Here is a 258,841-nt window from a genome sequence, read left to right on the forward strand (position 1 = left end):
GCAGGAGGGGATCTCAGCTTGCAGCCCTTGTAGTCGGGGAACTCCCCACTCCAGCCACCGCACGGCTGATAACCCTCTTTCTAGGCATCCCAGCACTTGCTTTGCACTCACTTGTCAAGTTTATCCCCAGGAAAATCTTTCCTAGGTCCCCTCAGCGGTCCCCTACCACCTTCACTAGATGTCTGAGTCCACCTAAGGGACACGAATGATGGGCGTTTCTGGGGCAGGGAGCTACTGGGGCCCCACCCTAGGGAGTCCCTCAGCATTTCTTTCTTAATCATGACTCCAGGAGTTCTCTCTGGACACGCCCAACAGTCTAGGGGAAAAAGCCCCAGGCAGGCATCTGGAGAACTGGGCTCTGGTCCCGGCTCTGGCCCGAATTCGGGCCCTATCTGGGCCTCTGATCCCTCCCTTGAACATAGGAGGGGTTGGGTCACACAGCGTCCGTAGCCCTGGGAGAGTCAGAGGGGATGCGCGGCCAACCAGACGGACCCAGTGGCACACAGGGAAAGGGGATACTCAGCGGAGGCTGAGAGGAACACCAGCAGGGGCGGGCAGGGTGCAGGGCATCCAGGTAGAGTCGGCGCGGAAGCGCGCAAGGCAGGCGCAGGGCACGGAGGGCTGCGTGCCGGGAAACACTTCCAGCTAGGAGCGAAGTAGGAAGAGACAGGATGCCCCTGAATGGAACGAATCGTCCATTCCACAGCTGCCTGCGAGCTGGAAAAAGACCAGTCTATGCCCTTGCGGTAGCTATAGGTCCTCACCCAAGAAAGGCGGAGAGCTTCACACCTTAGAATTTGGGTGGTGGCTGCAAATCGAATTTGGGAGGACTAAAAAGAACTGTCCCCTGAACATATACTTTTCTGCTTCCAAAGCGCCTGCAAAAACATTTTGTTATTCGATTTCCCCCAACGTCTTCTGATTTGGGTAAGCTCCCAATTTACAGATGAAGAAACTGCGGCTCAGAAAGGTCAGGCATCTAACGAATACACGTGTGTTAAGTGGTTAAAAATGCATATTATTCTAATTTGAGACAATTAAATCCTCACCCTCTGAAGCATCCCAAAACAGAAATTAAAGCGTTTGACTGGTTTGGGGCTGAAATATTCAGCTAAATTCTGCTATACGCATAGGAAATGAAACATGCTGGTGGCCAAAACCATATCTGGGTCACCGACCTTTGGATAATCTGCTGAAGGCTGCAGGACCCCTCCCCCACCAACAGCAGCTACAATCTCGGCATAGAACCTCGGGGTTTCCGAGCCCTGGAGCTCTGAAGCTATCCCCGGGCCTTGGAGGTGGGGGAAGCTAGGTTTCTAGCCCTGGAAGGACCCTGGTCGAACTCTGGCCCACAGGACTCCTCTCCAGGGGCCATGCATCCGTTTTCTCTCTCTATCCTCCAGAAGGAGGTGCGGGCGAGTGTTCCCAGTTTATCCGCAAAAAAAGGAAACCGAGTCTATACTCAATTCCACGCGCGCGATGAACCCCTACCCAGTGCTCAGACCCCTGTGCCCCGCTAGCCGCCTTCTCCGCTGACTCCGGTCAAGGACATTGCTGGGGTGGGCGCTCAAGCCTCAGCTGCCGCCAGGGTCGAACCCAGCTAGTGGGAAAGTAGGAGACGGAATGCTGCAAAACTGCCGAGGCCGTTCCCGCTAGTTTCCCTTCCCTGGTCGCCTTCCCTCTGAGCTCCCGTTCTGGACCTGCGTCAGCGGGAAGCTGAGAACACCCAGGCGCCCCCGGCCCCAGCTTTTCGTTTCTCCGGCTCAGCTCCCTCCCTCTCTGATTGACTCCTCCAGGCTGCAGTATCTTGAATCAGATTTTTTAAAAAACCAATTCCTGTAGTTTCTTTTTTAATTGAAAATTTAATATAAGCATGTGTACACATACACATACACTTCAAACAGTCCAGAAAGACATACAGAAGAAAGTCCCCTGCCCTCTGGCCCCCAGTTCTCCTACAGGGAAGCCACCCTTATTTGCTGTGTCTTGGGTCTCCTGACGGAGACTTTTTGTGCATAAAAAAACCTGACACCCAGACACCCCCTCGTTTATATTTTTACACAAACAGAAGCCTATGTCGTTTTTCACTTAACACCCAGGATATTTTCCATGATATATAACGGCTATATATTTCCCCCTCACTCTTTAAAAAAGCTAAATAGATTCCTATGACGGGATCGCCTTTCATTTTTGTTTTTCTCGTTCTTTCTCTATCGTCTCTTTCACTCCCTGCTCCCCGACACCCGGGAGCGCGAGCTAAATCTCCGGGGTTCCTGGCTTTTTGAATCGGTACAGAGACCGTGCGCCGCTCGAAGAAAAAACGCACAGACGTACAAACACACCGTTTTTCTGAAAATGTCAGGGGATTAGTTGGGTTTCGAACATCCCTACGAGTGTTGACCAACACACATCTAAGATTCTAGAATAAAGCCCCGAGGGCTGGGCCTGGGCCAAGATCCAAAGACGTCGCTAGCTGTGGCTCCCGACAGCGGACCGCAGCCCCCGGCACGTGGCCCTGCGGGAGGCGGGTGGTGGTGGCGACGAGATCTCGAGGGGCAGCACCAGGAGTCTGGGATGCAGAGGCCCGTAATGGGGTAGGGGGCGGGCGGGCCGGCGGGCACCAGGAAGGCATCCCGCAGGAGGGGATGTAGGGTCGCGACAATGACAATGAGGGATGCGTAGTTTGCAGAGATCTACGGGTCACGAACTACTCTATCCACCTGAGAGGTGGGAGTCACTCTACCCATTTTGCAAATGGGCAAACTGAGGCTCTGATAGGTGAATCGCTAAAGAAAGCCCAGCTGGTAACTGGATTGGGAGGACCCCTAGGCGGGGCTCCGTCTCACCGAGGTCTGCGTGTCTTGGGGGCCGAGAGCCAGGGTCACCACCGGGACCCGACCAGTCTGAGCGAGGCCAGTGGCAGAACAGTCGCCGCCCAGACAGCTCTAGGTTAGGGTGGGGAACCTACCTTCCAGATACCCCTCCCCCCAGCCCTGCCTTGTAGAGTGGAAGGTAGCGGGAGACCGAGGCTTGATGGATGACCTCTTCGCCCAACATCTTCAGCACAACGGACTGCCATGGAGAGGGCGAGGTTAGGGGTTAGGGAAGCAGAATGGGGCAAGGATCAGGAAAGAACTAAGACGACCAGAGAGACAAGTCGCAACGTCAAGAAAAAGAAGGGCCGTGTCCGGGGTCAGAGCGAGAGGCGCCGAGTCTTCCAGATTGGAGTAGGCAAGGTTATTCTTCCTAAAGATTTAGGGGTCTTTCCTAAGCCTGACCCGAGGGTCGAAGAACCCAGAACTTGGCATCCAGGATACACAGCTTGGGGCGGAGTTGGATGTTGATTGGGAAGCAGAAAGGCTCTTTGTATTGGGAGGATATAGCCTCGGCCAGAGAGACGTTCGACCAGAGGAGTGAAGGCAGGATGCAGGTGGGCGTAGGGTGAGAGGGGCAGGGCAGCAAAGTGAGGATCTGAGGTCGCCCTGAGCCATCTCCCCCGCTGCCAGCTCCTGGAGCCGAAAGGGATCCGCAGTATCGGGTCCCCAGGGGCCGCCCCCTCACCGTAGAGGTCCAGCTCTGGTTACCGGCCAGGCCCTCTCCCTAAAATATGTATGAGTCCTTGTGGGTGCAGTTTCGCGTCCCCTCCCGGAGTGGGGTTGGGGGCGTCGGGGTGCTCGGGGAGCCAAGCAGGGGAGAAAGCAACGCTGGCTCCTGAGACCCGGGAGGTCTCAATTTTCAGCCGCGCCTTTAAGAAAAGGTGGAAACTAGATCTGTCTCGACCGCGCCCCCGCCCCGCCAGCCCCGACGGCCGGACCTCGCGGCCTGGTGGCTCGCTTTGCTCTGTGCGGTGTCTGGTTCTCGACAGCAGGTGAATGGGCCCGGGCGGGGCGCACTGGGTACGGGGGGCGGGGCGCACGCTATAAAGGGGGAGCGACTGGCCGCGGGGGACATTCGAAGCCGGCATGGCCCGCGCTACCGCATTGCGGTCCCAGGTGCAACGCGCCCCTACCACCCAGCATCCTACAGCCCTCGGGGATCAGGTAGGGAGCGGATAGGGACTCAGGAAGTTCTGGGAGACCTGGCTGGGTGAGGGAATGCGTGCAGGCTCGGGAGGGGTTAATGTGGAGCCTCTCTCCTCCCCCTTTTCGGCCTGTTGGGCCCTGTGCCTTTCTCCTGATCTTCCCAGTCCCGGCCTCGGCGCACCACGCCCCATCTCTGGCGGCGCTGAGAGGGACATCAAGGCCCCGCGATTCGCCGGGTCAGTCCGCTTGGGATGGGGGTCTTGCCTCCTCCTCTGGCTGCGACAACCAGGGCCGGAGCAGGCCCCGCCTAGAAGTCAGACCTATTGAAAGGTTCATATCCGAACCATCACTCTCGGCCCCTCCCAGCTAGGCAGGGGCGGGAGTGTAGACCCTCACTGCCACCATCTACTCCCTTCTCTCGAGTCCAGGACACAGTGCTAATGGTCTTCAATCTTAATACAAGAGATCTTTAGATTTGATGGGAGTATCGGCTAGGCACCTTCCTTTTTAGGGGCTTTTCAACCTCCAGACATACTGGGGTCGATCGGGAGAACTAAGAGCTAAAAGGCAGGAGGACGGATTAACGTTTTATTTTAATCGGGTTTTGAACTGTGATTGCCGTCTGGGCAGCCAGGCGGGGCTGAGACAGGAAAGGGCAACCAAAGCAGCAGTGGGTGGGGGCGCTCCGGGCTCAGGATGCTGGGGAAAGAGGAAAAGCCACCCCAACCCTGACAGCCGGGGAGTCTCCTAGCCTCTGCCCCGCCCCTCGGAATGCTCCGGGTCGTAGCCGAGCGAAGGACGGTTGAAAAGGAAAAGGATCTAATCCGTGTCCGCGCCCCAGCCTTTGCCCGCCCCGCCTCCTCCCGGGGGAGCCACTGCCGCAGTAGGGGGAAAGGGGGATGGGAACGAGTCTGGGGGCGGCTCCCCACCCCTCCCCCTCCCGGGACAGGCAGCCTTTGTTCACAGTGGCGGCAGTGGCCAGACACCTGTGGGGCCGCAGAACTGCGCGAGCGTAGGTGGGTGAAGACGTGGCGGAAGCCCCTCGTACCCACTCCAGCTCTGCGCCCCCAGGTCCGCGCTGGCCCACTGAGACAACTCAGCCTTGCGCACCTTACTGCGGGGGAGACTGCGGAGATCCGTCCAGTGACCCCACAGTGTGTCCCAAATCCAAATGCATTTCCCCTCCCCCAGCCCAGGATCGGATTTCCAATCTCGCTACGCTACACACACCTCGGCTAGCTCCCGGCTCAGAGGGCGGTGGGGTGGCAGGGCGTCGGGGCGCACCTCGGCCAGCTGCACCCCGGCCTGAAGGCAGGAGGCAGGGATAGAGGGCGGGCGGCGAGACCCCATGGGTCCAGACTCGGCCGGGTTGGGCGAGCAGGCGGGGCTCCCAGTGTCTCGGCAGTCCGGGTCGGGCGTGCCCTGCGCAGCGCACCAACGGGAGCCACATTCAAGGTGAATCATCCCCGGCCCGCCCCCTGCCCCTCCTCCGCTTTACGGCACCTGAGCCAATGGCGCGGCGCAGGGGGCGGGCGGGGCTCATGGGGCGGTAAACCCTCCCAGAGTCATTATCTCTGCACTCTGTCTAGCCCCTGCACCTCAGCGCCGGAGCCGGCGGGCCTCCGTCCGGCCGCGCCGTCCGGAGCATCCTGCGTACACTTTTCCTTGGGCTCCGCGGCCCCCTTGCCTCTCCTGCCCTACCAGGCCTGCCCCGCGGAGGCGGCTCCTCCTCAGGTGTCTGGGCCGGGGCCTCCCCTAGCAGACCTGTCACCCGACACCCAGGAAGCGCGCGGCCCCATCCCGGCTCCTCTTTGTTCCCCCGCCGGGCTTCGCGCTCGGGCGCCGCCTCCTCCAGCGTCGCGCTGTGGAGGTTCGGGGCGCCGCCTTCGGTGCGGCCCGGGCGAGCCTCGGGTTCCATCCATCGGCCCGCTCCGAACCAGGGTGCTTTTTTGCCTTGTTTCTCCGGTGTGGACTCCGTGCGGAGCTGGGAGGCGGCGGTGCGCCCAGCCCGGAGCCGGCGCAGGTGAGTGTCCGGGGCGGGGCCGGGCGGAGCCAGTGCCGGGCGAGGAAGAGAAGGTGGAGGCGGGCGCCCCGGGGCGAGCAGTGCTAGAACCAGAGTTGCGGGCGGGCGGGCGGGAGGCGGGGGCTGCTCTGGCCGCCGGCCTTCGAGGATGACGCGTCCGTGCGGCCTCCTGGCTCTCCCGCGTCTTCCGGCGGCGTCGTCCACGCGGTCCCATGGTCCTGGGTCCCCCAGTGGAGCCTGCTGTGCGCCCAGCGCATGTGCCCCGGACTCCGGGCAGCTGCGCAGCTTAGAGTACGGCTGGTGTTTGGCAAGGTGCGTATCTGCTTGGGCCCTGCACCTCCCCGGGGAATGGAGCGGGGGTCGCGCCTGCGTTTCGCCGCCCTGTTGGGCTCAGGTGGAAGCGCAAGGCTAGGGGGAGGGCTGCAATTTAGGGCTGGGGGAGGCTTCCTGCTCTGAGAGGTAGTTCCTTCAGCCTCTTCTCTGGGCATTGCGGCAGGTCGTTACCGCTTCTGTGGCCCCGGCGCGGCCCCGCCCAGTCTCTGGGGGAAAGCATTTCTCGAATCTCCAGCTGGCTTCTGCTTCGCGGCCACCCATCCTGGGAACCTCGGAGCACGAGGCTGAGACACCCTCCCTCTTTGCCCCTACATCCCTGTTGTTGCTAGCGAACACCCGAGGCCCCTGAGCAATGCTCTGGGGTGGAAGGCTGGACCTCGCGCCTCGGGCGCCTCACTGTTGCGCACATCCTAGGAACTGAGTTGGGAGGGTGCCGACCCGGAGTCAGGGAACACTCCATTCCCTGGGCCCCTCCAGACTGAGCCATTCACTTTCCCTCCCCTCAGCCCTAGCATCCCTACACTGTGTATAGACGTACCCGCAGGGGGCTGGGGTACTAATAATGGCTCAGAGCGATTAGGAGCCGGCGGTGACCTAATCAACTTCCCCACCCCCACCCTCACCCCTTAGGTGAGGACCCAGCCTCTCTGCATTCTGCCCGGCTTCGCAAAGCTCTTGAGGATTAAAAGCCCGATTTTCCTCCTGGGGGCCAGGTGGCGGATATCTGCGTTATGTCCCTGGTTCTCTGGTCAGGTCACTCGGCTGCACCGGGTGTGCACCACCCTCTGTCCGGCCCTCAGTGGGTCCGAGGGGCACCGAGTCGGCAGGTCTTTGGGCCGAGAAAGAAATCTATCCTGACTGTGGACCGACCGCGCCCAAAGGAATGTGGCCCCAAGCCCAGCTCTCAGCCTCAACCGGCCAGCGCATTCCCCACGAGGTTCGTGGTTCAGATCCTGGCCGTCGAGCCTTAGCCTCCGCTGCTTGTCTCTTTACTGCTGGTCGCCGCCCCTTCCTGCCTGAAGGAGGCCCTGGCCCTGCTATTGGGAGGGAACTAAAGCCTCTGGAGTCGGCCTTATGCAAAGGAAAAAAAAAAAAAATCCCGAGGTACCAGTCTCACTTGTGAGAATTTCGTTTATACCTTTTCCCCTGCGAGGTGGGTTAACGGGTCCCAGTGGCTCCTGGCTTGAGCCCATAGTTCTTGCCCCGTCGAGGAAATGGTGGGTGCGCTGGCGTCCAGGGCCGCAACGAAAACCGCTTTGGGCCCCTCCTCTAGTACCTCATGGGGAGACACAGCGGCAGGCACTATTCCCTGGGCATGTCCGAGGGCCTCAATCGCCCCCAGCCTCCAGCTCCTTGGGCCTCAGAGACATTCGATGGAGACCAGGTCAGAGCCGGGCGTGGGCAGCGCAACTCAGATCCGGGACTCCGGAATCATTGTGTAAATGGTAAATGGAGAGCCCTGGGGCTTCGGGATGCAGAAAGACCCTGGATCTCAAAGTGCTTGACCTCCCGGGATGTGCTAGCACTGGAAGGGAGCTTGGGACCTGCCCTGTGCTACTGAGCGCTTGCTCTAACAGGAGGGAATCCTCAAGTGAGTCTGAGTGTCTAAAGATGGCCCTAGCACAGTGCAGGATGGTGAGGCTGAGACCACCCGCGGGAGGGAGGGTGTCAGCAGAAACCTTGTAGAGTGTGTAGGATACATGAGATGGTCAAGTATTTTGGTGGCACTGGCGTCAAATGCCTCCCTACCTGGCCCACGGGTCCTATCGCCTTTATTAGACAAGCACCCGGTGTTCTTTTCTTTGCCAGGAACTTGCTCCTGGCCAGGGTGGGACACAGGGAACAGCCTGCTGGGGGACCTTATCTTCATCTTCCCACTCCCAGAAGTGGATTTCTGTGGCTTTGGATCTCCAGGTTAGGGCTGTCCCCCCTCCCCAGGGAGGGCAGAGGTGGTTGCTCTGGGGACTCCCCTAGAATCAGAGGCCAGTTTTGCCCTTTGACCTTTCAAATGAAGCTTTTGTTGCTTACTACCCTCCCAGCTCCCCTGGTCTCCCATTTCAGCAAATGGGGGAATCCCTGCTCTCCTGGGGCCCATACCTGGGCCCACACCAGCTGAGATTGGATAAGTACTGCAGGGTGCTGGGACTTGACCCCAGCGGGGATGGCAATTGAGGCACTGCGGCACTGGGTCCTGCCGCATTCTCGTTAGCAGGAGTGAGGCAGGCGCAGGGGAGGAGCCTTGCCAAGCCTTGCACTGAGAACTGGAGGCCGGAAGGGGATTTGGCCTTCTAAGCTGTTCTCTGCACTCCCTCCCGAGTCAGTTGCAAAGATGAGGAAAACAGACAGAGTCTCCACAGAGATGCCACAGTTAGTCAGGAGATCACCCAAGACCCCGGCCACCTGTTACCGTGCTCTCTTACCTATGGTCCCTTTTATTTCCTGGGCTGGGGGAGCAGGATCCATAACTACAGCCCTTTCCTCAGACCTCTGCCTGCTCCTCGGTTGCCTGGTACCTGGCGTGCCAAGTGTTGCCCCCCAGAGAAAAGAAAGAAAAAGGAATTTAGGGTTCTGTTTTAAATACCTGGCGTACAGCTTCTCATTGCTTAGAATGGAGGTCTTGGGAAAGAGCTCCTGCATTTCCCCCAGAGGATCTGCATTCCCATTGCCTGGGTACCTATTAAGATGCAGATTTTCAGTGGGCCCACTAATCTGCATTTCAACTGCCCCTTGGGTGAATCTGCTGGTTACACTCTGAGCTCTGTTGCAAACTACCTCCTCTAGGCCCACCATCTTTGCTAATGTGGTTCCCCCCGCCCCCCAGGCTGGGAGATACCCTCTCTTCCTTTAGTGGAGTTCAGAGTTGTAGTGGGGGAAACTGAGGCAGAATGCCAAGGAGTGACTTCCAAAGACCTCTGCCCCACCAAACTGGGCTCCACCAGTGGGGTGTGTTGGGGTAGGACTGGGAATCCCTGAGGGTGGGGAGGGTGGAGCATAGAAATAGAGCAGTGATTTGGGCCCCCCTGGCCACAAGTGACAAGGGCAGACTTGGGCGAGGATTTGGTGTAGGTGCAAGCAAGGCTCCTAGCAGCCTTGAGGTCACTGGAAGAAGCATCGCAAAGGGGTTTTCTTAGGTCCTGGGCCAGAGAACTCACTCTGACCCTTCCAGGGGGCCTCTCTAGTCACCCTGCCCTCTGGGTACCAGGCTGGCCTGGACTTCGGTTCTACAGAGTCTGCAGCCCTAGGCACCAGCTCCTCTGGGACCGACCCTCTCTCCCTTCCCTAGGGCGCCAGGCACCAGAGGCAGGAGCCGCCACAGCGACTTCTCTCCAGGCAGCCACTCTGGCAACCACTGATGCAACCCTTCCTGGCCCCTCCCTTGCCTCTGCTTTCCTCTGCAGTTCCCCCAAGAGCCAGCCAGAAGCCGCTCCCCTTGCTGGAGGGCAGCTGTGCCTCCAGCTACCTCCACGCTGCCTCCTTGGCCGTGGGTCTTCCTGCCCACCTGCCCTCCTGTCTTGGTCTTTGCCACAGGCCAGCAGCAGAGATGCCCAGCCTGGGCAATTCACGGTCTGGCCTGGTTTGGGATGGGAGTCCAGGGAGCAGCAGGTTTGGACTGTCCCCTGGGGCTCTGTTTCTGCCACAGGGCAAGCTAGGGGAAGGAGAAGGAAGGAAGGTGGAGGGAGACCAAGGCATCTTGGAACAGATTGCAAGTGTCTGTGCTCAGAGGCCAGGAGAGGCACTCTGGATGTCCTGCTGGTCCTGTCCCTTTGGGGCCTGGCATGATGGGCAGAGAGGAGGCCCTGGCCAGTTGCTTGTTGCTCTGAGCTACATTTACTCCATCCTCAGCCTCAACAAGGATAGGCTGAGAGAGGTGGAGGGACTGCGGGGGGCCTTCTGATTGAGACAGGAAACACCTTGACATGGACATCTCCCCAACACCTCACTTCGGAGCCAAGAGTTCGACCCTTCTTCCTCAGTGTCATTGTCTCCCCTAAAGTCATCGTGGGCTGAGACAAGGCATGTCTAGCTTGTGAAGGTGTGGGGTGTGGAGGGCTGCTAAGTGGTGGGTGGGAGGCCGGGCACTGCCTGGAGCTGGGGGCTGGGAGCGGGGGTCTCTCCGCAGGGTCCTCAGGCCGGAGAGTGTGACTCCTGTTCTGTGTATGGCACTGGTAGAATTCACTGTGAACAGTCTCGGTCAGTGAATTACCGAAGGGCCATAAACAGAGCAGAGACAGATCCGCGAGTGTCTCGGGAGCATGTCACCCCCACTTTACCCCTTCATAGTGGGACTGGATGTTGGAAATGGGCTGCTTCCAGGAGGTGCAGGGATGCTTAAGACCACCCCCAACCCCACCCCTGGCAAGGGGGCCCCGGAGGGCCCACATCACTACCATCTGCTTGGCCGATTTTGGCACTAGCACATTTTTGCTTGTGTCTCTCCGCTCTGAGCAATCATGTGCAGTGCCAATATGGGAAAAGCAGGACGCTGCAGCCATGTTCCCCTTCCCCTTGCAGCCTGTGTCTGGGCCCCAGCGTCTCCTTGCTGTCTCCCTGGTCCATCTGGCTCAGCTGCTGGGAGGGCCTCGGCCAGTGGGCAGCCAGATCGCCTTACACTGCCTGGGGCCACAGCAGAGCTGGAAGCCCCGCAATCGGAGCTGGGCCAGCAGATGGGGCTGCCCGCGGCCGTGGAGGGGGGTCACCATCTGTAGGGCCAGCCTGGGTGGTGCCACGGGTCAGAAAGCTTGGCTCCCAGCACACCTTTGGGGTGAGACCTTAGCTGGCAGCACAGGGCCTGGCCTTCTGCTGCAGGAGCTGAGGGAGGCAGCTCCTGGCACTGGGGTGTCCTTGAGGTCAGGCTGGGTGTTTGTGGGGGGTGTCGCCCCTGGGGCAGAGCCTGATGTGGAGTAGGTCACCTAGATAGCACTAGGAGCAGGGTACTTGGCAAGCTTGGAGTTCAGTGTGGTTCAGGCCCTGCCCTGCCTGGAAGGTTCTGGGGCAGAGGCCAGCGGTCCCCTTCGTACACCACTCACTAGAATATGGAACCTGGGCTCCTTGGATGTTGGCTGATTATTGAATATTTGCCGTCTGTGGGTGTACCAGGCAACATTACATAGGTCATCTCGTTGATCTCTACCACAACCGTGTGGGGTGTGGAAGTTTTAAAATTCATGTTATATAGACAAGGAAACAGGCTCCGAGAGGAAAGACCTGGCTGAAGAGGCCAGTCTGTGAGAGGTAGGGCTGGCCCGAGTGACACTTCAGCCACCAGCCACAACTTGTATGGGTCAGCCTCACTGACAGATTTTGTGCTGTGGGTGCCCCCCGTCCCCAGGGCTTGGAGGCATCTCAGCTCTGAACCTACAGGCCTGGGCTCCCAAGGATGCCCCAGACAGCAGAGATGGAGGCTGAGAGGCCTGGACCCAGTAGGGGAGAGCCTGGCCAGCCAGGCTGTCCCTGCATGGAGCCCTGGTGACAGCAGTCAGCAAAAGGCCTGCCAGCTGACCTGGGAGACTGACCAGCCCAAAGCCATCAGACCTGAAGTCACTGGTCTTGTTCTTGATGGAGCTATTTCTCCCTGGGGAGGGTGAGTCTCAGGCAAGGGCTGGTGACTTAGTCTGCATTGCTAAAAGCCGTTTTTGGTTTCTGAGCCAGGGAGTGATTGGTGGCGGGGGAGAGTGCGTGGTGGAGGCTGTGCAGTGGAGGATGGCAGGATCCAGTGGGCTGTTCCCAACCCCTCCTGCCCAGGGCTCTAGGGACCACCTTAGATGGATCAGGCTGTTTCTCTGCCTGTTCCTAAACGGGGAGGAGCCCCTGAGTCTCTCCTGGGTGATGGTGTCCCAATGCAGAAGCTCTTCCAAGCCCTGCAGAAAAAGGAGCTGTTGTCTTCTGCAGCTGGGTCTCCCCACTGGCTGGCCTGTGCTGTCTTGTCTCTGCTCCAGGCCTAAAATGGCTGATCTGCCTGCAAGCTTTCCTTCAGGGCTCCAGGTCTGAGGGGCAGGGAAAAAGGGAGTGACCCTTGGGGGTGGGCACGGGCAGAGAGACCCAGCAGTGGTGTTAGAAGGTCACTGGGTGTGATAGGGCATCCCTGGAACTTCTGAAGGATGGCCCTTCCAGCGGCAAAACAGAGCAGCTGCCCCTCAGACCCTGGGTGGTCGGCAGCTAGGCTCCACTTCCTGTGGCTTTGCTTATGCTCCACACACCTGCCCAGGTGGGTGCCTTTGCTGAGCCCTGCATAGCCTGTGCTTGTTGAGGGTGTAGAGGGGCCAGTTCTGTGCCCCCAGCCAGCCTCCACTGCCTGAGGACCCAGCTCAGTGCTCCCTGGGGAAGACCTCCGGCCCCAGCTGGTTTCACCTCCTCATATTTAGTCGGTTCCAGTTCAGGCCCCAGCTTGAGTGATGAGTTCATCCCCAGTAGTGATGACCTAAGGATGGGCAGTTGAGGGGGAGAGGCCTTCTTTCTTCTCCCCATCCCTCTGGCCTTTGTTCCTCACCACCCTGTACAGTGGGGCTGAATCCTTTGCGTGTTTCCCTGGGGAAATGGGCAAAAGGTTCTACCCACTCAACAGGCACCTCTCAGTTTTGGAGATGGTTAATCTATCCAATGCCCTGTGCCCCACAGGAATTCCTGCAGTCTGACTTGAGTCTCTCCCACTGCAGCTGAAAGCATTTTCTTGTCAGCGTGGGAAGCACTTTGCTCTGATTTTTGGTGTTTTTTCAAGAGCAGCCGCTCCCGGGTGTCTGTCTCCCCTTGCAGGGCCCCTTGTCTGGGGGGCTTGGCGCTGCAGGAGATGGCCGCTCCCTGGAGGGGCTCTGTGAAGTGGATTTTCCAGACATCCCGCCCCTCCCCCACCACTCCATTTGCTTATTCAATCCCGGCCATTATCCCAGTCCCTGCCCTGGCTCTGCGAAATGCGATCCGGCTCCATTGATTGCCGGTGGGGGCTGCGGTGCTGCCGCGGAAGCTGAAGCCTGGCTGGTTCACCGGTGGCTGAGAAGGCCCCCTTCCCAGCGGCGCCCAGGGCCCTGGCTGCCCCTCCGGTGTGGCCCCCACGGGTAGGGGGAAGGGGCTCCAACATCCCCACACACAAACACTGCTGGGGGCCAGGGTAGCTTCCTGGCTGAGTTGCTGGCCCCCCAGGAATAGTCAGGGACCAAGATCCCAGTTTGTGCTGGTGTCCCCAACAGGCCTGTCCACCCCTGCAAGTCTTGCCTTTGCTCAGTTCTGTGACCTTCACCACCATGAAGATTTCTCTCCGCAGAGGAGCCTCTCGCAATTCCCAGGCCCAGGCCTGCTGGCCCCCCTGGGAGCACAGCTATCCCACCCCGGTGGGTATTTCTCCTGGGAGAGTCAGAATCCAGGGATGGCCTGGATCTATTTGCATCTCTGTTCTCCTGGCAGCCCTGCTTCACCTCAAATGGCAAGGAGGAAGGGGCAGTGGCAGCTGTCTCCTGTCCCCTGCTGAGGGCCGCAGTCCTAAGGGATGAGACCAGCCTCCCAGGCAGCTGCTTCTCCAGCCTGGGCTTCTGGTTTGGAAATGGGTCCACCTGTGATTTGGTCTCACTGCCCAGGGGGCCTTTAGGGCAAAGAGATCCTTCCAGGCCTTGGAGGGCTGGGCCACCATGCTGAATGAAGACTTGAGGTGACCATGGGGGCTTCAACACCCCTTAGAAAAGGACCTGACCACATCTGGGGGATGTGGGACACAGATATGTGCTATTCTGGGGTAAGTTACCTGGAGGCTTTGGGGAACCAGATTGCAGCCAGGCCTTCAAGGGCGTATGGAGTGGTGGGGCTGGTGCGTGTGCGGTTGCTTCCTTGGCTGGAGAATGCTGTGTTGATAGCATATTTGGCTGGTTTTGGCTTGGCCCATTCCTGCCATTGACTGGCCAGACTGAGTCATGTCAACGATCGTGGGCGGAAGGCCCTAGCCTGCATGTTCACCCACCATCTTCAGGGAAGAGAACACAGCAAGTGGAATGCTTTGCCTCTTATGGGCTTGATAGAGAAAAGCATTAAGTATAGAAACTCATTTCCTCCCTGTGGGGTGGGGCAGCTGAGTTTTAGGCTCCAGGGACTGGCATGGATCAATGGGACAGTGACATGGAATGCCTGGTAAATAGCAAAGCACTGCCACTTGAGCTGTCTCTTCTCCAGAGCCCAGGTAGAGGACTCCCTGGTTTAGAGAGTTGCCCCCGTCCCAGAACCCACTACTGTTCCCCCGGGCACACTTATCCCCTGCTGAACCTCCAGCTGGTGGCCTGGACTGGAGATGCCCTATCTGTAGGGTCCCCCCAAGAGCGGGCGGGCATGGCCGCCACGCCTGGGCTGGGTTCTGAGTGCTGCCCCCTGGGTGTCCCCTCTGTCCCCACACAGTGGGACTTCATAAAAACTGGGGAGGGCTGGACTTCCACACCAGGGCAGCCAATAGGGAGGATGCCATAGGGACCTTGTCCTAGCTGTGGGGAGGGTGCCCTTCCTGGACCACACTAACTGTCCCTGTCTTTTCACAGGCCTCGGCCTCCCCAGCTCCTGGGGTCCCAGGTCTGCTGCCACTTGCCTCCCACCGTTTTTGGCAATGGTAGAACTCACACTGGTGAGGTAATGGGATCCGGTGGTTCTAGACTTGCCAACTATGGTGCGAGGGCTCAGCAAGTGACTCCGTAGCCAGCTGCCGAGGGAGGGTCCATGCTCTGCCAGGACCTGCTGCCTCGCTGGGAAGAAGGGGAGGACTCTGGTCCCCAGGCCACCGGGCAGTGGCAGAGGGCGGGTGCAGCTGGAAGTGACACTCAAGTGTTTCCCTGCATCCCCCTGAGGTCACAGATCTCCGAATCGGCTGGGGAGCTGTCCTCCGGCCCTTGAGAGTGCTACTGGGAGGACCTGAGGTCCCGCCTGAGGTGAGGGAGCTGGTGGGTGTGCTGGAGTTGGTAAGGAGGGAATACTGGAGTTCAGGTGCCCTCACCCTCTACTCAGAAGGCTCTGTCCAGGGTGGGCCCTAAGGGCTGGGGTGGGGGTCACTTCCCTTCCACACCGAGAGCAGGTCTTCCCTTTGGGCCACTGGCTGGGAGGATGAGGACAGAGAGGTGACTGGCCGTCCACCCACAGGCATCCAGTAATCTTCCTGAGGCAGTGGAGGGACAGATGGGACAAAGGCCCCAGAGATGTGATATTTAAGCCACTTGCATAAATATAGGACTGGCTCCCTGGGGACTTGGTGGCCCATGGGCTGGACCCTGCCCCTAGCTGTAGCTCTCTGCTGATAACCTCAGATTCTGGTGGCAGAGCCTGCACCCAGCTTTCCAGCCGGGATCAGGATGGATGATGAAAGCGCCTTGACCTCGGTGAGGAGCAGGGAAGCTGAGCGCCAGCCACCTGCCTCTTGAGGCTGTGGATGCTGCTCTGCATGCTGGGAAGGAGCTGGCTGCGGGCTGTGGCCCCTTCAGCTGCTGCAGGGGTCCTGCCCTCCCCTGGGGGCCATGGTTGTCGGGGTGGTGGAACCAGAACCAGGGCTGATGGGGAGGGCCTGGGAATCATCACTGCTGTCTCTCCGCCTGCTCCACAGAGCGTCCTCAGAGCTAATCTGATCGTTGCACCCGCCCTTCCCCAGCCCCAGGATAAACCCAAGCGCCTTACCTGGTTTATGAGGCCCCGTGTGACCTGGCCTGCTATGCAGGCTGCCCCCTTGTCACTGCTCCTGGCTTCCCTTCATGCTCTGCCAGCAGGAGAGTCCACGTAGGGGGTCTTTCTTACCCTTGTGCCCTTAAATCTGCGATCTTGCAGCTACTCATAAATGCCCAGGACACACCTCTCCCCAAGCCCTGGCTGTCCCACTGAAAGCTCCTGCTAGTGGGTCTGCTTCTCCATCAGCTGAAAGCTGTTTGGGAGTCAGTCATACTTTCATGCCTAGAGCTGGTGAGGTATGTAACTGGTCATGTCACGGGGAGGCCCTGGAACCTGACAGCATTGAGTTCCAGCTTCCACAGTGTGCATGGCCTTGGGTGCCTCCAGGATCCTGGTCACCCCCAGAGCCTCAGTTCCCCCAAGATTAGAAGTGACACTGATGGTGCAAGTAGCCCACCGGCCCCCTTAGGTCAAAGGGAGAAGCTCCCTTCAGCCAAGTGATATTCCTGTTGGACCCTAACGGCCAAGGGTCAGGCTCACTGCTGGAGGTATGTCAGCGAGTGTAGATGGGGCCTCTCCTGGCACATCTCAACTGGGGTGGCACGACAGGGTGGATAGAGGGCAGGTCTGTGCGGTGGAGGTGATAGAGGCACTGGGCCCAGGGAAAGGGATGGCCCCCAATACAGGGCTGACCCCAGGGTCTTTGAGTGAAGGTAGCCCCTACATTGAGCCTTAGAGGAAGGGAGCACTTGGAGAAAGAAGTGGGCAGCAGGAGGCTCCTAGGCGGACCAAGCGGTGGCCAAGTGACGGAAGAAGAGTGGGGAGGGAGTATTAGGAACTAAGGCTGAGAAGCCCTGGATCCGCCTCAGTCTGTGTTCGGTCTGGAGGACAAGATCCTGTTCCCACCACAATCATCTACTACCAGGCTACAGTCAGAGCTCATGGTGGACACAACAGGGCAGTGGTCTTGGTGGGGGCAATTTTTTGACCCCCTGGGGGACATTTGGCAGTATCTGGAGACACTTGATTGCCACAACTAGCGTGGGGGTTGCTGCCAGCATCTGGAAGGAGGCCAGGGGTGCTGCTCAACATTCCACAATGCACAGCACACCCCCTCACAACAGAACGATTGGCCCAAAGTGTCAAAAGAGATGGGGTTGAGAAACCCCAGTACAGAGTGACAGGTGAGAAGCACCAAGCTGACATCCAAGAAGAAAAAGTGTGAAACCCCATGTTCAGGTTAGAAAAAGAATCAATTGTACAAGGGCAAGAATGGAGGAAACCAGGCTGTACTGAGATGAAGGTGGAAGAAAGATCTGGCGACCGCTTAACTACATAGTCACCTGGGATGGCAGCGAAGGGGGGACAGCAGCATGTCACGGAGGTGAGTAGACTATCTGTGCCCCAGTCAGGGCCTGGCGCCATCTTCAGAGGGTCTGCATCAGAGGGCTAGACCACACCAGTGACAGTGTGGGGACCCAGGTTCCCTTCTGCAGATTGCTTTATTGCTAGCTCCTGGATACATTTAAAGAGGTATTTACAACTTTTTTTAAACTTAATTTTAATTCTTTTGGGGGGGGTAATTTTCCAATATTTTTAAATGCAGCTTTTTTCAGTTTTCCCTGAGAGGGTCATTCAAGAAATCTAGTCCAATTTATCATTGGAAACAGCTCACCAATTTCTAGGAAATGTTGGTGCTGGATATTTTAGCTGTGAAAAGGTTTGGGTGGGGATGTGAAGGCTGTTCTCAAGTATGTGAAGGAATGGAGACCTTCACAGTTCTCTGTGACCCCGGAAGCAATGGGCAGACTTTACAGAGGCAGATTCTGTTTGTCTCACAGAACTTCCGAACGGGTAGGTTGGGCTGTGACTTAAGATGGGTTAACCCTCCATCTCTGGCGATGCTCCAGCAAAGCTGTTGGGTGCTGTTGTGGTTGGGGGCTGGGTCACATGTCACTGTGTCAAGTGTCAGTTTAGGCTTAGATGGGTCCTTCCCCAAGAGTGAGTGGGGACTCTTGCATCTCCGTAAATTCCCCAGCCACAGTCTAGGTATTAGTCAGCTCACACTTACACAACAAACTACAAATTAACTGAAGAGTTTTGCATTCATGGTGGATATGTCTTTTCTCAAATACCAGATACTGGAAAGCCAATTGCTGTTTGGTAGGGCTGGTGGCCTGGGGTTTTGTTGGATCAGTCCCACAAAAGGGTTCTCAAAGCTCTGCCATAAAAGTTGGCTGAAGCCTGACCTGAATCTTCCAGGAACAGAAGTCTCCCCCCTGCACTGGCTCCACTGGAGTTTCTCAAGGCAAGAGGCCAGCTGGAAAAGGAGGCAGCAGGTCTTGGGGAGTGTGATGGAGGTGGAAATGAAGGCTCCCTCTTCCCAGTCCAGGACCCCTGCGCAGCTCCATCAATGGAGACGCTTCTGGAGTGTCTTATGTGTGTGATCCCCTGCCCCCCCCAATGTTATCTTCCCTACCCTGTCGTGGAGGTCCCTAACTTCTGGGAGCCAACCTTCTGCCTCCTCAGCTGTCCATGGGGAGCAGGGGGGTGGCTGGAAGCCTTTAGGACCAGGCGAGCAAGGACAGTTATCACGGGAGGAGAGGTGCAGGCCGAGGCGCCCCTCGTGTGGAAATAGAACCTTTCATTGCCACTGATGAACCAAGTCTGAGGTCTTTCTCTATGAAACCAAAGGCCTTAGTGGGTTTGAACACAAAGTGGTTTTATTTTCTGCAGTCATTGCCTTTACCATGTTCTGTTGACTCTCCCTTTTAGTTCATTGAGGTTTTGAGTGAATTCCATGACTTTGTAAGCACGGTCCATCATTAAGACTAGGCCACTTTGAAGCTTCAGTCTCAAAGTTGAGTTCAACTTCACCCTTTTCCATGAGCATGATATTTGGGGTAGGGGTGTAGTCCAGATCCTCCTGGTTGGACGGTGGTGGGCAGGCAGGGATGATGGGAAAGGGAAGGCAGCAATCCTATTAGCTATAAGCACTTTCCTCAAGACCAAGGACCCTGATAGCTGTCTCCAGTTCCCTGCAGACGGGGGAGGGACGAGCTGGGGTGCTGGCTGGGGACTGCTGCTGGTTTTGCCTCTTAGCCCTGCGAAGGACAGCGGCTTCTGTGGTTGGAGGCTCTCTAGAGAATGTGGGGGCTTGAACGTCCTCAGTTGTGTTTCCCAATGGCCAATTCCAGGGAATGGGAAAGGCCCGCAGACCCCTGCTGCAGCCATTTCAGATAGCTCGCCTACTGTGACTTGCTCATCACCTATTGGGACTTGCTCATCGTGCTTGTCTCTCCTCCTCCCTTAGTGCTCGGTTAGTGATCTGCAAAGAAATACCTACATGCCACAACATTTTAGCCCCTCCAAGAATGCTTCCAAAATTGAAGGTTTAAAGTAATGCTCAAGGCTTTAAACGCCTAAGGAAATAAAGCTATTGCTTTGGCCAGGAGAGTTGCAGGGAGGAAGCTGTAGCTCAGTGGTAAAGCACCTGCCTAGCAGGCAGGAGGTCTTGGGTTCAATCCCCAGCACCTCCACTTAGTGAAAGCAAGGGGAAAAAGCACTATGGGAAGTACTGACTGTGGTTTTTCTTAAATACTCCCTTAGTGGCTTTTCCTTTAGAAAAGAGTGACTGAAGGGAGGTACTTGGGATAGAACCCAGGACCTCATGCATGCTGAGAGGGCACTCTAGTTTTTGAGCCACCCGCCTCCCCTCCACCGCCTAGCTGTTTAAAAAAGTATTTAGTGCTTTGTTTCTTTTGAGTAACTGACAACATTCCTTCCTTCTAGTAACATGAACCATTTTGCTAGGAACAAAACGCGAGCCTTCATCATATCACCGATGTTGACCTCACAGCTGGCAGATATATGGCCTCCTTCTATTTGGTCTTGATTTCTTGTTCTTTTTTCTCATTTCATTGTATATCCTTTATGTGGCCTGCTTCGTTATTTTTGGAGAGAAGTGTTAGAAACAACCTCTTTCCTTTGGGGATGATGAAAACGTTCTGAAATTTGTAGTGATGGGTGCACAACATTGTAAATACACTAAAGACCATTGACTTGTGTACTTTAAAGTGGATGAACTTAATGGAATGTAAATTATATCATTAAAGCTGTTTTGCAAAACCTTGAGGTTATTGGGGATGGTGGGAGCGGGGAGATGGGGCACACTGTTAGTTCCCCAAGGCCCTCTAATTTCCTGACTCAAGATATTCACAGATCCAGAGGGATCTCCAGTGGAGTAGAGGGTCAGTGGGGAAGCTGTTAGGATTCCAGCTCCCTTGTTCCCTGGTTGCCGCAGCTTTGGTGGAAATGGTGTCAAGGACCACTTGGTGGACCCATATCCCAGCCCCTGCGGGGGCTTCTCTACCTGTGGAACAGACCCCGCCTCCGGGTTTGGTCCCTCCCCCGTCCCCTGCCGGTCATCGCTGATTAGCCTGGAGGCAGACAAGTGACCTCAGCCGGCCAATCACCTGTGCCCTCCGGAGCCGGCAGCTCCCGGTCAGGGGGGCGAAAGCAGATCCTAGGAGGTCCCAGGGGCGCTGCACGTAGACCGTCTTTGCTCAGGCACTTCGGGGATTCTGCTGTTTCAAACCGGAAAAGTTTTGACGCCTAGTGGGCACCAGGAGCTTTCGGCAGCAGCGGGCAGGGCAGTGCAGGGGCGTGGACACTGAGGCCAGGACTCGGCCAGAATACCTGGCCTGGACCAGCCCAGCTCGCGTGGCTCATCTGCGGAACAAGAATGACACTCGACTCAGCTACTTTATTGGGAGAAACAAGGAACACCGGGCTTTGTTGGTGATAGTGTCCCCAGAAATGTTCGTCATCCACGGAATTCTGTACAGCTGAGAACTGCGGGCCAGAATAAAGAATCCTATTATGTGATTAGTCTTCCTTTTCTCTTGTGAATTGAAAAAATTGCTCTCTATAAAAATAGTTCTGGTAAGGGAAATACAGAAGGCATAAATTAAAACTTTCAGGTTTTGAGAATCCGAAAGATCAAGCCAGAGGAGGAGGTGCTCAGAGAGCAGAGTGCAGTTGAGGGATGGGTGGCCTCCACCAAGCCACAAGTCGGTGCAGTGTCACCAGTCATGGGGCCCTGGGCCTCTCTGCCTCTAGGCTTTAAACTTCATGGCCCAAATGAGGGGTGGTGGCTAATGTCCCTTCCAGTTTTAAATTCTCTTGCACACAAGGGCACCAGAGAGCCCAAAGACTGGGACTTAGGCTCAGCTGAAGACATCACTATCCAACTACTCTGCCAAGATTTGGCCTGGCCCCCTTGCCTAGAGCTTCTTAGATTTTAACATCAACTGATCTCTCTCTGTGTTTGGGCCCTGGGGCTTTTAAAGAAAGCATAATTCAACTGCTCATGCCCAAGAATATGTTCAAGCACCACCATCTACACTATCCTTCACCCTTGGTACGATCTCACAGAGCTGATTTTTTTTTTTTAGGAATAAAATTGACATTATTTTCACATGAAACTGTTTAACAATGTTAACATTGGATTTTTGTAGAAAAATTTTGAGTCATGAGGATGTGTGGGAATGGATGTTTTGGGTTCCTTGGATTTTCTGATTGAGTAAGGAACAGCTGGAAAACCGAAGTCTCTCATCCGATGAGATGTACTGGGCACATGCTGTATAAAAGTTCGTGTGTGTGTGTGTACACGCACGTGCGTTTGATGAAAAGTCCCAGTGTGTGTACACCCAAGTGCGTGTGATGAGAAGTCCCAGCCACTGGGAGGCTACTCCAGGTGTGGCAAGCCCTGGGCAAGGGCCACGGCACAGTCCTTATGAAAACACTGACCACTGGGAGAGGCTACACGTGGGCTGAGCTCAAGACTCAGCTGGAGGTTACTTTAAAAATGAGAATCCACATGTGCAGCCTGTTTTCTGTCACGCACCCCTGAGTGGTTGGCAGAGCTTCTAGGACACACATATCAGAGTCTGAGCCCAGCCCTCCACTTACCTGGCAAAGTTGCTGCATCTCAGTTCCCACACCTATAAATGGAATCTAACCTCCGTGTGGAGCTGTGGAGAGGATTAGAAATAAAGGTGTAAAGCATTTTGCATAGTGTCCTGTGCAGAGTAGTCATTTAGTAATTGGTAGTTTATAACTATTAGTTTCTTAAAGGATAAATTTGGAAGAAATCTGAGTTGAGACTCACTTAATTTAAGTTACACCAACAATTTTATTTACAAGCACACTGAATTTGGGGGGACAGTTTCTAGCTTTTTTCCCCCAAATATTAAATAAGCTACCTCTTAACCTCTTTGTGGCTCAGTTTGCTCATTTCTAAAGTAGGGATAATAACTCTGTAAAGACTAATAAGTAAGTTAATATATAGGTAAATCTCTTAGAACAGAACAAGGCACATTGTAAGGGCTGTAAGTGTTAACTATTATTGCTACCATATAAACACTTTTAACTGCAGGTAAGATAGTTCTCATAAACAAGAGCTAGGAAAGCCTCTGAACAGGGCTGGGACGCAGGCCGGGCCTTGCCTTACAAGGTGGCTCCGGCTAAGAACCAGGTTCTCAGGGGACCCTGGTTCCCCCTCTGCAGATGAAAATTATCCCTACTCCTCCACCCTTTCCCCCAACTCTGCAGAAATACACTCCAGTAATCAACAAATATTTGCTAACAGCCCAGCCGTTTTCAGGAGGGAGAAACTCAAATTCAGAGTGGGTTGGGGACTCACTCAGGGGCCCAGCAGCACTGGGAGTGGAATGGCAGGTGGAGAAAACCTACGTTCTCCAGCTATTTCGGAGTCCAGTCCTTAAGCCGTATCTCCCCACTCTGGGTACCTCCTTCCTCCGCGCCACCTCCAGCATCCTGAGTGGATCTTCTCCAAGAGCTGCCAACCTGGAGCAAACGGCAGAGGCCAGGTGGGAATGCGCTGACAGGAGCTTCTGACTTGGCAACTGAGCATGAGCTGTGCTGAGGCCGTAGGCTGGCTTGGGCTGGTGTCCTGGGCGGCCCACTGCCCACCGAGATGGAGATGAGAGGGAAAATGTGGGCTTTTCTTCCTCACCTCACGTAGCCTCTGGTCCAGGTAATCAAGCTTCAGTGTCCTCCCTGTTGGGTTTTGGTGCTGACACCAAAGAGATCCACCATGGGCCTACTCCAACTCCACCATGCCCTCGGAGACCTGATAGAGGAGGGAAGGGGAATGGCGGCGGATAGGGAGGAAGGCGAATGCAGGTGCAGGCTCTCTTTCACTTGAGAAGCGGCTAGAAATGAGCCTCGACTGGGTCCGCGTGAGGCCCAGGGTGCACTGGCAGCCTGGGCTCTTCTTCCGGGCAGGAGTCCTTCTCTTGCCTGCCCTTCTGGTTCCCCTCGGCTTGTTCATCTGAGTTTGGATGACTTCAGTGGTCACCAGTACTGCCAACAAATCTTCTCAGAGGTAGGACTTAAAGCCAAGAATCCTAGCCCAGCCTCTTGGTTTTGGTGAGCACCAGATCCTTGTCTGCAGGATGATAAACTACTTAATGCAGAGGACCCTTAAAGAGACATAACTCATTCTGCTACAGCACTCTGTCCAGATGGCACCTGGTAACACAGGCTGCTGTGGTCTGTTCACATGAACGTCTCCTCATCTCCTCCTGTTTCCCGGGCAATTGCCACCCTTTGTTCACCCAGCACATGGTGGGCATTCACAAAGTTAAATAAAACTGACCCAGAGGCCAGAGCTGGTCTACATGTGGGTTTTATTTTGCCTGCAGAGTATGTAAAGGATTTTTGATTTGTTGTTGAAATCAGGAGATTCATACAGAAATACGGACTTGCCAGTTTCTCTGGAAAACCTTAAAGATGGGGCTCAGGGCCCATGTGCCTCCTGCCTCATGACACTCTGCCAGCACTTAGGAGTCAGCTCCCTTTAGACAGACGCTCTCCACTCTGTCTGTCTCCATTACTCCCTCTTCTCTCACAACTGAATCGCTTCCACTTCACACACTGATTCCAACCACCTGGTCCCTGTAGGCAGCTGAGTTAGCAGCTCCTGTTGGTAATTTGGGCAGTAATGGAAGCAAAGATTTCCATCAGCCCCATCAAAGAAAGTTTCAATACACACATCTGAGTCTTGCCAGGCAAACAGAATGCACTTTGCCTCTGGAGAGATGCCACTGCCACAGAGGCACTGTAGATCACCCAGCTGTTCCACGGGTGGCCAACAGCAATGATGTTTGGCTGATCTGGCTGCAATCAGTCCTTTCTCTGGTCCATCCTCTCTGGTGACAATAGGCAACGATGTGCCATTTGTGCCCATTTGTGCCAGAAGAATGGGGAGAGATGGCACTGGCTTTACTGAGCCACTGTCAGTCAGCAAGGAAAACATCTCTGGCTTTCCACATTCAACTATTCTAATCATTATCACCAGGAAACCGACCCACACACCCAACAACAAAAAGAAAGAAAGGGGTGGTGGAGGTGGCAAGGAATCCAGCACTTCAGGCTGAGGCACGCAGTGGGCACAAGTACTGAGGTGCAAAACCACTGGGGGTTTAGGAAGGGCCTGAAGCTGGGGGTGTGGCAGCAGGTGGAGATGGGAAACTGGCAGCTGCCACGTTAAAGCAGTGAGCTGTGAGAAAGCCCAAGGACTGAGGGCTTAAGGAAGCAATGGCCTGGGGCCCCTGCTTCAAGGATAATCCACCACAACACTGAACAACACTCATGTAGGGAGCACGTGGGTGGACAGGCACCACCAACCACCCTGTGAAAAGCAATTAACCCCTAAAAACCTGCCAGAGTAGAGGTTTTCAAACTATCTTTAGGATTTTTCAAACTAGATCCCCCTACCCCGCACAGGACAGATGGAGCTGCTCTGGTGATGGGGGGTGGGGAGGAGGCCCCGGCCCCAGCCTAGCACTCCCCTTACAGGCCCACAGCGCCAAGGAGCACAGTTCAAAGACCACTGAGCTGGAGCCCAAGCACCTTTTCCTTTTACAAAGCAGAACAAGCCACCCTAGAAGAGAGCTGCTAAGAGGCTAAGTGCTCCTATAGAGATGAACAGTTCCACTTTCTGTTGCCACATTGTTAACTATTTATTGAATGAGGCAGTAATAGACAGAATGGAGAACGACACAGAATCCATGCTCTGCTACTAGGGTTTTGCTTTCCTTCTTCTTGGCAATTTCTCAAACTATTAGGAGGTTATTTCACCACAAGGGAACACGGACTTTAAAGCCCCTGGACAGCTTCACAATGACGATAAAAAATAATAATTAAAAAAATAACAAACTGTAGAACTAGGACTGTTTTATGTAAATTTCCCTTCCCTCCCCGCATTACGTACAGAAAAAAACATACAAAGAACATTGGATAGTTTCATATAAAACAAGCAAATACAAGAATCTGAAACTTTTCTCAAAGGCTGAGCAAGACGTGAAGAATCTTTTAATGTCGCATTAAAAAAAAAACACATTAAATACACTATCACACATGGGGGGCCTGGGAGGAGGGAGGAAGAGTTGTCCCTGTACTCAAGGAGCAGAGATTTGGCCTGTCAAAAAGTCAGGTGAATTTAACCACTGGAGACTCAGGGCTTGCAGCTGAGAAATCACAGAACTTAGTTACAAAGCACACCCAGACCAATAAACACCTGGGAGAAGGAAGCTGCCTGGGGCCGGGCCCAGCAGGATGCACCCTGGAAAACTGCAGGGTCCCTTCTGAAACAGGGCCTGATCCAGGAGCACAGGAAACACCCTCAGCCCTCTTCTCTTCTAACGACCCCCAGTGTGATGGCCAACCTTCCTCCAGCCGGGTGCCCCGTCAGTGCCAATCTCCGCTGTTAAGCCACAGAAAGTTACAAGAAAGAAGATTGCTCCCATTGTACCCTGGTCTTTGAAGATTTTTCTCTCTGTCCTTCCTTTCCCCTTCCAACCCCTCCCACCCCCCCTCCCATTCTCTCCCCACCACGCACACACCCACAAGCACACCTAATGCGCACGCACTCCTCAAACCCTTAATACTTCTGTTACCTTCAGTTCATATACATGACCAATTCAGGACTGACCTTAAAACCAAAGCAACGTGTTATAGTCATGAGATCAAGAAGGTTTCCTGGGAAGGGGAGGAGATGGGAGGTTGAAGAAAACCCTCTGTCCCTGCTTGGGAGCTTTAAGGACATTCATTTGCCTGTGGCAAGGTCAGCACCTGGGCCAGCCCAAAGAGCGTCTCAACTGCCAGACCACGAGACCCCTGGACCTTGCAAGCACAACTTCTGGACCTCACCCTATTCTGGAACCTCCTGCCTCAGGTGAGTCCAGCAGAGAGAGTTCTGGGTGGCCACTGGGGGGCAGCTTTGGTGAAGGGCATGGTCACCTCCGCCTGAGTTTGTCAGTAGCTCAACGCATGACCCTGGTATGAACAAAAACTGGGTGGCTGTGTCTGGCTACGTACCCTACACCCACTAAACTGGGTGAATTATTTTTTCCACAGCTCACCTTGATTTCATACAGATAATTCCATGCGGGTTTCATATATATATATATATATATACACACATATATATATATACTTTATATATATGTAAATGTGTATATCCATATGTACACATATACATATATTCACACTCACACATACACACACATAAGTATACACACATATTTCTGCAGAAAGAAGTCCTGCCACAATTTGGCTTTTTTGGGACAGTGAAATTGACAACACAGTATCTTACTCCACTGATCCCAGAAAATCAAGAGTGGTGCTTTAAAAAATGCAATTCCAAAATCTGCTGCCTTTCTTCCTTTTAAAAAAAAGGTTAACGAAACTTTTCTTCCAAAGTCGAGAGACTTAATTCCACTTGATTGCACCTCTGCAAACGTGTAAAAAATTTTGAAGTAGACTAGAAAACAAGGCCATGATATGGCTGCATGTCACTGTTCCAACGTCACCACCTCCACAGCCTGGCCGTCCATGGTGACTGCGCTGTCCGATATCCTGGTGGTCACAGGGGCCATGGCCACCTGCACGGGGCCATTGCCCTGCGCGAGGCTGGTTACCACAGTCTGGTACATGCTCACAGGGATCTGGACCAGTCCTGGGGAGACAAGAGGAGATTGTTGGTGGGGACTGGCTGCAGCTCCCTAGACGCTTCAGGATATCACTGTCTGCAGCCTCAGGTAATTGCATACCTGCTGTCTAGGTACAAATACATTCCTTTTTTCACCTCATTTTGATTCTTTAAAACAGACTATCAGGAAAGAAAAATTTGGAGAAATTGTGGAAGCATGCCTCAGAACAGGGCATGCTCCCCAACTTGCTAAGGGACTGCACTGCCTGCCTGCCTCCAGCTTAGGACGCACAGGCCCACCACGTATGTATTCTCCTCCCAACAAGTCCACCCCTTCTGACTGCCTTCTTCTCCAGGAAAGGCTACCATTAATTTTCTTTGATATTTTGCTACACTGATTTCTTCAACCCTCTTTCTGTCTATTCTCAAGTTTCTCTCAGCTTGAAAAAACTTCTCCCTCAATCCTATCCCGTCTTCTGGGTACTGTCCCTCTCCTCAGAGTCAGCTTACTGAAACAAACAAAAAAAGGCCTAGGTCATTACATTAATTTTCTGATTTTAGATTTCACAGGCTAGTAAAATTTTAAAATACATTTTGGGGTCAACTTAAAATAAAAGAAGCAACTACCTTCTAATATCATTATTTCACAGTAGAAAGGATGGTTTAACAAAATGAGGAAGCAAGTAATTTCAGAAAACGTCAGTCCTTCCTAAGAAAGGAAAGTAGATAATTTTATATGACATATTAAAAAAAGATTTCCAGTTAAATAAGACAGAATAAATGCACATATAGAACTCATCTGCCTCCTAAAATTATATCAGAAGAGGAAAAAAAGATGTGAGTGATGTCAACATATTTTTGGAAGATGCAAAGCAAATGTAAAGTGGTTCTGACTTATCAGGAAAGGGGAAGCTGCAACTTCTGTGTCCATGGAGGGCTCAGGACATGGAGGCCAAGCTTTTGCAGAATGAGGGGAAGAGACTAAAGATAGGAGTTAGCTGAAAGTTTGTATTCAAATAATTGGACTAGTAGGTACCACCAACCCCAACACTGAGATGTTGGCAGGACGTTCGAAGTTCATCCACTGTACTGAGAAACTGACCAGGAAAGGCCCCAGAAACGACCTATGGTTATATTTGGCAGGTGTGGAGATGGCGTGAGGGGGAGGGTGGGAAACGGGGTGGGGAGACAATGAAAAATCTTGGCTGGTGTCCTAAAGCTTACCATCCTGCCCAAGACCTACAGGTCCCCAGCTCTGCCCTGCACACCCCGAGAACTGGTGTTTCAGTGTCTCACTCTTACACAGAACACAGAGGTAGCAGAGAAAACATGGGGAGCAGAAGAAAACAAAAAAAACCCTAATGCCCCAAAACTCTATATTTTCAGAGAGAGAGAAAAGATTTGTAACATAAATTAAAAAGGAATATGAGGAAAAAACCCCCAATAGATGAACTACATTCCAAAGAAAGATCAGAAGGTAAAGTCAAGGGACTCTTCCAGAGAGTAGAAAAGATTAAAAGATGGAAAGTAGGAGACCTTCAGAGGTCCAATCTCTGACAAAAGAGAATTCCAGAGAGACTAGAAAAAATAGAAGGTAGGAAATTATTGGACACATTGTAAATAAATTTCTAGAAGTGAAAAGCATCAAGTTTCAGATTGTGATGTCCACTAGATGTCCTGCACAACAGGTGAAAAAAGATCCAGACACTAAGACACATCTTCACAAAACTTCAGAACACCAGGGATAAAGCAAAGATCCCAAAAGATTCGAAAAGGGACAAAGAAAGTCATATCCAAAGAACTGGAAATCATAATACTGTCGGACTTTTCAAAAGCAAGCCTGGAGGCTAGAACATAATGAAGCAAAGCCTTCAAATCAGAGAAAAAGCTTTCAGCTTAGAATTCTCTCTCCAGCCCATGAAATGATACCTATGTCAGTTAAGTGTGGGGCAGAATAAACACATTTTCAGACTTGTAAGGGCTCTAAAAACTGGGCACCCGTGCACTTTCTGTGGAAGCTCTGAAGGGTGTGGCTCACAGAAATGAGAGAGAAAACCTAAGAAAGAAGTGGCCATGGGATCTAGGAGACAGAGAATCCACTGCAGAGAGCTCTGGGGCAGGAGGAGGGGAAACGGCATGAGCTCGTGGGAAAGAGTACCAAGAGGGGTTGTACAGAATTGGGTCAAACCGGTGATCACCTCTTCAAAAGGAGAAGAAAAAAAGAAAAGATTAACCATAATAATTATAATACTCTCATCTTGGCAATGGACAACTTTTATGTTTATAAAGTTTAATGTTTATAATAACATAAACATAGAAACTGAGTTATCAAAAACTTGTGATAAATGTCTCAACTCAAGAAATAATGATTCAGTCTGTTATTTAGAGCAGTAAAGGTACATACGAGAAAAAAGAGCATGAAGTGTTGCTCCTGGGGTACAAATTATCTTTTTAAAAAAGGCCTTTTACTTCTTTTTGACATTTAAAGCCATATATCACTTTGATGAAAATAAAAATTAATTTTAAAAGGGATGTTTTACCAGGATATTTTCTAATGCAAAAAAAAAATCCCACATAAAATGAAATGTTACTTTACAACATTAAATTGAATCTAATTGTTTTCTAGAGGTAAGTGTTGGCAGTTTAGGAATGAAGTATTTGATGATGCAACATGAAATGGGGCTTGCCGTTTTGTTTTGATGACAGTCATTTTTGGGACTCCCTGCTTACCCAGGTGGGCATTAACGTGAATGGAAGGCATGCCATCATCCCTCATACTTGAGGCGCTGGGTGGGGCCTGAGAGGAGGAAGGAGGGCCCTACCCACACCACTATGCTGGGAGGAAGCACACTGGGGGGCCAGGCACTGGCTTCAGAAGGCTGTAGGATTTAATTTCTTTCATCTAGACCTTTGCAAATGGTGCCTACATGTCTTATTAATTCCTCTTTCTGTTCACCTCTCCCTGCCACCCAAGTTACCCAATCACAAACTTTTCAGATTTCCTGATGTTAAAAAGGTTCCTAAAGTCTATAATAAAGTTCGAATGTTGGGCATTGTATTCAGGTCCTCTTATGATTTGTCCAGTCTCATTCCCTCACTCCCCTCACTCCCTGTGCTCTGGGCATCAACCAGCATTCTTCTCAGTTCCCCCAACATATTGGTCACATTCCTTTCTTTGGGCCCTTGCTCAAGTTGTTCACTACCTGGAATTCTCTTACTGCCCACTCCTTCCCCTTTAAAACCCAGTTCAGTTCTCTCTCCTCTTGAAAGATTATCCCAGCCCTTGTCTATATACTGACAAGTATAGACAGCATAGACAGCCTCCTTGGGATTCTCAGTAAGGACTAGACAGCAGGGTATAATCTGGCTTGGCCCAGTTAATGTGTGTAGCTAGGCCTTCCCACTGGACTGAGGGCCCTGGCTCTGGTTCATATTCTATTGCCCACAGTATGACGTACAAGGTGTGCCATAAGTTGGCATCAGCATTGCCTCAGGGGCAACAGGCCAAGGGATTCTTCAGCTGGCCTCAACCAATGTGCAGTGGAGCTCTGCTCCCCAGCCTCTAGACACCAGCATGGGCGTGAGTATATGTGACGACTAGACAGCCCCCTTCCATTACCCTAGTGTTTCTTGACCATCAGCACTTTCAACCTCTTTTCTAGTCAAAACAGGCAAAGTTAATGAAGTAACCCCAAATGCCCTCTGGCAAAACCAAAACACCTCCAAGGAACCTACACATTAGCAAACAGCAACCAAAACCAGGAGCAAAGTTCAGTCTCATTTGACTGTTCTTGCTTCTGGGCTTGATTCAGTTCCAAAAGCTCCAAGCTTGGGGAGTAAGTTACATGCTGTACAAATACAGTGACTACTATGAGCAGGGAGATTCTCCCTGACTGTGAGCAACCATCCTGGGTTAGCATTTGGGGTGGAGAGAAACTTAAAGAATTGTCAAGAGTTAAATCTCTTTCACCCTGGTTTATGGTGCATTTGAGTTTTCTATGATGTGGGTCCATGCCCAACACTGTTGTTAAAACACTTTTTAGTATCATGGAAGATGTGCCTCAAAATAAATTGGAGAAAGGTTCAAATGTAAAAATATAAATTGGCTGACACTGCTATAACCAGAATGATCTTTTGAACACAAACTGATCTTGTTGCCCTCTTCAACAATTCTTTAGTGGTTTCCAATGGCTCATGAGATATAAAGTCCAAATCCCTTTGCAGGTATTTAAACCCTTCTTGTTAGCCCCTGTTGTTCAGCTCAGTGATCCATAATCCCCGCCCACTTTACACTCCAGCCAGGTGAACTATTTGACTGAGGTTCTCTACACACACGCCTCCATGATGTGCATGAACTGTTACTTCTGCCTGGAATGACTGTCCTCAGCTTGTTCCTTGAATGGACTCCTCTTCTTCCTTCAATGGTCAGCCCCAGTCTCTCCTTCTCTGTCTTAGCTCCTCTTGTCCCAAGGTTCCACAGCACTTTGCGCTGGCCTCCATGGAGTCAATGGTCATATTCATTACCGCTTATCGCCAAGGAGACTGTGAATTCCTTAAGGGAGAGATGGAGTCCCCATATTTGAGTCCCTAGCAATCAGCAGGTGCTCAATAAATGATTTCTACACTCATGAATGAAACCTGCCTTCTGAGATTTCACAAGGATCCCCTCCTAGGGACTAAGTGGTTGAAGTGGGTGAGTCTTAAGGGTGATTAGGCTGTTTCAGAATGGGAGCGCTCAGTCTACAAAACAGTATTATAAAAACTACTACAAACTGATAGTATTTCAATTAACAAAACAAAACACTACTACATTCAGAACTCACCCAAATAAAACAATTTTTAAAGATTTCATCTTCTGTACATCACCTCACAGGGAAGGAGTCAATTTAGCCTCTACAACTGGGTGATGAAATGATTCCCACACAAAGGTGTCTCGAGAGTGAATACCTGGTGACAGCAACTACATATATAAAAAGCCTTTTGGAGGGAGACCTTCCATATACAGGGTCATTTCATGACCTCAAATGCCTTGAAATCCCAAGTCCATTATTTTCTACATGCAGTTTCAGCCTACCTCTACCTTAAATAAATGCATTACCATTCCATTGTGGGGATTTTAGAATCTCTCTCTCACACACATGCCATTTTGACATGGGATTAGATTAAATCGTCTCAGTGTCTCTGACCTAGCAGCCTTTATGTCCGCGGCAAGGGAAAGGGGGAGGGGGCTGGAGGCTTGGAAACCCAGCACGCACTAAGTCCGGCCGGCTGCCCTTGGAAGAGAGATGATTAAATGCTGAGGTACAGTAATCAGGCCAGGATTGTCCCTGCATCTGCTCAGCCTGCCCCTGATTAGCCCTAATCTAGAGGGCGTATGTTAATCTAAGCTTGTATTCTGGGTCATTTCGATTGATTAGGAAACAGGACGCCCTTCCCATTCTACTTTAAGGGCTTCAAGTTCTCCTTTTTGTTTTTAAGAGAGCCCCTTGCACAACCCTAGTGATAAGACTCTCTTGGCATCTGCATAGCACTTTTCAAAGCCCTCTCACCCTCACTGCGAATCACTAGATTTCTGCTAAGACTGGAGGAAAGGTGGTATTCTTCCCTTTCACAAACGATGCACAAAGTTCCTTTGGCAGCATCATAGATTTATCATAAATAAAGACACATATTCATGAAATCCTGAAGATTTTAGTACCCCAATCTTTCAGAGGTATAAGGAACCTTAGAGTTCATTCAGTTTAGTAAATCTAATCCCCCCTTTCTTTAAATTCCTAAATAAACAGATAAAAAGTTTATTTAAACAAAACAGACCGAGAGAGACTGATTTTCCCCCCTCAGGATGACTGTGTTTGTGGTAAAGCGAGGCATCTGGGAGTCTCTGCACGACCAGAATGCCCTTACCATAGAACACGATGGCCAGCAGGGATCCAGAAGAGGGGGAACCCATTCTCTTTCGGCTCACTGCTGCCTCTCTTCTCTGGTTTTCTTGGTCAGGTTTACAGAATTGGCCAAAATGGAAAAAGAGACCAAAAGAGACTCAGGAACTTCAGATCCCAGCACAAGGATTTGTGTGTCAAAGAGCAGTCAGACCAAAATCCTGGAGGATTTCACCACATTTCTGGACCTGGCCCTGCTCTAGTTTTCTACCAGTTGGGTATCATTCTTGAGCCCAAACAGTCAAACACACTTCTCCCACCTCAACAAGTAGCATTTACGTCTTTCCAGTTGCTCAGGCCAAAAACTTTGAGGTCAAGCCATCTCTGACTTCTGGTGCAATTCATCAGCAAATCCTGTCAGCTCTCCCTTCAAATAAAAACCCAGAATTCAACCATGGCTGCTGCCACCCTGGACAAACTCCTATCCTCTCCTGCCTGGCCTGTGTTTTAGCTTCCCTTGTGATCGCTCTGCTTCAGCCTGGCTCCACTGAACTCTATTCTCCCCAACACAGAAGCTAGAGGGATCTCCTAAAACTTCCATGCAAAGTGATGGACACGGGGACTGAAAATTCAGACATTTGCTCATGTTAAAGGGCTTGGCCTTGTTTTCTGCAAAACAGGAGATCATGAGGTTCTACACTGGTTTGTCTCTGATGGTGTTACCAGGGGAGGCTTTGTGGTAGACCATGGGCGCCAATGAGAGTAACTTCAAAGGTTAGGGTCACAGCCTGTACAGTCTGGATTTATCATTCATGAGCTGATCGACTCTATTCCTGACCTCTGCTGAGGTAATGAGTTTCATCACTTACCTACTACTATGTAATGGAACACACATACAAACACACACACGTGTATAAATGGAATTTATTTACTTAGGGGAATTCATTTATTCATTCCAAGACTAACTTCTTTTAGTATTCTGAGATTTGATAAATAAGTATTTTATAATGGTTCGCTAAATCTTCTTGAAATATTGTTTGGCAATGGCCACCCTCACCGTGCTCCCCCCTGCCCCACCGTCACACTTTTGGTGGCTCTCTACAAAGGGAAAAATACAGTCCAAATAGCTAATAGATGAGGGATTATATAAGACTTTCCCACAAATATTCTACATTATCCCTTCGTCACAACCATCTCTTTCCCCTCAGTACACCCTAACCACCCCATGTAATTACTCAGGCAGATTCCTCTGCTACCATTACCTTTGCCAACCTAAGTCCTGTTTTTCAATGATTTCCTTGACTTTCATAGGGTCACCCCAAACAGAACAGCCCATTAGGTTCTCTCCTTCACAGGATTTTACTGCCTCACTATTCATTTGGCACCAGATCTGTGCTAACCTGTTTCCAAATAGTTTTTCTCTGTATAAATCTGCTTACTTAAGATTGTTGGCAGGACTATGTCTGAATACCGAGCAACCTGAACATAGTAGATGTTTAATAACTGAATATGACAATTGATCATGTTCTTCATGATTTTCAGAAACTTGATTACATTCCCATTAGCCTTGGCCTCTGCAGCCTGAGGGGCCTTAGAGCCTTTTACTCTGCTCCGGAATGAGTAGGATTTTCTCCACAACATTCTTAAGGTAGCACAGCCAAATGCTGATGGTCGTTCAGGTACAGTTTTTGTGAGGGCAGAATAGGCTGTTCTATTTTCATTAACATCTGCCCAGTCAGAAAGACCTACATGTGAATCCTGGCTCTGCCACTTAACTGGCTGGGGAGCCTCACTTTCATCACATGTAAAATGGTAATTACTCGTTCCACAAGGCTGAGAACCAAATGAGCTGACGTAAAGTTTGGCACAGTGCCCGGCACACAGTAGGTATACGATAGATGTCTGCTGCTTTCAAAGATGACTTTGAATATGAGCTTTGATAAAGTCTGGTTGGGGTCACAGATGTTAGACTAAAGCTCTCAGGAAGCAGAAAGGAAAGCAGAGACAGCACAGATCTCCTTTCAGCAGCAATTTGCCTCTGCTAGGAAGCACATCATTTGCCAAAGACCTTCAAAGATGTAAAGATTAGAGATAAAAGCCATGAAATCAGGGCAGATGGACTGGCAGGCAGCTTCCTTTCTGAAACGCAGCAATGGTCGGAACTGGCCCTGGAACTCCATCAGGACAGGTATGAAATAGCTGCCCATTCAGGGTATTGGTGAATAAATAACCTAGGTTACGCCACTGATCAATATTAGGAATGTTAAATACATGATCAGGGACAGTATGATATGATGTCACTGTGCTGATAAATCTCTAAACCCCGAGACTAACAACATGGGCTCAAGCCCAGCAGAGCAGAGCTGCAGGCCTGGTCAGGGTCAACGGAGAATGACAGACTGCCCCCCCCCCCCAAGATAGAGCAGGACAGACGGCCTGAGGAAGAATGGGCCTTTCATTTGCCCTCACAATCTGGGAAACCTTTGGGAATTCTTGTTTCTGTAATTGAATCTTTCAGCCCAAAGGCCTTCCAAGTTGGTCATGGAAATATCTTTCGTTGGGAGAAAAATATTGATGGTTGTGAGAGAAAAACAGCTAAAGAAATAAATTATCAAACAGACACAACAGTTGGTGGAAGAGCAACAATTCTTTAAACCCAAAGGAAAAATTCACAATGTAATGCCTTCTGTGGTTGATGGACATGAAAGCTAACTATATATATTAGGAAAATGCTGGCTTAAATGCGGAACCAGAAGACTGTGACTGAAAAGGATAGGAATAAATAAGAAATGAAATCATGTATTAAAAAATTATTTATTTATTTATTTACTTACTATTGTGTTATTTATTTTATTTTGGCGGGGGGGTGGTGGTGGAGATTAGGTTTATTTTTAGAGGAGGGACTGGGGATTGAACCCAGGGCCTTGTGCATGCTATGCATACGCTCTACCACTTAAGCTATACCCTCCCCGCCACGTATTGTTATTATCTAAGTCACTTCTGTAGTTTTTAAAGAACCATCGAGGGTATCTACAAGCATTATTAGGGGTGACAGGTACAAGGGAAGCCCTTTTAAAAATCTTATCTGCAGGCCTGAAAAGAAATTTACATCAGTAACTAACATATAAGGAAATTCACTATTATATGAAGAAAAATATGGTGTGTACTGATGTAGAAATGAGAGAACATGAAAGGAAATCAGGTAAAGAAGGTAGTCTGTAGGCAACAGATAAAGAGGCTGAGAATAACAACCAAGGACCAGATGGAAAGAAGATCCAGGTTATCCTCATGATAGCAAGACAAGGAGGAAACAAAAAAACCATTTCTCTCCCAGTGGTTATTTTTCTATTAGCTGCTTCTGGGACATTTAATCTTCCTTTTCCGTGTTTTTTAAGTTCATGGCTTTTGGGTGCATTTGAGGGATTTATGGATTAAAATATGTATTACATCTGGCAAGTACTGAATATTCTCATGAAGCCAATAGCAGCCTCTCAGGTACTTTGGTGTAACAGGCACTTCTCAGCATCCAAGGTTTTCTTCCCTCTTGCTAGACAATCTCAAGCTTCTCTTGGAAAACCCACTTTCTAGAATAACTCTTGTAGCAGTGACTTTGTCTGGGTGAGACAGTAACACTGTATCTTTTGCCTTGATTTTGTAGGCCACCTAGAAAATCCTCTCGCCTGCATCTCATAAGCCAAATGTTAAAAGTGAATTAATTTTTACTTTATTAGTAAATGTATTTCAAAACATATTTTGGAGATATAATTTCACCATTTCCTCTTGAAATTATTAGATCGCCCAGGAACATGAACAAACTCAGGGTTTTGGGCTTCAGTGTTCAGAATCACCATGGTTTATTATCCTGGGGATTGAGCTCCCAATGTGAGGTTGAACAAGCTGACTCCAAGGCCTGCTGATTTGACCAAGAGAGCTTTAAACTGAAAATGGCAGGAGAAAAAAAGTGTTCCATTAAAGCTTCAGGACATGTATGCACTCAGGAGGACATCTGATCAGAGATGTACAGAGAAGGGCAGAAGGTGTATGGTAAATTTCCAGAGATCACTGGGAAGGAGGGTGGGGACACCACCCAAAGTCTCCAAAGTCTGTTTAGTGGACAGGGTGTGGGCAATACGTACAGTGTTGGTTATTTTAAAACAGGAAATGGAGCCAACATGACAGAAACCTCAGGAGAAAGTTACCAAGCTAATTTAAGAGCTTGTAATAGTCAGGTGTAGAAAGAAATATGAGGGCCAATCAGGAGCTACCCAGAGTTGGAATGGAGATTTATTAATCTTTCTGTTACTATTTTCAAATTTTTTTACTATGGAAAATTTCTAATAGACACAAATAGAGAGAGACTGGTCAAAGGACCCCCACTTCCACGTGCTCGCCATCAGTCCTTGCCTCTTCTATCTGAACAGGGACAGACTGAGGCAAAACGCTTCCAAAGATGTTCTCACTTTTCAATCCCTCACTTAGCCCAATCTTAGGGCACCATTTAGAAAACAAACAAACGAACACTGAAACTTTCTAAGAGCACATAAAGGGCAGAATTAAATTTGCTTTCAGCAGTGACACACCGGAAAACAGCAGATTGGAAAGTAGAAATAAACAGTTATGGGGCTTGTTGGTCACAAAGAAAGAAATCTATCTTAATAAACTTCATTTTGATCAAGTACTTATCCTGCCTTTTCTATCTGGTCTGGACTTCAGCATAACCAAATTGTTAATGGGGATAAGTTCTTTATAAAGAATTTTCAGCTAATTAAGACAGAAGGAATGATAACACTGGAGAAATCACCATTTTGTAACTCTTAGTGAAATAATGGATCTACACAAAATCATCAATGGTTACTAAAACCATCAGGTGACCAGGCGATGAGGACCACAGAACAGAGGAATTCCACCATCCACGCAGGATGCAGCGCCTGGAAGGACAGCCTCTTAGCTATTCTGTCCTCCAGCCACCTCCTCCTTTCTGCAAAGATGAACCCCCTGTGGCATTCTGTCAGCGTCCACTCGCAATGGGCAATCTGCCATACAGAGGCCTGACAATAATACAGAACTTTTACAAGGCACAAGGGCCACCAGAAAGTGCTGCGGAGGGGAAGCTGCAGGCAGACTGCCTCCCATGCACAGCCTGGTGCCCGGGGTACACAGGCGTCTCTGACACCTACCCGTGGGGGTTTTACAAATCCTTTGGCAACAAAACAAAAAACCCCCCAAATATAAGAATTTTAGGGAGGTGCATAGCTCAGTGGTAGAGCACATGCCTCGCAAGCATGAGGTCCTGGGTTCGATCCCCAGTACCTCCATTAAAAACAAACAAACAAACAAAACAAATCCTTTGGCAAGTGTGCCAGTCCACTGAGTGCTAATGGTGCACAGGTGTATCGAGGTACATCTTACAGTCAGCTCTTAGTTGAGCCAAAGGGAGGATAGGTCATTCCCCCACATCGCTCTTCTAAACTGGAATTTATGATGTGCTTTCCTTGTAGCAGACTTACTAATTATGTCTTCTTTAAGCTACTATGAAAACTAATTTGTGTTCCTTAAGTACCCAGCAGCTGGGTGCAGGGTAGAAGGAAGAGATGGTCCAGGCTTACTTACACTGGCTTGCTTAGAGAAACTGTCCAAGAATATAAAATGTGTCATGAGTAATCTGCATGACAGATAATTCATGTGTGGCAACTAAGAGTAGACTACATTAGGATAAGTAACATTATATTTACGTGATCTAAGTTCTTGAGGAAAAAGAACTGTCTAAATTTGAGGTAGTATAGTTATTTCAAATAGGTTTTCCCCCAGGAGTCAAAGTAACCATGCAGTAGCTCCCAGAGGCAGACAAATGGAGGAAGCAAGCTTAAAGATCCTGCCTTTGCGCCCCAGAGCTGCGGAAAAATGGAAGATGCCACCAGATCAGTGTTCTACCCCCAGGAGTGCTGTTGTCCATGCCCCATGTTACACAGAATAAACAATTCATTTACATGCTCTTAGCCCCTGTGTGTTCACATGTCCTCTTGTCAATGAGAAGCTCTGTTTACTGAGAAAAGAACTCTTCAGTCAAACAGTAGGGCTATGAAAGCTTAAGGAAGGGAAGGCCCGGCAGCAGGTCAGCTGTAAGTGGATATTCCTACAACTAAAGTCCTTTCTCATGGTTACAATTCATCATTATTATTGTTTTGTGAGCAGTGGGCAGTGGGTGGGGAAAAGGCATGAGATTCTTGGAGCAAAAAAAATTTAAAGGTGAAAAGATAAAGATCATAGTCAAGTAACATGGCTAGAAGACATTGTTCCCAAAACATTCAGGCAAATTTCCTTCTCCCTTCCGACAAGGCTGAAACAGAAAGTCCAAGGCTCACTGAAGCAGCCAAGACATTTCAGGAGGTTCAGGTCAATCTCTAAAACCGTCCTGTCCGCTAGAACTCTCTGTGAATGGACGTATTGTATTGTGCGCTGGCCAGTAAAGTGGCTACAGAGTCACTTGAAATGTGGCTAGTGTAACTGAGGGAATGAGTCTTTAATTTTATCTGATTTTAATTTCAGTTTAAATAGCCAGAGCACAGCTCTAAAGCCTTCCCAGAGCTTCCAGCTCCAAATCATAAGCATGCTTCAGTAACACACACATTGTAGCACATGATAAGAGTTGCCTTTGTTTAGGTGGAAACTCAATCTGAAACTGGATGCTCTGCATTCACCTAAAAAATATTTTCCTGGCATTTCCCTTATTTATGTCACAGGTTTTTTTCCTTTGCTGCTCTACTCCATCAATTGATTTTTACACACCCTACCCCCGTGGCCCCTAGGTGAGAAACTTTATCATCATTTGAGAACACTTCAGTATAGCTATACATTTTAGCACTACAAGCATACGGTGAGGCTGAGCTGGACAGAGTCAGAGAATGGCTGGACGCCTCTCCGGTGAGCCAATCTGATAGCAGGGTCTTTGTACTCTCGCTCAGAGCAGTGTCTCAGTTTCCATATTTAGACCCCTTCAATGATTCTCAGATCCATTTGCCAGCTTTACAATGGAAAAGATTTTTTTTTAAAAAGTCAATTTTACTTCAAAACCCCATTTAGGCTCTGAAAATCTCTAAATTGGGGCCTTTTTAATAATGAAGATTTGGTGTAATTATAATGTCACAGGCAATTGTGCTGACAAAGCAAAACCAGTATGTCTCCTTGCTGGGCCTTTGCTCTCAGTCTGACCAACAGGAGGAGAAAAGAAGCTTTGTCAGGAGCAGATGTGCAGTGGGAGGCCCCAGGAAAGCAGATCTGCTGAATGAAGCAGGTGCCACTTAGACATTCACTTTACTGACTCCAACCACAACCTCCCTTTCATTTGATATCCTGGTCTTGGCAGGAGGATGGGGAAAGAGCATCACACAAAAAGGAAGCATGTTTATCCTGTTCAGATTACTGCTCTGCTAGGCTGCTGCTGCCGGATTCTGCACATTTGCTCTTTATTAAGCAAATGGTAGAGCTGGGAAGTGAATCCCTGTATTTACACAGGTAATCTGAGAGACAGAGGGCCCCAAACCATACTGGCTGCGATGTGCAAGCTATTAGAGTTAATAACAGTGTGCTGACATTCCTTCAAAATCCTAATGGAAGCATAAATAAAAAGAGGAAAGTCCCCTTTACCCAAAACCTTAAAATTTTATTCTGTAAGAATTTTTCCTGCTGTGATATTCTGGTTCTTATGTGAACAATAATTAATCCCCTTTTTACATGCTCAATTAAAACCACATTTTCATCCACATATTGAGTACAAATGACTCCAATTAAATTTGTCCAATTGTGGCTCTGGATTTGGTATGCCAAAAAAAAAAATCCCTTTACAGAATATTACCTGCAATCATAGGCACCAAGATTCTGTCTTGGTTACAAGGAGCTGGAATCATCTAAGACCAGAATCTGTCTTTCGAATACAAAGACTCAGAAAGATCTGGGGACCTAAAGGGAAGGAGAATGAGATAACGAAACATGTAACTTGGCCATGAGGACACTGGGGATGGAGAGGAGACCATGGTCAGTGGTATCTATCTGCCTGATGGCAGGCACCTTTTTGGGAATCTCTGCCCTGAGTCCTCTGTCCAGAGTGGCCCTAGCTCATCAAGTTTCCCCAAGCTGACAATACCCAACACAGTCAGACCGACCTCGCTTCATACGTGTGCTAATTCCCTCTGGGCCCCGAGGAGCCAACTCTGGAAGCATTCAGCTTTCAACACAGAAAGCATCTGAAGGACATGGCCATGGCTCAGATAAGTACTAAGAACAGAGACCAATGTATAGTGGCCATTTCATTGTAAAGTCTCCTTTTTTCTCTGCAGAGCCTAGATTAACAATTCCTGTGTGCAATGAATGCCTGAGGCCACCCCAGTTTATGATGGTGGAGAGGAGAAGGCACAGCCTCTCTGGACTTGCAGACGCTACAAGGAGAAAGATGAATCTAAGCATCACAATGACACTTTCAAAAGGCAGTCGTGCTCCTTCTGAAGGTACCCAGAGGTTAGCATCCTTGCAGGAGACAAAGGCATCAAAGGACTCCAATAACTAGAAACCCCTACAGCTGTGGAGGGTATGTGTGATGAGTGACAGAAAAGGTCTGACAATTCTAGAGAACAGAATCTCAGCTTTGTCTGCCCCAGCATGCCTCAGGGACACAGTATGCATCCATCAGTAACAGAGGCTTTCTGAAGCAGGGATTCTCTGTGTGAGATTCACACCTGCTCTCTTCAAAAAAAGGCTTACTATACCAGATCCTAAGAATGTGTCCCGGAAGGAAGTGCTATGAGTGAACCCTCTGAAGATAAATTCCCTTCAGTGTCAGTGCCCAATAATAATAATAATGATAATAGCAGTGGTAGTAGTAGCAGTAGTTCAGTTATTGTATGCTCACAGTGCCCCAGTGCTAAAGAGAGCAGGACTAAATATTTTCTGCTGCCCCTAAAATCAGTGCCATCAATCTGTCTCCCTGGATGGGGGAGACTGGGGAGTCAGAAAAACTGCCACTTCCACTGAGAGCTATGGAAGGCATTTTGGACTTCAGGAGGTCATAAAGAAGGGAGTAGGAAAGGAGGACAAGCTTCTATGCTATGAAAGGGCTGGGTGAGTAACACAAACGGGGTGGAGAACTGTACTCTCTTGGGTATTTTTGAATCAAGAGCTCCATGTTCCCATTTCTCAGAAGCAGCCATGTTTCACTGTGAAATCTGGAATTTATCCAATGGTAATGGCTTTTTTCAGTCTGTAACCCACCAGGCTCTGGATATTTAATCCTTTTGGGGGTCACGATAAATCCATTAGCGTGCCTGACCTGAAGACGGCTGTAGCTGAGAAGAGAAATCAGCACTTGTGGGGCATCTAAGTAATGGCAGGTGGCCTAGGTCATGAATAAAGAGACGGGGAAGTGGGTCTAGGTGTCACCACTGCCTCCTGTCTCAGGTTTTCCTCCTCTGGACTCTGCAGTGCACAAAAATAGGCCAGTTCTTCCTGCAACCCTCCTGCCCAGCTGTTTACTGGCTGTGGATTACTGTAGTCACATGGTAGGGTTTTTTTTTAGCAAAGCCATGCTGTCTATGAGCTGAGAAGGTCACTGGGAATGAAGGCTTGTGAGGTATTTCTGTTGTCCTCCCCTGTGCAGAGGGGGCACAACTTGCCAGAAGACACAGTATTTTTGCTATGGCTGAGATCAGTGCAATCCAACAGAGCCTTTTGCAATGATGGAAATGTTCTATATCTGTGTGGTCCTTTAGAAGCCACTAGCTACGTGTGGCTATTTAAATTTAAATGTGAATAAATTAAAATTAGATAAAAAATTCTGTACCCCAGGCGACACAGGGCTACTGAACACTTACTTGAACTGTGGCTAGTGTGACTGAATAACTGAATTTTTAATTCAATTTAATTTTAATTAACTTGCATTTAAATTCAAATAGCCACACGTAGCTAGCAGCTACCAAACTGGACACAGCTTTAGATCTTGGGTTTTGGTGCCATTTACTCATTTGCTTCTGTTAAGATTTATCATGACACTACCTTCTGAAGTGAGCAAAATGTGGCCATGACCCATTCCTTAAAACGATCCTGCAAAATCATGAGCCACACCAAGTAACAGATAAATAGTAAAGATGATGATTTTCATTTGTATTATACCTCCTCCACTTTCTAGGTTGGGTGAATTGGCCAGATGGAGTGAAGGGGGAAAAGGGAGCCCATGTCAGCAGTAGAAAGAGTCCTGGAGATCTGGGTTTGGTTTCCAGTTTTATCATTTAGTAGCTGAGAGACCCTAGGCAAAGCCCAGCTTTAGCTGCCTCTGCAAAACAGGGCTTGTAAGCTCTGTTCTACCCACCTTACTGAGTGCAGGTAGAATAACACAGAGAGTGCTTGCTTAGTTAACTGCAAAGGGGTTATGGTGGTGGTAGTGGTGGTGGTAGTAGTAGTAGTAGCAGCAGCAGCAGCAACAGTGAAAAAAAAAAGGACAGAATGAAGAAAGAAAGGGGAAAGATGAAGGACTAAATAATTATGCTCAACACACAGCCGAATGGCAAATATAGAACAAAACTCAAACAGTTATTTTCCTGGTATGATATCTAACAACTTGTTTCGCAGGATAAAAACTATTCATTCAGAGAAAAATGATTTAAATGAGGAATACCCTGTCTGCAAAGAAAATGTGTTTCCCAGAGTGGCCCGTGAAGCACACTGCGAGGCACCCTGTCCCGAGGTGCTGGCTTCCCAGTCTGCCCGAGATGCAGGCCCTGTTCACGTACTCAGCCCTTACCCTTCTTTCTGAGCCACACCTCTGAGCTCTCCTTATTCTATTTGTTCTAAGAAGTAATCTTTTCAGGTCTCTATGTCCCCCTCCCCCTCCATTTAGAAAAGACTTATGATTCTGAAGGGGAAGCGGGTGTATAACAGATGAAACTTAATGTGCTTTTTCTTACAGAACAGGTAATGCCTCAGTTTGGTCTCACTGACACCATCTTAGTATCTTAGCTTCCCTTCAGGTCTCCCTATCAGTGGAAAAGAGGGCCACAGACTTTGCAGGAGGGTGGCCTGAAACCCCATGGCTCCATACCATAGGCACTGTTCTCTGGGGACTGTTAGGATAGGGGGCTCGCAGCCTGGGACTCTCAGCTCACACAAAACACTGCTGCTCAGGGGCTGCCTGCTTCCAGTCCTGGGGGCCCTGAACTCACTATCTTTGCATTATAGGTACAAATAGAATCACAATATCAAAGAACACAACAATTCCTTTAAAGCTATTATCATTCATTATGGTGACTGAACACGTACCTTTACAATAAAACTTTATTTAATACATTTACTTATTTAAACTTTAATTAAAATACTGAGGCAAAAAGTGATTTAGTGCATACTAGAATAGCATATCAGCAGTTTTTTGGGGGAGCAACATTTACATATTTCCTAAATTAATATAATATTTACATCTCCACTAACTCTTTTAGGAGCAAGTCTGTGTACTAATATGTCCAGAGAATGAGGAGCACAGAAAAAGGGATAATGAGAGATGTGTTTTATAGTTTATCAAGATGAGGACTAGCATTTATCTCTTATTTTTAAATTAGAGCTGGACATATTATAAGTAATTTTAAGTAGAAAGACATATTTATTATGAGTAATAATGGATGATGGTAGTGGTGATAAGAAGACAAAAGTGAAAAAAAAAGTCACCCTTCATGATGGAAGTTGAAATACAATGCAGTTGTTGACATGTGAAGAGAGGTTATGCCATTAGAAGTCACAAAGGCCATACTAACTACCGCACACAGTGCTGGAAGAGAGCAGCAGCCCTGGCCCAAGAAGAGTGATGTAACCAGATGCAGGAGCCGTTAAACAGTGTCACCCTCAGTCAAAGTTCCTTCAATTTCCTTCACTCAAGGTTATAGAAAAGGCTCTGATCTATTCCCATTTTTACAGTATTCATCTTTGGAGCATAAATCCTTCAATTGCATAAGGTAAGCATCTGGATCTGTCCTAAAGACATGAAAGCAGGGTCTATAACAGTACTGTGTGCTCTGTACAATGCAACGTGTTTGGAGGAATGCTGGAAGAAGAAATTGATGCTGACAGCTAATGATAATTTTATGTTTAAGATATATCTATGTGCCAGGCACTATGCTAAGTACTTCACAGGAATCAATTTGTTTAATGCTCACAGTTACCTTATGAGCATGGAACTATCACAATCCTAATTTTATAGCTAAGCCCTAGAGAGGTTAATGTGCTTGCCCAAGATCACAGAGCTAGGCAGTGGTGCAGCTTTTAGAGTATCCAGCTAGGCCTGCAGGTCCTCGCATCTCCCTTGCCCCTCCTTTTACTCCCAGTGCCATACGAGATACCCACAAAGTTAAATGACCCTCGCCACACAAAATGAAGAGGTGGGTGGGGGAATGGGAGATCTCTCTGTGATCTATTTGCACATCTGATCAAAGCTGTGGATCCCAGAAAAATAGAAAGCTGTTGTATAGGATTTCTCAGGATCCACAGATCCAGGTTAAGGATGCTCTAATGTTTGAATAATACACATAAAGTAGGTTTCCACAGAAAATTAAAACACACACATCACCCCCTTCAGGTCCACCTGGGCTTACCTCTTTACACCAGTACAGGACAGACCTAGCTATCCTGTCTCACATGGGAGGCCTTGCAGAATAGGAAAGCATGTTCTACTCTCTCACGTAAGGATCCCACCCAGAGTCCTGCTCCCATATCTGAACTCCATGTTTCTGTCTTCATCCACCTACTCTTTTATCCTTCTTGCTAAAAATTCTAGGCCAATTAAAAAAAAGGTATTCCAATGAACCCAGTTGAGATTAAATTCAACTGGGGAAAACATACATATTTTTTAAAGTTGTTGAAAAGATCAAAGAAAAACATGACAGTGAAAAGGGGATGACACGTTCATGAAGTGTGAAAAGAAGACAGAGTGTTTTTTTCAGAAGGAATGTGAAAACTGATTTAGTTTGATTTGGCAGTTGGAATGGGTAGTGAAATGTACAGCCGTTTCACAGTACAGCAAGACTGAGGGGGGTCTTTGGGTTGCAGGAAATTTTCTGTCGACAGATCTTTAGAGGGAATCTCAGCAGCAGGACAATTGGCAAGGCCAGGCCACAACGAAGAGGGATGTATGGCACTGAAGAGAAATGAGAAGGGTTGCTCGTCCTGTGAGGATAACGTCAATGCCGTGCAATCAACTTTAATTTTTAAACAGATCCAGCCCTCTAGTCCGCTTCTCTTCATTTAACGCATGAGGAAGGTAGCTGGCCCCCAGTCTCAACCAGGACAGCACAGGCAGGTGGTCTCTGGGTGTCGGACAATAGGGAAAGATGTACTTTACGAACGCTCTGGGGGAACGAAATCAAGGGCTGGAGGCAGAGCCAAGGGGAAGGTGCAGTGAGCAGCAGGGGAAGCAAATTAGTCAGCCAACTTGCTTCAGGCAGAAATGGACACTCCCTCGAGCCCTTTCCTATACCCCGCAACCCTACCACCTCGGTCTCCATTTCCCTGGAGGCAGGTGGAAGGTTGAAGGAGCCCTGGCATAAACTGAAGGGCAGCAGGAGGGCTCAGGCAGAGGCTTCTCTGGTGAAGAAACACCTCTTCAGCTGCATTTACTTCTTTCTGACTGTCATCTACTTCTTCCCAAACAATATCCTTTTGTTCTAAACAGCACCCCGCCCCATCATATTTACTAACTACAAAGTGATCTGCTCACTGAAAATACTTAAGTCTGACAGCCAGCCGCTGGCTGGTTCTGTGAATTCTGCAAATGGAGAAACACACAGACCTATGGGCTTCCCCAGGCCAGCAGTGAGTGGGGCTGCTGGGTTGGGGAGCACTTGGTACCAGAAACCCCCAGAACGTCCCTACAGCCTTCAGGAACAGCTGGAGCAGACGGGCACTGTGGCTAAACTAGACAAAAGGCAAGTGGCATTTAGCAGAGATGGGGAGAAAGGCCTGACATTCCTAAACTTATTTGTTCACCATTGGAAGACAATCATCACTCTGTATTTGTGGAGTCCAGACAGAAACCAGCTCACATTAAAGGGAGGCAGCAGAGTAGAGGTTTGGAAACAAACTGCTTGAATTCAAATTCCATTTCTGCCACTGTGTGTGTGAACCTGGTCAAGTTACTGAAACTTTTTACATCTCAGTTTCTGCAAATGTTAAATGAGGACAACAGTGTTTACCTGACAGCTTCATTCTCAGTTTTAAATAAGTTAATGCATGTAAAACACTTAGCAGAGTGCTAGCACAAGCAAGTATTATATGAAAGTTTGTTAAGTAAGTACAATTAATGGGACAATGGGATTGAGAGACAGAATGCAAGGTCAATAGTGGAAAAGAATGCTGGTGTCCTATCATGGTGTACACCATAAATGAGCAGTGCCCCACCCCATCATCTTTAGTACAAAAAAATGAAACTGAAGTTGGGGGAAAAAAAGTGAAACTAAAATTTCAGAGTACAAGAACTGAACCTCCATAGAATTATGCATAAATAGAATGAATGGCCACAATTTCTTAGTCTAGGAAGACACACCTGGTTTGGTCTTAAGAAATGAGCACCATTGCAGTAGGGACAATGTCTCCTCCAGCAACAATTAGTGTCCCGTGATTCAGTTCACTGGGGCAGTATTCAGACCACTTGCTTCCCACTCCTGGTCGATCTCTGTGATTATGAACATTCCCCATGTCCTCTGCCCCAGCGGAAACGGGGCAGATGGAGACGAGAAAACTTAAATTAGTCAATTTTAAAACTTCTTAGCAGTTCTTCTAAAAGGCTTGGTAAGATTTTTTTTTTAAGGCTAAAACAAGGCTTAATTCTTCCAGATGAACTTTAAAATTATTATAAAGTTCAATTCCCAAAAAAAAATCTTAGGATTTTGTCTGAACTTTTTTCAAATTTGGAGATAGGCCTTTCATTAACCGCTAAATATAACATCACAATAGTAAAATATTACAGTATAAAGAACAGATGAATAGAAATAGAAGAGTCCCACACACGACCCTACACAGTTTAAGAATTCTGCATAATAAAGATGACATTTCAAATCAGTTTAGAAAGGATGGATTTCAACCTTTTTATAGAATGAATGGTGCTAGAATAATTAATTATGTAGGGGAAAAAAATCAATTCAGATTCTTACCTAATGCCATATACCAAAATAAATTCCAGATACTTTATAGTATTTAAAATAAAAATTAAGTCCATAGGAGAACTGGCCTATTGTTAGATATTTATATAAACATAAAGGCAAAAGAGAAATAATTAAGGAAATAAAAATGAAAGTAACAGAAGTGGAATAAAAATAAACTGGGAAAAACTACAACATACACAATAAAGGGATTATACTTTTATCTCTCACTGATTTGGAAAAACTCTTCATATATTAAAGACTCCAAAAGAAAAATGGGTGAAGAAAACAAATAGACAAATACTAAAATACTAAAACACTAAAAACTTGAAGAAAAAAAGTAAAAATATCTATCACTAATGTTAAAAATGCAAATTAAAGTGGAACACAACTTCTTGCCTATCAAATAGGCACACACAAAGTAAATTAAGCTAATATTCAGTGTTGGTGAGGGGTAACAAAGCGGGTTCTGAACAGTACTGTTGGAAGTATAAAGAAGTAAGAGCCACATAGCAAAGAATCAAAGTGTGGGCAAGGCTTTGTACAAAGGTTATTTTGTTGTAAAAAATTTATTAATGACCTAAATTACTACCAGTAGGGGACTGATTATTATGATGGAGAACATGATGATATATTAGCAAGCATTAAAGTGATCTTTTCAAAAAATATTTAACTACATGAAAATGGTTAAGATATTTCAAAGCAAGTTATGAAATAGTACAGACATGATCCTAATTAGGTTAAAAAATTTTATGAATGGGGGAAAAAAGGGCCATATTTTAAAAACTCAAAATATTAACATTCTATGTAGTGGGATCATAGATGATTTTTATAGTCAGGACCAAAAAAACTCAAACTAAAACAAAAAACTCCAGAAAATGCTATGCTCTCCCTTTAACTGTGGTGCTATTAGAAAAAATGTCAGCGATTTTAGAAAATGTTCATCCTTTCTTAGCAGCTCCGGTAAGAAACTGATGGACAACAGTAGAAGAAGATAATTTCCATTCCTTTTATTGATTAACTATGAACTTTAACTGTTTATTTTGTTTTCCCCCATCTAGCTTTTTTCACTATTTTTGTTGAAATAGGAAGGAAGATAAAAGATCTGTAGATATGGCTCGCTGAGGATTGCTAACAGCAGGTGGCGAGGTTGGGTGAGAGGTGAATATCACTCAGAGTTCTTCAACACATGTAAGCCTGACTTTATTGGTCCTGGCGTCCATTAATAAACGGTATAAAGGATGGAAAAGTGAAGGGAAACCAATGGGCAATTTAAAATTTACAACCTATTATATTAAAGTATGTTAGAGGGGAAAGCAAGGGATAACTGTGTCAAAAAAAAAAAAAAAAGAAAAGAAAAGAATAGGTAAAGGAAGAAACTCAACCATAGACCTTTCCCAGCCTTAGGCATTTCAAAGAGAAAGGCACCTATGAAAATCTTTATATTGAACCAAACCTTGCAATACCATCAAAAAACCAAAGACTTATTTACCGCTATTGAAAAAGGGAGACCATAAATGGAGTAGAGTAATGCTAGTGCTTGAGTAGACCTTTTAGTGTTAGGGTGGGATAGGGTCCAGGATAAAGGAGAAGTCTTCAGAGTTACAAGGTCTCTGCCAGGTCTGCCTTGGTAACTTGGAATTTAAACTTCTGTCATGCAGATGTCATTATCCTTAACTTGAAAACCACTGTTCTACACACTGCCCCAGCCATCTCTCATTGGTTACTACACACTATCAAGCCTCTAGTTCCATCCCAGAAGATGCTGAAACTCCAGCTTCAGGCCTGAACAAACCAACATTCACACTGTCCACACTGTCCTTAGAACAGTCATCTGCTTGTAGGATTTTTATTTAAGCCATACCCTGGAATCTGGGATATATTTTTTCCCCAGTAGTGTCTGTTACCAAATAGCACCTTATTCTGCTATCATCTGGTTCTTCCCCATAATAAACGCTTCCTGATAATAAGTTTGGTCTACTGGCAGATACCATAAGCTTGTCATTACAGAAGTGACAAACATTGCCAACAGGACACAATCTGAAGGAATGATGAGAAAAGAACTCCTACAAGTCCAAACAGATAACAAATTAGCTGGTTAAATGGGAAAAATGTAGTTACAAGTCTCAGAATAAATCCTACAGCAGTCTGGGAAAAATGTTAGAAGACAGAAGGAGCATCAGAATCATCTGGATCATATCCAATATTAGATCCCTCCTCTGATTCCCAAGGGATAGATGACATGATTGGCCTTCACCTAAAATTACTGGGATAAGGCACAACTCAATGGTCTGATTTGCTGTAGTGCTGAGAAAGCACTACCTCAAGTCCAAATTCACATGTGTTAGCAGGTCACAAACTAGGGAAAGGTCTGCTTTGGAGAATCACTGGCTTTTAAGATGTAGATCATAATTTTCTCTTATCACAAATGCAGCCAACAACATGAAGTCAACATAACTGATTCATACAACCTAACCTGCTAAAAAGAAGCAGTTTCCAGGAATCAACAGTAGTAGATGAGGTTCACCTTTATCTCATGGCTGAATAAGTCTACTTGATGGGAGACCCAGAGAGTCCTTACACTTATCTATAAACTCATCTATCTGAAAAGGTGAGGCTGGGGAGGCCAGAGCTATAAAGCAGTTTGTTCTCCTCTCCTAGACAGGTCAAGGCCATTAGAAGGGCCAACAAAGTCTCCTATCAAACCCACACAGGGAAGTATTCTTAGCAGTTCCACAGTGAAGAACAGCAGTCGCATTTCAAAAGAGTGTGACATAGTCAGATATCCCACCTTTTGTTCAAGTTAGACCGGGACTTGAAGGAGGAATAGAAACAAGAAAGGGAATAAGGGTAGGATTCTAGCTAAAGAGGGAGGTTTTCTTAATTCCATCTATGGTCATTTCATGCTGAACATACATGGCTATAAGATGCCCTTTATCTTGCAGTGTTCTGGCTAAGATCAACACTTTCTCTATTTGGGTTAGTTCATGGAAGCCCTGAGCCCTACAGAAAAAGGAGGCTGTAGTTGTAGTATTTGATTTTTTGTTTGCTTATGAGAATGATTCTCGGAAGCCACATGGCTCTTTATATTTCCTATGTTATTCTTCTTCTTCCCACTTTTGAAGGTGGACACACCATTGTGTCTTTCTTCAAAGACTTTTCCAACTAACATGCTATTCAGTTTCTAGGGACCTACCCTAAAAAAAGTGCCAGGGACTTTTCTTCCTGCCACTAATGCCATTAAGGAACTTCTTCCCTAAATAAAAGTATGCTATTACCTATCTTCTTTCCAGGACTTTAAACCACAAATTTCCAAAAGTCATGGAGAACGTAATTTGTCCCACTTAACCTAATCATATGTATGTTTTAAAAGCTTAATAAACAATCACATAGAGTCTCACAGAATAGGGCTGGTCCTCCTCTTTTACCCAGACTTCTGAGGCACTTCTCCAGGTAGCCCAAGTCTTAGTAACGGACTCCCATAGCCTTCCGAAGTGGATCCAAAGAGCTGAGCTGGAGTCGTAAACTTGTGTCACCATATTCCTATGAACTGTATCCCTTTTGTTTATTCAGGATATCACCAATATCCAGGAAGTCAAAGAGCTGGGAAAGAATGGCAGGGTGGTGGCATGTTATTGGCTAAATCCAGGGGTCCTCGATGGGGCCACACTTAATAGGAAGCAGAACCCATAGGATCAGCCAGAAAAAACGCTTTCATCACAGCCTGCTGGCTGACCTTGTGGTGAAATGGTGGAGTCTTTCTCGAGGGATTCAGAACATTCCTCCTACCACAATGCACTCGCCCACAGGAGAGTCTCTGCTACAGCAAAGGACATGGATCTACCCATGGAAGAAAAAGGACAAAATGTGCCCCACAGCAAATTTTCATATCCTTCTCAGCAAGTCCTGTCACAGCAAACACTTTCCAAATAAGCAATTCAGTTAGGTAGCCATCATTATATTTTTCCCCACTCAAGAAACCCCAGGTCTCCTACTAGTGAAAGGAATCAAAGGCTCCTAGAATTTTCCTAAGTATCAATTGCCTACCAATATTTAAAAAACTCAAATCAAACTCAGCTTCATTCTGAAGGGTTTGCTGTCAGTCATGTCATGAAGGTTTAAGTGGAAACAGGGAAGAAATTCAATAAAATATTTATGCTCTCTTACCATTAGCATCTTGGACTCCAGTAAGTGCTCCGACGGCTGCTGCGGTTTCCCCAGACAGGACGATCTGTCCCCCCCCTTGCAAGGTGGCCTCCGCCAGGGTGGCGACAGCATGGGCGGCAGCTTCGCTGTGGATACAGGAATGGGAGAAGGGGGTGTGTGAGTTGAATAAAGGTATAACAACCTTTCAACCTTTCCATGGACACTACATTTGTGAGCCAACCAGCAAAACAAGGGATTCCAGTGCTATTGGTAGAACCAGAGCAATTTTTAAATAATAACGAACAGCTATGGAAACCTGTCTTTCATATTTATATAGCTAATGTGAAATTTACTTTAAACCTAGGAAATGGGTGTTTGAGGACAGAAGACACTCATTGCCAGTCTTTTCTTTATCAATATCAATCGAGTACTTGCAACCCATAGTCGAAGCTCTGATCCATATTCACAATGCAAAAGCCATTTTGGTTGTCAATCATGAGGTTTCTTTTTTCTCTTTTCTCTTTACAGTAACACAAGGCAGACCATCTGATACTGCCCTTTTATAGCCGAAGACAGATGATAATATGAGTCATCAATCTGGACTTGCTATTCAATTAATATTAAAAAATAACATTTTGGTTTACATCCATGATTCCAAATGCAAAGTAATGGTTGACTAATATCTTGCAAAGTTCAACCCTTCCCTTTGCCTCACTGTACATGTGGGCAGTGCTGAATTAAGACTTAAAAGTTTAAATTATCACTATAAGCCCAAATTCCTTGACTGTAAAAACACAATGAAATAATAAACCTCCCTTCCCTGCGAAGTAAACACCCTGCAGAACAGAACGATATTAACCATCTGTTTACAGTGAACACTTTTCTAGCAGCTTGTGTCCCATTTTTCTTTTCCTTACGATATGCTTTTATTATATGCATAATACCCATTTTTGTTGATTCTATGATACAAACTATAAAATTCATTACTGTTTCATGTGCCAATAAAAAAGTTCCTGACAATTATAAGATTATATAGTTCATCATCCAAATTTCAGAGATTTCAAAATGTGAAGGAAAAAAAGATACATTCAGCACCTCTCCTGGGAAAGGTATCACTTTGCACAGTTACTGAGGGAGTATCAAAAGTGAGCATGGAGGAGAGGGGGTGGTGTCATTTTGTTTAGCAGAGATGGACAAAGTCTTGGGTTTGACACTGAAAAAGCCAGCTGATTCAGCTTTGTTCTGAAGCTGCAGACTTTGCCATAACAATCAGTCATCTCACAATCACAAGCTGTAGGTGAGGATGGCAAGGGCCTGTGGACTGGCTAGGGTAAATGTGCCATGACTATGGGTGAAGCAATGTGGACCAAACTTAAGTGATGCTTTCATCTGAGGAAGTCAGCAGACAAGTAAAGCAAATGACATAATCGTTCCTCTGGGGAAGACTTTATAGTCACTATAAGGATTTTAGGAAGCAGTATAAGAAATCCAGTGGACAGAAAAGTCTTATTAAATAGAAAATTTCCCTCTTGTTAACTTGCCTTGCTTTTTAAATTGTTAAGTGTGTTTAAAAAGTTTGTCTCTGATAGTAAAATGCATGTAGAAACTTGCAAAAATTTCATTAAGAGAAAAATTTTAAATATGCAGAGGTAAGAATTACTGTCTTTCTAATCTTAAACACAACTTTAAACAGATAATCAGGATCATACTGTATGCAGTTTTATAGCCTGCTTTTCTTACCTAACTTCGTATTTCTCCATATAAATATTCTTTGACATTTATTAGAAATAATAAGGTAAATGCAAAATTGATGATTCCACCCTCTCCTTTTCTAGTTGTTTACCTGTGGTAAATTTTCATTTCCTGACTTTCTTTGACTTAATTCAAGATCATAATTACATATTTACATCCTTTATATAAAAATTTGGGACCTACTGTATAGCACGGGGAACTATATTCAATTTCTTATAACATATAATGGAAAAGAATCTGAAAAGGAAAAATATATATGTATGTATATGTATAACTGAATCACTTTGCTGTACACCTGAAACTAACATTGTAAATCAACTACATTTCAATAAAAAATTTTTTTGAAAAAGTTTGGGATGGAACTGAGGTTGATGCAGCCCACTTAAAAGGTAAGATCATTCTCTATGCTAAAACATACTTTAGATCTGATACCCACAGCCAGTCATCCCACAGTATCTACAATATGAATTCAGAGCCAAAGCAGACCCTTGATCTGGAATTACTAAGACTATTCTTTACATTTTACAAGGCAGATTTTAATTTTAGACTGCTTCGTAAGTATTTATTACAGATCGTAAAATGAATGATTATTTAGTGCCTAGATCCTTAATTTTTAACATTTTTCTGAGAAACGTGTCAAATAATACTACCAGCCAATTCTACAGTGTTCAGTTATCACTGATTAACAATAAAATTATTTAACTCTCTGACCTGAGACTTTATGGAAAGTTGAAAAGTATATTCTTAGGAAAATGCTTCAGCTGTGTGGTATTTTGAAGAAGAAAGCTGGTATATGAGAATTGTTTATATAGAAATAGGAGCTCTGTTTATAGGTTATCTCGGTGACTGCTCATTCCCCACAGTTTTTAATCACTTATTTCTATGACCATCAAAGGTGATGTCCGGCCACTCCTGGACACATGCCTGCAGTGTGGAATTTCACAGGCTACAAGCGGGAGAGCAGTTACCCAAGCCCTGACGTGAAAGTTAACCTGTTTCCAGCTATACCCATTTTATGATGTCTGAAGCTCTAAATATTCGAAATCATTTCCTTTGCTACCTCTCTAAAATATGTTATGCTAGAAGAAGAGCTGTGAACCAGCAACAATGTAAAGCAATCTGGGATGCCAGGGACGTGGGGCACTGACAGGCCCACAGGTACCTGTCAGGGCCAGGGGTAAAGCAGCGACGGATGGACCTTTCACCCAGCACATGAAGACGACGGTGACGCCAGCTGTCAGCTGACTCTCATTTCCAAATCTGTCCTAACCACTTATGCTAGACTTCATGGGAAATGTTCGAACTATACTGCTAGAAAAAGATTACCTTTACTTAAAAAGGTGAATAGAGATCAAAATGTCTCTAAGCAACCACTTCACAATTTTTGACAAAAGTCATTTCCAAATTGGAGTTGTAAATCGGAAGTTTCCATCAACTTTTTATCTGCAAGTGTCCAACCTTTATTTATGGGAAAAGAGGCAGTTGCGCAGTCCCTGTCCTCCATTTCCAGGGGGATTTCTGACCTAGGTTGTCCATCCCATGTTACTGGACAAATAAATACAAGTCCACATATTAAAGTCAAATTTTATTTTAATTATAACTCTAATTTTAAGTCAAATTTTCATTTAAAAAACAGTAAGAGTCAATTTTTCTTTAAAAATATGATTCACTTCTTTTTTAAGCAAATTCTTCACAGCAGAAGAATAGTAACTCTTAACTTCCTTGAAGAGAGGAGTCAGCTTAGGCATTTGTTCCCCCACAGCACTGAGTCACAGCACTAGACACAGCAGACACTCAGTAAAACCTGTCTCACTGTCAACAACACTGTAAATTTCTACCAGGGCAAATGCAGATTCAGCCTACAAATATTTATCATGTACCTCTATGTGCAAGGACCGTAATAACTTTGCAGGACTTGTTTAAGAGGGAATAAAAGTCTAGGACAGCTTAACCAACAAACTGAAACTTCAAATTCATCACTGTATTGCAACAAGCAAATGATGACTTCACTTCCTTTCCTGTCTAGTTGTTCAGGGTGAACAGCTCCTCTTGTTTGAGCCGTGATGCTCTGGTTTTCATTCGTTCACTTTGATTCTCTTGCCATCTCCTTCCTAAAAGCGTTTACTTATTATATGTTTTGAAAATAATTAAAATTAACTAGTTTCCAGATTTTTAAATGACAGTTTCTCTATACTCTTTCTGGGTTATTATAATGCCGGGGTGGGTTGTCTGAACCCAGGGCCCTCGTCCTAACTTGCTATACAAAACTCTTTTAACAGCGTGGTTGAAAAACAGGTTTGTTCTGCACCTGCCTTGATCCCTTTTCCCTCAATAGTCAAAGGAGCCACTTTGCCTTCTTGTTCCCCACCTGCCATTCCATGTAGCCTGCCTCTCTCTCTCCACTCTGCACTCACATCTGCTGTTTACAGTGCAGCAGACGTGCAGGTAATTATTAGAGAACCATGCTTGTTCCAATTGTACCTGAAACAGAGGCTAGAAGAGAGCAACTCTGTGAATCTGCTTTGTTACCATAGGAACTAAGACCAGATTCTCGGTGTATTTTTCACTAAGATGACTTCCAGTAACAAATTCTGTGTAGAAGTTGAGAATGGGTTGCATCCCATAGAAAAGCAAACACCAAGGCCTTGTGCCTCAAATTCAATCCTCCTGACATTAGACACTGAGTTACCTCTCCTGGAATTAGAAAGCCCATGATGTTCCCTAATAGCCTGCTATAGTCTAGGCTTTCACTGCCAGGCTTGGTTTCTTCGCCCCCAGCAGAGGTAGCAACACACCATCCCCCCAACACTCATCAGGGCACTGAACTACCCGATTGCAAACAGATTTCAACATCTCTTTACTCCTCCTACATGCCACAGTGAACCATATTCTCCTTCCTTTGCAGTAAACACTGTAGCCACCTCAGCTGCATCTGAGTTTGTTAACAAGCCCTCAGGGGAAACCATTACCGTCCTTGTCTTTAGAAATAAGTCCTGGCCCTTACACTGAAGGGAGCCAGAATGTACCTCATATTTTCCACTATGTACAGGGTTCCCAGGGCACTCACACTTCATTGGAATATCCAAGGTGCTAGTTCAATGAAATTTAAGTTTTTCTTGTCTTTTATGGTGGCCTCTCAGGTCCCAAGCTACAGTGAGGGGTTACTGGACCAAAAGGAGGAAGGTTCTCGCTCTGGCCATAGCTTTCAGGAAGTTAATCTGTGTGTCCTCTCTCAAAGGTAAGAGAGGGATTGGGTCAAAGCAAAAGGAATGAAGTAAGACTTTAATGCTACTGAAAAGTGATATGGCTCAATGGGCTAAGAAAAAAGTTTCTATCTCAGGTCACTCAAGACTCACTGGTAACACTGGGAGGACAAGGGTGAGTGTGTTTCAGTTTTTCATACCTAATCAACCACCAAGTCCTGGCCAAACTTTCTTGAAAATCAGTCACTTTATCTCTATCCTTACTTCTAGTTGCCAAGCCTTTGACAAGTCACACCTGAACTGACTCTTCCAAACTGGCCTATTTCAAATCTCTTCTCACGATAAGCAATTCTAGATAGACAAGTCTTTATAAGTTAAATGATAATAAGTGTTAATTCCTGAAGTGCTAACTGTAGGCCAGACACTTGGATGAAGTTTTATACATATATCATTCCATTGAATCTTTCTGGTTCTATGTGAAGATTATCCTTATTACAATGATGAGGAGACCAAGGTTCAGCGGTTAAATTTCTCAAGATCAAAAGACTACTAAATGGCAGAAGTAGGATTTAAACCTGAATCTACATGACCTCAGAACCGTCTTCTCAGTCACCATAACTAGACAGCTTCGTGGAAATCATCTGTACACAAGCCTATCAAGGCTTTCGAGTATATCACAGCCAATCTAAACCTCAGCTGGTTTTTATATTTTGGAGGAGGTGATCCCCTTCTTCTGAATTTCTACTATGCTCATAGTCTACACTGTACAATCACACAGTGAATTATACTCTGAGTAATACGTTTGCTAAGTGTTTTATTTAAATCAATCTCCCAATAACAGTACGGTTTCTGTAAGGCAGACATTGTATTTTAGAGCAGTCTTCCTTTACAACCTTACCTAGTAGAGTGTTGGCATGTCACAGGAGTTCAATGACTTTCTGAGACCAACAGCAGCTGCCTGTGATAATAGCAGCCTTACTCTATGACAGCACTGATCTAAGAATCTCACGTGCATTGACTTTCCCAGTTCTCACTGTGCACCTGCAAGGTAGGTACTAGTTTTACCCTCATTTTACATAGAGGAAAGTCTGGGCACTCAGTTCAAGTAAATCACTCAAGGTCAAACAGCTAGTAAGTGACAGAGCTAGAATTCAAACTCAGGTAGTCTGGCTTCAAGGCACAAACTCTTAACCATTAGTTAAAATGCCTGGGTCCATCAAAAATAAAATTGTGCCAGCAATGAACAATAAGAAGAATAAAATGGGATGATTTTTTTCTGTCAACAACCAAAAGAAGGAACCAAGCAGGGAACGATACAATTTAGTTTTGGAAACTACCTCTTACTGGAGTATCCCATTCTGCAGTAGCCTTCCTAAACATTCCTGAAGAAAAAAATTTCCATCTTCCCCAATAATCCCAAACTTATTTTATTTCAAAGTCACTGATAAGAGCAAGGAAAACAAATTTCCTGAGAAGTCAGTAAAATCAGTTCTTGACCAGCTAACATGGATTAATAGCCATAACAAAAAGCAGTTTCTTTTATAAGGTAAAAGGAAAATCAATCCTGAAGCTTTTTGATTTTTTTTTATTATATCCATTGGTCCCTTTAAAAACACAAAGTACTCACACTACGCTGCTTTTGGTCTGTTAAGGAGCACAGAATAGGATAAAGCAAAAGGGACCCATGTCCCTTGACCAGCAGGCTTGAGCTGGAAGTCAGAAAGGCTGGTTGGGTTGCAGGGGTGGGGTGGGTGAGGGCTAATTATAAGACAATTTACAGTGTCCTATGGGCTAAGAGTATTAAGTTCCAAATGCCAACTGTGACAAACTGGGGTACAATGTTTCTCTTTACATCTGTAAATGGGGACAGATTCGCCCTCCTCTTTTATGCCCCACCCCTGCCTCCACCTGTTGAGTGCCATGGTGACTGTAGCTCCCTGTTGCATCTCCTGAGAAGCTGCCACTGCGGCCTCTGCCAATGAAGCCACCGCCTGGGTGGCCTCTGAAGCTTGCGTTGTCTGGATGGTCATCTCACCTCCCTGTAACGTGGCCCAATTTTGTTCCACCTGAGGCAGAAAGGACATGATAGTTAAAAAATTAAAGTCACAAAAAGATTATGATTTTTAAAAGTCATTTTTCTAAAAAATTGCTATGTGCTCTGCCAAATATATACACACGTTTAAATTAACATGACTTACAATGTATAGAAAAGGGTTTTTAGCATGATACCTTTTGCGTTAAAAAGGACGGTTTAAAATACACATTTCAATTTGCTTATATTTGCATAAAGAAATTCTGGAAGGACACATAAGAAACTATTGAAAATATTTTCTTCAGTGTGTGCATGGGGAGGAATTGTAGGAATAGGCTGGACAGAAGACAGAAAGTAAGATTTCCCACTGCACACTTTTAAACAATGTTTGAAATATCTAAGTCATATCAATATAGTACCTATTCTAAAATTAAAGTTTTTGAGTAGATCATAATAATTCTAACAAAAGCCTAACTGTACCAAAGGGAGTATAATGCCAGTACTCCAGACCTTGTGCCCAAACTCTCACTGCTGTTACTTATTTCTTATGTATCTTTGCAAGGATATTCTCTCACTATGCAAGCATATTCTCTCTCTCTCACACACACACACACACAGTCCTACAACCACCTTCTACTCTCTCCTTTCAAAAAAGAAAAATGGCAGCATATTCTACATATCTTTTTGTACCTTGCTTTTTCCACAAACAATACAGCTCTGAAATGATCCTATTTTGGAATGTACCAAACAGCTTCATTCATTCATGATTCATAATAATGGCTTCATAGCATGATATTACAAAGATACGCCATGATTTATTTAACCAGCCATCTTTTAATGGGTATTTAGGTAGTTTCCAGTGTTTGTTGTTACAAACAGTACTGTGATGAATATCCTTATACACTATTTTGTATATCTTATGTGAGTCTATTTATTGAGTAAATTCCTAGAGATGGAATTATGTATCAAAACTACTTTGTATTTTTATTTTTGATGGAAACTGCCAAATTCAGTAAATAATTTTTAAGGTAGCAAAAACTGCTTTTCTGTTAGTAGGGAGGAATTATGAAGAAATAAAACAAAAACAACAAAAAATATACTATCTGGTTATATAGGGTAGATTAGAATTCAGCTTTTCTAGATCTAGGAAAGGGTTTCTCAACCTTGGCACTATTAACATTTTGGGTTAAACAATTCTTTGTTGTAGGGTCCGTCCTGTGCACTGTAGAATGTTCAGCAGCATACTTGGCTTCTACCCAGGAGATGTTAATAGGAACCTCCCCTGTCATGATAATCAAAACTATCTCCAGACATTGCCAAATGTCCTCTCTGAGGGGTGTAGGGAGTGTCCCTGGTTGAGAACCACTGATTTTAGTACATTGCTTTGGATTTAGAGATTTTTCAGTTCTGGATACCTGAATCTAGCTACTTCGGTCCATTTTGCTCAGTAAACACTGGTTAATTATTCCTCCCCCCAAACAAAAAGCAGCAAGGGCAGTGAAAGCAATTTCTATTCTGAAACATGGTATGTGACAAATCAGTCAGCTCAGGCACAATATTTCCACAGGCTCAGGTCTCAGTACGTTAGCTGTTGCTTACTGGAGCTCTCGCTGGGGCCCAGTGAGTGGTTAACCTGTGCCTACATGTTACTGTGTCCCAAAGAAAGTGCCGCAAGCTCTAGGTGACGTAGATATTTTAAATGCCTCCTGCTTTGGTTCTATTACCATACTTAGATTATCATAGTGCTTCTCCAAATGTTTGTCAAAAGCCTCCCCGAGAATGGGACATTTCTTTGAGCTACCTTAGTATTTGCCCTGAGTTCTTATAGGCAGTGGGTTGTGCTAGCAGCCTTCAGGGCCCATCACTAAGAGCCAGAGATATCCCATTTCCTTCTCTTAGAGCTGCACAGTTGCCCACTCAGGAACTCATAAAACTCTTGCTTCTTAAGGTATTATCTCTTTGATCTCATTACTCCAGTGAGCATCACTGCAAACAGTGCCGTCTTAGATGGCAAATTACACTGCCAATCCATAGATGGTCAATGATTCCACTCAGAACATCAGCTGAAGCTGGCCAGCCCTGTCACATTTTGCCATGAAACAGCCTTATTCTTTCCAGATCTGCCCATCCCACCGCTGAGTGTGGCCCAGTGCTGCAGAACAAAGAGGAGAGGTCCTGAGTCTTGGACTGTAGGGGGTGGAGTTGTACTCCCAAGTACTCATACTCAAATGGCAGCAATTTAATATATATATTTATATTTAGCTACAGCTTTATTTGTAGTGAAAATGGTATTAGAATGTTGCCACACACAGAATTCTTTAAGGAAGTTAAATTATGAAAGATTAATGGATGGTGGTAAACTGTGAAGAAGTGGGAAGAAGAAGCAGATGAAGAAATTTCTACTGAGTAATGACAGGTAACAAATGAGCTTAGGTGTTAATGTTTCTTTGGAATTTCCTATTCTTGAGTCTCAGAACTTCAGTTGTGTTTGCTTGAGCTCTTATTGCTCTCTCTTTCCATCTTCTGGGAGCCACTGTGTAGTTATCTATGCCTGGATGTCACCATATCCCAGAGAAAGGGCCATGAACTCTAGAAGGGAAAGCTGTTCAGACAGAGGATGTATAGTTAGCTTCTGTGCTTTTCTGAGAAAGACTCTCTCCAATGAGGCTCTTGAAACTGTGGCTACTCCCGCCCCATAGCTACCATGAACCACTGTGGCTTTGCCACACCATCACACTGAGATGCACTGCATGTGCTGCTCCCTTCCTTCTGGCCTTTGCTTCCTGTTCACCTCTCTAGTCGGAGCTGAGACTGGAGCGAGACACCTCCTCTCCCCTCAGTCCACGGCTCAGGACCTCTCTTGTGTTCCATAGCACCCTGGGCTTGCTGCTACCAGATCCGTACTTCATTGCCATTTTCTCTGATGTGTTTTCCTCTACCACCTACCTGAGTGCTCCTTAAGAGCAACACAGTTTTATTTTCCTCTATCTGCGTATATGCAGTGCCTGGCACAGGGCTCAGAAAGCGTTTACTGAAAGGATATTTTTATTTTTATCTGTATTTCTCTACTTGTTCTTCAGCCTACCCATACCTCAAGTAAATTAATATTCATAAAAAGTCCACCTAACGTAAGTTATGCTGCTTCAAAACTGTTACTTGTGTTGATGGTTCAGTTTAAAATTCATGTCTCTATATCTCTATACTTTAGTTTCTTCTTCTCCTGTTTCTTCTAACAGAGTCACATACACCACTATTATCAGATATCATTCTATTTCAAGTTTCAATTTTTCTGACACATAATGTAATTACTATCACCAATACGAACTGGTGATCTTATCACACAATAAAATAAATTTTCAAATCCATTTGTATTTGTAAATACGCCATCAAAATTGAAATTGTATAAATATTTTGAAATCAACATATATAGTTATTTCACATTATTTTGAAATTCTTTGATTCATTTCTAAATGTTTACAAAAGTTATGTGTCTCTAGTTTTAACCTGCAAAAGGTTAGTTTTTTTGTTTTGTTTCTTTGTTTCTTTGTAACTACTTATTCTGCATTCTCAGCACAGAGTACTCAAACGATTTGGGAGACCATTTATTACCAGAAGAGACAGGCCCACAGACTTCTGTCTTATAAATGTAACCAAATGCAACTAACTGGATATTGAACGCAGTGTGGTCTAAATGTAAGAGCTCTCACTGGTGAGGGTTGGATAATAAAATGACCCTACAACTTCTCAAAGTATAGGTATTGTTTATTTTTTAAAGTGCCTTCTGTTCCTTGGGAGAAACGATGCTAAACACAACCAGTAGGATGTTTCTACTGAGTCATCTTATTGGCTTGATGTGTTCTTATCTGTTCCAAGTCAGTGAGGTATTTTGACTAATTACAAACCTCGAGGTTCAAAACTAAGATGCTAACAACCATGGTAACATCTGAGAGAAATCAGAAGGCAAATAGAAGCATACTATAAAATCTACAACATTTTGCCACTTTCTGAGATAACCTAGGCTGCTTCTCTTCATATCATTTTTGTTTCACTGGAAGTATAGGAAGGGTTAGAATTTTTTTTAATCTGACCGAATTTGGGTATTTACCAATAAGTTATTTGTATATGTCATTCACCCACTTCCACAAAGATACTTAAAAATAATTTTAGTGTGCTTATCCTTCATATTGTCCATGAACTTTTGAATATATAGATTATCTTTGTTTATGTGAAGTTATTTTGTAAAACGGGTTGCAAAGAATTAGTCTCCAGAGAAGTGTTTAAGAAACTCAAAGTTACTTTCTTTAAATAGTACCCAGGAAACATTCAGTAGGGAGATATGCTTAATAACTTTGACTAAGTCAAAAAGTAACAAATCCCATAAATGTACCACCACTGTCTTTGCCACCTCTTTCACACTTCAAGGAGTGTCCTCCAGGTTTTAGTGTCTGGGGACTGATGAATTTTTCCCTCTGCTAATCCATTCTCGTTCATGATGTTTATATACATAAAAAAGTAAACATCCTGCTGGCTCTACCTTTCCATACTGGAAAACCAAATGCTAGCTTCTGCCCCAAGTCCTCCCAGTCTCCCTAGCTGGAAACACTCTCTCCTGAAGGCATACACTACTTTGCAATATCTCTTACAGCAGGGACCATAGTTCATTTATGTAGACATTTCTCTCCCTCATTAGACAGGAGCTCCCTGAGAGCAGGTTCCTGTGTAAATCAACTCCACACACCTAACACCTCAACTGCAGCACGGCAGGTGCTCAACACATGCTGGCTGATAGAAACCTGCTGTATTTCTCTTCATCTCACTAGCCGTGAACCTGTATCAGCTCCCTCCCTTTCCTGAGATGCACAAATGAAAGTGACTTTGTGGTGTTCTGAGTGGAAATATTTCATAGTTTAGAACAAGGGTGAGATAATACGTTCAGCTTTATTTCTGATACTGCTTTTTGACATTTGCTGGCTATTTTTCAAACTTCAGGAGTACATCCTTTAGGGGAAAAGCCCATTGTGACTTAATGAACTCTTCCCTGAACTTCACTGATGGCTCAGAGCCTAGACAACATTTTTCTAAATCTATTACTCAGCTTCAACACTTACTCTGTGCCTCTGGGCAAGTCACCTAACATCTATATGTTTTAGTTTTATCATGTACAAAGTGAAGATGGTAACAGAATCTGTACTTTCTAGGGGTGAGTACTTAATTTACTGAGTGCTCAATAAACGCTAGCTGCCTTTAAGTTAACATGCCATAATTACTTCAGTTTTGGTAGGGAAGGATTTTCTTGGGGAGTTCTTTCAAAGGCACGTTTAAAATTTAATAAATAATGTCTACTGATTTATAAGGCCCAAAGTTTAAATTCTTTGGGATTCACAGCATACAACTACTAAATGGATAATCCCTTTTTATTGTGTATTATACAAAGTCCTATGCTGCAAATGTAAAACTGTAAGTTCATGACTGTTAGGTCTGAATCATAAAGATCCATAAATTTCAATTGTTATAATTAATATACACAGAGTAAGCTTCTTCACAGAACTGGCATGGTCTGATGTTTTAAAAAGGTTTAAATTAAATAATGCTACAGATGTGTAGGCTACTTACAGTCTTCTCATCTTCTGGACCCTCCCCTTCTCCCTCACCTATACATTCAAGTATTTAAGTGGATGCAGACAGAATCTTCTTTCTTACCTCTCCATCAGCCACAGCAGAATAATTCACTTGGGCAACAGTGACTGTGGTTGGCAATTCTGAAGCATCAGCCAACGTGGCTACTGTTGCCCCTGTACCAACCTAAAGAAAAACACGGAAAGTGATACGGGTCAGTGGACGGATCTTTCCACCTCTTCTTTACTCAGAAGTTAAGATTCATTTAATCCCAAATTCAGCACAGGTAACGATTCCTATGCCTTGTCATGTGAAATGAATTACTAAAACCATATATCAGACACTAACAGGTGTTTCAGAGTTTTACTTCAACCAAATAAATCAGTATTAGCAGTCAACATGTTTCACCATTGGTGTCCAGTGTCAGTCAACCAACTTTCTACTCTTACTCCAATTTGAATTTTAGAGACTCCTTATCTACTAACAATTTTTTTTAACCTCGTAAGAGATAATTCAGAAGGAGTATTTCCTGGCCACTGACAGAGTGAAATGGTAAAAGAAGAGGCCATTTTTACAGTGCTTTGATCTGGAAATGTCCAGAAATGCTACCCATAGCTCTATATTTAGCAAAATAGAAACAATTAAAAATATTTTTCAAAAAATCAAGTTCAGTTAGGGAGATCTTGGGGATCTATATAAAGTTCATATAAGAACTTGCATAAAGAAAACTTTCTCCAGCCTAAGGTGAGGTGCCCACTGATCTGCCTCAGAAACCATAATCCAGTAACCATAAGGTTTACTCACCTGGATGAGTGAGACAGTGCCATCAGGGTTACTAAAGGTCTGGACTACAGTCTGTGATGGTACAAGATGGGCTATACTGTGTGTCGTTGTGGCTTGTGTTTGTGTTTGCTGATCTTCAAAAGCATACAAAAGGTCCTCCCGCCCATGCTGTTTGTAACAGTTTTTAACTATGGTCCGTAATGCCTGGGTCCATGAAACCTGTCACCAAAAGACCAGTAAAGCACATTAAGTCACAAAGAATGTTGGTTATTCAGCCCCACAATTGGAATAAGCAGCTGCTTATTTATCAAACCAAACTAAACTTGTATAGAATAAACCTTCTTAGGATTATTTCCCATAGATTCAGACACAAAGAAATTCAGTACCAAAGATTTCACACTCATTTCCTTCCTGATCAAAGTCTGGTTTAGCTTTTGGGTTTTATACCCTATTCTAACCTGAGGCCAACTCAAACTTCTCATAAAAGGTTTATAATTTTGTCAAGAATTTTATGACATTAAGATCCTCAGTAAATTTAAGCTAACTGAAAAACAAATATGTAGAACAAGTACAAGAGGATGCCTGGTTTAGTCTCTCCTCTTTCTTAAAAGAAGTTTCATTATCAGCAGAATTGACCAACTTTATATCTCTCACATTCATATTTTCAACAGTGATTCTTGCTAACCAGAAATAAGGACATTTCTAAATCTTCAAAGTGATATTTTGTGAAGTGACACAATATTTTTACTTTAAGTTTCTTCAGTTTTTCCAAGCATCTCATAAAACTAAAACTGCTCCAAAAGACAACTATGCACAGAAAAGTGTAAATTCACAGACCCATCCCAAGTCTTCAAAGTGATGAAGTGACGAATGCGAAAGGCTATATAAATCAGAGATATCAAACTTCTTTTGGGGGACAGACTTCTTTTTTGACTATTACACAAATGTTTTTAGACCTTTTATAGCATAAGAAGTAAAACAACAAAAATGAAGTGGTTAATTCAGAATGGAAAAGTAACAGGCAACTCAGGCCAGAGGAACACTCACCCTCTGCTTTTGCTCTTCTGTGCGGACATCACTCCGGACATTTGCCCATGGGATATCTTCAGGCCACCAGATGGGCTTGCAGCTTTCTTTGCCCCAGCCTGGTTTTCCCCGACCTGTGGAGTACTTCAGCATCTCTGGAATAAATGCCCGAAGCTGGGCCTGGAAAACAAGAGTGTGGTCATCAGTAGTGATGAAAGACATATGGGGTGTGTTTGGTCTGCCAACAAATTCTAAGATTATAAAACGGAGAGCCTTCCTGGAGGGTCTTGGAGAGTTCCAAAATGTGACTATGAAAACCTGCTGTTTCCCACTGGTTACTATAGCTCCACAGGTGATGGAGAATTACATGTATGTTGGTAAAGTGCACTTTAAGTCATATTTCATACACTTGTTCCTATAAGATCAAGAATATCTACCTCCATGTTTGATTTCTGACCCCTAAAATACTACTGATGCCACACTTTATTTCCCTTCTAGAACTTCCATGCATTTAAGGTGTCAAACAAAGTCAACATGTTTTCAATGTTGTTCTGGAGGTAGTAATCAGAACAATTAGATGAGAGAAATAAGAGGTGAGGAGCAGATAAAAACCATCATTATTTGTAGATGATATGACTGTATATCAGAAAATTCCCATAGAATCAAATGAAAAACTACTATAAACAATAAGAGAATTCAGTAAGGTGGTGGGTTCCAAATATATAAAAATAAATGGGCTTTACTTAATAGAAAGGGAAAATAACCCTAAAACTCTTCTAAAAAGTTTCTAATATGGATAAACAAGATTATACTGTATAGCACAGGGAAATATATACAAGATCTTGGGGTAGCTCACAGTGAAAAAATATGTGACAATGAATATATGTATGTTTATATATAACTGAAAAATTGTGCTCTACACTGGAATTTGACACATTGTAAAATGACTATAACTCAAAAAAAGTTGAAACAAACAAAAACAAACAAAAAAAAATAAAAAGTTTCTAATAAGACAATCCAATGGCTATGAGTCAGACATACAGATACATTGCGGTGAAGCAAGTGTTGATTTAAACACATTATGAACTTCATTCAAATTTATTTTACAGATCAAATCCAGACCAAACAGATGTTAAAACCACAGAGACAACTGCCATTCTTTACCATCTGGCACTGTAACCATGTTGTGTGTGTACGTAGGGGGAGAAGGGGAGCCTACTTTGTGAATTCTCTTCATTGCTTACAATGATTTTTGGCAAGAGAAGCAGTTTATCAAGCTATAATCTTCCTCCCTAGACCTACTGCTTTCCTTTGAACCTGGTGTTCTACAGCACTCCAGAAATAAGCAGCATCCTCCACTGAAGGACGCATTCATCAGCCTCTACAGCTTAAGACCAAAAGGCGAGGACAATTTTAGCAAGAAGTCAGACCCAAGGACATGGGCTTGTTGTAGCTGTAAAAGAGGGAAAGAAAAAAATAGAAATGGGAATACTTAAGTATTAATGAGAGAATGAATACAGCAACACTTGTATCGAAGAGCTTATTTAAATATCAGAAGATGACACAAATTATTACATAATAGGAAATCATGAAGCCAAATCAGTAATGTTCACCCAATAAAGAAAGTTCTGGTTGACAGCATTTATGTTGTTAACCCTTGTGCCGAGCCTGCCATTTCATGGTTCTTTCTAAGTTCCTCATCTCCCAGACAGTCTCCTGCCTGCAGGATATGATATAATACCCTCCATTATATATTTGGCTCTGCGGCATCAAGCAGGAGGCTAATAGAAACATATCCATTTGCAAACCCACGCTATCAGCTGGCTCATGAGGTCACTCCTTCAGTTATTTTAAGAAAGTGCATCTCAAAGTCATTTTTCCTTTTATCCTGGCTTCCTGAGAGTGTGTTTTTCTAGCTTCAGATATACAGAGAAGGAAGAAGCTTAATTCTCACACACAATATTTACATTTCATCATATAAAGAAACAATGGCTTTCTCAGATGCATAAACCAAATAAACTGATATCACAGACTTTTATAAGTCTCCCCTTTCCTTTAATACCATAACAGTTTCCAAAAGAAGAGTTCTTTATATCCATACCTAGCAGAGTGGGGAGACAATGAAATAAGAAGGTCAAATATCTCTAAATTAACACAAAACTAAACTGTCCAGAAAGAACTTGCTGTCTATAACACTTGGTTGACAGACTCTGCTCAAATCCCACCTGGAACACCATATGTTCTTTAATTCTGAAGATTTTTTCAGCTTCTGATCCCCGTCCCATCTCCACCAATAGTTTCCCACATTCCTCAGTTCTGGGTCACCCTGGCACCTGGCTGTGGACAGTTTTTCTCCTCAGGCTTGCTTTGTCTTTCACACCAGGCTTTCCACTAGGTTTTAAGAATTCATTGGTTATTTAAAGTGTGGGCACAGTACCAGCCTACTCACTTAAAACCCTCCTCCACTCTTCCCAATGACTTCATTTCTCAGCATCTTTGTCTTTTCCAGTAGAACCCCATCTCCTCTCCCCAAGTTCAAAACCTCAGTTAGAGTCACCTCTTTCCTTCAACCCCCAACTAGCCACTCGTTGCAAGTTCCGTTCTTTCTTCTCTGAAATGTCTGTGGTATTCATCCCTTCTTCTCCAGTCCCACCTACATGCCCACTTTCTAGCTCAAGGCCAGTGTATCCTTCTAGTTGGCTTTCCTGTGGAACTCCAAATTCTCCCCTCTCTTCCTCATCTCACATATCCTTGGACAGACAGGCTTCCCTAAATGCTACATAGCTTCAATGCTCAAACCCTTCAAACTTTTCACTATAAGCAATTAAATTAGATTCATCTGTCCAGCTTTTCTGGCCTGCCACAATTTGGCCTCCCACTACATTCAGTCCCCACTAATTCCCACCAGGCAGCCCTGGCCCTCAGAAGGCAAGTCTCTGCACAGTCCTTTGAAACTGCTGAGCTCATTCTTGCTTCTGTGCCTTCTGATTTGTTCCCCCTACTGGACTACATTCTTAAGCTGCTATTCCAGAGGCACTGCTCACTCCTTAATGCCCAGCAAGTCCTATACTCTTTGTGAAATACATCTTGAATACTTGAGTCAGTCTTTTTTTCTGTTTTCACTTTTTTTTAAATTGAACTACAGTCAGTTTACAAAGTTGTGTCAATTTCTGGTGTACAGCACAATGCTTCAGTCATACATGAACATACATATATTAATTTTCATATTCTTGAGTCAGCTTTTTGTACACATTAATAAGAACACAAACTCTAGTACAAACTTCCAGATATAAAATAAATAGGTTATAGAGATGTAAGGTACAGTATGCTGACTACCGTCTGTAATATTGTACTGCAAGTCTGAAAGTTGCTAAGAAGTGAATCTTAAAGGTTCTCATCACAAGAAAAAAATTTTTTTTGTAACTTTGTATAGTGACAGATGGTACTAGACTTATTGTAGTCATCATTTCAGTTCACGAGATATACAAATGTCAAATCATTATGCTGTACAACTGAAACTAATATAATGTTGTATGTCAATTATATGTCAATCAAAAAAAGCCCCAAACAAAACACAAGCTCTAGATTCTGAGAGTTGGTTCTGAACCCCAACTCTCTCTGAATCTTAATTTTCTCAATTGCAAAGTATTAATGATAATGACAAGTAAATAGGGTCAATTGAGAGGATCAGAGAGAGCAGGTATATACATAGTTAATTTGAATCAATGGCGGTTTTATTGTTACTACTTTAGTCATCAGTCATCTTTTCCAATTCAAAGAATTAGCCAACATGAAATGGTTTTCTAGTATTAAACACACTGTAATGTATACAAAGACATTTATCCTTCACTTTTCAAGATGGGTATAGTGGGAAAAAGTAGAAGGCAGAACGAATTCATATGTATTTCTGTAAATATAATTGAGGATCAGAAACAAAGGAAGCTAGAATCAAAAATGAACCAAAATGACCATCGAGGCCAATTCTGTGCCTCGAGGAAGCTAGCTTTTACCAACCCACTCTGCCCCAATGTATAGGTAGTTTAGGCGATTTATTCTGCTGGATCTTTGAGCATTAAAAAAAGTATACAGCAGATTATTAGCGGAAATCATTAAAAAAGGAAACCCAAGTGCAACCACAGTTAGAGGAAAGAGAGAACCAGGAAACCTCTCAAAGGTGTTTTATGTGCTAGCGTCTCTGGATGGAAAATGTTTCAAACCCATAGGAAGAAGACAGTAGAGGCTAAATATAAGAGGCAGGAGAAATGGAAGCAGCACAAAGCAAAGGTTACTTCCACAGGCAAAATCCCCATTAAGTTAAAAAATAGACTCAGAATGAAATTAACAAGTTCTAATTCAGAGACAGATCCTAACTTTTAAAAGCACTATCAGTTGTACAAAATTTGCCCCTATATCAAAATAAGAGGCTTAATTAATGTATTCTCAACAATAAAAGTTCACTTTTCAATTCTGTACAGTTTGGGAATGAAGGACAAACTTTGCTTTTAAATACACAGAGATAACTACTTTTTTACTGAAAAAGACACTTCCCACCAGACTATTTTTATACTGTCCCAAATAAATAGTGCTAAGGCTAAAGGGATAGTAATAAGGGAAAATGAACTATCCAGTATAGAAAGAGTTATATGATTTCTTTTCAGAATTCAGCACGGTGCTCTCATTACCAGTTGGATTAATTACTGGTCCTGGAGAGTTTTGAAAACTCAAGCTACTCAATGTGCTTGTTAAGGAAGGTTTGTCTTTAATCCACGGGGAGACAATCAACAAGATCAGCAAAGGTAAAGGCTGTCCTCTCCGGCTGTCCTCTAATTGGGCCGCAACGAGCTTTCCCAGCCTCTCATTCTGATTTAGGGCTCTAGATGGGCTTCAAGTGCCCGGCTCGGTCAATAAGCCCACCTCAAACCAGCAGAGAGTAGAAAATACCACTCCTTCCAGGGCACATTCAGCAAAGAAAAAAGACACTATATTCATGCCGGTGGCAGTCAAAAGTAAAGAGTATGTGGAAACCACTGATGGTTTATAAAAAGAGACTTTTCTAAAACTCTAAACATTTCAATCTAGCCAAAATAAAACTATTTCTTAACTATGCTAGAAATTTTTCACTTTTAAATTCAGTTGTTTGCTATCCAATAATGTATTATCTTTATATAGTCCCAAATATTCCAAATATTCTCTCACTCCTTCTCTCTTTGCTCTGCATGTACCCGAGACCAGGGATTTTAAGGCTCTTTGATGTCCATTTAAGTTCAGTTACCAAGAAAAGGTCTTTCAAATTAAAATGCCTGCCAATTCCACATCTACTGAAGAGGTCTAAGAAATTTAAAGAGAAGGCAGCTGAAATCAAACCACGTTGAAAGGTGATGTTTTCTATACCCCACAGGAAAACAGGAATGTAGCAGGGAAAGAAAACAAGAATTTTCAGACTGTGGCTTTATTATTTTAATTTAAAATTATGAACCTCCAGGTTGACAGTCCCAATCATACTCAAGTGGATATTTAAAAGGCAATTAGAAAGTAAAAGCAAATGCTTTTTTTTTGCCCACTATTGGGAATTATTTGTACCACAGACCTCTGTTCACAGAGATAATGAAAGTGGCTTTCCTTATTAGAAACACCAATTCTATATCCCCACAGCAGAAACACTGGCTTCTCTTAATCTCATTTTCCCATAAACACATTCCCATAGAAACATGGGAAGAATAAGTTTGTAAGGAAAGGTAAGTTTAGAGAATTCGAGGGACAGCCAATGAAGACACTCGTCTCTTCAGCCAATACTTCTGCTTCTCTAGCTCCATACCCCATCAACCTATTAAATTGTCTCCTTCCCATTAATCAAAATGCTCTTAAAAATTCTACCTTCTCTTTGAAGGAGTCTCAGATTGGTCAGTTTCTGCTAGCTTATCCTAGTTATAGTCTTTAGTACAAAAATATAAATAACACAGATAAAATCAAAGTGCTCTTTAAGATCCACCCTCCTGCAATCTAGTCCCCCGTCCAGAGGCATTAATTTGATGAACACCCTTTCTTAAAGGCCAAATTCTACACATTTACATAAATATATGCTGGAAAGGCACAGTTTTATGTGATGAAAGAAAACACACACATACATATTTTAGTACAACTCACTTTTCCCCACTCAACATTCTGTCACAGAGATCTTCTCATGCTAGTACAACTAGAATAACCTCATTAAAAAAAAATAGTTGCTTAGTATCCATAGTATAGTTTTTTCCATTTTATTTAACCATTCGCCTACTGATAAACATTTATGTTGTTTACAGTGCTTGTACCTACCTGCTTCTTTGACCACACATGTATTTCTCCAGCAGAAAAGTGGAATTGTTGGTTAAAAGGTATACACATTTAACATTTTAATAGACACTGCCTAATTGTCCTCCTGAAAGACTGTCAATCCTATTCCCACCAACAGTGCAGAACAATACCCATTATTTCAAAATCTCCCTTCACATTAATTACCCTGCTTTCTTATTTTGGCTCATCAAATGTGGGGGAAAAGATTTATTTTAATTTTCATTACTAGTGAGGTTGAGAATCTTTTTATATGTTTACTGATTATTTTTCCTTTTTATGAACTGTTCATAATGCTTGGCTTATTTCTCTAATGATCTTTTTCTTATTAATTTGAAAGAAATATTCATGTGTTCTAGACATTCCTTGTCATATATATTATGCAACTACTTTTCCCTACTCTAGTTCTGTCCTGAATATGGAATTTATATGCATGTTCCCTTCTCTTAGTTTTCCTGAATATACCCTTAATTCTTTTACTCTACTCAAAATATGCTGTGTTCTATTTAAGAACACAGCCAATGTTTTTGTTACCTTTATATTTTCTTAATCTTATCCTGCTTACCTAATATTGACAAAATTTGGGATGGTATCATACACAGAAACACTTTTTGATTATTTTAGACAGTAAGAAAACATATTCTACACACAGATTATGACACTATAGTAGGAGAAGTTAGGAACTGTTACCTACAACAGTGGTTCTCAAAGTTGGCTGCACACTGAAACTGCCTGGGGAGTTTAAACACTGCAGACGCCTAGATCTCATCCCCAAAGAGTCTGATTTAATTGGTCTGGAGTGTGGCCTGGGTACTAGGATTTTAAGATCCCCAGGTGGTTCTATTGTGCAGTCAAGTTTGAGGACCACTGAATTAATTAAAATACCTTTTATCCAACTCTTCTTCTTTAAACATTTTTTTAAATTGTGGTAAAATACACATAACATGAAATTAGCCAATTTAAACTGTACAATTCAGTGGCATTAAATACATTCCCACTATTGTATGACCATCACCACTATTTCCAGAATTTATTCATCACCAAGCAGAAACTCTGTACCCATTAAACAATAGTTCCCCATTTTTACTTCCTCCAGCCCCTGGTAGGCGCTATTCTACTTTCTGCCTTTACGAATTTACCCATTTTAGATACCTCATATAAGTGGAATCACACAGTATTTGTCCTTTGGCATATTTTACTTAGCATAATACTTCTATTCTTTAGGTAGAAGAGGCCAGATCTATGCTTTTTCAAAAGAAAATAAAACAATATTCAAAAAACCTAAATTGATGACTGATCAATATTTTTAAAGTAAAACTTGTCATTCCCTGTGAATAACTTCTTCCAAAGAAGCAATCACTGTGCTGTATGTTTCTGAAGGTTTCCCTGAAAACTAGTGAAGAATTACTATCCTGTTGCATCATTACTCCAAGGGAATATTAAAGCAACAAAGACTGTCCCAGTGAGAGTGAGAGGAGGACAGTAAGTTCAAAGGAGAAGAAAGGGAGAAGAGAAAAAGGAGCGGATTTTAACCAATAATACCAGACTCACCATACTTCTTCTATAACTATAATCTTGGCCTGGATCTCTTCTAACACAAATTCCAAAAAGATTAACAACCTCCCAAGAACAAGAGAATCCTACAGGACTCAAATGTGGTAAAGAACATAACTGACTTTCCACTAGCAAAACTGTAATAACTGCTTAAAGACTCTTTAAGAAATGATCTAATTTCTTGAACTCAAAGTGTAGTCTGGGAGTCAGCAGCACTGGCATCACCTAGAAGCTAGAAGGCAGAGTCTCAGCTCTCACTTCGGATGTACTGATTCACAATCTGCATTTAAACAAATAAGACTCTCAGGTGATTCCTATGGACACTGAAGTTTGAGAAACACAATTTAGCCCATCCTCTGGTCTCCGAAGTATCCTAGAAAATTTTGCTAACCTGGTTTTCAAAATCTCTGAAAAAGATAACTTCATTATTTCATTGTAAATGGGGTTGCAGAATCTGTATCAAATTAGATTTCTTCTAAGACGTTTCTCAGTCTCCTTCAATTCTTACTCAAGGAGACAGACAGAAATGGGGTAAGTTCTAACCAGTATTCTTAAAGGTGCCTAGAAATTCAACTTTTCATTTTTTCACTAACAATACTATAGAGCTGTTTTTTTGTTTTTTGGGTTTTTTTTTAACACACACACACACACACACACACACACACACACACACACACACACACACACAAAGACTTTATTAGGATCAAGGTATATTTATAATAGTAAAAACAAGCTTTTCAGGTAAACATTCTACTTACCCATATAGAATTACACTTTTACCACAAAGAAAAACAAAGTAAAACACAACAAAAGCCAAAACTACAGAGCTGCTTCCTAAAAGCACCAAGGAATTCAGTTCACATTGTATTTAAAATACTCTGTTATATGTAATAGAGTTACTTTGTTATACGTAAGATACTCTGTTATGCTTAACTTCAATCTGTTGTAGAAGACAATTTCAATGGTTGTTAGAGCAAGTCAAGAAATTCTTTTAAAACAGTAACTTTTCAGTGTAGATTAGCTGAAATACTCAATCTGAGTGATGATTACAACATGGTTTCATACAAAAAGAAAGAGAGAAGAAAGCACTGGCAATATGGACTCCACCCTAAATTCTATTTGTTTGTTACTAACTTGCTTCATAAGTTGATTCCTTTATGTCTCAACTTTTGAATACATTGTCACCTATACTGTCCTAATTCACTGCTGAGAAAAATAAAGATTTTAGGTTCACTTCCTCTTGAGTGAAAAGTAGATAAGAAATGGTAATAATCAGGTTATTTCAAAGTTAATATAGGTAATATATAAAACTAGTATTAATAGTAATAATACCTGTGTGTGATTCCTTAGTTTTCAAAGCACTTTCCAATATGTCTCATTTTTCTTCCTCCGACTCTATGAGGTAGGATGGCATGTATTATGCTCACTTTCATAAGATGGAACTGAGAACCAGGGCTACTATATGTAGAAGTGGGACTTAAAGACGAGATCTTCTGACTCTAACAAACCATGCTAACTTTCTAATTTGTAAAGAATTAAAATAATGGAACACATAACATTAGAACAATATTGAATATGATTTACTCTCTTTGGATGATTCAGAACTCATCTAAGGATCATCTAAGGATCATATATGGAATTATATTTGTAAATTAGGGTCATCAATATAAACATCAGTTATCTTCTCCATGACATTCAGGGCAGATAAGATAATTAATAGAGCTGCCTGGTTAACGCAAGTCCATCTCCAGACCAGTGCACTTTTACAATTCTGGAATTTTATCACTTTAAGGAAGTCATGAACCACTCATATGGTCTGAACTCTAGAACTGGTGTCCACATAAACTTACTTTGTCTTTTATGGGTACAGCCATATCTGAGTTCTGCTTCCTTGACTATAAAATAGAAATCTCTCTCTCTCTCTCTCACACACACACACACACACACACACACAAGTGTGCGCACTGGAAGGCAAGGATTAAATGAGATTCAACCCTGAAAGAATTTAGTATTATGCCTTTCAATACACAGTAGCTACAGAAGAGAAAAATGAGAGGGGGGAAAAAAAGAGTTGCTGACGTCTTCATCAGTAAATGTTATGAAAACTAATCTTTGGACAAAACAAGGCAGAAACATCATCAAAGTTGCACTTAAAAAAATTCAAGTTTACATATAAAATAAGAAAATACTTGTTTTGGTTTCTATGGTTGTAAGTCATTTTTATTAGACAAAGACAATGAAAATCACCCATAATGCCATCACATATAATCACTGTTAATGTATCGGTGTATATCCTTCTAAAGTTTTCATATATCCTCACACAGACACAGGCAAGTTTTGTGTGCATGTTTTAAACAAATGAAATCAATTAACTCAATTTTGTATTCCCTGGGTGTGTGTGTGTGTGTGTGTGTGTGTGTGAAATCTAGTCCCCTAATAGAAACAAAAGCAAAGGGCCTAAACCCCTCAAAATAGAGTATATAAGAAATGGTATTTTATAACCAGTTTTTAATTTAATATATCACAGTAGTATTCTATTACAACAGAGAGCAAGTCATCATTTGTAGTGTCTAATATTTCAGTGAATATTCACTTCTAGTCTCTTAGAGGCTAAGCTGCTCTTCTTTCCATGTAAATTCTAAATACCACTACTATAATTCATTTATCCACATTGATCTCAGGTTTTCTTATTGGAAACAATGCCGTGAACATACATGTTTGCTTACTTGGAGGGCATGACATGCACATTTTAAATTTTGATATGCACTGCCAACCTGCTCTCTGGAAAAATCATCCAAAGTACATTCCATTGATGGTGCTAATATTCCCATCACCTTGCCTATCTAGGTTTGGTTTGAAATAAAACCCTGCTTTTACTACCATTAGTAGTGAAAGGCTTTAGTATAAGTTAAAAGAGAGAGGGGGAGAGAGAGAGAGGAAGGAAGGGAGGGAGGGAGGGAGGAAGGAAGAAAGGAAGAAAGGAAGAAAGGAATTTAGTTCACATTAAGAAGAAAGTATTTAACAACAAGGACCTACTGTAAAGCACAGGGAACTATATTCAATTTCTTGTAATGAGTTGTAACAGAAAAGAAACTAAAAAAAGTATATATGTGTGTGTGTGTGTGTGTGTATATACACATATATATGTATAAGACTGAATTCCTTTGCTGTAACCCTGAAGCGAACATTGTAAATCGATTACACTTCAATAAAAAATAAGAATTAAAAAAAAGGAAGTATCTGAGGAAAACCAAATAAAACATAATTTAAAAAAAAAAAAAAGACTTGGGGGAAAATCCCAAGGATCCAAATTCTCAGAAATTCCCATTCAACTGGGAGTTGGGTTCTTCAATACCCTGCTTACTCCTTCTCCCCATTCCTTTGTTTTATGTGTTATGTGTTACTTTTTAGTAATCATCTGTGGTGAGAAGGACAAGGGGGGGATGTACAATGGTAAGAAGATGCACACTCCACAGAGCGCCTCTCATACTGACCCATGAATTACTCCAGCTTCCCTTGGATGCACCACTGTACCACTGTACCAACCTACCGAGTTGCATATGTCACAAAAATGGAAACAATGGTTTCAAATGTTTTACCTCCAGCACGATAATTAAATTAATTGTTTGCTCTGACTTCTGTGACCATCAGCAAATTCTCCCTATTATCACTAGCCATGATGAGTTAATATATAAAAATCTCAGATTATTTCAATCTAACACACCAAATGTGACAAAGAAGGAAAATGTGCCCATCTCAGGAGAGTACCTAAACATAGTACACACCTTCTCAGTGATTACTCCTTATTTCTGATTAAGTAAGCTTAATCAGAAACTAAGTCAACTTTAGATGTACTTTATATCTGAGATACAAAGTAGATTCTTTACATTAATCAGGTAAAATTCACCTCATGTTTTCTTTAACCAGTCAGAATGGCCACAGGGATAGAGTAATAACAGGTATAAAACAACAAGAAAATAGTTTAGATAATATTTTCCTTTTCAAACCATTATCCAGAGATCTTTCAAGTGTCCACAGAAAGATCTACGAATCCAACAATCAAAAGATCACAACTTAGCTTCATATTTATAAAATACTGTATTACTTCAGACCAAGTTGCTGGATCAGGCTTGATAAAAAGAAAAGTGCCATCTCCAGAGCTGCAGCATCAATGTCTACACTGAGTGCACCCACTAAGAAGGTTTGCAATCCAGTTACCCACTACACTGAACTCACTTTTGCTTTCACTCTTAGGTCATTTACTGAACAGATACTGACTATTACAGTCGTCCTTCGGTCTTCACGGGGGATTGGTTTCAGAGCCACCGGATAACAAAAATCTGCAGATGCTCAATTCCCGTATGTAAAATGGCACCGTATTTGCACATAACCTACACACATCCCCCAGTATACTTTAAACTGTCTCTAGATTACTTATAATACCTAATATAATGTACATACTATGTAAATAGGTGCCAGTGCTGCAAATTCAAGTTTTGCTTTTTGGAACTTTCTGGGATTCCCCCCCCCCTCAATATTTTCAATCTGAGATTGGTTAAATCCACAGATGCAGAACCCACAGATATGGAAGGCCGACTGTGTTTAGTACAGATATTATCTGGTGCCAGGCAGCTGTACTGGACTGCAGTGAAGAATAGAACTAAACCCCTGCTCTCAATCCTAGCCGAAGAGACAGACCACACACAAGTATAAATGTTAATAAATAACTTCAGGTAGTGGTAAGTGTTACAAAGACAATAAAATACGGGATGCATTAGGCTGTGACTTGGTGACAAGGAGAAAGTTTCATCAGATGGGATAATCAAGAGAGGCTCGTCTCAGGAGGTGATATCTGAGCTAGACTTTGAATAAGATAAAGTCAATCATGCAATGATCTAGAACAATGTTTCAGGTGGAGGAAACAGCAAAAGTGAAAGAGCTGGAAGCATTTGACAGAAAGAAAGGTGAGTGTGGCCAGAACATAGTGACTGAGGGGGAGAATGAGAAATGAGGTTGGAAAAGGCAGGTTATATACACAGGGCCTCAGAGGCCATGGCAGAGTCTGAATTTGATTCTAGGAATAGTGGAAAGCCATTAAAAGGCTTAAACAAGAGAGTGATATTACCTGATTTAAGTTTTTTAAAAAATCTGATGGCTCTGTAGAGTATGGACTGTGGCAAGAAGGAGATCAATAGAACTGATTGATGTAAACAGTCCAAGTGAGAGATGCTGAAGGCATGGGCAGGGGTGGTGATGAGAACTGAGAAGAATGATCGGATTCAGGGTACATTTTAGAGGTGAGCTGAAATGACTTGCTAATGAATTAGATGTGCTTGGTGGTGGAGTGAGGGCAAAACAGGGAAACTAAGGATTACTTAGACTTGAGCTGCCAGATGGACCATGGTGCTGTTAGCTGATATGAGGAATACTAGGGAAGGAACAGATCTGAAGTGGAGAGTAGGGACAATCAAAGGTTCCATTTTGGGCATGTCAGGTACTGGAGATCTAATAGTCTTATAAGCTGGGGTGTAAACAGCATATAGATGGGATATAAAGCCCACAGGACAGGATGAGATCATGTGGAGAGAAATTATAAACAGAGCCCTGGGACATGCCAATACTGATCAAGTGAGAAGAGGATGAGGAGCCAGCAGAATTGCTGACAGGGAGCACTTGGTAAAGTAAGAGGCTATTAGGAGAGTGTAGGGTACAGAAACCAAGAGGAGAAAGTGTTTTAAGAAGAAAGGAGTAATCAACTATGTTAAATGCTGCTGGAAGTCTAAGGTAAGGAAAGAAAACTCACAAGTGGACTTAAAGCTAGACGTATTAATAAAGAAATAAGGTAGGAAAATATGTTACAAAAAAGGAATTTGATCTTGATCAAGTTATCACTTTTAAAGCTAAAAAACACTTAAAAGAGAAAAGCTCAGCATAATTCCTAAGGTATGCTGATTTATCAAGCTAAGTAATTTTGACTTCCTCTCTCAAAGGAAGAGGTGGGAAGCAATGACTCAGGAGGGTGGCCCACCAAGTTTTCCATTCTTACTCCCTAAAAAGAGGAGCCTTCCCTGACAGCAGTGTGTTGGCATTCAGAATTTATAAGGAAAGAGGAGCAGCTCAGCCCAGGAGTGACTGAAAGTTTACTCGCCCCACTTGATTGTGACTCATCAAAGTCCTAACAGTCTCCTGTCCAAACCAACTCCAAGCTAAAAGTTTCTTTATCTAACCCAAGGGCCCAAGTGAAAGGAAAAAACTGAGGGGGAGACCATATCCATGCCCTTGGCTGGGAGCATTCTTCTGCCATTTTCTTTTCTGAGGCTGCTACTATTTCGCTATCAGACTCCAGCCTGTGTCTCACTCTGGTGAGGACAAAATTAAGAAGAGTGATCTGAGGCCTGCCCACACCCGTGCCGCTTGTCTTTGTGTCTCCTCCTCACTTCCCGCCCCTTACCTGGGTCATTTTGTCCACAGAGACTGGAATTCCATCGATGGTGAGAGGTGGCAGCTCTGAGTTAACCTCCTGTGGTGCAGGGGCGTGTTCTGCCAGGGCAGACTCCAGGTCTTCCAGGATCATGCTCTTGTACTTACGCACCTGCAGGGAATTAAGGGCAGAAGTAAACAAGATGCCCAACAACCAGGGAGGGTTGGTGCCAAGCAACCAGAAAGTGGGTGGAGCTGGCCTTCCTTAGCCATCACAGAGCCCTAAGAACAAACACTACAACTAGCAGATAAAAATACCCACTGGCCCCAAAGACACCACATTGTACAGAATTAAATGAAATGATGAAATTACAGGTAACAACAGCAGAAAGAAACCAGTATTTACAGAAACACTGCTCCTCAGTTAAAATCACGTTTTCTCAGTGAATGCTGGCCTCATTACCTATTCCAGATCTAACAGGAACGGCATCCATTATTCTGCATTTCCCAGGCCATTTGATGAAACCTAGCTATGGCAGTTAATTACCAAAATCATTTTTAAGATCACCAAGGACTTATGTCTCTAAAATTCTATAACCTATTCAAAACATTCCTCTGCCGCTACTTTCCTGCAAAGCTAGACTACAAAACAAATAGGAGATTCAAGTGTACAAGAGGATAGACTGAAAGGCATCAAAGAAAAAAACCCAAGAAGTATATATTGTAGCTGGGTGTCATAGGTGCCACCATCAGTAAGGCCCAGGGCCAGAGAGAGCACTACCAGGTCAAGTCCTCCTTCTTTCTGGTCCTCCCGGGTGACAGAGGTGAACTTCACACCCATGATGCCTCTGTAGCTTTGACAAGCCCAGGTCTGAACCAGCTACTGTTGCTCTGATTCCATTCCCCCACTGCCAGTGAAAGGTCTCTCAAAAAAACGGAACTTCGCAGCAGCACATTGTACATGTACACATTCTTCTATCATGAGCAGCAACAGTAGACAGACATTGGATCCTACAACCGCCAATAGTGGCTTCATTCACTTACAAGAATACACAAGGGGGATGAGGATACCTTTGGGGATAAGAAAGAAGCCATGGAATTATAGAAATGTGACAAGACAGGAAAGAAAATTAACTTGCTTTCAGGACTCAGGCCATTATCTCAGGGAAAAAGGGAAAGAGAAAGTGAGGTTTGCCCAGAAGTTATGACAATGTTTAAGAACTGGGTTTTCTACTATGTGGACTGAACGCTCAATCATGACACACTTCCTTATAAATATCTTATTATGAACATTAAAAAAGAAAGATTCTCATACTCTGCCTCAAGCATCTGAAAAAGCAAAAATTGTTGACTACAATGTACAACTTTTACAGAATTTTCCAAATAGATCAACAATAAAATGATGAAAGAAAAACAGTGCAAACATGTAGAATGACAGCTACTCTAGAGATTCAGTTTTATCCTGGTTTCTAACAAAAAAGAAAGTTTAAAAAATTATTGCCAATATATTTATTGTAACAGCTGGTGTTGCCATGGCATCTTTAAGGCTTTATACTTTCTGATTTCTAGATTTCTATACCCTATGTAGTTTTTACACTACCAACCCACAGAAAAACTGAATAAACCTAGGTTATGGTTTGAACTTTAATGTATCAGGTTAAAGTATTATAGTAAGAGTGAATGATTAGTATAAAGATAAATTTCACTATGCTGGAAATACCTAGCATTCAAAGACAAAAAAATCATTAGATTATTACTATTATTACATTATTAGCTAGTTTCAAACACTTTCAGACACTTTTATAGGTCAGTAGAATTCTAGGAATTCATATCCAGGCATTTTGCTAAACTTACCAGTGCTATGCAACTCCATAAAAATATCTTGATTTAAAAAATAATGCTGGTAGAGCATCCCCAGAGTAATTTACAATAAAACATCTTTAGGTGTGACCACAGTATCTCTAAGTTTACTTACTAAAGTTAACTAAGTTTCCCAGAATTATAAAGCTGGTGCTTCAATTCTACCTGATCTATCAATTCAGAGACAAAATTTTTCCACATTTATCATTCCTCTGAAATTGGGATACATCTTAAAATTGCTGTAGACCAGGTGTCATGGGGCACAGAAGTCACTGCCTGCACATATATGAACATGGCTGTTATCCCTGGAGGCATGATTGCAACCCCTAGCCTTTTCAATCATCAAGCCATTTAGCACTATTTCAGAAATGAACATGTCTTGGTTGTTGTCTGGTAACTCCCCCAGTGATCAAAAAGAACCAGCATCAAACTTGTGGCAGCTAGGAAAAGGTCTCAGAGAGGATAGCAGAGCACTTTTTAAAATGCCACCCACACTCCCTATGACACTGAGGACAATATTCCATGAAACCACACAATGATGACTCTGAAACAAGAATAATTCAGAACTGGACTCTGTGGAAAAGTTTCGGAATAGCAATTTATTTCACTTACATGTTCCTTTTTGTGTATATACAAAAGCAGTATGATTAAAATCTATATCTAAGTAAGCCTGAAAGAGCTCTTTCAATAAGTATAAAGTAAAAATTCTTAGCAATAAGCGTTGTGTCAGTTTGTCAATGTTTTTTCTTTCTTTGTGGTGCATAAATAATGGTGCATCTTATAATTGATGGTGTCAAAGACATGATGAAATACAAGTCTGTTTGTTTTCCAACTTCTACCTTCTATTCTAAAAACCCCAGCTAAAGCCTGTCACTTCATAACTTGTACATCACTGTCAACTAACCGTTTTTACAGTTAAGAGTTAAAAAACCACTTAAAAACAGTATCAGCAGGTCTGCTTACCAATCTCTCTTCCACCAATTCATCCTGCATACCACTGCCATTTAAAATTTCTGTAACACTAATATTATAATCAAATACCACTTATGGAGCACCTGCTATGTGTCAAGCACTGCATGCACTATCTCAATTAATTCTCATATAATTCTATAAGGAAACTATTCTTACACCCATTTTGGAGATAAGAAAACTCAAGCTTAAGTAATTAGCCCAAGTTACATAGTTAGTATACAGGAATATAGCAGGAAATCTAACTAAGTTCCAAAGCCTACATGTTCAGCCACTTCACTATTATTTATCTGTTTTCTCAAAAATCCTCCTACAGTTACCCACTTCTTATAGGATGAAGTCCAAACTTCTCAGTCTCACATTACAACTATTCTGATCATTCCCTACTTTCCCAACACTCCTTTAACAGGGCCAGCAGCTACAGTTGTCTGCCCAGTTCTGCAGACTACACAAACGGCACCCTCTTGAGTTCCCAGTATACAACCCACAGAGTCCTACTGGGCAACTTGGCTCACCATACTCCCTCTTTAGCTGGCCAGCCTCCTTACTAACTTCTGCATCTAGCAAATTCTGTTCTGTCTCTGGGTCTTTAATTCTGCTTTTTATCCAAATATTATCTATCTTTCAAGGCCCAACTCAATTTCCACTTCCTCAGAGAAAATTCCCCATGGATTCTTGTCATAATCCTCTTACTCCTTTAAATTCCTACAGACTCAATCTTGTGTCACTTTGTTGTTATTTCCAGGCTACACTGCGCACAACTAGTCCACGACATTGCCAAGTATAGGGAGCAGGTCTTTTATTTTTTTAATATCTATTATGAAACATTTTCACGTATTCAGACATGTACAGATAAATACATTAACAAATATTCTCACAATTACCAGAGATGAAGAGTGTTTAGTGTGTTTACAGGAATCATTAGAGTTCTGGGCACAGAATATGCTTACTGCGAATTTACTAACTGGCTGCTACAACCATAAGGTCAATGGGCCTTTAGTCAGGTTGCCAAAAATGTCCCAGAGAAGATACCATATTCTTTCATATACTTGAAGCTTTTCTGGATAAAAGAGGAGTCTTTAGGAAGGTCTCAAAAATGATTTTTTAAATTATTTTTTACCTATGAGCTGCTCTGAAATTAAAAACATATTGTCATCTGAGGTATATAACAGAGAGATGCCCAAGTGCAGTGCTAACTGCAGACCTGTGATCCTGAAGAACACACGCCACAGAGCCAGGCCACAGGCTGTGGCCTGAAGAATTCCGTGAGCTTCATCTTGTTCTCTCCAGGCTCAATGGCAGCCTCTTTCCTCCCCTGCCTCAGTCCAGATCTCTAGTTTCCCTCTTGTCCCCTGGATCTCTACTTTTGAACCTTGAAACCTCAAAGGACTTCGATGGAATGCTTATCTCATACTTTGTAGCTAACTGTGTTAGTTACCTGTTGAATAAGTTAATAAATAACCAATAGGGCTTTTACATTACTACTTTTTTTAATGTGATATTTGCTAGCTAGCTAGCAATTTATTTATTTATTGTTTGTTTGTTTTACATTACTACTTTTTAAATATGCTTCCATATTTCCTGTAACTTGAAACCATTTTAAAAAACCTATCTAAATAAATGAATGACTTAGAATAAGAAATCATGACCAACTCCAGAGTCCACTTATCTACTGGGAAGGTGGAATTAAACAAAAGAAGAGGATTATTATAACCGCAGAGCAACCTCCTGTTTCTGTAATCATGACTAATTTCTGTATCAGTAGAACTGGTTAGTCATACCCAGTGTATCCCCATTGAAATGCTATGGATTATTGATTCTAAGGAAAGGGCTCTGCCTGCAGAAACTCCCATGGTTCTTCTGAAAAATTCTCTTTGTCCCTCAATAAAATATTTCTAGACCTATTCCTACAAAGCTCATAAAAGTATGTGATATGGCAGTAAGCCACCAAGAGAATACCCTTAGGGTACAGCAACTTAAAAATCTACTGCTTGCCAATGCTTTTCAGTAAACATTGCCAGTTCTCCATAAACATTATATACAGGAGGATAATAACAAACTAATTAATTTCTACTGCTCTCCAGTGAGGTTGGTATTATCCTTATTTTACACATGAGGACACTGAGCCACATATAGCAACAATCAATGTGGAGGACCACTCAAGAAACCACAGCTTAAACACAAGTTTTGCAAAAGTGAAGTTTTTAGCTACATATGCACTCAGCAATTTCATAAACATGTAGAAAATGTAGATTTACTTCTAAAGTAGGATCAAACCCTGTATGGTTCTATCATCTACTTTTTTAACTTAACCATCTGAAAATGTCAACAGAAAGATCTGTGTCATCATGTGTAATGGCAGTGTAGCAGTCCTATCTAGGGATGAGCCATCCATTTATCTATCCAATCCCTTATCTTTGAGCTTTTAGGTTATTCTCAATTTTTAAAAAATACTATTAATACTACAGTGACTCATATCTTTGCTTAATCAATTACTTCCTTAGAAGAAAATTTCAAAAGGAAGCTGGGTTAAAAAGTGTACATTTGATGTACGTTCATGTATAACTGAAAAATTGTGCTCTACACTAGAATTTGACACAACATTGTAAAAGGACTATAACTCAATGAAAAAAATGTTAAAAAAAATAAAAAAATAAGAAGTATACACTTGGTGCACTTCTTATGAGTTGCCAAAATGCCCTCCAAAAAATCACGCTAGTTTAAACTGCCTGTTTGATATAGCAGCACTACAAGTTATATATCTTTTTCATGTCTGCCAACATGAGCCATACGAAACACCTTTTTGTTTCAATTCCCATTTCTTCGAACTTTTGTGTGTTTGTTAAACATTTGTATTTCCTCCTTTTGTTTATGTCCTTTTCTCTTTTGTCTTTGGGTGTTCTTAAAAATAAATTTTTAAATGAAAAAATTTAAATATACAGAAAGGTGAAGAGAACAGTAAAACAAATACCTCTATACCCACCACTTAGATTCAATAATTGTGCACATTTTGGCATAATTACTTTATCTGCCATCTAGACACACTTTTTTTGGCTAACCACTTAAAGTATATCTAGACATTTCAAGACTTCTTAATATTTCTGCATGCATCTTGGAAGAATAAGGGCATTCTCATATATAATTACAATACAATTTTCATAACCTACAAAAATAACATAATTCCTTAATATCATCTAATATCTAATCCATATTCAAACATATCTTTAGATCTTTGTTATTCATCTGTTCATATTTTATTGGTTTTTGAGAGTTCTTTATATATTAAGAATATGAATCAGTTCACTACTTACTATGTGATCTTGGGCAAAATATTTAAGCTCTTAAATCCTCAATTACTACATCTGTAAAGCACAGGTAATAACAAATATATACATCACAGAGTTATTGTGATGATTAAGTAAAAATCAAAGTGCTTAGCAGAAACAGGCACATTATAAACACTCAACAAATTGTAATTGCTGTTACTATTTTTAAAAGATTGTTTTGCCAGTTTGCTGTTCTTGTTTTTGTTTACAGTGCCTTGCCATACATCCCAATTGGTGGCAAGGAGATAATATGGGCAGAACTCAATAAATAACTGACAATCCTGAATCTGTAATCCATATTCCAAGATGAACAGCCCTACTTAATTTTAATCTTCCAGAGTTCTCAGAAACCTCCAGAAAGAAGAGCAAAAAGGAAGATCAATGATGGTTTCAGGCAGGAAGGCAAAATGTAAATACCAAAGTTTTAATATTATTTAATAAGACAATACATATAAAGTACTTATAACTTATAACCTAGAACGTAAGTATTCAATAAATGTTAAACATAATTATAAAATCTAAATAATTTCTTTAACTATTATTAATATGAGAGTATGTGCAATATACTACATAACTGATTACAGTAAACATAGGCTCTGACTCTTTAATACCACCCCATATACCAGTATTTATAAAATTAAGGATATTCTGTACTTTTAAGGTTTCACAGAAGTCATTAAAAATAATCAGGGGTGGACGTAGTGGCCCTTTGAGGGATGGTTTAATTACTTTTTCAGTTTGGCACAGGTTTATCGTCCTCCTGAGGTTTGGACATGTTTTGGTTATTTTATTTTCTTATTAAATTATCCACTTAGTTGAGGTTTTTAATTGATAAGAACAGAATTAATACACAGCATTTCCTTATAATTTTTAATCTATTCTTATCTGCAATTACAACTCTTATCTGCAGTTATAACTCTCATCTCATTTCTAAACCTATATATTTGTTTTCTTCATCCTTTTTCTGAATCAGTATGCTAGACATTCTTCTATTTCACTGGATTTTTCATAGTACCATTTCTTGAGTGTTACAATTCTATTTCTGTTTACAAAATCATTCATTTCTTCTACATGTTTACTTAAACTATTTCTTTCTTAGACTTACTGTTCTCTTTCCAGCTTCTTGTTTTACATGAAGTTTCTTTTCCTTCTTTCTTTATATATAAGAAAAAAATCAAGGCAATGAATATTTCTTTGAGCACCAATTTAGATAATAACTTTTACAATTTTTAAAAATTATTTTAAAATAGTATGCAAATTAAGTTTTTCTTTTAAGAAGTATTTAAAAATTTCCATGTGGCTAAAAATTTTTTCCTGTTAATCTTTTGTATATTAAGTCTAAACTTTCTATACTAAGGTTAAAAATATGACCTGTGTAATTCTCCACATTTTACAGTTTATTAAGATTTTCTTTGGGGCCTAATAATAACATATAGTTAATTCTTATAATCTATTCATATAATTTTTCAAAAAAGGTATAGTCTCCCATTGTAAGATATCAATGTTAATTATCTATTCTTTGTATTAAACTTTAATTCTGTTATTCAGATCTCTATTTCTTATTTATATTTTTCTTCCTTGACCTGACAAAGATATTAAAGCCTCCTACTACCATTGTGGTTTCTTTTTTTCCCTCCCATTTCTAACTTTTTGATCTACATGCTTTGCTTTAATGTTACTTGAGACATAAGAGGCTCATTATAAATTTATACTGTTTATCAATACTAAAGACCTCTGGGTCTCAGTTAATACTCCTCTGTCTTGAGAATTTAGCTTTCTCTGATATTAATGTTGCAATCCATGATTTATTTTTGTTGATATATCTTTGCCTATTACTTTATTTTTAAAATTGTAACAGCTTTATTGAGATATAATTCATATGCCATACATATTAGGTTTTCCTATGGTTGCCACAAAGTATCACAAACTTGGAAGCTTAAAACAATAGAAATTCATTCTCTTGCTTCACTGGGCTGAAAGTGTTGGCAGGGCTGCTCCTTCTGGAGGCTCTGGAAGAGAATCTCTTTTCTCATACCATCTAACATGTATTCCTTCACTCCTGACCCTTTCCTTCCCTGCTTCCACCAACACATCTCCTACTTCTGTATCAATCTCCCTTTGTCTCCCTCTTATAAAGAGACTGTGATTAGATTTAGGGTGTACCTAGATAATCCAGGATAATCTCCCCATCTCAGAATCTTTAACAATCAAACCTGCAGTTCTTTTTGCCAGTTAAGTAACACTCTGTAGTTCCAGGGATTTGGATCTGGATATATTTGGGGGACATTCATTATTCAGCCTGCCACACACACCACAAAATTCACCGTTTAAAATGTACAATTCAATCCTAAATAATATTTGTAGAGTCATGCAAGCATCATCATAATCTGGTTTTATTTTCTCTAAAAGAACCCTATACCTACTAGCTGTCACTCTCTGTTCCTCCCTGCCCCCTCTCAACCTGGCAACCACTAATCTACTTTCTGTCTCTATAGATTTGACTGTTCTGGACATTGCATATAAATGGAATCATACAATATATGCCTTTTGTGAATGGATTCTTTGACTTAGCACGATGTTTTCAAGGCTCATCCATGCTGTACTTATCACTACTTCATTCCTTTTTATTGCTGCATATTTCACTGAGTGGATAATAGAACATTTTTTTATCCATTCATCAGTTGATGGACATTTGGGTTGTTTTCATTTTGTGGTCATTATGATTAATACTACTATGAACACCGTGTATAAGTTTTTGTATATAAATTTTGCTATTATGAACACTGTGCTTATAAGATTGGTTTTCAGTTCTCCTCAGTAAGCTTAGGAGTAGATTTGCTAGGTTATATGGTAACTCTACTTTTAACATTTTGAAAAATTGCCAAACTATTTTGCAAAGCAGTTCCTTCATTTTACATTCCCAACAGCAATGTATGAGGGTTCCAGTTTCTCCATATTCCCCACCAACACTTACTATTATTGTACATCTTTTTTATTATAGTCATCCTAGTGGGTATGAAGTGGTATCTCATTGTGGTTTTGATTTTCATTTCCCTAATTAATAGTTATTAATTATTTCTATATCTTCTTTGGAGAAATAGCTATTCAGATTCTTTGCCATTTTAGATTGGGTTATTTGTCTTTTATTGTTGAGTTATATGAGTTCTTTATATACTTTGGATACAAATTCTGTCAGATATATAATTTGCAAATATTTTCTCCCATTCCATGGACTGTCTTTTCACTTTCTTGATGGTATCATTTGAACATCTGTGAGTCACTATAAGTATGTCACATACATTGAATAGAATTGGGTTTTGATTTGGATTGTTGTCGTTCCAAACTGAAAGAAAATCTTTATTTTTAATAAGAGAGTTCAACACATTTATATTTATAGTTTATAACAGAATTAGCTGGTCTCATTTATGTTACTTTGTTCTATGCCTTGTGTTCTATTTTGTTTTTTAATTCCTTCCCTTGTTTTCTATCTTTTGTATAAGACTTTCCCCCTCTTCATTGGTCTGGAAGACATACTTTGCTTGTATTCTCCTGTATTTATTCTTTAGCCTGTATTTATCAAATGCCAGTCAATGGAAAAATACCTATTGCTTTTTCTCTTGGTCTAGGCTATCATATGACCATTTATTCCTGTTTCACAGAGTTTGCAACTTTTTACATTCTATAGAAGATTCCAACAGTTTTCCAATACTTTTCTTTTGAATTTTTTAGTGAGTAATTTTCAGAGGTATTTTTCTGAGTCTTCCAGATGAGTCTTTTTCATAGACCACATTATTATTAGTAGTAGTAATATCATTTAAAACTTAATATTGAAGAAGACACACTTAGATTTCATGTTTGTCAACAGCATGACACTAAGGGCTGCTTGTTAGGCACCATTTTGAACTAGAAGCCTTCTACCTTATTCCTCTAAGGAAAGGTCCAAATATGCACCCTATTCTAGAGTCTCAGGAATTTGGGGAAAACTCAAAAGAAAACTCAAAAATGTTAAGAACTACAACATTTGTGTACGTGCAAAAAATACAACAAACAAAATCTCAACTGATTACTAATTCTGAGCTCTTGAAATATCTACATTCAATATGAGAGAAATCTAATAAATGCCATTTTAACTTAATGAATTTAATCCTTGTAAAAACAAAATGCAATTTAAATCTGGACAGATCATTATTCTACTAAGTACTCAAAGTTACTTCAGTCAGAGAAAGAGTAGTTCACATAGTGTAAGTATGCAACAGTAAAATACTATTTTTATAAAGTCAGTTCTATATAGGTATACAATCAAAATATTCAACTATATTGAAGCAGAGTGTTAAATTCTTAGAATATAAGACATTTAAAACATGCAACTCAAATGTCAGCGATTAATGAAATGCTCTCAGGTTTGCCTCACAAATTGCACATCTTGAGTTAGCTACGATTTTGTTTCTAATATAAATCTGTAACTTTCTCACAAAATCTTGCATTGGTTTCTTAATGAACACAATGCCATTTTTTTTCCATTGCTCTGATAAGGCAAAATAACCTTGTTATGGAAAGTAGAAACAAAAATGGTCATTTTTATTTTGATCTGCATAAAGGAGTTTGAACATCAGTCCTGACCCTCATTTCTGGATGAAGGGAAGATAGGCTAACTATTGTGCTAGACAAAGAATCAAAAGAATGTGAACAATAACCCACAGAAAGCAAAGGGTATCCGAGAACACGATTCAGTTTTCTTACCACATTCTCCAAAGGTGCTGCACCAAACACTTTAAACACGGGATTTGGCTTGGAGGGTGAGATACAAAGGACAATAGCTTGCTGTCCCACTCGAGTAGTATATTCGTCTAATGTGGCTCGAAGTTTCCTGAATCAGAGAATGAAAACAAAAACAGTCAAAGAAGATAGAAATTACAAGATTTACTGTGACTTGAGACAATTTATTCTGATTAGATACGTTTTCTTTTACTTGAAGTGTGAAAAAAGAGAGTGTGCGGCTTAACACCCTGTTCAGCAGAAATATGTACATACTTTTGTCCTAAAGACCTGCTGATATAAGGGTCTACCTCAGGTTTACCTCAGGACACAGTCATGACATGACGGTGAACAAGGTAACACCCTTCCTGATCTTAGCAATACCAAAGGAAGGGGTTTTATCTTATGCTGCTTATAATGATAAAGATAAATGCAGAGATGTCTTCTTATAGACTTTATTATATCATCTCCATGTTTAATGAAGAGGGCTTACATGACCTGCTTCTAATTTCTTTGACTGATATAATCATCATTCATGTCTCACTGACATAATTTTATCCAAAAATACCACTTCAAAAATGTTGCTGATACTAACTACTACACCTAAAATAAACAAGTTTATATTATATAGCACAGGGAACAATATTCAATATCTTATATAGTAACCTACAATGAAAAAGAATATGGAAACAAATACGTATGTATATATATGACTGAACTATTTTGCTCTACATTAGAAATTGACACAACACTGTAAACTGACTATATTTCAATTAAAAGAAGTGTTGTCATTTCCAGATTTTCACTGTGATAAAAACAATAATTCTTAGTCCTGTAGTATTTTACAAATGAGGATGCAGTAAGAGCTTTTTCAAATATATCCACACCAGATGAAATAGAGATGCCGTCCTTTTCCTCGAAAATCATGGGAGATTATTTTAAAGTTCTACATCCCATAATTCTTCTGGGAACATGGTCTACCCTTTCAAGGGACTGGTGAGTCATGCCAATTAAAACGAAGCAAAGCCAACCTATCACAATAAAATTTTCCAACTTTCTCCAAAGCCTGTACTGTTGTGCCTATGTCCCTTACAGCAAAAATACTTCTACAAATAATACATTCTAATTTCTCCTGCCTGCACTATCATTAACAGAAATGAGATTTATCATTAAAGGAAAGGAAATTTTTTTTCCCATCAAGTGGTACACAACCTCTTTGCTGAAAGCTACTGTTGAATACGTTTTGGGTTTTCCCTTCAGTTTCTTATAATCTTCTTATGTTCTTAATATAGACTGTAATTTTCTATAGCTTTTGTCACATATCATTTACATAGGCTGGCGTTCCATTTGGATTCAACATTCCAATAAACATCTTAAAAATTTGGAGGTAGTATTTGAAACACAAGAAGAAACCTCTGAAACATTTTATAGACTAAATTTCTCATCATATATGAATGCATGTTTTGCAACCTGTCAAAATATTATGTCCTCCGTGTACCACACCTGTGTAATAATCTTTCTTTGCAACCTACTAACTCTTCAGAAGAAATAAAAATGAGCAAAGGACCACACACCAAACAAGAAATGCACTGGCATTCCTTAAAGGAATGATCTATATTCAGTCTCCACTTCCTCTTCCTATTCTCTCTTGGAGACATTCAATCCCTTCATCCTTACGGCTCCTTTGAAAACACTCTTGTCAATTTTAATCATGACCTCCAGGTTGCTAAATCTAATGGTCAATTTGCATCTTATTCAACCTGTCAGCAGCATTTGACAGCACTGATCACATGCCCTCCTTCTTAAATCACTTTTTGCACTTGGTTTCCAGGATACTACCCTCTTGGTTTTCCTCCTGACTTACTGGTCGCTTCTTAGACTTCTTTGCTAACTCCTTTCATTTCTCTAACTTGTAAGGGATAAAGTGCATCAGGCCTCAGTCCATACTCCCTATGTGATCTCTTCCAGTCTCATGGTTTCATATACTACTTATATACTTCTATCTTCAGCTGAGATCTCCCCTTTGAATTATGGACTCATATAGGCCATTTCTGTTTCTTTCCTGTTTGCCACCTGCTTATTCTGTATCTCCACTTAGTGGTTAAAAGGTATGACAAACTAAACGTGTCCAAACCGAATTCCTGATTCTGCCCTACTCTCACTCTCATACCTGCTTCTCTTCAGGCAAGTGTCATTTCAATCTTTCCAGTAAGCAGACCAGAAACCCTGAGGTCAACTTGCACTTTTTTTCCTCTCACATACCACATCCAATCCATCAAGGAATCATGCTGGGTTTACTTTTGAAATACATCCAGAACCTGACCACCTCTTACTACCTTTGCCACTGCCACACTGGTTTGAAGACAGTCATTTCTGGCCTGGATTACAACAATAACCTCCTAACTGATCTCCTTGCTTCCATTCTTGTGCTCTGGAGTCTATTCTATTGAGTGACACTTTCAAAACATATACCAGATTATATCATTGCTTTGATCACAAGTCTTCATTAACTTCCTACCTCACTCAGAGTAAGAGGCAAAGACCTAATGCTGGACCAAAAGACCCCATGATGTGGCTCTCCACTACTACTCTGACCACATCTCCTCTCATTCTTTCCCTAGCTTTTCCTCAAGCATGACTAACACATTCCTCCACACTTCAGAGCCTTTGCTCTTACTATTGCCTCTGCCCCAAAAGCTCTTTACCTAGACACCAATGTGGCTGTCCTTTCACTTACTTCAGGTCTCTGTTCAAAGGTCACCTTATCAGAGGAGATTTTGCAGACCCTATGAAAAGAGAAACTACTATATCCTCCCTAAGCCCCTAACCTTTCTATTTTCCTTAGTCTGCTCTGTTTTTTTCCATAGCACTTTTCATCATGTGACATATGACATATTTGCTTATTTTCTTTTTCCCTCCATTATAAATAAGCGCTCTAGGGAATTTTGTTAGCTGTTATATTCCCAAGGCCTAGAACAATGCTTGGCACACAGCAGGCATACAAATTTTCCCTGAACGAATTAATGTAATATCATACATCTGTTAATCATATTTCTAGTTTCATTTATTTGATTGTGTAAGAGTACTTTAAAGTCTAATTCTGTCGTCAAGAAATTTAACTTGAATAAAATAAAATAATTTGACACAACATTGTAAAATGATTATAAATCAATAAAAAATGTAAAAAAATAAAAAAATAAAATAATTTGACACAACATTGTAAAATGATTATAAATCAATAAAAAATGTTAAAAAAATAAATAAAATAAAATTTGACACAACATTGTAAAATGATTATAAATCAATAAAAAATGTTAAAAAAATAAAATAATTTGACAACATTGTAAAATGATTATAAATCAATAAAAAATGTTAAAAAAAATAAAATAATTTGACACAACATTGTAAAATGATTATAAATCAATAAAAAATGTTAAAAAAAAATAAGAAATTTAACTTGATATCCTTGATAAGGTATATTCTAACTCTGTCATCCAAACCCTAAAGCATTTGAGGAGTAGCAACAATATGGATAAGGAAGCCCTCACCTAAGCAAACGTGTTTGCTGTCTCTTCCGGATAGATGGATTAGACTCAAACACATGAGGCCGTTTCCGTTTCTTTCCTGTTGCCACAGCAGCAGCAGCAGCCATTCCCACAGGACCTGAAATAATAACATATTCGCTGAGATTAGGCAGAGCCGGTTAACTGTATAAGGCAGAAAAAAATTAAAGGTACAAAAAAGCAGCATTTATTTCCTAATAAATACAGAATGTTCCTGATAGCGTCAATATTATTTCACTACTGTTCAACATGGATCATATTTTAATTTACCATTAAAACTTACAATGAATCTTTTTAAAAAGTAAATGACTTACACCTCCCCACCACATACCAGCTTGAATTTTATATAATGTTGATTTTTGTTTTGTTTTGTTTTGCCAGCATACCCATACTGTTAAGGAAGTATTCTCAGAAGTGCTAGATGAAACTGTAGCATTGAAAGGAAGAGCTTTCCAAAACAAAAATGTTAACAGATTTCAAATTTCATTACCATCCCTGTGCCCCTCTTTCCATTACTCCAAGACACTGCCAAGTTAAGAAAGTCAGAGATAATCACTCATACTTGGAATTCCAATGACACCACCATCCCCTGTAAGAGGAATACCTGGAAGACTACTATTTTAATTGGAAAAAAATTTCTTATATATCTGAGAATTGTGCCCAAAATGGAGTGTTGACTACAAAGTCAAGTTGATAAAAGCATTCTGTGAGGAAAGAAAAGAAAGCTGTTTCACTCTAAGGGAAAAATGTTAATAAAAGTTGGTCTAGTTTGCCCTGAAACTAATGATTAAAATAGAGGGTAGGCCCTCAGGAATGATTAGTCTTTGACTGATGGAATCTCAACGTTTCAAGGGTATCCTTTTTTTTTTTAAATTCATATTTATCCTTATTTGTGAACCCTGTAAAAGGTCTAAATAAAAATTAGCTTTAATTGCTCACATTTATACTGGCATATATGTTCTATAAGTGACTCAATTAAAATAAGTCTCCCTAAATACCTAGACGTGCCCCTCTACATGTTATTTAGTAGTATACTCAGTATGACTTAAACAAACTTCTCTAAGGAGCCCCAAAGCAAGTAAAAAAATAAATTAATGCCTTTCCAACATAAACAGCTAGTAGAGGAAAAAATCTTACTAATGCATTTTTCCACCATTTAATTTTTTTTAATTATGGTAAGAACATTTAACATGAGATCTACTGTCTTAATAAAAATTTAAGTGTACAATACAGTACTGTTAACTGTAGGCACAATGTTGTGCAACAGATCTCTAGAACTTAGTCACCTTGCATGACTGAAACTTTATTCTGTTGAACAGCAACTTCCCATTTCTGCACCCCAGCCCCTGGCAACCAAAAATCTACTCTTGGCTTCTAAGAGTTTGAATACGATACCTCAAATAAGTGGAACCATGCAGTACCTATCCTGCTGACCTTGTGTATTTTACTTAGCATAACACCCTCAAGGTTCATCCATGTTGCCATATATGGTAGGATTTCCTTCTTTTTAAAGGCAGAATAATATTCCTGTGTGTGTGTGTGTGTGTGTGTGTGTGTGTGTGTGTACACACATACACACCACATTTTCTTTATCCATTCATCTGTCAATGAGCACTTACACTGTTTCCACATCCTATTATGAATAGTGCTGCGATGAACACAGGAGTGCAAATATCTCTAAGAGATCCTGTTTCAATTCTTTTTAATAAATATCCATCCGTAGATGAAACTCCTGGATCATATGGTAGTTGTGTTTTTAACTGTTTGAGGAACTTTCACACTGTTTTCCATAGGGGCTGCACTGTTTTATGTTCCCACCAACAGCATACAAGGATTCCAATTTCTGTACATCGTTGCCAATACTTAATTTTTGTTTTTTTATAATAGCCATTCTAACAGGTGTGAGGTGGTGTCTCATTGTGATTTTGATTTGTATTTCCCTGATGATTAGTGATGTTGAGCATAATTTAACACAATTACTTTGTTGGCCATTTGTATGTCTTCTTTAGGGAGGGGTCTACTCAAGTCCTCTGTCCATTTTTTAATCAGGTTATTTGTTATTATGCTATTGAGTTATGGGAATCCAACATTTTATTATTTAGACTTTCAAATATATAGTAAAGTTGAAAGAATTTTACAGTGACTATTCACAGATCTACCACCTGGACTCCACCATTAACATTTTACTACATGCATCTTTTCATCTTTCTATCCATCCATCAACTCACACTGGGGTTTTTTGTCAAAAATGCATTTCAAAGTAAACTGATCCCCCAAAATACTTCAGTAGGAACATCCTTGGCTAGAGTTCAATATTTGCTTATAATTTTTTCTTTTGAAGTAACATTTACATATAATGAAATGTACAGGTCATTTGATAAATTTTGAAAAATGCATGGAATTATGAAACCCTAACCTGTACCAAGATATGTAATATTATCACTATAAAAAGTTCTCTCATGTCCCTTCCCAGTCAGTTCCCACTGTATCTCTTACCATAAGATCATAATTCTCATTTTTTTCACTCTATGTTAGTTTTGCCTATTCTAGAACTTCAAATAAATGAAATCATACTGTTATATACTCTTCCACTTAGAATGTTTTTGAGATTCATCCATGTCATTATATGTATCAGTAGATTGTTCTTTTTTATTGCTGAATAATATTTCAGAATATCAGTAAACCACAGTTTATCCATTATCCTACTGGTGGACACTGGCTATTTCCAGTTTTAGGCTACTATGAATAAAGCTGCTTAATTAGGTTAATTAATTAATTTACAAAATAATGCAATTCAAATAAAAATCCCAGTGTTTTTTTTTTTTTTTTTGTGGAACTTGATAAACTGATCTTAAAATTTAAATGGAAATACAAAAGGCCAAGAAGAGCCAGAACAATTTTTGGAGATTTTAAAAATGAGGCAGGGGCATTCATCCTTCCAAGTATCAGTAGTTACTACAAAGCTATAGTCTAAGACAGTGTGGAACTGGATAAGATAGATAAATAAACCAATGCAACTGACTAGAGAGCTCACAAACACCCTCCTGTGTCCGAAGACAGTCATGGGGAAAGGACGGACAATTAAAAATATGGTGCTGGGACAACTGACTGTCTGTACGGGCAAATAATGAAAGTAGATCCATATATTAAATTATAAGTGAAAATAAATTCCAGGTGGATTAAAGGCCTAAATGTAAAACAAAAACATCAATAAAACAACAACAACAACAAACTTTATAACTTCTCAAATAAACTACTGGAGAGAATTTATAAACTCAGGGTTAAGAAGAATTGCTTAAACAAGGCTCCAAAAGGATAAACCATGAGGTAAAACACTGACAAATTTCACAATAATATAAATCAAAACCTGTATGGATGGAAAGAAATAACAAAAAATTGGGGAGGGAGTGAGCAACAAACTAGAAGAAAATAACTGTAATACATACTACAGAAAAAAGGTTAATATTAAAAAAAATCAATAACTCTTCCAAATAAGAAAAGACAACCCATTTGGAAAATGGACTAAGGTATAAACAGGAAATATGTAAAAGAAGAAAAATGAATAGTCAATAAAGTTCTGAGATGATGCTCTATCTTGTCTTCCCACTCTGGCTGGAATCTCTTGCTCAGACAAGCAAATTAAACCAACACTGAGGTATTATTTCATACCCATCAGACTGGCAAAAATGAAAAATGACTGAAAATAGCAAATGTGGTGAGGCTGAAAAGCAACAGGCACGCTAGTACAATGCCTGTAGGAATGTAAATTAATGAAATGATTTGGAAAGACATTTGGAATACCTAGTAAAGTTGAAAATGTGCCTATCTTTGCCCTCCAATTCCCCTCCTGGGTATATGCTCAAGCAGTGTTTTTTAAACAGCAGGGTTCCACCAGTTGGTCACTCATGAGTAGTTTTTGTTTTTTAAAAATAAAATGGAATAAAGTGAAAGAGATCAGAACGTAACAGAGAGTGTGTCACTTGCAGTTGGGGAATTACTTCACAAGAAATTACTTCTGTTACATGTACATCAGTTTATTCTAGATCACAACATATTATTGTGGGACACTGCCAAAAGAAGTATGAAAATCAAAGTCAAGAGATTTCACAATGTGTACAAGAAAACATATGAAATTATTTTCATTTGCAGTAATTGTAACAGCAAAAATTTATAAATAATCTTATAACTCAATAAAAAAAATTTATAAATAATCTAAGTGTTCTCCCCATATGTGAGATACTCAGAAAACGAATGAAATACCAAATAACAGTTAAAATGAAAACATACAGCCACATTATCAACAAAAATTAATCTCAGAAAAATAATACTGAATGAAATAAACACTGTTAGAGAAACGGTAACAGAATGATACTATTCATATAAAATTTAAAACATGCAAAAACAATGCTAAATATTGTTTATTGATACACACACATATAAAAATATGAAAGAAATGCAATAGAATATTAAAGACCAAATTCAGAATAGTGGTTACTTCAGTAGATGGAGGGAAGGAAACAGGTTTAGAAAAAGCAGTAAGCAACTAACTTTCTCTCTCCATTTACCTTACTTCATTATTTTCTTCAGAGCACTCAGTGCTTTCTGAAATTATTTTGCTTTATTATTTGCACCTTTCTCCCTACCACCGATCTGTAAGCTCTCTTAGGAGCAAGTTCTTACCTGTTTTGTTCATAGTATCTATATATAGTAATATAGAGTATACAGTAATTCCTCAAATATTGTTGAATGGTTAAATGGTAAATCATTTCTATCAGCTAGACCTCAGTTTCCACATATGCCATATGAAAGTGTTAGATTAAGGCCCTTTGCTAATCTTAACACTATGGCAATGCAGTACAGTAACACAGCAAAACTATGTCTCAAAAGCATCTTCCTTCCTAGGAAAGAAGTTTTCCTGGATTCTTTATGTTAGGATGCCCTCTTCTGGGAAGTATTAAAATTTCAAAAATATATTTTAATAACATTGTATGTGTTTTATGTATTAAGCCTTATTTTTAAATTCACCATTCCAGAAATACACAGTGGATAATAACTGACAGCAATAAGTTTATTTTCACTGTAGATGTCCTCCTCCCCCTAAAATACAGCATATACTAAAAAAATGTAGTATCTGGCCATTCTTGATCATTGATTAACTGTCCAGCTTTTCTTAAATATCTTCTAAGATCAATGTTCCTCATACAATATTAGACCCATCCAGGCATAGTTTACATGGAGTCTTCCACACTGTGCTAAATATACAATGCAAATAGGAAAGAAAATGGTACAGAATATAGCCCAGCTTTAAGTCATTTAGAGGCCCAGAAAAATCTCAAAACCTTACATTGGATTAAGATGGTCTAGGACTGCTAGTGCCCTAAGGCATCTGGCAGAAGCAAATAAAAATCCTCTCTAGAGGACTGTAATATTATTCTAGGTCCCAAATTATTTCTAAAAATAATTTTCCAAACATACCCATCCAGCATTCATTCAAATGTAACTAATACATGACAAGAAAAAACAACATGGAACAAGAAAAACATTAACAACATATAACAGGAACAGACTCATAGGCACTTGAGAGTAGAATTACCAAATGAACTATAAAATCATAATGCTTACTTTACCCATGGATATTACAGGTTTTTTTCCTATAATAACTAAAAATTGTGACACTGCAAAATTTGGGAGAAAAAAATTCTAAAACTAGAAAATGAAACAAAACTATTACCAAAACTAATAACTCAGTGGACAGGCTTAAAAACACCTTAGACACAGCTGAAGAGAACAATTAATAAACTAGATAACAGTCTGAAGAAACTACATAGAATGAAGATATAAAGGACTCAGTGAGGAAGACTAACATTTATCTGGCATCATAAGAGGAAAAGAGATGGAATGGAAGGGGAGCAAAACTGAAGCAAAATGTAGTGGCTAAGATTTTCCAGAATTGATGAAAGACATCAATCCACAGGTTCAAGATGTTAAAAGAATCCTAAACAGAATAAATGAGAAGAACTCCTGGATCCAGATGTATCACAAAAACTAATGACAGAAAATCTTAAAGCAGTTGGAGGAGGGGCCTGTGTGGGAGATAAAGGGACACATATTAGAATGAAAGAGCTGAATGCTCAAAGCAAGAATGGAAAACAAAAGACAGTGAAACAGTATCTTCAATATGAGAAGAGAAAATAACTGCCAATCTAGAATTCCACACCCAGTGAGAACATCCTTCAAGACTGAAGGTTAAATAAAAACATCCTCAGATAAACAAAAATGGAGACTTTACTATTAGCAGATCCATGCTGAAGGAAATAATAAATGGTATCTTTAGGCAGAAGAAAAATTCTCAGACGGCAAGTTGAATATAAGAGGAAAAGTTAACATTAACTATGTACAGAACAGAAATAACGTCTTGTGGTGCTTAAAATACACAAAGAATTAATATACAGGACAACAACAGCATATAAGTCAGAAGCAGGGGAATGAAATTCAAGTGTTCTAAGAAACTTGTATTATTCCTAAAGAGGACAAAAGTATCAATTGCATAAGACTTTGAAATAAGTGAAGGATATATATTTCTAGGTGTACCACTAATAACAGAAGTTTATATAAATTACAAACTAACAAGAAAAAAAATGAAGAAATCAACATTTTTCAATCATTCCAAAAGAAAACCTAGGGAAAAGTAAACAGAACAAGGGGGATGAAAAGAAAGCATATAATAAACATGATAAATTTAAACCTAAATATATCAGTGATTACTTTCAATGTAAATGGAATATATGCTTCAGTTAAAAGTAAAGAGTGTTGGAACGGATAAAAAAACAAAACCAAAGTCCATATCACTGACAGTACATGAGTTTGGAACTTAAGTCTCAGTGTAATATAGGAACAGGTTATAAATGCAAAGTTTCAAGAAAAAAAAAGTGACAATGTGATATGAAGATAAAAGTGAGTGCCTGCATCCTAAGCTCTTTCAGGTAAGCACAGTACCAGAGTTAAGTAACAAATGACAAGCTTCTAATCCAAACGTTACCTGCAGCAGCCAGATGGGCTGTTACCTCATCCGCCGCTGTAGAGTTGAGTATATCTGAATCATCATAAGAGGTGTCCTCAGGAGAAGAAGGTGAGTCTTCATCAGCACTCAGCATACTGTGTTCAGTGTAGGTGGCCACGTGGACCTGCTGTACTTGTTGGGCCACTGCATGAGCTTCTATGGTAGCCATGTGTTCGGTTTGGGTCACTCCGTGTTCCTCCATGAAGATCTACTGCCAGAAAAAGAAGCACAGAGCTAGATTCAATGTGTAATGTAATGCAATGCTTAAACTAAGAGATATATTTTCCTCAAGAGCAGAGAAACTTTGACAAGCCTTTGATTTTACTACATAGTTCACCATACCAAGTTATAGGAAATGGGAAGCACCTTTCCAATATGACATAAAAATGGTAGAATATTTTCCTTGTGCGAAGCTATCCTGACGGAAATTCATTGTGCTAATTTTAATACCTCAAGTCACAAAACAATAAATATCCTTGATATTATATATAATGACAAAAAGATATTTAAGAGATCCCAGTGACTAGCATTTGACATTGTAGACAAGTAAGTAAAATAATCTTTTCTTTGTACTTCAAACACAAATGGGAGTTAAACATTTTTTCCAAAAATGCAATTATTCAAATTAGTTTTTCTGCTTATAAACTGTATTTTTAAAAAACCCTGAAATGATGTAGTAATTCATAAAGTAATAATAAGATAAAGGTTTGCTCTCCTACTGCATCTGTCCTCTCTTCTCCCTATGCTAAGCTACAGAGAAGTATATTATCCTTAAAATTTTTGAAGCATGTATGTATATGATTTAAAATAAAAACAGGTTCACAATACATATATTATTCTATAATTAGCTTCTTTCATATGACAATATACCTGGATATTTTGACATTGTCGAAACATACACATCTACCAGAACTTTCTAAATAGCTGAAGAATACTTCATTGTATCAATGTGCCATAATTATGTAACCACTTACTCAAATATAGCAAGGCTGCTTCCAAATTTCTGCTATTGTAAACATCAGTGCAATGAACATCCTTTTACATAAAACTTTGCATACTGGTTCCTCAAAAAACTTTAAGAAGAATTACCACATGATCTGGCCAATGCCACTTCTGGCTATTACATTGGGAGAATTGAAAGTAGAGTCTCAAAGGGCTATATGCACACCCATGAACTAGCAGCATTATTCACAATAGCCAAAAGGTGGAAGCAACCCAAATATCCACTGACAGATGAACGGGTAAACAAAATGTGGACACACATACAATGGGATATTACTCAGCCTTAAAAAGGAAGAAATGCAAACTAGGAACAGAAAGGAACTTCCTCAACTTTGAAAAAAAATCTACAAAAAATCTACAGCTAACATCATACTTAATAATGAAAAACTAGAAGCTTTTCCACTACGATCAGAAACAAGACAAGGATGTCCCCTTCTTACCACTCCTTTCAACACTGTACTGGCTAATGTACTAAGACAAGAAAAAGAAATAGAACTGTCTTTGTTCATAGATGACATGATTGTTTATATAGGAAATATAAAAGAATCAACAACAATAAAAAACTTCCTGGAACTAATAATAAGTAATTATAGCAATGTTGCAGGATATAAAGATTATATACAAAAGTCAACTGCTTTCTATATATGCTACATCTTCTTTATCCATTCATCTATTGATGTACACGTGGGATGCTTCCATGTCTTGGCAACAGTAAATAGTACTGTTGTTAATAGCAAGGTGTATGTATCTTTTTGAATTACTGTTTTTGTTTTTGTTTTGTTTTTTGTTTGTGTTTGTTTTAGTTTTTCTTGGGTATATGCCCAGGAGTGGAACTGCTGGGCCATATAGTGATTCTATTTTTAGTTTTTTGAGAAACCTCCATATTGTTTTCCATAGGGGCTGTACCAATTTACATTCCCACCAACAATGTATAAGGGTTCCCTTTTCTCCACATCCTTACCAATAATTGTTACCTGTGTTCTTTTTGTTAATGGCCATTCTGACAGGTATAAGATGGTATCTCACTGTGATTTTGATTTGCATTTCTCTGATACTAGTGATGCTAAGCAACTTTTCATGTTCCTGTTGGCCATCTGTATTCCCTCTTTTGGAATACTGTCTATTCAGTTCTTCTGCTCATACTTCATATGGGTTATTTGTTTGTTTGCAAACAAATTAATTGGGGTACAGTTAATTTAAAATGTTGTATTGGTTTCTGGTGTACAGCATGGATGGACTTGGTGAAATAAGTCAGACAGAAAGGGACAAATGCTGTGGGAGGTCACTTATATGTGGAATCTAAAAGAAAACAGCAGACTATTGAATACAACAGAAAAGAAACAGACTCACAGATGTAGGGAAGGAATTAATGGTTACCAGTGGGGAGAGAGGAAGGGGAGGGGCAAGATGGAAGTGGAGGATTAAGAGGTACAAACTATCACGTATAAAATAAGCTACAAGGATGTATTGTACAACATGGAGAATATAGTCAATATTTTACAATAACTATACATGGAGTATAACCTTTAAAAATTGTGAATCACTATATTGTATACCTATAACATATAATATTGTACAACAATTATACTTCAATTTAAAAAATATAATATTGTAAAATAAATACATAAATAAATAAAGTTTTTTAAAAAGTCAACTGCTTTCCTATATACCAGCAATGAACAATAGAATTTGAAATTAAAAACACAATTACCATTTACATTAGCAACTAAAGAAATGAAATACATAGATATAAACCTAACGTAACATGTGCAAGATCATGAAGAAAACTATAAAACATAGAAGAACCAAAGAAGACCTAAAATAGAGAGATATTCCATATTCACAGATAGGAAGATTCAATAGTGTTAAGATGTCAGATCTTCCTAACTTGATCTATAGATTCAATTCAATCCCAATAAAAATCTCAGCAAAAGTTATTTTATGGGTATCGACAAACTGATTCTAAAGTTTATATGGAAAGGCAAAAAAGGCCCAGAATAGCTAGTACAGTATTGAAGGAGAAGAATAAAGCTGGAAGACTGACACTACTCAACTTCAGGACTCACTATAAAGCTACAGTAATCAAGGCAGTGTAGTTAGTGAAAGAATAGACAAACAGATCAATGGAACAGAATAGAGAGCACAGAAATAGATTCCCATAAATATAGTCAACTGATCTTTGACAAAGGAACAAAGTCAATGTAATGGAGCAAAGACAGTCTCTTCAACAAATGGTGCTGGAATACTGGACATCCACCTGACAAAAAATGAATCTAGACACTAACTTTACATCCTTCACAAAAATTAACTCAAAATGAATCACAAGATCTAAGTGTGAAACACAAAACTATAAAATTCCCAGAAGATAACATAGGATAAAACTTAGATGACTTGCTATGAGGATGACTTTTGTTTTTTAGATACAACACCAAAGGCATGATCCATGAAAGAAAGAATTGAAAAAGTAGACTTCAACAAAATTAAAAACTTCTGCTCTATGAAAGACACTGTAAAGAGAATGAAAAGACAAGCCACAGACTGGGAGAAAATATTTGCAAAAGACACATCTCACAAAGGACTGTGTCTCAACTCTTAAAACTGAACAACATGAAAATGAACAACCTGATTAAAGAATGGCAAAAGACCTTAACAGACCTCACCAAAGATACACCTATGATGATAAGTATGTGAAAAGATGTTCAGCATCATATGTCATTAGAGAATTGCAAATTAAAACAATGAGATAACACGACACACCTCTTAAGAATGACTAAAATCCAAAACACCAACAACAGCAAATGCTGGTGAGGGTTGCCGGTGAGGGTGTGAAGCAACAGGAATTCTCACTTACTGCTGGTGGGAATGCAAAATACTACAGCCACTTTGGAAGACAGTTGGGCAGTTTACTATAAAACTAAATAAACTCTTACCGTACAATCCAGTAATTGGGCTCCTTGGTATTTACCCCAAAGAGTTGAAAACATATGTCCACAAAAAAACCAGCACACAGATATTTACAGCAGCTTTACTAACAATCACTAAAACTTAGAAGCCACCAGGCTGTCCTTCGGTAGTTGAATGAATAAACAAACTGTGAAACATCCACACAATGGATTATTCAGCACTACAAAGAGATGAGCTATCAAGTCATGAAAAGACATGGAGGAAACTTAAATGCCTATTTCTAAGTGAAAGAAGCCAATCTGAAAATCCACAAACAAAAAGACTAGGAATCACTCAGCTACCATCTGAACCCCTTTTCCACACTATCTTTTCTGCTTGAAGTCATCTCCCCAGCCTCGTATCTCTATGTGGCATAATACCTTCATGAACTCACATCCTTGTTTCTTTAAATAGAAATTTTAAAGAGTTACCTGGAAAAATACTATGTATTTAATAGAGAAAAGGAAAAAGAAAACATGGTAAAATGCTACCATTTGGGAAATCTGGATAATGAGAATTCTTTCTACTATTTTTGCAACTTTTCTAGAAATCTGAAATTATGTCAAAGTAAAAAAAAAATTTTTTTTAAGGAGAGGTATCTGATAAGGTTTCTTCCATAGCCTATGTTTTTGGTGTGTTTTAGAATATTCAAGGGACTATATCCTACTCCCAGATTTATATATATCTAAAATACAATTTAACACGCTATTTAAGTCACACAATTAAAATACAATTGTGTGAGAGGATGACACCATTAAAATACTATTTTCCATCTATTTCACTGTTCTTCTAGTCTAAGAGACAAACTGCTCAAGGCATTTTAGAATTCTGGGTACTGCAAAATTGTTTTTAAATGATTTGGGATTAGCCGGCATCTAACTGCTTTTCAAAGGGATTTGTACGCTATGCACTTGGCGTAATGGATTTCAGTTCTTTTCTCCAGAATGCAGTTCACAGCATAAATCAATAAGACTGCCTGCTTTACAGGCTTGTCACTTCTGCCCAGTGCCTCATCTCCTTCTACCTCTCTCCCCACCCCATCCTTCAGCCTCTCTAACCAGTGTGCTGACACTCCTCAAAAGTAAAAGCAAAGCCATTTCACACTTCTTTGAACAGAGTGGAATACTTACAAATGATGCTTTCCATGTTTTCATAAAACAATAAATAAAACAGGTTATCTAAAGCCAAATATGATTGGCATACATGTACTGCTGGAGATTATCATACTCCACCTCCACCTAAGTCATTTTTTGTGAGGCATGTCTAACTTTCATCCAAAACAAGTCAGATTCTCTGGACAACAAAACTGACAGAAGCTGCTAACAGATGAAAACATATTAGATAATATGAATTTTTTAAAAAACAGCACAGACCAGATATATGGAACTCCAGGACAAGTAACTTAACCTCTAAACCTCAATTTCAACTTTTTTTTAAAAGCAAAAAAAAAAAAAGTAGTACTTCTCCTTAAAAGGATGTGGGGATTAAATGAGATTATCCAGATAAGATTATCAACACTACTTATTATAATGATGCCAGAATTTTTATGTCTTTATGATTCTATCTTTCTTGACTCTGGACTAGTCTTCTCACAAGGACTATGCCTTAATTTCCTCATCTTTAAATTAGACATCCATCTCTGAAGATACAGTTTTCTTATTGTGTGTAAGAGTCTGAGTTAGGCATCTAAAAAGCCCTTCTTTATTCTATTAACTCCAACGACTCCAATACTGCTCTCCTAGACATTAAAATAAGCAAACTATAGGGAACCAATGCTCCTAACAATTTCACAAGAGTGTGCAAAATGGAGAATCATCAGATGGACCCAACAGTGATTCCTCTGAACAGATATGAAAAGTAAGATGAAAGCATGGGCAACAGGTAATAATGACCTGTGATTCTAAACACCACATCCAAATAAAGAGGCCTTTCTGTTTATTACCTGGAACCAGTGATGTTCAGTAGATTAGTCAACACTCCATTTTTTAAAAAATCATTCCCCAAACAATAATATAACATAGCAGCAATTTTGCTAAAACCTGACTCTTAGCCTGGATCATCACCTGGGGTGCAACATGTACTTAACCTAAAGGTTCTTTTTTAATATACAATCTATAAGAGATTGGAGGAGGGACAGTTTGGTACAGAGGAGTTCCTACTTTTGCCACTGTGGGCCAGCAGGCATGAGACTAACGATAATGGAAGAGAACACACACAAAAAACTGATTTTTCTGATCAGGAGCACCCTGTTACAAGTTGCAGTCAACAACATCTAAGGAGCTACTGGAATTTGGATGAACTGTCCAAGGGGGTTAAATTTAGTCTAATCCACATGTAATGAGATTAGGTGTAGAGCATTTCAAAAATCTAAATTGGAAAATCTAATCAAGGTATAACCAAATATAAAAGAAAGCATTAGTCTCATCAATAGCATTATCATATCAAAAGAAAAGCTGCAAGAACTGCCTAAGGGACAGTCTCAGAGCAAGATTGTATCTACAGTCCAAACCAGGGACAGGAAAACTTAATTTCACAAACCAGAGGCTCAACTGAATTCCTAGACATGTCCAGAATCTAAATTTCATAACTAGGATAGAAATTTTACTCAACAGAATAGCCCTTCTCAAAAGAGCCTAAAGCTAACGACATTATTTGATTCTTGGGGGACACAGAATAATGGATCAAAATTTTATCACAGCAAGAAAAACTTAAAAACAACTGCACAAGAAAGTCAAAGTGACAACAGAAGCAAGGTAAAATGTGGTTTAATTCTGAGTAATAAATGGAGCTTAAGACAAGAGGAATCCATATGAACTTCCTAGGAATAGTCTCTTTTAAATAGCCCAAAAGTGAAAGAGGACTTACAAAGAAAAAAAAAAAAAAACATCTTCACACCACTGGGCTCTATGAAGAAAAAAAAAGAAACAGCAGCCATAGTTACGGATGCAGTTTACCACTTTCCATTTTCAGACTCCAACTGTAGATAAAAATACAGAAAATTAAATATAATACAAAACAGAATGTAATGTTAAGGCAAAGATAAGGCTGAGAGATGAGGAGGTAGAAGATGGCAGAGAGGTGGAGGAATGGCTCAAGCATTAACATGCTACCTTTACATAGTGAGGGCATCAGTGGACACTATCAAGAGCAGATAGAAGTACTTAGGAGTACAAGTAGGAGTACAAGTTAACTGTTCAAAATAGAGGGGAAAGGAAGGGAGTCCTATGGGGTAGCGCTTATAAAGAATGAAGTTTAAAATGCCAAAGGTTGATAAATCCAGAAAAAAATAGCATAGGCATATTATTTAAAGTTATGGAGGTATTACTATTTGATGATACTATAAACAAAATAGAGAAACTATAAATAAAAATAGTTAAAAATACTATGTCTGAAAAGTGGGACTAGGTGTAGAGGAAGGATGTGGCAAACAGCCACTGGTTTTTATTATAAATCCATCTATTTGAACTTTTACCATATGAATGTATTACTTTGACTTTTAACAAAATGAACTTTATAATACAGCCTTCCAAAGAGATCCTTTTGAAACTTAAAATTAAATAACATGCTAGCACAAACTGTCACAAGAAAAATCAAGTCCCTTCCTCATGCTAAGAACCAAGAAAACAGCACAGTTCAAGCTTAAAATTGTCTTGCCTTGAGTAAGGCTAACTTCCTTATTTGGAGCATCTGAAACTAACAAAATTTTGTATGATTACAACCACATAATATTTTTCATTCCAATGTTGTTAAAATATGTAAATACTCATTAATATTAATAACCCAAGAATCCAATTAATAATGATGCTTTTATACAATTTATGAGGAAAAGAAGCTTTACTACACAACTTCGTAATGACTTAAGGGTGAGTGGATGGTTTTGTGAAAACAATATTATAAGCTCACTGAAGGCAGGGCTTGAGTGCATAAAGTCTCCATGAATAGTAGCTACTGTAATTTGTTCCTTAATATATGCTTGGGGGGAATTGGTTGCATATTATAATTACTACAGCTAAACCCAGGCAACTTCAGTTTCTGTAATTTTCCTATAAGGTTGTTCTGTCTATTCATCTCATCTCTCAACTTTCAAACCCTCCTCTATACTTGTTCTGAACTGCTCTGTAGCCAGCTCTGGGCTGGGCTGGCCAACCTTATTTATCAGACTTGCCTGCCAGCTTCATATTCAGTTTTCTATAGCTACGGGTTAAGATGGGAAGAGGTGAGGCAAAGGGATTTCCCTGCTGTTTTCATTCCTATTAAAGTTGCTCCAGCAACAGAGGACAGCTTCATCTCCCAACTCCAGCTGTGCCCCTTCTCCCCTGGTGGTTAAGAATCAGCTACAAGGCATCCCACTTGGAGGTAAGATAACCAGCTGTGCAGGGGCCCCTCAACTCCTAGGTTTTTCTGTTCTGTTGCCCTAGCCCAAGGGGTCGCAGTTGCTTCCTGTAGTTACTAATATTTGGATTACCTCAGTATCTATATTTTGCTCTTTTAGTCTTCCAACACCTGTGTAACCAACTCCCAGAATTAAATCCTCTGAAATACCTCACATGGTTTACTAGCCTTGACTGATACAAAGGGAAGAAAATATGTACCTTTGTTGAAATTATTCATAGAGTGCTGGTAAGCAGTAAAACTTTATACTGATTTGTATAAGTCAGTACAATAAAATGTATTGTTATTTTATACTATCAGTAAAGTGATTCTAAGGGCATTTTTATAAGGCCATCACTAGGGTTTATTTCCATACACTAATGAAAGTTGAGTATAAAATCTTGAGTTTGATTGGGAAATGAGGCTAAGTTAGAGAGAATAAAATGCCTCAGGAAGAGAGAAATGGGACAAGTGAGAAGGCAGTACAGACAGAAAGAGAAGTAGGAGATACATAAACACAAACTTTTATCTGTTTATGAGTCTATCTTATCTGGTCTTTAAATAAGGTATACTTATTAAATCTAACATTCTAGCAAACCTCAAAATTGACATCACAGTAATAAATGCCTTTTTTATGGAAAAAATAATGACAAATAATCACAAGAAGATTTGTCATATTATTCAGTGAATATACTAGGTTAGGTATTTGGACAAACCAAAGAAAATGTGGTAGCAATGACAGCTTTGACCATCAACTACCATTCTAAGTTCTTGTCAGACTATGTAGATCTATGCATATCTACTGAAAATCAATAGTAGGTACCAACTATAATTTCCAGTGTGGCTTGCAGAAATTTAGAGGGGATTTTTTTTTTCTCTTACTATACAACTAGGCCCAGATAGTCTAGTACAAGAGCGTGCCAAGAGTACACAAAGTCTCTCCATTCCACTTCATACCTGCTTAAATTAGGCTTACCCTCACGTCTGTAGCAAGGTGGTTAAGAGTACAGACTCTGGAGCTAGAGTACTAGATTCAAATCCTTGCTCTGCCACTTCTAGTACCTTAGACTAGATTCACTTGACTTCTATGTCTTCGTTTTATCATCTCTTGATTGGGGACATTAATACAATTACTGTGAGGACCAAGTGAATTAATTTTTATAAAAGGTCTTAAAATGGGACATGGTATGTAACAAATGCTAGATAAGTGTAACCTATTATTATTACTCCATATAAAGACAGATAAAGCATAGAAATGCCAAAGGGAAAGTTACATTACTTATTTTTATATTGGAAGAAAAAATGCGTATAAATCATTAACTTGGAGTTTTGACCATACAAGGACCTCTATTAGAGCATAGCCCTTTTTTGAAGTAGAGATCCTTTTGAGGATGTGTGAAAGCTACAGACTTCCTCCCTAGAAAAATGCATATGTACATAAAAATTTCCGAAATATTTCAATGTTCTTGGACTCAAATCACAAATAGATTATTTCATGATGATATAGCTATTCCAAAGCTGAAACGCTAGAGGGTGCCACAACCAAAGAAAAATATAAAGCAACTACAGGGACTTTCAGGCTGCTTTAAAATTCTTCAACTGGAATAAACACCCTTCCACAGAAAACACTGAGGTGAATTTTCTTCACCAAATACTTCAACTTTTCCATAGGTTCTAGATCAGCACTGTCCAAAAGTCATTTATGCAGTGATGGAAATGTTCCAAATGTGCACCGTCTAAAATAGCAGCCACTAACCACATGTGGCTATTGACCACATGAAATGTGACAACTGTGACCAAATAATTAATTTTTAATTTTGTTTAGTTTTAAATAATTTTAATATAAATAGCCATATCTGGCTGTGGCTACCACCCTGAACAGTGCAATTCATCTATATTCTATTCTTATGTTTTGAAATGACTTACTTCTAAGCATTGTTAAAGAAATCTCTAACAGAAGGGGTTCATACAATAATTCAGGCAAATCCATCCCTGGTGATAATTCAACACTGCAAAGATAGGAAAAAGACAGTGTCTCTCCCTAGCCCTACAGGTGTGCACAATCAAAAGTAAAGCTTTCTTTTACTCATTACAGAAATCCTGACTACCCAATTCCCTCTGTTTCTTTAAGATCCTGGGTTAAGAGAGCTTTAAAAAAAATAATAAGCACAAATAAAGTTAAGTTATAAGGCTTTTTGCCTTTAAAAAAGCTGTTTCCTTAAAAAAGAAAAAAAATCATATTCTAAGTGATAATCATCACCAAGGGCTAAGGGAGCACTGAGAAGAAAGGACTATAAGGACATTGAGCAGGTTCCATGAAGAAGACAGAGTCTTCAGCCAGGAGTTGGCAGGTGCCAGGATAAAAGGAGACTGTAGGCTGAGGCAGCAGCTTGTGAAAGCACATGGTGTGGTAAGGGGGCATCAGTGAACACCCAGATGGTGGACTCAGGAGAAGTCTGGGGATCAAAGGAACACAGTTCTTGGCTGCCTTCACATCAGATTCTTTCTTTACAATGTAATTTAATCTGCTGAAAATAAAGTGATTCTAAGGGCACTAATGCTGACCCACCTGTCAGAGAGGAAAGTCGTCTCCACATTACAGCTTACAATGCCACAGTGCCCTGAGCGGGAAGGTACCTAATGAATGTTGATGACAATGATAAAGAGGATTAGAAAATGCATTCTAAAATATTCAGATGCTTATTAACAGCTACAAATATCAATAAAAAATACGTGAGTGGCTGAAGCTCTCCTTGGATCAGAAACATGGTGGACAGGAAGTTCAGTACACCGATGCATTTGCAAATGGGTCAGAATGCAGCTGGCTCTTTTTGCAGAAAAATCATTTGTCCACAGCTGCTCCCCAAATTGCAAAAAATCAAATAAGGAGTTGTCATGTGATAGCAGGATTAGCGACTGCCTCAATTTCCATTAAGGAGAAATAACATAAATTGCCACAAGTCCCACCCCTCAGTCTCACAAGCACAAAGGACACTTTCATTCAGATCCTGCTTACTGTGAAATACCGCATTGTTGCCTGGCTGCTTCTGTGGTGGGCCTCAATCCTGCTGGATCTGCCATTACACAGCCAACAGGCAGTTAAAGCTGTTTCTTAGATACTGGTGGACACCTCAAAACATGACTTTTCTTTCAAGATAACTCTACTAGGACTTGTTTCTGGATAAAATTATGAATGTGTAAGTGTCAATACCACGGATCTACGAATCTCTGCAATTCAATCATTCTCTCATTCATTCCACAAATATTAACTGAATTCTTATCAGGTACTCCTAATTTTAACATTACTATTCCAAGAAAAACTATGACTGGCAATTCTTATGTTTTATCTTTGTTTTAAAAAAATATATTATCATAAAAGTGACACATGTTCTTTTTGAGTAATTGAGAAAACACAAGTCAGAAAAAACCCAGAAATCATCACCACCTGATATAGCCACATTACCAAGTTAACAATTTAGTGTATATGCTTCTAGCATCCCTGAGTTCCTTATACAGTTTTGTTTTGTTTTTTTTTTCAAGTGAGGCTATAGTGTACATACGGTTTTAGAAATATTTTTAAAATTTAATATAGAAAAAAGTTCATGTTATTAACATCTTACATCACTTTTTAATGTTTACAGAGCATTCACTATAAAAATATACAGTAGTTATTTTACTAATTTCCTAAAGTTAATCATTTAGGTTGTTCCCAATTTTTCACTATTACAAATTGTACTGTGATGACAATTCTGATATTCTATTGAATAAATGAGTAAATGGATGGTTTTATTAACTAAGTCTTTAAGTACATACCCAATTATATCCTTAGATTTTAAGAAACAAATAACTCTGAGTAATCATACAGTTGTGATTTTGGACATGCTATTATTATAGCAACCATAGAAAGGTAATGTAAAAACAGCAATCTAAACATAAAGATAAGCACATAATACTTGCTGGTGGACAGAGGACAAAATGAAAATATTAACCTTGATGGTGTAAAAATAAAATAAGGCTCCCAGAAGCTGGAATATAGAAAGAGGGTGGGTGGTATGCGGCATTTAAAACGCAACTTTACAAAACGGCAAGTTGGACCCTATTGAAGGTTGGTGGTTCAAAAAATAAAAGTTTATCATTTAAAATGATAAAGATAATTAATAAAAGACTTTCAAAAATAATATAAATATCAAATAATGGGAAATGGAGAGAGGAAGGGGTAGAAAAAGTGAGTTAAATTCTTATTTTTTATGTTAAAAAAGTCCACAGATATTGTCTAAAGTTGAGAAATCAAGAAACAGAAGTTTACACACATTATTAAGCGTTATGGAAGTAATTCCAAGAGAAGCTAAACACAGAAATAGTGAAATAGGTTTTAAAGGTTATCTCTGGACAGTAAGGCTGGGGATGGAAAAGAAAGAGAAATGGCAGGAGACATGTTTTTTTCATTGTAAGTTCTTCTCTGCTATTTGATTTGTTAGGAAGCACAAATAATACCCTGATAAAGGTTGACTGAAAAACCTGTAACTCTTCACCTTGACACTTTTGTTTTTTTTCAAGTATTTACTTACTTATTTTTTATTGAAGTATAGCCAATTTACAATGTTGTGTCAATCTCCAGTGTACAGTAACACCCATCTTTTTATTATCTTTCGTGACACTGATATCCATATGTATTATTTTTATTTTATTTATTTTTTTAATGGAGGTACTAGGAATTGAACCCAGGAACTTGTACATGTTAAGTATGCATTCCACTACTGAGGTATACTTTCCCCCTGTAACTTTTCACTTTGGATCCCCTAACTATACCCTCTTATCTTGATAACCAGTCAGACCCAGCTGCTCACAGAGCTTTTCTTTAACTGGAGGCAAACTTAAAATGCCTAAGACCTCAGAGACTAACTATCTGATTTTCTCATTTTACAGATTAAGTTGAGACTCAGAAAGGCCAGGTGAGTTACCCAGAGTCACAGCTCTAGCTGGCCGCAAAACCAAAACTCAAACCCACATCTCCCACCTTCTTATCAAGTGCTCCATCCACTCCATCAGAGACCCACCCTTTGTCCTGGCGCACAGTCTCTAACCAGTATTGGCTTGAGCACATTAACTTCTTAGCACTTAAAAAAAAAACAAAAACTTCAACTATTCTTTTTAGGGAGGCAATTAGGTTTATTTTTTTATTTTAGTGGAGGTACTGGGGATTGCATGCTAAACATGTGCTCTACCACTGAGCTATACCCTCCCCTTTAGCATATTAACTTCTGTCCCACCCTATCTATGTATATCGTCAACCCAAGATTTGGGTTTTACTAAGGGTCCAGTGAAATTGTATTATAAAATAATATGCATATTGAATTGATTTTTCAAACCACACCTGCAGTCACCCATCCCAGTCCCTCTAACATGCCTCTTGTTTCCCTTACCCTTCAATCCCCACCATCACTGCCTTAGAGGATATAACTACTTTGAGGAATGTTATCTACAAACTGAGAGGCCTGACAGCATGCTTCCTAGTCACAGGAAAAAAAATGCAATTCATAAAATTGCCAAAGCAATGTCTTTTGAAGCTACTATCTTCTATGAGCACCAGAATGATCAACTGATTTCATATTTTTCTTCACCCATATTAGATGGTTTAGCTAATTACCCCTCCCACTTCCAGTAAATGGAAACAGAACAAAATTGGTTAAAGAAAAAAAAAGGAGGATAAAGGATTGAGGAAAATAAAGAACTGTGCAGACATTTTAATGTTTATAATCATTATCCATTTTATAAAAAGTATTTTAAGCTGAATTTTAAATGGTGTCAAGGTCCCTATTATTTATATAATATATATTATTTACATAAATTTAGAAACAACCAGAAAACAGGTCAGATGGGGGCCAGATCAATAACTAGAAATCAAGTTTAGGCAGAAGAGTCAAGATCTAATTAAAACCTCAGCATCGACTGTATTTTCCATAAATTGTGCACAATTAATAGATAGTGCATTGTCTCACTAATTTGAAACAAATAATACTGCATGTTTAAAAGCATGCTTTCTCACACATGTAGCTGTGCATAAGATCAGTGTGGCAAGAGTAATACTGATTAAAACTGAAAAGCAGGCTGAGAATTAAGCCTAACACTCATCACTTCATGGTTTACTTCCAGCATTTTTATTCCCTCTCATCCACTGTGAAACCGAGGGCTAAGGAGCACATTCATACAGTTTGATGGTGGCAGTACTGAGGCTTTTAAAAAAAGTCAAACAATGTATATAAAAGCACTTCATAACTGCAACATGCTACAGAAACATAAGGCATTACTTTATTTTATTGTGGAGCAAGAAGGTGAAGCAGAAGAGGAAATGACTGTTGCATCCATTCATGCAACCATCCATCCAGCATTTCATAACCAGGGTCTTAAGGGCAGGACCATAAGTAGCTCCAGGTTTAGTCAGAGAAAAACCATATAAACCAAAGCAGCCCCGCTTACCTGTTTTGTTTGGTCTGCAGTGTTTTTTGTTTGGTTTTTAAATGTGAATGAACTGCCAACATTTTAAAATAGGGAAATAACATAAAAGTTCCAGATTTCTAACTCTTCTTGAAAAACCAGGAAGATATAGGCCCCCTACCAATAAACGCTAATTGTTGTTATCATTTCAAATGGGCAACAAATGACTGGGTAGAGGTAGCAGAACATGCTCTTATTGGGGAAGGGTTTAGTTCACTGGTAGAGTGTGTGTGCCTATCATGCATGAGGTTCTGGGTTCAATTCCCAGTACCTCCATTAAAAAATAAATAAGTAAGTAAATCTAATTACCCCTCCATTAAGAAAATTAAAAAAAATTAAAACTGCAAAAAAAAAAAAAAAAAGAACATGCTCTATCAACAAGTCTCTTCAAGTGGACTCCTGGGCTGTCTTAATCATTTACAATGCCTGCTATTAGTCCAGCACCAGAGATTGCAAAGATTCTTCAATGCAAAGTATAAATGCTAAGGAAGACATAGGGAGAACAGGGCCCAAAGGAGAGGGTAGGTAGGTAATCCAATCAATCGACAAATATTTACTGAGGACCAGGTTCTAGGCAAGAGACAGTGTTAAGCAAGAAGGCAGAGTCCCTAACCTCAAGAAACTTCAGTTCTAGAGGAGAGAGCCATAACAATAAAGATATAAAGGAATAAATAAGAAATTTCAGGAAATGACATGTGCTGTGCAGAGGATATATACTAAGGCAATATGATTAAGAAAATGACTGGGGGAGGTAGTCTCTCATGGGGCACATTTGATCTGCGACCTGGAATGAGTGAGAAGAAGGCAGTTACAGGAAGAGCTTGGTGAAAAGGTAAAGGATAAAGGAAGACAAGACCGAAAAAAAATCATGTAAGGCCTTTGTAGGACTTGGAAAGGAGTTTGGATTTTATTCTGATTGAAGGATTTTATGGAGTAGCTATTTGAGCGCTGGGGGCTGGAGGCAGGGGTGGGGGTGGGGGTATTCAGAGCAGAGGAAACATTGTGGCATATGCAACAGGACCAAGCACAGAGTACACCAGAGGTTCAGCTAGGGGGAAGCCAGATGGTCGGGGCCTTACATGCTGTGCAAAGTAATTTGTACTTCATCTTACAGCTCAGTGGTACTGAACATTACGAAGATCTCTTTAATAACAACCAAAAAAGGAAGGAAGGAAGGAAGGAAGGAAGGAGGGGAGGGGAGAGGGAAGGAATAAGGAAGGAAGGAGGGGAGGGAGGGAAGGAAGAGGGAAGAGAGCAGAACCTCTACTACATGGTAATTGTTCATTCAGAAAAACAGGTAATAAAAAGAGTATACTATAAGTTACTTGATTTATTTGAAAACGCAAATGAGAGTATTATCTATTCAGTGTATAAATAACCACAGGTCACCAAAGTTCACTGCAATAACTCCTGGCCACCCTTAGGGTTCTTGGCTACAGGATGAAAGCACTGCTAAAGGTGAAGAGTAGCATCCTTGCAAACATTCCTCCCAGCTGGTGAAGAATCGCCTGGGAAGGACTGAGGCTAGAGGTAGTCAAACCAGTAAGGTAATTAATTCAGTGGTCCCTGAGGGAGCAACACTGGGGCCTGAACTAAGATACTGTGGATAGAAAGCAAGTATGAAATATTTAGCAGTGAAAATGGAAATGTTTTAGTGAACAACTGAATGTGAACAGTGAAGGAAAGGTTAAGTCCAGCCAGATGCAAACATTCTGGGCTTGTGTTAATGAGTGGCTCATTAAACCAAGGCAAGGAACAGTAAAAGATCTGCAGAGGCAGACAGGGCAAAACAATATTTACATGAACTGTCCAAACAGATATCCAGATCTAGAGCTGTGATGCAGGGGAGGCTGTGATGCAAGTTTGGGACTCATCAACAAGGAAATGGTAATGAAAGCATAGAGCAAGAATAAAATTGACCAGGAATAACATATAAAGTGGGACCATAAAAAAAAAGCAAGGAAACTTGGGAATATTCAAAGGGGCATACAGAGGAAGGGAGGAAAAACAAAACAAAAAAAGTGTGAAGGTAGGGGAGGGTGTAGCTCAGCGGTAGAGCGCATGCCTAGCATGCATCAGGTCCTGGGTTCAATCCCCAGTCCTTCTGAGGCGGGAAGCCCCATAAAAAGACCAGCAGGACCCCTATGCAGGGCTGCTGCTATCCTCCCAGCACCTTCCAGTTCCCTGGCCCAAAGGCTCTATCTCACTTTTTGCCTCTAAAGCAGCTTATATCTAGAATTCTATTGGTTCCCTGAGCTCACTTCTGATTGGTTATTACTCTCACTTCTGATTGGTCCACTTCCCTAACTTCGGATTGGTCCTTTTGTAGTACTTCATTTGCATGGGGCTCACTCCTGATTGGTCTATTTCTACAAAGTTTGTTCCTGGCTGGTCAACTTCTGTTGTACTTTATTTGCATATAATGTTGCAAAGTGTAAAACTGTCAGCCTATAAAAGGCCTGCATAAACCTACAGATGGGGTCCGGAGCGTGAAAGTGTTAACTCCTCTGGGCCCACTGATGTTATAAACCTGAGTTCTCCAACTCTCCGAGTGCTGCTTGGTCTCTCGCCCAGATCCAGGTTGCTGTCACAACTGAGCTGTAACACATTTTTCCACAACACTTCCATTAAAAAAGTAAATAAATAAACAAACCTAATCACCCCCCCCCCAAAAAAAACACAGTAAATGCATATACTTAGTCTGGGGAAAAAAAAAACGTGTGAAGGTGAGTGAGAAGTTGTAAGGAGAAATGAGAATCAGGAAACAGTAGTGTCGTGGAAATCAAATGAAGAGAGCAGTCAACAATATCAAATGCGGTGAAAGAAGGGTTCAGACAATGACTTGCCAAGAGAGTCAATATATTCACTCATTTATTCATTCATTCATTCAACACATACATAAAAATCACCTACTGTGGGTCAAGCATTGATGCAGACACAGAGGAGACAGCAGTGAACAAAAAAAGAAAAAGTCCTCACCTTCTTAGATTTTACATCCTACCAGAGGGAGATAAACTAAACAAATATATACACAATATTTTAGGGAGAGGGGAGGTAGGAGTGTACTGGTCAAGAAATGTCTTTCTGACAAGATCTCTGAGCTCAGGGCTGCAGGAAGTGAAGATAAAATGAAATACTTGGGGAAAGAGTATCCAAGGCAGCAAGAACAGCAAATGCAAAGATGCTGAGACAGGAGCTTGCTTGGTGTGATCAAAGAACAGCAAAACAGCTCATGTGCCTGAAGCAGCCTAAGCTAGAGGAGGACAAGCAGGTGAGGTCAGAGAGGGTAGCCACAGACAGACTTGTGGGACCTTGAGGGCTACACAGGATCTTTGGATTTTACTGAATGAGATGGGGAGTCTTCGAAAGGTTTTGAGCAGGGGAAAGATGTAATCTGATTTTTTGATTTACGTTTTTAAAGGGTCACTTGGGCTGCTGTGCGAAAGCAGACTGAAGGGAAGAAAAGGTGGAAGTAGGAAGATCAATTATAAACCTACTGAAAGATGAGCATGGCCTGGACCAGAGTAGCAGCACCAAAGGTGGTAAGAAGTAATAAGATTTTGCATGTTTTGAGGGTAGAACTGCCAGGATTTCCTGACAACTTGGATGCAGGGTAGAGTGAAAGAGAGGCGTCTAAAAATGACTCCAAGGTTTTGGTTTGAGCAACTAGAAGAACATAATAGCCATTTACTGGGATGGGAATGAGTGTCAAAGGAACAACTAAGATGCCTATTATACATCCACATGGAAATGTTGAGTAAGATGTTGTGAATTGAAGCCTTAAGTGTGCTACTTTAAAAACTGTTTTTAGATGCTCTTAAATGCTTTTAAACTGCTCTTTAACATTTATTTCTGCTCCTTTTTTTGAAGAATATAATTAAGAACTACACTTGTATACTTAGAAATGTTGAAGTCAACATTTATTACTTAGGTTCATTCTTGTCTGGACAAATCAACTATAAAAGTGCCACGAATACCTTTTCTAAAGTAAAAAATATGATGAGTGAAAAAAAAATGCACAGCCTAAAAGTTGAGAATTACGTTTTATTCAGTGGACTTGCTGAGGACTCAAGCCCAGAATACAGCCTCTCAGATAGCTCTGAGGGACTACTCCAAAGAGGTAAGGGAGGAGCCAGGTATATAGGAGTTTTTGTAACAAAACCTAGGTAGTTAGAACATTAAAAGAGTACTGTTAATTAAAGAAAAACAGACATCTCAAGTTAATAAGAAGATGCAAAATCTGGGTTCACTGAAATCATTCTTTCATATGCACCTTAACTATCTAGGGCCAGTATTGGGGTGGGGGGGGCAGTGAGGCGGGGGTTACAGTGTCTGATAGCTTGATGGCCACAACATCCTTTGTCTGATGATATGGCAGGCAACATTCTTCATCCACAAATATAACACTAAGTCATAATTACCTATCATATCTCAGATTTATGTCAAACATTCTTCTTTATGGATGTCAAAACAGTCTATGAAAACAAGATAACTACGTAAGTTTAACTATGCTGGAGAGATTCAAGGATGTGCTCTGTAAATTACTATATGAATACTCTTTTTTTCTTTTCTTTTCTTTCTTTGCCCAAGAGATAGCTATAGTGTAAGTAGAAAGAAGCCAGAACTTGGGAGTCAGAAATGCCTGGTTTTGATTTCTTGTTGCATAACCTAGAATAAAATCATAAAATCTCTAAGAGCTTCTGTTTGATCATCTGCAAAGCTGACAAGGATGATCCTTGACTCATAAGGTAGTAACAGTAATGATATCTAACATTTATTGAGCCTTTACTATGTGCTAGGTACTCTTCTAAGCACTTTTATGTATATGATCTCATTATAATGTATAATGTAATCCTCACAACTCCATGAGGTATTATTAATAATTATCCTGTCATGATGAAATGAGGCACAATGAGGTTAAGTAATTGTTGCAAAGTGAATAGGAAATGAGTGACAGAAACAAAATTTAAATCTTGGCAATGTACATAATAGTGCCTTACAGTTTATAAAACATGTTCATATTTTGTTTTTAAAGGCAGGTACAGCACAGTATTAGACCGAACAATGTGAAATTGCTTTTTGTAGATCCAAAACAGTCAAATGTCAGCAATTTCATATGGTTCAACCAAAACTATTATGCTACAGCCACTTAAAAAAATGAATTGCGAAGATGTTTTTTTAACTGTAAAACACAATGGAAGGTATTATTTTAAGCAACAATAAATAGAACCACACTAAGAATTATCACAATTGTGAAACTGAAAGCAGTATGAAAAAGAGCAGACAGTAAATATGGGAGTCCATTCAAATTACACATCAATGATCAACAGTAAATCAAAACTCTGTTATATATCCAGCCCAGGTTTCCATCTGCAGTCTTGGTATTTTTGAGAATTAATCTTCTGAATGATAATGGAGACAATCTCAAGCTGACATCATTTTCCCCGTGGCACTCATTACCACCCGATGTAACATTTATTTAGCTTTTATTCCCTCAACTCATTAGAAAGTAAGCTCGTAGAGGCAAAGACATTCTGTTTTATTCAATGCTTTATCCTCAGCACCAAGAACTGTTCCAGGCTCCCAATAATTACTTAGATTTGTTTACTGAATGAATGAGAAATTAAAACTTCCTAAATTGGACAAAAACATACAAAATACATTTTAAGATAAAAGATAGAGTGCCCAGACATTTTGTAATGTGAACAATAGTAATTAAACAAAACTTTCTAAATAGCATAATGGTCCCCAACATAAACACTTCAAAAAGTGTCAGACATCTAAATTTGAATAATACCTATTCAAAAATTAAAATCTCCATATTTCCTTTGTGAGTAATCCACTAAAACAAACCCTATCTTGAATTACTTACAAAATTAAAATTAGAATAGCATAATCAAAGTTTCAGACATAGTAAGAAGGAAAATCATCTTAGACTCCTAGATAAGGAAAGGAAGTTAGAGAAAAGTAAAAAAGCACATACATTTCTAGGATAAAATTTACAGAATGGTTAAATATAAAACTAAAATGACTTTACTTAAAACTAGGAATAACATTTCCATTTTAGAATTTGTTTAACCTATACAAGCTATCTCTAAACTTAAAGGGGAAAGAAGAAATGCTATCCTAAATTTCTAAAGAAATAAAAGCTGCCTAAATAACATTTACACTATATTTCCTGTTCAAAAAAATCACCAAAATTTTTCCATAACTATGGAAATGTTATATCCATTTAGAATAACTTATTTGAAACATTGTAGAGCACTGTACAAAGAAGAGGAGATAATAATCATCTTATAGTAATAAAAAATGTTTTTCTCACTGCTAAGTTCTCAATGTGATCTTTTATAAAATTCTAAAACACAAAAGGGGAAAGGGACCATCAAATGTAATTTACCATATACACTTATCAACAGCCGCTTGGTCCTGGCCACAAAAGACGTCCTGCAGCTGGCTGTCAAACCACCAAAAGCTGCTTGTCACCCACCTTCCTAAGCGCTTAGAACTAAGCTCACTTGGGTCAAAACAAGTCAACTGTCTTTCTCACCAGTAATATACTGGAACAAAAGTGTCAAGTATAATTCTGGCTGCCAAGATTTTGTTCTTAAGAACAGACTTGTAACTATTAAAGCAGACATTAAATTAAAGCTGTTGCCTAAAAGAAAAGGGTTATCTGCATCTGTCGCTTGACTGGGATAATACTTCTGAGGTCTTGATGTGGAATTAAACCAGAGGAAAGAGAGGCAACTGGAAAAATCAACAAATATCAAAACCCAAAAACAGAGTGAACAAAGAGTAAACTACTGGGAAAAAAATGAATATGCCAGTAGTAACATGTAAATAAAAGTAGGGTTATACTTTAGAACAGGTTCCATGTGTTGTGCAACAAGGAATATTCACTCTGACTTAGTATAGTTACTAATTATTAGCCAGAGAAATATTACAGAAGTATTAAAGGAGGAAGTAAATTGGTATGTACTGACACAGAAAAATGCCCACATTATACTGCTATAAATTGAAAAAAAACAGGTTATAAAACTTGCTAGGATGAGTATGATCTCATTTTTTAAAAAAAAGGTACAGATATGGTTATGTGCAAACAAAAGAATCTAGAAAGATACACTGAAACTGTTAAGAATGCTTTTCTTCTGTGCAGAATGGAATTATGAATTATGAAGAACTGAATTCTGTTTTATAGATTTTTTTCTCCCTTTAAAGTAATAAGCATGTAGTTACTTTTATAATGAGGGGATGGAGGAGGGGTTATTCCCAAGTCTGGGAAAGAAAAATAAAATAGCATAAGTCCCTCTCCCTCTTCACCAAATAGAAAGTCTGAGGGTGACCTCCAAGCTCATGGATCAGGGAGACTCATACATAGACCATCAAAGCTGCTCAATGGGAACTCTTTCTTTAAACAGAATCCTATGTGGAACCTCAAAATATAAGATAAAAATGGAACTTCTCTAATTGAAGGAGCTGGGGGCTGTAGAGAGCTATATGCACTCATCCCCCTCACCTCCTGCAATACCCTCTGAGGCTCGTTCCTCAGGACTCCACAGAGCAGAAGCAGAAGAGGAAATGCCTCGGTTAATGCAAGTCTTCCACTGCATAGTTGGGAAACTGAAGTCCAAGAATTAGCCACCTGTTAAGACCTCTGCCTTACAGACTCACCCCAGGGTCATTTTATACCCTAGGCATTATAGACACAGTCCTTGAGGCCTGCAGCTTTTCAAATACATACAGAAAAGTTTATAGAGAAAAGGGAAAACACAAAAGAATTGACTCCAACATACCAAAAGAATGAATAATGAATGTCAAAAAAAAAAAAAAGGAGGAGGAGAAGGAGAGGAAGAGGAAGAAAACGAAACATAAAGCTTCCTGATGTTCAACATGATCCAAGCACACTACAACTCTCTAGTGGCTTTGCAAACGTATATTTTTCTACTGTCTGAGGTTTGTGTTTAGCCATACATATCTATCAAAGCAACACAAGCTGGAATCAGCCACTGAGAAAAACAAATGGAAAAAAAGGCAGCAATGGAGGGACAGTTTTTGGAACTGAAGAGAGATAAACGATATGTTAACCAAATAGGTGGATAACTACAGATGCAAGGGATAGTAAAGCCTGCCCTTGGTGGGTAAAATCAAATTCCAAAAAGACTCAAACAGTCTAAAATAATAAGCAAAATCAAATAGGATAAATTTCAATAAGCATAAACATAACATTCTGAACTTTGGCTTAAAAAAAAACAGCCATTGCAGAAAGACATAGGATGATGACTTTTGTCACCATCACAGAAAAAAAGGCTCAGGTGTGCTGGTTCACACGAAGCTTAGTGTGGAAATAAACATCATGACAAGCAACATATGTAAAATGTGGATAATGAAAGGTGCTTGCTGCATCAGCCTGATCACATCTGTATTTAGTGCTGGGCACTTTACTTTTTAAAGAGGTAGAAAAACCCCATTATATTTCATTGGGACTGTGAAACAGCCAATATTATAAGGAACAGTCAAAAAAAATAGAGATGTCTAAACCTAAAGAAAGGGTCTTGGAAAATGACCTCTGATTAAATATTAAAGAATATCATTAAGAGGAATTATAAATATTGTGTGTCCCTAATAAGAACAAATAGGCAAGAAGTTAGGGGAGGTAGGGCAGAATTCTGGCCAACAGATCATTCTTCTAACGGGAATATGAAGATGGAGTGGGTTGTCAGGAAGCAGTGAGCTCTAAGATACCAAGAGGTATCTTCATGCAAAACAAAGACAACCAGTTGAGAGCACTGGAGAAGTGGGCCTTGTACCTATCTTGACTCAAACTAGCATGCCGAAAATAAGGGAGAAAAAAAAACCCACAGAAAACAAAAACAAAAAAGCTCTAAGATTCTGTACCAAGAGTGTCTGAACCACGGGGTTTACAAATGTGTATTTAGAAAGACTGTCTCAAGTGTCTCAGGATACAAACCCTGGATAAGATTTGATATAGTCCTTTCCCTTCATCTACTGAGAGAATATAATCTACTGATATATAATTCTTCTGCAGTTTGGGGTATGTACAAATGTACACACAAAATTACACAGATGGTATAAAGCAAGCTTTAACTAAGGTTTGGTCCTCCTTGAGAACTGTAACAGTAGAAACTGAAAGGCTTTCCTAGAGAAATGTAGGAAAAAGTATCATACTTCTTCTGCTATCATAGTCTTAAAACATTTTTAAAAGTTTCTTTATTTTTAAATTGCAAAGGAAAGCAGGCTTTATTAATGTACTGCTCCTCTAATCCCACCTTGGAAGAACTGTACAGTGAAACTAATTGTGTAACAACACTTTTATTGAATGCTGCAGTCTCAACCATCCACACCATAGCCAGGAGACCCTGGGAAACAGTTTTAGTTTTGTCTTATTTGCCTTTTAAATCAGTACATTAGTCTAACAAGAGTAGTTCTCTCATTCCCCAGGCCAAAGCAAGAGAAGCAGTAAAGCTGGATAAAGAGAGCAAGAATAAAGGAAAAGAAATAAAACAAATAAATTAAAGAAAAAGCAGACAAGAACGAGCATAGCACAAGCAGCTGATGATATATATGGAAGGACAACCAGCCCTAAGATCTCAATGCTTGTAAGGGCATCATCCTATCATAAGACAGGCATTTCTTTACATACCTGACAAATGCATTTTTGAAAAAGCATGAACAATGTTAAAATGCATATGCCAGTCACTTTGGAAGACAGTTTGGCAGTTTCTTATAAAACTAAACATACTCTTACTATATGATCCAACACACTCCTTGGTATTTATCCATATGAGCTGAAAACCTATGTACACAACAAAAATCTGCACACAAATATTTGTACTCTTTATTGATAATTGCCAAAACTTGGAAGTAATCAAGATGTCCTTCAATGGGTGACTGGATAAACAAACTGTGGTATACCCATACAGTAGAATATTATTTAGCACTAAGAAGAATCAAGCCATGAAAAGACAAGGAAGAATCTTAAATGCATATTACTGCATGAAAGAAGCCAATGTGAAAAGGCTGCTTAGTCTGATTCCAACTATATAACATTCTGGAAAAGGCAAAACTGTACTGATAAGAAAAAGATCAGTGGTTGCCAGGATTGAGGGTGTAGGTGGGGGAAATTAATAGGTGGAGCACAGAGGACATTTAGGGCAGTACAAATACTCTTCATGATATTATAGTGATGGATGTGTGATTACACATTAGTCCAAATCCACAGAAATATACAACACCAAGAGTAAACCCTAAAGTAAACTATGGGCTTTGGTGATTATATGTCAATGTAGGGTTTTTCTTGGTAAAAAATTCACCATTCTGGTCAGTTGTGCTGATAATGGGTGAGACTGTGTATATGTGGGGAAAAGGGAGTATACAGGAAATCTCTGTACCTCTCAATTTTGCTGTAAATCTAAAACTGCTCTTTAAAAAATGAAGTCTTAAAAAAAGTCAAAAGGAAGCCTACAATGAGTATCTGTGTGCTGTTTAAATCAGAATACTATGTACTGTTTATAATTTTATATTTTCTTGGCAAATAAATGTCATGGTGGAAAGCACTGGTTACTGAACAGTACTGGAATTTCTTTTGATCTAAGTGCCTTTGAACTTGTGCACTTTTTAGTTAGTTAGACATTTATTAGCATACCACGCCACTGGGGAAGGGAGCAGGAACAGCATGATACTAAAAAGACAAGGGCCACCACAGGCTACTGCTGACAAACATGAGCTCCACTAAATCATTATTCAAAGTGAAGAAGGAAAAGTCATAGGTATTTTTCCCACCAGCGACAGTGTTAGGAAAGCTCCATCAGTAACACTCTCTTCATTAGATGAAGCTGACCCACCACCTGATTTCTTCAGTCTTTCCCCACCACCATGCATCCTATACATTCAAATGTATTCAATATTATATATTACTAACTATACATTATGTATATATTGTACATAAACTATGTTTTAATAAATACATGTATTTAAACTATAAAATATATATGCTGTATGTAAATTATAGCACTACATAACTATGAAAGTATTCAGCATTATCTAACTACAGTAGGCTATGATGATTTAGTTTGGAGGAGTTCCTGATTACCCCTGAAAATCCCTGCCCCCCTCCCAACATTTACCATGATTTCTTATAGGAACATTGGTTTTTGACATATGCATTTTTTTTAAATAAATATGTTTTATTTTTAGAGCAGTTTTAAGTTTATAGAAAAATTAAGCAAAGTACAGTGAATTCTCATATACCTCCTTCACCACCCTCTTCCTCTCCAATCAACATCTTCCTTAGTGTGGTTAAATGTGTTACAATTGACGAACCAATATTAAAGGCCATAGTTTACATTAGAGTTCACTCTTTATGTTGTAGTACGCAGGTTCTGACAGGTGTAATATGATGTACCTTCCATTACAGTATCATACGGAATGGTTTCACTGTCCTAAAACACCTGTGCTCCCTCTCTCCCTTCTCCTAAACCCTAGCAACCACTGATCGTTTCACTATCTCCATAGTTTTGTCTTTCCCAGAACTTCAGATAGCTGGAATCATACAATACTTAGCCTTTTCAGGTTGGCTTCTTTCACTTAGTAAAATGCATTTAAGATTCCTCCATGGCTCTTCATGGCTTGATAGCTCATTTATTTTTAGTGCTGAATACTATTCCATTGTACGGATGTACCAGTTATCAATTCTTTCTTTCATAGATCATGCCTTTGGTGTTGTACCTAAAAAGTCATCACCCGGCAATAGGCACATGAAAAGATGCTCAACATCACTAACTATTAGAGAAATGGAAATCAAAACTACAATGAGGTACCACTTCACACTGGTCAGAATGGACATCATTAAAAAGTCTACAAATAATAAATGCTGGAGAGGGTGCTGAGAAAAGGGAACCCTCCTACACTACCGGTGGGAATGTAAATTGATGCAACCACTATGGAAAAGACTATGGAGGCTCCTTAAAAAACTAGAAACAGAGTTGCCATATGATCTAGCAATCCCACTACTGGGCATGTATCTGGAGAAAACTCTTAACTCAAAAAGATACATGCACCCCAATGTTCACAGCAGCACTATTTATAATAGCCAAGACATGGAAGCAACCTAAATATCCATCAACAGATTAATGGATAAAGATGTGGTATATATACACAATGGAGTACTACTTGGCCATAAAAAAGAATGAAATAATGCCATTTACAGCAACATGAATGGATCTAGAGGTTATTATTCTAAATGAAGTCAGACAGAGAAAGGCAAATACCATATCACTTATATGTGGAATATAAAATGACAAATAAACTTATTCATGAAACAGAAACAGATTCACAGACATAGAAAACAAACTTACGGTTACCAAAGCAGTAAGGGGATGTAGGAAGGATAAATTAGGAGTTTGGGATTAGCAGATACAAACTACTATATGTAAAATAGATTAACAACAAGGTCCCACTGTATAGCACAGGGAACTATATTCAATATCCTGTAATAAACCATAATGGAAAAGAACATGTGGGGAAAAAAGTGTGTGTGTGTGTATATATATGTGTATATATATATATCTTACATCACTTTGCTGTACACCAGAAATTAATACAACATTGTAAATCAACTATACTTCAATTTAAACATTCAATTCAATTCAATTTTTTAAGTCATCATCATACTCAAGGTCACTGAAGTTTTCTCCTGTATTATCTTCTAAGAGTTTTATAGTTTTGTGTTTTACACTTAGATACCACTTAGTTCCACTTTAATTTTTATAAAGGGTATGAAGTCTATATCTAGATTCATTTTTTGGCAGGTGGATATCCAGGGGTTCCAGCACCATTTGTTAAAGGGCTATCTTTGCTCCACTGTATTGCCTTTACTAACTTCATCAAAGATCAGTTGACTATATTTATGGGGATCTATTTCTGAACTCTCTATTCTATGTCACTAATGTATTTATCTGGGCTTTCACCAGTATCACTCTGCCTTGATTATTGTAGCTTTATAGTTTAAGCCTTTAAGTCAAGTAATGTCTTCCAACTTTGTTCTTCTCCTTCAATATTGTATTAGTAGCTATTCTCTATCCTTTGTCTCTTCATATAAGCTGTAGAATGAGTTTGTCAATATCCATAAAAATAACTTGCTGGGATTTTGATTGGGATTGAATTGAATCTACAGATTAAGTTGGGAAGAACTGACATCTTGACGTTATTGGGTCTTTCTATTCATAACTATGGAATATCTATTTTAGTTATTTGATTTCTTTCATCAGTTTTGTAGTTTTCCTCACATAGATCTTACACATATTTTGTCAGGTGAATACTTAAATATTTTATCTTCTTGATTTTTTAATCAAAAATAGTTTAAACCAAAAAAGTATTCAATGTTTAAAGAGAAAAGCATGACTTATCTGGTAATTTTGTTTACTAGAAAAATCTCTCAGGTAAATTTAAAAACATGTTAAGCAACACTACCTAACTCTTCCCACTTGCCACTTATATGGTGTTTCCATACTAAGAAATATGCCATCGCGATCTGATATAGATAGTAAATTTACCAGATATATGTCTAATGTGGAATGCTCATTTTCCTTCCTTTTTCAACTAAGAATCAATTAAAATGGGATTACAGCCCTTATGTGGCTGTTTTGCAATTTTATGTAATCCATAAAGCTGTAACCCTTACATATTAAAAGTACTCCCAAAATATATAAACCTAAGTGGGAATGGGTTAGTCAAATAAAAAAAAATAACTATGGCATCTCTGGATAGCAGGACTACTAATTTTTTCATCTTCATAGTTTTCTTTATTTTCAAAGTTCTCTACAAAGATCATATATTACTTTCACACTCCATTCAATCAAATAAATACAGCATGTAAGATAAGTATAACTACACATATCAATAAAGACTAATGTCATACAAAGCTTACAAAATACAAAACAGTGTATCTTTTCTAAGAATACAACACAAAGGTTTTTTTAAATGCAGGGGAATGGTTAACATCAAATTCACAATAATGGTCACAGCTGGGGAAGACTAGGATGAGGAATGAGTTCCCAGGAAGCTTCAATATTATCTGTGATATTTTGTTTCTTAAGCTGGGTAGAAAATTTGTAGTATTCATTATTCTGTTCTATATCCTTATTTATGCCTGGAGTATTTCAAAAAATTTTAAAGACACCAGCTACAGAAGTCAACCAAAGCAGTAGTGCTTAACCCTAATCTCTCCAAACTACTTAACTGGGACATGGTACTAGAGGAATAATAGATACAAGTATATCTTCTATAAATGAGAAAAATTTTTTTGGAAAATTTAAAGTAGCAGTTCTGAAAATGTGTTCTCATGTATATTTACAAGCAAGTAACAATCTGAAACCTATATTCGATAAAATATCTGTAACAACCATTCCATTCTGCGCCTTGCACATAGAGCTCAAAATTAAATCTGTTCAGAAAAAGCAATACATAAATTATCTTTAATTTGGCCTTATTTTATATTTCCACTTGTAACTCCTGTTTGAAAGCAGACTTTTTACTTTGGTCAGTTTTAAAACAGTATTTAGTCTTTAAAGTTTGTCATAAAAATAAGATTAATTTTTGAGTGGTATTTTCCAGCTTGGTGATTTTAAATGGTTTCTAACCAGGACATGGCACCTATGACAAGAAGCACACATAAGAGGCTCACATAGTAACACACCCTGTACTAGCTGCATCCTCTCACATAATTACATAGGTATGATCATGACCAAAGTTTAGGTAATGCCTATTCTACCCAACTTTTTAGTAGTATCTATTGTCACTTGAAGCAATGACCCTCAAGGACAAAAGGTAAATTCACAAGATGTTTGAAGAAACTTCTTAAATTCAGTAACATTTGACATGAAACAAAAAAAGTGTATGGTTTTGATTATTAGAAATGCCTTAACTTATCTCTTACAATCTTTACTCGAAATTAGAGTAAGAAGTTTTTAAAAGTAGGGATTGGGGGTGCGCGTGGAGAGACCCAGGATGGTTTAGAACTAATACTGTTCCTTCCCATTTCAGCCCCTAATTTTACTGTCATTCCTACATGCTAGCCCTAAACTAGAAATAGACTGTAACAAACAAATCACCTGAAAACAAAAGGAGGAGCACTATTAAACAAACTTTGAGATTATCAAAACGTAGCTAGATGGATTGAGGCTTCCACACTAAAACAAGAGGGTATATCACACCATTGTATTACCCAATTCCTTGCCCAACAAGTACATATTAGGGTAATCATAGGACAGATTTTCTTAAAAGGGAAAATCATTCAATTAAAACTATCTACCTGTGTCTGCAGTTTCTATAGACCCAGGACTTTGATTCACTGTTTTCCATAAAAAGTGATGTTTTTAACATTCACCTTCTAAAACCCTTTTTGAAAAGACTTCCCCAGATCAAGCACAAGCCGTGACCTATTGAAATTTAAATGAGATGTTTGCTTTTCAGATCAGATGCATCTTATTTGAGAATCCCTCTCTTAGACCACTACAAATTTAAGGACCCAAAAAGTAGAGGACTCATTAATAGAAACCTAACAAGGCTGAAATTATTGGCTCTGTAGGAACTTGTACATGTATATCCTTTTCCTGCGCATTCCTGAAATCAGTTAATTCTAATTTTATCATCATCTTATACTTAGTTCTGTATTTCATCATTTGCATTTACCGAGTATATTATCATCCATATTCCATTTGTTCAGCCTATTCTCACAAATGTCTGTGGCAAAGTTACCAGATCAAGACTGCCTGGATGGATGTAGGAAGCTACATAATTTTACTGAGTTTTGTCCTGTTTAAATGTCATCATATCACATTTGTTAAACAAATATTTTTTGAGCACTTTCCTGTGTAAAATCCTGGACCAGAAACTGACAAGGGAACACGTGGATGATTACAGAAGCAGTTCTCAAAGTGAACCCTGGGGGTCCATGAGACTTTTTCAGGGGATCAATGAGGTCAAAACTATTTTCATAATAACTAAGACATTCTTTGCCTTTATTCACTGTGCTTATATTTGCACTTACGATGCAAAAGCAATGGTATGGTAAAACTACTGGCATCTTAGCCAAATTTAAAGCAATGGCACTAAACTGTACTAGTAGTCATTGTATTCTTCACCTTCATGTACTCACAGTAAAAAAGTAGAGTCAATTTTATTTAAGAATCTGTTGATGAAAGAGTAAAACATATTTTATTAACTCCTCACCCTTGAATTTGTGTCTTTTTGCTATTGTGTAATCCAGCGGGAAGTATACACAGGGTACTTCTGCATTCAGAGGTGTTATGGTTGTTTTGAAAAGCACATGTATCGTGCTCTGAAGTTGCAACCTGAATTACTCACTTTTTCCCAAGGAATCCCATGTTTACTTGAAAGAGTAGCTGACAAACTATATGGTTTTTCAGACCTGCGTAACTATTAGACATTTTCTCAAAATTAACACAGTGAGATTGTCACTTCAAGGAAAACAACTGAGTATTTGTTGCCAATGATAAAATTTGGTATTTCAAGTGATAATTAAAATTTTGGAAAACGTGTATCCACCACAGTGAACTTGATAACTTTCCATAACTTAAAGGCCTTTTCTGGGGGGAGGGTGTAGCTCAATTGGTAGAGCATATGCTTAGCATGCATGAGGTCCTGGGTTTAATAGCCAGTACTGCCATTTAAAAATAAACAAACAAACAAACAAACAAACCGACTGACCTAACGACCTCCCCCCCAAAAAATAATTTAAAAAACAAAAAAGTCTTTTCTGATGAGATCAGGGCTAGTGTTAACGAATGTGACTTCTGTGTCAACATTTGGAAGAGCTACATAACTCAGTAAATTAGTATTTTCCAAATGACCAATGTATGATGTTATAAAATCATGCACGGGTTAAAAGATCCATTCAAAGATAGAAACCAATAGATTTCAACATTAAGAAAGCACAGTTATGACTTCAGATTCCACATTGCAACTCACCTTTAAGAAATTAACACTACTGAGTTTTAGTGTTATACCAAAGAACAACATCCACAGTAATTTGAAAAGGCTCTTAAAATACTCTTCCCTTTTTCAACTACATATGGCATGAGATCAGATCTTCTCATACTTTAACCAAAGCAACACACTACAGCATTTGTAGTGCAAAAACAGATAGGAGTGTACAGCTTTCATCAAGCCAGACATTAAAGAGATTTGCAAAAACTGTAAAACAGTATTACTCTTCTCACTAAATTGTTTTTTGTTTTGGAAAATATAGTTATTTTTATTAAAATGTTTCACTTATTTTAACATGTAATGGGTATATTATTATTTTTAAATTAATAAACTATTTAAAAAACATCAGTTTTAATTTCTAATACAGTAAGTATCAAGAGTTATAACCCACATAAACAAAAGCTCTTGAGTACTCAATATGTTAAGAGTATAAAAGGGTCCTGAAGCCAAAGATTAAGAACCACTGGATTACACTGTAACAGAAGAGTGGGGGGAAAAAAAAACACACAAATAAGAACCCAAGGGAGAATGTTACAGCTACCATATACCTTTTACTCTTGAATATTCTAGCTCTTTCTAAACTAGATCTATGCTACTACCTGGTTCTTGAAATAATTCACTTAGCCCTGCTGTCAATATAATCAAAATGAGTAATCCATTTAGCAAGCATGAAAAGGGCTCAAGCAATACCAAGCTAATGTGTTAAACCAATTTGAATTGGTGAGCTTTTCTTTATTCATATTCTAAATAAGTGGCCTGAATTAAAATTGGTTTTATTTCCCTGGTATAAACTTAGCCTATAAAGAGACTTCTTTCACAAAAGACTACAATTCTCTTGGAAATGCATCCCACACAATCAAATCAGTAACGGAAAGCTATGAAATTTGGTCCTCTGCCTTGCAACAACAGGGCAAAAAACTAGAAATCCTACACTGGTACTGAGGATCAAGATATAAAACATGTCGTTTAAAAAAAAAAACCCACATTCTAGAAGACTATATGATATAAACAATCATTTGTGTTTTTTAAAAGGGACACACACACTTTCGCTTAGCCTACCTTGATGAATTCACAAGAAACTGATAGTGGTAGTTGTTTCTGTAGTGGGAAAGAAATCTACTTTTCATTTTATATTGTTCATCATTTAACAGTGTACATGTAATACTCAAAAAATAACTATTTTTAAAACACCATTTCTATATCATCCATTTCTCCAGTCTTTTATCTCAAATGCAAATTCCAAATAGTTCTAGTAGATACGGAAATCACTAAATGAACACTTGCTAAGTAAGCAACAGACACACATTTCATATACCTGATGAAAGCATCAAAAACAACCTGTCCATCAACCTGGAAGTGATCAGCCACTGACTACCTGAAAGAGTACCTAGCGATGCCATCCATCTGCCCAATATAACTGATACAGTTGCTACTTCAATGGTAACTTTTTCTTTTTATATTGATCCCAGCATTTAAGACATATTCTCTGAATAGCCTAAAGTAGGTAAGCTTAAAGTTTTCTTTAAACCATGCAGCAACATTAAATTCAGCATCAATTTTGCTCCTATTATGCACTAGGCACTATGACTTGATAATGTAACACATGTAACACAAAATGTAACATCTGAAAATGTGCACAGTGGTTCTAAACAACTAATTACACAATCAAGGTTTAACAGTTAAACCAATGAAAAAGACCCTGGGGTTTTTAATCAATTCTAAATTTAATGAGCCAATCTTAGGATGTGGCTACCAATAAACCTAATTCAGACTTGAACTATATTAATCATGGTAGCTATACAATGCCCAGAAAACAGAAAAAGGGCTCACTGTAGTTCGTACTTATCTAGGCCACACATGATACCCAGGGGCCCTGACAAAGTGCAGTAGGGTCAGGGTAGTTTGGTTCTGTGGAAGACAACATGTAATGAGTTAGTTACTATGTGTCAAGTACTTCACCTGAATTTTCCTTAAATCTCCTCATATCAATGATATAGGTATTATTATCCTTGTCTTAAAATTAAGGAGATTCAGACTCAAAAAGGCTAAGTAGGTAATGCTCAAAGTTGCAAAAAGCCTGCAGGCAGCAGTATCAGGATTTAAACCCAGAGCCCTTGTAGTGAGTTGAATGGTGGCTGCAAAAAAGAAATGTCCACATCCCAACTTCTGGAAACTGTAAATGTTATACCATTCAGAAAAAAAAGGCTCTTTCAAATGTAACTAAATTAAGGATTTTGAGATGAGGAGATCATCCTGGATTATTCAGGTTGGCACTAAATCCAACAAGTGTCCTTATAAGAGTGAGACCAAAAGAGACTACAGACAGAAGAGCAGGAGAAAATGTGCCCACAGAGGCAGAGACTGAAACGATGTAGCTTCAAATTAAGGAATGCCAGCAGCCAACAAAAGCTGGAAGAGGGAAAGAACAGATTCTTCCTTAGAGCCTCCAGAGGGATTCTGGTCCTACAAACACCAGATTCCTGACTTTTGGCCTTTAGAATTATGAGAATAAATTTGTTGTTTTAAGGCACCAGTTTATGGTACTTTGTTATGGCAGCCCTAGGAAACTAATACAGCTTTTAAAACGCTACCTTTCTAACAGACCCCATTACTTTTCCAAGAAGGCTTAAGGGTCTAGGGATATTCAAACTAAAATAGAGATGACTCAAAGAAATTTAAAAAAAAAAAACCCAACCAAAACCTTATACTTATTTTTAGAAGTCCTAGAGAGCAGAAGTGTGAGACCAGTAGGTAAAAACTACAGGGAGAAATTTCAGGTGAAATTAAACTTTCTAACCACCTAAAGTGTTAAAGACTAGACAGACTTTTGGTATGTAGTACCCACCAAAATGATTTCCAATCATCGAACATGTTCAAGAAGAGACTGATGACCAAGTCACTTCGGGGAGGTGAGCTGGCTTAGATGACTTAGAATTTCTTTCTACTCCAAGTTCTTAAAAATTATAAAATATTAGATGACACCACAAAAGCCTAGTAATAAGGTAAAATATTTCAAATGAATTTTACAAGGTTTCTACAATTATTTATTCAAATAAATACTACTAGTTACGTGTCAAGCACTCTGCTTGGTGATGAACACAAACATGATGTCTACTTTCATAAAGCTTACAAACTGGTGGCAAAGACAGACATGTATCAAGTAATACACAAACAAGTGTAAATGGCATGTATAGACATATATGGTGAAGTATAAGTACAATAAGGGAGATCTGGTAAAACTCTGAAGAAATGATGCTTGAGCAGAGACTTGAATAAAATTTCTAAGATTTTACCAGGTAGAGATGAAAAACCTTTCCAGGCAGAAGGAACAGCAATACAAAAGGCTTTATGGTTAGGAGCATGTTTGATACAAACTGAGCCCAAAATGTAGGTACAGCCACATTAAGGAGCTTTGTATTCATCCTAAATGGGGAAACTGATCACACTATGTATTTAGAAAAAGATCACTTAATTCTGCCTTCAATGAGTGCTAAGCCAGAGTGGAAGCAGGTGGATCAATTATAGGTTACTGCAACAGTCCAGAAAAGAAGTAACAGGAACTCAGAGAAAAGTGATAATGGTGGAAATGAAGAGGACAATTTCAGCTTATTTAGAAAGTTAAGGAGGATTTGATGATATGGAAAGATCAAGGTGTCTGTTCTGAGAAAATGGATCAATCGGTGATACCCTTCACCAAGGTAAGCAAGAATAGAACAGGGACAAGTTTGAGAATGGAATCTCATTCTAGGATGAAGTGAATCTGAGGCATCCAAGAAATGTCAATCAGGCCACTGGATATAGAGTTCTTAAATTCTGTTGGTTGGCCAAATCTGATTATGCCTACTTACATGGAACAGATGCATATTCTTTTTATCTTTAAGGGAACCCAGTTGTTATTTTAAAAATCATTATTACTGGGGGAGGTATAGCTCAGTGGTAGAGCGTATGCTTAGCATGCATGAGGTCCTGGGTTCAATCCCCAGGACCTCCATTAGAACAAATAAAACGAATCCCCCCCCCAAAATAAAGTACAAAAAAGTCACTATTATTAAAAAAAAAGATAATTTCAAAACAGTGCTAGCCTAAAAGACAAGAATCACTACCTTACCAGAAGCCGTAAATTAACACTAACCAAAGATTACCTATTTAAAAGACACTGGATATATATCACTCATTGAGCTACAAAATGGATTTCTTCAGAATGAAAACAATCCGTCTTGGTGGATTCCCAAGTCAGAATTAGCTACTGCTCTCACATCTTTTAGACACAAAAACTGAAAACAAAAATTTAAGAGGCAAAAAGTTTGTACCTTTTACTCCCAGGCTGTCCACCTCCCCTTATCTCTGAAAGATACTAACTTAAACATCTTAATTGTCAAGTATAAATGATAAAGTTTTTCTACTGGAAAAGATCCTAATCTTCAAAGTAGAAATGAAGAAAATAGACAAATCAGTTTTTTTTCTACCACATACCTCCACAGGCTTTATACTACACTTAGATGAAAAATGACTAGACTACTTTAGACATTAATTGTGATGACTAAGGAAATATTTACCCTAGACTTGCTTTCCATTTTGTATTAAAGAAAGAAAAAAGCTACCAGAAAGATTAAAGATAGAACTAAATAAGTAGGCAGGAAAACTGGGTTACATTACAAACTCTAAAGAGAACCCATTGCACAAAATCTTTAAGAAAGTTAACTTTGAGAAAGATCTAGTATTCTTTACATAAAATCAGAATTTTATATGTATCACACACTTCATTGAGGCAGAGCATGAATCAGATTAGAGTATTTTATATTTAAAAGATATTTATACTTTATGTATAGAAGATCTTTTGAACACCTCACAGATAATACTTTTTAAGAACAAGTATTTTTAACACTTCTATATTGTACAATTGCTGCTACTAATATCAATTTGCTCTCAATGGGAATATAATAGCTCAGAAGGTCCCAGGGAGAAATAAAAGACCGATAACATATTGAGACAAACTTTCACCTCAGAAACTATCCTACAAATAAGAATCTTGGCTCAGGAAGTGTGAGGGCAGAGAAGAGAAAAAGCAAGTTAATATGTGAATGAAATCGAAGTTAACTCAGGATTTAGCTTTCATTCTTTACTGTAAGCTTTCATAGGCAGGCCCTTCCATCCGTATTCCAAGTTACCCTTACCTCAGCAAAACCACACAGAGTATGAAACAGACAGTAAGCATTTCCTGGACAAATTTTTATTTGGATAGAAACTTTTGAATATCTTTTATATTTCATTAAAACGGATTTATAGCTGTCTCATTAACAATGTTCCAGGGCAAAAAATAGGCAAATCAAGCACCCATAGATGTTTCTGGTTCAAGAAAGTATGCAGAGTATTATTCCACATTATCATATACAGTATACATATGTACAGTGTGTGTGCGCGTGCAAGTACATACACATATGCTTAGGGAAGTATCTAAAACCATATAATTAAAATATTGTTAAATATCTGTGTATGGTAGATTTAGTTATCTTTAATTTTCTTCTGTTTGCTTTTCTACAATGAACACATATACATAACCTTTTTGCTTTAAGAAGAAAATATATTTGTTTAACATATAACACAGACTCCCAATTAATTTTGGAAGGAATTCTTATTTAGAAGAAACGTTACCATTTTTGTCCTTTTCCATTTTCAAATAGGGAAAAAGTCCCAGTGAGGATAAGTGACTTGCCTGCCCAAAATCTGATAGTGAGTCCTTAGAACCATAATTATATTATTTATATTTATGTTTATTTTTTCTGATTATGAAAGTTAATGTATTTCATTAAGAATAATCTGAAAAATAAAGAAAGCTATAAGAAAGAAAATGAAAATCACCTATATGCTTATAACCAAAGATAACCACTGACTTTGGGGGCTTTTTGTTTCTTTCTAAAAATTTTCACGACAAAAATAATACATTTTCAATGTAGAAAAACTTAAAAAATATAGAGACAAAAATTAAGGAAGAAAGACAAAAATTTTAATACTCAGTCACATAATTGGTGATACTGGAATTGTTTCTTCTTTTGACTTAGTTCCTGAGGCCAGTTTTGGATCAACAGACTAGTTCTATGATGGCGTTTTTATGTAGCAAACCTTGGTTAGTTCTTTAATTTGTGACTATTTTTATATGAAAGCTCTATTATTAAAAACTTTACTTCATAATTGTTTTATGAAAGACAAAGGACCAAAAAAAGGTGAATAAACAAAGTACTCCAGTTCTACTCAGGGATCTTCTTCACAGATTTAGTGAATGTAAAGATAATCCACAAACACAAGTCAAATTGCAAGTTACATAACACAAATTTTCTTAAGATTACCCAATATGTTTATTCATGTAATTCTTGTATTTGCCAATACTTTTACAGGGTATCCTATGAAACACTGCCAAGTGGCATTAATTACAGAAAAAAATCATGAGTTACGAGCAAATATATTTATAAAAACAAGCTAATCAAACTCATAAGTTACTGAAACATCATTAACTCAATTAGCAAGACATTAAAAAATACTCATTTTAATCTCGTTTTAAAATGTCTACCTTCTATACATTTGGTAATGCACATAAAGTTAGTACAATAATAGGAACATCATTTAGAAATAAATGGGATTCAGAATGTGTGCTCAAACTTTTATTTGTAAGAGTGACAACAAAAGTTGGAGGTCATTACCCAGAACCCAGGGCCCAGCTGACCAAACTGGAATCTTAATTTAATTTCAAAGATCCAAAGATTACAAGAAGTAAAAATGACCAATTATCTAAAACTTCAGAATAAAATATTCTGAGAATCAAGTAAGTTCTACTATGAAACATTATTAAATAATTTGTTTAAATTTCCAGATTTTATCAATGGCTTAAGAAATGTGAATACTAGCTATTTGTTACCATTACACTATCTTAGATCTCAAAACATTCCATAATTGTCATATTTCAGGAAGACCCTATAAAATAAGCCAATGGTATTTTCATTTCACGGGCAGAAAAATTAAGCAAGGAAAGTGAATGTCTTGTCTCAGATCACTAGATTGAAATGCATGCATTTTAGAAGTTTTTCAAAGTGTACATAAGCAACTACAAACTTAAAAATGAATTTGAGTGCAATCTATGAACCGTTCAGCTTTCTTTCAAAGCTTACTTTCTCTTTAAAACAATAGTAATTTAATCCCCCAACAAAGCCTATCGTATATAGTGCATGAACAGTTATATACAGTACAAGTTTGAGCCCTGGAGTAGAAAAAAGCAACGAATCCAGATGATTTGGCAAAACTCTGAAACTAGTTAAGCTTTGCTTTGGCATTTCTCCCATCTTCCTTCTGATGCTCCTCCTATCCCTGTCTTCTAAAGGTACTTTATATCTTCCCAAAGTTCCTCAACTCAGGGTATCTACTCACATTTTCTTTCCCTTGCTCAGTCTATTCCAGTCAGGATAACTAATTTTATCCAACTAACACAACCAACAACTGACTTTAATCATTAACATTACCAAAAAGGCCCTTGACTTTCCTGTCAAGAACCCTTTGAGAATCTCATAAAAGTTTCAGACCCTCTCCTCAGAAAAATCACATAGACACACACAATATTTCTCAACCAATTTCAAGAGATTCAGGGTCACACAGCCAAAATATATCCACTGAACCTCAGAACTATAAAATCCAGGTTAGAAAATCCTGCGCTTAACATATAAATGTCATAAAACCTCAGAATCCTTCTAAAGGAATTCGCATTTCAAGAGACCTACATATACGCTCTCTCTCTCTATATATATATACACACACATATACATATACACACACACTATACTATATATACTCAAATACATAAACTCCAATTGTTAAAATTTAAGTCACCGCCCAGTTTTTATGCTGTAATTCTTGTAAGAGAAAGTCACAGGACCCACTTCTAAGCACAGGCCATCTATTAAATTGGGTTTTATAGGCCTTATCCCTATATTCAATAATACTCTAGAAATCTATTGTGTTTAATTATGATGATTCCTGGCAAAACAATACATGCATACACACACACATTCAGAAAACTGATCTCCTAATTGGCTACTCCAGTTTTTATCCCAATGAGCTCTGTATTAATTCATACTGCTAAATTCCTTGTTAAAATTCTTTTAATCTCTACCCTCAGCATCTTCAACCCTACACCATTTATCTTATCTCTTCAGCCATTCTTTTTCAACTTCCTTCACAGGCCTCTCTTCCACTTGACCCTCAGATGTAGATACTACCCAAGGTTGCCCTTAGTTGTTTCCTCACTCTTGACATTATACTCTTGCAGATTCTATATGACATTATGCTAATAAATACAAATCTCCTAATAGATTCCCACTTCCCCTATAGCTCCAGTCCAAATCTTCAGGTACCCACCTATTCAACATACCTTGATTCCCATGCCCAGAACCATACCCTCTTATCTTCCTCATCAAATTCTGTTCTCCCTATACATTCCCTACCTTAAAGGCATCATCACCCACTAACCAACCAACTATAATTTTTAACTCCCCGATGCTCTTCCCAAACAGACCACAATCTCATCAACTTCATTTTCCACTACTCCCCAAGTACAGAAAAATCTACTTGCTATTTCTCAAATCAGACTAGCAATGCCTTTCATCTATCCTCTTCTTTTCCATCAGTAAAACAGCTACCCATCCTTCCAAAGTCCTACTTAGGCATCCACTACATGAAAAATCTGTCCTAACTTCATTTATTCTCCCTGTATCACTCACCCCTGCCCCAGAAGAAATTCCTCCCTCCTTCTATAATGCCGCACCATTCTTTCTTTTAGTTCTCAACAAATCGTATTATTTTAGTTGCACCTTTACCTTTCTCCCCTATAGACAAGGCCCATGATTACTCTTGCACCCAGCACACTCCTGGAACATAGTATGTCTTTAATCAATGGTTTGGAATGAGTGGTAAAGCTCCAAAGTGAGGACACAAGGTTATTTCTCAGTGGATGTACGTCTCATCCTCTTTTGAACATAAAACAAGAATTAAGTCCCCTAGTCCCTAGCTCCCCATTTCTAGTTTACTGCTTAGTTTTAAGCAATGTTTCATGGGGACATTTCCTCACTTCCTCTTGTTCTTTGTAGGTTTAGCTGCCAGCCTAAAACCACATTAGCATTCAGTAGCAGCAACAAAACAGACTCTCCAAGTTCTAAAAAGCAAAGATTTTACAATTACCAACAGCAAAATACAAACTCTTATTTAAAAAAATGGTCTTAAGATTTATGCATACAAAGTTCATTCTTCATGATGATTCTGAAAAAGACTTGGCATAGTTGATATTTAACGGGCACCAATGAAGAGTCCTTAAGAAAATGTCCACTTAAACTGTTAGCCAAACTTTTAACATTTGTAACAAAAGAAATCAGCATACATGAACTAATCCATATACTATGCTTGTATACTAAACAATACACTATAAATACTAGACAGTGGAAGTCACCAAACTGATGACCTATACAAAAGTAGCTCTTTCAGCTTCTTTTAAAAATACTACACCTCCAAAATTCCTGTGATCATCCCCATCTATAGAATTAGATTATTTCACCAGCATCATTTACTCTTTCCTCCTCTCCTCCCCACCAACTCTCCCCCAGCACACATACACGCCTCTCTTAATAGACATGGCTAGTAAGAAATTATCTGATGGCTCAGTAGCAGTTTGACAAAGCAGGCTACCAGGTCTGGGTTTCTTAAGATTGCTTTTGGTCAGTTTATTTTCTAAGTGACTGCTGCTAATGATACAATATAGATTGGCCTCAAGGGATCACAACTGTGGTGGGCCTTCCTTAACTGCCCCTAGTGTTTTGGGTTGTTTGTTTGGCTTGTTGGTTGGTTGGTCTTCTTAAAATATCCTAGGATATCGCTATTAAGTTGTATTTCTGATTTTTCTTCAGTTCATATAAATGTTCGCATTTTAGGACATTTTAGGAGTAAAGACCACATGATGAAATCTTTTTGAAGCTTCCATAACTGAACTGCAGAGTGAGGTTGAAAACATATTAGCCTAACTATGAATCACACTGCAGAAAAAAAATATATACTCCAAGGTTTCCATAATCCATTTATTTTCCTTGAGCAGTCAAATATTCTTTTCATTTTCCAAGTTTTGTCCTTATTACGTTGAAATAACTTCAGACAAAGCATTTTTGTTGCTCCAGGATTAAAAGTTTCCAATAGCTCAATGTGGTTGTAATCTTCTGGAAACACCTGAAGTTGATTTGTTTCACCTCCTTTACTATTTCTCTGCCAGCCTGTTCTCCTTACTAAAATACTGATGGATAAAAGTACTAACTGAAAAGCCAAAAAAGCGGATAATCCACTCCTGAGTTAATAAGTAAGGAACTATATGACACATAATGCTCAAAAATTAACATGTATCCAGAGCCTAAAAAAATACTGATTGGACTTGGTCTAAATAAAATGTTTCTAAAATAAATTTAACAAGTGGGTTTCTTTTTCATTGTTCTTTTACTAAGCATCCATAGAAAACTGTGTTTAGATTAAGTTCAGGCTGGAAACACTAGCTTTAGCTCTCAAGGAAAACGTGAAATAACAGAGAAAATGTCCTTTAGTATATTTTCCAAAATGTTTTTTATAAAACCAAAGATTGATATTTATCTGTAAGACTGCTTTACCAAATATATGTATTAATAAGCATCACACATAGTCACACATAAACATCTAAATTCAAATATCGAATTCCCTGAATTACAGCCCCAGAGAGAATACGTGGAAACTCTTGAGGTTTAGAGTAGACACTTCTGAGACTCAACAACCCACAGAACACCCCCTCTACCCTCCAACTTTTCAGAGTGGCACTGAGTAGATGAATAAACCCACTGCAGCATGAAGCACTGGGCTTGCCTAAAGATACTGACAGAAACTGAACGTATGCAGTAACTTCCTGTTCTCCAGAGACTGGAGAGTGTGCTTCTGAAAGCTGAAAGTTTACAGTGCTTCCAGAAACCAAAAAAATTCAGCATGCCTTTTCAAACACTTCTGAAAAAAATTTTAATTTCAATAATTACTGTTCATCATCATTATATCATTATTTCCCAAAAGACATTCACTGAATGCCTTATATTACATATAAGGAAAGAGGTATAAAAAATTTTATCCCAGATTGCAAGAAGTTTAAATTTCCCTTAAAAGGCACTCATTTTTTATTATTTCCCATAATATATGTCTTGAAGACAGTCTGCTTAAAACTATAATGTACAGGCAATGAAAATGCAGATACTTAAATTATAGGAAGTTGGTCTTTAGCTCCCGGAGAAAATTAAAGATGGATACCTAATTGTGATTTAATAAAACCTAAAAACCCTACAATTTTGGGTTCCACTGGAATATACATGAATTGGGAGGGAAACCTGAAATTCTTTCTCCTTTAATTCCCTCTATATCTGGACAAGGGCTCTCATTATCTCTTACTCCTATAGTTACTTCCCTAAATCCAGGAGCTGAATTTCCTTAAAACTTGATAAGAAAACTATTTCCATGAGAAAGCCTGGCTTGGAGATAAGAAACCTTTTTTTTTCCCCATAAGTGAGAATATGACCACCAACTCCTAAGCAAAAAGTCATTTTCCTCATATATGTTGAGTGTGAGATGGGGGGAGGAGGAAGGCACACAAGATGAAATCAAAGGACTTCAAATAAGGATGAACCAAAAGATAGCAAACAATAATTCTTATCTGTTTAAATGACACTGTTGAAAGCCAAATCTAACTCTTATTAGAAGAAAAACAGTCCCACAAAAATTATGCACATAATTCCAGACCCAAGTTAAGAGTAAGTATACTACATTACACATGATAATTGTAATGCTCACAAAATAAGGAAATTACACTCACATGCAGATAGAATCAGTTATATTTTCACCACCTATGGGATAACACATCAAGAACTTTCAAACACAATTCTACGGAGTCAGGCTACTACTGAATTAAGGGAAGGAAAAAAACCACAGCAACTCCAAGGTCCTCCCAGCCTTCCCTTTAGTGAGGAACCCAATAACTTACTGTTCAAGGCCAAAGGAAAGGGAATTTTTTTTAAAGGCTGGGTCGAGGTGAGATGGGAAAAGGATCACCGTGAGCTGTGACCGCAGATGATGCCCTGGGACAAAACGTGTGACATGTGCATACCCATTCTCCTGAAGAGCACTGTCCAAGCTGACAGGCTCACATGAATTTTCACCTAAAGATTTTTCCAATACATTGTCTCTACATACTTAAGAAAATGTGAACTTTGCTCTAACCACAGAAAGAATTAAGCACAACTGACACCAGCTCTAAAGTAAGCAATTAATATATTCTAATCTAACATTTCAAAAGGGATGGAGACCAGGAAACAGCTCCTCCAACCGGATGGACCAGATATCATTTGACATCCTAAAAATATTAAGATTTTTCAACAACTTCAAGTTCTGCTGGACACAGAAGCACTGTCGAAACTTTGGTACCAGCAGCAATAACACAACAGGTGACAGAGGCGGTGTACATCATTGCAGGGTAAAGAGGAAAACATGCAAGGGCAAACCCTTGAGTTCTCCAAAAAGGCTAGGGATGTGGGATAATTAATACCCACGCACAAGGCCATCCAGAGCCCCTGCCTTTCCAGTGGCAAAGGTTCGGTTCCTTCCCCGGGTCGCGCCACTTCCCCTGTCCCTCACCCAAGGGACCACCACCCCAAGCACAGGATGAACCGAGGCCCCTCCACCGGCAGCATCTCAGCTGGGGAAGAAAACACAATGTCGCTCCTTATTTCTGCGTACAAAAGGACTTTGCGCCCTCCTCCTCGAGCTGCCGCTGCTGCCGCCGGAGCCGCCTCCTAACTTGCAAGAAGGTGGGCAACGCGCCATATTCCAGAGTCCCCCAGTCTACCTGGGTAACAAGCCCACGCCACCCCGGCGGGAGGGAAGCTTCGGAGGTCGCCCAAAGAGCCAGCCTCCTCTCCCGCAGGAGACAGGGGCTCCCGCGCCCCGGCCCAGCCCGCCGCGCCGCGCCGCGCCGGCCGCCCGCGGACCAGACCCGGGAAGGGCCGAGGAGGCGAGCTGGGAGCCGCGGCTCCGGTCCCGCGCAGCCCGCCCACCTCCCGCTCCCAGGCCGGCGCGCTCTCCCAGGCCTCCAACTCCCGAACCCGCGGGAAGACCAGGCCTGGGCCCCGGGTTCCACCGCGGAGAGGAGGCCGCGGCCCCGAGAGCCTCAGGCGGCGGGGGAGGCCGGAACCCTGGGGCTCTCGGGAGGGCAGCGCCTCCCTCCCGAGCCCGCCAGGACGCCTGGGGCCTAGTGCGGCCTGCGCATCCTCGGGGTGGCGGTTTGACTGGGCCGGGCTGGGGCCCCCCGCCCGAGGCTGGCCGAATCCGGCGGGGGCCCAGGCCCGGAGCCGGGGGCGGCAGGGTGCCGGCTGCGGGGCGGGCCGGCCGGCCGGCGGGCGGGCGGCGTGTTGCGGCTGCGCCGGGGCTGAAATAGCTGGAGATTGCGCGGTAGGGCACTCACCTCAGAGCGGCTGCGCTACCGTGGGCCTGCGCCGTGGAGACTGCGACCGCGCCGGCTCCTCGCAGCCTCCTGCCACCAGCGGCAATGGCGAGCGCTGCCGCCTAAGCCGCCGCCGCCGCCGCCGAGGAGGGGGAGGGGAGGGAGAGGAGGCACGCACGCGACGCACGGGCTCAGCTTCCCCGCCCGGCCGCCGCCATGATGGGGAGGTCGGCTCTGCCTCGGCGGGGCAACCCGGAGAGGGCTCGGGCTCGAAACCCCTCCGCCCCCCGCGGCCCCCCGCGCGTTCACATTTCGCTTCAGAGGTTTGGATGGGGCCAGAATCACGGAAGCAACTGTATTAGTCAAATATGGACGCCCCGGAGAAGTAACGCAGGCGGTCCAAGATGGTTGCTAATCTGGAAATAATCACATTTTTCGCCCCCCAACCGGGGAATTAGGGCCTCCTGAGTTGCCTAGACAATCGGCGAGGGGCTTCCCAGCCTTTTCCTCCGCGCTGCTTTGCCAATCGCAACCTCACCCTCTTTTTGGAATGACCTTTGCTTCCTTGTTTCAAACCCTGCCCGCGCGTTTAAAAGCAAAAGTTTTTGTACAACGCAATATATATTAATTTTTTCGCTCATACATTCGTTCGGCGAACATTTCCAGAGGGCCCTTGGTGTGCCAGATATTGTTCTGGGCACGCTGGAGATGCACCTGTTAGAAAGAGCAAGTGCTCGCTCTCGGAGCTTAAACGATGAGTGGAGGGAGTCAGAAGCATTAGGGACCCCCCAAGAAAGTGCCTGAAAAATAGGGAGGGATGGAGACTAGAAAAACTGTGAGAGACACAGGAGAGGCAGTTTTTGTTGTTCTTTGTTTTTTAAATTGTGATCAGGTAACTACCTGCATCAGAGTCACTCTGGCTGATTATTTAAATCTTGGGGTCCCAATGGTGTCTCCACAATCTTGGCTTCTTAGCCCAGGAACCCGCATTTTTAACACCCTCCTCATCCCAGCCCCGCCCCATACACACACATTTTCCTGGTGATTGATTGTCATGCATATCATAATTTAAGAACCACTGCTTTAGGGAATTACTAAATATCCCAAAGGGTGTTATAAAACAGCTTAACCAAATCAGGATACTTTAATTTTCAACAAGATTCTATCTACCTAAAAATTCAACACAATTTAAAATGGGATGTCTTTTTATCCAGCATTTCTGAGAAAGTGAGTTAGTGTCACCACCTACCACCCAGGTGCTCAAACCAGAAACCTAGGACTGCTACATCTCTCCTTTCTCCCTTGAATGCCCTTATCCAGTTAGATCTTTTAAAACAGTTATTGCCTGTCATTTTAACCTTGGTCCAGGTGATGATCATCTCTGATCAAGATACTGCAATAGACTCTTCATGGTCTGCATGCCACAGGAATTGCCCTCTCCAATGCATTCGCCACCCTCTGCCTTGAATGGTCTCTCAAAAAAAGTAAATCTTGTCATTGCTCTGCTTAACAGGCTTAATAAGATCCCATTACACATAAGTTAAGGTCTAAAATACTTTGAGGTACCTTCAGGGCCCTTTATAATCTTACCCCCTTACTACCATCTCTAACCTCGTCTGTCACAGACTTCCTCAGGCTTTAACCAAGCTGGGAAGCTCTCAGGTCATACGAGACAGGAAGTTCTTCCACCTCACAACCACTGTACCAGCTGCTCTCTCTGTACAGAACTTCCCTCTGGAGTCTTCCTATTCATCTTCTTAAACCTGCCCCTGAATAATTCCTATTACTCCTCCTCCAGGAAACATCCCCTCATTTCCCCCTTCCATCATCACACCCAGTACTTACCACTTATGTTTATTGAGCCCTCAAGATATGTCAGGCCCTATTTTAAGTTCTTTACACATAGTATCTTCTTTCTTATTTAATTCTCAAGTGGCCTCCATGAGAATTACTCCATACTATTACTATAATCTCATTTTGCTGATGGAGAAACAAGGGTATGTAGAGATTGCTTGCTCAAACCCAGACAGTGAAAGATAGAACCAGGTCTGAAAGCCATCAGCCTGACCTCAGAGTTGTACTCTTATCCAGATTGCAGGTTGATACCCACTGATGAAGCACACAATTAACTTAGTGAGTCATGACCAACATGTCATAAAACAAATAGAAAATATCAGAGAACATCAAATGTAGGAAGACTTGTTTTATGAAACTTTTATTTCAGACATATGCATGAATGTATGTAGGTGTGAATGTTTGTGCTAGGTCATGCTATACAATGCATTTCTTCTTTGGATTACAGTTGCAAAAAAAAGTTTGAAAGCACTACATCACTCTTTCTATACAGTACTTTTCCAACCATGTTTCCTCCACAGTCCAGAAGCTGCAGGAGAGCAAGGATTTTGTCTTGTTCATGACTGTATACCAGCATCTTGTGTAATGCCACCCTCATAGTAGACCTTCAATAAACATATAATGAAAGACCTCTGTGTCTGCCCTCCTCAAAAATACAAATTACAGTAGGCCTGTAGCTCTCAGTATCCACGGGGGAGTGCTTCCAGGACCCCACAGATACCAATATCCAAAGATGCTCAAGTCCCTTATGAGTGTTTGTATACAAATTGTACACATCCTCCCATTCTCCTATATACTTTAAATCATCTCTAGATTACTTATAATACCTAATACAATGTAAGTGCTATGTAAATAATTGTAAATACAATGTAAGTGCCATGCAAATAGTTGCCAGTGCCTGACAAATTCGAGTTTTGCTTTTTGGAACTTTCTGCAATTTTTTTTCAAATATTTTCCATCTACCATTGGTTAAATCCACCAATGCGCAACCTGTGAATATAGAGGGCCACTGTAACTGTCTTAAGACAAGTGAGCCTGGAAACACCAGTTGCTCTGTCCAAAAGGCTTAAAATGACCTGAAATTCTAAAAGCAGTCTCAGAAAAAACAAAATGCAGAAAAATCTACCCAAAGAGATTAAAGAAGCACCAGATTCCAACAAAGTTGCATTGATTGTCTTTAGCCCAAGGGAGCTAGAAACTATAAACAGTATAATGAGGGAAGAAAATTCCATAAGGTAAGGGGGAGGTAGAAACTGCACTAAGAAAGAAGAGATGACTTGAGATGACATAATCTTGGGGCCCAGATCAAGTTAAAAAGGAAGACTAGACCCTTGAGAAATGTCTTGGAGCCCAGCAGCTGGGGCAGTGCAAGAGATTCCCAGCTTAGCTTTGCTTTTGATGAGCCTATGGTCATTTGATTGACTGGTTGGTTACTTATAAAAAATTACAGTGTGCTAAGTACCAAATGAATAGTGATACACATAGTAAGCAATCACATAATCAGAACTGAAGTTATGTGGGAAACTTCACAGAGATGAACCTTGATTTAGCCTTGAAGGGTGAGCAAGATTCTTATGAACATAGAGCAGAAAGGTGAAGACAGTCTTAACTGGGATGAGCACTGGAGGAGACTGAGCAACAGGACAAGGTCAGAGGTCCCCAAGTGTGTTTAGTAAGTAAAGCAGCCTAGTGGGTCTCAGTTTGAGAAGCCAGAGTTCAGGCCTGTCTGAGGTACTTTGCTCACTGATGGGTCAGACCCTAGAAGCAACAAATGCCGAGCTGACCTGTAGGAGGGTTTTAGCTACGGAAAATACTTTTCTCTTCCAGTGTTGCCTGTGTGCCTAGGGGGAGATACTGACAAAGAGAGATGAGCTGAGGCAACTGTTTTCACAGAGGACTCTTCAGGCCCCAGTGATAAACCATGGAGTTCCAAGAGCAACAGCTTCCCCATGTCTACCTAGGAATGTGCACAGACCCATAGGGCCAAATGGGAACCCGGCACCATATGAAGAACTTCAAGAAAGTTTTGCCTCTTTGGGAACATCAAGGGCTGGCCCAGGCAGGGTCTGCTGGCCCCAGAGCTAGCAGCCCCGCACTTTCAGCCCCACTGACAGGTCTCTACTGGGGAGGCACATCCCATCATAACTCTGAAATTGGAGTCAAATTCCTAGTTCAGAGCCTGGCCATACCACTTCCTACCAGTGAGACTTTGGCAAGTGGCTTAACACTTTAAGCTTTCTTTTCTTCACCCATGACATGGAAGTTAAGAAAGAATACTCCTAAGGGACTCAAAAGAGCGCGTGGCATCCAGGAAGCACATAGTAAATGCTGGGTATTATTAGCTCTTCCCAATTACCATTAATCACGTAAATTGCTTGGTACAAAATACAGGTATGATAGATTGTGGCTGTTGTGATGGTGATGATGGTGATGATGATGATGATATTTCCTGACCACATGTAAATATCCCTGGAGACAGCCCCCCAAAATGGGGGAGAGCATTCAAGAGATGCCAGGACAAGGGATTTGTGTAAGGGAAGAGTGTGTAACGAGATTAGAAACGTGACAGTGAGTTTTTTTATGCCTTTGGGGGAGAGAGAATGGAAAAGACTATTTATTATTACTTTTTTTTAAATTAATATTTGATATATTAAGGTTAAAAACTTTTGAAACCAATTTCTTTATGCCTTTAAGCTTCATTCACTAATCTCATCTCTTTATATATCTAGGGAATTTTAACAGTCATCTTAACGGTCATTTCAAAGCCCTCCTCTCCCTAAACCCAAGCTCTGCTGATGCTTCCCTGTAATATATATCTCCTACTCTAAAATGTTTCCCTAGTGTCTGCCCTGCACAGGAGACTTCAAACTGTCATCAGGAGCTCATGTCCTACAGATGCTGCAGTTTGGTAGGTTAAAGCCTGGCCTCTTTATCTTCCCTCCAAGCTCCTCCTCCTCCTCCTGTGGGCCCTGTCTCAATTTGCAGTGTCTGTGAGTTACAAGGTCTTAGAATCTTTTTTTTACATGGCTTCTCAGTTCAATTTAACACATAGTTATTGGGCACCTACTATGTACCAAATGCCTTGGTGCTGGGGTCACAGTGGGAAACAGGGGCCTTGTCCTTCTTGAGAGGAGGCTGATTAATGCCACTTCAACTCAATTGGAATACACTAAATGCCTTTAAATAACTACTTCACTTACAACGTCGTTAATACATTTCCCTAAACATTTAAACAGCATTTATACACATAATATATTCACTTAGCCTTTAAATACTGTATTTAAATGCTTGATCTAACAAACAAGACCTCCTCATGTACATAATAATAATAATAACTAACTTATTACAAGCTCTTATATAAATTCATTAATTCCTGCACAACAAGCTTATGAAACAGGTACTATTATCGTACTCATATTACAGGTGAGAAAACCAAGGCACAAAATGTTCGTGACTTGCTTTTAGATACCTAGCAAATAGCTATTAATCTTATAAATAACTTATAACTGTTATAAACTCATAACTCTTATAAACCTAACATATTAAACTTATAGTGAATGTCAGATTCTCTTTTTCTAGGGCTTATTTTATTTTTTAATTTGTTTAAAGGTTTTTTTGGGGGGAGGTAATTAGGTTTGTTTATTTATTTATTTTTAACGGAGGTACTGGGGATTGAATCTAGGATTGACCTTGCATTTAGCATGCACTTTACCACTGAGCTATATCCTCCCCCCGATTCTCTTTCAATATTATTTGCACATTAGTAAAAATCTCTATTACAAGTCTAAAATTAATTATTCAGTTATATATTTTACATTGGAATTACAAGGCTAATTTGTCAGATTCTCTAATATAATACATTACCTAAATCTTACAAACATTGAAAATCCCAAATTACACAGAATACTACTAAAGTTAACACAAAAATGTGAATACTATGGATTTGCTTTACTTCATCATTCTCATATTTAATTCTGAACCTTCTTAGAATTAAATGACATTTTACCATCCCGAGTAAATTGAGGTCACTGCCTCAAGCCCACTGGGCTTACCTTTGCAGGAGAATGGGAATTCCTGTCTCAGCAGGCTGGGGTTGCTTTTTGGCCAAGATGTGTCAGAGAGATTATTCTGCCACCACTGTGAACACACCAAGTCCCTTCTACGTGATGCTATGTCAACAGGGTTCTCCCAAATCCTACCTGAAAGATTAGATTCCCATGATGCCTTACCTGGTTCTTTCCAGACCTGTTGATTAGGTTATGAGGTCTAAAAACCTGGTAACCACCCAGGTTTCTTCCCCTCTTGATTAGATCCCACTGAGACCTGTTTATTGGATGATTACGTTTGCATTCTATTCCTGTTCTTGCCCTGTCTGCCACAATCCTAAACGGATTCTGGGGTTTTCTTCATGTTAATAAATCTAGATTTATTTATTTGTTTTCCCCTTAATGGAGGCACCAGGGATTGAACCCAGGACCTTATGCATGCCAAGCACACACTCTACCACTGAGCTATACCCCCTACCCATCTAAAGGGATTCTAATGCCAAAAAAAGTTCGGTTTAGCCAGACTGTAGACAGTCCTAGTAGCCTCCTTAGGAACTGATTCTTAACTCAGTAGGCAACAGATAGCTTTTGGCAATTTTGAGCAAGGCACTATCAAGGTTGGAATAGTGTAGATTCACCAGGAACCCAAATATGAGTTGAGCCACCGGTCCCTAGAGGGCACTCAAGACTCTCCCCTTCTTCACCCTCTTTAGAGTAAAGTCAGGGTGATGAGCAAGAATTTTCACCCCACTCCATCCCTACCCCCACAAAGGAAGAAAAGCTTGGAATTGGAGAATGCGGATTAAGTTACATTTTCAGGGGTAGAACCATTAAAGGGTAAAAGGTTCGGCACAAGTGGGTGAAGTCCCTCTCATCCTCAACATATCCTGAGTGGTAACAAGAGCTACCTTTTTGCCCAACTCAGAGCCAGGATCCTCTTTTTTCCTCCCCTACAAGGTTGCCAGGCCCTGGGACTATTGCCCACCTATGAAGGCTTGGGACAGCTCCAGACTTTGGGTAAAGAGACTGCAGATTTATCTTTCTCTTCATTTTCTCTGTTAAAAGTGGCTTTTTGTCCCACTAGGCAGTAAGATTCAAAGACTCATATTTTGGCGTTGAAGAAAGAGAATAGACAGAGATGACTAGAGTCCAGCCTATCTTTCCTGACTTCTGCATTGTGGTTTGAGGCCAAATACCCGGCTATTAATAAAGTTCTCTTTTGCCTGATTGTGTCATTGTTTCTTGTACATATACCTCATGGGAAGGGGAGACGGCTGGACAAGGCAGGATTTAGGCTTTCCCAGACCCCAATCAAATATCATCTCCTTATCATCTTAATATTATTCCTTGAAAGATATGCTGAACACTCCCACAGACCAGAATTAAGCTGGAGATGGCTAAAATAAATGCAAAGAAAAAGACCGATGAGGGAAATCAAGGAAAATTCAACACTGGTTGGTAACTGATGAGATATTGAAGGACTAGGAGGGCAAAACTCAGAGGTAATTCCAAGGTTTTAAGAATTAAATGGCAGAAAGAGGGTGGTGGTATTGATAGTCATCTAAAAGGACAGCTAATTTAGATGGAAAGAGGATGTGTTTGGTTTCAGACAGATTGAGTGATGGGTGGCAACAGGGAAGTCATGTGTTGTGGGAAGATTACTTTGGGCACAGTCAGCAGCATGGACTGGAGGTGGGGAGGGCAGAGGTGGAGCAATCAGGCATTAGCGCAAATGCACGAGTGGAGGTGTGGAAAAGAAGAGAGGGAAGGACTTGAGAAACACTGGGAAGAAAGCTTAATCAGGGCTTGGAGATGGATTATTTTGAGAGTGATGAGTGAGTGAGTTGTCCAATAACTCCCTAAGGCTTACCTAGTCAGGTGGGGGCATAGCTCAGTGGTAGAGTGCATGATTAGCATGCATGAGGTCCCAGGTTCAATCCCCAGTACCTCTGTTAAAAAAAACTAAAATTCAAAATAAAACGTTGTATAGTTTGAAAAAAATGTTTAAAAACTTTTTACACCTTTATTGTGGTGTGATTCCTGTACAGTAAACTACACATATTTCAGATATACAATTTGATGAATTTTGATAGATGTATACACCAATGAAACCACCACCACAGTCAAGATAGCTAACATTCCCAGGTGCCAAAAAAAAAAAAAAAAAAAGATAGCTAACATTTCCATCACTCCCCAAGAGGAGCAAATTTTGAAATCCCAGTTTATCCCTTCCCACCCCCTTTACCCCCAGGGAACTGTAAGTTTGTTCCCTAGGTCTGTGAGTCTGTTTCTGTTTTGTAGGTACGTTCATTTGCATCCTTTATTTTAGATTCCACATGTAAGTGATCTCTTACGGTATTTTTCTTTCTCTTTCTGACTTACTTCACTTAGGATGACAATCTCCAGGTTCATTCATGTTGCTACAGATGGCATTATTGTATTCTTTTTTATGATTGAGTAGTATTCCATTATGTATATATCACATCTGCTTTATCCAGTCAGCTGTCGATGGACATTGGGTTCTTTCCATGTCTTGGCTACTATAAATAGTGCCACTGTGAACACTTGGGTGCATGTGTCTTTTCAAATTATATTTTCTTTCAAATTGTATTTTCCTTCGGATATATGCCCAGGAGTGGGATTGCTGGGTCATATGGTAAGTAAAAAAAAAATTTTTTTTAAAACTTACCTAGTAGCTTTGAGTGGTAGAGTGCATGTTTAACACACACGAAGTCCTGGGATCAATCCCCAGTCCCTCCTCCAAACATAAATAAATGAATAAACCTAATACCTCCCCCTCATAAAACAAACAAAACAAGCCAAAAAACTTACCTAGTAGCTTTGAGGAGGGAGGGTACAGCTCAAGTAGTAGAGCGTATGCTTAGCAGGCACGAGGTCCTGGGTTCAATCCCCAGTGCCTCCTTTAAAAATAAATACATAAAATAAAATAAGTAAATAAACCTGATTACCTCTCCCCACCAAAAATTAATTTTAAAAAACTTAACCTAGTAGCTTTGGGTGTTGCTCTTTTTTAATGAGATTATTCACTCATTTCACTTATTTATTCAACAAATACCTTGTAACAGTCACCTTTAAGTGTGACTTTGGGTGAGACTAGCTCAACAGATTCCCCTTTCTCTGAAAACTGCCCCCACTCACAGGACTGGCCCCCAGAAGTCATATCTATACTTCAGAACCTCCCCCTCCCCACTGCCCTCATTGCGGAGTGATGCAGACATAATTACCTGACTCATGCTGTGCCAAGTTTAGGAATTTAAAATGTTTGGCTACGAGACACAGAGACTGGAAACATGCTGGAGCTGGGTCACATGAATGATAGAGTTACAGAGAAAAAGTCCATGAACACCACTGAGGTCCCCAAGACTACAATATTCTTATTGTGCCTTCTGGGCATGGATTAGTCCAGAAGCAGGTACCTGACTAATGCTGGGCTAATCAGAGCCTTTCATGGAGATTCTGAATTTGAAATTGAGATCTCAGTCTCTGCCTCTCTGACCTACAACTTAACTTTGGGAGCTGGAGACAGAGGTGATTTTCCACCAAATGAACTGGTAAACAGAGACAGTAGTGAGAGGAGAGTGAGGCAGACACACAGAGAAGCCAATATGAGATAGGCTTTTCCCAGGTCCCCATAGCGCTCTAGTCTCTGGTTCTCTTCCTGGGACCCATGGGATCCCTGTCCTGGGGTTTCATAATTTCCTGAGTATACTCCAAATAAATGGCCTTGTTTGCTTAAAGCCCTTTGAGTAGAGTTTCTAAGGGGCAGACCCTCCCAATCCAGAGTTCTAATGAATTTACATCTGTTGTGTATAAGGCTCTGGGCAAGGCACCAGGGATCCAATATGGATCAGGCTTAGTTCTACACTCAAGGAACTTAGAGCAGTGGGGGCATGATAAACTCTGTTATCAATAACTACAACACAGGTAGGAAGAGAAAGCCCATGAGAGATGTACAAAGCAAGCTCTCTGGAGGTTTAGAGGAGTTTGGCACTTGCACGACCCCAAGAGTGAGTGCCTCCTTAAATTTTGCACTTTAGGTGCCTTGCTAGGCTCACCCCACTCATATTGAGGATCAGGAGAACTTCATAGGGAAGTTAGTATCTGAGCTGAACCCAGGGGCAGGGAGGATTTAGACTTGGTGTCAAGGTCATATACCTCAAGTAAAGTAACATCATAGAAAATAATCCCACGAGAGCTCACAAGGGCTGCTGTAAATTATCAGACTCTTGAGTATGACTTAAATGTCCAGAGCATGAAGGAAGAGAGGATAGTGAGAAAAAAGGAGGGATCATAGAGTCAGATTCCGCAGGACTAAGAAAATAGTGATGACTGTTAAGCTGAGAAATGACATAATCACAGTGGTACTTAACAATATTAATTGAACAGAATAGCATGAACTAAAGGAAGGGCTGAGTTTAGGACAAACAGTGGAGGCTATTGTGTTAATCCAGGCAGAAAGGTGAAAGTCTAAACGACTTGGCACTGGGAATAGGGAGACTGTAAGAAAAATAATATACAATACATATAACTTGGCAGTTAATTGGATGTCGGAGACAAGGGAATAGAAATATCACAAATACTGCTAAGCTATGCAGCTGTAACAAAGGATGAAAAAGATTTGATGAAATGGTGTCCAAGATGCATATATGAAAAATGCAAGGGGTAGAACTAAGTATACGGTATTTTACCATTCGTATTTTTAAAGAGGAAAAATATGTAAATGATCATGTTTGCTTACATATGCATAATATATGTATATATCCCTAAAGGAATATGCACAAAACTTATGGCATTAGTGGCCACTGAGAGTGGAACGGGATGGCTGGGGTCAGAAGTGGGAGATTGTCTTTTCACTGCTCATCATCAAACCTTTTGAATCTTGAACTATTTGGATGTGCTACCTAATGAAAAGAAATACTTAAAATTATTAAACAAAACCAACCCCAAAGCCCAAAGATGATGTTAAAGTATGAAGCTGGTGACAGTAGCTACATTAACAAAAATAAAGAAGACAGGAAGAGTTCATTTAAGAAAAAGAATATTCTGTTCCAATAAATGCTGGAGAAGCTGTGGAGAAAAGGGAACCCTCCTACACTGTTGGTGGGAATGTAGTTTGGTGCAGCCATCATGGAAAACAGTATGGAGATTCCTTAAAAACTAAATGACTTACCCTATGATCCAACAATCCCACTCCTGGGCATATATCCAGAGGAAACTCTAATTTGAAAAGATACATGCTCCCCAATCCGATGTTCATAACAGCACTATTTACAATAGCCGAGACGTGGAAGCAACCTAAATATCCATCAACAAATGACTGGATAAAGATGTGGCATATACGTACAATAAAATACTACTCAGCCATAAAAAAGAATAAAATAATGCCATTGGCAGCAACATGGATCGACCTGGAGATTGTCATAGTAAGTGAAGTTAGTCAGAAAGAGAAAGAAAAATACCATATGATATCACTTATATGTGAAATCTAAAAGTTAAAAAAAGGACACAATGAACTTATTTACAAAACAGAGACAGACTCACAGACATAGGAAACAAACTCATTGTTACCAGAGGGGAAGGGGAGTGGGGAGGGATAAATTGAGAATTCAGGATTTGAAGATAATAACTACTATATATAATATAGATAAACAACGAGGTCCTATTGTATAGCACAGGGAACTATACAGAATACCTTGTAATGGCCCATAACGAAAAAGAATATGAAGAGAAATACATATACACACATGTAAGTATACATGAATTACATATGTATAAATGAATCACTATGCTGTATACCAGAAATTAACACAACATTGTAAATCAACTATTCTTCAATACAAAGTCTCTAAACAAAAAATAAAATAAAAAGAATGATGTGTTTTGACTGTGACATACTGAGAATGAGTTGCCAAATATATGTTCCTCCAGTTGGAGATGTTGAGCTAGCAATTGGAGGCGGGGAGAACTAACCGGTATGAGGTCATGAAAGACCTTTGCCAGAATAGTCTCTGTGGGATGGTGCAAGCAGAGGTCAGAATTCAAGGAGCAGCAGAATGAAGGGGAAGTGGGAAAGCAGGAATAACTAGAGTAGACTAATCCTTAGAGGATGATGAATAACAAGGAATAATGGAGAGATTGTGGTGGCTAGTAGAGCTAAGGTCAAGGTAGAACTTACTGGAGGTGAGGAAGATTTGAATGTATTTATAGGCTTCTGGAAAGGAGCCAGTAGAAGGGGATGGGGTGGGAATTGATGGAGCAAGGGCCCTAAGGAGAAAGCACAAGTGGGGTGGGCCTGAACAGAGGTGGGGCACCTCCACATTTAAGAGAAGCTAGAGGGGAAGAGGAAGGATGAGTGAGGGCGTGGGTTTGTAGGGGGTTTGTGAGGGAGGGAGAATTCAAGTCAGTTAGTCCCTGTTCCTCTGTGAAGCAGGCAACTAAGTCATCTGCTGGAAGGGGGACCCAACAGTCAGTAGGGAGTTCGTGGAACAAGCCTCGCTTAGGGACGAGGCACCAAAGGCAGACAAGACAGCTGACACTACTGCTGAGAATCTCACAGAGTTAAGGATCCATTCAAATACAGTGGCACCAATCAACATGTCTAGTAAGCACTTTTTGTGACTTTCCATGGCAGCCCACAGACACTCGGGTGGACAATACATAGTTTTGTTTGCTTGTTTTGGGCCTTCTCTCTCTTTTTCTTTTTGAGTGTGAACTTAGGTTTGTTCTTAATTGTGGTAAAACACACTGTGTTAGTTTGCTAGGGCTGCCATAACAAAATACCACAAACTTCTGTAGGGTTGAAGTTTGAGATCAAGGTGTTAGCAGGTTTGGTTTCTTCTGAGGTCTCTCTCTTTGGCTTGTAGAAGGCCACCTTCTCCATGTGTGTTCACCTGGTCATCTCTCTGTGTGTGTATCCACCTGGTCTCTGTCTTTCTCTGTCTCTCTATGCGTCCAAACTTCCTCTTCCTATAAGGACACCAGTTATACTGGATTTAAGTCCCACTCTAATGACTCCATTTTAACTTAAATCCCTCTTTTAAAGGCCCTATCTCCAAGTACAGTCACATTCTGAGGTACTGGGACTTAGAATTTCAACATATGAATAGTGGGGGGCACAGTTCAGCCCATAACATACATATAATATGAAACTTAACATCTTTACATGTTTCAATGTATAGGTCAGTGTTTTGTTTTATATGTTCATTATGGCTCATGCATCTTACTTGCTTTCTATAACAAGAAGGTACCTCAGGCAAAATAAGAAGTTTCAGGCTCATTCCTGCCACAGACTAGTGATCAGCCATTCATATAAAAAGCCCAGGTTCCTTTTAGTGGGTAATGGTATTCACAGACCATAATGTAGACATTAAGACTAATCACTGCTACTGGGTTGTCACTTTAAATGGACAGGGCTATAAAATAAGTTTTTTTAATTGAAGTATAGTTGATTTACAATGTTGTGTTAATTCTGGTATACAGCACAATGATTCAGTTATACATATATATATTCCTTTTCATAATAGGTTATTGCAAGCTATTGACTAAAGTTCCCTGTGCTATAGAGCAGGACCTTGTTGTTTACCTATTTTATATACAGTAGTTTGTATCTGCTAATTTTTGAAAAGAATAAAAATGGCTTATCCTGATCTTTCTGATTCAAGTTTAACCTTACAATTATTTGCTTAACTTTACTGATTTTATGCTCATTTCACTACTCTCTTACACTGAAAATATTGGTTTCTAATAACATTAAGTCAATTACCTATTTGCTTTAACATATAATGTATGTAAAATAGTTTCAAAGTGATTATACCAATATTATTATTTACAGTAAGTCTACTGAATAAAGTTTAAGATTTTTTTTTGCAGTGTTGTGGGGTTTTTTGTTTTAAAAACCCACTTAGGATACAAAGTCAAAATACTATGATCTAAAGTCACTTGAAATGATTTTTTTCTCTTTATTATGACATCAACTTGATCTACTCTTGGGCTTATTCATTCTTGTTGTGTTCAAAACTGTGTATTGGCCATATGAGTGTCTGTGAACTGCTGTCATGGGATTTTATTTACTTTTATTTTTGAATATGCAAAATATTTACATGATTCCAAAGCTGAAAATATAAAACGAAGTATATTTAGAGAAGTCTCACTTCCAGCCTAGTGCCTTCCACTTGCCCTCACACATGGATAACTATTTTACTAGTTTTTATTTCTTCTTCTGGTATTTCTTCTTGCAAAAAAAAAGCACAAACATACACACAAACATTTGATTCCACACACACCCCCATTTCTTGAATAGAAGGTAACATTTTATAGTTGATGTTTAAGTAGTATATCATTTTCCATCCTTTTACTTTCAACCTATCTTGGTCTTTAAAGTATTTATTGTAAATAGCAAGTAGTTGGAACTTGCTTTTTTATCCAGTCTGGTCATCTCTATCTTTTAATTGAGGCATTTAGACTATTTCCATTTAATGCGATTAACAACATAATTGGTTTTAAAGTTATAAACATCACAGTGCATTATCCTATTTCCTTTAACAGCAAATTATATTTATCATACATTTTTAAATGACAGGGAAGCATATGAAAAGATACTCAACATTATTTGTCATTAGGGAAATGTATATTAAAACAATGAGATTCCACTACATATCTATTAGAATGGCTAAAGTCCAAAAAAACTAACAACACCAACTGCTGGTGAAAATAGAGGTGAAGGTGAGGTAGGAGAACCCAAATGTGATTGATAAATTGCTGGTGGCTCAGTGTGGAAAAGTTTTAGAGTTAAAAACTCCAGGAGATCGAGTATTAGTGGGCCTTCCACATTTCTGTGCATTTTACCTCTACCAGGTTCTCACATTACAAATAGGAGAAAAATTCCCTCATGCTTTTTTGGGGGAGGTTGAGGGGGAACTGCCATTTTGAAATATGCTGAGAGTATTCTCTTCTCCTAACAATGTCTGCCCTCAAGAGAAACTGTTTCACCAGAGCCTAACCTGATGGGATTTTATCAAAGCCTAATTGACTGGGGGAAGGAAAGTATCCAAGTCCAGCCCCCTCTAGCCTTCCTGCCTCACCTAGAGGGGTTGGGAGGAGATTGAGAAGCACTTGTAAAGGTCACAGCCCAGGAGCCTAGGCTCCTTAAATGACTGAGACCTAGTCATAGGATTTTAGAATGCTTCCCTCCCCCCACAATCCAACCATCAGAACCTGACTCAGATATACTTGGGATGCTGGAATTACTAAACCAGGAATTTAAAATAACTATGATTATTATGCTAAGGACTCTAACAGGGAAAGTAGATAACACGTAAGAGCAAGTAGGAACAATGTAAGCAGAGAGGTGAAAGTTCTGAGAGTCAAAAAGAAATGCTAGAAATGAAAAACACTAACAAAAATGAATGCCTTTGATAGACTAGTTAGTAGACTGGACACAGCTGAAGAAAGAATCAGTGAGCTTGAAGATATGTCAATAGAAATTTCCAAAACTGAAATGCAAAGAGAAAAAAAGACTGAAAATAACCCAGAACAGAATATCCAAGAACTGTGGTGTAAAACACACATAATAGGAATACCAGAAGAAGAAAGAGAAAAGAAGAGAAGAAATCGTTGAAGCAATAATGACTGAGAAATCTCCAAGATTAATCATAATGTATCCATTGGATCTCCTGGCCCTGCTCCAGTTACGGATAGCCTAGAAATTCTAGGGAGTTAGACCCCAGGAATAGCTCTCATCAACTAATGGATGGAAGCTGGAGGGTAACCACCCCACCTCCCTCATTCCTTAGTTGGGACCATACAAGGCATGTTCTATACTGTCCCTCAGAGTTCTTCAGTGGGATCCAGCCTCAGTGCCCACAACAGGATCAGGCTCTATCACACACCCTTTGTTGCCCCCTTTCTCTTCCCTGTCTCATTTCCCCATTTCCAACAAGGCTTCCCAGGATCACTTTGCAGATAAAAGACTTGTACAAAATCCTGGCCCACAGGATTGCTTCTAGGGGTACCCAGCCTAGAACATCAAGGTATGTTTATTAAAAGATATACCTTCTATAATAGAGGAAAATGGGGAGTGGGGTGATCACTGCACCTATAAGGTGCTTTCAAGCATGAACCTAAAGAAAACATTTTAGCCAGACTCCAGTGTATTTATATGATCTAAACCATCAGTCATTGATGCATCAGGAGAGCAGGGAATGAAAGAGAAGCATTATTAAGTATTTCTTAGTTAGATAAGATAGAATTCTTTAAGTTGAGTATTTCATATTTTGGTGACCAGTCCCACCATAATGCAGAAGCTGGATAGGAAAACCTGCAATCTAGCTATAGCCCCATTAGTAATCAACCATGTGCCATGTTTTTCTTACCTAAAGAGTAGAGAAAATAAAACATTGTCCCTTTTATGTAAATAAGACTATCAAGAGTGTAAACCCTTTTCAGGTATTTGGAATTCAAGATATATTATTATGCTACTTTTTGAACAGCTAAGTGAAGTTTACTTATATTTTACTTGACATATATTCACAGTGCTAAGTATTTTAGAGAGAACCTTAAATGCCAGGTAAATATTACATTTAAATATATGTTTAAATTATAGAAAAAGTGACTAAAACTCTAAATGAAAAAAAGATTATCTCACTAAGTTTAAGACCATCTAAATGTTTGTGAAGGAAGAAAGACTAGGCTAACATGTATTAAAATTATAAAGTAATTTGTGTTTAAATTGATGAGATAGTAAAGGGTTTTGTTTCTGTTTTTCAAAATTTTGCTTGTATACAGTATTTTCACACTGAATACAATCTTTGAGAAGAAAGATTGTGGAAACCAATAATACCAGATTTAATTAAAGGAAAATTACTCTAATATTTAGCTTTCCTCTTTGTACATTTGAAATTTCTATAGTAGGAAAAGACTCAAGAAATTATTGCATGTAATTTTGGCAGCCATTGGATTATTAAACAAGGTCTCCTCACTGATTTTTAAAAATACAATTTTAGTAAAGTTTTAAATGATACCTAACACATAAAAGTGCACAAATCAGAAGTGTGGGGCTCCATGAAATTGCAGCATCAACTCACCTATGTTAGCTGTGTAACCACCACCTTGACAGAGAACTAGACCATCCTCAGCATTGTCCTCATGCCTCCTCCTAGTCATTACCACCTACTTCTCCCGAAAGGCAACCATCAGCCTGACTTCTAACACCATAGATTAATTTTGCCTGTTTTTGAAGTTTATATACCTGGAAATTTATATACCTGGAAATTCTCTGCTTCTTTTGTTCAACATAGTTTGTGAGAGTCACCATATCATACATAGTTATAGGTCCTTCCTGCAGTTTACAAATATACCACAGTTTATCTGTTCCACAGTTCTGGACGTTTGAGATGTTTCCACTTTGATGTTATTTATCATAATGCTTCCTGTGCAGTGCATGTGTCTGGATGCACATATACTTATGCAGTTCTGTTGGGCAGATTCCCAGGAGTGGAAGTGCTGGATCATCAGATAGGTGTTAGGTTCGGTTTTAGTATCCCCAGTTTTCTAAGGAGGTTGTACCAATTTACACTCCCACCAGCAGTGTGTGAAAGTTGCAGTTGGTCCACATTCTTTGCCAACACTTGGTATTTTCAGTCTCTCGAACTGTCACCATTCTAGTGGGTGGGTGTGGTATCTCATGGTGGTTTCAATTTGCATTTCCTTGTTTACTAAAGAAGTTAAGCACCATTTCATATCCTTATTGCCCATTTGTATAACTTCTATGAAATGTCTGTTGAAGCCTTTGTCAACTTTTCTGTTGAGTTGTACCTTTTTCTTATTGACTTGCAGGAGTTTGTACATTCTGGCTGTAAGTACTTTGTGGGTTCTATGTGGTGCCAATATCTTCTTCCTCTTTGTGATTGTCGCTTCACTCTCTTTGTGGTGAATTTTGGGGAAAAAAATTAATCTTTTTCTTAATGGTTAGTGCTTTGCGTGTCCTGTTTAAGCGATCTTTGCCTGCCTTAAGGTCATGTGCAGAGTTTCCTGTATCATCTTCTTGAAACTATATTATTTTAATTTTCACATTTAGCTCTACCACCTGCATGGAATATATGTTTGTGTAATGATGTGAAGTAAAGGTCAAGCTGCTGCTTTTTTTAAACATAAGGATATCCACTAGACCCAGCATCATTCATTAATACCGTGTCCTGCACTGCCACCACACTAAACAAGTGATCATATATATGTGAGTCTTTCTGGATTTGGGCTTTCTATTCTGTGACTTTAGACTTCACAGATCTTTTAATTCATGGGAAAAAAAACCCCAATACTTTAGGAGGGAAAAAAGGAAAGGTTAGGGGCATTTATTATAAACTTACAGAAATAGTAAAATCATTATTATTACTTTATTTGTTCTAATTTCAAAGTTATCTACTTTTTAAAAACAAACATTCAGAACTACAATATAAACTGTCAACCACTTAATTTTCTTCTTTTTAGTTCTATAGACTGTTAGAGATGAAGCAGTGATGATGTTAAATGGAACAAACCTCAGAATGATCCTCCACTAGAGCACTTTGTGCCAACTGTTTAAGGCACTGAATTTTGAGTATAATCTTTCAAAATTATTCCAACAAAGATTAAATACATTATTAGAGACTTTTTATCTAAAAGCATTTTATATACAAATAATTTTTAGACTCCAGCAACAGTAGGAGCATACATTTCATAGTTTAAACCCACTTGGATATGAATTCAACTTGGGTTAGTATCTTTGCAGAAAATTATCAGTCACTTAATTTTTTAAATTTATTTAAGTTTTTAAATATATTTCTTGTGGTTCAAACATTAAAATGTATATAAAGGCATACAGTGAAAAGCCTCCACTTCGATTGCTAGTTTCCATCCACCTCAAGAAAGAACAACTGCTATTAGTTTCTTATTTTTCTTCCAGATATTTTTAATGCATATATAAGCTAACACAAAAATATATTTTTCACAGTGATAGTATGCTCTATATACTCTTCTGTACCTTGCTTTTTTTTTAACCTAACATACTGTAAAGATTTTTTCATAATAATACAAAAAGAGATTCCTCATTCTTCTATATATAGCTATTCTATTCATTCTATATATAGGTGCATAGTGTTCTATTAAATACATGTATCATAATTTAATTACCCTGGTGATGGACATTTAGTTTGTTTTTAGCCTTTTGCTATTATAAATAATGCTACATAGAATTGTCTGAATGGCATTTTACCTGGGAGGGAGTATAATTGTAGGACACATTCCAAGAAGTGGAATTGTTAAGTCAAAGGGTTTCCTTGACCAGATACTGACAAATTCTCTTAAGAGATTGTTCCTTCTTATACTCTCAGCAGCAACAGATGAAGGTGTCTCTTTCTCAAGAACTTTGCTAACATATCATGGATACTTGTTTATCTGGAATAATACAGAGTATTAAAACAATCAAATATATGTAATCACATTACATGTTATCACTGTTAAATAAAATTTTTATGGCCACTTATTGCAAAAAAAAAAAAAGTTATCCATAAATGGAATATACTACCTACTCCAAATCTTAAGCTCTTTGTGCTCCATTTTTCCTTTCTTTTCACAATGATGAGTTTTTACTTCCCTGTAGCCCCAAATCATTTCTGACAAATATTTTATCTATTTTAAAATTATTTCTTACTTTAATAGCATCATAAACCTTAAAAATTATTTTTCTTATGTAAAAATGACCCTCCCATTACTCAGCTTCAACTCTCAATTCATAGCTGATCTTATTTCATCTACATCTTCCCTACTCAGAACTATTTCAAAGCAAATTCCAAACTTCATGTAATTTCTCTATAAATATTTACAGATGCATCTATAAAATATAGGGACATAACCACACTAGCATTATCCTACCTTAAAAAAGTAACAATAATTTCTTAATATCATTAAATATCCCATCAGTGTTCATTTTCCCCTGATGTCTCTTTAAAAACTTTTTTCTCATTGTTTACTTAAATCTTGATTCAAACAAGGTCTATCTATTTAGATGGGTTACATTTCTTTTTCTCCATGTATAGTCCTCTGCATTTCCTGTAAATTGATAATTAGATCTACAGACTTAATTAGATTTTAGTGCAGAAATATTTTTGGAAAAAATAACTAACAAATTTAAAATGATAAAAACATTTTAGGGGCAAGATTATTTCATAGATGGCAGTGTGTGTTACTATCAGTTGGGACACAATATCTAATTGCCTATCTTTTTTAGATGTTATCATGAATTGATACCTAGATCCTTTAAAACTTTATAGAACTTTAATTATGTCACTTTTAATTCCCATAGTGGACATACACTTTTTTGATCTGCCTTGTATACCTCCTTTGGAGGTACTACTGTTCCCCGACTCTTGGTCTTTTTGTTGGGGGTGGGGTGGTGGGGGAGGGAGGCAGATTCTACCCCTAAACTTTCAGTTCCAAGGCAGGGCACAGAATCCTCTATCTGAGACCACACTGATTAATTCAAAGAAGAGATCCCAAGCTGGGTCAAAGGAAAGCATCTATGAGCTTTTTGAGAGTAGAAAGGAAGTACAGTCTGTGATCTGTATCTGGGGATGCGAAACCCGCAGATACAGAGGGCCCACTGTTATGGACTTGAGCATCCATCGATTTTGGTATCCTTGGGGGTCCTGGAAAAAAATCCCCTGCGGATGCCGAGGGACAACTGAACTCTCTTTTCTCTGGGCATGTAAGGTAAGGTGTAAGAATCAAATAAGCTTAGAGAGGCCAGAGCAGCCTTCTTTGCTCCCAAGAGAAAGGGCTGCCTGGAATCAGCCAGTCTGGGGAAAACAGAGTGGAGAGATGGAGAATGATACGGAGTCCCTGAATCCAGCTTTCCCTAAATCCAGCAGTTTACCTGTGTGGTTTTATCCCCTTTTCTTTTCCCTCCCTCCTTCTCCTCCTATTTCTTTTTCTTCTTCTTCTTCATTTATGCTCATTTTAGGTTCTTTTCCTACAATTTGCAACCTAAAGAGACTCCACTAACACAGCTTCCCACCCTCAAGTTTTTAAAATAATTTAATATTTCAGTTTGCTGAATAAAATGCTCCAAATTCTTCCTTTTCCTTCAACTTCATTCAACTCTCTTTCAATTCTGGTTTTACTGGTACCTAATTCTTGTTTAATGAAGGGTCATCCAACACTGAACACAATGCCTGCAAAGCCGTATTGTAAATACTATGAAAGATACAGCTCTCCCTTAAGGTGCTCTGGCCAGGGGAGGAAGCCAGACATTTACACAGGAAAAAGTGACCAGCACCACCAGCAAGATCACCAGATGCCAAACAGTGAACACGACGCCAGAAGAAAAAGTCCTCACTCTTCTCTAGAGTGGACAGAAAAGAATTCACAGAGAAGATAAACAAGACTGGGGGTTTTGTGTTATATTTTAGTAGATAGTACATTGACCTGGTCCAACCTTCGAAAGGTACATATAATGTAAAATTTACATCTTAACCATTGTTAACTGTACAGATCAGTGACACTAAGTACATTCACATGTGCCACCATCGCCACCATCCAGCCCCAGAACGCTTCTCATCTTGCAAAACTGAAACTGCACCCTTTAAATAATGACTCTCCATTCATCCTTCCCCCAGGCCCTGACAACAAACTTTCCACTTCCTGTCTCTATGAGTTTGACTGCTCTAAGTAACTCACACAAGTGGAATCATACACTATTTTTCCTTGTGTCTGGCATGTTTCACTTAGCATGTCCTCAAGGTTCACCCATGTTATAGCAGGTGTCAGAATTTCCTTTCTTTTTAGGTTAAATAATATTCCATTAACCATTTGGTTTTTTGAGAATACAGATCCTGCTGTTCTACTCCTTTGCAGTGTGCACCAGCAAGCACTTCTCTAGAAGGCCAAAGACCTTACATGTCTTTTATTTACTGGGCAGAAGGACCTACCAGCATGATTGTTTTCCCCAGGGACTGCCAAGGACCCTACCTTCAACACCTCCGGAGCTCGGAGCCTTGTCTTGGTTAACTTGGTTTCTGCAAAAAAAAAAAAAAAGGTTCCTTTCAGTGCCCTTTAGGAACTCCTTCCTCTTAGTCCTTCAGGAACTGGAGCTGACCCAGAGCCCATCCTGCTGAGCAGCTTCTGGTGGGCTTTCTCAGTAGAGAGTTTTCAGAACTTCTGCCTTTTTTACTCTGCTGTGCTCGCTGGTTGCCGGAGGCAGGTCGTTCTCTGGCCCCACCCTCCTCTATCCTTTCAGGTGCAAAAGACTGGGTGCATCTGGGACTTTACACCTTTATGTGTTCCTGGGGCCTGTGCTGAATCTTTCACAGGGAAAGATTGCACTACTGTCTCCTTTATTCTTTATTTCCATTGCGTTTCCATGTTCTTTAACAAAACAAAACAATTGTACTTTAAGAGAATCCCCTTGTTCTTAGGAAACACACCTATGCAGTACACCTGGTGAATACAGTAGGCTGCTGATGACCAGCAGGTGAGCCCAGTTCCTGGCTGTTTAGGGGTAAAGGAGCACAGTGTCTCCAGTTTACAAATGGTTCCCTAAAATGCATCTATATGAACACATAAAGAGAAAGGATGATAAAGCAATTGGGATAAAATGTAACAACTGGTGAGTCTGGTGCAATAGGCTGAATGTTTGTGTTTCCCCCAGATTCTTGTGTTGGAGCCCTAACGCTCAGTGTGATTGGTATTTGGAGGCGGTATCTCTGGGAGATAATTAGGATTAGGTGAGGTCAGGAGGGTGGAGTATTCATGATGGGATTAACACCCTTATCAAAGGAGGAGGAGACACCAGATCTTTCTCCCTCCTACCAAGGACTACGATGTGTGGACACAATCCAGAAGAGGGCCTTCACTAAGGATGCCACCATGCTGTGGCCTGATCTCAGGCTTCTGCCCTCCAGAACCACGGGGAATGAATTGTTGTTTAAGCCATCTGGTCTACGGTGCTCTAACAGCCCAAACTAACTAAGAAATCTCCACCCATGAACCCTCTCCCTCCCTCTTCCCTAGGGAAGGAGGTGGCACTCATTGATTGGTGATGCTGGAGAAGGACCTTTTAGAGAGGTTATCCTCTGGATGATACAATCCTGGCCTCCGTGTGGTCAGCTCCAGAGTGTGCACTGCCCCTGCAGAGGGCAGTTCTATGTGGTTAAGTCCAACATAGGGAAGGGATCCAGCAAAAAGTGTGTGACTGTAGACCCAAGTCCTGTTCTCCAAGCCCCTTCATCTAATAATGTTGATATTTTATCTCTATTTATGCCTTGCTTTTACATTCAGAGGGTGCTATAGACTGAATGTATGTGTGTCCCTCGCTTCAAATTCACATGTTGAAAACTAACCTCCAATATGATGGTATTAGGAGGCAGGGCCTTTGGGAGGTGATAAGGTATTATGAATAATGATATGTGGGGGCCTCCTAAATAGGATTAGTGCCCTTGTAAAAGAGACTTCAGAGAACCCTCTCACCCCTTCTGCCACATGAGGACGCCTCAAAATGGAGCTGTCTTTGAAGGAGGAAGTAAGCTCTCACCAGACACTAAATCTTCTGGCACCTTGATCTTGAACTTCTCAGCCTCCAGAACTGCAAGAGATAAATTCCTATTGCTTATAAATCACTCAGTCTATGGTATTGTGCTGCAGCAGCTGGAAAGGACTAAGACAGAAGGAAATTCTAAACACAGCAGATTATCTGACATGTTTGTATGAAAAATTCAATTGAAAGGCTATTGGAGGGTGTGCTCCATAGAAAACAAATTAAATGAAATACCAAGGTAAATATTAACTTGGGGAGGGGGTGTGTGGATAGGGGGATTGCACAAAAAATGAAATTAAGGCACAATCAGTAGTCTCAGCATTCATTCACTCCAGATGTCTATTGACAGCCCTCTTCATGCCGGGTATGTTCCTAGGCCCAGAGGACACAGTGGTAAACAAAGTCCCTTTCCTCAATAAATACACAATAAGTATTTAAATCAATAAGTACATAAAATAATATCAGGGTGTATGTGTGATAACTTTGTGAAGAAAAGTAAAACCAGGAAAATAGATGGAAAGGGAGGGTATTATTTTAGATAGGATAGTCTGGAAAGACTTTTCTAATCAGGTGATATTTGAACAAATTCATGACTGAAATAAAGAAGCAGGTCAGACAAACATCAGGGAGGAATGTATTCTAACAGAGGCAAGAGCAAGTGCAAAGGCCCTGAGGTAGGAGTACACTCAGTGTGTCATAGGTTTGAGGAACCAGGGAGGCCACTGGTGTTGGAGGGGCGTGATGGAGAGGGAAACAGCAGGGGGGAGATGGAGCCAGGGGCCAGATCCTATGGGGCCCAGCAGGATGTGGCAAAGACTTGAATGATTCATAATCATGATTAAGTACACCACTGAATATTGATGTAACTAAAACTTGTGATAGGAGGATGGAGATTTTGCAAAAATGTCAAATCCTCATCTACCATAACAGAAAGTCATAGAGGACATCTAAAATTGATAAATTAAGCAATATAACAATAAGCATTTTATTTGGACATATGGAGAAAAGTACCAGAAGAAACTGCTAAAAGTTGACATTGATTCCCTCCAGAGAGGAGCCGGGCTAGACGGCAAGGCAGTGGGGCAGGAGAACATTGCTGATCATTATGAGGCTGTTAGTATAACATAATTTTAAAAACCGTATGCCATATTGCTCTGACAAAACCAAACAAACAAAACAGGAAACAAAAACCACTGAAAAACCAATGAGTGACCTCCCGTGTCCTAGTTTCACCAGCAATGACAGCGGTGACCTCCTGTTAAGCTGAAATCTGGCTCCCTGTAATGGTCACCCATTGGCCTAGTTCAGCTGTTTGGAAAGACCTGGAGAAGGCTGCTCCCTCCTCCCCATGCAGGTCATCAGGTATGTGAAGCAGATCGCTAGTGAGTCACTCTGAGACTGCCCAGCTGCTTCGACTCTTCCTCACTAGACAAGGTTTCCTCAGAGAACCAGCTCAACACGGAGATAAGCAGCAGCACAGATGGGCAGCCTGGAGGCTAAGATAAGGGATGGGACAGGGTTTGAACTTAAAACCCAACCGATTAAGGCATTCTTACTCTGCTTCACCCTGCTGTGGGCCATGTTTGGTGGGAGAAGTTATGAAGGAAGAGAATTTACACTCACTGAGTATTTGCTTTGCTCTAGTTTAAGTGCCAGAGGCTTTATATACATTATTTAATTTAATCCTCAAAAACAACCCTAAAAAATTTTTTTTAAAAAAGGGGGTAGAGTAGAGCTCAGTGATAGAGTGCATGCTTATTATGCATGAGGTCCTGGGATCAATCCCCAATACCGCCATTAAAAAAAAAAAGTAAGTAAATAAATAAACGTAATAACCCCCAAAACAAAAACAAATTGGAAAAAAAAACTCAATCCTGTGTGTTTAATACCAGTGAACTGTACACTTAAAAATGATTAAGATGAATGTATTGTAGAACACAGGGAATATAGCCAATATTCTGTAATAACTGTAAATGGAAAGTAATCTTTCAAAACTGAACAGAATTTTTTTTTAAATTAAAATTAAAAAATGGTTAAGATGATAAATTTTATGTCGTGTATTTTACCGCAATTTAAAAAACAAACAAACAAAACACCTTGTATGGAAAGTATTGCCCCATTTTTCAGAAGAGGGAACAGAAACAAGAAATTAAGTAACTTGTTCAGACTTCCCAGTCTGAATCAGGTGTGTTTGGCTTGGAAGCCAGTGGCTTTCTGCCCTGCTGGGAGGTCTCGGGCGATAAGGTCAATGCCAAATGAAACGGAAGGAATCAGCTCTGGGACGGGATCATGATCTTTACAGTCTCGCAATTTTGCCCGCTGCCAACTTGCATTCCTCCCTGGAGAAGTGAGCAAATGCTGAAATGAGGCTTATTAATTAACATCCCCCCACCCACCCCGCTGCATTCAGCAGCTCTGAGAGAGGGGGGTCCATCAGTCTGTTTCTCACCTGTGATGGCCACGTCCATGAGGGGCTGCACTGTCTGCAGCAGTACACGCAGCTCCAAGACTTCTCAGATACTCTGCGGGAGGGTCCTTTCACTTGATTTCAGGTTCTGAAGTAGCTGAATTTTTAGGTGATGCAAATCCAATTCTTTCCCTGCAGGAGCTGGAGGAAGCGACAAGTACTTGACAGAGGGCAAAGAGATTATCAGCATATCATTAAAATCCAGTTGGGAGAACAGGGTTGGGGGAGGGAAGGCTTAGGAGGACAGGTGAAGGTGCGAAGAATAATTACAATAGTAATACCATCAAACACTTATAAAGCATGCCATGTGGCAGACACTGTCCTAAGCACTTTGTATGTGTCAGTTCATTTAATTCTCATAAGCACTCTATAGGGTTATTATCAGTTATTATCAGTTAGCTAAAGAGTATGCAGTTTATAAAGCACTGAATTATCCTATATGCCAATTTCCATCTAAGGAAGTGGGAGAGTATTATTTATAATAGACAAAAACTAGAAACTACCTAAATGTTCAACAACAGAGAATATTAAAGCCGAGGAATTTATGCAGATAAAAATGACAAATAATAATAATCATCATTATTTCCTAAGTACTTGCCATCTCCATGCCTGCTTTCCATATATTACCTCCTCTAATCTTTAAACAACCCTTTAAGGGAGGTCCTTGTAGGAGCCCATTTTACAGGTATGGAGACTGAGGCTCAGAAGCCTCGGAAGGTTACCTGGAGTATACGTAAAACTGAATCCCATCTAACTTCAGGATCCATGCTCTTACATATGATGTGATCCTACCTCTGAAGATCAGAAGGTAAAAAAATATTGCCCCAAACTGCTACTTGCCATGATTACAATCTTATAAAACCTGAGGCCATGGGAAAATGCTAACCATTGACTACAGGCTCCCCCTGGAGCTTCTGCTGGTGTGGCTGAGTTTACTGATAACTTCAGAGCACAGATCAGAAAGGATCACATCCAAGTCACATGATGTCATCACCTTTCTCCAAAGTCCTTTGATTTTCTCACCAATGCTGGCTTCTCGCCACCCCTCTGGCTCCTCTGAGCATCTCCTGCTTGCCCCTCTCACTGTCCTTCCTCTGCAGTAGCCTCCTCCCTTTTCAGGAGCAAAGCCAGCCAATCCCCTCTGTCCTCCCGCAGAGCCTCTTTCCCTCAGCTCCCTGCTAACTTCATTCCCACAGATCACTGAATCTCCAGGAGACCCAGCAAGGTCCTTTTCCTCAAAAGATGCCTCCTTTCCTAAGAGGAGTTCTAATAATGACTCTTCAGGAAAAAAGATTTGTGAAAAACAAAACCTTTTACATTTGTGATCATCTGAGATCAGTTTATCAAGAAAACAGACGGGGTAAGACAGAGATTTGCGTGCAGGAGGTTTACAGGGACATGATCCTGGGAACAGTCCTGTAAGGAGTCAGGTAAGCAGGACTGAACAGAGGGAGAAGTTAAGCTTCGGTGCAATTGCAGTAAGAGTCTTCGCCCAATCCCGCAGAAAGTTCTGTAACTGATATGGCCCTTTGGAGTTAATGCCATTGAGGCAAGGGGGCCAGGCCTTTGTGCTCCCCTTGCCGCATGCATATTGGCCATCAGTCACTGCATTTGGACAGCCTACTGGGCTGAGGACTGGTCCAGATGGGGACAGAGGAGGCAAACTCCCAGCAGCTGTGGGGTGGGGCACCTGGATCCTAAAGGCTTCATGTGGATGGCAGACACTGCAGTAATAATGTTTTTAAAAGTATAAAACCATCTAAATTGAGGATTTGATCAATCAGTCATGGTACATCTATGCCAAAGAATACTATGCAGTTGTTAAAAACTCAGTCTATTTACTGACATGGAGTGGTAGTCAAGATATGGTCTTAAGTGAAAAAAACAAGCTGCAAAATAGTATTAACTCATTACTCCATTTTTATATTTAATAAATAAATATTAAATATATATAATCTAAAAATATCTAGTCCAAAGTTTTAATACAGGCTGCCTCTGGAGAGGCAGTTATATTTTAAAAAATTAACAATAAACATCTTTTATTATAATAATCTTGAGCATAAGACTTTTCTGGAAAAAAAGTCCTAGCAAAATGAAACCAGGTAGCTGTTGATCAAATTTAAGCCAAGGAAGTGACTTTTCTTGCTGCCGACTTGAATTTCTCTCTCCATCACTTTGCTGTACAAAATGGCATTTCTCTGCACTTCCTGCCTTAAATTGTGCTGCAGCCTGAGCAGCTGTTGAGCAGCTGTCACGACCTGTTCCAACACAGAGGTGGCTGCGAGAACCTAACGGGAAGTCTGTTGGCATCTTGTCCCGTGGAGGAGGAACCGGAAGAGCTGGGGTTGCCCAAATTCCACACATTTGTTGCCATGCAACAAACTCCCAGGCTGCAGCAGCTCAGCGTCCCTCGAGGCAGGAATCCTAGCCGCTCTGTCTTCATCTGTCATCCTTATCATCATCATCTTCAAAAGAACAATGACCATTCATTGAGAGCTTACCATGTGCCAAGCACTTTATATATTCATCCTCTCTTTCCTTTCTCATGGCAATCTTATCCTGTTTTGCAGATAAGAAACAGAAGCCTGCACAACTTTGTGAATATACTAAAAGCCACTGTACCACACACGGTAAAGGGGTGAATTTGTGGTATGTGAATACTATCTCAAAAAGCTGTTTAAGAAGGGAGAGAGAACTAAAGTCCAAATAGGCCAGATAACTTGCCCAAGATCTCCGAAGTACAAAGTGGCAGGATGTCGTCAGCAAGAAAGAAGCAGGCAGTGGATTCTGCGCAGTGTCTGCTACACCAGAACCCCTGACAGCCTGCGGCAGACACTGGGGTGCTCAGTGTCCCCAGCAGCCCGAGCCTGTGGGCACGATGGGGGCTCTGGGTATTCTTCCCAGCTGTGAGCAGCAGCCTCTGGGCTCCTCAGAGAGTGGCCCTAGCAGTGTGGGGGTGGGGAGGGGGTGCTAGGAGATGGAGTGAGGAAAATGAGTGACATCTATCACAGGAAGCCCCCTGCCAAAAATGCTCCACCGGCTGGACCACTACATCAGCAGCGGCTGCAAATCAGCCAAGCATGAGATGAAGGGCCCAGGGAGCCGCAGGGCTTCTGTTGCAGGTGCCCTGGGAGCCCCACATCCAGCTAAGGCAATAGAAAGTGGGGGTGTGGGGAGGAAGCTGCCACTGGAGGGGCACCCCCAGGCTAGGTCCCAAATCTCTGTCTTCCCCATGCTGAAATCTATCATTCTGCCGACGTGCCCTTCCAGCAGTATCTGAGCCAGCTGTGTGGGGCTCGCGCTAAGGACACGTGCGTGTGCTGCTAACCAGATGGGCAGCATTATCTTGAAATAGTTGGTATGAAAAAGTTTGATGTGTTTGAAATCCTTTGCCTTATCACAGGAAATTTCCATAAGAGCTGTTAAACTCTTTAAAGATAATTTTAACTGCTGTAAAACTTTGAAGGGTAGTAAAAACATTTTTAAAATTTTAATCTGTAACTTGGGCAAAATTTCTCATTGATGGTGACGACTAAGAACTCGAATAGATCATTATTGAAAAATCTTCACTGGCATTATTTAACGCCACTGCAGACATATAAAGAGGAATGTTTAAAAGAGTTGTGCTCATGCTTTATTCACCATCCTCATGACAGGGCAGTGCTGCGATCAGGCAGCCATGGGCCACATGGGGCCACTGCACACTTGGACTGTGGCTGGTTCAAACGGAGAGATGCAGTAAGTGAAAATATACACCAGATTTCGAAGACCTAGTAAGAAAACAAGAATGTAAAATGTGTCTCATTAATAATTTTTATATTGATGACATGTTGAAATCATAATATGGTGGCTCTATTACGTTAAAATATGTTATAGAAATTGTTTTAAATTTATGTTCATGGAAGCAAGCTCAAGTTTCTCATTAAAAGTTTGAAAATATTTTATTTGGAAAATTTTACACAAATTCAGTATTTCATATGTTCTCCGATTACTTTACATTTTATTTTTATAATTCTTTAATGTAAAGGAAATGTCATTATTTTTTCCATCAAGCCCCATGCAGATGTCCCCAAATCCCCTCCAGTTTACTTGAGCATGTCCTAAAAAGTTGGATGCTTCCAATGAGCGTGATGACATGAAATAATTTTAAAGAAGGTATTTTTGAGCATCTTTAGGGTTTGGAAAAGGCATTTTTTAGCATCTTGCCATGCCTGGAACTGTGCTGGATTCTGGGGATACATAGAGCTGTACATATGGTATATTGTATAGTATCACAGCCACAATGATTCAAGGGAAATCTCTGTTATGCCTCTAAGGAAAGAACACCCTGCAAGGAGCTACCCAGTAACCTACTCTGCTGGCTGCAGAATCCGTGGGGATCTTAGTGAGACCTGGACCAGCCACAGAACAGTGGCTCAAGAGGCCTCAGTCTAAACAGAGTGACAAGGAAAGATGAGGCCCTTTGCTTTATTGAGCTTTATCTTTAAGCAGAGCCCTTGGCCCGGCTCTGTTTTGCACGTTTCCAGGACATGAGGCTTTCTCTCCCTTCTCCTGTAAACTCCAGAAGCCCTGGCTCAGCTGCCAAGCAACTGTGTGAGGGTTTCCTATAATCCACATGCCTGAGGCAAGGCGTGTCCAGAAGTCAGAGGCCAGACTACCCGGGTGATTGTAAACTTGGTTATTTTTTGCACGTGTGGCTTTGGCAAACCGTTTAGTCCTCATTACAGGCCAGCCGCATGCCAGGGCTGACTGCTTCCTGCCTCGCCCCCCGGGGGGAACCCTGCACTCTCCATCAGCAGCCTCCGCAGTGCGGTCGCCCCCTGTGTGTCCTCACTTGTGGAAGTCGAGATGCTGGCATTTTCTCAGCTCTTCTGAGGACAAGCCCACGAGACAGTCCATTTCGAAAACCATCAGGGAGCTCGGAAGATGATGGAACTTAGTGTTAGGTCCCAGACTTCAGGGTCACTTCCCAGAAATGCAGAGAAGGAATGTGGTGTCCGTTCAGATGAATATTGCTTTCTCAAATTCTGTGTGGCCTTGTGGTCGCTCTGTGATATAACTGTCATACTTTCTCCATCTTTGCCCCCAAAGATCTATATTCTTGTGCCTAAAGCAATTGATATACAAGTGTAGGTGGTACTTATCATAAAAACTATGTATATGTAAGGATGTGCATGGAGGGAGCGTACTTAGTTATAAGAAGTGTTGTATTGAGGTTGTTGTAATAATTAAGTAAATCACAGTAATAATGAGTAACCATTTACTGTACACTTTACTCTGTATTAGGTACTAGACTAAGTGTTTTATATGCATTATTTCATTTTTTTAGATTGCTTAAAATAAGCCAACAGAAGAGGACTACTGTCATCACCATTTTCATTTTAGAGATGAGAAAACTGGGGCGTAGAGACATTGAGCCACTGGCCAAAGACCCAGGCACTTGGTTAGTGGCAGAGGTGGGATTTGAACCTAAGACTGTTAGGTCCTACGACCAACTGTTAACCACTTGGTTACCAGACAACCGACTCTCACACAACCATAATAAATTTTCATAGCCATGCACACCCTATTGGTGAGGCTATGATGGTTAGAACCTTCTAAAAAGAAAGCAATTTTGCAGCATCTATCCCAATATTAAAATGTACATACCACTTGTCACACAATTCCGTCTCTATGACACCATCCAAGAGAAACTGCATACACATAAAAACAGTTGTATGAGTGATTGGGAACATCATAAATGTTCATTAACAGGGGAATGGCCAGGTAAATTTTGGCACATCTGTAGATGAATTATGCGGCAGCTTTCTTTAAATGCAGTGGATCTCTATGTACCGGTAAGGAAATGTCTCCAAGATATGATGCGATGTGAAAAAGCTAGTTGTAGGACCATTTTTAAGAAACTGTTTTGTGTGAGTATAGAGAAAAGTCCGCAAGGATAAAAACTAAACAGTTAAAAGTGGTTTACCTCTGAGGCATGGGGGGACAAGGAGGAGGAAAGAACATTCTAGTTTTTCCTTTATATATTTCTGAATGGTTTTAACTCTACTGTGAGTGTGTTACCTTTATAATTAAAAAAACTAATATGGAAAAAAATTTAATGTTCTCAACCAATTTTTAATGATATGTGAAAATATTGTAACAAGTGAAAAAAATTAGAGCATGAAATTATGTACACCATATGATCTCAGCTACAGAAAAATGCGTTTAAAATCCAGGAAGGAAATATATCAAAATGTTAACAGGGACTGCCTCTGGGTGGCAGGCTTAGAGGTGGGGTGGGATTTTTTTTTTTTTTTTGCTTTTACTTTTCTATACTTTCTAAATGTGCCTTATTATTTTTATAATTAGAATAAAAATTCAGCGGGTCTGCCAAAGGTGCAGGGCACATTGTAAAACACAAGCAGCTGCTACCCTCGCTGGGTGGCGTGACAACCCAAAATTCCTGAAAACTTCCTAATTGCAAGGGGACAGATGAGAAGAAAAGAGGGTTTTTCTCCATTTTGCTTTCATGATTCAATTGCAAGAGGGAAAAGGAAATACTGAAGGAAGGTAAGTCTCCAGCAGAGAGGGTTAGACTTTGAAATAGGGCCAGAATGGGGCTCAGAAGATGAAAGCACTGGGTCCCCAAGAGTGGGTTTTGGATCCCGGAGATCAGTGATGGGCTCTCTGGGGAACTGGGGGAGCGCTGTGGCTTTAATGGTTTCTGCATTCAACAGCTGAGGGACTGGGCACTGCGGCTGGTGGAGGGAAGGCAGGCACCCAACTGAAGGGGCTTGTGTGGTTCCCAGAGCCAGGACACTGTGCAGAGGGCAGGGTCACAGTAGCGGTGGCTGTGGGGAAAGCAGCTCTGTTCCTTGACCAATATGGCTCAGTGGATTCAACACTTCTTGAATTACGGCTGTGGGACTGCCTGGGATACCTCCCAGAGCTCAGAGCAATCATAATGGCTACCCCTAGGATTCTGGGGAAGAGGACATCTCTTTCTAGAAATGGTCGTTCTCCTTGTGGTAAAGAGCGCTTGGTTTATGTGCCCATTCTAGGCCTGTATCATCGGATGTCTTTCTTGCTCTTCTCCTGCTCTGCTCTATAAATCAGAAAGGCTGCTCCCTGAAGGCTGTGTTTCCAGGACTCCTGTGTCAGCTGAATTCTGGCTGCATTCAGCGGATGGGAGACACTGTCATGAGACTGCAAGACAGGAAGCAAGGAAGAGTTGAGGTATTTCTCCTCCTCCCTCTCTGCCTCCAGTGATGTCTCTGGCAGCACATGTTTTCTCCATGACACCAGCTTCCACTGGATAATCCTGGGTGCCAGTTCCCCCACGTCCTCCCTGTCCCCTTCAGCACAGAGGCGGAGGTGACTTCCTGTTGTTGCTCGCTGGCTTGTTTGAATTCACATCCCTTATTTGGCTTCACAACTCTTCTGTCACACGTGTAATCAAACCCCCGCTGTTAAAGTACTCTCTCTGAAAGTACTTGAAAGTGGTTTTCCTGTGGTCCTCCTTAGGTCCTGAACTAATACTTTCTTGGTCGAGGTTTGTTCCTGTAAAGAGAATTCCAAGCTGGGAATATTAAAGAAGACTTAACTCCTTGCCATTGGCTTACCCTCTCCCTTACCATGTCCCCAGGGGTGCCCAGGGCTTCTCAGCCTTCACTTTACAAACATATAACCCAGGATCTTATTAAAATGTAGATCTGAATTCAGTAGGTGTGAGGTAGGGCCTGAGAATCTGTATTTCTAACAAGCTCCCAAGCGACGCCAGTACCGCCGGTGCGGACCTGACTGAGCGGCAAGGCACAGAAGCATGGAGAACCTTTCACAGCTCAGCGACCAGTGTCCTCTGTAGCACTAACACTAAGAGGCATAACACTTGCTGAACGTCTGTGACTCTTAGAGGCAACATAATTCCACATTTGAATGTACTGTTCTGACACATCTATTGAGTGGGGGACAGAAGGTGGAAGTCAGCTACCTGGTGGCAGGTTGACTACATTCCTGTAGCTGCAAGTGTCTGACTCCTTCATTAGGACATCTAGAGTTGTTGTGACTGAGCATTTACTTACCGAAATATATTTTATTTTTAATAAAATATTTATTTCCCCTTTTAATTATACAGTTAGGAATATATAAGTATATTCTTTAGAATTATGAGTATAAATTAGGATAATTTACCTCCGAATTTCACTTTCAGGGTAGTAAAGGAGACGGTACAAAATATTTGTTTTACAAACAGGCCTTGGGGTGGAAGGAGGTGGAGACCACTGTGTTAGAATATCTAATACAGGATGGAGAGGATGGAGGGCACCACACGGAAATCCTAGCCCAGAAGTGGAAGTGGGCACGGATAGGGGGGCAGGGCATTGCACACACTCTTGATTATACAAAGGATAGTGTCACCATGTCTGTGACAGCATTTTCCCTTTTGAAGTATAATGGGGAGAATTATTTATGTTGCTGCCAAGCAGCCAGAGACGTGGGCTCTGGTGGGCATCTGTCATTCCTCTCAGCTGCCTGGCTCCTGAACACCCTCCCTCTGGCTTGGGGGATTCCTCGTCCTGTGGGTCTCAGAGCCTGCCTCCCATATAGAAGAAGCAAGTTCAGACACTCACTCTCCCAGGCCCCTCTGCAGGAGGATTGGACTCTGTCCTAGGCACACACGGAGCAGATGCACCTGCCCAAAAAAGGGAAGAAACTCACATTTCTCCTCTTCTGGGGCAGGGCTCCTCCCACACCTCCCTGAGGTTCTGGTCCAGCCACCTCAACTGTGGGTGGTCCCAACTTTTCAGTCATTCTTGCTACAAATACCTTGTGTTATTTGCTTACTCTAATTGGTCAATGTCTTCTGTCACATTCTGATTCTTAATTTTCATCCCAGAAAGTAACTCTAATTTCATTTGACGGGTATTTTGCCAACTCCACCATGTTCCTTCATGTAGAGCGCGATGTAGGGGAGGACATGGCCCATCAGCCTGGCACAGAAGGGCAGGGAGGCTGTTGTGCCCAGAGCCTTCTTGTCAACACAGTTCATCTAAATACCACACGGATTGTCTTCAGAGTCCTCAAGGTCAAGTCTCCACCCTCCTAGTTACCTGGGCTCAAAATCAACAATCATATTATTGACACCACCTTCCTGTCTGCATCTCAAACCATCCCTAAACTCTGATGGTGCAAGGAGCCTTTGGTGACTCACAGATTACATAATTAATGGAGCAACTCTGAAGTCTGTGACCTCCAGTCATTCAAAATGGGATCACCAACCACCACGTAGGGGTGCTGTCAGTAGTCCCCAAGAAGGTGTTGCAAAGCCCCAGCAGGACATAGCATTTAGTACATGAGACAGACAGCCTGTAGCTCCCTCAGCCCAGGAGGCAATGCCCCTAAGACCAGGGATTCCAGTAAATCTGCAAAGCAACCCCCTTACATGACAAAGACCCACCTCCTTCCCATTCCCCCGGTCCAGTTCAGGTGCCCAGCCCCACCTGGGCTCTGGCAGCCCCTCCTCCCTTTCCTCCCATCCCAGTGCACATGGCATCCACCATGCAGTTCCTCACACACACATCCTGACCATACTCTTTTCAGACGGTTGAGAGGGAGCCTCAGCCTGCAGGATCCAGACTGAGGCCCTGAGCCTAGCTCTACAAGCCCTCACTGGGTTTTGGCCTCTTCTCCAGCCTCCTCTTCCATCCAGTGTTTCCCTCCCCACGGCCTCTCCTGCTCCAGCCAAATTCGTCTGTGTGGTGACTCTGTGATTGAAAAACCAGCCTGTGTCACAGGCTCTGTCAATCTGGTTAGTGTTGCCATTGCCCTGTGTCCTGATGTCGCTTCTCTTACTAACATTCCAAACTATAAATGGTCAACCAAGGAAAATAAAAAAAAAATGCTGAAAACTGGGCTGATGATTCAAGCTTCATAAATTAATTGTACAGCAGACAGAAAGAGGGACCTGCTGGTGCCTGAGTGTCCCTGGATGGAAAGGCTGCCTTCTCATCCCACCAAGGCCCAGAGAGCTTGGATGTTGGTGGGTAATGGGAGCAGCGGAGCCCCCACGTTCCTGGTCAAGTTCCCCTGCCAAGGCACCCATCCCCTCCACCCCCAAGCCTGCCAAATACACAAGATGCAGGAGATGCAACTGTGCACAAAAGAGTTTTTACACCCTGTGGCTGGAAAACATTCTAGAGGCAAATGTGTTCTACCCAGAGCTTTGGTAGATTGGGCAGGAGCTGACGTGAGAGAAAAGGAAATAGAGGAAACGAGGTCCAAGTCGTGCCCTGATCAGGTCCTGGGCCTGGCCTCTCCCTGAACCCAGAGCTGGCCTTTGGGCTTTAGGGGAGGAGGCAGGAGAGGCCAGAACCAGAAAGGAGAAGAGGAGCTCTAATGCCAGAGGAAAGCAGGGAGCGAGAGGCCCAGCCCAGGAGGACGAACTTCTGCGAGTGGAAGAGGGAGGCCTTTGATGACAGTGCCCACCCAGGCCCCTCCTCTTTCCTCTTTCCTGTGTTTTAAAATAAACCCAAGAGGTTGTTTTTATCCGGGTATGAGGAGGCCAACAGATCCCCACAGTTCCCAAGAGGAGGGGCACCCCACGCCACGCAGGGTCTCGCCGGGAGGTACCAGGGCCATCAGGAGTGGGAAGTGAGGGGCAAGCCTGGGCCAGAGAGTTTTTATTGTGGTTTTTGTGGGAAGAAGCAGGCAAGGCAGGGTGGGCCAGTGGGCAGGCTTAGAATGGGATGGTTGGGATAACTTAGGTGGGCTCCAGCTCTAGGGGTGGCCCCTAGATGTCTGGTCCCTGGCCCTGGGGTGACTTGGGTAGAGGCAGTGTCCCTGACTGCAGGAACCTGATCAAGGGAGGGGCATGGGGGGACTGGGTGGTTTCCATATCAAAGATGTGCTCCTGGGGAAGCTGTTTGCTATTTCTAGAAAGTAGCTAACCTCAGGAGTGGCAGTCCCTGCCCAGGCCTACAGGGCCCCAAGATGTCAAAACATCATAAAATGCAGAATGTAAAAAAGCAGAATGTCAGAATGTGCCAGAGCATCTGTGAGTCTTTGCGGGGCTGTGAACTTGCCAGTTCCCTACCCAGTGAGGTAGGGCACAAGAGCCAGATTAGGGATGGAAAGTAGGATGCGCCCAGGTTCTGTCAACCACCCCACTCAGCCCGCAGGCCGCAGGTCGGGGAAACTTGCACTCTCCCCTTTTCTAGAGGATGCAGTAGAGGGTGAACAAGAGCTTTGGGGTCAGACAGACCTGGCTTGAATTTCACCTTGTCGTTGTCGGTTACTGCTGTGTGACCATGGTTAAGTTACTTCACCCCTCTGAGCCTCAGAGAATCCGCTTACAGAAGCTTCTCTACTTTGGCTTCTTGCTCTGAGTGTTATGCAACTCCTGCCTCAGAGACCCCTCCAGCTACAAAATGCAGATTTCCTGGCTCCACCCAGCCCTCCTTGGGGCCAGTGCCTGAGCAACACTCAGTACTAAGTAGAGAGACAAGACAGAGCCAGACCAGGAGAAGGGGCTGTGCCCAGGAGACAGTTCAGGTAGTGGGGCTGGGGTGGGGTGGGGAGGCGCTACTGTGGAGGAGTAAGCTTGGACTTCAGACCTCAGGGCATCCCTGCTTTCTGAAATGCCTGACTCATCCTACCCAGGCCTTCTGGAAGAAAGTGAAGTGAAATTATACCCTCCCACACTCCTTTAAAAATGTATACTCTAAATTCCAGTTGTCGTAGTAACATCTTCGTGCTGCCCTTCGTGTCTTTTATATACTCTGGTGCTGATGGACCATCAGTTACCATGAGAACAGGAGTGGTTTCAAACAGAGCAAATCTTGTGGTGCTTATCTGTGTGTCTTGTGAGAAACAAAACCTACATCCACAGGGACAGCCTCAATAGAGCTTTGATAGTTCACCAATGGAACGATACAGTCTTCTGTCAGTGGAACCTAGAAACCACTAGAGGTTCATTTTATCTGTTTTCTGAATTTTATTTTGAAGAAAAGGGTTTTTTTGGGGGGGAGGGTGGTAATTAGATTTTTTTTTAAATATCCATGTTAAGCATGTGCTCTACCACTGAGCTATACCCTCCTCACTTTGTTTTTGGTTTTCTTATTTTAAGATTCAGCTGCCCTGTTAATTATCATTCTTAAATGAGTAGATTAGTTTTAAATGCCTATGCCACACTCAGCCTTGAAGACAAATTTGTCACTCCCCCCACACAGATGTAACCATTCCCTGAGCCATGCTTTGATCTACTCCCCCAGCCCGACCCAGCGATGCACCAGCTACCAGGCAGTACTAACTGACCAGGCGTTCCCTGCTATTTCAGACCCAAGGTTTGTGCATTTAGTCTTCCTCTCATAGCTGAATGTTTGGAAAATGTAAGCCCTGTGAGTTCAAGGACATAACACATGAATCTTCAGAACTTTCTGCATAGTCCTATTTGTTAATTGATTTGACTTTAAGCTTTCCATTCTGATGTACAGAATTAAGTTTCAGCTGAGAATTTTAAGTAATTTCCGAGAATTTGTGTGTGGGAACAAACTCGAAGGTAGGAAGAAACCAACCTCACAGTCTGAACAGCAGGCTGTGTCAGTGACACATACTTTAACTAGTCTTATTGATAGAGCTGACATGGATCGTGTGCTTATCCCATGCTAAGCACATGGCTACACACACGACATGTTCTTATCACATTTAATCCTCACGATACCCTATGGTAAGTTCTGTTTTTAATCTTTCATTATTTTAATTATTCTGGGTTTTTTTATGTATTTATTTTACCATATCATATATTTTAAATTGAAGTATAGTTGATGTACAATATTATATGTTACAGGTATACAATATAGTGAGTCACAATTTTTAAAGGTTATTCTCCATTTATAGTTAGTATAAAACATTGGCTGTATTCCCCATGTTGTACAATATACATCTTTGTAGCTTATTTTATACCTGATAATTTGTACTTCTTAATCCTCCACCTCCATCTTGCCCCTCCCCTTCCCCTCTCCCCACTGGTAACCAGTAATTCCTTCCCTACATCTGTGAGTCTGTTTCTTTTCTGTTGTATGCACTAGTTTGTTGTATTTTTTTAGATTCCACATGGAAGTGATATCTTACAGTATTTGTCTTTCTCTGTCTGACTTATTTCACTTAGCATAATGCCCTCTAAGTCCATCCATGCTGGACACCAGAAACGAATACAACGTTTTAAATCAACTGTACTTCAATTAAAAAGCAAGCAAGCAACCAACCCACCCATTTAAAATATGGGCAGAAGAACTGAACAGATATTTTTCCAAAAGAGGAAATGCAGATGGCCAACAGGAACATGAAAAGTTGCTCAACATCACTAGTATCAGGGAAATGCAAATCAAAATCACAGTGAGATATCACCCCACACTTGTCAGAATGGCCATCATCAAAAAGAATGCAAATAACAAATGTTGGCAAGGATGTGGAGAGAAGGGAACCCTTAAACATGTTGGTGGGAATGTAAATTGGTGCAGTCACTATGGAAAGCAATATGGAGGTTTCTCAAAAACCTAAAAATAGAACCACCATATGGCCCAGCAATTCCACTCCTGGGCATACACCTGAAAAAAAACAAAAACATTAGTTCAAAAAGATATATACACTCTGCTATTAACAGCAACATTATTTATAATTGCCAAGATGTGGAAGCATCCTTAGTGCACATTGATAATTCTGTTTTGTTTAGTTTTTAAGATTTTTGGTAATTTCTTTTTTTTTTCTTCTTTTTTCAGGCAGGGGTGGTAATTAGGTTTTTCTTACTTTATTTTTCAGTAGAAGTACTGGGGATTGAACCCAGGACCTCATGCATGTTAAGCAAGCACTCTACCACTGAGCTATACCCTCCCCTCTTAATCATTCTTCTGAATGAGAAAGCACCGCCACAGATATTAGACAACTTGACCCAAGCCATAAACTAACTATCCAGTGGAGCTGGGATTTGATTATGAGTGCCTTGCTTCACAACCCATGCACTTGGCCACCAAGCCACGTAAACCTACACACTACAAAGACATCCCTGAGCCAAGGCCAGTTGGATGGGTTTTGTACATCTGATCTGTGCAAACGCAGCAGCAGACCGCAGCATGGGGACCCCATTGACACTGATCATTCCCTGAGTTCCGTCTTTCTGTGTTACCGCTTTGCCTCTCCTTCTCTGGCAGAAGCAAATGAGGCTCAGCTACGAGTGTGACAATCATTGTCCTGTGAAACAATTCCTGGTGCTCTGGGATACAAGGTGGCCCCTAAACAAACAAGAGGCTCTGTAGAGGGATTTCAATTTTTGACCCAGTACTCCCACTCCTGGGAATTTATTCTAAGAAAATTATTCAAAACTAATCAATATACAAAAAAGGCATTCATTCAGCATTATGCATCATGTCAAAAACTAGAAGCAATATAAATGTCCCTCTATAATGGATCTTTCGGTAAATTATAGTACATCAACTAAATGGAATACCACTTGCCATTAACAGACAGCTGTGAAGATGATGAATCCACCAGTTACAATGTTTAGAATTCTACAAACATATTCAGTTCAGCTTCTGAAAATTACCCTAAGATTATGACAATGTTTTTTTAAATGTTTATGGTAAGTAAAAGCAGAATATAAAATATGTTTGGCTATTATATTAATAGATGTATAAATAACAAATTGACTACATTTGCAAAGGGCCTGGAAAGACAGGAAAAAATATGCAAAAATAATAGGGGTCCTAATAAAAAAATGTAAAAAAAAAAAATAATCGGGGTCCAGCCTGATTCATCTTGGTATCCCCAATGTCTAGCCAGTCACTAACACATATGAGGTAGTCAATCAGTATTTTTGGATAAATTCTAAAATATGAAAAAAATTTGCTTTATCAATATGGGAGAATGTAGGTTATTAATTTTTCTTCCTTAATAATTAATTTAATGCTGTTATAAGAATGTTAATATAATTTTTAAAAGACAGGGGTTCTTAAGTGTCTTCTGGATTTGGGGGTTGAGCAGTGTGTTAGTCTGCTTGGGTGGCCATAACAAAACAGATAGCTTAAACAACAAAAGTTTATTTCTCCCAGTTTTGGAAGCTGAAAGGTCCAAGACGTAGGTGCCAGCAAGGTACGTTTCATTCTGACCTCTTCTTTGTTAGTATGCAGAGAGTGAGTACTATGATGTCTCTTCATTAATTTTTTTTATTGAGGTAACATTGATTTGTAATATATGTTTCATGTGTACAACATTATATTTCTAATTCTATATACACTATAGCTTGCTCACCACCAAAAATTTAGTTTCCATCCATCACTGTACAGTTGATCCCCTTCCCCACTGGTAACCACGACTCTGTTCTCTGTGTCTATGTGTTTGGTTTGGTTTGTTCATTTATTTTATTTGTTTTGTATATTCCACATAAGAGTGAAATCATCTGGCATTTGTCTTTCTTGGTCTGACATTTCACTAAGCACAAAACCCTCAAAGCCCATTCATGTTATTGCAAATGGTTAGCTTTCCTATTTTTAATGGCTGAGTAGTATTCCATTGTGTATGTGTGTGTATGTGTGTGTGTGTGTGTATACACAGCATCTTCTTATCCATTCATCTGTTGATGAGCACTAAGGTTGTAACTTTCATATCTTTGCTATTGTAAATAATGCTGCAGTGAATACAAGGGTGCATATATCTTTTCAAATTAGTTTATTTTTATTCTTTGGATAAATACTTAGAAGTAGGATTGCTGGATTCATATGGTAGTTCTATTCTTAATTTTTTGAGGAATCTCCATACTGTTTTCTGGTGTCTCTTATATGACACCAATCTTATTGGACCAGAACCTCACCTTCAGGACCTCACTTAATCCTAACTATTTCATCTCCAAATACCATCACATTGAGAGTTAGGGCTTCAACATATGAACTGGGGGGAACACAAACATCTAGTCCAGAACAGCCAGTTCTTGCCCCCAAAAGCCTTCTGTATCTGATAGCAACTGGAGACCATTCTGGGCTGGGGTGACCCCAGCAGTGATGGTGGTAAGTCCTGTGGAGGGGCTGGATAGGCATTTTGACATTCCCTGTTCATCCCTGGAGCCCACAAAGGGTTGGGGTCAACTTATGGGCTCTAGGGCGACAGTGGGAAATCCCCACAGGCCCAGTGAATGGAAGGATCTGGGTAAGAGGCATAGCCCTGGGCAGTGGGAGGAATAGACAGACTTCTACCCCACCCAGTGGCTCTGACTGGGCACCGTGGTAAGCCAAAACAGGCATCTAAGGAAGGACTAGTCAATAAGCCACTTCATTTTGACCAGGGGCTGAAACCAGAAGGGGAACTTAAGCTGAGCCATTAAACAAAGTGAAGCTGGGCAAAGAGATTCTTCACCCCACTGCTGCTCCCATAGCAACTCCTTCCCCTCCTTTCATTGTCTCTCAAGGTCAACAAATAGCCACACCTTCTAACTCCATGTCTGTCCTGATTGGACAGTGGTTTCCATCTGTGCCTGTGTGGTGACGGTGTACACACACACACACACACACACACACACAAGGCCTGGCTGAACTGCAGCAAAAGGCTGCCATCATCGCCTTGGTGGGTCCTCGGAAGCTGACTTCAGCAGTGTGGGTGGAGTTCAGCAATCTTACAGAACAGAAGCCCACAGACTGCTGAAGAGGTCAAGGTGAAGGGCACTGGGAGACAGAGAAGAGGCCAAGTGGCTCTGGGCAGCTCAACTCCCACAGCCAACAGGTGGTCCCAGATGGGAGGACAGTGTCATTTACAGCTCTCCTAGTGACCTATTTGTGCAAGTATGACTATGGTCAGTATGATGGTGACTGATGCCCCAAAAGCCAGGGACCAAGAGGCCCAAGAAGACTCTGAGGGACCCCCTGCCCCCCACCCCCGGCTTATGGGGGCAGCGGCCCTCAGTCTGCACTCTCCTTGTCCTGAGACTGCCACGGGCCTGACCTCTCATTCACAGCTTCTTTGCCTCACTTATCAGTATTGTGTTTACGGCCTAAGGAGGGAGAGAAAACACCAAGCTGAAATAACTAGGAAGGCTGTTCAAGGAGTAACAGATCCAAAGTGCAAATGAGCAGGTAGGACGTGCAGACTGCAAACCAGGGAAGGCCAGTAGGGGAGTGTTTTCTGAGGAAGAGAGTGCAGGATAAAGGGGAGGGGGTCTGGTGCTAAGTGGTGTGGTTCAGGGCCTGGAGGGTGGGTTGTGCCAGAGGACAGAGAGAGCGCTGTTTTCTCCACATCACAGGGAAAAGATGAGAAATGAGGCTGCGCACAGAGGGAGGGAGCCGGGTGAAGGGCAGTCCTGGAGCGGATCTCATCCACCCGCACCAAGCCCCGCTGAAAAGAGAACGCCTTTTGTGGGAGGTCTGCCCTGCATATGCCCCCTCCTCCCACCTCTACCAGAGGTCTAGAACAAAGAGGCAAAAGGCCTTGATTGATTTTTTTTGTGGTAAAACATATGTAACATTTATCATTTTAAATTAACCATTTCTAAGTGTTTAGTTTAGTGTGCAACCACCTCGACTACCCATTTAGAACTTTGTCATCATCCCAAACAGAAACCCCCTATCTGTTAAACAATAGCGTCCCATTCTGCCCTCCCCTCTGCCCCTGGTCACCACTATTCTACATCTATCTCTGTGGGTTTACCTTTTCTAGATAACTCATGTAAGTGAATCACACAATATGTGCCCTTTTGTGTCTGGCTTATTTCACTTAGCATAATGTCTTCAAAGTTCATCCACATTGTAGCATGTGTCAGAACTTCATTCCTTTTTCAGGCTACTATTCCACTGTATGTGTAGATTCCATTTTGTTGATCATTCCTCTGTTGATGGACACTTGGGTTGCTTCCATCTTTTGGTTATGTTGAATAATGCTGCAATGAACAGAGGTGTACAAGTATCTGTCCGGCTTCCTGCTTTCATTTCTTTTGGATATACACCTAGAAGTGGAATTGCTGGATCACATGGTAATTCTATGTTTAACTTTTTGAGGAACTGCCAAACTGTTTTCCACAGTGACTGTACCATGCCTTGAGCTATTTAAGTGAAAAATAAATCTATTCCAAAAGCCTCCTGTCAACTTGGCCTGGAAAGAAGGTCTAACATCCATATTTCAGGAGGGTGGAGTGCTCCCTTAATGACAGGGGCAATGGAGAACTGGTGGCATCCAGGAGAGAGTGACCAAAAGGGGTCATGTCAAGTAAAAGTGGTGAAGGGACTGGGTGTTTGGCCTGGTGAAGATCGGGTGCTTCCTCTCCACAAAGACCTGTCTCCAGGGCTGTGAGAGACTGTTCCGTGGCAGAGTGGACAGACCTTTCTGCAGCCATGGAGGTAGAAAGGAAGCTGGGTGAAACCTGCCCAGAGACCAGCTTTGGCCGAACACTGCTCTGGGGGCTGGAGCCCGCTGTGGCAGCAGTGCCCCCACCCTGGGCGGTGGCAGAGGTTGTAGGGGGGGCTCCAGGACCCTGGGAATCCAGGGAGAAGACAGCCCAGAGCAGTAGCTCACACTTTCTGGGATTCTTTTATTGTTGTTCTGCTTTTGAACAAATGGGAAGGCGGAGCTTGGAGGGTTTTTTGCAGGTGAAAAAAATCTTTCCTTTTAACACAGGAAATCAGGGAGCACACAGTCTCAACACAAATAGTCGTATAATGGCTGGATTATGAATTTCACTTTGATAAATTTAAACATTAATCAAAATAAACGATTTAAGAGGAGTCCTCTTACCTGAAAGATTTATCTAGAAGCTGGAGGTGCAGAAGAAAATGGGATCAGAGATAAAAAGAGTTCTGAGGCTGAAAACTGCTTACTCAGGTATCTTTACGGCTTTGGACGCCTCTCTGGGTGGCTCAATGAACAACACCTGAGTGCATAGCTGCAGCCTCTTGAGGACGCATTTCTTCTTTAATTGGACTCCCACTACGACTTGTTTCTCAGCCTCGTTTCCTTTCTAATTGTTTTCTGAGTCCTTTTTATTTATTGTCACTAGTAATAGTTACTAGTGCTGTCCAGCAAATATTTCTGCTTCTCCCCTCCGGCATGCTGGGCATTGCTTCCCCACTCCCTTAAAGTATATGTGGCCATGTGACTGGCTTTGGCCAATAAAATGAGAGAAGCGACGTGAGTCACTTCCAGGTGGGAACTTTAAGGGCCCCGTGTGCAATTTACGCTTCTTTCTTTCCTTCCCACTGCCGAGTGACCTGTGACATCCTGGGTGGTGGCTGTGGCCTAAGCCTGGGTCGTTGAGTGAGGATGACACAAATTGGCCCCCAGCCCACCATCAATGGACACTGAGCCTGAAGAAGAAAGACACATTTGGGACAGCCCTCCATGAACTGCGGCCTTAAGAAATAAACCTTTGCTGTTTGAAGCCACCGAGATCTGGAGTTTATTTGCCACCGTAGCATATTAGCTTGTTAGAAAAATCCTTCAACAAAAATTTACGTGCCAAGGTGCTGTCAGTATAGCTGGGAACAAGAAAGCCATGAATAAGAAGTCCAGTTTCCTATAAGAGAGCTAACTTCCAGCAAGGAAGATAACACAGTTAACCATTGCATTGTAGAAGTGTGGACAAGCACAGGGCCCTGAAGAGCTTACACAGCAAATGACCTAATTTGGCCCGGGGTCAGGGAAGATGTAAGGCTGGGATCAGAAGTTGTCCCATGTGAAAGGGAGAAGAGTGTTCCTTGCAGAGGGAACAACGGGAGGGAAATCCCTGAAGGCAGAAGGGAGCTCGAGCAGCAGGAATACAGAGAACCGGGCGGAGACGTGCTGGGACGCGGGGAGGAGGCAGGGGCTGGACCACGCAGCGCTTGGACCTTGCTGGGAAGTTTGGTCTTATCCTAAGAGCGATGGGGTCGCCAAGGGAACGTTGGAAGTAGAAGAGTAATGCGATTTCAACTATTTTTAAAGAGCAGCGGCCAACACAAGATTTGCATGTGGTAAGAAATGTCAGGTGGGGAGAAAAATCAATCCCACGAAGGTCCTCACCGTAAGACAAAAGACGAGGCAGACCCCAAACCCAGCAGCGGTGGCTCTGCCGGCCTGGGCCCAGCCTGCAGGCGCCTCTGGCCGTGGCCGCGACCCCGCTTCAAGCAGGCGGCCTTTCGGGCTCTCAAGGCTCAGGGACACACGCTGCATCCTCCCGCCGGCAGGGGGCGATGAGGCCGCGTCGGGCGCAGACCCGGATCCCGACACCCCCCAGGTTTTGGTTTGTGCGCTGCGGAAGAAGCCTCCGTTCTTCCCTTTAACATTTACTCTCATCTTCTATTCTATAGAGGAGCCTGAGACCAAGGAGGACCCTTGTCCAGAAGAACACGGTCCCTGTTCCCATTCCGAATCCGCCCTGACATCTCTGCCACGTGCAGCCCCACAGACCCCCTTTTTTTCAGATTTCCTTTCCCTTCTCGCTACCCTCCTCTCTGTGACAGTTCCACTTCTTCCTTCTGCCCATAAATTAAAGGAGGTTGTTCTCAAGGTTCCTAACTCAGCACTTTCTTATCTCCGCACTATGCTGACCACGAGCTTTCATTGAAGTTGAATATGTCTAAACCTACATGCCTGGCCTACAGCTCTCTTCTGAGCCCTGATCCCTAACTGTACTGCATCTCCCTGAATTTTCCACAGCCACCTCATGTTCCCCAGGGAGAAGGTCTGATTCGCCTAGCTTGTGTTTTACAGCCAGGTGCCCAAACCTGGTGCAATCACAGAGGGTGGGGAGGGTGGGCAGGCTGGGGTGAGGAGGAGGCGGGAAGTGGTAGAGCACGAAGCCCAGGTGGGGTGCAAGGGGGGAACCAACATGTAAAGGGAGACCACAGGAAGAGGAGAAGTAAAACAGCTGTAGAAGCACAGGCAGAGCTAGAAGAGAGCCAGGAGGGACGGTGTCAATCAAGGAAGCCCAGAGAAAAGAGCCTTGAGAAGAGAGTACACACAAACAGGACACTGGCTTGGCAATTACCAAATTCCATCCATTCAAAGACACATTTTTTTCACATTTGAACACAATGTGTTGTACAACTCATGGCACTTCATTGTTCATTGGTGGTGAGTCCCCCCATCCCTCCATTCTTAGTGGTACATAAAATGATGGTATGGTTTGCAATCTGGAATTTTGGAATTAATGGAACAATGACAGTAATCAAGCACTTTCACTGGAGCAGTAGAGGCAGAAGTCTGAGTGTGACGAGTTGAAAAGAGGACATTCCACAAAATAACTAGGTCTAGACTTTAAAAATGTCAACGTCATAAAAGACCAAAAAAAAAAAAAGGCGGAATCTGTTTTAGGTGAATGGAGACTACAGAGACATGAACACAATAGGTGATCCTTGATTAGATCATTGATCAAAAAATAATCCAGCCTACTGGGATAATTAGGAAAAAATGAATATGGGCCATAAAATAATATTGTATTGATGTCAATTTCTTGACCATGAAAATCCTATTGTAGTTATGAACTAGAATGTCATTGTTCTCAGGAGCTAGAGTATTTAGGGGTGAAGGATAATGATGTATACAACTTACTTTAAAATGGTTCAGGAAAGAAAAGTGTGTGTGTATATATATATATATATACACACACACACACACATATATTTTAGTATTTTCCACATTTGTTATGTATGTAAAATACACATTGATGCATATATATTACAAATATGTGTAATATGCATCTGTAGTATATAGACATCCACAATTTAACATTTTGTCACATTTGCTCAGATTATCTGTATATAAGAAATATATGTGCACATATATATGTATATATATATGATTTATATTCTCTATGTATATAATATATATACTTATTACATATGGAGAGATATGTGTGTGTGTGTGTGTGTACACACATACATGTGCAAATGTGACAAAATGTTAGTTCCTGAATCTAGGTCAGTGATTCTCAACTGAGGATGACTTTGCCTCCCAGATTTGGTGATATCCAGAGGCACTTTCAGTTGTCTCAGTTGAAGGGGTGTTACCAGCATCTGGTAGAGACCAGGGATGCCACGTGGGTACATGAGGCTATCTAAATTGAAATTAATTACAAGTAAGTCAAATAAACATCCAGTTCTTCAGTCTGCACTGGCCGCATTTCCCATGCTCGACAGCCACATGTGGGTGTGGCTACAGTGTTAGCAGGAATATAGAACTTCCCATGGTCACAGAAAATTCGGTGACAGGGCTGTAACCCCTGTCATAGCACTAACTACTGACTACCCACTCCAGCCACCTGAAGACTGAGCTCCATAAAAGACTGCACGTCTGTTGGCCTGATCACTGTCACCCCAGAGCCTGGCATACAGCAGCCCCTCCATAAACTTTCATTAAATGACTAATGACCTGGCCAGTTCTCAACGTTACAGGCATCTCCTTTCAAAACCCACCCCCAGACTTCAGTGAGCCCCAACCTTTGCTTTTTGAAGGTGGGGGAGCCCTTCGTTTTCTAGGCTGAGGGGAAGGAGCTGGCAGAGGGAGAGCTTGAAAGTACAGGATAAAGACTTGTCCTAAAACAAAAATACACTCTCCCACACATGGAAATATATTCCTATCACCACGTAGGAAAGAGTCCAATAATGCACCAAATATACCCAAAAGTTGGCAGAGCTTATCTCCAGATGGGTTCATTGGGGTGATTCTAATTACCTTCTCCATGACGTTTGTTTTTCCAGAGTTCTCTGTGTACATTATTAAGAGGATAGTTAAGTAAGCTCTATGCCCAAAAATGGAAGGAAGGGATTCAGAAGTCAAGTGGCAGGAGGTCAGTCTAAACATGCAGTCTACCCTGAAGACTTGGTGAGGGTGGATGGGGGCAGAAGGTTGAAGGGATCTATTTAGCCTGAGAGCCTCTGGTTCCCCGTGAAGGGGGAAGCCGGGTAAGCAGCTGGGACTAGAACTGTGGTCTCCCTTTCAGCCCCAAGCCCAGTGCCTGCCAGATGCGGCTGCTGAAAACATGTTGTCGAAGGATGAAACAAAGCATAAGAGGATAGAGAAAAGGCCACAGTCCGGGGCACTGGCTCTGGCATCAGGTACTCGCCCTCACCTCCTGTATCTCCCAGGCTTTTTAGATCTTTGCTGGCTGTCATCAGCTTGTGAAAATGAGATAGAACTCACATACCATAGGATTCACCATTTTAAAGTGTACAATTCATTGGTTTTTAGTATATTCACAAGGTTGTGCAACTGTCACCACTACCAACTCCAGAACACTTCATCACCCCAAAGAGGAACCCCTATTAGTAGTCGCTTCCCAGTTCCCTGTCCCCCCACAACCACTCATTTACTTTTTGACTATCTGGAGTTGCCTATTCAGGACAGTTCATATAGATGGAATTATGTAAGATGTGTCCTTCTGAGTCTGGCTTATTTCACTCAGCACAATGATTTCAAGGTTCATCCATGTTGAAGCAAGTATCAGATAAATGTCATTTCTTTTTATGGCCAAGTAATATTCCACTGAATGGATAGACCACATTTTGTCTAGCCATTGTTGGGGGATATTTGGGTTGTTTTCACTTGGGTCTATGATGAATATTGCTGTTACGAATGTTCAGATGGGAGTTTTTGTGTGTATATTTTCAATTCTCTTGGGCATATAACTAGGAGTGGAATTGCTGGGTATATGGTTTACAGTAACTCTACTTACAACGTTTTAAGGAACGGCTAAACTGTTTTCTATAGCAGCTGCACCATTTTACATTTCCACCAGCAACAAACAAGGGTCATGTTTTCTCAACATCTTCGCCAACACTTGTTACTATCTCTTTTTAATTACATCACCAATTTTGCAAGGGGCACGTCCATTCTAAAAAATATTCTCTATCTAAATGAAGTACCAAATCTTCCTTCCCTGTCCATGGACATTTTGCTTGTTCCTGTGGTTGCTGTTCCATGGGGTCCAGCCCCTACGCTCACTCCTAAATAGAGCCTTCATCACCAAAAGCTGCAGTAGCCTCATAGTGAGGCATCCTGCCTCCCACAGATCACATGTGGCCTGTGTGTGGACTTTCCCATCACGGCTCCTTTCATACGCTCCCCTTTGAATCCTCACCCGCAGGAAGGATCAGGATCCTGGCTGATTTGGGTTTAGGGGAAATAAAAAATAACCAGGCTCGAGGATCTGTTTTTTTATCAGAGTTCCTCCAGATGTCCTATAAATGCAGCCCTATCCTCCTCTTAATCATCTTCACAAACTGTACGATGAATGCGCTTTATTGAAACTGAAATAGAAACAGAGCTGCTCTCTGTCATGATGGAACCCGGGCATCGGCCTCCCTCCCCAGGCTGGGGGCCCCTACAGAGTAGCATCTTCCTGGTGCCAAGAATAGGAGATGCTCAATAAATTATTAAAATGAGATAATTTTGTTTAAATTTTAAATGGAGTGTTTCACCAAAAAATCTGAATTTCAAAGTAAAATGTGCCACAACTTTTCTATGGCTCGCATGTGAGAGTTCTCATGTACGATACCACCATCGTAGCTATATAATTTAAAGCTCCTAACAGCGCCTCAGAACGCCTGTGTTCCAATGAGCACAAGACTAAACTAGCCTTTAGCTACTCTACTAAAACCTGGGGAGAAATCTGCAGCACCCAAGTACCCCATCCATTCAGATCAGCACTTCCTCTATTCCGATGCTGAAAATCCTTCCTGCTCATCATTTAACCACCTCAGAAGAAGAAAGCATTTCCACTTCCAGATGATCTCCTAAGCCCGTAAAAGTCTGCTGACTGGCACATCTCTGCTCTCCCCTCAACATGTCATCTGTGCCGTGACAAGATCAGAAGGCAGCGCTGCAGGTGCCACCTCCCCAACATGCCAATAAACATAGCTGCTTAGACACAAGCTCTTGAATTCAAGTGAGGCAGAGGAGGGTCTTAGACATCCTACAAGTTCATTGGCTCAACAAGCCTTTTAGCATCTGGTGAGGCAGAGTTAACTTGAACAGTGCTTCTCCAGGGGTCTGGTCCAGCAGCAGCACAACCTGGGGGAATAGTGGAAACTTAAATTCTCGCACCCCATCCTTCCTACTGGGTAGGGCCCAGCATTCTGTGCTTTGACAAGTCCTCAGGTGATCATGGTGCGAGCTTAGCTGCAGAAGGACTGGACTAGAGTTGGTGTGTCTACAAACGGAAACCGCTCGGATCCAGCCCAGTGGTCTCCGGCTGAGTGGGAAGGTGGCCCTGTTTGCCAGGCCTGGAGACAGAACAGAAAGGGCCCCTTCAGGATACAGGGAGCACCAACCTTCACCCGAGTGAGGGCTCCTTTGGCAACAGCCAAGGGCTCACACTGAGTCTACACAGACAATACAGCCAGACATACGTCACCCCCAACAAACTCACGTGGGTTCCAAGTACCCCACTTCTTTGCTACAAAGATTCACATGATTGCCTTTTTTCTCTGATATTTATGAAGTCCTGAGTCCTGGGTTGCAGCCTTCCTTAGCAAGCTTTGTGAACTTTTGAGATCCCACAAGGCAGCCTGTGACATCGTGAAAAGTAATTCCAACAAACTAGACACCTGTCTCTGGACAGGTGCTGCCTGGAGGAATTAGCTTCGAGCTCAGAACTGTGAATGGAGACAACAGTGCAGGTGTCAGCGCCAGGGGAGGTAGTGAGATGTGCCAGGAGACAGAGCAGAAGGCAGGGGTGGGATGCTAAGTGATGCAGAGATGGTGCTTTTACTTAAAAATACCTTTCCTTCCAAGTTTCGCATTTGAGGCTTTTAGGCCTTTGGGGCCGAGGAGAATGAACTGCGGTTTTCTCTCTTAAGTGTCTCTGTACAGGCTGGGGAGATCCAAGGCAACTCCGTAAGTCAGGGTCAGCCAAGTTTAAGAGAAAGGCTGCAGGTGGGAAGAAGACGTGAGTGTGGAGAAAAAGAGGGAGAGGAGTCGAGTGAAAGAAAAAGAAGAGGAGAGCGAGGGCTGACCTGCCCTCTTTTCCTTGCGCCCCAGTCATTGATGCTGTGGGCTTGTGTGAGCCACTGTCCCTACACCCTAGCGGGGTCAGAGCAGGAGTGACAACCGTGGTCTCCACCAGTGGCTAATTCAAATCAGACAAGAGTTAGGCTGTTGAGAAGAAAATTATAGAAACAAAATATTTATTATTTTTCCTAAAAAAGACAAAGAAAGGAAACTACCCAAAAGAGGGAGGTTCATAAGCAAATCCTGTGCTTTTCTAAATAACATGCGCCCACTGGCAAAAGAAAACAACTCATGCAAGCTAGAACTGCCTTTGGAGAGCAAGGTTTAATTCTGACCCAGAATTATAGTAACTTTTGAAAGTTCTGTCAATGCAACCACGCTATTTGGAAATTACTCAGACTTCTTTTCTTCCCTCCTTAGCTTCTGAAGAACGGGAGTGGCTCACCCGACCTGGGTTTAGCTAAGGAAGTAAAATGCATTTCTTTATCATCAACTACCACAGAAAAGCACACTTAGCTTGCATCTCAAATTGTCTTCAGGAGAGTCTATTTTGCTTGCAACACTGGTATTATTCTTTCTTTTCCCCAAGTGCTGTTCTCTGCAACAGAGAGGAGCTGGGAGATGCTCTGGCTTAGGTCTTGTTTTTCCCCTTCTTGGACTTGGCAGCGCCTGGCCAGCGGAAGCCGCGCAGGTGCAGGCAGTCGGCCACGTTGTGGGCGATGTAGTGGAGGTTGAGCATTGCGGCGGGGCTGAATATGTCCACTTCTGGTTTCTTCTGCTTCTTCTCGTGGGACTTGCGCCGGCCTTTTCTTTTCCCTTTACCTGGCTTTCAAAGACAAGGATGTATACGAGGCAAAAATTAGTTTTTATAACCTTGACGTAATTTTCCACATTTCCCACCAAACTGACGGGGAAAGAATTCCTAAAAGGAAAAAACTGCGACAACAACAGAATCTTTTGCCTGGAGTGGGAGGAGAAGTCACACACAACCTAATGCCTAGCAGGGCCCCCAGATTAACAGAGGCCCAACCTAACGCAACCAATGTCTGGACCTTGTTTTCATTCTGATTAGGACAAACAAGCTGTAAAAAAGACTTTTTTGGGGCAATTGAGGATTTGACAATATCAAGGAATTATTCATTCTACTAAGTCTGACAAGGCATTGAGTCATGGAAGAAAATGTTCACACGTTTCAGAGAGGCACACTACAATCTGCAGGATGAGATGGAAGCAAGCCTGAGATTTGCTTTAAAATACTACACCTTTCTTCTCCTTCCTCCAGCTCCCAAATGAGGGACGGACAAAGCAAAGGTGGCAAAATGCTTATAATTTCTGAATCTGAGATATGGGGGATTCATTTTACTAGTCTATTTTTGTGCCTGTTTGGAAATTTTCCTAATAAAAATCAAATGAAAACATATTAGATAATCAGGATCAAATATACGTTTTGGCACTTGTGTGACTCTACCTCATTAAGCAGTCACAGGGATGAAGTGGGACAGGAATATACAGCACTTAGCCGGGGGCTGCCATGAAGTTCGCACTCGGTACATGTACATGCTGCTATCACCTTTATCACCAGTAATCCTCAGAGCTGTGTTTCAAGGGAGGGAGGTATTATTTCTGTCTTAAAAATGGAAAAGAAGAGACAGCGAAGTCACCGTGCAAACCGGCACCCACCAGGCTCAGTGCCTGTGCTAGCCCCGCCACCAGGCTGCTGGGTGAACGCCCTCTGGGCAAAGGAATGGATACTACCCTCAGCGGGGAATAAACTATCTCCGAAGTTTTGCTGGAGCTGCACAAAGCTGAGTGGATTTCTCTATGTCCTATGACCCACCCATACAGAAGACAACAGGTGGAAGTTTGTTATTTAGAAAGTGTCTCTTCTAGGCAAGGGAAAGGAGGAGTGTAGTAAGCCATGAAGGATGCCTGCAAAGGCTAAATGTTTGCGTGAAATAGATGTCTTGTTCATAGCATCTCACTTTAAAAATGTCCCAAGCTAAACAAAGAGAAACATAGTCAGTGTATTAAAAACCCAAAAGTATATTTTTGTTGAGTGAAATGGAGGACGCTCCTAGATACCAAGCCCAGGAATGAAGACGAGATGTATCTTGTGACATAGCGGCCCGGCTTCTGAGAGGAAACCCAAATGAAGAGAAACAACACGGAGCCCCATATGATAACTGCACCCGCTGATACAGCATCCCTTAAGTTACAGGATGGACACCGCCAAAAGCTCTTAAAGATTTTAAGTCTTGGCTTCCTTTCTGATTTTACACTTTTTTTGCGTGTCAAATACACTTACCTGGAATAATTGCAAAAAGTGTATGTCTTCACATTACTATATCTAAAATAAATAAACAAGGACCTACTGTATGGCACAGGGAACTATATTCAATTTCTTTTAGTAATATATAACAGAAAAGAATCTGAAAAGAAAAAATACATACGCATGTATATGTATAACTGAATCACTCTGCTGTACACCTGAAATACTGTAAATTAACTACATTTCAATAATTTTTTTAAAAAAATGCTTGTCAATCTTTAAAATGGTTTGAGAACAAAGATTCTCACAAAAGTTTGAGTTTTTTTATTGAAAGTTCTCATCTTTTGGTAGAAGATTCTAAAATTCATATGGAAATGCAAAGGACTTGGAAGAAGAAGAACAAAGCTGAAGGAATAATGCTACCTTATTTCAAGAATTACTAGAAAGCTACAGGATCCAGACAAGGTGTTAAGGTAGATAGATGAATAGAATAAAGAATCCAGAAATAGATCCACACATACACAAACAACTGATTCAACTGATCTTCAACAGAAGTGCCAAAGCAATTCAGTGGAGCAAGGATGATCTCTTCAATACATGGTGCTGGAAAAATGAATATCCACTTCAAAAAAAAATGAACTTTGATTCATACTGGCACCGTATGCAAAAATTAAGTCAAAATGGCTCACAGACCTAATTAGAAAAATCCAAACTATAAAACTTATTCTTTTTTTTTTTAAACTATAAAACTTATAGATGAAAATAGAGGAAAAAACCTTTGTGTCCTTGGGTTAGGCAAAGATTTCCTGGGTATGACATCCAAATTGATGTTTGTAAAAGAAAAAAATTGATAAATTCACCACCAAAATTAAAATGTGTGCTCTTCAAAAGATAATGTTAGGAAAATGAAAAGCAAAGCCACAGATTGGGAGAAAATATTTGCAAATAATCCTTCTTGAATGTGGTGATGGCTTAATGGGTGTATATGCCAAACTTAACAAACTATACATTTTAAATATGTGCAACCTATTGTATATCAATTATACATCAATAAATCTGTTAAGAAATTATTATAAGGGAATGACATTTTTCAGTTTCTGAGCTAGTTGGGTTGGCTGAATACAACCCCATGGGTCTTGGCTGTTCTGGTGTCAGAACACAGAGCTCCCGACTTAAAAGTCTCCAAACTCCTTAAAGAAGACCAATTTGGCTCGAGACACACTGGCCTGCCTTCTAGTTCCCAAACTCGCTAAGCTCCTGCCTGCTCCCTCCTTTTCCTGCAGATCTTCATAGGGGGCATAATTTATCTCTTATCTTTGTGCTGGCCTCTGCTCAAATACCTCTTCAGAAAAACCTCCCAGACATCACGCCTATATTCTATTTATAACTAGGGTGACCATATAACTTACTGTCAAACCAAGACACGTCAACAAACATTAACCAACATCAACTTGGGACTGTCTTGGGGCAAAGGGGGAGGAGGTACAGATGGTCTCCCAACAACCCTCCCAGCAGTACCTTCCTCTCCTTACCCTAAGCATTCTTCACTATTTAATTGTATTTTTTTGTTTATGTGTTTACTGTATGTTTTCCTAACCAGAGGTTTTGTCTATCTCTGGCACATTGTAGGGATGAATAAAATATGCCTAGTGAATAAAATGCAACTCGGGTGCAATGCAGACAAATGATTTAGAAAGCAAATGTGTATTTCTCCTTTTCTGGATTTTAAGATGCCTCCTTCATTCAATGAATACTTAACAAACATTTCCTGTGCATGAGGCCCCATATCAGATGGAGAGCAAAGCAGATCTGGGCCTCCGCCCTCAAGAGACTTACAGTCCAGTGACGGGGGAAATCACAAACATATTTACTTACCAACTCTGCTGTGAAGGAGAGCCCAGAGTACATGGCATTATGATGACATTGGGTGGGTGGTGGAGTGACTTAGTCTGAGATAAGGAAGAAGGGTTTCTGAGGAATGGCCTTCGGGCTGAGGGCTGGGGAATTCCCAAGCATAGCAAACAGCCTGTCAAATTAAATGGACCAAAAAAAAAAAAAAAGTCAAAGTGGTCAGCTCATAGGCAACAACCACAGAGGCAGTGAAAGGAGCTGAGGCTGGAAAGGTAGGCAGGCTGCAGCTCTGGCCTGGGGCCTTGTAAGCTAAGATATTTGAACTTTGTCCAAGGAGCAGTGAGAAGCCATCAGCTTAAATGGCTTTACTTATTAAACCATTCTGCTTCAGTTCCCTGGTCTCTAAAAGAAAATGGCAGTGTTGACCACAGGAAGTAACCGGGGAATGACTTAAATTTAAAATCAAGAGATATTTATTTGGTGTCTTTACACACAACGAACTGGAAGCAACACAGGTTTACCAAACACATTTCTATACTACAGTCTAATGGGAGGTGAGCTCTCCAAGGCCAAATAGGCAAGGCACCATAAGTGAGGTGCAGAGAGCTATGGACACTTAGGGAGCAATGGGGGAGCAGGAGGTAGTTCAGAGATGGTCGGTCTTTAAGTAGATCGATAGTTCAAGATGGGGCAGGTGCAGAAGGCTTCCAGAAGAACGTGGGTCTAGGTGGAATGGGGTTTTGTTTTTGTTTTTAAAGCAGAGAAGATAATATGGTAGCTAAAGCTCAAGAGGTTGAGGCCCCTTTACCAAGGGCTCTGAGCACCAAGCTCAAGCAGAGCAGGGCCTAGTTCAGCAGACAGTACAAGTCCCAGAGGACCTGGGTTGGGGGCTACAAGGTCACAGCCCTTCAGGGATGATCAGACTAGCAGGGAAGGAGGGCAAAGGAGATGGACAGCCCGTGGACAGTGATAGCCAGCTACTGCCAGAATCCAGGAGGTGGTAGTAAGGAAGGCCTAACAGCGGCAGTGAAGGTGGGAGGCAGGCCCCAAGAGACTGGATGAGGGCTAGGGAACAGGAATGCTTGCAAGTCTGAGGCCACGAGAATGAATGTGCCGTTGGGAAGAGCTGAGATGGTAGTAGTTAAAAGAGCTGGATTTTGAACACAGTTTGAAAAGGCTCTCTAGTGGAGAGACCCAGCGGGAAGTTGGAAATGGCAGTTTGGCGATTCAGCGAGGTTTCGTTTACATTGGAGCTCTGTAAGCCAACGACTTGGAGTTTAGGTGTAAATAAGGATGTTGCAAGCTTTCCCAGGCATAAAATGCAAGAACTCCCCGCACAAAAGTTCTCCACCAAAGCCCTTCCTCAAAATGGGGTTGGAAGGTAGAATCACTCTCTAGAGCGGGCACTCCGAGTTGCACCAGGGCTCATTTTGTATTTCCTTAACCCACAGAGAAGAATCCCACATGGGCCCCTGGGCAGCGACAAGAGAAGCTAAGTGCATGGCCAGTCTCTGTTGGTGTGCACTGGCGCCCAGGGCATTTTCTGGGTGTGAAAGTTGTTCAACAGAACCAAGGGACTTCAACCAACTCGCAAATAAGGGCTTAGCCTGATTCTGCGGTTGCTGTCCCGTTCGGCGGCACAGCCACCTAGGAAACCCCGCTCCCCTTTCATCTTTACCCCAGGTGTACAGATCACTGGGTTGGACACTACCCACAACGGAAATCTCGTGACGCGGGCAACAAATCTTAGTAAAGCTTGTCTCTAGGAGGCAAACGGTATTAATTAATTTAACAAAAGCATCGTAACCTCTTATACTAAACTAAGACGTGTATTACCATGGCAATGCTTTCTCAGTTGAGCAGGTGAGTGTGGCATATGTTCCCAATCCTGAAATAAAGAGAGAGACCCCAGTTCTCCGCATCGCCTTGGGGCGATGCCCCCGCGCCCATTCCTGCGGCTCACCCGGCTGCCACCTCCGCACTCGCCAGTGAACCGCCGCAGGCCCGGGGCCTCGCCACGCTTCTCAGGAGCCCGCTCCCGCGGCGCTGCGCGAGGAGGCCGAGGCACTCGGGGGAGCCCGCCGGGGTGAGGGGGGGCCGCCGGCCACCGACCTGGGCTGGAGCACCCGCCGCACGGAGGGTGCGGGCTGCACGCCTCGGGGGCTGGGGCACCGGGCTCGCGGGCGCCGCAGGGCCGCGCGCACAAATGCCGGGCGGCGCGCGCCGCGGGGGCGGGGCCGCGCAGTGTTTATCTGTTGCCAGGACACCGGGGCCTGGCGCCCGGCCGTTGAGCCGAGTCCCGCCCGCCCAGCCCGCGCGCCGAGCCCGCGCCCGCCTTCCTGAGGGCCGCCGCGGTCCCCCGCTGGCCGCGCCGCTCTGGCTGGGTCATTTCACATCGCGCGACGGCGACCACACCTGCGAGCGCCTGGAACCCGGGCTCGGCGGGGGGCGACTGGCTTTGGGCGACGGGGTGGGCGCAGGCGAGCTCCGGGCCAGACCCCGTGGGGCGAGCGGCGGGCCGCGGGCGGTGGGCCGCGTGTGTGGTACTGACCTTGGAGTGGGCGGACTCGGCTGTGCGTGCGAGCTCGGCCACTCGCTGGCTGACCTTGGTGAAGGTAACCAAGACCCCATGACCTTTTTTGGAAAATGAGATAAAGCCTTTGAGTGTTGAAGTGAAAAATAACATGGGGAAAAGTTTGTAAAAGAGCCTGTAATAATACAAACATTATAAAATGTTTGTAAAAAGGCCTGAAAAAAGTTCTTATACCTGACGTGGGATTAGGCAAGAAAGGATACAGTAGCTGCAGTTTCGCCTCCCAACCTTGAGTTCATCCTGACATCATCCTCCCTGCAGAAGAATACAGTTTGGGAGTTAGGACCCTCATTTTTATGACTCATTCCTTTTTATTCAAGTTATTAGGCATCTGTCATGTGCCTGACACTCAGTTCTAGGGCTTGGGAATTCAGCCATGAATGCAACAAAGTTCTTCCCTTTTTTAGAGGGGGAGGGTATGAAATGGGGGACATGGCAGACATTAAAAATGTTAGGTGCAACAGGATGTTTTACATTGGGTGTTATTAAATTGATGTGACGGCTGGCTGCTAATATTGGTGAGTGGGATGGACTTGGAAGGCATTATGCTAAGTGAAATAAGTCAGACAGAGAAAGACAAATACTGTAAGATATCACTTACATGTGGAATCTAAAAAAAAACAACAAACGAGTAAACATAACAGAAGAAAGACTCACAGATGTAGAGAAGGAGCCAGTTACCAGTGGGAAGAGGGAAGGGGGAGGGGCAAAATGGAGATGGAGGATTAAGAGGTACAAACTATCAGGTATAAAATAAGCTACAAGGATATATATTGTACAACATGGGGGATGTAGCCAGCATTTTATAGTAACTATAAATGCAGTATAACTTAAAAATTGTGAATCACTATCGTATGCCTGTAACATATAATATTGTACATCAACTATACTTCAATTTAAAAATGATATTGAAAAATAAATACATAAATAAAGTTAAAAAAATTAAATTGGTGAGTGGGGAAGGTCTCTCTCAGGAGGTTTAACTGAGTTTTGAATGATAAGGAGAAGTCAGCTATGCCAAGATCAGGGAAAAGGATATTGCAGGCCCAGGACAGGAGGAGACTGGACCCAGAAGCAGGGGTGGGGTCCTGAAAGACTCTGCAACCAAGGGTAAGGTGTGTTTTTGTTTGCCTTGTTTTGATTGATGAGCTGGATTCCAAAGAGAAGTATTTGTATACCAGGTTCTCATATATATGCTTTCCTTAATCCTTCATCAAACAAAGCAAACACAAGTTCCAACTGCTTTTAATTTGTCTGGTAGTGTTTTTGAGTCCATATGCCCTTGACATGGCAAATTGTCCTCTCTGCCTATGCTTGCTTCCTCCTCTGCTGCCCCCCCCCTTAATCTCTGGATGGAGAGGGCTCACGGTCCCTGCTTCCAGTCTTTGAATTACCATAATTCTCTCAGGTTAACCCCTATCAAGCTGACTCCCAAATCTGTTCCAGCCCTGTTTTTCCTGAGTTCCAGATTGAAGGTCCAGAGCCTTGCTGCCGTGTTTTAAAATTCAGCTGTCTTAAAAGTAGACCTGTGGTTGGGGTGTGGGTGTGGTGACATGAAGTGTGTTTAGAGGGAGAACATTGACTCTGCAAAGGGTTAAGAGGAAAATTTGGAAGTGATGGAAATATTCTGCACCCTGATGCGGTGGTAGTAACACCAGTGCGGGGCTGGCTACATAATTTACGTGGTTCAGTGCAAAATGAAAATATAGGGAAGCAGAGGGAAAAGCCACTAAAGGTACTAAATTATGAAACTTTTTCCTTTTTTTTTTCTTGTGAAATCTTTTTTCTATCAACCTATCCTGCTGTTTTTGTTTGCTATTGAATGTTGTGTTTCCCCAGGGGAACAGGGACACAACCTTTCCCAGGTATCTTCCATTCCCCCAGGCTGCCACCTCACAGGGTGACCTCCAAGGAAATGCAGCAGCCTCTGTGCTGGGATGTGCTTGGTACCTGGACCCTGATGGGTGAGATGCTCACATGCTACTCTCTGAATGTACTGGGGTGCAGCCATACCCTGCCCTGAGACATCCGGGTGCCAGCCTGACCTGAGGTGGAGTGGGGGTGGAATGGGTGAGAGGGTTACAGGAAGTGAGGGTGACAGGAGAGACTCAGAGCTCAGGCTCCAACTACCTTCCCCCATCAAAGTTCCTTGTCTCAAGCTTTGTTTACAAAACAAATTCAAAGATAAATTAAGAATTTCAAGACTGAACTCAGAGCATTAAATCCCAAGCACAGAGCCCTTCTGAGAGTAGCACCCTTTGTGACCACTGGTCTCATGCCCATGAAGCTGGCCCTGTGCAGGTATAGACATTTGTCAGAATTTATTATACACTTCAAATGAGGGCAGTTTATTACAAGTAAATTATACCTGGATAAAATTGGAACCTCAGCCTTACCCTATCTAAAATAAAACACTTATCATAGCAAATGTGCATTTCTTTTTGTTTGGCTAAGACATTAGCAGCCCTTTAGGCACTACTGTAAACTCATCACCTTTGATACCTCCCTCCTTGTATCCAGAACTCTCACATACACCTACCTGAGCTGCCTCCTGACCTTCCTGTGTATGGATGGTGCCACCTGTGCCCAGTCGCCCAGGATCAAACCTCAGTGTGCCCTCCGTCACTTCTTGTCCAGCCCTATCTCTCTGGGGGACTGCCCATTCCCCCTTTTTTCCCCTGTTCCCCAGACCACCACCTGTGTTAAGTGTATCCTGGCCCTCCTGTCTCGCGGGCCTCTTGCACTCCAATATTCTTTCTAAAGCATACATTTAATCATGTTTCATCCATTTCCAAGAACTTTCAATGACTACTTCCTACAGTTAAGAACTCCTTAGTCCAGGGGGTGGAGGGTGGGAAAGGATAGACTGGGATTTCAAAATTGTAGAATAGATAAACAAGATTACACTGTATAGCACAGGGAAATATACACAAAATGTTATGATAACTCACAGAGAAAAAAATGTGACAATGAGTGTGTATATGTCCATGAATGACTGAAAAATTGTGCTGAACACTGGAATTGGACACAACATTGTAAAATGATTATAAATCAATAAAAAATGTTAAAAAAAAAAAGAACTCCTTAGTATGGTACTTATGGCCTTTGAAAATTTTGCCTCAATCTGCTCTTCTATCTTTATTCTCAGTGGCCCTATATACCTCATTTTTGCCACATTCCTTAGTCTCTGGGATTTGTCTCACTCACACCTCCCAGCCTTTGCTAATATGGTCCCCTTTACCTGGAACGCCTTCTCCCCCTCACCTATCAAAAGCTTATTCCACCTTAAAGGCCTGGCACAAATTATACCATCTCTGTGAGCTCATTAATCACAACACCTTATGCCAATTAAAGCCAGCCAAAACCTCTGGCATTGCACTTATCTAAACTGTAGTTATATGTTGACTTGTCTGCTCCACAGCGAGCAGCCTCTGAGACTCATCTCTGTATGCCACAGCAGTAGACACAGATATTCATGGAGTAATTTTTGTGATTTAGTGAGCAGTATTATCCTCTTCATTCTGCCAAGCTCAGGGAATTCTTCGTTCTCATTGACCTCTGAGCCTAAGTTAATTTGCTCTCCTCCCCTCCTTCCTGTTAAGTCTCCTGACTTTTTTCTGAGCTGTGCATTATGCTCCTTGCTCATCCTGACCCCAGTCAGCCATCTCGTGCCTGTCTGCCTTCCACTGCACTCAAGTGTTGGCTGATCTCAAAGTCCAGTCCTCAGCGCTGTGAGGTTCTCCCTCCGATGAGGTCTCCCCCTCATGTGATGTCTCAGCCAATGTCAGTGACTGCCTCTCTCGGGATGACACAATCTTTCTTGGGGCCTCCATCTGAGCTCCAGTCCTAAGGCCTCATTATTGCCTGGACTTAGGGCCTCTCACCTCCATGTCGGCCTCTCTTAGTTTCCACTGTCAGTGCCACACTGCTTTCCCCGTCTCCTGCTCTGTGTCATCTCTGACTTGTCTCTCTCCGTTTTGAATAAGTCCATCACCAAGGCCTGGGCATCCTTTGGAAATTCTCTTGTGTCAGTCTCTCCCTTGACACCCTCATCATTTCAGACTAGAGCTTCATCACTGTGTGCTGCAAATAATAGTTAACACTGAAGGAGTGCTGGCATCAGGCACCCTGCCGAGCATTCTGCACACCTCACAGCATTTCTGTTATATTCCGATTTGCATGTGAGGTCAGAGAAAATATCTTGCCCAAGTTCACACAAGCAGAGTCAAAGCCAGCTCTGTCTGTCCAGCCTGGCAATGTTAACACTAAAATCTTCAAGAAGGTACCTGGACTTGAGGGCAGAAGATGTGAGTTCAGGTCTTGGCCTCAATACTTATTAGTTATGTAATTTGGGGCAATTCTCTGAGCTTCACTTTCTTCGCTTGGCTTGCTGTGAAGGTGATAAGGTAGAATGCATGGGAAAGTGCTTTGTGAATCAAAGTGTTTCCAGTAAGCCTGACTTTAAAAGATATAAAGTTTGGGGATAGGGGCAATAGAATGGGGAGAGATGGATAAAAGGGTTCAAATTTTCAGTAATAAGCTGAATAAGGCCTGAGACGCTAACGTAGAACATGGTGACTGTACTTGGTAACACTATAATGTATAGTTGAAGTATGCTAAGAGAATGAAACATAAGTGTTCTCTCACACACAAGAAGGTAAATATGTGAGGTGATGGATGTGTTAATTAACTCAATTGTGGGAATTCTTTCATGATGTATATATGTATCAATTATCACATGGTATACTTTAAATGAATGGTTTAGGGACATTTGGTGTAACTTCGATGAGGAGGGCTGCTGAAGTGTGGGGCCAAAAGGCAGACTTATAACAAAGAACGAAGGTTACTGTTAGAATCAAGGGATAATGTCATTGACAAATAAGCATTTTTCTCAAATACCAGTCCACTGAAGAATCACTTACTATTTAGGATTTAAAATCTGTTTATTCTACAAGAACCAAACAAATCTTCCTGCATAAACTGGAAGATGATGTTCAATTTAGATAACTATTCAAACTCACATGGGAATAGCACTAGTTAATTTTATCTATTTGTGAATACACAGCCTTATGTCTTTTTTATAAATAGTGACATTAACTGTGCTGTTCTTTAAAAAAATATAACATTACCAGAATTGAAGCACGCATTCTTAGAGTATCCAGAATTAGAATGTTCTGTTACTATCTTTCTTAGAAGTTACATTTAAAAATTCCTATTTCCTCCTACTCTTGTGGTCTCTCCCTCCCTCCCCCTCTCCTTCCCTTCCTTCCTTTCTTCTCTTTTTCTTTTTATCTCATTAAGTTCAACAGTATGGCATTGCATTCATTTCACCCACTATAGACCTAATATTGAAGAGGAAGTTACAGAAAAAATTAAATGTTCTTTGTAGATAATCTCTGGTCAGCAACTAGGGTCTCAGCAGTGAGAACCTTGGGGCACAGTAAGACCAGGTGGGGAAGACTCAGGAAAGAAAACCATCTAGAGCAGGGGTCAGCAAACTCAGATAGCACATATTTTAGGCTTCCAGGTTTTATGTCTTCTTTTTGCAACTACTCAACTCTGCTGACGTGGAATGAAAGCATTCATAGACAACATGTAAATGAATGAGTGTGGCTATGTTCCAATAAAACTATCATGGAAACTAAAATTTGAATTTCATAGAATTTCCATGTGTCATAAAGTATTTTTCTTGTATGGATTTCCACCCCCCACCCCGACCATTTAAGAATGTAAAAACCATTCTTAGCTCACAGGCTGTATAAAACGTTGGTGAGCCAGATTTGGCCCATGTGCTATGGTTAGCTGATCCCTGAGCTAGAGAATTTAAATGCTATTTATTGTTCTTGCTGGGGGATTCTTTAATAGGGAGGGGACTGAAGTGGGAAGAACCAGCAATTATTGAACCCTCATGTTTAGAAAGCATTATTCTAAGCACTATGATATTGACACATTTAATCCTTACAACTCTAGAAGGTAGGTAGTATTCATATCCATTTGCAGATGGAAAATCTGAGGCACAGAGAGTTGAAATAACTTGTCACTTATCACACAGCTAACAGAGGCAGAGCCTGGATGTAATAACTCACCAACTTGGGTCCGGCTCCCTCAGTCTGAGCCATTATGCTGTACGGCCTTTCTGGGTAAAATCTCACATCTTGCGACAAAGACAAGCATCCACATGGAGGATCTTTGTCCTGCCAGCTCCATTAAGCATTGGAACAAAAAGTTACAGAATGTTCAAAGTAATGTTTCCATTGGAGGCAAGGGGACAGATGGCGCTGTCTTATTAAACTCACTGTCACCAGAGGTGTTTGAGCAGAGGTGGGATCCCTTTTGTACTCTTGTAGTTCCTTAGAAAGACTTTGCTTTTTCTATCAAATAAAAGTAAAAAATTTAAAATCCTTGCTTTTTGGAACTTAAATCTAGTTAATTACTAAAGGAGCAAACAGGCTGAGCATCTCCCCAAAGCCCACTCAGGCAAAATCTCATTCTATCTACAGGATCTGGGAGTCTGAATGGCCAGAACTGCTGGTAGGAAATTGTATTTCAGATTGCTTTGGCCTATTGCTATGAGAACTGAGTGAATCTCCCTTACCTTCATCCCTACTACAACTACACACAAGCACATGCACACACACCCCATTCTTCCAATATTTACCCTTTCTTCTAACATTTCTTCCTAGCTGAAAAATGTTTGAAAGCAGTGTTAGGGAAGAATTACTTGATTTAATCGTTGGATAATCAAATTTATAGTCATATAAGAGAATATTGATATAGAAAAATAGATCTCTGGGATAAATGATAAAAGCAGGTATACAACAGTACATGGTGCTCCCATTTGTGTGAAAAAAAGTCAGTGTGGAGGACATGGGTATTATCATGAGAATTTTCTGAAAGAATAAAAAATGGAAAAAAATGTTGACAGTGATTACTTCCAGGGAACGAGATAGGGATCTGGGTTGGGAGATTATATTTTTCACTGTGTACTCTGAAAATTATTTGAGTTTTCTACATATATCTTAACAAAAATACTAATACATAAATGTATTCTTCAGTTTTACACATGTTCCCTCATGTCATATCCTTTATCCAAGCCTAAAACTTGCCTACGTCCTCATCCTCAAAACCTGTGAATATAGCAAAAGATGTAATTAAGGATCTTGAGGATCTTATCCTGGATTACCCTGACGGGCCCTAAAATTCAATCAGATGCACCCTTATAAGAGAGAGGCAGAGTTTTGAGAGAGGAGGAAGCAATGTGACCACAGATGCAGAATAACCAAGGAATGCCTAGAGCCCCCAGAAGCTAGAGGAGGCAAGGAACTGGTTCTCCCTGAGAGCCTTTGGAGGGGCTGCAGTCCTGCTGACACACTATTTCAGAATTCTCCAAAACTGTGAGAGAATAAATTTCTCGTTTTAAGCCACATGGTTTCTGGTAACTTTCTACTGCAGGGAACTCATATACAGTGGGACAGAAGGTGCAACTAAATAGCTAATGGTAGGTTTTTGGATTCCATAAATGTATTCATGGCTCTTCTGGACCAAATAATACCATAAGTTGATTCTACTTTCTTACTTCTCTTGTAGACATTTCAGTTACTATTGAAACTATGAAGTAATGATATTCTTGTCAATGAAAATATGAGAGGCTAGCTAAGCACCGGGGGGTTGCTATTAGAGGAATTCTTGCACTGGATGGAGATTGGCCTAGAGGAACTTACATCCCTTTCAACTTAAGGATATAATTCCATAAAACAATTTGCTTCCAAATATTGAAGTTTAACGTTTTAATAATATTTAAAATAGTCAAACACTTAGAAATGCATTCACCTGGAAAAGGTGTTTGAAGGTATAAAGTTCTCAGGACTTACCTTCTATACTTTCCAGACCAGGAATTCTGAAGGAATACCAGAGGCTACTGAAAATTCACTAGTGGAAAAATAAGTGAAATAAGTAACTCATGTATTTTCCAAAAATCACCATTTAGGACTTACCCGTGCCAAAATTTCCGAAAGATTTGCATGTTGTTACAATGCTTTGCCAATATTCTATCGATGTTCTCAGCCCATTTTAGAGATTACATATTTCCTCAGATTGTTAAACTGCCACCATATATAAATAGCTCAGTGTTGAGTGGTGAGATTACAAGGGAGGTAAATCATTCTCTTCATTATCACTATATTCTTTTTTTGGTTGAGAGAAAATGAGAAAGCAGGAAGAGACCCAGAGGCAGATCAAGGTTATAAGACATGCTGTAGCCATATTGAAAATGTATTTTTGATGTCCCTCAGGTTGAAAAGCATGATATAAAGTATGTAATAGAATATGTATTAGTGTTAAACATACAAGAATAGTACTAGCTGGTGTGGAACCTACTGGGTTTTTCACAAATGTTATTTATAGCTTAATTTTATAATATTTTGTAAAACATTGTTTCATTAAAGAGGACATTCTCTTATTACACTCTTATAGAAAAGTCTAACCTGGAATTGTATTATAAGCAGAGCGGATGTTAATTGGCTGTGCCCAGTATTTCTGAGATAATGGCAGGACTTTCTTAACTTCTGCAAATTACCCTAAACACACTCAGCACCTAGCTCCCCAGAGTTCATACTTGACCTAGCCTGGATGTTAAGGTGGTTAGTTAGCTCATCAGTTATAGCATCCAATGAGACCAAAGTTGTGAGTTTGATTGTTGTATGAACCAGTGCCATTTTTGGTGCATTCTTCACCTGAGCTAGTTTCATGTAAATATGGGTCATCTCAAAAAGGGACTAGAGGAAATAATTCCAACTCACACCACTACTTGAGGGAGAAATGGAAACCATCTAAACGTTTGTCAATAGGACTGTCTTTACATCACATTGATTATTGTTAGGTGGAAGAGCCAGGGATCTATGGACAAGGAAGGTCAAGAAAGCCACACTTGGGGGAGGGTATAGCTCAAGTGGTAGAGCGCATGCTTAGTATGCATGAGGTCCTGGGTTCAATCCCCAGTACCTTCTCTAAAAATAAAGAAAGAAACCTAATTACCTCCCCCACCAAAAAAAAAAAAAAAAGCCACACAGAATATCAGCGTAAAGCACCGTTTCAAATGTTCACTGGAGAGCTGTTGACATTCTCAAGAATCTCTAAGTCCCACTACTAATCTCAAGAGCTCACTGGGAAGCTGCTGTGACTCACTGTCTACCCATATGTCTGGTTGCAACTGCCTCTCTAGAAGTATATGCTTCTCTGGCCCACTGTTAGTCTCCTTCATGTGAATTGCTTTTTGCCAGTAGAATATGAACAATTTGACTTGTGCCACATCCAAAAGGAGCTCTAAGTGTGTTTGTATGGTAATGGTTTGGTCTTTTGCTCCTACCCTTTCACTATGGAACAGTATGTCCCAGATAGAGGCTATTCCATTAGCCTAATAACAGAATAAGACAACATATGGAATAGAGCTAATCTAGCAAGTCAACCTGAGTCAGGCAGCCCTGCAGCTGATCCCCAGACCCAAGAACAAGAAAAAAAGGTTTGTCATAAGTCACTGAGATTTTGCAGTTGTCTACCCCCAGGGAATACTAATACAAGATTTTATATATTCATCCCCTGTAATCATATCTTTCCTTTCTAGATCTAATATGTCTTTAAGATTCTCTTGTGTTAAAGAGTTAAGGACTAAATTTTTAATTTCAGTTTAATTTTCTTTTTATTAAAGTGCTTCAGTAGATAAACAGTGTTATCAACAATCAACACAAACTTTACTGAAATATTCACAAATAAAAGTCTTCTACTTTATAAATCACTCAAATAATATTCTGTCATAACAGTAATCACCATTGGAAGTTGGTTACTCTGTACTTATTCCTAACCACACACATATATTTTCAAATTGGGAGATTCAAACCAGTTACTATTAACATATGGGACTGGCTGTCAGTACCTCAATGCTAGTCCCAGCAACTCAATAGGAAAATGATGTGATTCGAAACAAATCACTTATTCTTGGTGCCTCAGTTTTTCCCACCTGCACTGAAAATTAATCTTCCCTTAGCGGAGATTTATTAAAAAGTATGAAATGTTAAAGCTTAGCATACTTCTATGCCTCAGAAAGCATTCCTGTGCATATTTTTAAAAGGGTAGGTTATCTGTTCTTGACACAAATTAAATACTACATACTAATATTCAAAATAAAGGCAATTGTTCTTTCTTTGAAATTGTCTTTTCACTTAAGTCACAGTAAAATCATAGATTAGTATTGAGTTCAATAATGATATACTCAGTAAATTATTTTAATTGCAATGGGGACTGCTGTCCTACTCAGGCAGAATTTACAGGTTATTTTAAATTCCATCCATTACATACTTACGTTCTTCATGACCACTCCATAAAAACAGAAATCCTGCTACCCTAAAGCACAAAGAGATGAAATCTAAGCTACAATCAGAATTTTGGTATAGTTCATTTGGAAATCATTGGTAACTCTGTCATGACTTCCAAGAGAGGCTGTGCTTGACAAAGGACAGAGTAAATAAGCTGATTTTGACTAGACCCCCTGGCACAATTAAAGTGGCCTGGTGCTATCATAAAAAAGATTCAGTAGTGTCCATGTGGTAGGGTGGGAGCACTTAAAACATAAGAGCTTGAAAATACAGATGACATAACTGTCAGGAGAGAAGAGAAATAAAATGATCCTGACTGAATCAGAAACTTTTCTAAAAATCTTGTTTCAATTGGGAAGTATGTGACTGTGATGTAAAAGAGAGAGGTTTAAAGAAGTTGGTACATCAACCCTATATTTTCAAAGAAACGTGTAATACTTCTAGGTAGAAGCAGTATTGCTAAATCTCCACATGACACTTTGAAACCGCTAGCAATAAAAAGGGAAAGAAAAATCATTAATCAACAGAGGAGAAAAAGAAAAATGGTAAGCTGTGATGCTCTCACTGTTCTATTCAATTAAAAAATAAATCGATCATGAGCACAAATGGACATGCCACCTCAATAAATAAAACCTCCTGTAGTTGACTTGTCATTTAAAAATGAATTGGCTGAAAAGGATAATTTTCTGCAATGTACTCAGTCATTTTAAGTCTGAAGTAGTTTCAGAAGAGGAGGCCTGACTGTTTCATATTGGTTGTGGCAGAGCACTCCATGCCCTGTACAGAGTACACAGGGGAATAATTTTCACATTGAACTCAGACCTCTTAAGGAATAAAGAAAAAACACTTTACACAATATACCTTTCTAGAGCATGCAGTATTTAGGTAATAGTCGATCATCATCCTTTACAAAGGAGGTGCAGGTGCTGTAAAAACCATCTTAGAGCTAATGATTTTAGAAAGAGGTGAGTGTCAAAATTTTAAATTTAAAATACACACTTAATTTCAAAGTTGGGTTTGCCAAACCTCTAGTAATCCAAGGTGAGCAAGAAGAAAATGTTCTCCCTATTTTATGACCTGCACCTCCCATTTCCTATGATGAATGCCAGGTTAAATGCCACAATAAACTTATCCTCACTCTTGGGGCTGGCAAAGGCTAATGCAGGGAGCGGTCCCACAAAAGAGCCTGTCCAGGACTGATCCAGCAGTTTTCAAGGGCAATTGGGCACCCAGCTGACCCCAGGGCAAGTTGATCAATTTTTTATGACTCAGGAGCCCAGCCGGGTGCTATCTCCAGGCCTTATAGCCCCCAGAATAGTCTTGAACAACACTGGATGCCCTTGGGCTGGGCCAGCTCTCCCCTGGACAAGCACTCCTAGAGCTGGAAACAAAGGCTGAATGGGCAGGGTAGGCAGAGCACCATTTATTGGAGCCAACCCCTATCTATCAGATGCTTGTTGACAAGAGCTCAGTGATTCTGGAGCAGCTCCTCCCAACAGATGGGCTGTGAAAATACCTCTCTCTCCAGCCAGAGCTCATATGAATAGTGGAAATCCTCAGGCAGATCCAACCTCTGCCCCAGCACACTCTGCAAGCAGTTATCCACAGGTGAAAACTCAGAGTCCTGGGGTCTGTCATACCGGCGGCTGTTAAAAGCCTCAATGTTGGCCCTCAAGGTGCATTCTTCTGCTTGGAAGTCCCACGGCCTGGCATCGATGTCTGTGTTGGGAAGACAGGAAGAAAAAGATGTATACAACTCAGGACACCACTCCTCTTAGCAGAGAGCATGGTCTATGGGATACCAACAATGGAACTGCTCAGAATTTCCTTTTTTGTAAAGAGCAATGTACAAAGTAAGTATATAACATGCTGCCACTCGGGTTTAAAAAACACACACATGCCCACATGCATATGCTTATATATGCAGAGACTATCTTTGGAAGAGTCTGGAAACTGGTTAACAGTGATTACCACTGAGAAAGAAATGAGGGCCCCGAAGGAGGAAGACTTCTTTTTATTGTATTTTCTTTTTATTATTTCACTTTCTTAGAAGATATATATATTATATTTTCCAAAACAGCAACTCAGTTCTCTTTACTGACGTCTCCTTGGGGATGGGTGTTTCTCATTTGAATGAAATCACCAGTTTTCAAGGAATCGTAAGGGGCAGGAAGGGGCACAAGAAGGAGAATCGGAATGGAGCAATTACTGAAGACTCTTCTGATTCCCTGGAACTTCCCTCAGCAGATAATAAATCTATTTTATTTGGCAGCTTATGTTAAGAGTATGAGGTGAAGGCTTCCAAGGAAGTGAAAGCAGAAAACAATCTGCTTTGCTTCTATTTATCCCTCTTAGACTCTTATTTCAGGGCCAGAGATACGAGATACGTATTTCCCAGACCTTTTATGGCCCATACTCAACAAGTACAGTTTGGGTTTGGGCTCATGATGGCAGCAGCAACAGAAGTGCCATTTGCAGGATAAAACATTTCCATGTTTTAAAATTGACAAGAATTTAAATAGTTAATTGTGCTTTATGTCTTATAGTAGAAGTTGCATCCTGGCTTGTTATCTGCCAATCATATGCTTCCCTTAGTTCTCTGAGCTCTTTACAGCAGTTCAGGGAGGTGACAAACCCCAGCAAAGACAAGTCATTAGTCATCTAACCATGAACTCTCAAACACAATTATGCAAATAATGGTCAAATCCCACTACAGCAAATGTCAATACAATGAAACATGCTCTCCAAAATTAAGTCTTCCAACTCCAGTCAGCCTACAATATCTTGGTAGGTCAACCAGATGTATAATGTCTCCTGATGTGAAGCAATATGCAGTTTGTTATGGTGCATTACTAGAATGTACTATAGGCAAAATTATTTTATTGAATTCATCAAAACTTTAGATCTATCTTAGTTTACAGGTAATACCAGAGATAGAGAAATAAGGTAAATTAAACCACAAAGAAGCAAGCAGACAAATCCAGAAGGTAGATATTCTGCAGAACAACTGGCTCAGTTCTTCAATTAAGTCAGTGTCATGGAAAAAAAAAAACCCCAAAACCCCAAAACCAAAAAACACAAAACCCTGCAGATTTGAAATAAAAGGTTATAACAACCAATGGAATTTGCAGTCCTGGGTTGGATCATGACTTGGAAAAAATAGCTTTAAAGAACATTTTGGGGCAACTGGGGAATTCTGAACATGGACTTGTTTATTAGGTAAAATGAAAATGTACTGATATAGAAAGGTGGAGATAATGTTAACCAAAAAGAGAAGACTATAAAATAGCATACACAATTTATTTTCATTTAAATAAAATGTACATGTATATGTAAAGAAAAAATCTGGAAGAATATACACAAGATTTTAGTGGCAATTTTGAGGTGGTACAAATATGGCTTAATTATGGTAATATATATGGTAATATAATAAAATGTTTGCTTACTTGTATTTTCTAACTGCTTTGTAATAATAAAAGGTTATCTTAATTTTAAACATCTCTCAGAGAAACATGTCACTTAAAGGAATGTTTTGGAAAGGGGCAATTATCCTTCAATTTACTTGTTTTATAAAATGGATTTTCATAGTTTACGTAGGACAGAGTACATGCTGGAATTTGGGGCAGTGCCTTAAGGTTTGTTTCATCAGCACCTGAGTATAATTATGTATTTTCTCATCTAAAATATGTAACAGTTCATACCAAAAGAGGAGAGATGTTTATTTAGTTTTGTTTAAACCCTGGGCAACTTCTAAAGGTCAAAAGCTCTGAGAAAACTCACCATTCCCATAAGCCCAGTCATCATTCATGCGGTGGCGTACTTTCTGGTAAATGGCTGACATGGTTTTCATGTTGCTTTTCCTCCACTGGCGCCCCAGGTACTTGGTCTGTATTTTTAGCAGCTTTAGGACATAAAGTTGCAGCATGGCCTGTTTGACCTTGAGGGCCCGCTTTAAGATTGGAGCAGATTTAAACACTACCAGCATCTGCCCATTTAAAGAGGGGTGGGAGTGAAGAAAGACAGATAAGGATCGAAAGTTTCTTAGAATTTCCAGCTCACAAATTAAGACAAACCTGGCTAACCTCAGACTACCTTGAGAGCTTTGGGAAATCTATGGTCCAGGCTCCACTTAGACTTAGTCTTTAAGAACAGAGAGGAACTACTCCATTTATATTTCACAATTCAAAATTTCTAATATTCAAAGTGCAAAAATATCTTGCCAGCCATACATCCCATTTCCACTATTACCAGTTTCCTGTGTATCTTTTGGAGATAATTCTATATATGCATATATTACTTTTATTAACAAAGAAGATAGCAACTACATATCCTTCCACATTGTTCCATACCTTGATTTTTATTTAACAATATATCTTGAAAATTATTCCACAGCAATATAGAACTGCCTCATTCATTCACATATATATATATTTTTATATATATATATATTTATTTATTTATTGAAGCATAGTCAGTTTACAATGTTGTGTCAATTTCTGGTGTACAGCATAATGCTTCAGTCATACATGAACATACACATAGTCATTTTCAAATTGCCTCATTCATTTTAATGGTTGTATTAATATTCTATTGTAAGGATGTACCATAATTTAACCAGTTGCTCCCACATAAATGAGCATTTAGCTTGTTTCCAATTGTTCATGATTACAAATAATGCTGCAATGAATAATTTGAGGCTTGTATCATTTGGAATGTTGACTGTAATAAAAAAACAATGCTAACTTCCCTACCAGAGCTGCCCTCAGGGAGGGTACATATTCAGTTCCCTGAAAAGAAATGGACTGGTAAATAATTATTTCATATAGAATAAATGCCCAGAATTAGGAAGTGCTAAATCTTATGGAGCATTTAGTGTCTATCTATTGAGCTCGCAATGCATAAAGTCCATATTTACTAAAGATGAAAAAAAAAATTCAGTTAGCTGGACACCATGATCTGAAGCCCAACTCACCATGGTCCTGGAATGCTTCCATTTGGTCAGTTTATTGAGCAGCCTCAGAAGGTTAATGCAGGAAAAGAGGTTCCTCCAGCAGAACTGGTTGTTGTCTCCAGCTTCCTGTAATAAGAGATGCCCATCATTATCTCAACACCTCCAAGGCTTTTCTTCCCACAAAAGTCTGGAAGTCACTGTTGGTCAGTTTAGATGAGGCCTTCCACAGGAAATGCTACCTCCTTTCCATCCCGCTCTTCACATACTGAGGCCTCAAAGCAAGCAATATCCTTCATCTGAAAACACACAGCTGCCAATCCTGGAAAACTCTGGACCTAGAGCAAGTACTGGTGAGAAAGATGATATCCGAACACAGGAACTTCACTGAAGCAAGCTTTCTGCTTGAGGATCAGAAAAGAGATGATAGAATTTTACCCCATATACTTTGCACTTAAGTAAGCTATGTTTGTAACTGTTAGGAGTTATTCTGGTAGATTTCAAACTATGTTAGATGGATCTGATATTCATTATAGCTGAATTTTTTAAAATCAACCCCCACTCTCCTTTATCAAACCATATTGCAGTAAATTGCTTAATTCTCTAGCATGGAAGGAAAAACGGCAGATGGTTAATTCTAACCAGGTGTTTCTCTTGAACGTTTCTTGATAGCTTGTGAGCACTCAACCAGAGATAACAGATGGATGTCAGATCAGAAACAGGTATCTACTCATAGAAACGTCTTTCAGGAACAAAAATAAGAGCTCTTTTGGATTTGGGGGCCTATAAATATATATTGGTGTCAGAAGCTATATAAATCAATGAGCACACATGGTGGTCAAACTAACATCTTGGGAATTCCTCACGTCTACAATGTAAGAGGAAACGTAGGAGTGGGGGATGTGTAGAAGTGAGCTGCTGTCTGGTGAATGGAAGATTACACCCTTCTCTTCCAAGAGACACTCGTCTCTTGAAGCAAGCAAAGCAGACACACATCAGTTGTAGAATGAACAGCCAAGATTTTTGAGACTATTAGTTTCTCCTAAGAAATAGGTAAGACTGAGGATCAAAAAGTTGCAGGGAGATTTTTAAGAAATATTATTTAGAAATAATGTTCTCCTTCCTGTAGTAACGTTCAATATTGTATTTAGAACTAGTCCCAGGAGAACCATCTGTTTCATTCTAAGAGAAACTTCCATGGGAGTTTCCACTCTAGTGCATTAGCTAATCTGGCTTGCCCCAAACAGATCAGATTTGATAGATGTTATATCTTGTGTGGCTGACAGAGACAAACTTATAAATGTTTATTTTTTAAAAAGGAGCAAGGGCAATAAAAAACATATGTGAGAGGTAAGTCTGTTTCCTCTGTGGGCTTCCTTTATTCTGACTTCTAATATGGCAGCATCATTAAAAGCATTGCATTCTTTAGCACCTCAAAGAATAGGGGTAGGGGCATGGCCTTGCAAAAGAAGCAACGGAGTAGGCACCAGACACCTGGGTTATGGCTTCAGCTCTAGCTGTATCATCTTAGGCAAGTAATTTCCCAGTTTCCTGTGAGAGGTTGAAATAAGATAACTTTTAAGGTCCTTTTAGCTCTGACCATTCAACAATTCTATGATTTACTTTCTCCAGTTGGCTTAAAAGTTTAAGTTTTGAGTGAGAGTAAGCTGACTGTGACTGCCTTTTCCTCAGAGCTCAGTCTCAAAAGAGTCCCAGGAACCGCTCCAGTCCCCTCCTGAAGCTAGTCTCACCTGCCCAGGGCCTTGCTCTCCTTTCTTTCTAATAATGCCTCCTTGATGACTACAACTAGCCCCACTTCTTGCACCACCAGATGCTGTCTGGAGCTGGCACTGAAAGCACACATGCTGGTCAGTGCTCTCTCTGGATAGCTGAGCCCAGGCGTGTTGTCTCCTTTGCCTGCAGCAGCAGGCTCTACATGGACCCTGCTCAAGACTTCTTCCTTCTTTCAATCCAGAAAATAATCTTTTTTTTCCTGGAAGTCCTGTTAGCTCCATGGGCCCCTTTTCAGATTTCCCAGACTTGAGGGTTTTTTCCTTTAAAGTTCATTTAAAGCAAGTCACCTTCTTTTTCTTCTTCTTTTCTTTTCTTTTTTTTTTTGAGGACTCTCCATATAAAGTAAGACACAAACTTCTGTGGGGGATATATTTTGTTAACAGCAGCACTTGGCCATATTCTCTTGTTCCTGGTACTTAGCACTATCCAAATCAAGACCTTTACTTATGTTCGGTTAGCTAAAATCAAAAAGAAAACGTTTGCCCTTGGTTCCACTCTCACAAATAAATATTTCTTTGCATGCACTTTGGGTCTGAAGATTCAGTTCAGGGACCACATTCTACTCTTTCAGAGAATCTCTAAGGCAATACAAGGGTTTGTTCTCAAAGATCCATACATAGCTCAGCCTAGTGACCAAGCCAAATAAAAACCCAGGCTTAAGCCAATTAAGTGGTTATTTAACTCAGATGGTTGTGGAAAGAAAAAACAGAATGTTTCTTCCTTTTGTACAGAGGAAATCAGATTGGTTAGGATCTGAACACTATAAGAGAGTTAGCTGTTTTAGTCCAATTCTGTTATCCATAGAAGCAAAACCTGAGGCCCAGAAAGAGGAAGGTGGTTTGGCCAAGGTCATATGGTAAGTTCCCCAAACAGGGCTTGAACCTAGATCTCCAGTACTCACCGAATTCTAAAACTTTGTCTTTATTTACTATTCATCTTCTGGTTGCACTTCTGGAGTCCTAGACACAAATTCCTACGAGAAAATTTGGTTTGATTCTCTAATTTCTCAGCTTCTTGCAGACTTAATAGTAGAGAAGTTCTTTCTTATGTCCCATTATAATTCTTACTTCAAACAAACAAGAGCAGCAACAACAAAATAGTGAGGTTTCCTGCTTTTAAGGGGAGCGACTGAGCCATTAAAGAGGTGCTTCTAAGTGTTAAATCTAGTACATTTCAAATCGTCTCAACAGCTTATTGAAGTCTTGAAGTGATGATTACTACTTTCAGACCGAAAACCAGCTCAACGAGAAATTGAAATTATTAATATTAACTTAGTCTTTTTCAATGAATCTAGAATTTTAGAGTCCAAGGAAAGTTGATGCTCATATAGTGATCCAATCTCTCCTTTTATAGATGAAACACCTACAGCTTGCAGGAAACTTGCTCAAGATCACTTCCAGCTGTAGTGGCAAAGCCAGGTCTGTCTGTCTTGTCTATACTACAAAACTAGTCTATTTCTTTCCTTTGGGCTTCAGATTTTTCATGCCATGTCAGCCTGGCATTTATTTAAACCTACTTGCAAAAACATTTGCTAGGTTATAATACTTAGAGATTGAAAACTCACAATAATAGCCATTTCTTGGTAAATGGTTCTTTTAATTTCTTTATTATGGTTCACATAGCTGAAAATGAAGTCATTTTTAGCTTAGATTTTCTTTTCCTACAGTGTCTTAGAATAATTTCCTTATCATATGGATTTCTGAAAATTAAGTTACTGCTAGATTAAGGACCTAGATCTAGGTATCGTAAGAGAGTTAACAATTCTCAAAAGTAGTGTGAGGGGGTAACGAGGAAGGAGAAAAGAAAATTTCAAAGTCATTTGGGGAGTTTTAGCAAACTGATTGTGCCCTGGGGAGGCACCGGGGCATGTAAATTGGAAAATCACCCCAGAGATTCTAATTTCCTTTCAAACCCACTACAGAAATGCTGACCAACAGGGAAATTGATAAAATGCTAAAAATCCATTTGTCCATGGTCCTTCCTCTGTATAAATACCTCATGGAAAATGGACATATACCTTATGATGTGTTCACATTTTATCTAGGATGGAGAAACAATAGTGCTAATGGCATTATTGGTTTTAAATAGTGATGGTGAATGTCAGAGGTCATTCAGCTTTGTATTTACAGAGGTCACAAATCACTGGCTAAATAGTGTCTGCTAGGAATGCTAGAGAACTTAACACTTGAACAGAAAGAAAACAAAAATCAAAATAATAACAACAAAAGTCTTCTGGGATATCTGTAAATATCTAGATTTGGAAGTCAGGAAAACTAAATTTGATGAGGATAGATTAAAGGATCAGGTATATAAATTTAAGTTACGTGAATATATTTTCATAGGTCTTTCTGAATATCAATCAAACCCAAATTTGAGGAATGCCAAACATTTCTTTGCAAATGGCTAGTGACCCACTGCTTTAGACAACACTTCACTACTCCACCTGTTTCCCTATCAGTAGAGGGTGGGATTGGGAAGATTCTTGGAAACTTCTAGCTCTGATACTCAACAACTCCCAAATAGAATGTATGTTTATTTATAGATTATAAATGCATTGTTTTAATAACATGATGTATGTTATAAAGTACACATAAATATAGAAAGTAAAAAGGATATTAATACATTTCAAAGATATGAATAGTCCACCCCTAAAGCATCACATTGCACATCCTACTCTTCCTATCACTGCTCTAACCAGCCCCTCCCCCCCCCCAGATGCTGAGCTTCCTACAATATTTGTTGAGGCCATACCCACTGCCTTCTTTGGGAACCTCCTTCTAAGGACCATACCTAACTTCCACACAATCATACATTCACCATCTGTCTCTTATGTTTGGAATTTAATTTGGTTTTTCCCTAGTTTAGTGGATTGAATTTGAATATAGACTTTTGGAGATCCAGAAATTGTAAGCCTTCCTACACCAGGTGGGTGAGGAAACTGTTCAGTACATGGGTAAAATGGCCTACTGATGAGCTAAATATTTTGACAAAATGAGAAGACTTTAGAAATTAATGTGCCATTAACGTTGCCTTTATTTCATGCCCATCTTATGTGTAGTTGGAGTTCCAAATGAAGTTGAACTCAGTTCAAATCCAGAAAACAGAAAGTATGAATCAAGACTACCTTAGCCAAGTAATTCCACTTCCGGAATCTATCTTAAGGAAATAATGAGAGATGAGGTCAAAGATTCATGTGCAAGGATGTTCATTTTGAAATTATACGAAGAACACTGAAATAAACACCCAACAATAGTAGAAATCAATCATTTAAAAAAATTAAGTAGTGGAATATTATGTGTAGCTATTAAAAATTATGTTCTCAAGAATGCTTAATAAAATCATATTATGAACATTTAAAATTTTTTTTACATTTTTTATTGATTCATAATCATTTTACAGTGTTGTGTCAAATTCCAGTGTTCAGCACAATTTTTCAGTCATTCATGAACATTTAAATTTTATTGTCTGAATTGAAACATGTAAAGTCCTTATTTTCTTAAATAATATGTGTGTGTATATATATATATAAGTGAATATATACATATATATGGTTAACTGCCACAAAATATTAACAGTGGTTATATTTGGGTAATATAACTAGGGTATTTTAATTTTTTCCTCATAATTTTCTGTATTTTTCCAATTTTCTGCAATAGTATATATCAATTTTAAAATCAGGAAAATACTTAAAATGTTTAAGAAAATCCTATACACTTAGAGTGCTATATATTTTTTGTGTTTACAATTCACTGAGCCTGAAAAAGAGATAAGTTTTACTCATATAAACACTAGTCCTTTCTGAGTGCAGAAGCCATCAGTTTAGATAAGCAAACCACTATATTGAGGATCTATGTGGAGTTAACTTGCTACTTAAATCCATGATTGGGCTCAGGGAAGAACTTCCAAGGTCAAGTAAAAAAACCCAAAAAACTGTGCTTACCAAATGAAACCACCAGATGACACTGTTGCTTCACAGAAGGACAGAAATACCTAGCATAAATCTGTTTTTCATTAAGAATGGACACATGCTTCCACTCTTAGATAATAATAAACACTTCTCAGAGGCATAACAAGTATTTCGATAATTTTATGCTCATATCCCAAAATGCCAATTGGAAGAGAGATGAAAGTGTAGTTCCTATCGATTCCTCCTTATGGGATTGAGAAAAGAGGTCATAAAAGCTGACTTTGTTTTGAAATAGCCTACTAATGGTAGAGTTTTAATGCTATCTGTGTAGCACCGTTTCTGTGAGAAAGTGCATTCCTCATTCCAACTCTGAATGGCAGGGATGCAAGTCTCCACCCTGGCTCTGCTGTTTTCAACTGTGAGGTTTTGGTAGTTAATTAACTTCTGCATCTATAAAACACTAATGCCAACCTCATACAGTTGTTTTAAAGATTGAATAACATCATAAATAGGGTTAGACAACTTACTACCTCTCCCTGCAGGGGTAAGAGGCTCCCAGCTTCCTTCACTGCTGAGACCACATCTAAATAAAACACGGACTCTCTGCCTCCAAGGTGCTAGACTTGGTGTCTCAGGACAAGAGTCTTTCCCTAATTCAGGGTCTGTCATCTAATGAGAAGTAGACCTGACAAGCCACTTTATCCAATAGACCCTCAGGTTTCTTAGCTTTGAAATAAGTGGTTGAGCCAAATGGCTCTTAGGTCCCCTCCAGCCAAGAATCCTGTGGTTCTATAAAACTTGTGGCACAGAAGGTAACATTCTACTTTCACAAAAATACTTTTCTGATGTGACATTTTGCAGGTATTAAAGTTGGGGGACAAGGGGTGGAGGCACACATGGGTGCGATCATCAGATCATTTATTGAGCTCCTTCCATGTACTGAACATGGTGCTAGACTCTGGGGATATAAAAATGAAGATGATACTGTCTCTTCCTTTAAGGAGTTTTCAGTCAAGTGGAGAAACAGATATAGATGAAAATTACAGTGCAGCAGGGTAAGGGTATGGGCTGAGGCATATCTAAGGAGCTGCAGCCACACATGATGAGGTAAACACTCGATCTGCAACATGCTGTTGATCACTCAGTTTCACAGGATTCAGAATAACTCTGAGGGATTTTTTCTGATTTGCCTAGAGCTGTTTTCAGCACGAGGAACTTTCTGGGTCATCTTTCTGTGGTCATACCAACTTTTGCCTCAGAGAGACCTAAGCAAGGTATTTTCTGAAGCACATACTCTTGGGTTTTATAACCGGTATGAAAATGAGAACAGCCTGTAGCATGGCAGACAGAAGACAGATGATTGCTTTAGGCTAGACCAGAAGAGATTCTCCTGCCATTGAGCACAGATGTTCACGTTCAGTTTCAGTCCCATTATCTTTCTAAATTTCCTCTCCTCCTTAGTGTTTTTCACTGACCCTTTTCTCTACAAATGCTATGCTCAGCTTTTCCAAATCTTTCTCAACTGGGTCAGCAGCTCTGAACCTCTACTGCCCCTGTGCTCTTGCCAATATGCCTTTATTGACCTGAGACTCCCAAACCAGGGCATTAGGGGGCTGGAGAAGAAAAGGAAGAGCAAATACCAACCTCTGCCACCTGGCAATTTCAAAGGCTACCAAATCCCCATCTGCTTACCAGACTCTCCGTAGTAAGCTCCGGCAAATCCTGGATGGTACAGCAAGGGTAATCCAGGACCGAGATGCTGCAAGATGCAGAGATAAGGACAGGCTTTAGGTAAATGGCAATGGCAGGAAACAGCTACATCTGAAAGGGCAGGCATTCTCTCTCTTCAGCAGGCCTCATTCTTGTCCCAAATTGCTTAGTGACTTCAGCTGAAACTGAGGGTTCTGGTGCGAGGCAACACCACACCCAGTTTCCTTTCCTTATAGCCTTGAGAGGAACCAACACAGTTCTTTCACCCTGGCCCCTACCTGGCAGAGGCAAGAGAAAGCAGAGAGACCCTATATAGCCACCTTTCTCCTCCCCCTTTTTTTTTTTAAAGGAATACATAAGCTTGTGTGCATTTGTGTTTGAATTTAAGTGTATGCCAGTGTTTATGCACTAATAAAACTGTGCTCCCAGAGATACTGCTCAAACTTATCCCACTTAATAACCACATGTGGATGTGAGGATGAAAAGAAGACCTCTCTTGTGTCTCTTACCAGATGTCCTGAAAGCCAGGAACTCTGGGGAATGATCACAGAAGCCACTGCTAGAGGAAGCTTGAGACAGGAGACAGCTTCCTGCAGCAGGGCCAATCTAGTAGCTCAAAAATGGTAATAACATTTGCTCCCAAAACCGACAGTGGGGAACTGCCAGGGAGCTGGAGTCTCTGTGGTGAGCCCAGGGAAGCAGGCATGAGTCAGTAGGGGAAATAAGGCACTGCATGATGACAGGGACACAGTCACTCAAAATGACAGCTCTCTTTTTTTCCTCTTCTCCCTTCTTCGTTGGTACAATGCAGAATTTTAGACTCACTAATTTTTAATGCTCCTTCTGGTTCCAACATTCCATGAGGGTTTAAACACCAATCCATCTGATCTAGAGCAGCTGGAAATGGATAAAGGCTGTTGGCAAAGTAGAGGCTGTAAAGAGGTATAGGATTCCTTGGACCTGTCTCTACACTTCAAAAGTCAAACCTTCTATCCAAGCAAAAGGCAACAATTTATTGGGCTAGAAACTCTGACTTTTGTCCAAGGAATCCACATAGATAACCTAAGTGGACCAGGGTAAGAGAGGAGAGGGCTGTGGATCTACCTACAGTGTTGCTCATCATCCTGCTTCACACTACTGGGCTCTCCCAGGGTTGCCAGATGCATACTGTTTCATTAGGATAAACCTCCTTGGCTGCCTTATCCACTTACCTACCCACCTCCCACTGACAAAGCCCCATGGCAAAGTAGGTAGTGGCAACCAGGAAATGAGGGCGAGAAATTAAAGATGGATTTGTTCCAATCTCAGTGTATGAAATTCTAGCCTGAGGGGCTAGATAAAATAAAGTTACAAGTTTCTAGCCTGACTAGATTGTAAGAGCTGTGAGGAAACTGTGCAAAAATGAGCTGTGGGTCCTCGAGTTCTTGGGATCATGCAACAGTAAAGCTTATGGGCGATGCACAAGGGGACCTCTGTACCCAGGTCAACCTCAGCTAGAGGTGTAGTCTGGCACTACTGCTCCCAGTTCCAAGTTGAACATGATGTACACCTACTGGGTTGTCTGTGCCCTGCTTCTAGGCCCATGGTGCAGGGGGTCATTTAGGTCCTGAGCCCTGCTCCCCCCCAGCCACAGTTGATTGATCCAAGGGCGGACATCTAACCCCGGGAATGTGGGACAAGGACTGAGAGCCAGTTCAGTGTCTGAAGTGGCACTGGAATGTGTTTAGCTCACGTGGGCGTATTTCACCAAGTGGCTCAGTGTGAGGGAAAACCGGAGTGGAGGTACAAAGGCTTTGTGGCTCAGTGGAGGGCTTCCTGGGCTTGCTACACTACAGACCACACCTGAGGCCCAGAGCTACATCTCTGTCATAAGTTCCTCAAGACGACATACCGCCCATTTTCTCCTAGTGAATTCCCATCCTGTGTGAGCCAGGTCGAGCTGGTTTTGGTTACTTATACGAAGAGGGTTGACTGATACACACAGGTACCTTCATGAAGCTGTGGCCCTTATCCAGCCCAGCTTTCACTTTCATTTTCCCTGGTAACCCAACTAGCATGTCTTAAGTGACATTTTTAAGGGGGCTGGTACACAAGTTTCTCTGTAATTAGGAAAAAACAAACACTCCAATGCTTCTTCCAAACAGGAAAGGTAAAGCTCTCTCATATATGTTTACCTTAACTAATGCTTACAAAAGCTCTTTGATATAGTCAGAGTAGGTATCAGTCTCATTTTAAAGATGAAAATACTATGGCTCAGAGAAACAAAGTATCTTACACTTGAGATTACACAGCCAGCACCTGGCAGATCCAGGTCAGGAATTCACACCTTGTGACTTCAGGGTCCCTGAGTGTGTGTCTTAAACCACATATAAGTAGGCTGTCTCTCCAGGGTGGAGTTTCAGGCAGTACTGACAGACATCTCCTTGTTCCTCTCCAGTCACCTCAAGTGTCAGGTCAGCCTTATTCTACTTTAGGCTTTGCCTCTGGTAAAGCACTTCTGGTAAACTCCACTGATTAACATGCTTCTAGTTTTTGTGAAAGTAGCAAACTGAGGAGCAAGGATCCTCCCTACTCCTCCCTGTTAACCTCCCAAGTGCCCACTTGGCTGGAACAATCCACAGCAACTGTGATCAGAAAGCAATCTGTGTTTTGATCCTGCCTCTGCTGCTTACTTAAGGGGGTCTCGCTAGCATGTTATCCTTAAGCAAGTCAGTTAACCTCTCTGAATTTGTTTCTGAATTGGTGAAATGGGAATAAAACTTGATGTGTTATCTCATAGCACTGCTGAGGAGATTAAATGAAATAATGGACATGAAAATACTGTATTTTTTTAAACTACAAATTGATCTATCTAAGTAAAGGTCTATTATTTACCTTCAGTTACAAATTCTGTGTAACACTACAGTTTACAAAGTAGTGTAACTGATCCAACTTATGACATACTAAAATCAGGGCTGGCCAGACAAGTAGGCTGCTTCATAGAAAACATTTTCTGGATCCTTCTGCCACAGGGCTGAAATTTCATCGTTGCAGTTTCATTTCTTTGAGTCATAGCATTTTCAGTTTTCAAAATTATTAAACTATTAAACTATTAAAACACAAATATCCTTGTGAAGAGGCCAAATCATACACCCCATCAGCTAACACTTAAAGAAAATTAAATCTGACAGTGACAGTTCTAAGATAGAAGGGACCTGGGACACCAGGAGAACTGAAAGGCAGCTCACAGACAATGCAATTTCTCACCAGCCCAAAATAGCCCTTTGAAATAAACCTGTCCAGAGCCCCTACCTGTTTTTGGCAGTGATGTAGGACAAGATATTTTGATTGAAGAACTTCAGGATCAATGGAATACAGTTGGCAAATACCAAATGTTGTGATACATATTCAAACTGAATTAAAAAGATAAGCAGAAAGGGAGCTTATTTGAGGGAGAATAGAAGGTCTGTATGGAAAAAAAAGGTGGGGGAAGCAAGTACAATTCTAATACCCATTCCTAAGAATACCCACTGTCTACTTGTGTTATCAGGCTTCCTGTCTGGGAAGTGGGGAGAGCCATCTTCAGCTAGCCCATCCTACGTAGAAAGGGACAATCTGCAGTGTATGTTCACTGCAAGCACCTGACCAAAAGCACAAAACATAAACAAGCCAGAAAGAAAATCCACTCTAGATAAATAGAAAGAATTGCTGTGAGATTTGTTCCTAAGCTCTACAGGAAAGGAAGGCTCCCTGAGGGAGCTGTCTTCCATACCAAAGCTCTGGTTCACAGTATTTCAACTGCGATTGATCTAGCAGGAACAGGTGCAGCCTGGTCCCAGCAAGCGCTGGCATCACTCAGTCAGGATGGATACGGCACACAGTAACCAAATGAACCACTGGAATGTGGGCTCCAGTGCGAGTCTGGTTCACTGTATTAGCCTCCATACTTACAATATCAGTATTTCAATGAACGAATCAACAAGAGTCCTTCAGTCAACATATACTGCACTGAGAATAAGTTCAAGATCTCTTTGATGGGCTAAACACCAGAACACAGGACTCCATTTTGCTCTCTTGAATTGGGTTGGGGTTTACATCCCGGAAGACCTATTGGGGCAGTGTCATGGAGTTGTGTCACCTGAATTTTGCCCATGATATACACTAAGGAGCATCTTACTGTTTCCAGATCCAAAACCTAGACTGCTGGGACAGTGCAGAAACTGGGTTGAAAAAGCAGAGAAGTGTAGTGTTTTAAATCCCTTAGCCATTCCTGATCACCAAGAAGTGGCCCCGGCAGCAGGCTCAGCTGCCCTCAGCCCTAGGTGTGTGGTTGGACGTAAGGAGTCAGCTTGTGTTGCCCATTTTTCTCTTCTGCTCAAATATTTTTTCCCTGGCAGCTGACCCTGGATATTTTCCAAGGCTTCAGATGAAGGAGCCAATACATACCTACTATCAAGTGATGGAAAACTTTTTTCAGTTTGAGACATGTCTGTAGCCTTGTCAGGATTCACTGACACATTCTGGCAAGGCCCATTAAGCCACCCACCTGTCTGGCTGTTGATCCACATACTGCCCACTAAGAGAAGCAGACAGGAACACACATCCACAGTTCTCTGTTCTTTCCACTAGGCACACTCTCTCTCACTCACCCATCCTTACTCTTCCCAGCCCTGCTGCTGCTCAGCAAACACTGGCAGAAGAAGGGTGAGCATTCAGAGTACCCTAACACACGCTAAGATGTGTCTGAATGTACTAAAGCGGAGAAATATCCTGGTTGTACAGTCGAACCTGCCATGGACACAGACCCTGCAGGGGCTTTCCTGCTGAGGACCTGCTCTTCTACCAACAAGCTTGGTTCTCACTTCTTAGGAGGAAAATGGGGCAGAGCCTCTGTGCAGGAATGAGAAGACTCCCTCCCCTCTTCACGTCTCACCACAGAGAACATCCATTCACTGCCCCATGTTCTTCTGTATCTTCGCAATACCTGTAGCCAAGTTCATACTCTTAGCATGGCAAACAGGCCTTCAGGGAGAAGCAGGTTCTTATCCTTTCTTAGCCCCAGTGGATAAAAGAAGGCTCACTTCATAGAGTTGAGAGAATTAAATGAGATCCCTCATGAGCTTAACAGAGCGCCGGGCACATTGTAAGTACTCAGTAACTGTGTGCTATCAGACGTATTATGATACATCTGCTGCTCCCTGTTGGCCTCTCCAGCTTCATGTATCACCAGACCTCCCCACCTCCCTCCACCCCAGGCAGAACTAGGGCTACATTTAATCAGTTTCCAAAGGTACTTTGCTCTCTCCCCTCCGGATTTTCACAAATTAGCTTTTCTGCTTGAAATGCTTCCTGTCCTTCCTGACAACTCCTGTATCCTGGATAACATCTGTTTCTTTAGGACTCAGGTTGGAAGTCACCTCTTCTCCACCTCAGGTTGGATTAATTGTTTCCATAGCAGCCAGTGCTTACCTGTATCACAGTACTTATCACTCATAACTGGCTATTTATATATCTGTATCCTTTACAAAACTTCAAAGCCCTTAAGAGCCAGAACTCTAATACAGAATTACATCTCAAATGTTAGAAAAGTGCCTCACATACAGAAAAGCATGCTCAACATACCCACTCCTCTTTTTTTGGTGACATGCTTGAATCCTGTCTTCCACTGCTTCAAAGCTGGCTGGGCATATTACCAAGAAGCTAGTGATTCCTACCCTTGGATAATGTTAAAAAAACACAGACAACTGCAGCTTCCTAGGACAATTCCCCACATCCCACCCAAGCTTGTGCAACAGGTATCTGGATTCCCTGAGACAAAGGAAAGGCTGGAAGATGCTCAGCTGGACTACAAATGCCCTTGTGTTCCTCCCTTGGGAGACAGGACCTGGAGGACACCTGAGGCCTGTGGAGAAGCCTCCTTGCTGCTCACCTGGTAGATATGGTTCAGTTTGAAGTGTTTGAGGAGTAGCAGGAGCAGGGCAGAGATACTCTTCACAATGATCTCCTTGTGCCTGTTCACATCAATGCCCAACTTCATGCTCTGGAGAACAGTGATGCTACAATGGGGAGAGGAAGAGTCAGTGCACAGGGTGGCCTTAGAGAGAGGCCTACAAGGACCCGGGAATTTGGGTCAGACACAATATACACAACAGAGCCAGAACGTGAGAAACCTGAACTGCGCTAGGGAAACCTCCAGAGTTCCACTTACAAGCCTGTCTGGAGAAAAGCTCCTCTAATCTCTTTGTTTCTCTCCTTTGGCAAGCTCATCCCTTGGCAATGTCCACCCACATACCTGTGCAGCCAGTCACTGGCACTGATGTTACCTTCCAGACTCTCATTTCTGAGCTAAAAAGAGCACAGCAGAGAGCACTGCAGTGGAAAGGGGCTGTTGGTGGCAGAGAGATCTCTTGGAGACCACCCCTGTAAGTGTTAATAAGGTGGAGTGGAGACTAGAGAGACCCTGCAGACAAGACAGCTAATGTTCAGCAGCTGCCCCCGTTGAAGCACTCACGGCATCTCCTCAGGCAGGACATCTGCCAGGATATTGATAGAGTCCGTCTTAGCCTTGGAGGTGGGGGCTGCAGCCAGCAGAATCTTAAGCAGCGCAATCTGGGAAGTAGAAAATGAGGAAATCCATCCCTGTCCATCCCATTCAGCAAGGTTATTTTTCCACAACTCAGCAGCCCTAGGAGAAGTGTTTTAAAGCCTTCCTGTAAGTTCTTCCCTCAGTGACCAAATCTCCTCAGCCTCCAGAAAGGCAAACAGATGCCCAGTCCTGACAGGCCCACCCATGAGGCTTAGGAGCCAGAAGGGAGCTTATGGGCTGTTTGGCTTCAAGACTGCTCTTTCCAAAGAGGATGGAAGGAGCAGAGTGAGAGGGGTAATGCCTGGAAATGAGGTGGGAAGTTTAAGCAAGGTCTTGCTCCCTGACCCTTTTCCTTCCTTTACTTCAGAACATCAGCATTCTCACCGTAGCAGCCGGAGGCTACCTAGGACATGAGACCACGGCAGACCTCAGAAGAAGGCACCGACTTAGGCGGAGGGCCCCCAGTGCATCCTGCACGGATCCCACCTCCCTGTCCCCTCCTCCCAAGGAAGGACTTGGGAGTACAGCCAAGTCCTCCTTCCTGGGGGAGGAAACTTGAAGAAAGCTCGGCATTCTAATGTGTTGGAGAATGCCTTGCCTGAGGGGTGAAGGCTCAGGAAACAAGGTCAAAAGACAGGTGGTTCAGCTTAAAATGGCTCTCAGCTATCTGTTCTGCGCAGCCAGAAGGGCAGCTCTGGCCCAGCCATCTCCTTACCATGTACTGGGGGAGGCTATACAGCATGCCCTGGTAGAGGATTTCACACGGTGTCTCTGGTACCACCTCTTCCCCCTATGGCAAGAAACATACAGTTTGCCCAGGCCATTTTCCAGTTGACCAAGACCTGGAGGGTGGCATGAAAAGAGCACTGAGCTGGGAGTCAGGTCTAGGTTTCTACCTTAGCTGTGTTAATGAGTCATTGTATGACCTTGGGTAAGTTACTTTCCCTCTCTGAGACCTAGTTTCCTCTTCATAGGATCAGTGAGCTGGACTGGATCACCTTTAAGGGCTCTTTTAGCCCTGAGAATCTATGATTTTTGTTTTCCCATTATCTGGACTCAATCCAGAATTCTTTCTATGTCACTTGCAAGGTCAGGAGTCAGAAATCTCACTGAGAAGTTGGCTCAGACCGTTGTTTTGCTGGACATATATGGGCTTAACTCAGGTCACAGGTATGCCTGGGACTAGAGTAGATACCCCACACAGAAGCACTTCCTATGGTGTCAATCTGAAGCCATCTGAGAGCTATGGGATGCTATGAAGCCAGAAATGAGAGGTAGATGACTCAGTAGAGGGGGTTAATAAAGGAGTTGTGTAGCCTATGGCCTGGAAAGGCAGGAAGGAGTATTAGCAGGGAAGATTTTAGGTAGAAACTATTTTCTTTCCTTCTCCGTTACCCTCTACAACATCCCTTCCTCTTTTCTGACCAGCCCCCTAACACACAACTCTTTGTCCTTTTGATGATCTCATCTAAGCCTCTTTGAGAGTAGGGAGACATGAGCCTCCAGTGCTCAAGAGGCCACTCAGGCCATTGTCATCTTTGGCCAGTGCAGCCCTTCCTCCCCCCAGGTTCCTCCATTACAGGGCAAGGGTCACTGTCATAAGACCCCGAGGCAGGAAGGAGTAACCAGGCCACTTCTATCCCACACAACTGAGCTGCTGCTTAAATGGACACAAGTCTTAACAACCCGGGAAATTCTGCATATTTGCCTTCTTGCTCTCTAGAAGGCCTATTGCATACCTTCTCCCCTCTCTTTAAACCCCTGCCCCACGGCCCCTCAACAGTTGCGGACCCTGACTCTCACTTCATGGACAAAACAGAAGCAATCAGACAGGCACAGCTTCATCTCAACACTAAGTCTACCGGAGAGCCTTTCCCTTCCTTCTGGACATGAAGGGTAAACTGCCTGTGCTCCTATCAAAGGCCAGCCCTCCACTGGTGCTCGAGATCTCACACCCTTTTGCTTCGTTGAATGTATCAGTTCTGTAATTTTCTCCTTTTTTTCTGGATCATCCCTTTTAGGACATAAACACACTCCAGTATCTCCTAGCTATAAGACTTTCCCTTGACCCCACATCCCCCTTTAGCTACCATCCCTTTTCTACCTTCCTCTTTACAATAAAACTTCTACATGGTTTGTCTATGTTGATTAAGTCTCCCTCCTTTCTTTACATTCCTTTTTCCATACACTCCAACTAGGCTTCACCCCCATCATTTCACTTGAGGTTACTCTTAACAAGGTCCCCACTTAACACCATGTTGCCAGAGCCATGGTCTTATCATGCTCCATTCATCAGCAACATGTGACACAGCTGATCATCCTTTTCTTCTTGAAAGACTTTTTCTTAGCTTTTACAGTATCACAACCTCCTGGATTTCCTCTCACCTCACTGAGTATTTTTCTTATTCTTCTTTTCTGGCTCCTTTCCTGACTCTTCACACCCTCAACATACTGGTGTGCCCCAGGGCTTTGACCTGGGTTTGAACCTCTTTTCTAACTTTACTCCCTCCTCAGGTTATCTCAGCCAGTTCTGTGGCTTTTTACATTGTCAATGAGCCAACAGCTCCCAAATTTAATTCTCTAAGCCAGTCCTCTCTCTAGAACTCTGGACCCATATATCTAATGGCTTGATTATTCCGATGGATGTCTAATGGATGTGGTGTCTAAATGGTGTCTAAATATGACCAAAATAGAACCCTTAATAAAACAGACCTCTCTACCTTGACAAATGGTACTTATTCTTGATTGCCCTTTTGTCTCTCTATCCACATCCAATTGAACTGCAACTCTTGTCAGCTACACCTCCAAAATATAACCCAAATTCATCCATTTTTCCCTTTCTCTGCAATCACTACCCCAGTCCAGGACACCATCATCTCTCACTTTGACTATTTTAAGAGCTTCTTAACCTTCCTGCTTCTACTCTTTTCCTGGTCTACCCTTTACAAAGCAGCCAGTGTTTTTTAAACAGGTAAATCAGATCATGTCACACCTCTGTTTAAAAATCTCCAAAGGCTTTCCTTTGCACTGAATCAACTTCAAGTTCCCTATCTTTGCTTACATATCCTGCATAAAGCGGCCCCAGACCACTTTTGACTCCACCTGAGGGTTAACTGTCACCTTCTTGGTGGTCTACACACCCTATCTGCACAATCTAAAGTAGTCTACTACATGATGTGTCATCCTGTTTAAATTTCCTTAACCATATCCACCATTCTCTGAAAGTCTTGTTTCCTTAATTATTTATTACTGTTTTTCTCCAACTTTAATGTATCATGAAAGTAGAGGCCTTGCTTTGCCTAGTATACAGCAGGAGTCCAACAGCATGCACACACGTTCCATGACAGCACTGCAGATAAATCTCCTCCCGTGCAGGATTCCCTTGACTCACCAAAGACATGGGGCACTTCTCCAGCTCTTCCTCATTCTTGATCTGAACATCTGCGATGGAGATGTACTTGTGCTGGGGAAGGTAAGACACCAACAAGAGGCTAAGGGCCTCAATCACATGTGTACCAGCCTATTTCTTAACTTACTCAATGATAAGGAAACGTCCTGTTTATGTGTCTTTTATCCCAAATAGACCAATTACTCTCTGAAGGCAGGAATCTTATTTATCTTTGAATCATGAATACCAGCAAAGTGCTTCATATATAGTATTTGTTTATTCCATGTTTCCATATTTGTTGAAAGGCAGCAAATAGCCTAGAATTTACCTTCAACCAAAGTGCAAGGGGAAGGCAAGAAGAGGACCTTGACCCTGGACCGCTGCACTGAGAGTTTCGCCACATGTATATGTATGTGTGTGCATGTGTGTACAGAGTGATGAGATGAGGTGGGCTAGGGTTCAAGGTCTGTGCAAGGAATGACTACCCTTATTCGTGCTCACACACGGATATTGAACTGATGCTACTCAATCCTGGGCCTGGGGAAGTTAGTGAGCCTCTAAAAAGAGAGCAGTGAGAGGAAAGAAAGCAAGAAGGGGGAGAGAGAAGAGTGGGAGGAGGGAAAAGGACTGAGAGGAAGAAAGGAGAACTTTTCATCCATCCGAATGTAGGGCACTGAATAAGTAGGGAGAAACCTGATTTTTAATCTTTTTGGCCAAAATGCCTGCAGGGGAAATACAGAATAACACGCTCAGAATGTGCCTGGTGGAAGGGCTCTACCCAGGACCCAGGACCCTAGTAATCCAACTTGCCTTGATGACTCCCTATCCCTGAAGACTGAGAGCCCACCCTGGTCACCTGCTTGAGGGTCTTCACACTCTCATGGATGGGCCTGGGTAATCCAACCAAGGTATCTGTGTCCCTGTGAAATGCAAGACACACCAAATCATAAGGGTCAAAAGTATACAGAACTACCGAAACCCCCTGGAGTCACAGGGACCATACAGTCAACACCTGGTACCCTGGCTCCTTCTCCACAAGCCTCTGGGTTCCCCATCATTACTTCAGGGCACAAAAAGAGAAGTAGAGAAGTGTTCCTGAAAATTAGGATTTCTGCATCATCTTACGGGGACTCACTTTGTCTGGAAGTAGATCCCTACTCAAAAGGGCATGTCGCCCAGCAACATTTTTGACAGTAAAACAGCAGTAACAATGGCTTCTCAGGTTTTATAATGGTCAGTGAGAGGAGTCACAAGAGTGGGGAAACAGGGAAGGACTGGATCTGTTCTGACCACATCAATTCTTCACAGAATTCTGGCCAATTAGAGAAAGGCTTGTAGGTACCGTGTTGTAACACTCTGACGAGAAAACTGATGCTCAGGGGGGAAATGACTTGTTCAAGGTCCTACACCTGGCTGAGAACACGGAAGTTCTAGGAAACTGAAAGGAAAAAATTCCATGGCAAAGCAGTCACTGGAAGTTGCCCAGGCTCTGGGTTGTATCATCATGACCAGGCAACATCTCATTCCAAGCCACCCACTCCTCTGACCCCCTAAGAATCTCTCTATAGCCAGTTCTGACCATCCACTTACTGCCCCAGAGTGAATCCGATGAACTTGTTCCTGCTCATCTCCAAGAAGTGCTCAATGTCCTTCTGTCTGAAGACGGTGGAGAGACAAATCCCAGAGAAGGGAAGAAAAGCAAACCTTAAGAGAGAGAACCTTACTGGGCTCCCACCCCTCTGCTTGGAGAACTGAAATGGCAGGGGAAGGCAGCAGCCAACAGAGGGAACTTGAAACCCAGGAGTTCTGACTCCGAGCCCAGCTTACTGAGCCTTGAATGCACAGACCACTCCACCCTGGGCCTCCAGTGACTGAAACCCCAAAGCTCAGGATCCCTAGTGTTATCAAACCTACCTGACCTTCGGGGCCCAGGGTAGGCCCTTGGGAAAGGCCACCCGCTCAGCAGAGAGGGATGCCTGTGAGGGTGGAGGTGGCACCAGAGGGTCCTGCTCTAGCAAGTCTAACTCTCCATCCAAGGTTCGTTCTCCATCACCAGCAGACTCCTCTTCTTCCTCTGTGGCTGGTTCCTCAGTCTTAAAAAGGTCTCTTTCGTTGTAGATGTCCAAGCTGTCCTGCTTAGTAAGGAGTTGCTGGGGTGGGGGGTGAGGACAGGAGGAGACAGGGAAGGTGTGCAGAGATCTCACCCTAGGCATCCTTGTCTGAGACCACCCTCTACCCACAGGCTGCTAGACTCAGGGAACATGGAGCAAGAACCAACCTTTAGTGAGAACATTACTGTCCCACCAGGCCCAATTCCAGGACAAACAGCTCTCATGTAACCATCCCAATGGCTGGGAAACAGAGCATAGATAATCCCCAAGTCATAGTTACTTAGCTTTCAGAAAGCACTGATGCCTTTTTTTTTTTTTTGCCAGCACTTTCCTTCCTAATTATGCTCTACTTAGGTGAACATTCAATTAGTTTGCCTTCTGTGAGCATACACCAGCTGGCTGACTGAGGAAGAAGAGGACAGAAGCTTGCTGCTAGGCAGAGGGAAATGAGTTTGGAATTTTAAATCTTGTCACAGAAAGAAAAAAAGATCGGACAGAAATAGGCCAAAAAGTTAACAGTGACTGCCTCTGTTTGTTAAGACTGTGGGTGACTTTTTTTTCCTCCCTTCTTCACATTTTTATATTTGTTCTAAATTTTCTACAATGAGTAAGCATTACTTTATAAAACAAAAAATAAAGGTTAAAAATAATCACATTGCAGATAATGTAGACTAGACTACTGAGTGTGACTGTCTGCCCCCGTCACCTGCAGTTGGTGAACTTGGGTAGAGCAGGCAGGTGAGTTCTCGGGAGCAAGATCAGGTCTCAGGGCAACCTGCCATCCTGAACTTTCCAGGGATGCAGACTATTATCTAGGACCCTAAGCAGTCAGCCTCTGGTACCAAGGTCAGACAAAAGCATGGCTGGCTCAGGGTCAATCTTGCTGACAAGAAAATGATAAAGTGCCTCACCCAGGTACCTATGCCCAGGATTCTACCCTAACTGTTGTTCAGGATGCTAGGGAGGCACTGAGGTCTAAGCCAACGATCTTGTAGCAAGACATGGATCTATAATGTGGTATCACAATGTTACATCTTGTCAGCCTAGAAGCCAGTCAAGGCTGGGACATAGAGGCCAAAGTATAGCCTTCAAGGTTTCAGGTCGGTCACAGGGCCAATCAGGGTCAGGACAGCTGGGTCGTTTACTGTTCTCTCTTACCACATCCAGAGCTGCTTAGAATCTTGATTTTTGGCTAGCTAGCGTCACAACACTACTGTCTGCTTTAGCCCATACCCTTCGAGAACCACGGCGACCTCGCAGTTTAGAAGGTGGGGGTGCCAGTTGAGATTCCCCCAGGTCGAGAGTGTAGGAGGGCGGGGAGGCAGCACGCATGCTCTTCACCACCTGGATACTGTCCTCAGCCAGTGGAGGCAGGCCCAATTCTGCCCGCTTCTGTACTTTGAGAGCCTGAAGATGCTCAAAGCCACCGAGGGTAAACTGAGGGGTAAACAGGAAAGGGGCAGAGAAGAGAGGAAGGGAGGGAAGTCAGAGAGAGCGAGGTCAGGGAAACATGGATGCAGAGGAAGAGCCACAGCCTCCACTCCCCTCAGAACCCCCTCCTTAATTAGGAAGTAATAAAACAGGAAGAGGCAAAAAATGTGGTTACTATTCCCAGTCTCCGAGGTGGTTACTATCCCTCAGAGTTCAGGGGTCAGGATAAAGCATTATTTACTGACCCAGGGCTAGAAATATCACCAGAAATTAGGAAAGGGAGTACTGGGGGCCTCCGCTGAAAAAGCAGGAAACTGTACCCCCTTTTAAGGAGCACATCCAGATGTTATAAACCCCCAGAGTCACTCATTTTCCTCTGTAGTCAACAGGCAGTGCCCCCTGAGGCCTGCCCTGGGGGGTATGTTGTTCAACTAGTCTTGTGGGGTGGGAGCCAGAGATGAAGGATCCGGCTGAATAATTAGTAACAAAACTGCAACCATATACTTAAGAACACTTCATTTTTTAAAAAGCAAATCCTCTCTTTATCGGGATGGAGAATAGGCACTAATCTCCACATTTTACAGCTAGAGAAACCGAGGCACAGAGACTGGCCCAAGGTTCCTCAGTATCAGCAGAGACCAGATCTCTCAACTCTCAGCCAGTCTTCTTTCCACAAAGCATCAGCTGTATCAGGGGAAGGTGCAATGACACTTCGACCCAGAGTGGCATCTCCCGTCAGTCCGACAGAAAGAGGTAACCTGCTCTGACACAGAACACTGATTCCTCTAGAACAGCCTTAAACTGGCCCTCCCCTGGCTGACAGCTGCCCTATTCTTCTGCCTAGCTCCAGCCTCCTGGAATCAGACTAGAAGAAACGGAGGTGGCAGAGGGCACTGCTGATCTGATGAGATGGGAGAGGGGAGAATCAGCCACTCACCATGACTACCTTCCAGAGCAGAAGCAGGACCTTCTTTATGGGGAAGTGCGGAGCCAGGCCACTGCAGAACTTGGTAACCATAGAGAAAAGCAGAAGGGCAAAAGGCTCCTCATTATGCGTGGAGAAGCCTGGGGGTGTGGAGAGAGGCAAGTGAGAAAGGGAGGATGAGGTAGCTGAAACTCGGTCCCGGTAACCCTGTCTGGACACAGTGAGGAAGGCACTCACCTCTCCCAAAGAATTTGAGTAGTTGGTCCTTAGAAGGAGGCTTAGAGTGCCCCCAGGGTGAAGCCCCTCAAGGCCAGGAAGGGAGATCATGGAGGTATAATGGCGCAGTTCCTGAAGCTTTAGAGGTGGATGCCAAACTAGAAGTTATGCTAATAAAGATGTTGCTTTCTGGCTGAAGGACTCAATGCACTTTGTAGATCACAACTCACTTTCCCACATCAATGAATGTATTTTCAAACATCCTACAGGCCTTTATATCTTATCCTTGGCTGATGACAACATTAACTTACATTTTCAAGGTAAGTCAACTCATTTTTGCATGTGGGATTTGTGATAGAATGGGAGACAGATGACTATTCTCATTTAAAACGAAGAAGACCAAGGCATAGAGAAGACATATGACTGGTCCTAGCTCATAGACACAGGGGCAATCAAGCCAGGCCCTCATGCCTGCCACAAAGTGTCTCTGTCCTAAAAGAAGGTATGCTAATTCTAAAAAAAAAAATGAAAAAGAAGAAAACAAACTAGGCAGACGCTGTGCTTCCCCTCTGCCATAGGCACCTCAGCTGCCGCTTCTTACTCAATTCGGTGCGGAAGGTCTCCCGGGCTGTCCTCCACCCGCAGGAGTCGGTCTCTCGCTCCAGGCGAATATTTTCCACCATTAGGTACATGACACTCAGCAGCACCCTGGGGTTATAGAGGGATCACAAGAAGTTCCCAAGGCAGTTCCCAGCCTATAGTCTGAGACCTCAGAGATGGTCTCAATGGGAGCCGAACCCAGTGGAATTAGCAACTTCTAGTGGTCTGGGTGCATCTGAAATTTGGGCAAAGGTAACCCATTGCTAATCACCCCTTGTTCCAATCCCATGGCCAGCCCCACTCACCGGAGCTCTGTGCTATCAGCAATGGAGATGGCTGGTTTCCGAAGAGCACTGCTACAGGCCTGGCTGTTGCTGCCATGGGGACAATAGACAAAATGGGAACTCATAGGCCTCTTTATTCCCTGCATCTCCACTTATCATACACATAAACATGAGTACCGGCTACCCCCTGGCTATGTGGCTATAAAGAAATTGGTGTAAGGGAAGGGAGTCCACAGAATTCTTCTGCCACCTCAGCAAACCCGTATCTGTGGTGAAGACAGGCAAGGGCAGGGTCTGGGATATGCACTCCTCTTGTAACCCCCACGTGTCTAGTAGTGTGCTGAATACAGAAAAGATGCTAAGCAACACTTGGTGAATAATAAACAGAATTCACTCCATCTGAAACTCCTGGCTGATAGGCATGAGATAAAACGAAGGATCACTATAGTGGTAGCAGCAGACAAGGCCACCTCTAGAGCTATAACCCAGGAGGGAAAGAATCAGACACAGCAACAGGAATTGGTCCCATCCCTCTTGGGTCATGTTCTTAGGCAGAACAGTCTCCTTCACAGATTCCAGAGTTAGGCTGAGCTGAGAAGGTGTTTGGATAAAAAAGAAATCCACCCAGCATAGGCCCTGAAACCCAGGATTGAAACTGTAAGTGGGGCAGAAGCTGCAGATGAGCCCAACCTCAGAGAGGAGGATAGAATGTCAGAGAGCACAGCTGGATGGAGGGGAACTGTCAGCGAGCTTTGGACTGAGGTGTGACTAGACCCAGCTTCTTCTACAAAGGTCTCTCTAGTGAGGCAACCAGCATAGGACATGAGGCATTCTTCAAAGAAGGGGGTTGGCAGCCCTCCCTTAAGGCTTCTCACTCGATTTCCATGTGGAGTAGCTCCAGGAAGGCCGAGAAGGTCCCCATCTGATAGAGCAGGAAGCAGTTGTACCTGGACCAGTGTAGCACATCGACCTCTGAATCACATTCCCCAAAAGTGCCTAAAGGACAAGACAGCGCCATAGGGGTTGAGGGGGATGGGGTTATCCCAGTTCTTTCCACCCTGCCCCATGATCTTAAGACTATCTTCCAACACCATGCCCAACAATTAGGCTGACAAAGGTAGGGTGAGGGCCCCCCCTCAGAACTTTCTGGAATGAGGCAGGGGAGAGGAAAAGCAGTCCCCAGAGCTAGGTCCAATGTGCTCATCACTGGCCTGTCTTAAGTTTGAGTTCCCTGAGAAGCACATCCAGAGATAAAGATTCAAGTGCAAGTAGTTTATTTGGGAGTTGATCCCAGCAACCATTAGTAAAAAGTGGGGAAGTGACATAAGGAAGAGAAGGCAGCCAAGGGCTCAGTCCCAGTGGGGAGAAGCTCTGGAAAACAGTACAAAACACACAATTCAGAACCATCCCACCCAAGAAGGGTGAGGTAGTCAGGCTCTTCATCCACTAACTCCTGGCAGTCACTGATGAGTGCGGATGGACTAGGGGAGCACATTAATTCCCTAGCACTTCTTGGCTTCCCTATGTGGGCTGCACAGAAAGTCCGCAGGCAAAAAGGTACTGGCAGGTGGAAGCTGGCCAGACAACTAGTCCCAAGAGATACGGTCAGGCACTTCCTTGTTTGCTATGGTCTTCCCTTCACCAGATGTCCACTCTTTCCTCTCCATTTATGATTTTCTTTTATAGGTTTTTAGCTCCCAGCTAGATCGTTCTGCCAATAGTCCTCTTATTTATGATCTCAGGCTTTACTTTTACTACTCCAGCTAGGTTATATCATTTCTCTTTCCAACACCTGGCTAATAGGTCTCTTCTGGGAAGCTTTCCCCAATTAATCTCATTGAGTTCTGATCATCTCCAAATTACTCACAGCATCCATTCCTGCTGCTAGGTTGGCTTGAATCTTCCAAATGCCAGTGAGAAACAATGCCAAGGGTCCATGTGTAAATCTATGGCAACTCCCTGCCTCCCCTGAGTGTTAGGGTCAGGCCACAGATGATGAAAGAAGCCTCCATGCTCAGCTGGTGGGACATTGTCAGCTCTGGTCACACTGAGAACCCAGGAAAAGGCAAAAAAAGAACCCTAGAGGAAATCCTAGCATGTCTGGAAAAATAAAGGCTGATTCCAAGGGATCCAGAACAGTACCTACCGCTATCTCCTCATCTTCCTCATAAGCACAAGGTTACTCCTAGCACATGACAAGATCTGTCCTTGAGAGGCAGGGAACTTGCTTTCCCACATTGGCTTGCCTCATCCTAGTTCGGATAACACCATTTCTCTCCCTAGTCTCTGCCCTTCTCAAGTTGGCAAAGGTGGCCACTCACCTTGGGCCAGGTAGAGAACAGCCCGGGCCACCTTCAGTCGACGCTCCCTACTGACCACCTCCAGCCGGTCCAGGAGTCCCATCACATAGGCCTTCTGGGCATCCTCCTCCAACTCCAGCCACTCCTTACCCTCCACTGGGGAGAGAAGGTCAACAGATCTAGAGTCAGCTACTGCCTCCCATATAGCATTTCCACCTCTGATCTCAGCCCCCAATAAATTCTTCTCTTCAAAAGCTTTCCTTTTTTAGCTGACAAAAAATAAGGGATGGGAAAAGTAAAAAACCCAAACATTCTGGCCTGAACCCTCTCTGTAGCCTCATCTTCCTCCATAGCCCCTCCATTCCCCACATGCAGCATATACTACCCTCTCTCTCTGTCTTTTCTCAAGGAGTTCCCTGTTTCCCTACATATCTAATTCCTATTCATCATTACAGGTTCAATACAAAATCACCCCTTCCCCATAATGCTCCAGCCAGAAGCTCTGTCCCTTGAGATACTTTTTACTTCTCTCATGACACTTTCCGTTTTTCTCTTGCCTCAGCTAGTTTTGTGAAGCACATGTCTCCCCTCTGCTTTCTGACTATAATCTCTTTTCAGATACTATAAATTCATCTTCACCTCTGCTTCCTGCATCTCTGACACAAAACAAGTACTCACCACATATTTGTTGAGCTGAAAATTGAATTGCCACTGACCAAGTAAGGAAATGGAAGTGGATTTACTTGGTCAGTGGCAATGATCTGAGTGGATCACAGTGCGGGCACATAAAGTCATTACCAGAGCTATTAGGAGTGAGGTAGAGCTGGAGACAGGGGTTGAACAGCAAGGTGAAGGACTAAGCTGGGCACAGGGTTACCAGGCAGCAGGGCACCAGTCCAGCCCAACCTCCCCATTTCTCTGCTTTCTTGACCCTTTTCATCAGGGAAAGGGACCCAGCTCAGGCTTCTCTTCCACTGCATGACCTCTCCACTTGAGATATAAGAAACTCTGTGTCCCATATACAATAAGGGATAGAGAAGTTACACGGTTATAGAGAGGATGAAGAAGGATCACACTTTGTTTTAGGCTCTTTCTAGATCAGGCTGAATATATTACAGAGGGAGAAAGCAGATCTCTATGAATAAGGATCTTGGATCACCTTGGGTCTTGAAATCTTCTTCAAAGCATCGTCTGTTAGTGGTGAATTCCAGGTTTTCAGTGTAGCTATACAATTCTGTGACAGGAAAGATAGGACAGAATCACAAACATTCAGCAGATCCTTATAGAAGGGGCCTGGGGTACAGAGCGTGGCATGAAAGAGCTAAAGCTTCCAACACATTCCTCTGTCCAACTCAATCCAGAGCCAGCTTCCTCCCTTTCAGAGCAGTTAAAAATAGCCACTTGTGTCTCTGGGTGATTAAACCATCAAACCTGTCCTCCTCTTGCCAGCTGGCTGCTACAGCAGAGAAGGCAGCCTTCAACATTCGATGAGGGCCAGGAGGAGGGCTGGAACAGAGAGGGCTTAGAGTCATCACTCCTGTTTCTTAGAGCAGCAATCCTTTCTGCTTGCCAACCCAGACTGGGACTATCCTGTCTCTAGGGAAAAAGGGGGCAACACAACTGAAATTTAGAGGCAAGATCCTTGTGCTATTCAAGGAGCCAGGGTGAGGGCTGGAGAGTATGTTTTAGATGGCTCTTTGGGGTTAGAGCCAGTTCATTCTCTCCCTGCTGAATTTCCTCGAAGGGTACAGAAGTTTAGGTTCCTGCCCACAGCCACCCAGACAGAGGCAGCATCAAACTATGTAGACACAGCTTTAATTGCCAAAGGGCTGCCAGTACCTAGGAAAATCTAACTTCCCTGACAGTAGCCTCTCCATACAAAATGCAGAGAGCTTATGAGAAATAAAAATGCCCTTTCCTGTAAACACACACACACACACACACTATAACACTACACCAGTACCCTCAGCTTTCAGAGGGTGAAGAAGTGATGTCATTAAGTCAATGGGTGATAGAAAAACTTCCTCAAAACTCTGTTCCCTAAGATTCTCGCTGGAAACTTAACTAGGTCACAGACAATTCACAAAGCAAGAGAAATTCACTTATGTTCCAGCCAGCTGTCTAATGGTTGAGAAACAACTTGTCTGGAAGTCAGGACTTTTGAGTCCTGAGTTCAAGAATTCTGGAGTTACCAGAAGCAAATTTCAGCTCTGAGTCTTAATTTCTTGTCATTAGTGGGTAGTGTGGATATATATATATATATATATATATATATATTTAAGTAGAGCACAAACCCAGTCAAAAAAGGGAGCAAGTTTCTAAGGCAGTGAACTTTGTTTTTGTCTTTATTTTATTTTCAAATTTTAGATCTTGAACTTTCATACACTACAGGTAAATAAAGAATACATAAAGACACCATGTTTATCTTCTATCCAGATTAAACAAATGTTGACACGTCATATTTGCTTCACACATCTAAAGTCCCTTCTTCCTCCCCAGTCTATCTTCTTCCCCTCTCTGGAGGTAACTACATGATGAAATTGGTGTGTATGCTTCACGTGCCTATTTTTATACTTTTAGTACTTATGTAGGTGCCAGTAAACAACATATGATATCATTCTGTTTTAAAATTTTTTATCCAAGCAATATCATACTGTATAAATTACTTTTTCTTACAAACATTTGTCTTTCAATAGTTTTTCATGAAAAATAGTGTGATGGACACGTTCATTCACTTAACTGACACTGTTCTCAATCAAGGGTGCGACTAGACATCCTAGAAACATCCTATAGACTCGTGTTTAGGCGGTTTTTTTGATGCATGTATAAATTATTTTGTCGCTGCTTCTTTCCCCCCACATTATATTTTTATTATTTATTGAAATTGAAGCATATTGATATAGATCAATTGTTTTAACGACTATACAGTAGGCTAATATATTGATATACTACAGTTTATCCATTCCCCAACTAAGTTGTTTCCAATTGTTCACAATGGCAGCAATAAACATCTTTGTATGTGTTTTTCTTGTGCCCAAGAGTTTCTTTAAGTGGACAGCTAGAGTCACTGTGCCATAATATGTGTACATCTTCAACTTTGCTAGATATGACCAAACTGCTTTTCAGTTTTATACTCTGTTCCCTTATGCCAAGCAATGTATAAAAAGTACTCATTTTTCTATATCCTCATCAACCTCAGGCTTTTAAATTTTACATCTGATAATTGTTAAATAATATCTTACCATTTAAATTTATTTTTCCCCATTTACTAACATTATTGAATATCTTTTCATATATTTATTAACCATATGGTTTTCTATGACTTCTTAATTTATATTTTTTGACCATTTCTCTATTGTCTCTGTTGGGTTGTTCATCCCTCTCTCTCTCTCTCTCTCTCTCTCTCTGTGTTCCTATTCTGGGTTCTAATCCTTTGTTGGTTATTAAACTTAGCTCTCTATTTCTGTCACTCATCACAAAATTTATTCCCTAAGCTATTCACAAGAACTTCTTAAAAAGTGTTTCTCTTTTCTCTGAAAAAGCATGTCTGAAGTGTCACTTCCATGTGACAGAATATTTAACTTTCACACTATTTCCACACAAAGCTCATTTATTAATAACTGGTATTCATAGCACGTGTAACATGGAGGCCTTTAATGTGAGATCACGTTTAGCCTACGCTAAAAATCCAGACAGAAGCAGCCCATCACTGAAAGAATGGGATTGCTTAACTAGCTCAGAAATATCTAAGCAGAGCTCCACTACAATGGATACAGGTGACACGTCCAGCCTTGCTCAGCTGGCCAGTTGTGTAAAGAGTTTTTCTTCAGACATTGCTGATATTTTAATAAGGAGCCAGTATTAGGGGAAAGGGGCAAGATAGATGTAGACGAGAAAAGGAGAGATGGAATGCAAAAGAGATGGAAAGGGTGGCAGAAAGAAGGGGGCACACAAAGATATGGGTAAATACGGGAAGAGAAACAAAGGGGAAATGGGGAGAAGTGGAGAGAAAACAGATTTGAGAGTGCACACACAAAAAAAAGGGAATAAAGAAGGGTGAGCAAAAAAGAGCGACAGAATGGAAGAGTGGAGAGTACCACAGCCAAGGGAGAACTCACAGAAAGAAATGTGAAAGCAAACAAAGAGATATTTACCACTGGAGGATGGAGAGAAGAGGAAATGTGGAGAACCGTCTTTGTTCTATAGCCACTTGCTGAGAACAGAGGCTGCCAGGTGAGATCACAGGCACCTTCCCTCCCTTCTTGGCCCTCCTTCCGCTCTCCACAGACCCATCTATCGCATACCTGACAACTCGGCTGCGTGCCCATCTGCATCTCCATACTCAAATTCCAGGGTGGGGCAGTCCACAGAGCCCTGTAATGGAGAAATCTTTGTGGTAACTTGGGAAAAGGGTGGAGATTACACTCTCATTTCATCCTCTTCCTCTCCTGGAAGCCACGGTTAGATCAAGGAGGCAACTAGAAGAGTCTCACCTGGGCTTTTCATTCAAGAAGTACCCTCCTCCAAGCCAAAATTAGAGGCTCAGTGCAGGACCAGGCTGAAGATTCCTACATATAATCAGAAACTCTGGGTAAAGGGCCAGGATCATAAACAGATATGAAAGCTGCAATCTGTGCCTGTATGAGATCTACATAAACATGGATTAGAAGAACATCTAGCTGATTTCTAGAAAAACAAGATGGACAGAAACAAAAGAGGCAAACTAGATTGTGACCTAAGCTCTGTTATTAACTCACTGTATGATTTTGTATGATCTATTCTGTGGATCACAATTCCTCATCCATAAAAAAGAGGTCTTCAGCTCTAATGTTCCACAATTTTAGGATTGTCAAATAAGATAGCATTTCTACTTTAAATTGTATTAGTAGATTTTCTATGATGTTTTATGTATAAATTTATAATCCTATTTTAAAAGTATTTTTAATATAATCCTACCACCTAACCTCTTTAAGCATTTTTGGGGTATTTCCTACTGGGATATATTAATATATATGAATTAAAAAATTTATAAATCTCAGCTCTTGTCACACACTCTGTCACATATTATGTAATCTTGAACATGTTACTTAACCTCTTTGTGCCTTAGCGTGGTATAAAAAATGTATTTGGTCTTTGCCCTCTTCCCCTTCTTTCTGGCACAGAGCTTCCAAAACCTTTGGAATTTCCTGAGCCATAGGAGTGTCTGTTATTCATAAGGAGCCCCTGTCAACCATACTTGAGTTTATGCTAATAAGGTGATTCACAGTGAGAATTTCAAAGGAGGGGCTCCAGGGAGGGGATGAGGTTGAAGACTAAGCTCAATCAAGTGGCCAGTGGTTTAACCAACCATGCCTAAGTAATGAAACTCCATATAAAAACCCTGAAACAATGTGGGTTGCGCACACCAATGTGCTAGGAGGGTAATGCCCCAGAGAGGGCGAGGGAATTCTGCACCACCCCACCTCCATACCTTGTCCTATGCCTCTCTTGGTTTGGTTGTTTCTGAATTGTACCGTTTATAATATAATTGCAATCGTAAGTACAGCACTTTTCTGAGTTTTGTTAAGTTTCTCTAGGAAATTATTGAACCTGAGAGGGGCAGTCATGGTAGCCCCTGGATTTGTAGTTGGACAGGCAGAAGTGCAGGTAGTCTGCAGACCCCACTGTGGCTGGCATCTGAAGTGGGGGCAGTCTTGGAGGACTGAGCCTTTAATTTGTGGGGTCTGTGCTAACTACAGGTAGTGTCAGAACTGAACTGATATCAGGGTACTGTTGGAAAATGACAAACTCAGTTTTCTCATCTGTAAAATGAAGATAATTCATAGGATCATTGTAAGGACTAAATGCGTTAATACAGGAAAATCAGTTAACACCACCCAGCACTTTGTAAAACTATGTAGGTGGTTACTCTACTTAGAATTTTACTTATTCTACTTATAATTTTAATATTATATTATAAAGACAGTTTTCTCATATATTAATATGAGGAAAATATCACTTTAACTGTCACTTTAAACAGCTAAATGGATAGATATCTACTTGGTTTACTTAACCAATTCTCTATTGTTGAACATTTGTTTTTAGTTTTCCTTTACTATATACATGATGCTGTGATACCCTCATACATTTTTTGACATTTAGGATCTTTCCGAAGGACAGATTCTTATAAAGGGAATCGATGCAACAGACCTTGTGAATATTTGTATAGCTCCTTGTACATGACACTCTGTTTTCCAAAACCACTTTATCAATTTACATTGCCAACAAGGTGAATCATGTTTAAATCCAGCAAAGATTTTCAAACTTCTGGTTTACAGAGACCAGTAAGAAAACAAAGATGGAGGGTGGGGAATGACATAAGGTTGTTGATGTTTTATTCTGCTAAGCAGAGACTTTAAGAATATTAAAATATATTAAAAATAAATTAAAATATATTAAAAATATATTTTAAAATATATTTAAACATTTTTTTAAAAAAGTTTTATACCCCCAAAATAGAAAGGACAAAATATCAGAATAAAAGAGACATTAAAAGCAGTCTTTTTAAAAATTTTTTGACTGTAAGTATAAGTAAATTTTGTATCATATCCCAACACAAATCCACAAAACTGAAACAAAAGTTTAACAAAATAAAATTTACTGTTATAAGTATTTCCTATTAATCTGTTTCTTAAAAAATGTTGGTCTGAACTCACTGGCCACCCTCTGGAGTTTGAAAATATTGTTTTAAATTACATAAAAGTCAATGTATTGAACTACATTTTATGAAAAACTCACTTCAACACCCTGAATTTTCCTCATTTTGCCACAAACCAGTTAAACTTTGTCAAGGACTTTGGGAACCAATTAAACCAGGGGATCTGCCTGTAAGAGGCCTGAGGTGAATCCTTGGTTAGGTTAAGAATCTTTTTATTAAGCAAACAATTGTTCTCTAGCTTCCTTTTAATGTTAGGATGTCCATACACATTGGGAGAAGGTAGGTCAATAGTGCCCCTATAAACAGTGATGTACGAGAAGGCTCTCATGACTGGTGCCAACAGTAATTCTCTTCCAGTAATTCTTTTTAGAAGCCCTAGAAAGGAAAGAAAATCATCTCCCCAAGAACAGTCTTCCATAGGAATGTGAAAGGAGGGGAGGAAAAGCAGATACTCATCTATGTGAGAGAGTTAAGCAGAGAGCCTGGCACCTGGGTGTTGTGGTGATAGAGGATATACTGACAGGTAAGAGCAGCTCTCTGGCTGCAGTGGAAGGTGGAGGAGAACTAATGTTTCCAGCCAGCCTTTGGCCAGGCAATGAGCTCAGATGGCGAACATCACTGCAGTTGTTCATTTTCAAGCCTGGGAAGTGCAGCTGCAGACAATCAGGAGGTTAAATGCGGTGCAGGTGGAAAGCCCTGAGTCTCTGGATACTGACCTCACTGGCAAGAGTAAAGTACTATCAGAGCCTTTTCCTGGAAGAAGACTTGATAGGTAGGGAAAAGAACCCCCTGGTTCAAGAGGAGTTTTAATTCCCCCACAGATACTATTCTGAAATTATTTTATTCACTCCCACATTGTCTGTCTCTCTATCACCACTAGAATGTTAGCTCCACGGAGCAAAGACCTCATCTTGTTTACTGCTGTATCCCTAGTTTCTAAAACAGCGCTGGGCATACAGAGAGGACTAAATAATTAATAAGACTCATCTCATCTGAGCTCAAAAAAACCCATTTGAGCAGGAGCAATGTCTCTATGGGGGAAAGGAGGCACAGGGCACCCTAAAAGGCCAGATTAACACTGAGGCAAGAAGGGAGATGATTTGGTGCATAGAACCCTGATCCACATGGTAGGAGGGCTGAGCTCTGCTCCTGAAAGGTGGTGTGACTTTGGGCCAGTCTTTTTGCTGCCTCCACTTCTCTCTTTTAAAAAATGGGGATGGAGTTCTACTTGTCTGTATCAAAATGTAATGCATACATGAAATACTACTGGAAACTGAAATTCAAACTACTATTCAAATGGTAAACCATGGACTGGGATGCCTAAGACATGGCTTCTAGTACTAGCCCTTGATGATGCTGATAATACAGTATTAAGAGCTACGATATACTAACCAATTACATGCACTGTGCCTGCACTGAATTAAACATTTCACATTAGGTTATCTCATTTGACTTTATCACAATTCTTCTGAGATAGGTGGTGTTAACCTCATTTCACAGATGAAGAAACTGGAGCTCAGAGAGGTTGGGCAATTTGCCAAAAGTCACACAGAGAGTAAATGGTAGAGCTGGGATTCAAAGCCTCAAAACCTGACTGACTCCAAAGCCTGGTCTAGAGCCACTATGCCATTGTATGATACTGGGCAAGTTACTTCTGTCTCTCACTTCTGTAAAAGCAAGGGCTAAAACCAGGTGATCTCTACAGACCCTTCCACATCTGACACACTGGGCTCTCTTCTCCTGATCCCTCGCTCAGATCCAATTCTACTCTTGGCTAGTTGATGGAAACTGGCTGGCTGAGGGGGTATGTGTGTGTGATGTTAACTCACTCATTTCATCCTCCTAGTTACGATTTCTTTTCAGAAGAGGGAATATTCATACTCCCATCTGCGGGTCTGCATGCTGGGACCGGTGCATTCACTCGCTCCGGTACTGCCCCGTCTGACTCCTGTCTCATTAACCCTTACGGAGAGAGGGGTCCTGATGCCCGTGGAAAGCACGCCCTCAAGGGCCTGCCAACACGGGGGGTTGGGGGGAAGGGGACGGGCCGAAGCCATGCGGCTCCTCTGATCGGCTCGGGAGCCTTGGGTGGGAGGGCGGCGGCCCGCACGCGGGCCCCTCGTTACCGCCGCGGAGTTCCGGCCTCCCACCCCTCAGGCCACTCACTCAGCCTCTCCGCGCCCGTTCCCTCCTCTGAACTCGGCGACGCCAATTCCCACTTCTGGGGCTGCAGCGATTAAGTGAGATACGTATTTGAAAGTATCTGGGACGCTCGATATCGCGCGACATCTCTGCGCCCCCAGAGGCCAGGGGACTAGAAAGCCCTCGGCCCGCCGCCGGAGACGGGCGGAGAGGGGTCAGGAGCTGCAGAGCAGAGTTCAGGCTGCGGCGGACCCCGCAGGCGCCCGCCCCAAGGGGCGGCTCGGGGCGCGCCGGGGGCTCCGGGCGCGGGAGGGGGACGGGGCCGCAGCACTTCAACCACCGCTGCCCTCCCCAGGCGTAGGGTCCCGGCCCCAACTAAAGCTCTCCCGGCTCCTCACCTCCGACTCCCGCCGCTGGCTTCTGAACGCTTCCCGGCCCTTGGGCGCCGCCGCCTTCCCTTTGCCGTTGCCATTGCCGTTGCCGTTGCCGTTGCCATTGGAGGGCGGGCTCCCGGCCCCGGGCGCCGCGGGGTCCTCCATGCGGTTCGTGCTCTTGATAGCGGCTCCCCTTAGTCGCTCAGGGCTCTCTGCCCGAGGCGACCCCGCCGCCGCCGCGCGCCGCTAGCCAGCCCCGGCCCCTCCACAGCTATTGGATGCGGCCGCTCTCAGCATGCCCCGCCCCGCAGTGCGATTGGCTGTTCGACCTCCCCGAGCGGGACTTGGAGGAGGTGGGGGCTCATTCAAGGTTTTTTTTGGGGGGAGGGTTGGCCCTCTTTTTTACCCCAGTTCTGCGGTGTTGCTGGTAGCCTGACACTCCTGGGTCGGCTCCCGGCTCCACTTGCCAAATTCTGGGCCTTAAGCTCTGGCTGGTTTCTGCTTCTCCCTCGGTGTCCCTCAGCACTCACCCCCTCCCAAATAGCGACCTTTTCGGGGAGCTCTAGTCTCCACCTCTTGCTCCTCTGCAGTCACCGTTTCCCCATGGCCACAGATCTCTGCCCCCAAATCCCGGCTCTGAATATGTCCCAAATCCCGCTTCAGTCAAAAGGGAGGGATGGCATGGCCGGTGGCCAGGGACACTGCAGCAAAGGAGGGACTCTCCCTCCCTGGAAGTTGAGATTTCTCAACTCGGAGTGACTGGAAGATTGGGGATTGAGGGGTGGGGTGGGGTGGGGCATTTTTACTTCACTGAAAGTGCCGGTGCCTTGTCGGGCTGCTCCAGGCCATCTGCTTTTCTCTGCTGGAGCAGGGCACCTTCCTCATGGTGTGAGCTAGGAAGTACATCTTGACTGGAGAGTAAGCCCCCACCTGCTCCCCAGTCCTTTCTTTCATTCTAAGATCCTTCCTAAGGGCTCAGTGTTACCTGGGGCAAACAAGGCTGTGTGGTCTGTCCATTCTGCAATTTACCTAAAAAGCAGCTTACAGTAAGGATGTAGCCATTCTGGGATCATAAAAGAAGCCCCAAACAAGCAGCAGAAGGGGAATGAGTGGGACTGATAGGGGGATTGTTGAACTGCCATTTTGTTCCAGGCATTGTACTAGACACTTTCAAGATATATCACATCTGTCCAACAGGTTGTTTTCACTAATCCAATATTACTGATAAGGAAACAGGAACTCCCAGAGATTAGTTACTCCTTGCAGTTCTCAAGGTACTGTCTTGTTTTGGTGTGTTTGCATATGCTATTTTTTCTCACTGGAGGAAATGCTATTCTTCTTTTGGCTAACTTTTCCTCTTCCTTAAAAACTCCATCTAGTCATCACCTCCTCCTCCAGAAAGCCTTTCTTTTGACCCTCCTCAACCTACTCAGTCTGTGCTGGTACCAGCCAAATCTGCCTGGATCCACAATCCTTATATTTTCCACTATGTCCCCAAAGTAAGGGGCCCAAAGGAGCCAGCACCCCCCTTCTTGTAGGGACAGCTCCGTCCCTTTCCTCACCATAACTCTCCCTCAGTTTCCTCTGCTAATTAGTAGGTGACACGTAAGAAGAGTGGAGAGATCGGCGAGCACTCTGGAGATAGTTCTGAGTTCCTTTCTATCCCTAGTCTTCCACGTCTCCTTACTGTACCCACCCACCATTTTCCCTTTCCTTTCTCATTCCCACCCACACCCTCAACCTGGCTATAAGCTCTTTGAAAGTAGCTTTTGTTCATTTGTTTATACCTCTTTTATGTATGTTTAACACAGGGTTTCTTCCGTATTATCAACTGAAAAATTACTTGTAGGGGGCTGTCCTGTACACTGTGGGATGTTTAGCAGAATCCCTGGCTTCTCTTCACTAGATGCTAGCAGGACGTCCCCCCCCCCATCCCAATTGTGACAACCAAAAGTGTCTCCAGATACTGCAAAATGTTCCCTAGGAGGCAAAATCTTCTCTGGTTGAGACCCGCTGGCTTAAAGAATTGAATTGATAATGAATTTCCAAGAAAGTCCCTGGCTCAAGGCCTAAATTATTGGATTTTAGAAAAATTTTCAGAGTATAATTTTGTTAAACTCTTAAAGATTCACACTCTGCTTTCAAATTCACAACCCACGCCTAGCTCATCACTGCTTCAGTGTGGTAAACCTGCCACAGCACAGCCCATTAGGGCCTCTTAATAAAAGAACTTAATTTTTCTACCTCCACTCTTCCCAATACCTCTCCTCCTGAGCAGTCAACTCTCTAGGATTGACAAGCCCAGAATTTCATATTCTTTTTTGTGAGCCTAGTCAATCAGCAGGAACCCCAACAGTGGTGACAGACAGGAGTGGCCACTTTTGAGGCTTTGTTCCTTTTTTGACCTATCCTTAGGGCAGAGGGAGTCCAGAGACCATCAAATGGGAGTAGTATTGGGGACAACTCTCAGTGCCCTCTGGCCTCTATATAAAGCCTTTTGCTGAGCTTAGAGCTCCATCTGGCTTCATTTTGAGAAAAGGGGTTAAAAAAATGGTGCTCTGGAGATTGCAAAGAATCAACACAAGGAGCGACTTCAATACAGATTCTTTTCCACACTGCAGTGGAATGGGAGACAGTAAACATCAAACACCTATCTGACCATTATAGGCCCAGACTTTTAGAGCGT

General features: G+C 41.6%; 3 protein-coding genes, 1 long non-coding RNA gene and 3 other non-coding genes across 20 annotated transcripts; 3 read left to right on the forward strand and 4 right to left on the reverse strand.

Moving 5' to 3' along the window:
- Positions 1-18,694: 18,694 nt before the first annotated feature.
- Positions 18,695-148,085, reverse strand: NRF1 (nuclear respiratory factor 1). 7 transcript variants are annotated; one of them, XM_072964504.1, is made up of 12 exons: positions 147,822-148,083; positions 102,425-102,656; positions 95,371-95,485; positions 91,808-91,934; positions 80,944-81,084; positions 66,633-66,791; positions 65,607-65,804; positions 64,887-64,988; positions 59,063-59,220; positions 52,221-52,345; positions 21,967-22,028; positions 18,695-20,724 (listed from the first exon to the last, which is right to left on the reverse strand). In XM_072964504.1, exons 2-11 carry the CDS (start codon positions 102,645-102,647, stop codon positions 22,012-22,014), a joined length of 1,365 nt encoding a protein of 454 aa, XP_072820605.1. In that variant the 5' UTR covers positions 102,648-102,656; positions 147,822-148,083; the 3' UTR covers positions 18,695-20,724; positions 21,967-22,011. The 7 variants fall into 7 exon arrangements, 6 of the variants coding, with proteins under 6 accessions (XP_072820605.1, XP_072820602.1, XP_072820601.1 ...); XM_072964501.1 differs by lacking the exons at positions 18,695-20,724; positions 21,967-22,028 and adding exons at positions 25,241-27,040; positions 113,331-113,398 and having other exon boundaries at positions 102,425-102,653; positions 147,822-148,082; XM_072964500.1 differs by lacking the exons at positions 18,695-20,724; positions 21,967-22,028 and adding exons at positions 25,241-27,040; positions 113,331-113,398 and having other exon boundaries at positions 147,822-148,082.
- Positions 38,134-38,207, forward strand: TRNAA-CGC (transfer RNA alanine (anticodon CGC)). Its single transcript has one exon. It is a non-coding gene; the product is annotated as a tRNA-Ala (tRNA).
- Positions 148,086-154,103: 6,018 nt separating the features above from the next.
- Positions 154,104-154,175, reverse strand: TRNAA-GGC (transfer RNA alanine (anticodon GGC)). The gene has a single exon. It is a non-coding gene; the product is annotated as a tRNA-Ala (tRNA).
- Positions 154,176-190,269: 36,094 nt separating this feature from the next.
- On the forward strand, positions 190,270-193,140 carry LOC140697540 (uncharacterized). Of its 2 annotated transcripts, XR_012074681.1 has the most exons (3): positions 190,270-190,561; positions 190,724-190,841; positions 192,962-193,140. It is a non-coding gene; the product is annotated as an uncharacterized lncRNA (long non-coding RNA). The 2 variants fall into 2 exon arrangements; XR_012074680.1 differs by having other exon boundaries at positions 190,270-190,841.
- A 6,848-nt stretch (positions 193,141-199,988) lies between these two features.
- On the reverse strand, positions 199,989-205,934 carry SMKR1 (small lysine rich protein 1). 5 transcript variants are annotated; one of them, XM_072964505.1, is made up of 4 exons: positions 205,767-205,889; positions 205,640-205,691; positions 203,828-203,978; positions 199,989-200,509 (listed from the first exon to the last, which is right to left on the reverse strand). In XM_072964505.1, the coding sequence occupies exons 3-4, from the start codon at positions 203,858-203,860 to the stop codon at positions 200,315-200,317; spliced, it is 228 nt and encodes a 75-aa protein (XP_072820606.1). In that variant the 5' UTR covers positions 203,861-203,978; positions 205,640-205,691; positions 205,767-205,889; the 3' UTR covers positions 199,989-200,314. The 5 variants fall into 5 exon arrangements, with proteins under 5 accessions (XP_072820606.1, XP_072820607.1, XP_031529984.1 ...); XM_072964506.1 differs by having other exon boundaries at positions 205,778-205,886; XM_031674124.2 differs by lacking the exons at positions 203,828-203,978; positions 205,767-205,889 and adding an exon at positions 205,916-205,934.
- A 9,394-nt stretch (positions 205,935-215,328) lies between these two features.
- TRNAT-AGU (transfer RNA threonine (anticodon AGU)) lies at positions 215,329-215,401 on the forward strand. Its single transcript has one exon. It is a non-coding gene; the product is annotated as a tRNA-Thr (tRNA).
- A 2,770-nt stretch (positions 215,402-218,171) lies between these two features.
- STRIP2 (striatin interacting protein 2) lies at positions 218,172-256,389 on the reverse strand. 3 transcript variants are annotated; one of them, XM_031674307.2, is made up of 21 exons: positions 256,180-256,389; positions 251,247-251,316; positions 248,102-248,176; positions 246,964-247,098; positions 245,518-245,638; positions 244,664-244,732; positions 244,360-244,466; positions 243,555-243,682; positions 242,420-242,623; positions 240,990-241,225; positions 240,666-240,731; positions 239,932-239,995; positions 239,079-239,150; positions 236,403-236,477; positions 235,613-235,710; positions 235,031-235,157; positions 232,414-232,514; positions 229,105-229,171; positions 221,736-221,840; positions 220,544-220,748; positions 218,172-218,482 (listed from the first exon to the last, which is right to left on the reverse strand). In XM_031674307.2, the coding sequence occupies exons 1-21, from the start codon at positions 256,318-256,320 to the stop codon at positions 218,232-218,234; spliced, it is 2,517 nt and encodes an 838-aa protein (XP_031530167.2). In that variant the 5' UTR covers positions 256,321-256,389; the 3' UTR covers positions 218,172-218,231. The 3 variants fall into 3 exon arrangements, with proteins under 3 accessions (XP_031530167.2, XP_072820610.1, XP_072820611.1); XM_072964509.1 differs by lacking the exon at positions 246,964-247,098; XM_072964510.1 differs by lacking the exon at positions 220,544-220,748 and having other exon boundaries at positions 218,305-218,482.
- Positions 256,390-258,841: the final 2,452 nt, after the last annotated feature.

Source organism: Vicugna pacos, chromosome 7 (assembly GCF_048564905.1).
Source record: "Vicugna pacos chromosome 7, VicPac4, whole genome shotgun sequence".
Classification (NCBI taxonomy): domain Eukaryota; kingdom Metazoa; phylum Chordata; class Mammalia; order Artiodactyla; family Camelidae; genus Vicugna; species Vicugna pacos.

Coding starts and splice junctions, on each gene's coding strand:
- SMKR1 (XM_072964505.1), bottom strand. CDS start 203,860: ATGTACTCTGGGCTCTCCTTCACAGCAGAGTTG. Junction 200,510..203,827: donor TCTCCTTCACAGCAGAGTTG/GTAAGTAAATAT, acceptor TGTCTTTGAAAG/CCAGGTAAAGGGAAAAGAAA.
- STRIP2 (XM_031674307.2), bottom strand. CDS start 256,320: ATGGAGGACCCCGCGGCGCCCGGGGCCGGGAGCCCGCCCTCCAATGGC. Junction 248,177..251,246: donor GCACGCAGCCGAGTTGTCAG/GTATGCGATAGA, acceptor TTCCTGTCACAG/AATTGTATAGCTACACTGAA. Junction 239,996..240,665: donor ATCGGATTCACTCTGGGGCA/GTAAGTGGATGG, acceptor TGCATTTCACAG/GGACACAGATACCTTGGTTG.
- NRF1 (XM_072964501.1), bottom strand. CDS start 102,647: ATGGAGGAACACGGAGTGACCCAAACCGAACACATGGCTACCATAGAA. Junction 64,989..65,606: donor GCACTGTCTCACTCATCCAG/GTGAGTAAACCT, acceptor GTTTTTCTTTAG/GTTGGTACAGGGGCAACAGT. Junction 59,221..64,886: donor CTGCTGTGGCTGATGGAGAG/GTAAGAAAGAAG, acceptor TTTCTGCCTCAG/GTGGAACAAAATTGGGCCAC.